This window comes from Rattus norvegicus, chromosome X (genome assembly GCF_036323735.1).
Source record: "Rattus norvegicus strain BN/NHsdMcwi chromosome X, GRCr8, whole genome shotgun sequence".
Taxonomy (NCBI): domain Eukaryota; kingdom Metazoa; phylum Chordata; class Mammalia; order Rodentia; family Muridae; genus Rattus; species Rattus norvegicus.
This window is the reverse complement of record NC_086039.1, coordinates 18,149,197-18,437,554: the sequence shown is the minus strand read 5'-3', so window position 1 is coordinate 18,437,554 and position 288,358 is coordinate 18,149,197. Positions and strand designations below refer to the sequence as shown.

Here is a 288,358-nt window from a genome sequence, read left to right as displayed (position 1 = left end):
ATAAATCAATCATATGACATCAGTATTTCTTCATCCTCTCCAGGAATAATGGGGAGAATGGGAAGGAGAAGTGACTTACAAATGGCAAAACACAGTTTGATTTCAGCTTCAGTGTTCTTTCTATGAATACTCATAGGATGCATCCATGCAGAGATTATTAGGTACTAAGCATGTTTCCTATGATGTTATACTTCTGATGTTATTTAAATCTTTCAATACCTGCAATGAGTTGGGTACTGATAATTATCATTTATTTTATAGATAATGAAAATTAGATACAAAGAGATTAAATGTTTTGCCCCACATAACACAGCAAAGAAAATAACGGAGACAGAATCCAAACACAAGTCATTCATCTTGTAAATCATCTCCAATATGCTGTTTCTACCATGTTAAGCCCAGTTAGCTAGAAAGAGACATTTGCCATTCTACTTCCAGCAGACCATTACCATAAACTCTCCTTGTGAAAGTGACTGGATAGCATAAGGGGACTGAAGAGTATGAAATGAGATCTGGGGCCAGCAGAGGAAATCAGCATCTCTTACTGGCCATTTTTCAAAACCATGCTTTATTCTGAGGTCAATAAGATGAATATGTGTCAGACTGTGGAACATAGAACTCACAAATTCATGTCCATAAACCCAACAAGGGTGCCATCAATCATTTGGGGAATTAACCCCGTGACTAACCTTCCAACTCCACCACAGAGAAATGTGTATTTGAGCTTTAAATTTGTTCTTTATTTGTCCTACTTCCTACCTGTAAGTACCATGGCAAAGAGTAATGCCAGAAAGAATTAACTAATGCTGGGGAATCCCATTTAAGATTTTAATGATTATTTTCTCCTAACACTCCAGGGTATAACTGCGATTTTCAGAAGTCTAGATCAAACAATGCCAACACACAGAAATAACTGTACAAGAACAGGCCTGTGCTAACTCCACTGCAAGACCTGGGGAGACCTGGAAAATTGCTATCTATTCCCTATCCCTAATGTTCCCAGGATGGAGATGACTAAGCCTCCTCTCCACGCAGTAGGAGGGATACAAACAAGCTGCTGAGTCTTATAGAACAATCTCAGATTAGGAAACTAGGAGCATCGCTATGAGGTGGTACTAGGAGGATCACCATGATGAGTAAAACTTCTTGGGCTGAGAAGTTTGAACCTGTCTAAATTCCAGTTTCCTCCTCATTAGAGCGGGGTAGAAGATAGGCAGAGAGGAAAGGTAAGGCATTTTCTATTTCTGCACTGTAGGGATTCAATTTAAGAAGGGAAAACAATATTCTATACTGAAACAAGTTCCAATAATAATTCTCAGTCCTTCCAGCAATAGACCTATTGATTTGTCCTGACATGAGTTGTCGAAATCTTTATCTCCCCTTAAGCTACCCTTTTACTGTGAAAGTTACTTTTCATTTCTGTTGCATTGCTGTCCAAACAAAACAAAACAAGGTAGCTGGCTATGTCATTAACACTTTCAGTGTTACTTTGGCAAATGTATTTCAGTAATGCTTATTAGCTGTTTTTAATGACTCGGCAACTAGAGCAAGCAAGAGCCTTTATCATGACTCTCATCCAGACCGTATACCCTAAGGGCACTTCTGTCTGACATAGTAGTACTTTGCTGGCATGACACTCAATGATAGCCAATTTAGGTTCACCTATATGTTTGGAATCAAGGGTATCATAACAGAACCCCTACTGAGATAGTTACGATACCTCCTACCTACTGAAAAGAATAAAGTAATTGAAGTAGACACCCCCAATCCTATTGCAAGGAGTGAAGCATTCCACAATCCCCTAAAGTTTCCAATTTGCAAAGCAGTCCAGAAAGTGGTTTATAACAAGCGAGAGAATTACCATTCAAAGTGTTTCTGCAACTCGATTTATTCCACCTTTAATTAAATCAATGTGTTAGGTACCCACTTCCAGTGGAGGCAGCAAAGGGTGGTGAGCTCAGAGGATTTCTGAGAAATTCTGAGAGAATAAAGGAGTTCTCTATTAGTAGGCAGAAAATAATGTTGGAAGATGTCAGTGACTATAGTGGGAAATGAGAGGCAGAAAGGGAGGGCAAGAGAAGGAAGATGAGGTCTGCATACAGAAAGGTGAGAGTAAGAGGAAACCAGGAAAACCAAGACCAGGGGGAAGGTATAGGTCAGATGCAGTGACTGTTGGTCAAGCCCGGTAGCACAGGCTGACATAGCCGGAAGAAGAATTCTGCTCCTCTGGGAAATAACTAAATCAGTGAGAATATTAAGAATCGTGTTGAGCAATACAGAGGCTGCAGTCACTTGGAGCTATAAAATAGGGAGAACAAAATCCAACCTCCTAGGTATGGAAATGACTTGAGGCAGTCAGAGGTGGAGGAGGAAACAGAATAGAGGGGGGAATGCAGCAATCTCTAAGAGAAATTGAAAAAGAAAGACAGTAACGGTAGGATTCAGATGTTGACATCCTTTTTTCTGCTCAGTGTCAGAGTTGCACAAGGGAAAAAAGAATTGCACAATTCCCAAGGTGAAAGGAAGATACATGCTGAATCACTGGGGGGAAGAGAAAACATCAGTAAACCATTCAAATGGTGATTTGTTGTCAGGATTAGATACCAACAATGTAAGTAAATATTCACACAGAGACTGTGTGGTGGGAACATTAATAATTCATACACTGGGAGGTTTCCCGGGGATCTACTTCATATGATTTAAATCTGAGGCATGACAGAATTTGATGTAAGTTGAAGGCCCCTGGGACAGCTGCATATTGTAAGGTTAGAAATAAAGCTACAAAAGAGAGGATCAGATGAATTTTAGAACTAAACAATCATCTAATTGATTCCTCGCCTTGACAGATAGATAGGTGCTGTGACTCAGAATGGAAAAGGGTTTCTCCAGTGAATTGATTACTATGCGACCCAGGCTTTTAGGCTGTGATTCTATGCTCATTCTCAAACAATGGCTCTCTGGTGGTATCTGTGTGGGTCCAGCAGTGAGGAGAACAAACGGTAGCAAAGAGACATCTTAACCCCAACTTGAGGAATCAGGAAGCAAAAGGATGCTGAAATGGGCCAAAAGCAAAAGGGGCAGATACTTGCAAGAAAGGCTGGGTCACCACTACAAAATGTGATTTCTATCTTACTGTGTGACATTATTAAGTGAATGAACCACCAAATCACATGCAGCTGGCGTGATTGCCTGGCATTATTTATGAAAGTCAAAAAGTAGTTTTAAAATGCTGCTATATATTTTGTACTATATATGAGGTTATGAGAGATGACACTTGAATTTCTTGAACAAATATCTCTGTGTGTATGTGAGGGAAACAGTTCAAGTAAGTGAATTTGGCCACGAACTGGACTGCATTTCCCAGGTCAGACCTTACTGAAAGATTTTCCTCTCTATTATCCCCCTTGTTCACATAGCTGTAAAACACTATCATATGCTACTTGGGTTAGAATTTTGAGCTGCTCTGCCATCCAGCACATATTTACTTGCTGTCTGCTACATATACTGAGCACTGTACAGAATACTTGAAATACCACTCTAGCCAAGGCACAATCACTGGCTTTGTGGAGTTGAGAGTCTAGTGAAACACAAACACATGAACACAAACTCCAGTCATATGGGATAAAGGTAATCATGGAGTAAAACAGAATACTCTAGAAATGTGGAGAAGAGGATATTATTAGAAGCTGAAAAGGCTTGGTATCTATGTGAAAGGCATAGTATCATAGACTGGTTATAGAATAGGAAAACAAAGAAGTCATGAAGAGAAAACGATCTTCCTTTTCTTGGATATCACCCAGGAATTTCCTTGTTATGTTTATTCTCCTTACATTCAATAAGCTGTCTCTTTGTGTCCTCTTTAAACTCCTTGAATCCTTTGATGAAGTTTGTGATTATTCTTTTATTTTATGAGTCCTTAGACACAAGGGCTCATCTAGGCAAATGTCCTTATAGAACATTTCTACAGGACTCGTGGATCTGAGGGAGAGGTTATATTGACTTATCTTTTATAGTTTTTTTTTTTTTTTGGTTTCCAGTGACACCTGAAGATGTTGGCCCTTTCCTTGCTTCTGTCTGATGTGTATAGAATAAGCTAGACCAAAGCGCAGAATGTGTAGCCCTAGTTGGGCTTAAAGTTTGAGTAGAACATGGATGGAATGAAGTCATATGGACACGGGGCTGGGTTAGCATGAGGGATGTATGACCTATTCCAATCCTAGAAGTTTGGGAAGACATAGGTGGGGCTTACCAGACTAGTCAGAACACTGAGTGTGGAATGAAACCTGAATTAGGGAGTGGTGGCAGGGTAGGACACGGTATACCCACCAGGTATCATAAGATGTGCAAGCCAGCTGGGTCTGAGGATTGGATATGGCCATAACTTCATTTTAAACAAATCTATTTTCAATTGCCTTGTTGCTCTACTCTTGTTTCATCATCTATAGATATCGTGACTATTTTTCTGTTAATATTTTTGCTTATCTTCATATGTCTTAGTGATTGTTCTTAGTGCTTCACTGTTCACATATAACATCCCACTCCAGCATCAACATTTTGCTGCTTAACAGTGAAGTATGAAGATCTTACCTCCCTTTATGTTTCTTCTATCTCCCACTTGCATTATAATTATCTTAAATATTTCCCTTATATGCACTGAGAACAACTTCAGTATTATCATTTGCTTCAGTCTTTAAACATAACTTATTAAAATCATAAAAAGGAAGCATATTAGTTTACTATGGCTGCCAGAACAAAATGCCATAAAATTTCTGTTCTTTAATTTTGTCTTGTTTTGTTTTGTTTTGTTTTGTTGCTTTTTAATTTTTTTAATTAGTTGGTGATGCTGAAATTTCTTCCCAGGGAGAAATGTAAGCAATACCTACCTTTTGTTCTAAGGTCCCAATGGCAAATGAAGGCACAGTTCACTGAGGAGCCAATAGGGTTTTCGAGGCTTCCTTACAGAACACAGATGAGGAGCTATTTACATGGATATGGGTGCTCCTTCCCCAACAGGGATGAAAACTGCCTAAGAGGGATGAGAACTTCCCTGTAGTTCATAGATAGACCCCTCTCCATTAGTCTTCTCCAGTCTACATACTCTATCCCAAGGTTATGTGCGAATAAGGCTGAATGCCCCAAGATGCTGTTGGCTTGGCAGATAGTCACTCACAACAGTTGGTGTACAAAATGATGGTATTTCCTATAGTCTTTCATACATGTACATCACTGAACGTTTCTAATATTCATATGCCATTGCCCTTCCACCCCTACTGGTCTCTCTTTCATTCACAAAGATAGTTCCCCTCTGAGAACATTTGAAAATATCTAGATTTAGAGGTTGTAAGCTCAATGGCAATATATTGAAGCTTCATTTTCTTTTGACAGATTTCTCTTTGCTTTACAAATGGCTACATTCTTGCTATGCCATTTCTCTCTCTCTCTCTCTCTCTCTCTCTCTCTCTCTCTCTCTCTCTCTCTCTCTGTGTGTGTGTGTGTGTGTGTTTCTGTCTCTGTCTCTCTCTGCTCCTCTCTCTGTTTCTCTCTCTCTCTCTCTCTCTCTCATTTAAAAACCTGGGTCTCACTGCATAGCTTAGGCCAGATTTGAACTAATAATTCTCCTGTCACAGGCTTCTGAGAGATGAGATTATAATCACATGCCACCACATCTAGCTACAAATATACATCTAACCTCCTTATAAGAGTACCAGCCATAAGTTAAGGCTCATCCATATAGCCTCGTTACAAATGAATTACCTTTTAAAACGTCAAATCTCCAAATACAGTCACATTCTGAAGAACTGCATATTAAGGTCTTTAACAAAGGTAATTGGGGTAACATAGCTAATCCCATAAGTCTGTCTTATATACAATATAACTTTGATATAACTTGTCATAAATTTTACTATGTTTTGTGCTCAGTTAAAATCTATATAGCTTTATACCCTCTGCCAAATTTAGTAAAAACAAAACTACTTTTCTCCAAATACTTCTCCATCCCTTCACTTTACTCTCCCCTTCTGGAACTCCAGTGGCATGGACTGCCCCTCTTTTATTATAGTCCTACAATTTGCAGAGCTGCTCTATTTATTTGATTTATTATTTACATTAGGCAAGATCAGGGTGCCTTGCTACAGACTGACCAAGGTGGATGCCTCGTCTTCTCCTTTCCTGAACCTTTTTCTAGAGTGAGTAGGCTTTCCAGGGGATTTTATTTTTGTCTGAACCTGCTGCTGTTTTTGTAATTTCCGGTAGTTGTTATTGGATATTTGAAGCACAAACTAAACTCACAAGATTCCCTACACTCCTTGGGCCTCAAGATCTCTAGCTCAATTATCTTCTTTTCTTGCCTCTCAGAGTCTTATTTTTGTTTTAGAAATAACTACCAGAGTTTGAAACTGGATTCAATGAGAAAAAGCATGTGTGGCCTACCTAACATGGAACTGGTAGTCCTATAACCCTAGATTATAATTCTCTGACTAATTTGACCTCCTGACAACAGCTCTCTGTCTACCACACTTTCACTCTTTTAAAAATATTTCTTTTCTATTTTAATAATGTATATGTGCGGGGCTGGAGAAATGCCCCAGCACTTAAGAGCACTGACTGCTCTACCAGAGGTCCTGAGTTCAATTCCCAACAACCACATGGTGTCTTGCAACCATCTGTTATGGAATCAGATGTCCTCTTCTGGTGTGTCTGAAGACAGCAATGGTGTACTTACATAAAACAAACAAATAAATCTCTCTTTAAAAAGAAGAAGAAGAAATAATGTGTATGTGTGTGTTACTGTGTTTCTGATTTTTTTTCCTCCAGTTACTTTTAACTCTTAGTCAACACGATTGGCTCCTTTTCCTGACTGAGAGACTCTGAGGCTTTTCATGATTGCCTATTAAATTGATCATTTTTCAATTTGTAGCCTGTCGTGACTTGGCTCTTAGTTACAAAGACCAAATTTGTCAAGCTCTTCATCTACATATCTAATAAATGCTTCCAGAATTTAAACACTCAAATATCTTGCACATGTTTCCTAGTGAACATTAAAAACCTAAGCTCATTATTTTCCACTCAAACTCTATTATTTTGTCTGTTTTCTTGGAGAAGTTGTGTAATGAAATGATGAAGCATTCGCTCTCTGGAGCCTCAATTCAAATTAAGGTTCGGTTCAGATGCGTAGCTGTGGAGAAGTCATTCAGCTTGTACGCATACTGCTTTCACCATTTATTAAGTTAGGTAGCAATAATGACTAGCTCACAGGCCGAAAGTGGATTACTATGACTTAAAATTCTTCAAGTACTGCCTTTTGAAAGGTCAAATCCAAACTGACTGACATAGCAAATAAGGTTTAGTTCCACGTGTTGCTCTTCTCCCGGTCACTGACTCCATTGCCATTACCGATCCGTGATCTGCACTAGGACCTACAAACCTTGCAATTTACTTGCAATGTGCCTCCTGAAAGGCTTGGCCCAGCCCTTTTAAAGTAATTTTCATCTTGTAAGGAGCTGCTCAAACACTCAGATTCAAGCCACTGAAGAGCCTCTCTTGGTTCATTTAACACTTACATAACATTTTCTCTTCTCTAGACAGTGGCCTAAAAGCTCCACGTCCATTAAATCATTTTATCTGCACAGTTCCGTGGGTCACGCTATTATTATCATCATCATTTTAATGGTAGAGACTGAAGCATAGAGGGATTATGCAACTAGTAGGAGGCTAAGTGAGTCTGGGTTTATCTCCTCTAAATACAACTTTAGACTGAGTACTTCTTTGATGTGCTTCTGCTTAAGCCTAAACAAATCCTTACTGTTTATCAGTTTGGGCATTGCCTATGTCTACTAATGTGCATGGCCCTTGGGAGCTTTCTTTGTAGTTCAGCATACGGCATAAGATCTGGCTGTGGTGGGTTGAAGAGAAGGCTCCCATAGCCTCATATATTTGAATGCTTGGTCCCTAGATGGTGGGAGTGCATGGGGGAATAATTAGGAGCTGTGTCCCTTTCAGGGGTTATGTCCCTCAGGGGTAGGCTTTGAGGTTTCAGAAGCCCATACCATGCTCAGTCCCACTGTCTGTCTACCTCATGCCTATGAACCAAATTAAGCTTTCAGCTACTGATCCAATGCCATGCCTGCCTACCTTCTATGATGCCCCCCACTATGATGGTCACGTACTCACCCTCTGCAGTGTAAGTAAGCTTCCAATTAAATGCTTTATTTTTATAAAGTCCCTTGGTCATGGTGTCTCATCATAGCAATAGGAAAGCAAATAAAGCCTATTAAATATTTGATGAATAAATGAATTATAAAAGGAAAGGCAAATGTAACAGGAATAAAGGTGATGAATTTCTCATGGTGCCTAAGAATCAGGATAAAGAATTGTGTCTTTATATCAGTCCATGTGAAAACTATGTAGATTTGTGATTTGACCATGACTCCCATTATTGAAAATGGGATATGATTGTCAAAATCATAACACAATGACTCTAACTAGCCTAACCCTTCATACCTAGAGTCCTTAGGAGCTGAGTTCAGACTTCAGCATGAGACAATCTTGAGAAATCATGTAGACTATTTCAAATCTAGGATGGCATCCAGTTAGGAAACTACATATAAGTTCATAATTGTCAAGATGAGAAATGCTGAGAGATGCTATTGACTGAAAAGACCCATTTCTCCTTCAAAGAAAAGGATATGTTTAAATCTGATGAAAAATTGATATCAATATTGTTAGATGAGTAAATGATCCATTCAGTGGCATCCAAAATAGCTTCTCTATCAAGCTACTGGGAGTGCTAAGGCTAAATACAAGTTTTCTGAATAGCCTGTGATTTCTAGTATTCCCGTTTGCCATTCTAGATTCTACCTATTTCTCTGTTAACCCAGGGAGCACACCAAAATATCTGTCTGTGTATTTTTCTGTCTGCCTGGAGGTCTTTCATAACATTAAACTCTCTCTTGTACTAGGTCTCAATCCCAAATCCTAGTCCATGTAGATGAGACTGGACTCACATCTCTGAACCTTCTTATGGGGAATTTGAGTGAGAATGTCCACCAGAGGCTCATATGTTAAGATACTTGGTCCCCAGTTGACGAAACTGTTCATGAAAGTTTAGGAGACACGGTCTTGTTGGCAGAGGTGTGACACTAGGAAGTGGGTTTGGAAGTTGTCAAAAGCTTACACATTTTTCAGTTAGCTCACTCATTCTTTTGAATCAAGATGTAAGTTCTATGTAAGTTCCATGCCTGCTGGAACATGTTGCAGGAACATGTCTGCCTGCTGCCATGTTCCTCACCATGATGATCAGGGGATCAAACCCCTTAAAACTGCAATCCCCGGGTTGGGGATTTAGCTCAGTGGTAGAGCACTTGCCTAGCAAGCGCAAGGCCCTGGGTTTGGTCCCCAGCTCCGATAAAAGAAAAGAAAGGAAAAGAAAGAAAGAAAGAAAGAAAGAAAGAAAGAAAGAAAGAAAGAAAGAAAGAAAGAAAGAAAGAAAACTGCAATCCCCAAATAAAATGCTTTCTTTTATAAGTTGCTTTTGCCATGGTGTTTTTCATAGTAATATAAACATAACTAAAACTCTTCTTGTCATCTAACACTTAAGAAATCACTACTCTTGGGCTTCTTAATCTCAATGAACATTTTTTTTTGATGTCCTACGCAGGCCCTACCCTTTGGACACTATGCACTTGAGTTGTTGGTGGCTCCTCAAAAGCTAATTTCTGCATCCCAGGCAATATCCTTAGTATTATACAGTTTTATTATGAAAAGCAATATTAGACCTGCAAAAAGAGCTACTCACAAAAACACTTCATGGCTTGAAGCCAAATACAGTATTTAAAGCACACTCACTGCTTGATTACAGCCTGTGGATCATTTATTTTGTAAAATATCTATGGTCATTTTGAGCCCAATTTTGCCTTTCTGCCAACTGCAGACTACATCCAAGCTTCTGCACTGTTAATGACCAGGCTTCCTACCTCTGTTCCCAACAATTAATGTGTCCTCAGGAAATGCAAACTCATTCTAATACCAGCCTAAGTAAAACAGAATTAGGAAGAGAAGCAGTAATAAAACAAATAAATAAATCTTAATGCCGAAAGGAGATAATTGCCAGCTTCTCACTACCCCCCGATAATCTCATTAGTGTGGAGCAAGTGTGGACTTGAGTCCCTGAAAGCATTTTAAAGCATATATAAATGTATAACATGATGAAATTCAGATTGCAACAATTGGTCCAGAGGAAGATCATAATTGATATCTGTCTAAGAGCAGACTAGGAAGCAGAAAGTTATTTAAAAAGAACAACAGCAGAGAAGCAGAATGAATGACTTGCTTGCTCATTGCCATTAGAACACTAAACCTGTGTGCAACCTAGAGTGTGGGGTGTGTGTTTGCGGGGATGGTGAAGAACTTAGGAGAAAATGACAATAAAAGAGAGTGGGGGGACTTACAGACCCTTCAGAATGTTTGGTGATAATGATAAATGTACGAAAACAACAACAAACCAACCGCAGTGTTACCTGCTGCGAGACTCTGACATGGGCAAACTGCAGCTTGGGCAAGACGGTGAGGGATGGCTCAGGTATGTTTTCAGGGATGGACTCTAGACATTTGCACGACACTGATTTGAACACCACCCCCAAAGACAAACTATTGGTGGCAAAATGGTGAAAATATGCGATGAGGAAAAAGAAAATCAGAACATGAAATCCTAATGACGCTAAGGTGAGAAAAAATAACATGGTAAAAAGTGAAGCTAAAAATATTTGAGATTTAGCTATTTTAAGAGGCGTTTGATTTGATGAAGCAGCTCCAGTCATAATTATGTACTCAATGCCTAATTCAATGGCTATCATATCATGAGTGTTCAAGAGTTCTATGAGTCAGGATCTGTGTGCGCATGTGCATACACACACCTACTCCTATAGAAACTTGGAGGGCTAAAGTTTTTTTTCCATAGAGGAACAAAAAGACCTAGCCAAATGTATTCCTGCCTCTGTTTTCATTGAGTCTTTGACATCTTGCCCACACCAAGTCCCAATAATGTCCCTCTCTCAGGACCCCTGCTTTCCTATCTATAGCATACACCTTGCTATGCGTTTGCTTGTATGATTCATAGTAGTTTTTGTACACTCATTTAAGATAAGGAGAGGTCACTCACATTACTTGGCCCAGAGGAACACACAGTAGGTGCAGAAAAAGACAGCAACTGAATTGAGTGGAAAATCACAGAATTCATTTTAATTGAGCTCTTTTGCACTTTACTAAATGAGCTATTGACAAGTTTTCTTTAATTCGGAGAACAGTGTAGAAGAGGTTCTTCAAAAAACTAAAAATAGATGCACCATATGACCCAAGGTTTTTTTTAGATAAATAGAAGCTTGATTTTGTTCTCCAAGGAATTGTGTTGTTACAAAAGGAGAGTAGCAACCTTCCAGCAAGATGGCTGAAGGTTAGCCTTTATTTCTTTGGAGAATATATACACAAGGCTGCTTATTAACCCCTTTCCCCTCCCACAGATCATCCCGACCCCAAAGGGCATATAGAGAAATGGGATAGCTCACTATTAGTTAACCTACAATGGTCAAAAATCCTTTTCGGTCCAGGTAAAGTTTGATCATATATTTCAGGACAAAAGGCCATTTTAAGGCACCATAGTATTGTGTAAGGAAATAAATCTATGTCAATATATGTTAAATGTTTTCCTGCCTCTCTTTTCACTGACTCTTTGACCTCTTGTTCACACTAAGCCCCAATAATGCCCCTCTCCTCAGGACCACTGCTTTCCTACTATAGCACACATCTTGCTATAAGTTTGCTTGTATGATTCCTAGTATTTTTTGTACAGTCACTCAAGATAAGGAGCAATCATATTCATAGTCAATATGACTTCATATTCTATTAAAGGGTTCAAATGCATTCTATGGGATGGAATCTTGCACACTGAAAAGAGCCCCTAGAAGCAGAGAAGAGCCTTGAAAATGATAACATTTAATACTTCACTAGAAGAACCTAATCTAAAAAAATACCTTGCATTCATTGTAGCACATAATTCTCAGAGACATTTCTGTGAGGTATAATTTAGTCTATTAGTCTAAAGATTAAAAAATTGCCATTCACAAAATTAAAGTGACCCACTACCACTAATTAAGATATAAATATGTATGTATTTCAAGTTCCAATTCAGTCTACAAACTATTGTTCCTCAGTCTTACCAGCAAAAACATTATGTCATACTCCCCTGGTAAATATGTAAAGCTCTTTCCTTTGGGATCTTGTCCGTGAAAACTGTGAAGAAGTCTGACTTATTCTTCTTACCCATTAACCTTCATGCCAAATATGGTTGAATGAATGAGTCATTTATTCACTATAAGCCTCCTTTTACCTCCATAAAAGTATTTGGGGAACATTTTTTAACAGTATATGCCTATTTATTTGTGTGTTAATACAAATCCAGCAGAGTTCCAGCACATAGTAAGAGCCTAGTGAATATCTCCTATTTGGAATGTCTGTCTGACTCAAACCTCTAGCTAACTCTTTCCTTCCCATTACATCTTTATCAAGGTTTCCTTCATCCCTGCTGTATCAACTTTGGTCTTACCTTGAGATTCGAATTAAGTTTAATGGCCTTTGTTTAAACAACTCATCATAGTATTTTACACATTCCAACTTCAATGGTCTAGCTACCAAAAGAATTTGGGTTAGCTCTCTGTCTGAAAGTAATATGACAGAAGAAAAATATACTTTCATATCTTCGTATGACACATACTTCCTGAGTCACTTATAAGTCACATACTCAATAGGTATTCCAGACACAAAGGTGACTACAATATACGACATTGCCTCTAGACATTCATAAAGAAGATCAGATGCATTAAAAATGTATTACTGCACTATGGGGTAGGCATTCTGAAAGTTTACTCCTTTATAGTCCTCCTTGGCAACAGTAGTGCCCCTTAGAAGACAATCTATGATTGGTCACAGCACTGTCTGGCACTGTCCTGCATTTCATAAACTAACTCATCCCCCCCTATTAGAAGCATGTTTATTTTTGCCTCCCTTAATCCCAAACCTCATTAGGTCTACTTGTCTGTACTTCTTAATAGCATCATCACTCAGCTCATTTCTCTTAATTAATAAGACTTCCTTCTGTAACTCTTTGCTTGTTTTACGCTTTGATTGTTGCTCTTCATTCATCTCATTTGGCTTCTCAGGACCCTGCTTACTCTAGAAATCCCAGATTGTCTTTTTCTTTATGACTTCCCTGGATTCTTTCATTCAGCCCCCATACCTTCTATTATCAGCTGGTTACTAATATCGAAAGCAACCTTTGGAGCAATAGTCCAGATGTATAGGGGGTTTTATTGTGACAAGTAGAAAGAGATTGCAATGCACAATGCATGACGCCTGACCACACCCTATAACGAAGTGTCAGATTTAAATGTCTACTACGTACCCTATTTAGTACTGACCCAAAATGCCAAGTTTAATGAAGCTGCAAGATCCCACTTTAAAGCAGCTGCAAGCGCTCAACATTCCCGAACAAATATTTTGCTTCGTTCTCAAGCAATATTTTTGAGCATATGTACTGGGATAGCGTCGGACATGCCTGTAATCCTGGCACTACGGAGGCTGAGGGATGAGGATCACGAATTCAAAGCTAGCCTAGGCTATATTATATATTGGGACCAGTTTCAAAGAAAAACAGAAAGAAAGAAGGAAAAGAAAGAAGGAAGGAAGAGACGGGGAAGGAAGGGAAGGGAAGACAGGCCTGGAAGAAGGCATACAAACACACATGCTCGCCTGTGTGCATCCATACATATGTGCATGCATACATACAAACACGAAACTCATATCCTCAATCACTATTTGTAGAAATAAACAACAAATACAATTATCTGGATATATATCTTATCTCTGCCATCTGTGGCCCTATTCTGAAGACTGGAAATCAGTTTTTACTAAGCATTCTCCACAGAGATCAGCTACAAAGTCTCATATTTCTCTATGTTTTTACAAACCTCAAAATTGGCAAGTTTTGTTCATTTTTGCTGTCCCAATCCAAGTTCATTTTCCAATATCATCATCCTATTTCATTTACTGAAAGAGCCCCCAACAGGTTTCAATGTAAATCCTTTAATCCACTATACTAAGTCCAAATAAAACCTCCTAAAGAATAAATCTGATCATATTACTCCAGCATTTCTCATTTCTCAGATTTTTTTCAAAATTTTGAAATTAAAGTAAAATTATGTCATTTCCCCTTCTCTTTTCTCCCTCCAGCTTCCCATCTGCTTTCCCTGTCCCTTTGCACCCTTTCAAATCCATGGCCTTTTTTTGTGTTGTTATTAGTACACACATATATGTTCATAAATATATAAATATAACTTGCTTAGTTTGTTAGTCTTGTTTGTATAATCAGTTGGTAATGAATAACCAGTTAAGGGCCCTTTCCTCGGCGAAGACTGCTTCTCCAGCTCTTGGCAGTCATTAGTAGCCTGTAGTTTTGATCTGGGGCTTAAGCTTGTGAGATTTCTCCCTTCCATGCTAGCATGTGTATTAGCATTGTCATTGTTTAGGTAGCTATACTGTTGAAGTTCCATGGATGTGACTTCCCTTTCATTTCTTGTCTTTTTTCATATTTTTATTGGATATTTTATTTATTTGCATTTCAGATGTTATCCCCCTTCCCAGTTTCTCCTCCACAAACCCTCTATCCCCTCTACCCACCCCCTACCTCTTCAGAGGTGCTCCCCCACCTGCCTACCCACTCCTGCCTCAGCGCCCTAGCATTCCCCTACTCTGTGTCATGGAGCCTCCTCAGGACCAAGGGCCTCCCCTACCATTGATGCCTGATAAGGCCATCCTCTGCTACATATGCAGATGGACCCATGAACGCCCCCCCACAAACTGTACTCTTTGGTTGGTGGTTTAGCCCCTGGAACCTTTGGGGGGTCTAGTTGTTTGATATTGCTCCCTGTCATTTCTAAGGGACACAATCTCCCAGTAGATTTCTTGGTTCTCTGACTCTTACAATCTTTCTGCCTCGTCTTCTGCAATATTCCCTGAACCTTGAGTATTGGACTTAGGTTATAGATTTATCCATTACACCTGGCACACCACCATTAGTTGTCTTCATTTTGACCATTTGTGCTTTTTGTATTGGTCTCCATCTATTGCAAAGATATGGTTTTGTTTTTGGGTTTTTTTGTTTTTTGTTTTTTGATTGGGAGCGACAGCTATACTTTCCTGTGAGTATAAGGATAAAAATTTAGGATGTAGTTACGAATTATGTTGATTTAGTAACGTGATGATAATAGGTTCTCTAAGATCTGTTACTTCATTCTCTCTGGGAAGTTTGGGTAAATTTCAAGCACCAAGCATGACATCCATTATGTTGAGTGAATCTTATGCCCAAATATATAGCTTTTTTTTTTACAACCAAGATATGAGTGCCATGATTACACATGTAGAGATATACTGCCATGTTGGTCATTGTTGTGGATAATAGGCATTATGTTGTCCTATTGGACTATTGAATGTTTTGGTACTATGAAAGCTAGTCCTCTGGGAAGAGGCTTTCAAGTAAGATCCAGCTGGGTTCCTCCAAGGCCTGTGCCTGAAGTGTCTTTAGCAATAAGGATATAGCTATAACCTCAGAGGCAACAAATAAGCCACTCAGGTTTTGAAAGAACAGGAAGACCTTGACTCCTGATTTACCTTCACAGGTTTTCCATAAACACCTTTTTTTCCATAAACACTTTTAATTCAGACTCATCAAGTTATTAAAAAAAATAACCTTGACATGATTCTGTGCAAGTTTCCTTAGTAATACTGAGAAGGGAACTCTTCCATTGAGATATGATCCCAATTTATGTAACCTTTCATATCTTCCCAGAAGTGCTGCCTTATCACATTATAGATATTGACAAATGCATGGAACAGGCATGGCCAATTAAACACATAAGATGATAGTTTACCCTAATTTGTATCAAAGACATGGATATTGAAATCATATCATTTCACAGTTTTCCGGATAGCTATAATTAGAGACACAGAGTACAGTTTGCTGATAAGTATGTGGGGCAACAGAAATGCTCATGCACTGGGAGTAAGGAATGCAAATTGCTTCAACTCCTCTAGGAAATTAGTGTCCCCAACTTAAGTTGAACATCTGATTACCTTATAATTCAGCAGTAGCACTTCTACATAGGGGACCAAAATAATGGCTACATACAAAATACAAATTATAAATGCCAATGCGATCACATATATAATGTTAAAGTTTGGGGTTATGAATTAGGTGGCAAGGCTGTTGTGAAAAATGGTTATGAGATTTTCTTTGTCTTTTAAGAACATTTATTTTCAAGTGATGGGCTGAAAAATGATTGTTATGGAGAAATATACATCTCCTACAACAGAATCAAGCTATTATTTACCTGGTGAAACATTAGATTACTATTTCTCATCACTCATCCTGTTTTGACTCTCCCTGTGCAAACCTCTAAACCTTGCCATATGCTAGGCAAGATACTACCTAGATACTACCTAGATACTACCAATTTTGTGTTTGAGCTATGGTGATGTTCCTTTCAAGAAACATATCCTTTAAAAAAAACTGTTTCATTGATTCCTAGTATTGTTTGTGTATTTTGATTTAATTAATTTCAGCTCTGATTTTTGACTCTCTCTTCCTAACGTTGTGTGTGTGTGTGTGTGTGTGTGTGTGTGTGTGTGTGTGTGTGTGTGTAGCGGGGGGGTTCCAATGCTTTCGAGTGCATGATTAAGTCATTAATTCGTATTTCTCAACTTTCTTTTGTGATGTAGGCACTTAGTGCTATAAACATTCCTCGCAGGAAGCATTCATTGTGTCTTATGGGTTTACATATTCATTCAATTCTAGGAATTTTTAATTTTCCTTCTTGATAATTTTCCTTGATCCAATTATAATCTTTATCATGCAGTATTTTGTTGTGCATTGGTTTTAAACTTTCTGTAGAAAGTTGATGTTGACGTCAAGCTTTATTCAATTGTGGTCAGATACAACCCGGGGTGTAATTACAATTTTCCTATATTTTCTTTGTTTCCCAATATGTGGTCCATTTAGCCAAAGTTCCACAGACTAATGAGAAGAATACATATTCTTTAGTGTTTAGATGGAATGTTCTGTAAACATCTGTAAGGTCTCCATATATATGGAGAGAGAGAATTAAAATGTAGTGACCCTGTAATATGATAACAATGTCCCTACTAGATCCCATAGGATAATGAATAAAAAGTGTCATAAATGGATTTCTTTATTTTGGAATTGTTAGCTAGTGAAATTCCATATACCATCCAAACATTTCAGGCTAATGCCAACTCTCCAAAACTTGATAGCATGACTCTGTTGCTGAAAATATCACATACTTGAATCACAGACATGGAGGCATTAAGCTGGTACTGACCTGGAAACTCCATCTCTACTGGCTAGCTTTCCTAGTGCTGGCAGGTACTATACATGCTACCAAAAGGGAAAAGTAATCACTAGTCTTATCCATTTCTAAATCCTGTGACTTAAAATAATGAGTGGCCTGGCAAGATATCCCCTCTGGTGCAATAGTGGCTTGAACACCATTAGAACAACCAACCATTTTTCTGATTGGTTTTAGGTACCACTCCACAAGATGAAACCTATAGCAGCATCATTATCATAACAAGAACTTGTGGATAGATAGATCATAGGCCCAGGAGAGATCCTACGAGTATGTTTTCTAAATGAAAATAGTATTGAACTGACTCCTAATGACTTAGAATTTATAGATTAGTGAATTTCTCAAGCCCCACCAGAGAAGCTTCTATTTGCAGTATGTGATAGTTAACAGTGAAACCTACAACGAGCTAAGGTGCCGAGAACAAGAGACTAAGCAATGCTCACCACTAAATAGAACATATATTCTCTACCTCCTCCTCTCCAGGCTCAGGAATCAATATGAAAGATGGAGAAGAAAGGCTATAAACAATAGAAGTGGTGAATGAATATAGGAAATACTGTCATCTGCACACAGCAGAACAGTTGCACATATGAACCCACAGTGTTTATGACAACATGCATGAGCCCTGTGCCATGACAAAACCCTAGGTTTAGAGGAGGTGGATATAGAGTCCTACCTCTTGCCCCTAGTTGAGGAGCTATTGACAACTGATGGGTGCTGGAAGCGGGTCAGTTTACTTTCCAAGTGCTACTATGGGTCCGGTGACCACACTCTAGTGAAAGACCATGCATTCCTGAATATATGGACAACACACATTAGCTTTGATAGGTACACACATACAGAGAGAGAGAGAGAGAGACAGAGAGAGAGAGAGACAGAGAGAGACAGAGACAGAGACAGAGACAGAGACAGAGACAAACAGACAGAGAGAAAATACAAAGTTTCTTGGGTAGGGAGGAGGAGGTGTTGAACTAAAAGGGGTTGGGGAGAGGGCATATATGCTAAAAAAAACTTATTGTACAAATTTCTCAACAGTCTAATTTTTAAGAAAGAAACCTATTCCCAGCTAATGCTTAACATCATTCTTCTCTACCACCACCATCCTGTACTATTCCCCTTCACATAAACTCGGCACACTGGATTATAATTGCTTGTTTCGGCTCTTGTTTACCTAGGTAGTCCTAGCATCTGTCACATGTTCTGGCATGTAATAGGCACTCAATGAAAGCTGCTAAATAAATAAATCAAAGGAAATTCATTTCTGTGAGGCCATTTCCACATTTCCCAGTAAGGACATATTGCTCTTTCCACATTCATGGCACCTTTTCAGAGAGCTCTACTCTAGGCTACCTGGTGTGATACCTAGACACGCAGTGGCTGCTTCTCTCTCAATGTTTCATGCTTTCAGGGCAGAGGGTAATGGGGCCAAGACATTGACCTAATTTATCTTTGTATTGTCTCTGCAACTTACCTTCTTCCTTATTTGGAAAAAAGCAGACTTCAACAAATGTTTGCTGGGTTGAATTGAATTTCTCTGCTCTCTAGACCCACTAGCACAGAGTTTAAAGATTAGTGATGATTGGCTCACGATCTGTAAACAAAACCAACTGCACTAGGAAAACTGATATTATAAAAACAGGCTACTGACTGGGAAATGGATCAAAATGAATATGTAACATATGAATAATTATCTTTTAGTCTTCTAGTTCAAGAGTTTGTACATAGTTTAAGGAAGGTTATTCTGTAGCTAAATCAAGCTTTTGTGAAAAGTTCTGTTTTTCTCCTGATTTTTCTCTTTGAGGTTTGTATGAATTGGGTAAAACAACGAGAATTAATTTTAGAAAACTAAATGAGAAAACACTGAGATACTACACATACACACATACACACACACACACACACATGGACAGGCACACACATGGACACACACACACACACACACACACACACACACACACACACACACTCCTACACATAGAAATAAAGGTCATAAATTAGACTTTCTTGGTCTCATCTATAATCTGAAAGGTCTCCGTTAACTGAGATGAGAGACAGCATAATGAATACAGCCTGACACTTCTGCAAGCCACTAATTTAAACTCAAGGCATGCATATTCAGTCTTTGTGATTTGTTGCTTACATTGCACTCTTGTCTAATCACAACTTGTAAATTAAATGGAGTATTACAAGTCACTCCACTGCCCTCCCAGCGTCTACTACTTTCCTTACACAATATACATCTTCCACAGTATCCAAAACTGTTCTCTCCAAATGTAAAGCACAGAGCACGTGACAATTAATTAGAATTCTCCAAGAACCAAATTTAAACTTCTGTGCTGTGGCTTGGCAGGACCTGGGTGACTCAACCTCTACCTACTCCTTTGACTATTCAACTTTCTCAGGTCCTTCCATCGTGAATAATTCACACTCTTGCTATCTGTTGAATTTCTCCTAAGTGAGTCATTTCCTTGACCACTCATTTTCCTTCTAGATGTGGCTATGCACATCTGCAATCCCAGATGTGGGAGGCAGGAGCAGGAGGATACAGAAAAAGAGTAGCTCCATATCCCAACATTAACCATTTTCTAAACCATTACCTTCATAGCCCTTATCACTAACACCATTATGTACTTAAGAATGGTGTCTTACTCTTTAAGAAAGCAAGTGTTTTTTTTTTTCAAGTAAAGGCCTTATGTACTATTTCCCCAGCAGTCTGAATAGTATCCTTCATATAATGAAGATGCTGGATAAGTGTTAGTGAAATAAGTCATCATGAAAAAAAGTTAAGCTCCTTCGCAGTATTGTTAGTTCAATAATTTCCCCAGAGCTGATTAATTCAACCGGGTTTAATTTAATTGACTCTGCATTTATTTCTTTTATTTACCACTGAGTCTCTAGAACTTAAACAGAGGTGGCACATAGTAGATGCTGAACTAACAAAGGTTAAATGGCTGAATATAATTCATGCCTACTTGGTGTAACACTGAGATAGAAATAGGTGCTGGAAAAGGGGGTCACGGTTACAAGGAAAGCAGCCCAGAAGCCATTTGTTGACTGCCAACAGGCTAAAGGCAAAGGCCAGGACTAGTCTCCATGGCAACCATTCAATAGAAAGCATAGGAAGGAATCTATATTAACCTCCTCTTTGGACCAATTAGAACCTACAATCATGATGAGAAAATAGAGGGGCACTTTGCCTCTCCTTTTCATGGGTGTAGCTCTCCATACTGTGCACAGGGTAGATTTGGGGGAAAGAGGCCTCTCCATCAATCTTGTTTCCACTAGAGAGTTTGATGGAGGAAGGAGCAAAACACCAGTTTCCACGTAAGGTGATCCCCTGGGGCCTGCCTGAATCACTGCGGGGGAGGAGTTTCCATGGAGAGGGCCTGCTTCCTTTAACTCTGTTAGGCCTGGATAAAAGGTAGGCATGGCAAGGAGGAAGGGGCTGACATTTGGTTGAAAGCTGAAGCTTGTAAAGCAGGAGACAGGCTGGGCAGCACGAACTGTTCTTTATCTAGGTAAGTCTTTCTCGCTACCCTAGTCTGACATCCGGTGACATCTTTATGGGAAATTCTACTGTGCTATTTAAAAAAAAACGTGTTCTAGAAGCACCAGCTCCTGATTTCTTTATTAGTTACTCTTCTCAATGTCAAAAAAATACCCGATGAGAGCAAATTAAGAAATGAGGGTTTATTTCAGCTCAATTTTAAGAAAATATACCACATGGGCCATGATGGTAATGAAGATAAAAGAGCAGGACGTGAGGTAACCGGCCCCATTGTATGTGCAGTCAGGAAGCAGGAAACAAACAGGGCAGGAGGGTTATGCTGTAAAATTTCAAGACCCACCAGCAGTGACCCACTTCCTAAAACAAAGCTGTACCTCATAAATGTCCCACAAACCCTCCAAATCAGTATCACTAGCTGGGAACCAAGGGTTTGAACGTAAGCCTGCAGAGGACACTTCACTTTCAAACCACAGCTGACCTCAGTTCATGCTTGGGAAGTCTGAACAATGGAACATCCCCACTGACCTTCTATCTTTAGACGAGCTTCTACTGTGTGCTACCAATACAACATGTAAGGTTACTGCTGAACGCAATGAGAACACGCTCCAAAGTATGGTTGAGACGGGTTTTTTTTTTGTTTGTTTGTTTGTTTGTTTGTTTTTTGTAGATTTTTTTTATTGCAGGGGAATCTTGGAAGAGCAGGGAGAGAAAGCAGTAGATTAAATATGAGCAGCAAATTGAACTGGGCCATGAGAAGAGACCGGGCAGGGAAAGCAAGAGAAGACAAGGCCTGGGAAGGGAGGAGAGGGCAAAGAGAACCAGGAGAGAGCATGGCCGGCCTAAACAGCAGGTTTACATAAGAATTTGAAAGTGGGGGAAGGGAAGCCCAGGCCCCTTGGAGGGAAAAGTTTGCCTTAGGGCGTAGGGTGTGAAGACCTGAGAGCAGCCACAGATACCAAGTAAGCCTGGGGGCCAGTAAGGACTTTGGTATGCTAATAGGCGCCCCGGCTGTTTGTCTACATTTCTTTGGGTCCTGACACACCCAAAACGTCTTTCATCTTTCCTCCTTGTTCCTTAACCCCCACTAACAAACCCTTAATTCTGGAACTCCCCTCCAAGGTAGATTCTCAATCATCTAGTCCCCCTTCCTTATAATCATGGATTTAGCCATATTCCCGATGGGCTAACTTTCCCAAATTTCTCCCATGAATGGGGATTAAAATGAAGTCCTTTGGCATAGGTGCCTCAGAAAGCACATTATCTTTAATGGAACAGCAAAGGAGACAAGGTAGGTGCTGATACCAAAATGCCAGTGTTGCTAGGAGTACTTTGCAAAGTATCAGAAAGCTGAGAAAAATAGGATACAAATTGCAAACTTCTTAATGTCCGGGGCCTAGAGTGATCCATCTCTACTGGTTTCTCTAAGAGGAAGAGACTGCTTTTGTTATGCCCACATTCTTTCATACTTTGTAATTTACTCACAGTGTTCATTTGCATTACACAACAACTCTTCCAAATGCATATGTAACATTAACGACGGGGAAGTCGGACAATACTGCTCCAAGTCCTCCACTCTGAATTCTGCAAACAATAGACGGTCTCCTTCCCAAGGTGGAGTGAAGTGTGCACTTGGTCTTCTCCCCTCTCCTTTGACCTTATCTTGAAGCAAAGGGGAAAGGAAAGCAAGGAGTTTAAACTATTCAAGATTTTAGATGGAAATAAGGAACTGGCAATGTCTGAAATTTCCAGAACTCACCACTGGACGGAATCTGTACAGAAATGATTTGAGAGTCATACTGCAACCCTACTGGGAATTTTTATGATCCTTGATCTCAGCGGCTGTCATCGTTGAACTGCTATTAATCAGCAAGGCTCTGTTCCTCATTCCTCCTTATAATGGCTTCAATTTTCCCTATCCACAGGAAGAGACAGATGACAGTGTCCTGCTCACTGAACTTCACCCAATCATCTGTCTCTTTACATGTCAGACAAGCTTACAGCGTCCCATTTTGTATTAAAGTCACTTAGAAAGAGGCAGAGACAATGATCCTGGGAACGTTTTTCCACGAAGTACTTTTCTTTTATGATTTCTTGAAGGGAGGAGGCAGCTGGAAGCCTCCCATGCCTTTTCTGATAACTCATCAATGACATCCTTACCTAAAGAAGGGACTGCTAGCTGCTGTCACAACTGTCTGTTTAAAATAAATCACTGAAAGAAATCAAGCTATTGGAAATTCAACATAAAAAAAAAAAAGGATTTTGAGGTTGGTAGCCCCAATTTATCAACTACCCTACCCTTATGCCAATAGCATAAGTGACCCTGACCTTCTACATTAGTGATTTCTGTCCTTTTGAGCCTAGTAAGTGGAATCATGAGGTGATCTTTGAATTCTTTTAAGCAGATTTATTTTAATGTCCACATCACATTCCCCACAGCATATTACATATTTCCTCTTCTGATTCAAACCTGCCGGACTTAGTCATACCTCTACCTTCCCTTCAAAATTATACTTAGGCTCCATACACAGACTTCCAAATTATACTTTGCCATGACGCTTCCTTTTTCCTATCCCTACTTTTTTCTGCAACTGTTGTTTGTAACCACCTACCCATACTTTCCTTAATCTCTTAAGCACTCTGGTGTTCCTCAGCAGGTTAACACGCATGCATGCACAAAGAGAAAAAAGACAGAAACAGTGTATGTGCATGCATGTATGTATGACAGAGACAGAGAGACAAAGATAGAGACAGAGAGAGACAAAGAACTCCATAGGCTTTCTCTCAAATTCTCAGCATTTACTTCCTCATGCCACTCGACAACCCCGTTCACTTTTCCTTGCATTCCTGCAAGTTTCGAAGGACTATACATTAGTGCAGCATCTTATTACTTCTTGCTCTTTTCATAACTATCCTACTCTCCCTCACAAATGCAGTCTTATCCCAGGGTTTACAACTGAAATCTCTTTTCCCTCTGTTGCATCCTTTCACAGATCACTGATACTCAAATTATAGTCCATGTATCAGTGGCCATCAGTAAACTGTCAGTTATAATGGACCACAGAGTGATAGACAACATGTCTAGAATATAAATCACTCACATTGTCAAGCACAGAAGTTACTTCTCCTGGCATTTTGATAAAGATTTCTAATAAAAGAAGCAATGTGTTTAGTTGAAGCATTGTCTCCTCCATTAGACGGTAACATCCTTTAAATTTATTTTCTATATTTAAGGAAGCTTCTACAGCAGTAGATTTCAATATGCATTTTAGTTTCCACTTTAGCCATACTCCCATTCTTGGTCCCTTATGAGCTGCCCAATTTCTGAGGACATCCTCAATGGACCACACATATATAAAACTTAGAAGCTAAAATCCACATATAAGGAAAACATGCCTTTCTGGGTCTGGGTTACTTCACTCAAGGTGAATTTTTAAATAGTTCGACTTACTTATCATTTGCAGATTTCATTTTGACGTAACAACTGGAAAATTCTCCATTGTGTCAATGGACCATTCAGTCATCACTAGGTGGACATCTAGGCCGTTTCCAACATCTGGCTACTAGGAATATAGCAGCAATGAACATGAACAAGCAAATACTTGTGTAATAAGATGTAGAGTCCTTTGGATAGATGTACACGAGTGTAACAGCTGGATCTTTTGGTAGATAGTTTTGCACCTTTTTGGAGGAACTTTCACACAGATTTCCATAGTGGCTGTATCAGTTTGCACTCCCAGTAGCAATACATAAGTGTTCCCCCTTTCCATGCATCTTCACCAGAATATGCTGTCACTTGTTTTATTGATTTTGGCCATGCTGACTGGGGTAAGACGGAATCTCAAAGTAGTTTTCATTTGCATTCCCTGCTGGCTGAGGGCGTTGATCATTTCTTTCATTCTCTGCCATTTGTATTTCGTCTTTTAAGAACTCTGTCTAGTTATGTACAGTGTTTTAATTGGGTTGTTTGTTTTCTTGATGACCATTACAAGTTCTTTATATATTTTAGATATTAACCCTCTATTGAACACTTAATTAGTAAAGATATTCTCCCATTCTGTAGCATGATGCTTCATTTGAACACCAGTGTCCCTTGCCATTGACGAGCTTTTCAGTTTCATGAGGTCCTATTTGTTAGTTGTTCACAGTGCCTGAATTATTGGTGTCCTGTTCAGAAACTCTTCTTGTGCCAATGAGTTAACGACTATGTCCTACCTTGTTTTCTGTCAGGGTATTTGGCATTGTGTTAAGGCCATTTGGAGTTGAGTATTGTTGAGTTTGATGGTTATGGATCTATTTCACATTTTCCTATATGAAGCCTTCCAATTTGACCAACACCATTTGTTGAAGGTGGTGTCTTTATTTCAGCATGCAGTTTTGACTTCTTTGTCAAAAACAGGATGCCTATAGGTGTGTGTGTGTGTGTGTGTGTGTGTGTGTGTGTGTGTGTGTGTACTTATGTCTGGGTCTTCAATTCAATTCCATTGATCCACATTTAATGTCAATACTATGCTGTTTTTATTACTATAACTTGTAGGGTTATGGGTTCTGAGTCAGCTCCTCCACAGGGTTCTGCCACTTGGGGAGGCACTTACCCCATGCCATCACCGAGCATGTGTTGGGTGGGCTATAGGGAAGCCATGGGATACCACTCCGGGGGGTGGAGAAGTGCAGTCTGATGTGAGGGACAGCTGACGGATGATCAAAATGTGAATGCTTCACTCCTTCTTTAAAAGGGGAACAAGAATACCCTTGGCAGGGAATAGAGAGGCAAAGATTAAAACAGAGGCAGAAGGAACACCCATTCAGAGCCTGCCCCACATGCGGCCCATACATATTCAGCCACCAAACTAGATAAGATGGATGAAGCAAAGAAGTGCAGGCCCACAGGAACTGGATGTAGATCTCTCCTGAGAGACACAGCCAGAATACAGCAAATACATAGGCGAATGCCAGCAGCAAACCACTGAACTGAGAACTGGACCCCCATTGAAGGAATCAGAGAAAGGACTGGAAGAGCTTGAAGGGGCTCGAGACCCCATATGAACAACAATGCCAACCAACCAGAGCTTCCAGGGACTAAGCCACTACCTAAAGACTATACATGGACTGACCCTGGGCTCCAACCTCATAGGTAGCAATGAATAGCCTAGTAAGGGCACCAGTGGAAGGGGAAGCCTTGGTCCTGCCAAGACTGAACCCCCAGTGAAAGGGATTGTTGGGGGGAGGGTGGTAATGGGGGGAGGATGGGGAGGGGAACACCCATATAGGAGGGGAGGGGGAGGGGTTAGGGGGATGTTGGCCGGGAAACCGGGAAAGGGAATAACAATCAAAATGTAAATAAGAAATACTCAAGTTAATAAAGAAAAACAAAAACCAAGCAAACAAAAAACCATACCTCATTTCTCAGGGTGGACCTGAGATTAAATACGGTTTGCAGGGAGGAGTGTCTGGGAAAGAAAGCTTATTGACTGAGTCCTTCAGGCCTTTAGATACCTCTTTAAAATGGAAATCTGTCTTGAGCCTATGTGGCCACAGGTCAAGTCCTCTACCTGTAGAGGGTCTTGGGACATTGCCCATATGTGACTGATGGCCACAAATCTATGGGAAACTGCCCTGGTGCCCGGGAACAGACAAAACTCCTACCATCCCTTTAGGGTTTCTGGGGTTTCTAGCCTTGGTTCAGCCCAGAACCAGGCTGCCTTTCACCATCCCACAAGAACTCTGTAGTGTAACTTGAAATCTGGGATACTTACCTAGTAAAACCCCCAGTATCAGGAATGGTGTGCACCTGGTAGAGCCATTGTCCAAAAGAGTTCTATAGACTTCTTTAAACAATGCTATTTGTCTCTGTCCACCATCTGATATCATCAAATATGGAGAAATCGAGCTGGTACCCAATTAGAGGCTTCACCCCTACTTCCAGCATTCATGGTACTTTGTACACTACCAGAGGAGAAAAGTAATCATCACTTTCATCCAACTATGAACCCTACAACCTACAACGGAGACCTGCCTACAAGATATGCTGGTGAAATAGTGGCACAAATATTATGGGAGTAATATGGGAGTATTTTTAAAAACAGATTTAAGGCTCATACCATGAAGTGGAACACATACCTAACATGGCTAAAGTGGCCAAGACCCTGAGACTATAGAGGTTATGGTCCTAGAGGAAATCTTATTACTATTATCTGTCACATGAACGTATCAACAAAGTGAATCCTAATGACATATTACTATGCTCACATATCAAAGCATCACTCAACTGTCATCAGAGAAGCTTCTTCTTGAAGTAGATGGTGTTTCACACAAAGACTCGCAACTGGATCATGTAAAGAGGATTTAGCGTTTCTCTTTTAGTCCTTTTCCAGCACTTGTTCAGAAATATACAGAGCGTGTACTCATAAAACACATACGGCATTCTTTTATTCTTTAAAAATTGTTGCTATAATTCTATTTTGTATATTGTGTGCATCAATATATTGAATGTGTTATACTCAAATTGTTTCTATCCAATGATTAAATGACTGCAGATATTTCTGTGCTGATCCCATAGCAAATTTTTATTCTTTTAAAAACATCAAAAGTTTAGAAATCTTCATAGGAAAAACACAAATCTTACTTAGCCACTTTCTACTGATAGATATTAGTGGAACAACATTGATATATATTCCACAAACTGCTGTGTTGTCTTTTTGGATAAACAAGAAGTTACAGGTGGATGAACATGGAAGATGAGAAAATGGATGTCTGAGAGAACGCAAAATCAGAGGATATTCCTCCTCACTGACCACAATAACTGTCAGTGGATCAAGAAGCATATCTTTACTGTGTTGAATCACTGAGGTTCTAGGCTTCTCAGTTATAGAAGCTACTATTGCTTTTCTTAGCTTGAATTGGGAAAATAGGTTTTATAGAAATTAAGGGCCCAGTTTGGGGGTTAAAAGGTAACTACACTTAGGCAGCCCCAGATATATTGTGGTCTTAGCATTTTCTTTGTTACTCTACCCAGAGTAGGGCTGATACAACTAAATCAAATGATAAAGAACTGTATGCTTCAAAGTGAGCCTAGTCAGAATAAAGATCCTGGATGTTAATCTCTAAAGTCCTCATAAATGCCAAAAGCTCTAGTCAGAATCTCCACAAAATATTCATCTATTTTAATCACACTCTTATTTAAGCCAGCTTCTCTTTAAGTATCAGCCTTTAAAATCCATGTTTTATGCATGTGACTTGATAGTTCATCTGGATTAATCATTAATATTACAATTGCCTTATTTCATGCTTATTTTGTGACAAATATATAGCACTTCAGTTATGCCATGGATAAAATTAGGTTCATGAAGCTACCTGGAAGGGTATATATCTTCAGCAAGCTCCCCATAAGGCTTCAGGTACCAAACCTAGAACCTGGACCTTAGAAAGCAGCATTTATTCTTTCCTTTTCCAATGCCTAGACAAACAACGTCCCATACGCACAGAAACATTAGGAGCGTGCCATTTCATTTCCTATCCTAATAGTCCCAACCCATGGCCAGACACAGAGTGTTTCTCTCCTTTGGAAAAGAAGACTGCTTCACGTAAGAATGCAGCTGAAGGAAAATCTAAAACCTGCGTGCCTGTTGCTTTTCCTTTTTGGCTTATTTTACCACCATAATTCCTGAGAGAGTAGAGTATCAGGACAAGTGACTAAATGTGTGAGTCATTTTTCTGTCTCTGTAACAAATGCCTGTGATAATCAACGTTACAAATAGGATGTGAATTTGGAAGGAAGATGTGTTGCAGGGATCCAGGGATGTTGAAGGCGAAGGAGTTGAGGTGGATATAACCAAGACTGTATACGTGTATGAATTTTTCAATGAAAAAATGGCAATAAAATAGACAAGGTTTATTTTGACTTGCTGTTTGGAAGAGTCAGCCTGTGGCTGGTCAGCCCTAATTTCCTGGAACTACAGTAAGGCAGTGTCATAGCTTTGTCAACTTGACATAGACATACCCAGTAAGGCAGAATCTCGACTGCAAAATTGCCTCAATTAAATTGGTCGGCAGCTAGGTCAACAGGGGCATTTTCTGGGTTGTTGATTAATGTTGGAAGGCCCAGCCCAATGTGGCCAGTGCAATCCTTGCTCAGGTAGGCCTAGGCTGTATGAGAAAGCTAGCTGAGGAAGCCATAGAGAGCAAGCCAATAAGCAGTGTTCCTCCGTGGTCTCTGATTCTATGCATACCCTTAGCTCCTGTTCTAGACGGTGGAGTATTAAGTGCAAACTCTTTCCATCTTTTGTCACATAATAGAAGGCAAACTAAGCTAGGCAGCATAATATGGATAGAGTATGTAATCAAAACACTGTTTCCTTCATGGCCAAGGAACAAAAAGCAGTGAGGAATGGGCAAGGTCTTATAGTCCCTTCAAGAGCATGCCTCCAAGTACATGAACAATTCCTTCTAGGCCCTACCTCTGAGTGGTTCTACCATCTCCCAACGACAGTGCCAAAGTGGGAGCCAAGTATGTATAACAGAGACCTTCAGGGGACATCTGAAATCTGAAGCAGCATTCCTCTTGACTTCCCTGACTCACTTTCTACATCTGAATTTTGGAGATAATGATGAATCAGTTGTTATAAAATTATGAAGATAGTATCTTGCTGTTTAATAAAACTGGTCATCATTATGATCTCTGGAGCGACTTGCAATAAGATGGTTACTGACTGTACAAGTCACAGTCCTTCAGTTAGGTCACAGTGGAACAACAGATGAGGACCACTGTCTGAGAATTAGCCTGTGTAGATCTGGGATTTTAGTTTTTATGACTTCCTTGAGGAAGGAAGATGGGCTTCCATTGCATTCCCCATCCTTGATGAATAATCTCCATACCCAATGAGAGGAGCACAAGGGACGAGTAATGCAGTGTGGGGAAATGCAAACGCTTCTATGAGGAACGAATACCTTAAGTAGTCACATTCTCTCGGAACTGGGGACAAGGCTACTTGGAGGTATGTGTAAGCTTCCAGAAGCAAAGTTCTCGGTATGTGTGAAAAACTTACTGTACAGAAAAAAGGATCTTCAAAACTGTGACCGACCATCCTCCATAAAAGTATTTTCATATAGATACGTTTACTCATACATGTTACATATATAATACAATAATATGCAGAGTTACTATTATTTCCATTCTAAACCTATCTTCAATTTCCTAGGCTCAAATAAGTACCACTTTTCCCTCCAGAATAGCACTTCTAGGCACCTAACCATCACTCTTATCATACTGCACCTTTACAATTTGTACATAGTTGTGACCTAAGAGAGATAGGTGTGTGGGAAACTATAAGAGATGCAAAGCCAGAAACACATCTCAGGTAATTTCCACCTCAGATACACAGTGTATGCTTAAAAAATTTTAATGAAAGGATGAATACAGTTGGCCACCTTGAAAAGCACATTCCTTCTGGTGTCTAAACAACAAAACAAGACACTGTTGTGTGCATACAGACCTATGAATGTGGCACGTAAACATTTTAGCTCATGATAAGTTACTATGTAAATTTTATTCTGATGATGTCTCAAGAAATAATGGAAGGTTCTATAACTATAACCAGAACTATGGAAACCAGAAACAGTGTTAGTCATGTATATCCTCTTTTGTTCTTTATTATGTTCCTTCTTAGCACTAAAGAAAAACAAAGTAGTAACCCTCAAGCTAACTGTAGAAGTAAAAGTAGAAGAGGGGTGTAAGAATAAGTTGACTTCTTTGGTCTCATTTACACAATTTTGTTTCCATGGATGAGAGAAAGAGAGAGCACACATTTGATGTCACCAAGACTATAACATATTCACTCATCATTCTTGTCTCTAGAGAAGGTGAATCACTTTTATGAATTCTGTTCTCTGATTTACCCTCACCTCATTCAGTAGTCGCACAAAAAAGAATTTCTCAGGGGAGGAAAGTCAATGATGTTTTAGTATGTAGTCTGTCAATCATTTTTTTTAAAAATCATTGTATCATAAGTATGTCTTAATGAGGCTCTAGTAGAACACAAAAGAGATTTACAGAAGAGTGAAAATCTATTCAAGACTCAGCAGAGCAAAAGAGTTAGAAGCAAAGAATACCAGCTCTATGGATGCGGCCATAGCTAATGGCAGAAAGGAAACAAGAAAACCCATGGATAGGCATCTTACCCAGGCTTGTGGTTTGACATGGTGGTCAGCGTGGGGCTGGTGCTTCTCAGTGAGGACCTGGAAAAGCGGGGCAGAGCTTACTTCACTTTCAAGGCTACTAAATTGACTTTCTCAAAAGTCAACTGCTGATATGTAACCCCAGTGACCCCCTAACTCACATGATGGTCCTTAGAGATTTGAGTCCCTGGGAGAGCTTATCATGAAGGTGAGGTTTTCAAAAGAGAATCAATGGCCTTCTCAAAAAAGAGACCAGAGAGCTCATTAATGCCATCCTCCGCAGCCTTGAGAAAACACAGAAGGGCCATTGCCCATTAGCTAACCAGGTAGAGGGAGCCATTTCTAGAGCCTGACGATCCTCATATTCTTCAACTGAACATGCATCTCTCATGACGACTAGCAACAATTGCCTGTTGTTTCAGCATCCTAGACTGTGGTGTTTTGTTATGATAGCTGAGCTGACTAAACATCCTTCTACACTTTCTCCTACACCATTAGTGATGAGTGACGATAGCATATGCTATAAAACCTACTCTTAATTCTCCTAACTCTTTTGCTCAAGAAAAAGTCTCAAATTACATTGAGGTCTTTGTTTTTCTTGTTTATCCTTTCTAGGTTGCATCCAAGTGACCAATTCAAGACATTTGCAGTTTCATGTCCTCTATTCCTGAGGAAATAGAGGAATTGCCGATAGGGCCACATTTTTCTGATTTCCACCTGGACTTTCTATTTCTCCCACAAGCAAGTTTTAAAGTGGAATAAAGCTGCAATGTTTCCAGATGAACATTTTGGTAAATAAAGCACAAGAGAGGGGCTTTGAGATCGGAGGGAAGAAGAGGAAGAGACACTTAAAAGAATCGAGAGTCAGTGTGACTAAAGAGATAATACATCTTCCCAAAAGTGTGGAAGTAGCAAGAAAGAATTAGTAATAGCAGCAGCTAATGGATTGTACACCCCCTGGCTTTTCTAGAGCTCCAACTTGTATTAACACAGTCTCCTTCACAACTTGATTGACTTGGAAAGAATCCACTTGAAAGATTCTGTGGTAATGAATGTATCTACCTCATAAGACTGTTAAGGAAATTAAGTGAAAGAATATATAAATATCCTTTAATGTAGAACTAGTCTTAAAGTAATCACTCCATAAATGACAACTTCTTGTAGTTGTTATTATTGAGAGTGGCTATTGCCTAAGTGAGGGTGTCCCTGTGATAATAATGTGTTCCTAATAGTCTTATATTTGATCTTTTGGTGACATCAATTGTAGCATATAGGGTACACAGGTATACGCTTGTGGTACAATTCCCATTGTATGTGAGATCGTTCTCTAGAGCAGCTGCTCTAGACCGGTGGGTCATGATCCCCCTTTCACTGGGATCACATAAGACCATTGGAAAACATATATTTACATCACTATTCATAACAGTAGCCGAATTATACTTATGAAGTAGAAAAAAATACATGTGGGGGTCACAACAACACGAGGAATTTTATTTAAAGAATCACAGCCGGGGTTGGGGATTTAGCTCAGTGGTAGAGCGATTGCCTAGGAAGCGCAAGGCCCTGGGTTCAATCCCCAGCTCCGAAAAAAAGAAAAAAGAACCAAAAAAAAAAGAAGAAAGAAAAAAGAATCACAGCCTTAGGAGAACCACTGCTCTAGAGTGAGTAAAATAGATGGTCTATAGACTGAAAAAACACTGAGCACAGTCAAGATCTCTCTCTCTCTCTCTCTCTCTCTCTCTCTCTCTCTCTCTCTCTCTCACACACACACACACACACACACACACACACACACACACCACACAGAGAGACACACACACACTCCTCTCTGTATATAATATATACATATATGTATATTTGTATATGTATATATGTTTATAATATATGCATGTATAATGAAAATTAAGCTTTCTTAGAGAGTTACAAACTCTGAGTATTGGGAAACTCTTTAGGAATGTGATAAACTCTAGAAAAAAGAACAAATAGTGCTGATTTTAGCAGGATGTGGTGATACACATCTCCAGCCCCAATACTTTGGAAAGCTGAGATATAGAGGATCATGTATGCAAAGACAACCTGAGGTATATAACATGGCTCTGTCTCAGAACATAAAAAAACACATAAACAAGACTCTTTTATGTCATTACTTATTTTATTTATTAGCATCCCAAATGTTGCCCTTCTCCCAATTTCCCCTCACAGAGTTCTTCCCTGCATATCACCTCCCCTTCACCTCTGAGAAGTGTGCCACCTCCCGTGTATCCCACTACCCTGGAGCATCAAGTCCCTACAGCATTAAGCACATCCTCTCCCACTGAGACCAGATAAGGCATCTTCTGCTACATATGTGCCGATGGCCTCAGACTAGCCCATGTATGCTCTTTGGTTGGTGGCTTAGTCTCTGGGAGGTCTGAGGGGTCCAGGTTAGTTGATATTGTTGGTCTTCCTATGGGATTGCCATCCCCTTCAGCCCTTCAGCTCCTTCAATCCTTCCCCTACGTCTTCCACACAGGTCCCTGACCTCAGTCCACCAGTTGGCTATAAGTATCTGTATCTGGCTCAGTCAGCTGCTGGTAGAGCCTCTCAGAGGATAACCATGCTAGACTTCTGTTTATAGGCACAACATAGCCTCAGTAATATGTCAGGGATTGGTGCCCACCCATGGGATGGATCCCAAGTTGGGGTGGTCACTGGTCAGCCATTCCTTCAGTCTCTGCTCCGCTTTTTCTTTGCATTTCTTTTAGACAGGAGCAATTTTGGGTCAAAATTTTTGTAGATGGCTTCTTGTCTTCATCCCTCCACTGCGGAACCTGTCTGACTACTGAAGATGATCTCTTCAGGTTCCTTCCCCCCACTGTTGGGCATTTTGTTTAAGGTCACTCACATTAAATCTTGGGAAGCCTCCCCCATCTCAGGTCTCTGGGACTCTTTAGTTGTCCCCCGCCTCAACCACAGCAGCTGAATATTTCTATTCCTCCTCCTGGCTCTCTGGGCCTATCTTCCATCTCCCCCAAAACCTGATTCTGTCCCCCTTTTCCTCTCTCCATTCCCTTTCCCACCTAAAGAAGCCAACACCATACAGTGGAGAAAAGAAAGCATCTTCATAAATAAGTCTCCTTAATGCAGGTCTTATTTTTAAGATAGCAGAGAAGACAAAGATGCTCATTTAACATCATATAAGGTCTCCCTTGGCAGAATAAAACCAGGGTCTTATTTTATGGGTATGATGAAATTAGAGGTTATGCTGAAGAAGTCTACATGGCAAAGAACTACCAAAAGCATTAACCAACAGTAACTGGTCCAATCAACATGCAACAAAACATCAAGACTTCAGTCACATAACCGTGGTAAAATAAATTCTAGAACCAACCTGAATGATCTCAGGAGCAAACTGTCCCCCCATTGAACATGCAGATTCCATTCTAACACCTGTATTGAAATCCATGGAGAATCTGAGCAGAAAACGAGGAAGAAGAAGTTCTGAAAGCAAAATGGTTTTAAAACTCCAATTCCTGAAATCATTATTGTAATTTTGTTGTATAATAAAAATAATTATGGATTTGTCTTGGGTTCCTATAACAGTTTCCAGGCCTTTGACATTTCTTCAATGCTAGACAAGTCTTTGTTCTTCATGTTAACCTCTAGAATGATGTTTGAACTTTTATCAAAGAGGTGACTCATGGTGAGCTCCTCGATTATTACTTCAGGATGAAAAGTAATCTCACAATAACAAACAGTACGATTAAAAGGTTAAGGCTTCGAATTACATGATATCAGCTTAAACAAATGCCTCTCAAGGTAAAGATCGATTAGGATTTGAGACAGATTTCAATCAGATGATTCAATCAACCAGGCCTATGTAAGCAAACCCCAATAAAAAGTCTGGTTTGGGTGAGCATCCTCATTGGTGAACATCAATCTCCCAAATGGATGATATATTCCTATGTCAGTGGGGAAAGATGCAGAAACTTCACAATAGAGACTGGTGCAGACCTCATCCTATATAGGTCTTTTCATTTTGTTAGTTGTGATTGCATCGGTTTTATAGAACTCTTCCAAAATAAAATTGCTATGATACATCTAATTCTTCCCTGAGTTATATACGCTATTCTAGAGAATTCTCAAGCCTGAGGGGATTGTTGAAATCCCCAAGTGTTTAGCCAGTTGATAAAAAGGATGAATATCTTATGGATGCTTGGGACCTTGTGGTTGGCGTCTGAAGTGAAGAAAACCTTGCAAGGTATCATCCCTTAAGCAGTAGACTCTGCACTTCAGGTAGTTTCAGACGAGATCGGGCGTGTTCAGGGTGGTATGGCCGTAGACTTCAGGTAGTTTCAGAATTGTACTTCAGTACAGCAGAAGAGTTGGAAGATAAGGCTGTGAAACGTTCATAGAGCAAACAAGCTGACTAGTAAATAGGAATTAAAAAGAGAGAGAAATAGGCATGGCATGGTGGCACACACCAGTCATCATAGCAATTGGAAGGCTTAAAGGAGAAGAATTATGGTTTCAAGACCAGTGTGGACTATAGCACAAAACCTGGCATCAAAAAGTAGAGCCAGCAAATTACAGTATCACTAAGAGAAGTTCCACATGAGAATTATATAAAGTCTAGAAAACAATGGAAAAATTGGAGAAAAAATCTTAAGGAATTCAATAAAACCTTCCAGAGTTGATCATCAGTTTTAAATCTTAAAGGGTCCAGAGAGTGTCCAGGATGATAGGAGGTGGTAGGTGTGCACAAAGAGCTATTAATAGCATGTTGGACCCTAAGAGCAAAACGAAGAAAGTAATAGAGTCTAGAGAAAGACATTGTAGACAATCAGCAAGGAGAATGGCTTCAGACATCTCAAAACTGTTTTTTAACTCCTCTAATAATATCTAGGAAATAATGGTGAAATACCTTTGTAATTATTAGGGATATCAGAAATGAAAGAGTTCTATGGATTTAGAGAATAATTGAGACAGTCTAAAAGGATGTCTCCAAGAAGACAAAATTGATACAATAATCTATGCACCTTCACATTTTTGGTAAATATTTAGTCAGTTGAGAAATGGGTTGTAGAGAAGCTACTATTATGCCTCTAAAAGTAAACAAATATGTAAGTTGTTGGCTCCATGAAAATCAAGCACATATGCAAGAAAACAAAAGTAATCATAGTGTGCTATATAGAATTTGCATAGTCACAATAATATGTACTCTAGTGATCTAATAAAAATTTGAGATACTTGTAGTACAATGTGGACAGCGGTACAATGGGATCTTTCCTCCTATGTGTGGAGGCTGAAGGTAATATTGAACTAATCTCTTTTCTTAAGGAAACAATAATCTCCATTGTGTAAATAAACTACATTTTCTGTACCCATTCCTCTGTTGAAGGGCATCTGGGTTCTTTCCAGCTTCTGGCTATTATAAATAAGGCTGCGATGAACATAGTGGAGCATGTGTCTTTGTTATATGTTGGGGCATCTTTTGGGTCTATGCCCAAAAGGCAGTTCAATGTCCAATTTTCTGAGGAACCTCCAGACTGATTTCCAGAATGGTTGTACCAGTCTGCAATCCCACCAATAATGAATGGAGGAGTGTTCCTCTTTCTCCACATCCTTGCCAGCCTCTGCTGTCACCTGAGTTTTTGATCTTTGCCATTCTCACTGGTGTGAGGTGAAATCTTAGGGTTGTTTTGATTTGCATTCTCTGATGACTAAGGATGTTGAACATTTCTTTAGGTACTTCTAAGCTTTTGTTTAGCTCTGTACCCCATTTTTAATAGGGTTATTTGATTCTCTGGAGTCTAACTTCTTGAGTTCTTTGTATATTTTGGATATTACCCCTCTATCAGTTGTAGGATTGATAAAGATCTTTTCCCAATCTGTTGGTTGCTGTTTTGTCCTAACAACAGTGTCCTTTGCCTTATAGAAGTTTTGTAGTTTTATGAGGTCCCATTTGTTGATTCTTGATCTTAGAGCATAAGCCATTGGTGTTCTGTTCAGGAAAATTTCCCCTGTGCCTATGTGTTTAAGGCTCTTCCCCACTTTCTTTTATGTTAGTTTCAGTGTATCTGCAGGGAGGCGGGATGGGAGAGGGAGAAACCAGGAAAGGGGATAACATTTGAAATGTAAATACATGAACTATTGAATCAAAAAGAAACAATAATTTTGAAAATGTATGAATCAGTTTTATAAATATATTGTTTAGCTTAGCAAATTTGTTCTAAACAGTTTCGTCTGGAGGATAGATAATGAGGAGAGGGTTCTTATAGCTGTGACAACTAACTTGCTTATATCACAAGCTACTGAAAGTTTTATAACTAATTCTGGGAAAATATGAATTACTTTTAGTTGAAAATTTAGATCATACCAACAAATTGCTTAAATTCTTTGGTCACTCGGCATTGCAGTTTCTCAAATTTATGTGGTTCATTGATATCTGAATCCTGTCTAATGATCTGACTTCACCTCATACCACTCTTAGCCCTGGTCTTCAGGCTTTAGCCATTCTGGCCCTCTTTTTTTTCCCCTCAAGCTAGTTTGTTCCCATCTGAGAGCCTTTATTACTTGCTGTTCCCTCTGCCTGGAATCATTTTCTCTAGATCATTTTATTGTGGACTCCTATTTTCAGGACTCATCAGAAAGTAGCTACCGAAAAAAGAAAAAAAAAAAACCACCCATGGATGGATAATTGTAAACAATTTCACTCAAATCTGAACTCAAGTCCACTCGGAGTTAATTGGTCTGTGCTCTTCAACAACACCAGTGTGCTCAAGGTAAAACAACAGCTAGAATATATTCTAGATTAAAAGAGAATAAAGAGACAAAAACTAAGGGCTATCTCTAATTTCAGCATCTTTTTATAAAGAACCAGTATAGAGCTCATTGTTTGGAAAAATGGAAAAGATAGAGTTTGCATTATATGATAACTATTATAAATTTACTGTTGGTTTTCTTGAATTTGATCATTACATACTTTATGGGAGAGAATGTCTGTTTTCTTTATGAGATACATACTGAAATACTCCTAGGAGCAAAATCAACATGTCTGCAGCTAACTTTGAAACAAAGGAGTGGGGAGAGGGAGGGAGGAAAGTAAGAGAGGTAGCGAGAAAGGAACTACATATTAAGCATATATCACAAATTATCAATGTTTGGTGAATAATTTTAAAAAATACATGAGTGTTCATTTTATTATTCTTAAACTTTGCCAAAAGGCTGAAAGTTTATCAAGTTAATAGGAAAAAAAATGACCTTTTATGTGGCAGCTTTGTTGTTGAGATTATTGTTGATAAAGTTAGTTTCGAACTATTATTAACATGTATAGGATTAAGCAAATGAATCGAGCAGAGAAGCCTTTTATGGACTTTCTGTCCCATTATCCTGCTTCGGGTGTCCTTTGTCGTTGCTCTTATTTGGATCACATGTATTATTTGTCCAAGGCAGTTTCTGTACATGTACTTCCTTGACTGTCTAATGTCTGTATTTCCCCAGCCCTATGCTTAGATGTTATTTGAGCAAGGATATTGGCGTGCCTTGTTTATTGGTGAATCTCCAGACAAGTATCTACCCTGTCACTGATATTTAGTATTTACTTTGCAATGAATAAATGAGGAAATCCCAATGAACTCCAGAGTCAGGTAGCATCATCTTTCTCCCAATGCCAATAATGTCTTGAGACTTCATTGCAAAAGACCCTGTTATTAAAGCTGAAAGGGGACAGCCACTTGGTCGAGTTGTAACTTGTGGAATGTGGCTGATAGGAATAGACACTACCAAGGATTGCTGTAATCCCAAACGTTATAGCTAGATGCAGTAGACTTAGAACCAAAGGTGATTGGTGGGGAAGTCCTATAACTGACTGTGCATGTAAGCATGTGTGCATGTGTGCACATGTGTGTCTCTCTGTGTGTATGTGTGTCTGTGTTTTCATGAACATATACATATACATACGCATACACATACATATGCATACGCATGCTCTGGCACATACATGGAAGTCAGAGAACATCTCTCAAGTGTCAGTTCTCTCCTTGCAAACCTTGTTGAGGTAGTATATCTCTTGTATGTGTCTTTTTCCTTTCTCAAGGCTGAGTTCTTTCCAATCTGATCAATCTCCTGTTTCTGTCCTTCCTCTTACTTTGGGAGTTCTGGCGTCACAGATGTTTACCACCACATTTGGATTTTTCATATGGGTTCTTGGGATTAAACTCAGGTTATCGGGCTTGAGTGACAAGCAGTTTCGCACACTGAGTCAACTTTCTGGCCTGGAACTGGCTATTTTAATGCATTAATTTCATCTAAGACAGTTGAATTAAATGGCATTTTGTACTTGTAAATCACTTCGATTGTGTGAAGATTTTCATCAAGATTTCTTTTTACCATAGAGCCAAGAAAATGAGCACTTTGATTTAAGTATCAATAAACAAGGAGAAATAGAAGGACAAGTCAGCAGCTAGGAACAGAGTGGGTTACTAGAAGAAGAAGAAAACCATCTTCCTCACAAGTTAGCCTATGAGCATCTATTTGTACTAAGTTTCTCTTAGTTCTCTTTGTACTAAGTTGTTCTTAGTTCCTACCTGTTTCTTGCATCTTTCTACTTTGTTTCCTTGGTTTGATGTCAAAAAGAGATGTTTGTGACAGAGGTTTCTCAGTGGTTTCTGAGAGTGCTCACTGTCCACTTCTCCTGCTGGGGAGGATAATCTCTACTCGGAAATAACTGTCTTCTATACTGACAAACTCATCTACATTTTTTGTGCAAAAATTATGACTTCGTTGGATTAAATGTTGATTTAATTGGGGCTATGGGGATACCAGAGCAAGGTCCTGATGCAATCTTTTGGTATTTACACCAGGTTATCACCTATTTTCTTCACCTTCATTGTGCCATCTAAGTCCCAGGACTAGTCAGCTGGATTTATGACTTCTGATTTAAAACTTGGAAAGGATACCCTTCTGATTCCCTGTGGATATTTGAGAAAGTCACTAAGTAGTACTGGTATTAAATCCTTGCTCAAATGAACAGTGAGGGAAAGTTTTATTGGTTATTCCTTTCTGGTTAGAAAACTGGTTTTTCTATTTTGTAAATTTAAAAGTATTTATTAATAATACGATTATAACATTTTTGCTTTTTCCTTTTTACTTCATCTCTTCCTAAAACATTTCACAGTTTTACCTTGCTACAACAGAAATGATTATTTGAGACAGACATTACCTCAGAGTGAAAGGCTGGAAAACAATTTTCCAAGCAAATGGTCTGAAGAAGCAAGCTGGAGTAGCCATTCTAATATCAAATAAAATCAATTTTCAATTAAAAGTCATCAAAAAAGATAAGGAAGGACACTTCATATTCATCAAAGGAAAAATCCACCAAGATGAACTCTCAATCCTAAATATCTATGCCCCAAATACAAGGGCACCTACATACGTAAAAGAAACCTTACTAAAGCTCAAAACACACATTGCACCTCACACAATAATAGTGGGAGATTTCAACACCCCACTCTCATCAATGGACAGATCATGGAAACAGAAATTGAACAGAGATGTAGACAGACTAAGAGAAGTCATGAGCCAAATGGACTTAACGGATATTTATAGAACATTCTATCCTAAAGCAAAAGGATATACCTTTTTCTCAGCTCCTCATGGTACTTTCTCCAAAATTGACCATATAATTGGTCAAAAACGGGCCTCAACAGGTACAGAAAGATAGAAATAATCCCATGCGTGCTATCGGACCACCACGGCCTAAAACTGGTCTTCAATAACAATCAAGGAAGAATGCCCACATATACTTGGAAATTGAACAATGCTCTACTCAATGATAACCTGGTCAAGGAAGAAATAAAGAAAGAAATTAAAAACTTTTTAAATTTAATGAAAATGAAGGTACAACATACCCAAACTTATGGGACACAATGAAAGCTGTGCTACGAGGAAAACTCATAGCGCTGAGTGCCTGCAGAAAGAAACAGGAAAGAGCATATGTCAGCAGCTTGACAGCACACCTAAAAGCTCTAGAACAAAAAGAAGCACATACACCCAGGAGGAGTAGAAGGCAGGAAATAATCAAACTCAGAGCTGAAATCAACCAAGTAGAAACAAAAAGGACCATAGAAAGAATCAACAGAACCAAAAGTTGGTTCTTTGAGAAAATCAACAAGATAGATAAACCCTTAGCCAGACTAACGGGAGGACACAGAGAGTGCGTCCAAATTAACAAAATCAGAAATGAAAAGGGAGACATAACAACAGATTCAGAGGAAATTCAAAAAATCATCAGATCTTACTATAAAAACCTATATTCAACAAAACTTGAAAATCTTCAGGAAATGGATAATTTCCTAGACAGATACCAGGTACCGAAGTTAAATCAGGAACAGATAAACCAGTTAAACAACCCCATAACTCCTAAGGAAATAGAAGCAGTCATTAAAGGTCTCCCAACCAAAAAGAGCCCAGGTCCAGACGGGTTTAGTGCAGAATTCTACCAAACCTTCATAGAAGACCTCATACCAATATTATCCAAACTATTCCACAAAATTGAAACAGATGGATCACTACCGAATACCTTCTACGAAGCCACAATTACTCTTATACCTAAACCACACAAAGACACAACAAAGAAAGAGAACTTCAGACCAATTTCCCTTATGAATATCGATGCAAAAATACTCAACAAAATTCTGGCAAACCGAATCCAAGAGCACATCAAAACAATCATCCACCGTGATCAAGTAGGCTTCATCCCAGGCATGCAGGGATGGTTTAATATACGGAAAACCATCAACGTGATCCATTATATAAACAAACTGAAAGAACAAAACCACATAATCATTTCATTAGACGCTGAGAAAGCATTTGACAAAATTCAACACCCCTTCATGATAAAAGTCCTGGAGAGAATAGGAATTCAAGGCCCATACCTGAACATAGTAAAAGCCATATACAGCAAACCAGTTGCTAACATTAAACTAAATGGAGAGAAACTCGAAGCAATCCCACTAAAATCAGGGACTAGACAAGGCTGCCCACTCTCTCCCTACTTATTCAATATAGTTCTTGAAGTTCTAGCCAGAGCAATCAGACAACAAAAGGAGGTCAAGGGGATACAGATCGGAAAAGAAGAAGTCAAAATATCACTGTTTGCAGATGATATGATAGTGTATTTAAGTGATCCCAAAAGTTCCACCAGAGAACTACTAAAGCTGATAAACACCTTCAGCAAAGTGGCTGGGTATAAAATTAACTCAAATAAATCAGTAGCCTTCCTCTACACAAAAGAGAAACAAGCCGAGAAAGAAATTAGGGAAACGACACCCTTCATAATAGACCCAAATAATATAAAGTACCTCGGTGTGACTTTAACCAAGCAAGTAAAAGATCTGTACAATAAGAACTTCAAGACACTGAGGAAAGAAATTGAAGAAGACCTCAGAAGATGGAAAGATCTCCCATGCTCATGGATTGGCAGGATTAATATAGTAAAAATGGCCATTTTACCAAAAGCAATCTACAGATTCAATGCAATCCCCATCAAAATACCAATCCAATTCTTCAAAGAGTTAGACAGAACAATTTGCAAATTCATCTGGAATAACAAAAAACCCAGGATAGCTAAAGCTATCCTCAACAATAAAAGGACTTCAGGGGGAATCACTATCCCTGAACTCAAGCAGTATTCCAGAGCAATAGTGATAAAAACTGCATGGTATTGGTACAGAGACAGACAGATAGACCAATGGAATAGAATTGAAGACCCAGAAATGAACCCACACACCTATGGTCACTTGATTTTTGACAAAGGAGCCAAAACCATCCAATGGAAAAAAGATAGCATTTTCAGCAAATGGTGCTGGTTCAACTGGAGGGCAACATGTAGAAGAATGCAGATCGATCCATGCTTATCACCCTGTACAAAGCTTAAGTCCAAGTGGATCAAGGACCTCCACATCAAACCAGACACACTCAAACTAATAGAAGAAAAACTAGGGAAGCATCTGGAACACATGGGCACTGGAAAAAATTTCCTGAACAAAACACCAATGGCTTACGCTCTAAGATCAAGAATCGACAAATGGGATCTCATAAAACTGCAAAGCTTCTGTAAGGCAAAGGACACGGTGGTTAGGACAAAACGGCAACCAACATATTGGGAAAAGATCTTTACCAATCCTACAACAGATAGAGGCCTTATATCCACAATATACAAAGAACTCAAGAAGTTAGACCGCAGGGAAACAAATAACCCTATTAAAAAATGGGGTTCAGAGCTAAACAAAGAATTCACAGCTGAGGAATGCCGAATGGCTGAGAAACACCTAAAGAAATGTTCAACATCTTTAGTCATAAGGGAAATGCAAATCAAAACAACCCTGAGATTTCACCTCACACCAGTGAGAATGGCTAAGATCAAAAACTCAGGGGACAACAGATGCTGGCGAGGATGTGGAGGAAGAGGAACACTCCTCCATTGTTGGTGGGATTGCAAACTGGTACAACCATTCTGGAAATCAGTCTGGAGAATCCTCAGAAAATTGGACATTGAACTGCCTGAGGATCCAGCTATACCTCTCTTGGGCATATACCCAAAAGATGCCCCAACATATAAAAAAGACACGTGCTCCACTATGTTCATTGCAGCCTTATTTATAATAGCCAGAAGCTGGAAAGAACCGAGATGCCCTTCAACAGAGGAATGGATACAGAAAATGTGGTACATCTACACAATGGAATATTACTCAGCTATCAAAAACAACGAGTTTATGAAATTCGTAGGCAAATGGTTGGAACTGGAAAATATCATCCTGAGTGAGCTAACCCAATCACAGAAAGACATACATGGTATGCACTCATTGATAAGTGGCTATTAGCCCAAATGCTTGAATTACCCTAGATGCCTAGAGCAAATGAAACTCAAGACGGATGATCAAAATGTGAATGCTTCACTCCTTCTTTAAAAGGGAACAAGAATACCCTTGGCAGGGAAGAGAGAGGCAAAGATTAAAACAGAGACTGAAGGAACACCCATTCAGAGTCTGCCCCACATGTGGCCCATACATATATAGCCACCCAATTAGACAAGATGGATGAAGCAAAGAAGTGCAGACCGACAGGAGCCGGATGTAGATCGCTCCTAAGAGACACAGCCAGAATACAGCAAATACAGAGGCGAATGCCAGCAGCAAACCACTGAACTGAGAATAGGACCCCGTTGAAGGAATCAGAGAAAGAACTGGAAGAGCTTGAAGGGGCTCGAGACTCCATATGTACAACAATGCCAAGCAACCAGAGCTTCCAGGGACTAAGCCCCTACCCAAAGACTATACATGGACTGACCCTGGACTCTGACCTCATAGGTAGCAATGCATATCCTAGTAAGAGCACCAGTGGAAGGGGAAGCCCTGGGTCCTGCTAAGACTGAACCCCCAGTGAACTAGACTGGTGGGGGGAGGGCGGCAATGGGGGGAGGGTTGGGAGGGGAACACCCATAAGGAAGGGGAGGGGGGAGGGGGATGTTTGCCCGGATACCGGGAAAGGGAATAACACTTGAAATGTATATAAGAAATACTCAAGTTAATAAAAAAAATATAGAAATAAACAAAACAAAAAAAACAAAAAAAGAAAAATAAGCCAAATAAAAAAAAAGAAATGATTATTTGATTTCCTAGAATTAGTCATATAACAGCTTTCAATGTTTTTATAGAAGTAAATAGAAGATGTGCAAGTTTCACTTGGTATATGATTAAGCAGTGACAAAATAACAATATTTTCCTTAGTTCCTCAATTAGAAAATAGCATTAGTATCCAAGATTTATAATGGCTTTGAATGGTTTATTTATAGTTATTCATCTTACAAAGGAGGACTGCTTTAATCAACATGTAGTCTTATTGAAAGTGGAAATTTCTATCATATTAAAACACTATCCATAAATGAGCACATGAGTTTGTTGACTATAAGTTGAGGGCATTGGTTTTACATTGCTCTTAGATAATTTAGAAAAATATGAAGTATGTATTGTTAGTTTTTATATGTACATGGATACAATGATTTCTTTATCAGAAATACCTTGGAGAAAATGCAGTTTTACTGAAGAGCTTAAGACATTTTTTTCTTGATGCAATTCCCACCCTCATCCCCCAAAGTATAACTGCAATGACCAGTCAGGCACACTATCTCCAAAGACACTCATGTCTTAGGGGTAACCAATGACTGTCAAAGTGGACTTAGGTTCTTTCAAAAGGAGGGGATTTGTGCTTGGTCCTGTAAACCTGGCCCATGACCTGTGGCTGGCGAGGATACAGAACCTACAGTAAATCCTGCTACTGTCACTTTCTTAAACCAATATGATTTCTAATTGCATTCTAAATACTTAAGCATATATACATATATGCCAATATAGGTATATGTGAATAGATAGAGATATAGATGATATCGATAAAGTGTAGCTTTCACCCCTCATCAAAGAAAATAAGCTTGGAAAATAGAGGAAGAACAGTGCCTGGAGGTGGGGTGGGATATGATAACAGGATTAAAGATACTTAAAATATAGTATATACATATATGAAGTGTCATAATGGAACTCATTACTTTGTACAAATAATATATGATAATAAAAACTTAAATCTAAGTTACTATACCAATTTACATTTAAATCTAAATTACTTATAATGCCAAACACAATCTAAATGTTAAATAATGTTATTCTTTTTTAACAGGCTTCTTTGATTATGGCCAGCCTTTTTCTTCTGTCCTCCTAGATCCAAAATGAAAATTCATTCCTTATATGGGTCCAAGACTATGCCAGAAATATCAGTTATGACAGCTGTTAGGTCTTTGGAGTGTCACCCACTTCAAGTGCTTTTGAATTTCCAGTTATCTCCTCTACAAGAGGATGATTGTAATAATTTGCAACAGTGCATTAACCATGGTAGAGCTAGTTTTTTTATCATAAAAATGATTACTAGATGGGATGTTTCACAATGGCCATTGAATTCAACTCAAAGGACATATTCCCAAAATTGCTACTAATTTCTTGTCTACTTTATATGATGTACAAAATCATAGTTAAACTATATGAAGCATCATACCACTTGGCAAAATGTTTGGAACTGAAATCTCTAGATTTCCATGGTACAAACAGGTTATGGGTATTATAATGTCAGTAATGATCTTATTAGGTTTTGTGTGCTTAACAGGTGTTTTAATTTTTTTCTCTTATCTTCCATAGGTGATTATTCTCAGATGGACCAGCGACAATTTAACTCTGATTATCTGGGTGTTTTTGGTCATCTTCTGAGACCTGACGAGCTTTCTATCTCATCCTCTGATTGTTCACCGTTAGTTAGAGTTTTATATTAGAAAATTCCATTAGCACGTCTGGAGAGATGGCTCAGTGGTTAAGAGTCCTTGATGCATTTGATGCTCTTGCAAATGACCTGTGTTCAATTCTCAGCACCCACATGGCGGCTTATAACCATCTGTAACTCCAGTTCTATGGGGATCTGGTGCCTTTTCCTGGTCTCTGTGGGCTCCAGGTATGCATAGATATACATGCAGGCAAACATGATACACATAAAATAAAAAGAAACAATTAAAAAAAAAGAAGTTTCATTAGCATATTGTGAGCATGAGTGGCCTATTGTGGAGTGAATCCAAATGTATATGTAGGTGGTTAGGCTGACTGTGCCGACAGATAGAGGATAAGCCTTGGCAATACAGACCCAAAATTACGGGTTGCAGCAACAAAACGAACAGTTGTGATTTTACAAGTGACTCCAAGTGCACTAGACATGACTTCAAGGAACAAAAGTAGCCTAGTAGATGCTTCTAGAATAAAATAGACTGTCAAGAATAATCGTTCTCCTGGAGTGGTTTCACCATATCATCCCTATACTAAATCAACTTCTATTGACTCTCAGTTGGCTTTAAAAGAAAGACAATGTAGGCTGAACACCCTACTTCTATTACTTTTCCCTAACTCTCTCCCCAGTCCTTGGTGTGGTTCCCTGTCCTCGGACAGCCCAGCTCACTCTCACCATGGGTTCCAATTCTTTCTTTTCTCCTTGCCCCAAAATGTTCTGTACTTCCCCTTTGCTGATCTTCCTTAACTGACTAATAGACCTACTTCCGGCTATGCTTCTTTGTAGTACGTCACCCCTACTTCACACACAGCATCACTGAGATTTTTGTGGCAGGACCCACAGAGCTACCTTGTGAGTATCCCTTGCTCCGTTTTCAGGTGATGAAATGTGAAGTGCAGAGATATTAAATTAGAAGCATATACAGGTTTAGTGTGCATGCACGCATGCATCATGGCATCCATGTGGAGGCCAGACTCCAAACTGCAAGGCTTGGTTCTCACCTTGGAACGTGTGGCTCCTGGGGCTCAAAGTGTCAGCTGTGGCGGCAGATGCTAGTACTCATTGAGCTATCTCACTAGCCCCGGGTTCTTAGGAAGAACTGTGTCTCAGGTTTCCTCCTCTTCTTCTCTTTCCCCTTGGCTCCTAATTGGGCTGTATACCCTTCAGACTGGCAGTAAATGCATCTTAGCTGTGGCATGCTTCATTTCAGGAAAACATAAAAATAGAAAGAATAAAATGGCCACACTGTCGGTGGATTATCCTGTTATAGACATGTTAAATGCCATTCCTCTAAACGGGAATTAAAAAAAATTAATCATTCCATTTGTTTACATCTTAAATGATATCCCACTTCCTGGGTACCCCTTCACAAACCCCCATCCCCACATCCGCCCTTTCTCCCTCCCCTTTGCCTCTATGATGGTGCTCCCCCACTCATCCTCTCCCACCCTACCACTCCAGCATCCCCCTACGCCGGGCATCTTATAGTGTGCTTTATTACAGGTCATTAATTCTGTGTGTGTGTGTGTGTGTGTGTGTGTGTGTTGTGTGTGTGTGTGAGAGAGAGAGAGAGACAGACAGACAGACAGACAGAGACAGAGACAAAGAAAGAGACAGAGAGAGAGAGAGAGAGAGAGAGAGAGAGAGAGAGAGAGAGAGCGCACAAACAAACTTGCTCAGAAACACTAAGGTAAAAATGGCATTAGGACAGTTGAGAAACTTTGCTACAGAGAGTATTTACATAGCCATTGTCTTAGAGTCCCCAGATCTGTACTGGGCTCTAGTGTTTCTCAGCTGGAAGTTTAGTAACACAAGTTCTAAATATATGCCTTGCCACCAATTAGCTCTGTGTCCTAAGACATGGTATTTAATCTCACCGAACTCTTATTTTCTTGTCTATAAAAGTCAAGGGGGTAAGCATGTGCAATGGAAGTCCAAACTTCCTTTTTCAGACAACAGTTATGAGGCTCAAGAGAGATCATGTATTTAGATATAGTTTAGAAGTCAAAATGCATTATAAGAACACAACCTTTAAGATCTACAACCCTATGTCTCTTAAATCCTAAGAGACCAAATTTACTGAGGGATAACAGGTTTGCATTTTAATCCAACCTAAACTGTCAGAACTGTCTACCTTCTCCAATGAGCTATCTCACTAGCCCCCAGATGCTTACGATTTTTCTGGGAAGGATGATGCTGTTCATCATCCCACCTCTTTATCTTATTCAGAAGATTGTTATAAAAGATTCTATTTGGGTTTTGAATATTGCTAAGCTGGCAACAGTGGGGAAGGTAGGTAGCTGCTAAGACTCAGAAAACACGCTGGTTTCATTCAACTATTGTGTGAAACGGTGGACTTATGAAATTTATAACTATTGCTTTAAAACTAGGGGCCCTCCAGCACTCTATTATCACTCACATTCAATACTGAAAATGAAATGAGAAAGAGGAGGAAGAGCTTTAATGTTGCGATGGTTCTCTGGCCTCTTCTTAAACAGTTAGTTTAAGAGTGGCAGCTAGAGTACTGGATTCTGCTGGAAAGCACTGCAGAAAAAGATACTCTACAGTGCATGGGCTGCTTAGCAAATGCTTCGGAAATCTTACTCTGGCTTCATCACTGGATTAGAATTAGAGGAAGATACACTAGCATCTCTTCTAAGCAAAGCTTTTCCTGGTTTCGCTTTGAATAAAATCTGGTTACAGAGGAGAGGAAGTAAACTAGTTGCAGCAAATTATCCCCCAGATTAGGCACTAATCAACCTTTCTGATTCCTTGCTACATTGTATTCAAAGCTGGTCAGAAGAAGAAAGATCAAAACACACGAAATCAGCCCTCGCTCTCAATCTGTGACACACATATTTTGAAGTACTGAGACATCATTTTAAAAGACTAAAAGCTAATCGTAGTACAGTTCTGTCAGTATATATGCCCAGTAACCAACCCTCATGGAGGCAAAGCTGTACACAAACAATGCCCAAATGATCTTGCAGCAAGAGACCATACCATAAATTTTAGACCCGTCATGACTGAGCATACACAGAATTATAAACAAGAGTTCATGGAATATACACAAAGTGATATTGCCAAGTTGTCTCCTAGTACTGTCGGGCTTGATGACAAAATCATCTGCCTCTAAACCTGAGAGGCCATCTTATTCAGTGACGTCCCAGCCTTCAGTATTTCTGACTCCATGTTGAAGCTTTGCAGAAGGAACATTAAACATTAAACCCCAGTTCATTCTAAGCATCTCGTTTGCTTTTTGTTTGGTTTTGTTCTCACCAGGGTATAAAAGCCTGAGCAATGACCTCCAAGCCTGGCCTTACCAACTGCTTAGATGTGACACTTGTGGGCTTCCTTTACGAACACACAAGGTTAATGCAGCTTCTTTGAGTGTGAGATCTGAAAGAGGAGAAAAATCCCAAGGGGGTAGGAGTAACTGGGCACATAAAGTGGAATTGCTGGCAAAAGGCCTGCCAAGTAAGAGAGTTGAGGGGCTCAGCTCCCCTGGGTTCCCCCATCCTAGAGGTTTGAAATGGTCCCTATGCTGGGCTTAGGAGCTGCCAAGCAGTGTGACATGTATGCAAAATGGAAGGTTTAAGATGCTGCTGCAAGTGTCTGAGGAATGCTGACTGCATCAGAGATTCCTGTCTTTGCACTGTGTGTGTGTGTGTGTGTAGGCATATATGACACTGTCTTCAGTGGTATTCATTGTTAAGATGGTGTTGAGAACAGAAAACATACTGCAGATTCTAGAAAAAATTATTGGCGAGTATAAGCTCACAAAGGAAGAGGGACCAGTGGATGTTGTGCTCTGGAAGACGATTGATGGAGGAGGGGCTGCAGATGGAGGTTGCCATCCAAACTGCAGCATTCTCTGTGTGGGAGATAAATTCACTTGTCATACTTCAAATTAGGTTTATAGGTATTCCTCCTCCACCCAGCCATGCCTTGATGGGAAGACTTCTCAAATTTTAATTCTATACGGCAGTATATTGGCGTCTAATGTCTAGGTCTAAGATGATGGTTTGTAGGTATATGTCTATGGCTAACAAGGACTGAGCTTCTGGTCTTCTAATGTCATTGGTGGGAAGGGAGCTACTGCAGGGACCTGTCCTTTTTGCAACACAGTTTTCCATCCCTGATGTCAGAGTGCTTCAGGAGCTTAAAAAACAAAGTGTGGGGTTTTGAAATGATTTTTTTCCTCAGTCCAGAATATGATTATTTGCAAAGGTACACACACACACACACACACACACACACACACACACACACACACACACACACATTAGATTAAAAGTCCGCAGATGCTCAGGAAGTCCAGCTAAAAGAAGACAGTGTCTCCTATGGCAAAGCCTGGGTCCTCAGATGCCAGCTAGCTGCGGAGATCAGCATAGCCTCAGCTGCTGAGCTCGCAGCCTAGCCACCACCACTGCCAGGGCACTCTCTCGCCTTGCTGTCTGACGCTCAGGGCTACATCTGCAGGCTGCAGAAAGCCAGGGATCCAGTTCTCTCTCGTTGCACTCCCTTCCCAAAGCACCACAAACCCGGTACGGAATAGCAACCTCCTCAACTGCTCTGATTTACAAAAGCGTAGAAATTAAACAAACAAAACAAAACAAACAAAATCCCTGAAACTCGGAGAGTCTCCCCACCCCCACCTTCATCTCCGTCTGTCTCTCTTTTTCCAATCTCTGCAGCTTAATTTCTTTTCCTGAGTTAAATAAAAGGGATTTCTCGTCCCTCCTGACTTTGGAAGAGGGCAAGAGGTTGGTCCCAGGCAAAATCCACCTGCTGCTGAGGTAGGAGGGCAGCTACCTTACAGAAGCTTAAGACCAGCAGCAGCTCCGTAGAATGTGGATGGATTGCAAAGACCCTCAACTTCTTTCTGTCTGTTGTGTCTGCTCTCTCTCTCTCTCTCTCTCTCTCTCTCTCTCTCTCTCTCTCTCCCCCCCCCATTTGTGTCACTAAAGGGTTAACCCCGGCCAGGCTCCAAGTCCTCCTACAAGCCACTCAATTCTCCCTCCTCTCTCTCTCTCTCTCTCTCTCTCTCTCTCTCTCTCTCTCTCTCTCTCTCTCTCTCTCTCTAGCCTCCCCCCTCCTTTCCTGCGCACGTCGCTAAGAGGTCATCAAGCGCTCTGCCCAGTCGCGTTCTCAAGCCTTACTCTTTCCCGCCCATCAAACCCGTAGCTGCTTACGAAGAGGTGTGCGCTCACCAAGGGGCGTGTCCCAGCTCCGCGAGACGCTGCGCGCCCCTGGGTTAGATCTCAGAGCTGCGCTAGGCATGGAGCGAAGCGGGTGCAAAGTTTGGCACCCTGCAAAGGGATGTCAGATAGGAATGGGTGGACCGCCCAAGGGCTCTCTAGCTCTCCAATCTTAGGGACGCCGGCTGCCTGAACCTCAGACGGTGTGCTGCAATGGACGGTGTAGATTCGGTGCCCCAGGGCACTGCCCAGCCTCAGGATGGAGAACAGCCTGCTGAGTCCCCAGAGCCACCGCCGCCCCCACCGCCTCCGGCCCCACCGCCGCCGTCCCCACCGCCGCCGTCCCCACCGCCGCCTGCTCCTCCACCATTCCCCGAGCCCTCTCCAGAACCAGTACCAGAGCCTGCTCTGGGACCCTGTCCAGAGGCGACTCCAGAACCAGCCACAGAAAGAGACGCAAAATCAACCCCAGAGCCGGCCCTGGAGCCGGACTCAAAGCCAGACCCCGAACCAGACTCAGAGCGGGTCCCAGAGCCGGACCCCGAACCAGACTCAGAGCGGGTCCCAGAGCCGGACCCCGAACCAGACTCAGAGCGGGTCCCAGAGCCGGACCCCGAACCAGACTCAGAGTCGGCCCCAGAGCCGGACCCCGAACCAGACTCAGAGCCGGCCCCAGAGCCGGACCCCGAACCAGACTCAGAGCCGGCCCCAGAGCCGGACCCCGAACCAGACTCAGAGCCGGCCCCAGAGCCGGACCCCGAACCAGACTCAGAGCCGGCCCCAGAGCCGGACCCCGAACCAGACTCAGAGCGGGTCCCAGAGCCGGACCCCGAACCAGACTCAGAGCGGGCCCCAGAGCCGGACCCCGAACCAGACTCAGAGCCGGCCCCAGAGCCGGACCCCGAACCAGACTCAGAGCGGGTCCCAGAACCTGCCCCAGATCCAACTCTAGAGTTGGCCTCAGAACCGACTAGAGAGCCAACCCCAGATCTTGACACGGGGCTGGCCCTAGAACCTGCCATGGAGAGGGCCCCAGAGTCATGCCCAGAACCAACTCCAGAGTCCTGTCCAAAGATGAGTCCAGCACTACATCTGTTGCAGGTAGTTCCTGGAGAGAAAAGTGGAAGGACATCACCAGTGCTATTGCCATTGCCGTCGCCCAAACCGCCAGTAACATGGTCCAGAATAAAGGTAAGAAAAAGAACCCAAGGGTTGGGGGGGGGGGCAAGGCTAGGTCGCAAGATTTTGGAGTTTGCTAGACTCCGGGTATCCATTGAATCCGTTTGGCTACCACTCACTGGCTAGAAAGATGTGGGAATGGGAGAGCCGGGGAAGCGGGAAGTGGCGAGGAAGCGGGAAGTGGTTGGGAGGCGGGAAGCAACATGTGGGAAAAGAGAGAAGGCTGCTTGGGGTTAGGAAAAGAGGTGGTAACAGAAGTGGGAGTCAGAACAGTTTCCCCCATAGGAGGAAGTGACAGTGAATGGGGCACCTATATCTTGAAAAAGCAGTGAAAAGCACCCCTGGGGGACGCAAGATACCTGAAGTATCTGGGGCTAGCTCGAGGTATTGGAGTGGAAGACATTGAGGGGGAGGGCGGTGGGACACACCTCTGCCACAGTCATTGCCGCAGAGGCCCAAGCTGCAGAGCCTCTGCCTGCGTGGCCCCCTCCCTACCACTGAGAAGGAGGGGGCACATCAGCTGAGATGCAGCAGAAGACATTCCAGGGAGGCGCCCCGTGCCTCTGTCCACTGCTGGGCACTGGTACTCCAGGCAGAGGTGAGGGGAAGGGCGGCGCCCACGCGCACTGCAGGAAAGGGCAAGGTTCGCTGGTAGGAGGGGGAGAGCCTGCGTTGGAGCCACCATTCTGTCTGTCTGCAGGATTTCCCAGCAGGTAGGTGCAAGCACAGTGATACAGTGACGCGCGGCGTCACAAGCGGGCAACTGTCATCCCGAGCCAGGACCGGTTGGAATAGTACTGCAGTCCCGGTTTAGCAAATGTGAAAAACACCACTTGGGTTTTGCGAACAGAGCATGTGAACCACAACTTTCCTCTCCACAGGTCTACAGCAATTCCTTGTGAAATACTGCACCTATCTGGGGGTGGGAGGGGGAGATGAATGAAGGGTCTTCTGGCACTAGTCCATGCCGGAGAAGCAAGGCGGGTTTTCAATGTTTCCCTCCAGTGTGTCTGCTTTTCTCTGTCTCTGGTCCCCATAGTCTAAAACGGTGAAAATAACAGCAAGGAGTAAATGTATGCCTCGCTTTAGCTTCCCCCAAAGAAAAACACACAGGTAGAGGCACAAGCAGATAATGCAGCATGCCAATAAGGACAGCCTATCCAGCTGCTTGGCAGAAAGACATCTTGAGAAGCCTGCTGCTGTTTGACGGCACACTTGTAGAATGCAGAATTCAGGGCTTTGGGGGACAGAAGTGGCATCAAGAAATAACCAAATATCTGCAATGATAAAGTCTACAGTGAACGTCTGAATAAAAAAGACAAAGGTGTGGGGATTTATTTAAATCCATAAAACAGGACTGTAGTGACTTGGACAAGGGGATAAAAATCAAAATCTCAGGGATGGATCTTTCCCTTGCCTGCAGATATTCTCTCATACTGAGATTTCAGGAGAAGGAGGGTGGGCAGCCACACAGGGAGATCACCCTAACCCTGAGGCTAGCCGTTGTCTTTTTGGAAAGGTCTGCACCGAGCTGGTGAGTGGGAGATGAACAAGAAACACCTGATCTGTGGCCATCTTAAGTGAAAAATTAGGAACTAGGCAGAATAATGGGCCTAGCTCCTTAATTACCAGTATGGCCTGTGGAAAAACATCCTCCCTTTGGCCTCAGAAAGGCAGGCTGGGGGGCCAGGACCATTTTTTCCCCAGTCCCCAGTTAAAATTATTCCTCTTTAGCTGTGAAAGCACATTTTACCAGATTGACTGGAAAATATCTATTGCCAGATTTGGAAGGCAAAGGTAATCAGGTTGGTTTCCTTTATATGGTACCTGGTCACATACACTGCCTGGGTGGCTTCCTGGTGTAAGACAGCATTCACAGGAGATAAAGACCCCAGGGGGTTGACCTCATCTTCGGAAGAGTCAGGCAGTTGTTGATTCCCTTATCTGTAGTTAGGAACCCTGAGTATCCATCAGGAAGGACCCATAGATAAACTAATGAAGGCTCTTGGAGATTCCAAGGGTACAAAAGATCTAGGTAAATGTTCACATTGTTAAGGAATTCAATTCTTTTCTCATATCTTTCAATTGTCCTCTGATGCAGTTGGCAACAGCTGATCTTCAGCAATGTAGCCATTTTCTTCTGCTTTCTCTTCAAGCAAGTAGCATTTATAAGCAGCTGACTTGTATATTAACCTTCAATACAAATAGGATGCTGAGTTACCTGGGGTAAGAATATTCACAAACACTGCCTCCTTGAGGAAAGCTTGGGAAAACATACACAAACACACGTCACCCCACATACAAACATGTACACACAAATACAACAAACAGACATACTTATAAACACACACCACACACCCATCACACGCACCACACATACACACCACACATACAAACACACCACACATACACATATAAAAATAAACACACCACACACACATATACACCACACACATACACCACATACACAGAAATACACACACAGAAATACACATAGATCACAGACAGATAAACACACACAAACATACACATCACACATATACACGTGCACACACACACAAACATACACACAGTACTCACACATATACCACATACAGGAATATACATACCATACACACATCACATACACACACCACACACATATCACACACACCCACACCATAGAAATATGCACACACTACACATACACACAGAAATATGCACATCACACACACAAATACACACATCATACATAGAGAAATATACACATATCACACACAAATACACACACAGTCCACACACATCACACATACATACACCACACAAAATACACATACCACACACAGAGAAATACACATACATCACACACAAACATACTTCACACATACATACACACACACAAACACTACACACACATACCCACACGACATGCAGTAATATACACACTATACACACATTACATGCACACACAGACAACAAACATAACACACACACCACACACACAGAAACACACATGTGATACATACATACACACACCACACATAAAGTATACACACATCACACAAAAATAGACACAGACACACACAACACATGCTATACATTCATAGACACACATACACACAAGCATTACACACAAAAACACTATACACACATACACACACCATACAGAAATATACATACACATACACACAGCACACACACAAAGCACACATATCACACACACAAACCACACACACACAGATACACATACACCATACACACATATACACACCACATATACAGAAATATACATACATCACACAAAAATACAGACACAGTCCACACACATGCACCACACACAGAAATACCCACATGTCACACACAAGTAAACACAAACATACATACACACAAACACATTCATACACATATACCACACACACAGAAATACACCCACCCACCCACAGAAACATACCACACACACATACCACACATACAGAAATTTGCACACATTGCACACAAATATACACAGTCCATACACACATCACATACATACACCACACACATAGAAGCACACACAGAAATACACACCACACACACATACACATAGCACACACACAAAGCACACATATCACACACACAAACCACACACACAGATACACGTACACCATACACACATATACACACCACATATACAGAAATATACATACATCACACAGAATTACAGACACAGTCCACACACATGCACCACACACAGAAATACACACATGTCACACACAAGTAAACACAAACATACATACACACAAACACATTCATACACACATACCACACACACAGAAATATACCCACTCAGAGACAGAAACATACCACACACACCACACATACAGAAATTTGCACACATTGCACACAAATATACACAAACAGTCCATACACACATCACACACATACACCACACACATAGAAGCACACACAGAAATTCACCCCCCCACACACAGAAATACACATATACAACACATACACAGAAAAATATACATCACACATATCCTATACACACACAAACATATATACATACACACATACAGAGGAACACACACACACAAACTACACACACATTCATATACCACACACACAGAAATATACACACCATATACACATCTCACACACACTCACACACAGAGAAATATACAGATGCAACACATAAACACAAAAACATACATCACACATATCTTACACACACACATATACATACACACATACACAGGAACACATACACACACTACACACACATTCATACACCACACACACAGAAATATACACATCATACACACATCACATAAAATACACACAAACACAATCCACACACACATCACACACATATACACACAACACAGAGAAATACACATACATCACACACAAATACAAACAAACACACAGACACAAGAACACATTCATACACACACCACACACACACACACAGAAATACACATACCATACACACATCACACATATACACAGATATACACACACACCATACACACACATACAGAAATACACACACATCACACACAAATATACACAAATAGTCCATACACACATCACAAACACACATATACATGCATCACACACAGAAATACACACAGGAACACACACACCACACACAAATACTCACAAACACACACATCACAGATATTATATACACATGCACACACACACACTAAACAATACACACCCATAAACACACAGAAATAAACACACTACATACACATCACACACACACACTACACAATAAACACCCATACACACAAAGAAATAAACACACTACATACACACATCTAACACACACACTACACAATACACACACACACACCACACACACACACACACATCACACACTACGCAATACACATACACCACACAGAGATATGCACACACCACACACACATATACGCACAAATATGGATAGCACACACACACATCCACACATACACATACCACACACACAGAAATATACACACAATACATACATATCACACACACACACACAGAGAACACACAGAGAAATACATACACACCACACACAGATACACACACATACATGCACCACACATAGAGAAGTATACACACATCATACACAAATACATACACACAGTCCATACACACATCACACACACACACTCCATGCAAAATACACATACACAGAAATGTACATCACACACAAATACAAAACACACGTCACACACCTCATACATGCATACACACAAACAGAAGTATATACACATCACACAACAATACATACACATCACACATATCATGCACACATGCATACACACAAACACACTACACAAACATATATGCACCAAACACAGAACTATACATATCATACACATAGTACATACACACACCACACATACAGAAATATGCACATATCACATAAAAATACTTAAACACAGATCACACATATCATACACACATATATACATACACAGAAATACAAACACTATACATATACACATACCACACATACAGGAATATACACACATCACACAAAAATACACACAGATACACACATCACACCTATCATACACAAATACAAACACACATACCGACAAATACTACAAACATACTTGCACTACACACACAGAAATATACATACCATACACACATCACACACCCTACACACATCACACACCCTACACACATCACACACACTACACACAGAAACACACACACTACATACACATATACACGCCACACATACAGAAATATACACACATCACATACACATACACATACAAGCCACACGTACATCATGCACACAGAAATACACAGAGAAACACACATACATCACACACAAATACACACATCACACATATACACTCAGACACACACCACACACATATTTACAGCACACACACCGAAATGCACGCACCCACACTACACACAGTCTATTCACACATACATAAGCACAACACACATATCAAACATAATTACACACACAGAAATACACACATGTCACATGCAAATACATACATACCACAAACAGAAATGTACATAGTATGCACACCCATCATATACACACCACACACACATCATACACAAATATACAATACACTGGCCACTCACACAGAAATACACACATCACACATAAACAGATACTACACACACAGCACACACAGAAATTCAACATACCATACATACGTACATATGTACATACATACACACATCACACATGTACATACACATACCACACACAGAGGAATACACACATCACACACCACACACACATCGCATAAAGACATACAGCACACATACACCCACACACACAATTTCAAACAATACAAGTCTCAGTATCTGAAGAAATCCCTTGAAGTAAGCGTGAAACTAACTTGAAAATTCAAAAGAAGAAAGCGTCAAAAGCAAGTGTCTGAATATGACTGCAAGTTTTTTTCTAGCTGATATTGTGATAGATAGATAGATAGATAGATAGATAGATAGATAGATAGATAGATAGATAGAAAGGTAGGTAGATAGATAGATAGATAGATAGATAGATAGATAGATAGATAGATAGATAGATAGGTAGGATAGGTAATATCTTCCAGCCTGTACTCTGTTCTCTTTGGAGCATTCGGTAAAGTTTGAGGGCCTACTAGCTGCAGTTCTATGCAGACGTAAGACTATGAAAATGTGGTTCTTGTTTTCTTTCCCAGCAGCTCCCAGGGTTACCACATTTGTAGACTAAACCTATCTGGTCCTCCCCTTCTAAACTGTTCCGATTCCCAGGAAATGAGCTTTGGTCTCCCACCTGGTGGCAGTAACTTTAAGTAAGGATGTGTGAATTGGTTCTTTAACAGCACTGTGACTCTTCCGGACTTGGGGCTAGAACTTCTATGAAGTGGATCACAGATGTTTCTCTTCCATCGGTTCTGCCTGAAGGACAGTTTGTATTTTTGTTTAATGGATTTTGAGCAGTTATGAAGTTATAATCACACGGTATGAATGACTGAGGAAAGTGTGGTGAGAAATACACATGTGTACCTTTGATTTGTGGAAAGAGGGGTTTGTGTATCTCTGTTAATAATGACTATATAGTAATGACCACTGCCCCAAAGCTATAAAAGTACAGTTTTTGCTCAAAGAGCTGATGTTTTTGACATACGTTTTTATAAAGCACAGACGTTTTCCAAATTTTATCATCATGTGAATTTACATACATATTATCTGAATAAACATTCATTATGAAAATAGTTTTTATTAATTCCTGAACATAAAATAATAAACTAATTTTGGCACTGCCAAAATAGCAAACAATTATCATATGTAATAATTGGTAAGTCTTACTCAATTATTTTATTAGCTTACCTACTTGTGAGCTTCTCAAAAGTAGGGACTATCTTTCTCACTCCCTGGTGGGATGCTTGGCTTTGTTCACTAAGCACTTGCTGAAGCTTGGAACCTATCAATTCTAGTTCCAGCAACACAGAGATTGCTACTGGGGATAAAGGACAATACACTTTCATCAGTTTCAAAGTGAGAATTAACTGCTCATTTAAGTAGCATTTAAATAAGTATACACCATGATATCTGTAATATGTACATGTATACATATGTACATATTTATACATATATATGGAGTCAATTTAATAATATTCAGACTTGGCATCGAAAATATAAAGAGAAATATTATTAGCAATTTTCAGACAGCCAACTGTCTCCTTATTCCAACAGCAGCAGGCTAATGGTGATGTTGGTTTCAGGGGTAATACTTTTTGTCTTAACTGCACAGAATATCTGCAGTGACTGTAAACAGCTTTAGGAGTACAGACTCAGATGTTTAACCTGTTGAAGGTCAGGATGAAATTACTTTCTTTCCTCTTAGGTTCTTAACCTTTCTGTCAGACTTTAATGGTACCATCTAATTTATTTGGTATGTTCTGAGAGATACTGAGTATTTGTTGCAGGATGTTCTCAAAAAATAATGAGCTATTTGGTCAGCGCATGTTTTCTTTCTGTATGTACAATTCTGATGCATTTATAAAAATCTCCAGCTGAGGCTTCTGCAGGTCTGTAGTCTAAAACGAAGGGCAGCACCTTTGCCCACAATGACTTCCAAGAAGAGGGGAAAAAAATCTATGAAGGCCAAAGGGTATCGTAAGAAGGTTTGCAAAATCATTTTTGCTAGTATGATACTTTGCAATTTCTAGAATGTTTTTGTTTGCATTGGAAACTTGCTGGGTACTAAGAAGAAGGCAGAAGGGAAACTAAGGACAAAGTCTGAGGGCTAATGGCATCGATTGATTCATTTCTATGTTGTGGGGTACTGGAATACTAATATATTACTTTGTGCAGCACATAGGACCCTCATTTATCTACTAACAGTTCACCAATGCTGACGTATTTCCCAAGCAATGATCCCTGTTCTGCACCTGATGCCCCAGAGGGGTCCAGCATAGACCCGGAAAAGAACAGAGCAAAAGCATAAGACCTTGAAACTATTTGTCACAGAGACATTTGTGGGTGGAGAGGAAATAAATATAAAACCTTGTTAAGAATAGGAACAAAATGATCAACTCTCCCAAACAAAATAGAGATAAAACCACTGTAGTTAATAAAATGTATCCCCAATCTAAAAACTATCAAAAGAAAGTCTACAAGAAGTGTTTCTTGGTCATTGTCAAGGACCACAAAACAACTGTCTCTCAACAAAAAGTTAAGAAATGAAATGAAGGAGAAAGAAAAAAATCTTAAACAGTATTTCTACTCTTTAAAAGATCATAGAACGTATTCATTTTGTAACCAGTCCATAGCCCATGCCTATTCTCTGACACAAATTATGGAGGTGAGAACAAATATTCCAAAGGAAAGCTCTAGCAAGCTCTGGCTGAGTTGCTTCCCAACAAGTTCTCTTAAAGCATTTCTTACAGCTATAGGAGATGTCTAAGATAACCAAGTCTGGAGAGATGAAAAGAAGAGGACTGTTTAGCAGGAGGAAAGAGGGAGAGGGAGCTTGAGGTGTTCAAGACTTCCTTTAGGAAGGATAAAACTTTTACACTTACTTAATGCTGATGGTTGTACAACCTTCTGAACACACTATCAGCCACAAGATTGTACACACTAAAATGATGGATTCCAAGATATGTGAATTACACCTGTAATTAAAGAAAAACAAGGAAAAGTAAAATATCATCCTTCAAGATAATGAAATGTTATCACCCCCCACAAATGCATAAAGAAAGAAGTTGCAAAACGATTTAAGAAGGAAATTTTTTTTCTAAACGAGATTCTCTTTAACTGTACACACAAAACCTCTTTATTTACTCCTGTTCTCAATGTTGAAAAAAATACATTTTTCAAAGGGCGAATACTGTAAAAATCCTCTATCAAATTGTAAAATTTCCTCATATATGCATTTTCTTTTCTCATTCCAAAATTTTATTATGTAGCCCTGTATGGCTTGAAACTTGTTTCGTATACCAGGCTAGCCTTAAATTCATGCCAACTGCCTTGCCTTTGTCTCCAGCATGTTGGAATTGCGTGTGTGGACCTAGCCCCTTGCATTTTCACTTTATCTTTTTAGTTATTAAAGTAAAGGTTCTCTGATCTTATAAAGATTTAATTTCCGGGGAAAGGAAAAGAGAAATGAAAGAAATAACCGCTGCTTTCAGGTGGCTAAAGAACAAGTGCCTAGTCTCTCTTAAAAACATTTAGTTTTTAAAAAGTGTGTGTGTGTGTGTGTGTGTGTGTGTGTGTCTGCACATCTGTGCATTTAGCCGCTCCCAAAGGCCAGAAGAGGACATCAGATCCCCTGGAGCTGGAATTACAGATGGTTGTGAAACACCTGACATGAGTGCTGGAAATTTAACACTGGTTCTCTGAAAGAACAGAGAGTCCTCTTTATATCTAGGCCATATTTCCAGCCCCAAGAACACACACACACACACACACACACACACACACACACACACACACACACGAACCTTGCACACCTAAGACCAGCATATGAAAGAAAATATAAAGATCTAAATTTGGGTTACACCACTTAATCACTTGTAAATCCATCCAATTTCTTCAAACGTTATTTTTCTTTAGTGCTCGATAGTCAGAATTCCATTGTGTATACGTACCATATTCTTTTACATATTTTTATTACTTTTTCATCAGAAGATGGGTATCTAGGTTGATTCCATGCATTTACTATTGTGAATATAGCAGCAATAAAATATAAACTTACAAGTGCCTCTGTAGCATGATACAGCCTTTTTGGTATATACTCAGTAGTGGTATAGCTAGGTTACTGGCAATCCTATTCTAATGAGGCTCTCCCACAATTATTTCCATAGTAGGTATAATAGTTTACACCCTCCCACAAATAGTGAATAAAAAGTTGTTTTCTCACATCCTTATCATCCTTTGCTGTCATTTACTTTCTTAAAGATTGCCTTTCTGACTTGGGTGAAATGGAATCTCAAAGCAGTTTTAATTTGCATCTCCCTGATGACTAAAGATGTCCCTTTTTTAAAAGTATTTATAATTTTCAGCTTTTCCTTTGAAAACTGTCTGTTCAGTTCATTAGACCATTTGTTGATTGCCAAAGCCCTTTTTTCATTATTTAATTTTTGAAGTTCTTCATATATTCTAGATATTAGTGCCTGGGCTGTAACATAGCTAGAAAATATTTTCTCCTAGTTTGTAGAGACACACTCATGAGGGAACATATTTTTAAAAGAAAAAGATAAATTTTCTCAACCCAAGACAAACTGGCCATAATCTCAATAACATCATTGAATTTTCTTGCCCTAAAGAGATTTCTTTTTTCAAAACCAAGTAATTTTGAGTTGATTAGGACAGAAATTATATGTTTTTTTAGCATGTTTACTTTACTAGTAATTGTTTGGTTTAGACAGAATAAGCCTTCCTCGTTCAGCTTGCCTGGATGATGCTGGATGTAGCCAAAATTATCTGGGGGGGGGGTATCAGGCTGTGATTAAAATGTACTGCCCTCCAGCCTTTGATGCTAAATTTGAGTTTCTGTGACATGGTTCAAAAAATGGTTACTACCTATTCTTTTCTAGTTCTTGGTCTGTGGAGGGACTGAGTGGAAAGAGCACGCTGCAAGTAAGAAGAATCTTCTCATAGATGTCAGGCTTGTGCGCATGTGCGTGTGCGTGCGTGCGTGCGTGCGTGTTCATTCACATTCGCTCTAAGTGCTAAGCATTGTGCTAACAATCTGAAGATTTCTTACCGGTGGAAAAGATCACAGGGATGAGGTTTACATTTAGCAAAAGTGGTAAAGGATAGAGGCAGATAGCATGCAGATAGCAAGGCAGCTTCACAGGGTAGGCACTGTGAATGAACTGTTGGCTCCGCAAACCTCATCTCAAACAAGCAGTGGACTAAGGGGAGGTGTACTAGTCTCTGAGAATGGGAGAAACAAGAAAGCTTGTAAAATTAAAAAAAAATTCTTCTAGCGCTCCATCATTGAGAAATAATAATTAAGATCTTGATGCATTATTCTGTTCCCCGCCCCTGCTGAACTGTTCTTGTAATCTACACAGTAAGACTTCGATGAATGTAGGACTTTTTAAAAATTACTATTTTGTTTATTGTTCCTCATTGTTTTTAGGAGACACATTAATTTTAGCTTAAAGTTTATCTAGTTGATCTTCTGTTTGATATGGCTGATATGCATGTATTTGGAACCCAACTGAAGGTAAGTATTTGCTGCTTAAATTAATATGAGTATATAACCTGTAAAGAACAACTGTTAGGACTGCTTCTGTTTCAAAGGGCAGTCTCATCTCATATTTACTTATGACACTTTCGGATCCAGGTTTCACTTGTTTGTCTCCATTCTTAATTTTTTTCCCTTGAAGAAAAAGAGCTGAACCAACCCCACTCTCTTCCTACTATAAGTTCATGAAAGAAAACTCTAAAATTTCTGCAGTCTCTGGAGCCACTTTTCACTCTATGTTTACTGAAAATGAGACTTTCAATGAGAAACCTAGATCCCAAAACAAAACTTTGGGTAGTGATTCTTATTTTACCACATTATTGGCTGAAGTGTTTACTGTGTTAACAGCTAATTCTCTTAGCATACTTTCTCACAAATGAAAGTCAATCAATACAGGAAGGTGTGCTCATTTTAGAAAAGATGACTGATGTCTTTGTCTGTAATGCACAGTATTTCATGTTCAATTAGGTACCACTGACTGGGAAAGAAAGTATACCTTACAAGTGATGATATTATCGATCTTTGGAAACAAATAGTAGATACAATTCATCCAGCATGGAGCCAACCATTCAGAATTAATAAATTATATAAAGTCCAACTAAGGTAGAATTGGAAATTTAAAAGGCGACATTACTAGGATGAGACTGTTCTTCAGCCTTGTCTGGAGCACCTGGTAATCTCCATCTTCCAAAGCATTAGAACACTTACTATTTCACCCTTTGCTTTAATGAGCCTATACAAGAGATGATTGGCCCCTAAGGACAAGGATTTTTCCCTCATATTCCCCAAGAACAGGACCAGGGACAGAGAGCCCTAATCAATAGCTAGAGCTTTGTAGAATACCTCTGAGGTGAGACGGCGGGCCTGGAGACTGAATGCACCAGCATTCATAGAGTACAGCCATCAGGCTCAAATGACTACATTTCCAACATTGATCTGGGCACGGTGATATGCACCTGTAATCCCAGACCTTGAGAGGCAAGGCCAACAGGATTGCTGCAAGTTTGAGGCCAGTCTGGGCTACATAGGAAGCTTCAGGCCAGCCAGGACTACACAGTGAGACCCTGATAGTAACAATAGCAACCAACTCGAAGCTCGGGTTCTTATCTACCTTTTCCTGCAGATAATGTCTCTGCCTGTTCTCTTCTGGGATTTTGAAGCTCGAGGCAGGACACAAAAACTACCTGGTGAGCAAAACTTGAACAGTAAGACCTGAAACCCAGGGAGAGATTCCTTTAACCCTATGTTCTGTTAGTTTTAGTAGCCTGAAGTTGGAGAAGTCTTCACTCTTTAAACCCTGACTCTAACAGTTGTCTATGAGTACTATTTTATAAGGAACTTTAGTGTTAATTTCCCATTGATAAGCATCATTTGCATTTATGATCTACATTTGACATATTGTTGCATCATTTACTGACCTTACTAAATATACTCCTTGCAGTATAGAGAATAATGTGATATAATTTTATTAAAACATCTAAGCTAAGCATAAGCAAGAGAGAGATTTCTTTTCGTTGTTAGGATTTTGACATAGGAGTTCACTCTGTGCTTTGGATCGTCTTAAACTTAGGGCAATGGTAATCTTCCTGCTTCGGCTCCCAAGTTCTAGAATTACAAATATGAACCATGAAAACTAGCCAGGACGGAACTTTTTATTTCAGAAAAAAATTATCACGTTGTTACCCTTCTCACAAACTTCAGTTAGTACTTACTCTGACAGTTTCCTTCTTATTTGGTTATCGTTCTTCCTTTCTTCCTTGTCTTCCTTTTAGCAGAACAAAAGTGGCAATCTTCAGGGGTATATGGTCCCTTTTGTTTTAAAATACGTAACTGGTGATAAGATCACCAGGACCTTTTTGTGGGGTACAGAGTTCACCTTAGCCTCACAGGGAATAAAAGCACATCAGTTAACAGGTTTTTTGGTTTTTGAGTTTTTTTTTCCAGTTCTCACCAGTGAGCCCTTTGTGTACAGCTTCCTCTTCCAAAATGGATTTACTTTCCCTTCCCAATAGCACTCAACGTTTTAAGAATTTCTGGAATTTTCTTCTAGTCCCAATAGTGACACTCCCTTTGAGCCTATGGGGCCATTTTCATTCAAACCACCACAGGCCACTCCCTGGACCCCATAACCTCATAGCCATATTATAACACAAAATGTATTCAGTCCAACTTCAAAAGTCCCCATAGTCTATCACAGTCTCAACACTATTCAAAAATCCAAAATCTCTTCTGAGACTGTGCAATCTCTTACTCGTAACCCTCAGTTACAAAGCAAAATAAAAAGCAGATCATATTCATCCAACATACAATGGCACCGGGTATACATTATCATTCCAAAGTGGAGGAAAGAGAGAATAGTGAGGAAATACTGGACCAAAGCAAGACCAAAAACTAATTGGGCAAATTTCTGTGATGCCCAAACACTTTTCAGACCCCCAATTGCTTTCCTCTTCGTTGACTGCAGCACACTTCTTTCTTTTGAACTGGTTCCACTCCCTGTTAGTAGCTTTCCTCTGCAGGTATCCCACAGCTCGGGCATCTCCAATATTTTGGGGTCTCCAAGGCAATCCAGGCTTTACATTCACAGCTTCACAAAATGGCCTCTCTAGGCCTCCATGCAGGGACACCCCTGACACATGTCGTGTGCCAGCAGCCTTCCTTAGTTGAGGGAAATTGCATAGTCCCTTTCTTCTGTCCTTAACTGTAAAGCCAGAAGCACAGAGCTCTGTTGCTTGCTGGGGTTGGGACAGGCCCCCCTCATTCAAATACATCTTCACTAGCTTTCCGATTTCAGTTGTTTCCTTCACTGCCTAAGCTTGGCTGTCCTGGAACTTGTTCTACAGAAAAAGCTGGTCATGAACTCAGAGATCAGCCAGCCTCTGCCTTCTGAGTGTTGGAAATAAAGGTAGATAACACGATGCCTTGCCCTAACCTTTTCTTTAATTCCCTTTCAAAATGTGGAAATTTAGCTGAGTAGGGTCTTACCTCAAGGTCACCACTCCCTTTATTCCTGTTAACATCAGGTTTTTCTCTGTTTTCATTTCTTTGAGCAAACGACATGACTCCATTACATTTCCTGCTGCTCCTTTTCTCCTCCAACTGTACATTCTTTTGCTCAGCTTATGCCTTTTCATTATAGGTCTACATAAGAGTGGCCAGTAATATCCAAGCAACACAGTCAATACTAGGCTGTCTGGAAATCTCTGCCAAAGCTGTTAATCCATAATTTTCAATTTAGCTTCAGGCAGATTTTTTTGTTTTTCCTTCCTCCCTCCCTCCCTCCCTCCCTCCCTTCCTTCCTTCCTTCCTTCCTTCCTTCCTTTCTTCCTTCCTTCCTTCCTTCCTTCTTTCCTTCTGGCAACAGCAGAAAGCAGATTACACTCCTCACCAAATATGGTAAGAATGGTATCTAGGCCATTTACTAATATTCTTCTCCTCTGAAACATCTTGAGCCAGGCCCCCGTAGTTCAAATCCCCCTCAATTCTATTGTCCTAGCGCTCCTACTAGTATAGCCCATTTAGACCTGCTTAAAGCATACAACTGCTTTCCTATTCCAAAATCCCAGAGTCCACATTCTGTCAAGAAACAAGGTCAGGCATATCATAGCAATATACTAGTCCCTTGTTCTAACTTCTGTCTTAGTCAATGTTATGTAATTGTGAAGACACCATGACGAAGGCAACTCTTATAAAGGCAAACATTTAATTGGGACTGGCTTAAGTTCAGGAGTTTAGTCCATTATCATCATGGCAGGAAGCATGGTGGCAGTGTGCAGGCAGACATGGGGCTGGAGAGGTAACTAGAGTTCTACATCTTGATCCATAGGCAACAGGAAGAGAGAAAGATGGGGCCCGGCTTAAGTCTCTGAAACCTCAAAGCCCAACCCTAGTGACACATTACCTCCAACAAGGCCATACTTCCTAACAGTGTCACTCTCTATGTGCCTATGAGAGCCACTTTTAGTCAAACTACCACAGGGGGTCTTTCATCCAGTGTAGACCACTTTAACTATTGTCTAATGATATATGATAGAGAATTATTACATGGCTATTTAAGAACTCTTAACAATGCCTGAAAATTTTGACTTTTTATACAAGCAGTATTACTCTTTCAATCTAAATAAAAGAACAAAGGCTTCTACTTTCCAAAGTTTCACTATCTGTCTAGTTTTGAGGGATGAACTGAGTTCAGGTATGAAGGATTTTCTGATAACAAATTCACTTTGATATAAAAGGTTTAGAAGAATAAAATGATGAATTTGTTTGAGTTATGAAGACAATATAGCTCCCCCTCTCTGACATAGAAATATTGGTACTAAATTAAACTGAGACCATCAAAAGGATCTGTAGTAGTGACGTTATACTTGATTTAAAGGCAAGGTCATGGTGACAGAAAAATGAGACCCTGTGCTATTAAAAGGGCCACTTTGATAGACTTACAGGCTATACACTGAAATATTATAGAACATAAATTTGCTGAGGCAAGTCCTCCTGAAATCATAAAGGTAGCTAACAAACATATATCTTACTGATGTCTGGCCATCACAGGGCTATTGATTAGTGTAACACTGTTGAAATGGAAAGTAAGTTCATGGAGCCACTGGAAATGTCTTTGTAGGACACTTTAATCTATTAAAGCTAGAACTGAGAGGTTTTGTATGTTTACTCTTTCAGACCATCTGTGAACCATATTCCAACATTTGTAAGTCTGTATTCTCTATGATAGCTTTCACATTAAAATTGTCATCATTATTTTACTTTAATTCGAATGTGTGTGTGCCTGCATATGTGCACACGTGCACACATAGCTGCATAACTACAGGTGTCCATGGAAGCTGTCCGATGGCCTAGAGCTGGGGTTACAGGTGTTGGTGAGCTGCTTTGATACGGATGCTGGGAAGAGAACCTCTGATCCACTGGAAGAGCATCAGGAGCTCTTAATCTCTGAGCCCTCTCTCCAGCCCCAACATCACAGTGTTTCACACACTTGAGAATAAGAGACCATGTTTAATTTCCATAAGACCTCCTATCTTCAGTATTACAGGCCCATAAAATGTGTTAGACTGATTTGGGGGATCATTTGAATCAGTGTTTTAAAAATCATGTTAGTAATAGAATCTTATTTCTAGTGAAATCATAAGGGAAAGTTGATATTAAGATAAAACAAATAACGATTCTTCTCTTATTCACTAAAACGAGTTTATAATTGAATTACCTTCCTCATTATTTATTTTAGGCTGCTATAACCATGAATTTCCACACCCAATTTATTACTGGATCTTTAGCAAACAAAGAGAGAAAACTGACAAAGAGGAAGCAAGTTGGAGTTTAGCCTTTTGCTTACTGTATTCTGAAATCAATAATACTGTCATGGCAATATGGGCATTTTGAGAGGCTCTCTCCCTATAAAGTGGGTTTTCACAGGGCTGCTTCCCTTATGTGAGCATTATTACTGGAAGCTGTGTTCCTGAGTGAGGACATTACACCAGGTAAACCATTGATATGACTACAAATATGTTGGAAAAGCCAGGATAAAGCTGTAAGCCTCTGTAAACATTTAAGGCAGAAAAGTTGTTCCAAGTCCTATAAAATGGGCATAAGTGTGGAATCCACATTGATTTTGTAAGAGGCCCCAGTGTACTGTAAACTGGACACGAAGCATATAAAAGAGCCAATTGTACGTAAATTGAATGTACTGTTTATTATTGACTCAGAATTTACACTCTGCCTACATCCAAAAAGAATATGAAGTAGCTTACAAAATCAAATACAATAAAAGGGGGCGATTCAGCATAAATAAAAGCAGGGCAAAACCAACTCAAAGCCGTTTTGTAAGAGACTTAAACTCACATGCACTAGGTATAACATCGATTACAGATTCAATTAAGACAATGTTTGTTCTGCTGTCTCCAGTGGTTGGGGAACTTTGGGGAATGATTTGAAAGAATTCGGCCTCTTTGAGTTGGCATCTGAGGGAAATAACCTGACGTTTCATTTTTATGCAATGTGTCTTCCTATAGATGGCTTAGCAACCATAAAATGAAGCACCAAAAGACTGCCTCCAAGACTGTGGTGCATAGCTCTCCTAGATGGCTGTGGCCTGCAGTCTTCTAATATTCTAGTGTAGCCTCCTGTGAAGCTCATCAGTAGCTTGTAGCCAGGGATTCAAGTTTGTAAGTCTGTAAGAGTAAGGCCTTGGGAGCCCAGCCAGTGCCCATCCTTCCACAAATAAATGGCAGCAAAGGTACCTTAGAACACAATGACAACTGTGTGACAAAAGCAGATTTTAATCTTTTATCTTTAAGTCATATATGCTAATTGTATATATTTATGGGGTAGTTGGATTTCCAATAGCTATATAGCATATAGAATAATCAGATCACAGAAATTGGCATATATATCACCTCAGGTATTTTTCTACAGACATTGGACTTGAAACACACACATAAAATAAAAACACACAATGATTTATTGTGTTATCATTTGTATATATAGGTCATAGTTGCTAGTGACTACTTTTGATGTTTAGATATGCAGATAAGTTTTAATAAATCTGATCGTGAAAAATAGAATTAGTAGTTCACATGTCTTACCAGTAGGCAATGGGTGGGTAGATAGAACTGCCTTTAAAAGTTTTCTACTCTCCTAACTTAGTATGCAATATAAGGAATGTCATTACAATATTTTATGCATATAACATTGAGTCTTGCTCTTATTTCCCCTCTCACCATCACCTCCTCCTTTTGCTTTCATATCATATGATTCATAGATGCATAGAACAGAAATAATGAGATCTATTGTCTTTTCCCCCCACATTATATATCCCCTCATATTTCTCTCTCCCCCACCCTCTCTCCTTTCTCCTCTTCCCTAATCCACCAGGGTACCTACTGTATTGCTCAGAGGGCTATAGATGTTTCAAACATCTGTAGAGGTACTTTATGTACCTGAAGCAGTCCTGTATTAGCCATGATATCTTGAATTAATAGCTTTTAATTTTAAACATATTTAGTTTCAAAAATACCCTCCAAACTCCCAAAATGCAAATTTACTAAAATAAGCAAGGATAACCAAACTAAAGAGATGTTTTTTCCTTCTTTCTTTCTTTTTTCTTTCTTTCTTTTTTCCTGTACTTGGATGGCCCCTAGGACATACAGGCAAGTAATTTACCACTGAGCCTAATCACAGACTAAATATATTGTATTTATGTTATATAAATATATTTAATATTTACATTCATAATAGAATGTTACAAGGAGTAACATTAAGCTACTAGCTATTTATTATTTGGTAATTTGGAAATGTTCATTAATCTTAATTCTTAATCAAAATTTAACCTAGTTATGATTTTTTTGCCTTAACTAAAAAGTTCTTGACTCATTACCTTAGTGTTCAATTTTTCTTATAGCCTGAACTTGAATTTGGAGGTAGGTGTCTAGGGTTGTTTTTGGTTTTGTTTTTTTCCATGAGTACTAGTAGTAGCTAAGATTTGCTGTTCCCTTGGTAGTCCAAATTGTATTGAAATAGCTTCACACTAATAAAAAGCCTTCAATTACTTACACCAATGCCTGTGGGCAGATTAGCAGCCTGAGCTTGAAAACAGCTTCGTCAAGGTAAAGAGTGTCAAGAATAGAGCTCCTAACAGTCATCTCATAGCCAATGGGAAGGACAAAATATTTCCCTTCAATGAGGTGGGCAACTCCTACCATTTCTAGAATAGATATTGTGTCTGCTCTATGTGGTATCAAGGTGCCATGTCTAAGGTGATAGCTTTCATGTCATAGGTATCATAACTATGTTATTATCCAAACAGTTGTCTGTTAGATGGCATGACAGTCAAGTGCTCTAACAAAATCAATATATTATGACAGCTTCTGACAAGTGCAAACAAAGTATCTTTAGGAAAGGGTACATTTTTCCTAATGTTTACCACATCATTTATATATTGACCTTATGCTAATTCTTTACACTTAAGTAGATGCATCCTTTAATATTTTCCAGTAAACGATGAACTCAGAACAGATTTCTAAAAGTAGCATATTCTATCATATATCACATTTAATATAAGCATAATATTAAAATGGAAACTTATAAAAAGGATTAAATATTTGTTTAAGAGGACAGATAGCCATAGATACAGAGTAATAACTTCACTCATATACTCCAATTTTTGAATAGCCTGGTGGGTAATCTGGTGTGCTCACTGATAAATAGAGAATGAAGAGGGGAGGGAGGAAGTGGGGCAGGCATCTTTAACTGTTCTGGGCCTGCCCAGCTTTTCTATTTAATGTGTTTGCAGTCAGTGTGTTTCCTAAAGGTGATATACTATTATGTGAGTTTCATTCCCTTCACTGGAGGATTACAATTGGCAAAGCCTTGTGCTATATAGACGTGAATCTACTCCGTCATGTAAGGCTGGCTGACAGAAGCAAGACATGAGCAGTGCGTAAAGTTTTGGTAATTTCACAAACAGCTATTTAAAAAAAGAATTGATGTGGCAAAGGGTTTTTAATTTTTTTAATCTATTGACAATTTCATATATGAATACAATCATTTCCACTTTTCCTGTAACTCCTCCCTTGTTTGCCCTTGTTTCCTCTCAAATTCATGACCTTTTCTTTAATTATTACTGTTCCATTTTATATATTTGCACACAGACACATATATAATATACATATATTATATTGTACATATATGTATATATATATATATATATATATATATAAAATCTACTAAGCCCATTTAGTGTGGCATGTATGCACATGTATTTAGGGTTGAGTCCTTGGAAATGGATAACATATGAGGAGGCTTATCCTTGGAGAAAACTTATTCTCTCTCCCAAAAGCCATTGGTTGCCTGTAGCTCTTCATCTAACTAAGGGAATGTCACAAAAGAGGGGCAGCAAGATTGTAAGAGCCAAAGGAACACAATGTCTGCCGCATGATACTATCATCTAAACATGACAGGGAAGCTGTCCCTATCAATTCCTAACAATATGGCCACCTATGCATGACTTGCATAACGAGAACACTAGTTGACAAGTCAACTTGGATGGGGAGAGTTTACATGACCACACCTCTAGGTGAAGAGCTATGGGCAATCAATGCTGCTGAGAGAAGGAGAATCGTAAGTATAGCCAAGGGATGAGGATACTGACATTTAGTGGAAGCTTTAGTGTATCAGTAAGAAAGGGTGGAGAATGTGGCCTTCCTCTCTACTAGTTTATTACCTAAGGCCCTTGGTGAGGAGAGCAGCATCATAAAAGTACCCATTTAAAGGGACATCACAGTGAAAAGAACCCACAGAAAGGAAATAATTCAGGAACCAGAACATTAGCTGAGTTGTTGGAAAAATCCAGGTGTGAGATGGTGGTGATCTGTTTATTGCAATAAAATACAATAAAAAGAAAAAAAAGAAACTGAATTTAAGCCATTTGGGGGTACACTCCCATAAATCCTGGAGTCTGTGACAGGAGGATCATCCCAAGTTTTAGACTAGCCTGGGCTACATAGTGAGATCTTGTCTAAATAAATACATAAAGAATGTATTGAACACCTGCTCTGTGTGGGGACACTGTGCAAAAAACTATAATTTACCCAAAGGCAATCATAGTAAAAGAGAAACTAAGAAAACTATATATGGACTATTATAATTTCTTATATTTTGGTTGTAAGCCTAGCCTTTAATGGCCAAGCCATCTCTCCAGCCCAAACTATTATAATCTCAAGAAGTTGAAAGTGGCTACAAAAGGAACTCTGAAATTCAAAGGAGGTAAGATTCAACTGAGGCCAAGCGTAGGATGGGCTAGGCTTGGATTAAGGGATAAGTAAAAGGCCATTTCCAATGTTCTTACTTTGGAGAAAGGCTAACCAGAATGAGGAAAGCAGAATAGTAGGCAAGAAAACATTGTGGGGACAAAACCTCTTTCAGAGGATACCTATTTGGCTCCCAGACCCACACAATGGCTAACAAGCATCTGTAAGGGCAGGGCCCAGAGATACAATGTCCTCTGTGACCTCTGTGGTACTTTAAATTTTTATCTTCAAGGGTTTTTTGAGTCCTCACAAATCCTAGAGAGCACTTTGTGTACCTTCAAACTGAATAGACATCAGTATGAAGTGGAATTTGTTCATTAAAAACAAGTAGAGAGGACTAAGATGTAGCTTAGTGCACACACATAGCACACAGACATACATGCAAGAAAACAACCATGCACAGAAAATAAAAATAAATACACTTTGTTTATCAACATAATAGTCAAGTAGTACTGTGTCAAAATTGAGATGTAAGAGACTAATTCTCTGCCACCGTGCTTTTGTGATTTGAGGCAAACTTAACTCTCCCATTTCATATTTGTAAACAAGCATATTTCCAATCATAAATGCCCAGGAAGCATTTTAAAATTCTATCTTCAAGGGTTTTTTTGAGTCTTCCCAAATCCTAGAGAGCACTTTGCATACCTTCAAACTGAATATGACATCAATACCAAGTGGAATTTGTTCCTTAAAAACAAGTAGAAAGGACTAAGACGTAGCTTAGTGATAAAGCCTTAGGGTTGAACCACAGCATGGTAAGAAAAAAAATGAACAAATAAACAATATATGAAGACATGGTTAGAGCAAATGCTACTACTCTTTATCAGCTGTGTTTTACTACATCTCTGCCACTCTGTGGGATTACCACAGCAGCCTGGATCACCTCACAGGATATTGACACTGCTGTGGTAAAGCACTAAGATTGCTACCATCACTCATTGTGAGGAAAATTTCTGAGGTAGTGAAGAAGGCTTCCGCTATTGCAGTTTCCTCTTTAAAGCAGGGACTATGGAAGGGAAAATATCTTAGGCATTTTTGAGTATTTCTCTGTCCAACAATTTAATGCGATTGTATAGAAAATGAACTGATTAAGATCTACTCCTAGCAGAGTAATGCCTCTGCTCCATCAGTAAGTATAAAGGTGTGCAGTGTGAAGTTAAAGTACAAGGATTGCAGCATAGTTAATGGGCGCTTTAGAGTAAGACACATTTGAGTTGGGATCCCAGCCTAGTTATCTCTTAGCTAGGTGGCCCAAGGCAAAAAAAAAAAAAAAAAAAAAAAAAAAAAAAAAAAAAAAAGCAACAACAGGCTTTTACCCATAGAGATGAATAATTTCTACCTTGTAAGGTTAGTCTAAGGACCAAATATAATCACGTGCTTAAACCAGTGCTTTGTACCTAGTCAGTTTTTAAATACAAGGTAGCGGCTATGGTGTTTAAGACACTTACATTTTGTTTGAAACAAATGCTATGCTTGCCCACTGCCACTGTTCCCTTTCCTCTTTAAAGAGGTGTGACCCTCATGCAAAATAAAGAAAAGGCAAGAACAATAAGGGTATCATTGCTTCTTGGCAATGTAGAGTCCTACAGTCTATAGACCATTTACACACACACACACACACACACACACACACACACACACACACACACTATTGATACTTTCCAGTACCTGGTGATTGAATGTAAACTCTTGCATTTTCTAGGCAAACCACTGAGAGGTATAGTGCCACTTCAGGCCCTTCTTTTGGTTTTCTTCTGGATAAAGAGAAGTCATGAGAAAGATTTGTGTTTCAACTCAACAAGGATTTTAAAGAACGTAACATATGCCTTGTGACAAATCTAATGATGAGCTTCTTTAATCATGGAATGAAGGGCTTTCAAAGTCTCCTATTAACTTGAAAGCAACCTTTGAAGAGTCTGCTGCAGTACCTAAGTGTTGAGTTATTTTTTCTTGGAGGCTCACTTAGGTGGATCTGTCAAGCAGATAAGAGAAATACTAATGCAAAGTCCATATAGAGTTTCCCTGTTAGGTGATGGAGGAGTGACATTACATTGTAAAGTTCCCTTTGTTATTCTCTCACCATGACAACAAGAACTATAAAAGTTGTCCTGGGTTTTTCTGAAACTACTACCAAATAATAATGACAGATGTACTTTTCTAGGATTGCCTTGTAATTTGACATGACAACATAGCAAACATGCCAGATCCAATATCTGATAAAAGCTTTGATATCCAAGGGAAAAAGTGGGGGAGGAGACAAGGTGTCCTGTTTATCTAGTGATAATATTATATTTGCTACAATTAAGAGACCGGAGTTCTGAAATTTAAGTTATTTATGTTCCTGAGACTCCTTTCACTAGATGATGCTCCCGGAACTAATCATCCATTGATAAAGGAGGTAAAAAAAGATATGGAGTGTTTAGCACATGGCATGTTTACAGTGTCATTGAGGAAGCTCATGGCAGAGCATGTCTTCAATCTCGGAAACTATTAGACGTGGTAGTTTAAACTTAGCATTTGGGTGGCTAAGGATGTAGCTTAGTTAGTAGCATGCTTGCTGAGCAGACATGAAACCCACAGTATGCGTCACACCACTACGTAATGCTAGGCTGGAGGTGTGCACCTGTAATTTTAGCACTCTGGAAGTAAAGGCAGGAGGATTCAAATTCAGCTTTGACTACACAACATGATCAAGGCTAGCCTGGGCTACATCAGACCCTGTCCCAAAAACAAAGTGACATTTGAATTCAATAATTTTAAAATTAGATTTATTTTAAAACATTTATATATTGGTTCTGTAGATACATAATTTACACTCCTCTCATCTCCCTCTAACCCCTCCCATGTCTCAAATACATGGCCTCTTTTTAAAAATGATTATTGTTGAATAGACACACATTTATAAAGGAATTAATAAATATGTAACTAAACTTCTGAGTCCATTTAGTGTTGCGAATATACACGTGTGTGCGGTGTGCATGTGTGTGCATGTGGATAGTCTGTGGCTCTTTGGATGGAAGGAATTATCACCCCAAATGACAGAACTTCACTAAATATCTGTTATCTAGAATAGATAGAGTAGCTATAATAGATATAATATATAATATGATTTCATGTAAATACAAAATAATGTGACTGTGGCTTTTCAAACATCCTTAATGTTATTTACCCTTCTACTGCCATTCCTCTTTGTCTCTCTGTATTTTCCTCCACAACTCAGTAAAAACCCCTGCCCTATTTTCCTTCTTTCCTCCCACTCATCATCTAGGGATATTATGGTAGACAATGCTGCTTTTCAATGGTTCAATTTTCTGAGCGCAGAAGTGAGATGAATGGTTATAAATGGCTGTATAGAGACAGAACTCTACTGGAGGAAAGTGTGACGTGACCCAGCTTATGTGTTACCCTACAACAGGATCAGATTCCTGCCACAGATGACAAACAATGGGAATCTGCCACTTACAGTCCACCCGTGAGACAAGGGCAGCAAAAAGGGCAGCAATAGTCAAGTTCTCACCACCACTCTACCCACCTGAATTAGTGCCATATGGCTACAAAACAATGATTACAACCCAAACAGCTGCTACGTGACGAGATGAGAAGCTTAGAGGATGAACACAGGCTTCTAGGACACAGCATGGCTCTACCATCCACTCATAATAAGTGAATGTGTCGGCCATTCTAGTCATGAGCTTTCAGAAGCAGGATGCTATTTTGCATAGTTAGCCACATCCAAATATTTGTATAAAAAAATATAAAGAAAAAGAAAACAGGTGTCAACAGCAATGGACTAGAGAAGGCTTTGAGCATTAGATCTGGTACTTAGCTCCTCAGGAACATATTCTAACATGAAAAACTTTAAGACTTTCAGGCTCCTATCACAGAAGGCTAGTGAAGGTATTTTCCAGGAAATAAGTGAGGAAAAACTGTAAGGCTTGGCTCTGGGTCCAAGTTTGTCCTATAGAGGGAACCTTGATTTTCAGGGACTTTTGCATTCTTTCTCAGAAGCAGCATAGAGTTTCTGCTCTTCGGCATACACCATTTTCTATCTCTGGGCATGGAGAGGGAAAGGAAGCAAATGATCAAAGCATCTAGTCTTAGCTCTCATCAGTATCTGCTAGTCCCGTTACTCCTGTGCTCTGCCTTAGCAATTTTGGTGGTTTCTGCTATAGCGGGCATTCTCTCTACTGTTGGGATATTGCTGAAGCATTTGAGTATTTGATCAATTTAGTGAGGGCCCTTCCCAATTTTCATTTGTGGAGTGGGAAAAGTAGAAGGTGTGGTGAAGGACAGTAGGCCTCCAACTGCTAGTAGCTCTGAGGCTTTCACTTCATCTATCTCCTCTCTGGCCACTCCCTGGGCTATTGTCCTAAGGGGTGTGTGGCTCTTTTTTTTAAGTGAAACCATGTTGTAATTCTCATTCTGAAACTTGGACTTCCTACCCAGCACCTTCAGTGAACTGGTGACGTCTACAGAGGGCAGTGGACACTCTTCTTGACACATTAAGCTGATGTGAGTTACTATTAGGACCGATAATAGTCTGCCTTACTCTCCCCTGTTCTAAGATAAAAGGGCCGAAGACTCACTAGATATACATATAGATGCCACATTGTTCACTGTCATACCCTAACAATTCTTTTAGCAGAGTAAATACAGGGGCTGTGTCCCAACCATCCCTTCAACAGGTCTCTGCGGTTCCTCCAGAGCAGCTAAGACTATTATTCCTAGGGAATCCTGCAGGGGGAGTTCCAGGTCAGGGAGTAGGAGCCTTTAGCTTCACCGACTTTGTTATTCCTTGGACTATGACTCTCACAATGCACCTGGTTTTCTAAGTTACTACTATAAAGGGCAGTTTAGAGTTCATAATGAGCTCCTTAGACTTAAGATTTTACAGACCCCCAATAGAGAAAAGTGGATCAATTTGTAAGGCAACTCACCGTTTTTATGCACATTCAGATAGATTTACCCCTTCTAGCTTGGTGTTCTTCCTACTAGTATGACTTAGTGTTTCTGTGTAGGAGTTTAACATTGTATTCGTTTTTTTTTTAAGTCAAATCCTGTGAGGAACATTCTCAGGAGAATTAGTACAATTTGTTTAGAAAGTGCGTCCCACCTCCACATGTCCCTAAGCTTGCTGTGCTGGTTACCCGAAAAGTGGAGGGGACAATTCAAATCAAAACACTTTAGGGTGCTCCCAGAAGATTAAATAGCCTGATTTAAGATCAGCTATTTAGAATGTAGGGAAAAGTACTGGGCCATTGATCTGTAAAATGGAGATCCTGAAGATGAGGTGGAAAGAGACAAGGGCCATTTAGTAAAGTGTTTGGAAGACCCTCTTTCTTAATCCTTGTTACATGCCTAGTTTATCTTTCTGTGTTGAAGAATAACACACAAATATTCAATTTCAGCTACCCAGGTTATAGACATTATTTATTTTGCATTTTACCAAAGGCCAAAGCTGTATCTTAATCCCATCTTGTAATGTTTACCTGGAAATGAACTAAGTAGACATAGTCTGTTGAGTACTTGTTATTTTTAGATCATCACTACGCCAATTCTTTGTGGGTAGGGAAGCATCATTTAAGCCCAGAAGTTTTTCAAAATTGAACATAGAAAATGTGAACTTCTGTCACATCATTCTTGAGAGAATTTCCCACTGTATAGCCAAGCAAGTCATTTGAAGTCTCTGTCCCGAGTGCAAGTGACTGTTGTGAAAATACCAGGAATTAGAAGTTAAGTATTAGTACAAAGCAAGGTACAGCGTCAGAAAGCCAGTCTTAGAGTAGCCCAGGTTGACCCTAAAGAGTTGGCTGATGTAACTGGTTAATGTTTTGTAGTACAGACTAGAGTATGGTTTTCCTTGTATAAAAACAGTTAAAACTGATCTTCCTGTGAGTTCCAGGTAGACTTGACATGTTGGTGACTTACCAAAGTAGATATGTTAAACATGTGGTAGACACTAGTAGACTTGCTGCTCAACTGCTGTAAAGGTAAATCCTGTTTCTCCTAGAAGAAAGGGGATTTTAGATATTTGAAGATTTGCTGTTGTATAACCACACTCACTTCAAGGTGGGGATTCCAAAGATTTACAAAACCTTGTAGTCATGTTTTCTTACTTAGTCTGCATAGAGGGCAGTAAAATTTGAAGTAGATTTATAGCTTTCTGAACTATTTGTCTTCTGCTCACACCAGGTATGATAAACTAACTAAATATGTATTTCTACGAATTCCAACATAATGTATAGGAATTAATAATTATATATAAGCATAATTAGAGCAGCAAGCTCTAGTTCTTCTAATTAGGCCAGCTAGTTCATGTATGCACACATGTACACACATGCTCAGGAACATGTGTACATGCATGCATACATGCACATACAGATACATATACATAGATACACACAGAGATACATACACTTATGAACCCACATAAAAGGTTCAAAAGATGTCCACAATAGAAATAACTCGAGGAGGAATATTTCTTCAAAAGTATCATATAAACACCATGTATTATGCTATAAAAAGCATAATCCATAAAAATAAACATTAATAAAATAGACTGCATCAAAATCTAAGGCATTTTTCTTTCCTGTGAAAGGTAGTTAAAGAATGAAAACATAAATTACAAATTGAAGAAAAGTAGCTTCAATGTATTTAAACAACAGAGGACTTGTATCTAGCATCTATAAAGAACTCTAAAATCTCAACAACAACAAAAAACAAATTTTCCAATGAGAAAAGGGCAAAAGACATGGACACTTCATCCAATGTGATATATAGATGGTAAATAAACACAAAAGAGATATGAGACATCATAACATTTAAGACAATGCAAACTAATACTACAGTAAGATAATTATAATTATTAGAATATCCAAAATAAATCATAGTGACAATGTTACATGCTGAGAAGTATATAGAAAAGCAGTATTTCTCACATATTGCTGGAGGAAATTTAGACTAATACAGCTACTCTGAATATTAGTTTGGGAAATTCTTGTAAAATTTAAAACTTACCATGTGACCCAGCAAATACTTTACTGGACATATCCTCCGATGGTTTAAGTATTTATTTTCATGCAGAAATATATGTGCAAATATCCATAGTGGCTTTATTCATAATAGTCAAACACTAGAAACTGCCTGAATGTCCTTCAGTGGGGGAATAGTAAAGCAAATTGTGGTGCGCCTGTACAATGGAATACTCTAAACAACACAGCAAATTTAATGAGTCCCAAGTGTTAAAAGCCAGTTTCCAGAGGCTGTATACTGAATTTCTATTACAATAGAGAAATAAGTTCTAGAGACGTTGGTTGCTATGGTTTAGGGAGAGAAGGAAGAGGCCAGAAAGAGCAAGCAACTTGAGGGAGTCTTATATTGGTATGTTTCAGTATTTTGACAGTTCTCCAAACCTACACAGAGGGTTAAATTCTAATAGACATGTGCGCACACACACGTGAGCTCGTGCGCACGCGCTCTCACGCGCGCGCGCACACACACACACACACACACACACACACACCACAAACATGTGTATATTCACAACACTACATGGACTCAGAAGGTTGTATTAACATATTTATTAATTCATTTATAAATGAGTGTATGTGTAACAATAATAACTTTTCAAAGGAGGCCATGAATTTGAGGCATGGGAGGAGTTAGACAGAGATGGGAGGAGTATGCATACACAAATGTTTATGTAACTGGTGAAATCTAAATTAGTGTACTCTATGGACAATGCCAACCTCCTATTTTTGATATTACATTGTAATTATAGAAGATATATTGGGGGACCCAGTAAAGGATGAATGGTCTATAGAAATTTTAAACGCTTTGAATGCTTTAAACGCAACTGTAATGTTTCTGATGCTCTGTGCTTTGCTTTTAATTCAGGACACAACTTTTTTGCTTTGTATATAAAAATGAATTCCCATGTTATTCATTTGTGTAGATTTTTGCCTAAATAGTAAATATACAGTAATATATAAATGAAAATTCGTAGACTCCATGACATAAAGACTTTTAAATCCCACATGCAGGGGTATCAAAGAGAGAATATATGCTACTACATTTGGTTTGGAATGTCTTGTGGCGGGTGGAATCCTTGATATGTATGGGAAATAGACCATAAAGTGACCTCCAGTGATCCTTACCCCTTAGTGTTTATGCCTTTGTATAATCCTTTTACTTTCAGAGTTATCTGGATCTATGCCTCTATTTTCTATTCAACAAATAATGGACTATCATTCCATTGATAATGTTGCTAGTAAGTAATCTAGGCAGACTCTATCCACTTAATTAGCCTTGTATAAATAAACACCCATGAAATAAGTCAAGTTGGGGAAGCCCTGTAGCAAAGAACTATGGGTAGCTTGTACAACGCAAGCAGGGCTTCCAGCGTGTAATTGAGTCCTGGGTGCAAAAGCCACAAGAAACTGAATTTTCCCAACAACTTGAGAGGACAGGGGTGGAAATAGTCATAGCCTTATCACCAAGGAAACCTCAGTCATGTCAGGCATTTGATTAAGTCTGACAAGACCCTGAAGCATATGACTCACCCAGGCTGGACTTCTAATCTACAGAAACTGGGAGATCAGAAATGAGAGTTACTTCTATGTTTAGAGTAACGCGTTATTGGGAGCCTATAGATAAGTCCTCTGTAGAGTGGAGTGCTACCTGGAATGGTGGCCACAATTCACACAGACCAACTAGGACTCCTTTCATCATTTTGAAGAAAAAAAAAAAGACAGGTCAAAAGGAGCACCTCAACACTTTTTGGTGATCACCTCCTAACAAAAATATCTTTTCGTTTTTCCATGGACATAACTTGAGACCAGAGTTAGATTGTAATGGAGAAGAAACAGGATGTTCAGGATGTTGTATTAATCGGTTCTCAGTTGTGATATGGCTATTGGTAATACATCTATACTTGACTCGTAAGCTGTCTTATACATTCATTGAAATCTGGTTGTGTGAGCTTGAGTGAGTTTGTGTTCAATTAAGAATTAAGATAAGATGTAAAACCTTACATGTAAGTACCCCAACTTAAGTAGAGTGACTGCTGAAAGTCGACAGATGTCCACTTCACACATTGTTTAACTCCTTAGGTGCTGTATATTGTTTATTATGAAAAAAAATAGCCTTGTGGCATTGAAAATAAATGAAGTCTTTTGCTTCAAAAGAGATTTTTAAAAGCCTCTCTGGGAGCTCCAGTAAGATTAGAATAATTGCTATATCCATAGAACAATGCTATACCCATAGATCAGTGCCAAATTTCCATAACTTTATGCATAGTTCCTTGCAAGGAAATGTCAGTTTTGTCCTTAGAAGAAGGCCATGAGGGCTGCAGGCGGACAGAGTTTCCTTAAAACCATTCTTTCTATAATAAGCAGAGAAAGCTCATTAGCATGGACTACTCTGTCTTCTCTGTGCTAATTCCCCATAATAAAATCATTTTGCTTTTAGCACCACTCTTTTATTAATATAAGCAAAACTTCAGTTGAGCCTGGAAAAATTAAGAGTAAAGTAGAATTAATAGTTCCTTCATCGGCAGCAGTGATACAACAATGAAAATTTTAAAAAGGAATAGGATTAGAGATTTTGCTCAACAGTAGAGAACTTGCCTCCCATTCATGAGATCCTGGATTTGAACCCCAGTACTATAAACGGAAAAAAAGAAATTAAAGGAAAACTGTTCATAAGCGTGTTGTCGTCCTATATTGGTGTGAATGAGCAGATGGAATTCTGAAGGTGTAGCTCACTCCAGCTCTCTTAAGACTTTCAAATCTATACAAATAAAAGAAGAACATGCACGTGACAGTTTTCGGTGTACATTTAGATTGCCCTAGAGTACATGACTACAGAGAAGAAAAAGAAAGAATTTGGGGCCTGGGCAAAAGCTCAATGGCAGAGCATCTGCTGATCATGCACAAGGCCCTTGCTTCAACCGCTAGCACTACAAACAAAACAAAATTCCTGACAATTGATTTAGTACAATATATGACCGAAGTTATGGAGTCAGGCTTCTAGAATCAGTCCAGCAATATCACAGTTAAAACCTTCCTCTTCAAAAAGTTTTCTGTGTGATAAAATAGTCCTTGTGACGTCTGCCCTTACTGCATTTAACTAGTTTTAACTTCTCAAGGTTAGACTTTAAGTCATCTCTTCCCATGTAATTGGCCAGGAATCAGGATACAGTGCGAGTACAATTTCTGCTAGTTAAATGGGTGGTGCCTCAGCCAGGGCGGATTATACCAGTCCCGAGTCTATGTCTCCCCTAGCTTATGGGTAAAGGAATACAATAGAGGAAGATGTCTTCAAATCAATCAGCCTTTCAGGTCTTTGACAATTTTTGTTTTAATACAAATATTAGAGAGCATTATATTTGAAACGTTATATTCTAAGTTTAAAAAGACACAAACACTCATGTTCACTAACTGTTCTAATATGGCTTTTTCAAACCTAACATTCCTTTCAACTCACCTTTGTTATTTGTACCTAAATAGATGTTCTCTGGATGCTTGCGCTTCTCCTTTTCCTCAGCGACCTCACGTCTCCCAGCAGATGAGGGTCTTCCTAAAGACAGCAAACACAAATTCCTTTACAGACTTCAATTATGTTTTCTATTTGTCATCTTTCTGTTTCTAGTGATCTTTGTTGTTTTACTTAAGAAAAGTAAAGAATCACAAAAGAATTTCAAAGCACTGCAATGTCTGACTTACTATAGGACCGCTGATCTCCCACTGTTCATATATAGGTTACACTCCCAAATTAGGACGAAACACTAATACTGCATGGAGAGATACACTTGTGCTCTAATTCTGGCTCCAAAGGTGTTACTGTTACAATCCCAGAAAGAACAAAGAGCCACATACATAGTTCATTTCTACTCCCTCACTCTGCAATTTCATGTCTTATCCCCATTCTTCTTAGCATTGGTTCTTACTATACTTGATTTTAGCAGCCAGGAGTAGTGAGTCTTATAAGCTAGATGACTCTCAGGGGCACACATCTAACAGTGTGACAGAAGCAGAGTTTCAAATCCAGACTTAATCCGAGTTCAAAAATCTCCATTCCTTTTGACTATACCTAAATTTGTTTTGCCTAAATATAAGTGCCTGGATATATAAAAATACTCATGCGTCTCCTTCAGCTGTAATGGCTTTTAAGAGTCAGTTGAGAGGAACTGGATTCCTAGACACTTGAAAATACTTTTTTCATTGTCTTCCCTGGATGTGATTTTTCCCCCGTTCCATTTGACTTTACAAACATTCATCAAGTGTCTCCTCTGGGTAAGTTGTGGCGGGCGTTGTGGGGACTATTTCTGTCAGACATAACTCAGCTATACCCTACAGTGTGATTTGCCAAGAGAATTGCATGCTGACTTTGTCTTCTGGACCTGCTACATTTTGACATAATTTGTGTCCTGGGACGAGGGGCTATCCACAAAGTCTTCAATTTGGTAGGATTGCATTTTCTGTAGTATTTTTTTCTGTTATATATTTTGGCTTCCCTTGATAAATCAAATGCCAAATTTCCTTGCAAGGAGATGGCAGCTTAGGGACGTGCTATAATTTGTTTAGATTGTATGTTCCTCCGGGCGTCAAACTCCGAGACAAATGAGCTCCTCACACTAATCTCTTAGAGCTCCTTAAACGATCCACTTCCTCACCCACAACCCTTCTTCAGTCTTCATCAGACAGGTATGGCATGTAATGCAAAGACATTCTTGTAGGCTTCAGACTCGTGCAGGCCCCAGTTCAAAGTCATCACTCTTTAGAACTCTGTATGATCTTAGAGAAGTGAATCCACCATTCTGTGAGCTTCTGTGATTTGTCTGGAATATAAGGGGGCTAATACTACCTCCCAATGCTGTGGTTTTAGCACTAATGAATACAAAGTGCCCAGTAGGATATTTCGGAAAACATGTAGATGTCAGATGTTCATCTGCTGAGAACATTACTCTTACTTACATGAATAAAGAGATAAACCGGGCAACAAGGACACAGCTGAGTCTCTATTTCTCCATGCTTCAGGATTTTTCTGCGAACGTTGTCATTAGTGAGTTTGTTCTAAACTGGCCTCTCCTTTGCTGCTTCCCTTTCTTAATCCCCATTTGTAAGTCCTGTTCCCAATTAAAGGAGAAGTCCTTCTCCCTCCCCTAGGACAAAATTGCCAACGGTTTGTGTGTGAGCAAGATTCAAGACCAATTGTTTTCAAATTGTAGCTGATAACAGTTCTTTGCCCTTTTAGTGGCTGTTGCTTTGGCCCTAGTTACTCAAAACAGGGAGCCGCATACATTGATTAGGGTATAATCTAAGAGCCAACCAGAGGGTGATATAGAGATTGTCCCCAGACCAATAGGAATTCTATGCAACACTGGTGGGGGAGGGTGATGAACAGCTATCGTCTCTGCAAGTCTGTGTTTGCTGTCACCCCCAGCTAAACCTTCTATGCAATAGAAATGTCCTATTCTTGTTTCTTATCTTAGCTTCTTCCTCCCATTCCAGAACTAGTGATGTAGTTCTACTGACGCATCTCTCCCCCTCCCTCTCTCCTCCCTTAGTTTTTCTACTTTTCTGGTCACTCTGCATGCCCCCCCACCCCAGATAAGCTATCATGAGTTGAATAGCATAAAATTGAAATGGTAGTCAGCCTTACTTTAAGTAAGTCTGGCCAGTGGGTATTTGATTACTATAGTCATTGAGAATTTAGGAATAGCCTTAATCTCTTAAATACAGCCTGGCTAAAGAGGGGTGCGGGTGGTTTTACAAGGTGTTTGCCCACAGGGAGATGTTTTTATAAAGTTGCAGATCTAGACACAGTGTCTCATAAAGTGTAAAAAGGGTCAGGCAGTGAGAAGTGGCTCCTGGGATGGGGGCAGGGTAAGACAAGCACTCCAATGTTTTTCAGTTTGATCCTTATGGGATGTTTTTGTGCATCAGGTACGTGACCAAGCTACTTTTTTAAACATTATAAGGAGTCATTCAAATCAGAGAAGAGTGTCCCACTGGGTGAAGTATGGAATTACTTTCATTAACCAAAAGGATGTCCGCCAGTTGCCCATTTAATTAGCTCATACTTCTGACCAGCAGTGATGGCTGAGAATTATATTACAGGCTGGTGAGAAAGTAGAAATCAGCATTTGATCTACAAATTGCTCAAATAGTATCAAGCACAGAAAGTATAAAATATAGAGATGGAGTAAAGAGAGACTTGCAGCACTTTGTCAAATGACCCTGTGTACATCACTTCCATGAGTCACACTTATTCAAAAACAAAAGCCAATAGTCTCTCTTGTCTTGATTGTCCGTTAAACTTGACTTCAGAGTCAAAGATCTTCAAGATCAGCCTATAAAACATTATATGAGATAAGTGATTAATTAATTATTCAGCTTTTAATATTAAAAACAATGGCAACACAAAGCCAACAAGCTTTGATTTATACCAACAATTCTTCTATCAAGTGACTTCTGTTATGGTATCATTTCTAAATAGCTATTTAGACATGTTTCTTCCCCTGAGAGAGTTAACTGGTCATTCGTGAGGAATTTTAGCTTTTCCATTTATTAATCCATTTGAGAAATTACTTAATATTTCAAAGACTCAGTATTTCCATCTATAAAATAGAATTATCATACCATCTACCTTTTAGAATTGTCTTCAGGGTCAAAAGAGATAACTCATACATTGCTATTAACAAAATCTCTTTTTTCATAGTAAGCGCTCAGCAAAAATTAGCACTTGTTATTTATCACCACTCTGCTCTTATAGTTGCTACTCCACGAAGCTTGAGACAGGCAGCTTTTTTTTTTTTAAACTTATAGACTTTGCTTTTGCTACCTAGTCCGTAATTTATCTGGAATCAAGGCTCATAACAATTTGTTCTTTGGCACATTGATAATCATTGCTGTCTCCTCCCTTTCCTCTCCAGGTTTAGTGGTCTGTCAAACTGCTAAACTGTCTTAAGAAAATTTTATTCGTGCAGGGACAGTCTTCTTAAAGACAGTAAGACTACCCACTGCTTCCAGGATTGAATGGAATATACTTTCATTTGTGTATATTCATCAGGCACCGTACCCCAAGATGAGCTTACCCCTGAGCTGCTCTTAGACCTTGTTCTACTCTCACCCAAACTGATGAGGTAGAACAAAGCATCCCTTCATAATTCAGTCTCTATCCATTCTTCCCTCCCTCCTAGATCTTCCCCTCCCTTCCTCTGTTCTTCCCTTCCTTCCTCTTCTCCCATTTTAGCCACACACACACACACACACACACACACACACACACACACACACACACACGCTTGCCACACTAGTGAATTCACAGATATAACCTTTTCCAGACCACCGTTGCTATGAGAAGCAAGTAGATTCATACTGGTTTAGCACTGGATTCTCTCTACCCTTTTCATATTTATTCTCAAGGGCACACCTTAAAGCTAAGAAAATCTTGAAATGCAAGCATGCCCAGACTCTATCTTTATCACAGGACAACCTGTCAGTTGAGTTGCTGCATGGGACCAGTTTAGCAATAAGGCAATCTTCCTAAGTTAGTAGTAAGCATTTACTTCCCAAGGACATGTGGTTAGGTGATATGGACTTACAACCTACACCTCTGAGAGACATTCAAAGCCATGATTGGATAAATGAGAACCCAGAAAGAACACAAGTGGAATCATCATTGTTCTGTTGTTTGAGAAAGTTTTAACCAGCTGATCCACATATTTGAAAGGCTCCTTTTTGGTCTTAGGTTGAAAGCATATCTAAATGCTTTTAAAGGCCAAAGTCCCCATATTTAGAAGTTCCTAATTGGTCTACTATGTTGCTGCGAGGTGAAAATGAAAATACATAATAAATTGGGATTATGACATTTTAGTTACCTCCCAAAGGACTGATTATTTTCTTCCATTTGTGAAACTGTTCGTAGAACATGATTATAATTTTTCAAGAACTTTAAACTCCCTGCAAGGATTGCTGGTCCATTCTTTTTTCCTTTGAATAGAAAAAGAAGTAGACTTAGGTGATCCTCAAGTTGGATCTGAAATCCAAATTGTGTCCTGATGACTAGTATTTAGATATTTTGTGAGAGGCAGGCAAGTAGAGTCAAACAGATCATAGTTCAAATCCCAGCTCTGATACATACTCTGAGAACTAGTCACGTAACTTCCTTAAGTTTCAAGCACTCAGTTTCCTTCATCAGGCTCTTTCTGTATACCTTAAGGGAAATAATGTAAGGAAAACAAAGGGAGAAATAGGTGCTTGTCAATTCGACTTAACTTTCTGTGGATGGGAATGGTTGGACTGAAGCTTAGAAAAGAAATTGTCATTCCTACTGCTGCCAATGTGAACCATCAATAGGGCCCACTGGTCTTAGGGGACATGGTTAAGATAAAAAGATCATATAGCTTGCTAGTGGCAATCCACAATTAGATAAGTTTGGGCAAAGAGTCCTGAGACAAGAATTCGAGAAACTATCTTTGAAAGGTGGGACGCTGAAGGCAAAAGCAGTTCGAAGCAGATATTGCACTGTCATCCTATATAAGTTTATAATACCAGACAAGTAAATTGATATTCTGGCCTCTGTGATCCTGGAGAAGTTGAAGACCAAGGTCCAAAATATTCTGGTATTTTTCTGTAGAGAACTGGTATAACCCCAGAACTTCCTTTTTAGCGACCAAGCACTGTGGCAGCACCAAGACCCTCTCATTAAACTTTCACAGATATTATTGCTTTCCAATCTTGCCTAATTCTAAATGTTTAGCTTCTCTGTAGCTTAAAAGTTATCTTCTTCTTCCCAATGGTAATCTTTAATCTTCTGGGCCTTTGTAGAGCAAAGCCAACCTTCTGCAGGAAGCTACCTTTCAACACAAACTTCTCTACCTCTAACCCACCCAGTTCTCCCTCTCGATAACATTCTTGAGGTCAAGCCACTTTTCTGCTAGTCTTCTCTCATTTGTTCCCATAGTTCCCGTGTGCTCTCGAACTCCAGGACAGACAGGTAATGCAGAGCAGATGCAATAGCTGTGCTTACAGGATACCCTCATTTAGCTGACGCAAGTTGCTAAGGAGCCCCAATGCCATTAAATTAAGGTGTCCTAAAGTCCAGCCCATGTTCTCCCATTAATTTACTATTTGATTTAGCTTTACGTAGCCCCACTTGGATCCTGATTTTCATTACCTCCAACAGGGCAGGAAGGGCTAAAAGTACCTGTTGCTTAACTCAGAAAGTTAGAAAGCAGTTTTGTGGGCAAGATCCCGGTTTTTGAACTCTGTAGGCCAGAGCTCACATCTCAATCCTGTCAACAAACCCGTGATCTGTTTGGCTCTACTTGACTCTACTTACCCATAGTAAGATGGCTTATTCAAGGATGCAAGGCACTCTGCACAAAACAATCATTAACACATGTATGTCAGTCTGGGGGTTCTGCTGAGCCCCCCACTCTTCCCAGTTATTGCTAGACCCAAGCCAATTACCAAAAGCCAAATCACTGCTTTCTGTACTTCATCAACCAGGGCCAGGATTGTTTACCTCCTCCTGACCCCTTAAGCAATTAGTTGTCCTTACCCTTCTTAGAAAAGTCCGGTAATTAAAAAACAAAGGGTGTGTGTGTGTGTGTGTGTGTGTGTGTGTGTGTGAGAGAGAGAGAGAGAGAGAGAGAGAGAGAGAGAGAGATTCAAGAATACCCACATTTAGAAACTAAACTTTTCCTTAGCACAGTTCCTTTTATTGGATTTCCTGCTCCACAGTTTTTAGTTACCCCAAAATGTCTTAATGTTTCAGCTTTAAGATCCCAGTGGATTTATTTTATGCTGCCAATCCTGGATGTTCACATCAGTTCACGTGTCAGGGAATGACACTTATATACAGAGAATTATTTGAATGTGTTTTAGTGGAATAAGACCTGAAACCATTGTCCATCAATAGTAAACTATATGAAGAAATCACATTCTATCTATGCCAGAAAATGTTTTATACTTGTACAAAGGAATAAGGATATATCGAGCTTTAAGGTCTTTCTCATATTAAATCTAGAAAGGCAAGCAACATTGCAGATAGAACACTGAATTGCACCAAGATAAAAAAATAGATGTGTATCATACATTTGCACATGTCTAATAAACTATCTTCACACTGATGTGTAAAGGACTAGTTAAAGTTCTTACCTGTTTAGGAAACTAAATAAATAACAACACTGCCCTAGGCTTTCCTGTATGGATTCTACTGGCAGATAATAGAAACCTGGATGATTCTCAATATTTCTTCCTTAGCATAAAATGCAGTAGAAGTATATTCCCTATAGTTTGTACTAGATTGACCAGCAGATCTTAGTCTGCCTCAGGCTGCCCCGAGTTTAGTGCTGCCACTTCTGGACAAACCATGCAGTACATCTCCCTATTTTTCATCCTCCTGTTATCACACCGAGCCAGCCATGGCTTCAAGATCTCAGAGTTGGTATGAATAGAGCTATAGCCTCAACCCCAGCCCCAGCTCCACAATTCATAGGGGACAAGGGACACTGAGTGGCAGATATATGCTCTGCAGGGTATCCTCATCTAACTGACAAGGAAATTGAGGCTCAGAGAGGTTAAGTGATTTGCCCAAGGTCACACAGCTAGTAAGTGCTGGAGCCAGTCTGTCTGACTCCTGCCAAGTCAACAAGACACTGGGGAATGTAAAGCTTTCAGAGAAACAGTGGGTCTGGCCTTTTTTAAAGCCTAAAGCACCCAGAGTTGCATTTTAACTAAATCAAACAGTGTTTCTCTGAATCAGCTTTGTCAGGCTTGTGTTGAGAAACGGATTTCTTCCTATTACCCCTACCCCCAAAGCAAAGAGAATAGATGCTCTGGGTTTGGAGCCCGAAGAAGCCATATGTAGAAGGATAGTCACTGAAGCTGGACTCATAGTGAGAGTCCAGTTCTTATTCTGGGAGTGATCATCCCTCAACTCAGCCCAGCTTCCACCACAAGAGCAGTACGAGCAAATAAAAGAGAAGAGTAGCTAGCTACGAACAGGTACCGGTGCATGTGGTGCTGTTTGCCTACTGTTTGATTGGGTGTGTACGAAATTCAATTTGGCTATGTAATAGGGGCTCATTTTACTGAAAAATGGTGACTGATTGCCCCAGAGCCTCACGAGCCACAGAAAAAGAGACACTGGCAGATATCAGAGGCTTTGGGGACTTGGGAGGAAGATAAGAAAAGGTCAAGGCCACAGCTGCGCTTGTGCTTTTCTCAATTAAGCAAAAGGCAGAAGTTAATTACCTGTAGGAATCGGGATCCCATTGAGGTATTTCAGACGTTTTATAAATGTCGAGCCAAAGAAAGGCTCCATTGGTATTGGCAATTAATTTATATGTGCTGAGTGTTTGAAAGTATGAGGAAGAAAAAACCCCTGTGCTTGGGTGTGAGAGTAATGGATTTCGGGACTGGTTTAGCAGGCAGGATCCGAAATGAAATGAACCAAAGATTCCCATCACGCTGGCCTTTTCTGCAAGCGTGCCACAATTTTGTAATATTTTGTATGAACACTGTACATGGGCCCTTCCTACCTGAGCACTGAGTCCTGTACGTCTGGGATTTCACTGAAACTTGATATATGTATGTATGGATTGAATCTTGGGGACTATAGATGGAGTAACAGCCCAAATCATCCCCACTGCAGCGCAGTCTGCCTTGAGCTCTCTGGGTTTTAATATTACAGCTGGTGGGAAAGGCTGGGAAGCCAGCTGCAGTCTCTTTGGGGTTAAGAAGCCATGGAGGGTGTGCGGTATGGCTTTTCAGTCAAGAGTCAGGACCTTTACAACTGTAACTTCTGCCTACTTGGTCCAACACAGATATTCACAGCAGAAATGTGACGGATTAGATAAGGAGGATTATGGATGGGCTCTGTTTAATGAAACTGATGGTTTCAAACTGATGTGCTTGCAAATGTGGCCACCCGGCCAATTTCACTACATGCTGTCCCATTCCTAGGTGTCTTTTATAAGAACCTTACAGGTGTGTTCTTCTGAGGAAGATTTCAGCCCCAGGATGCTGCAAATCTCAAAAGTGCAAAGCGGGGTACCATGTAAGAGGAAAGCTGTCAGATTATTTCATGATGCCTAAAGAGAAAACTATCTAGGAAAATCATTTAAAGAAACTGTGGGAAATCATTTTCAACAACAACCAAAAATAACAAAGAAACTAAGTTTATGGATTTTTCTGTATAGGACAGATCCAAGCTAGAAAATTCGACATAAATGGGAATTCTAATTAGTTTTTCAGTCACCCTTGGACTGTTATTTTTTTCAAAAGGGGAACTTCCTCCATGTTCACCATGGAACACTATGTTTCCGGAATGATAAGGATGACTAGTTGCCCCTTGGGGGGCAAGCTTCTTAGCTCAGCTCTACTAATGACTGTTTGGAGCTCGACACAAAACACAATCTAATTCTCAGCTATCTGTGGACAAAGTTTAGTGGGGGGTTGGATGGAACTCGGCTTCCCTGTGTTGTATACATACTAATTAACCAGGCATTCCCACTTTCCTTGTCAGAGGGAGAAAAAGCAGAGTCCACCAACAGTTCTGTAATTGCAGGTTGAGAAAGTAGTGGAGCATGTCTGAGCCTTCAGATTTGCTATCTGGAAATTGGAGACAATACAGTGCATGACTGCACAGAGAAGCCACTGAGATGTGCGGTCTGCAAACAGCCCATGGCTCAGAAGCACTGGGAAGTTCTCCTGGGAGCCGGGCAGAGCTCACCCCTTCCTAAGGTTTAGCTGAAGGATTTGCTGCCTCTGTTTGCTCCCTCTAGTTTCCCCAGCAGACCTTTGTTCAGTTTGATAGCAGGGAAAACTTGTCTTCAAGGCGCGTAGCTCACAGACTTGTAGAAATCTCCTGAAATTTGTTTCTCCCAGTTCTATCATCCGGAGGCTGCTTTTTTAAAAATGAATGGATGAATGAATGAACGAACGAACAAATAAATAAATAAATAAATAAATAAATAAATAAATAAATAAATAAATAAAGGGAAGAACTGAAGGAGCTGAAGGGGATTATAACCCCAAAGGAAGAACAATATTAACCAACCGGGACCATCACCACCACCCCCAGCTCCCAGAGACTAAACCACCAACCAAAGAATCCACATGGAGGGCCCCATGACACCAGCCACATATGTAGCAGAGGATTGCATTATCTGACCTCAATGGGAGGGGAGGCCCTTGGTTCTGTGAAGACTCAATGCCCCAGCATAGGGGGATACTAGAGGGGTGAGGTGGGAGTGGGTGAGTGGGTGAGTGGGTGGGGGAGTACCCTCATAGAAGCAGGGGGATAGGGGATGGGATGGGGTGTTTGTGGAGGGGAGACCAGGAAGGGGAACTACATTTGAACTCTAAACAAATGATTGATAAAAATAAATCAATAAATAACAATTTATTTGAAACCAATGATTGCATTCTCTAAGGGAAACAGAGTTTAGAAAGCCACTTTTAGTTCTTAGATATCCAGGTTTGAGTATTCATAGGTGTTCACCAGTGATAGTATAGAGCCTGTATTCAGACGGTAAGAAATCCTTGTTGAGTCATTATCTCTACTGTACATAAATTACATTAACATTATCTGCCTCAGACATGGTAATGTGGGTCTTACATGAATAGACTTCTTATATACAAACTCTAAACTTACTGTAACCTCCTCAGAAGTAATAGCTGCTCTAATTCAGAACTTGCAAACTCTGCCTGGCAGCGAGCCATAGCTTGCAAACTGTTTTCTTTGCCTTCAGAAGCTTTGTCCCCACTAGCTGCTAACATTGGAAAATTGCAAAACATCATATAATAGACCAGGACTTGCCATTATGGATAAAGCTTCTGGAAACATTTGTGTGCAAATTTTTGCAGGGATGTAAGTTTTCAGCATATTCCAAGGATTGTGATAGCTGGATCATACACTGAGTTTGCAAGAAACTGACAAACTGTCTTTCAAATTGCCTATAGCATTTTGCATTCCTAACAAAAATGAACGACAGTTTTTATTACAGCACATCCTTAATACCATTTGATGCTGCTGGTGTTTTGGATTTTAGCCATTCTGGTCCTTATGTAGTATATGTATATATAAAATTATAAAATTACTTCCTTGATGCTGGCTATAGGATTATAATATACATTTTAACATATCATAATCCATTTCTGATTTATGAGTACCTACAGTGAATGACATACAGAAAACTTTACCCCTGCATAGACTTGCTATCGCTGATGTCTCCTTAGTAGTGGAGTTCGGCTCTGGTCTCTGGACTTGGGGTTGGATGTTGGGTTACTAAGAGTGGTTAAGGTGGAGAGATGGCTCAACAGTTGAGAGCACTTTATGCTCTTCCAGAGGAGCCAAAGCCTGTTCCCAGCACTAACAGAGGCCCTGGAATCACCACTGCACTCAGGATGCTTTGCTGAACAAAAAGAATATGGTCTAGGGATAGATAAAATGGGAATTTGAGAAAGATAATTATTTTTCCTTCTTGTTTATACTAATATCACAGAATAGCTGGGCAAATGCCTAAGCCAAAATATGAATCCTCTGCAGATATTATATGCCCAGGTTACAATGTGAAACATCTTAGTTTAATGGCACATTCAATAAAAGCATAGGTGCTTTTCAGGAGAGAAAGTAAATATTTAGATACCTGGTAATCTGAGTTACAGGTCTTTAAACTGAAAATAGGGGAAGAGGAAATAGCCAATAGATTTGCAGCACCAGAGTTGAATTCCCTGGTGTGTCTGTGACAGGCCTTAAGTCCAATCAAAAAGGGGTTCATTAATTTTGTAACCTTAATGGTACTACTGCACCAGTGACCATATCTTGCCATGCGGGTCAGTGTAATAGCTTGCAGAATGGCTAGATGAGACACTTGCCGTCTTTTCTCCCCAGCAGCTTTTATTACGCAATCTTACGTTACCTAAACTTGAAAGCACTGAGCAAGTCTGTGTGTCCTGGTCATTTAAGGTTGACTTCTCTATATCTGCAGCCAAGGTGAATGATCTTATTGACATTTTATGGTGGTCAGCCACCAAGTTTTCATTTAGTCACCCAGGTTTTCTAGGAGCATCATTGGCTACCCATGCAGGATACTTCCTGCTTCATCTCCTTTTTATATTATGTATTAATTAACTTATAAACTAGTGAATTTCTATAAAGTTTCTATATATATCTCCTTACTTTGGATAATCCACCTGTGCTGTCTCCTATCACCAAGGCTTCTGTCCACACTTAACCCTTAAGCCTTAGGGAATCTCCCCTTCCATTTGTGTGGCCTATTAACTAAATAATAACTAAATAACTAATAGGATGTTCTAGTAACTAAAACTTTTCCTTAAGTTTGAAGAGCATAGATTTCCATATAGCTTTTCTCTATCTCCTTCATTTTAGGTTAGCCTTCTATGACCTCATCATTTTCCTATCTTCTACCCACTTGGTGCTTGAAGCCCCTTTATTCCCTGTATTCCCCTGCTCTAATGAAAAATCTCTACCTCCTCCCCTTTAAATATCTGCTCAAAATGACCTGTTTGCAGTCACCAGGACAATGGGATTTATTAATATTTTAAATTAACATATAAAAGTAATGGGTTTCGTTATGCTATTTCTACTCACATATGTTGTTATACTTTATTCTTATTCATTCTCCCCCATTTTTAGATGTGTTTTTCTTATTAATGAATTGATCATGATGCTGGGGATTGGGCATAGGGACTTGTGCATGAGACACAAGCACTGTATCACTGAGCAATATACCCTCCCAACACTTAGAGTGTCAAGCTCACTTGTTTGGTGTAGCAGGATACTCCATCTGAAGGCGGCAGCCACCACACAGGTCCAGCCAAGTGTTGCTATGCAAGGGCTTACGCCTACTTCTGCTAGCTCTTTTGCTTAAACAATGAGTAAACAAAAGAAACAACTAAGTGCATTTTTCTGGAAACACAAGCCTTTTAAACAGTATCAATTAATTTAATCTTTTAGGATGCACTAGTTAGGCTAAGTAAAACACTCCATTAGACATTTAGTGGTAAATTCTAATTTGCTATCAAAGCCATTTAATAGTAAATCAGATGACAGAGAATTTACGGTAAAGGGGGGGTCAGTTTGGTGAATTTAAGTGTCTCCGTCTTTGATCAGTAAGTATAACTTTGGTCCCAGATTAGTGCATATGAGTACTTACGGTGGTCTTTATGCTTGTTTGTTTTCTATAACATAACCAAGAATGTCTTCCCTGGACAAAAATGATAAGTGGTCTCTGTATCCGGTAGGATCTGTGTGTTGAGCAATAACTGGAAAATCTTTGGCCAGACCATGTGCTAAATAAAGAAAGCAATCAGAAGGTCATTGTCTTTCGGAGTCCTTTTTATGCTTACTCCGTCACCAGTTCATGAATCCCCTGAAGGCCTTGATAAGGAATTTATATTTGGTTCTAAAAATATTAGGAAGCTATTGGAGGCTGGTGAGCAGTGAAGAGACATAATCCAACTTAATATTCTAAGAAGAATCTCCTAAAAGAGCTGATTGGAAGGTTCTATCTCTGACCTGAATAGTTTAGAAAATCAGCCTTTATTGAACTTAACCTTTTCCACTGCTACCCATACTTTCTCAGGATTGTCAATTTCCCCCTTACACATACATGCTTTCCTCTCTACCCTCACCCCAAATGGAAATGTTTTCCATAGCTTTTGAACAATATATCCTAATATCGAAGGCTATGTCATTATGAGTGTTTTATAGAAAGGAAACCAATGCCTTTTCTGGTGGAATTAATTTCCTTGTGTTCTTACCTGGCCTACAGGCTATTATTCATCAGCCATTTAGGAGAGAGAGACTTTTCCAGATAGGTCTCACCTGAGAGAACAAATCAACGACCTCACAAGCTCATCTAACCAACCTACTGCTCTGCTTCTGTCTTTCAGAAAATACTGAAGGAAGGACCCCTGCTAAAGAACTGTAACTCCTTCAAGAGATGGAAGCTTAGATATTGTTTGATTCAAGGACAGAAGCTCCACTTTGCACACCATCCTTCGGTAATTATAGAACCCTTTCATCTGCTATAATGGGTGGGTGCCTAGAAATGGGGTGGGTGTGGAGAAGACCACCATTAGAGTGGAAGTTAAAACCATCTATTCTTTTAACTAATTCCCTTGCACAAATATGTGGTAGTATTTCCCTCCCCCCTTACCTATATCTTCCTTTGCATGGAGTCCCTGGTTAGTTTCTGTATCCAGAGGTAACTACCAAATTCATCAGGGCCAATGCAAAATGAAAAGACAGAACACTTTACTCAAAAGCCAGGAAAAAAGTCATTACTGGTACTAGCATAAGATGTTTCATATTTATACTAAAATATAAAGTGTTGATTTATGGTGTTTTAATTTGATATTTAATGTTATTCTAAAAAGAAAAAATTTAGCATGAGGTTTACCATTTAATTTTCTTTTCTACCACTCCAGTTTTAAATGTAAATAGAAGAGCACTTAACTTATAGCAAGAACAACCATTATTATGTAATTTACGTTAGTAGCTCATACATGCATGTGTATTTACTTTTCAACAGTATACAAAACTAGCTCTTTTTTTCCTTCCCTTTTTTATATTTTCACATTCTGCCTACACTTTCTGAGTAAGTGGGAAAGAGACAGTAGCTTGCCCAGGCTTTCCTTTTCCACCAGTGTCACCTTTTTCAGCATAAATGGTTGCATAACCTGAGGATAAGGACATGGATAAGAAGTAATAGAACAGGGCTCCCTGGTTGCTTACTTCTAAAAAAAAACCCCACCACCTTTTCTTCATGTTTGTAGTAAGTTCTAACTTTAGCATGTGTGGACTGTCAGTGTCCCTGTCTGCTCAGTCATACACATAATAGACTTTTTACTTGCATTAGTACTATGATGGGAGTGACTAGAATTCTAAGTTCAGGCCCATGACAAATGCAATTAGAATGCCAAGACACGGGGTGGACATGCGGATGACACGTGTCTCCTGTGTTCATGTGCATAGCCCATGGTCTTATTGGGCTTTGTTTACAAAACACAAGCCCAAAGATCAAATGATCAGGAATTTAAAGATGACAGTAACAAAACATTAGGCCAAGCCCTAGGCTATTCTGAACATGGAGTCTTGCATGACAGCACAAGTTACATAGTGCTCAAACAGCCTTGTCCTACTGATAGTCCTGATTTCCAGCTGATACCCAGGCAATAACTATCACATCAATTATACCAGGAGATACAGGCTCCAAACTGGATGTGCCAAGCAAGATAGTCAAAGGCTTCCAACCCAATAAATTAAATAATAATTTATCCTACACATTCCCCAGGTAGACTAAATTTTGTTATCTTATCTAGCCTTTCTATTTGGATAAGTCTAACCCTACCAGCCTAAGCCTTACGACAGCCCTCAGAAAAGTTGTAGGAAAGTTGGACTTTTATTTAGTTTTTTACTTGGCATATCTACAAAAATCATGTTACTATATAAATCCTAGCCCTCAAGACAAATGAAAGGTTGGATCACAATGACCGACAATATTTGTCAGTGTGTGTGTGTGTGTGTGTGTGTGTGTGTGTGTGTGTGTGTGTGTGTGTGCGCGCGCGCGCATTTCAATGTCTATTTGCTTTGTGAATCCAATGGCTTCTTACCATTCTCTCTTTATGTCTTCCCAGTTTGCACACTTTGAAACGATTGATCTGTCTCAAGTCGTATTGGCAGAAAGTAGCTGTAGAAATCTTTGCCACGGTTTTTGTGTAAGTAACATTGAGAATATCTGAATGTGCCTGGGTAGGGCTGGCTGAGAGGAAGGATTGTTATAGCTGCTTGGTCCATTTTGTGGGGGGCATCAGGTTTATCGCATGTTCTTTGATTGCAAAGTGTTATATTCATACAAGTTTCCACTAGCCTCGTTATAGAACACAGTGAATACTAACCATGTTCCCCATTAATAGGCTGCTATTATAAGCTGACTTCAGGGGACAAGGGGCCTTTGACTATTATAGCATTCAGTCAGTCCTCTCGGTACATGTAATTTAGAAGTATTGTTGGAAAGGGTTACAAGACGTGGGTAAGTCATAGGAAAATGTAGAATAACCAGGGTCCATGGCATCACTTCTTTGATGCTATAGATAATCCTCAGTGAAGTCTAGCCCACGGTGAGGTTCTGGATGAGAATACTTCTAAGAAAGCAGAGGAAGTTCAGGGCTTAGTGCAATGGACTGCCGTGCAGCTTTGCTCACTCATGGAAATCTAAACCAACAGAATCACTGGAAAGTATCAAGTCCACTAACTCCAAAGACTCCATCTCACCTCTCTCGAAACTGTCTTCCCCAACCTCATCAGTTGGTTATATCAGGTTTCTTCTTGAGGCTACGCTATCCCTCATCTCAGTGAAAACTCAGGGCCACTGCACAACAGACTAGTTAAGAACAGATGTGAAATGAAGACGTGGCTGTAATCATGTTCCCAACCAGTTCCTGTGCCTATCTACCACACAATCAAGTGCTCCGTGCAAAGGGAGACAAAGACTATGTGTTAGCGTGCTTACCACGAGCTTCCATTTGAGGTATATTCACCAGAAAAACAAACAGGAGCATTGAAGCAATGACTGACACCATAGCCCATCTTGTTTTCTCTTGCTATCTGGGAAAACCTGAAGTTCTGCTCATGGGCTACAGCATTAAGACCTTCAATACGGAGCCTGTGAGCTGACTCATCAGGCAAAGGAGCGTGCCATGTTAGCTCAACAACCTGAACTCCATCCCTCCATTCAATTAAGGAAGGAGAGAACCAACACCTCAACTGGCCTTCCCACATGGTCTTTGCCACATGCAGGTCTACACTCACATGCATACATGTGTATACGAACATCATATACATGCATGCACCCAATAATAAACAAGCAAGTAAACCAAGCAACAAACATTGAAGATATTCAGAGTGGCTTTGATCCAATTCCTGGCTGGGTTCTTGCATTCGCTCAAAGGATTAGGAGAGACTACTGTACATTTTTCATCCATTTATCCCTGACCGTGAAAAAGAAACTGGATTTCTTTACATCCTGTTTTGCCCACACACAGTGAAAGGCAGGCACCCTGTTGAAGCAAATACACTTTCCCCACTTCACATAGAACAGCAGGGAGCAAGTAAAAATGATAGGCAAGCTCATTTTATAGATAGAATAGATAGAATGTAGCTGAATCCTTAAGAGTGTGGATTCAACAGCCAAAGAATTTGCCTTCGTTTTTTAACTGCTGGCTGAAGTCTAGAAAATCATTTAGCTGTCCTTGTCTTGGCTTTCCTGGTTATGAAAGGGGAACAATTACAATGCCCATCTCATGGGACCGTAACAAAGTTTGATTGAAATAATATGCCTAAAAGTACATTGAAATAGTTCTAGGCACCCACGAAGTGGCATTAAAGTCTTCATTATTACTATTATAATTACTATTGTCTTGAATAGTTATTAAAGCAGCTGAGGGTGGCCCTGGAAAGTTATGTCATATTCAAGAAGTGCCTTAAAATATGCTTGGTACCTATGTCTAATTTCATAGAGTATTTGCAGATTTGGGACAGGGGGTTTTGTTGGTGAAAATAAACTAACAATAGGATGTTTTCTTTAGGTTATCACACCACATCGAAAAGTCTCTTTAGTTGCACCCAGCCGGCAAGATATGGAAGAATGGATTAACATCATAAAAACTGTCCAGCAGGGAGAAATCCGTCAGGTAAGGAGAATGGTTGCAAAAACATACAACTCTCAAGAGAAAATACTTAAGTGATTACATTGGGAAGTTAGTTGAAACAAAGAACTAGTAAAATAGAAGCAGAGACTAACCAGGACATACATGTAGATATCATTTGGAAACCTGTTTAGAGCTCCTCACAAATAGGAGAGATTCACTTAGGCTCAGACCGCGGTAACCATATAATTTAGACTCTTCTGTACACATCTATCAGATATGTCATGGTATATCCAATGGATGAAATGCACAGCTAACTGAGACAGCCATGATGTTAAGAAACTTGCAATCAGCAGTTTTCATTCCTGTATTCAGAATAACAATAATAACACTTAAAGGGAATTGAGGCCGAGAAAGAGGAAGGAATCAGGTGAAGGAGAAATAAGCACTATTTTGAAAACAAAACAAAAAGGAGAATTTGGACCCAGGCTCTGTATTCCCTCGGTATATGTCCTGAACTCCTATACAAGTCTAACTCTGCTTTCTGTCCACCACAAAAGAAATGGAGAAGCCTACCCCATAGCGCATCGGGTTCTTTTCTCTTTCACTGTCTCTAAAACACTCAGTGCTACTATTCAGACTGTGAGATCTGGTCTCAACCAGCTCTTCTGTAAATGTACCACAATTCTAATCTATATGATTTGCAAAGTGGAAAGGATCATGTCATTTGTTTCCTTAGAAAAATGTGTACATCACAGCGAGGCTAGATAAATATTTTTGAAAGGATACGTAAATCTAAGGGAGATCTTGAAGTCAGTTTTGACTTGGACTGATACAGACTTCATCCTAAAACAAGTCTTCTGTGAAAGTCTTTAGAGACCTTGATGTCACACAATATAATTAAAAACATCTAAATCCAGGAGAAAATATATCACAAAAGAATATTAATATCTTAAATAACTAATGAACAATAGAGGATTGTTTTGTGCATTTAAGTTGGAGCAGGGTGCTCAGTAATATTAAGGCTTAGAAATTAAAAAGAATGTCCTTGAGAAGAGCCATCTTTCCTCATATTCCTAGGACTTCTCAGTCTTCTCACCACTTGGTGACCTAACTATACATTTGACTGTTCATGACTATGATGGGGATAACATGCCAATGTGACTAAACTGGAGCCTCTAACACATCATGAAGCCCTCTCTCTTACAGGCTTACAATATAATGCTCAATTGCGAGTCCTCCGCACAGCATCTGATAATAGGTTTGCACACGACTTGGCATTTAGTGTTGAGCTGCTTTGCTCTTTTCTTCTTCCTTCCCTGATGGAGTAGTATATCCCCACCCTGGCCATGATGCCAGCAAAGAGATGGTCATTCTTTACTGCTCTGCTGTTCTTATCCTCCAGGAGCAAGCCCTTTCTCTTGGCTTACTTCTATTCAAACTGGAATGCGTCTTACATATCATATAATATTTTCAATCTCACAAATGGTCACATGGGATGTTTTGAATTTTAATTATTAGCCAAGGAATGCCAAAATCCTAGAGAAAATGGTCAGAAAATAGATGTGTCATTATTCACTCCAGTGAATTAAACACCTGGCTATTAACAACCCGGCACATGCTAAAAGAGAAAAGAATAATGTGCCTGTTTACTCTCTTGGAAGAATTGGATGAGGACCAAATCCAAACCTCTATGGAGTTGCCTCGGGAACCTAAATACATTAAGGAACACTTCCAGCTGCTGGACAAAGCCCTCACCACAAGAAGCTTAGCATTTCATCTTGCTTGAGGCTTAAACAGGCAAATATTTCCCTTTTTCATGCACCTTATTATGACAGTCTTTCCTATCTTCTCTCACCAGTAGTGCCTGCCATTTGTGGTGACAAAAGATTAATCCTGGGTTTAGTGACATATTAGAGTACTGACAAAGTAATTGAATAATCTATTGGAAACTTTTCCATAGATATACTACTAGATGTTCAGTTATGGTGCCAAATGTGTTGAAAGAAAAAAGTAGAATTCTACCTCCTGGCCCCAGTGAGCTTTTAGGTAGTCAGGGAGACATGCTAGTACTGACAATTCTCAGAGAAAACAGATAGTAGAAGTAGTATAGGAGTACAGAAGAGGAAAGGGTAAGTGTCTAGAGACTTCTGGGAAGAATTAGTAAAGAGACTTGAGATTGACCTTAAGAGATGAATGGGACTTTATTAGTGGCAAGGGTTTGGGCCAGCTTAGCATCCTAAACAAGGAAACTGATATAAGAAAAAGCTAAGACAAGAGAATTTCATTGTGTTTCTTGAAATACAATGAAACATAGCTGGAAAATGTCTAGGAATGTGCCCAGAAGAAGAATAGCCAGAGAGGTAGTTATAATGGCAGAGGCTTTACAGTGCCAGGGCAAGGAGTGAAGGCTTACAATATGATAACATTCCAATGGAAAGAAGATTGGAAAGAGAAGAGTTGTTCAGTTGTATACTTTAGAAGTTAAGGATAGAGAAGCGGAAGAGATAGCTTAGTAGGTAAAACTTGCTAATGAGCAAGAGAATCTGAATTGGCATCCCCAGAACCCACATTAAAACTCCTGCCATGGCACCGTATTCCCTTAAATCCAGGACTGAGGCCATAGAGGTGCAGAGGCAGATGGGTTCCAGGAGTTAATTAGCCAACCAGCATAGCTAAGATTGCAATGTCTAGGTTGAGTGAGAGACCCTGTCTCACAAATACATGTGGATACCTCATGGCCTCTTCTACATTTGTATACATGTATGTCAAGTGTGTCCAGACAGACAGACAGACACACACACACACACACACGCACACACACACGCACACACACACACACACACACACACACACACACACACACACACACACACACACACACGATGTAAGAAAAAGATACAGTGGGAATGAGGTTGGAAGTCAATGGTAGAGCACAGAAACTACCAGGTGAACATTCTTTGGACCATTGAAGGAGTGCGGTAGGAAGGAGGTTTTGACCAGAAAGTAAGGTACTAACATGTTCCATTTCATGAAGTGGGCCTTCTGTCAAATCAGACACTGGTTAGCTACTCCCACAAGCTTCGTGCTACCATTGCCCCGGCATATTTTGGAGGCAGGACAGCACTGTAGAGCAATGGTTTAGTGGCTGGGTTGTTGTTTGTTTCCCTTTTGATAGTGTGTGGAATACCTTCCTGAACCAAAAATCACTAGAGTATTAGGGTGAAGGTCCTGTGGAGGCACCAGATCTATCTCTTCCTGTTCAAGGAACTATATGAGTGTGGTCTTCAGCAATGGGTTCTTGCTGTCAGTTTGTGGAGAGTAACCTACTGTTTCGGCAACAGTCTGGATTGTTTGAGATTTCGATGGGACCCCTTTGGCCGGTTGTAATTTGGTCATTGTTGTAATTTAGTCCAGGTGCTAGAAGCACCTTTGGAGACAAGATATAGTTAGGACTACATCTCCCCCTTTATTTGGACACTTTATTAGGATTGATATTTAAGGAAGTCTCCATTGCTCTAGGTTTCCATACCAACCCTCAAGTAGCCTTCAGTTCAAGCTTTCTCTCCCTGTCCATCCCTGCCTGTCCTCACGTTTCCAAAACATCTACCACCCAGTTCATCCATAAAATTTATTCTATATCCCCCTCTAAGAGAAATCCATGTGTTCCTGTGCCAATGAGCTCAAGGTTATCCCCCCATTTTCTCTTCTATCAGGTTCAGTGTATCTGGTTTTATATTGAGGCCTTTGATCCATTTGGAGTTGAGATTGTACAGGGTGATAGAAGAAGTCTATTTGCATTTCTCTGCACAGAGCCATACAGATTGACCAGCACCATTTGTCAAACAGGCTGCTTGTCTTTTTCCAGTATGTACTTCTGGTTTCCTCATCAAAACTCAGGTGTCCATATGTGTGTGACTTATGTCTGGGTCTTCAATTCAATTCCATTGATCAATCTGTCTGTTTTTGTGCCATAGGAAGTTAAGTATTGTTCTTCCAAGGTCTGTATTGTGTTGGAATTTTGATAGGGGTTGCATTGGATCTGCAATTGCTTTTGGCAAGATGTTATTTGAGGTTATTGTGAAAGATGCTATTAATTTATTTCTCAATTTGTTCTTTGTCTATAGGAGAGCTACAACTTTTTCTGTGAGTTTGTATCTAGCTACTTTGCTGAAAGTGTTTATCAGTTGTAGGAGTTCTCATAGAATTTGGGGGGGTCACTTATGTATATTATCATCTCTGCAAATAAAGATACTTTGACTCCATCCTTTCCAATTTGTGTCCCCTTGATTTCCTTCAGTTGTCATATTGCTCTAGCTAAAACTTCAAGTACTATATTGAATAGATATAGAGAATGGAAAATTGTGTCTTATTCCTGATTTTAAAAAAAATGGCTTTGAGTTTCTTTCCATTTAAGTTGATGTTGGCTCTGGGCTTGCTGTGAACTTCTTTTATTGTGTTGAGGTATATCCCTTGTGTCCAGATTCTCTCCAGAACTTTTATCATGTGTAGACATAAAGTTTTTGCAACCTACTTTTTTTTTTATTAACTTGAGTATTTCTTATATACATTTCGAGTGTTATTCCCTTTCCCGGTTTCCGGGCAAACATGCCCCTCCCCCCTCCCCTTCCTTATGGGTGTTCCCCTCCCAACCCTCCCCCCATTGCCGCCCTCCCCCCATAGACTAGTTCACTGGGGGTTCAGTCTTAGCAGGACCCAGGGCTTCCCCTTCCACTGGTGCTCTTACTAGGATATTCATTGCTACCTATGGGGTCAGAGTCCAGGGTCAGTCCATGTATAGTCTTTAGGTAGTGGCTTAGTCCCTGGAAGCTCTGGTTGCTTGGCATTGTTGTACTTTTGGGGTCTCGAGCCCCTTCAAGCTCTTCCAGTTCTTTCTCTGATTCCTTCAATAGGGGACCTATTCTCAGTTCAGTGGTTTGCTGCTGGCATTCGCCTCTGTATTTGCTGTATTCTGGCTGTGTCTCTCAGGAGCGATCTACATCCGGCTCCTGTCGGTCTGCACTTCTTTGCTTCATCCATCTTGTCTAATTGGGTGGCTGTATATGTATGGGCCACATGTGGGGCAGGCTCTGAATGGGTGTTCCTTCAGTCTCTGTTTTAATCTTTGCCTCTCCCTTCCCTGCCAAGGGTATTCTTTTTCCTCATTTAAAGAAGGAGTGAAGCATTCACATTTTGATCATCCGTCTTGAGTTTCGTTTGTTCTAGGGATCTAGGGTAATTCAAGCATTTGGGCTAATAGCCACTTATCAATGAGTGCATACCATGTACGTCTTTCTGTGATTGGGTTAGCTCACTCAGGATGATATTTTCCAGTTCCAACCATTTGCCTACGAATTTCATAAACTCGTTGTTTTTGATAGCTGAGTAATATTCCATTGTGTAGATGTACCACATTTTCTGTATCCATTCCTCTGTTGAAGGGCATCTGGGTTCTTTCCATTTTCTGGCTATTATAAATAAGGCTGCGATGAACATAGTGGAGCACGTGTCTCTTTTATATGTTGAGGCATCTTTTGGGTATATGCCCAAGAGAGGTATAGCTGGATCCTCAGGCAGTTCAATGTCCAATTTTCTGAGGAACCTCCAGACTGATTTCCAGAATGGTTTTACCAGTCTGCAACCCCACCAACAATGGAGGAGTGTTCCTCTTTCTCCACATCCTCGCCAGCATCTGCTGTCACCTGAGTTTTTGATCTTAGCCAATCGCACTGGTGTGAGGTGAAATCTCAGGGTTGTTTTGATTTGCATTTCCCTTATGACTAAAGATGTTGAACAATTCTTTAGGTGTTTCTCAGCCATTCGGCATTCCTCAGCTGTGAATTCTTTGTTTAGCTCTGAACCCCATTTTTTAATAGGGTTATTTGTTTCCCTGCGGTCTAACTTCTTGAGTTCTTTGTATATTTTGGATATAAGGCCTCTATCTGTTGTAGGATTGGTAAAGATCTTTTCCCAATCTGTTGGTTGCCGTTTTGTCCTAACCACAGTGTCCTTTGCCTTACAGAAGCTTTGCAGTTTTATGAGATCCCATTTGTCGATTCTTGATCTTAGAGCATAAGCCATTGGTGTTTTGTTCAGGAAATTTTTTCCAGTGCCCATGTGTTCGAGATGCTTCCCTAGTTTTTCTTCTATTAGTTTGAGTGTGTCTGGTTTGATGTGGAGGTCCTTGATCCACTTGGACTTAAGCTTTGTACAGGGTGATAAGCATGGATCGATCTGCATTCTTCTACATGTTGCCCTCCAGTTGAACCAGCACCATTTGCTGAAAATGCTATCTTTTTTCCATTGGATGGTTTTGGCTCCTTTGTCAAAAATCAAGTGACCATAGGTGTGTGGGTTCATTTCTGGGTCTTCAATTCTATTCCATTGGTCTATCTGTCTGTCTCTGTACCAATACCATGCAGTTTTTATCACTATTGCTCTGGAATACTGCTTGAGTTCAGGGATAGTGATTCCCCCTGAAGTCCTTTTATTGTTGAGGATAGCTTTAGCTATCCTGGGTTTTTTGTTACTCCAGATGAATTTGCAAATTGTTCTGTCTAACTCTTTGAAGAATTGGATTGGTATTTTGATGGGGATTGCATTGAATCTGTAGATTGCTTTTGGTAAAATGGCCATTTTTACTATATTAATCCTGCCAATCCATGAGCATGGGAGATCTTTCCATCTTCTGAGGTCTTCTTCAATTTCTTTCCTCAGTGTCTTGAAGTTCTTATTGTACAGATCTTTTACTTGCTTGGTTAAAGTCACACCGAGGTACTTTATATTATTTGGGTCTATTATGAAGGGTGTCGTTTCCCTAATTTCTTTCTCGGCTTGTTTCTCTTTTGTATAGAGGAAGGCAACTGATTTATTTGAGTTAATTTTATACCCAGCCACTTTGCTGAAGTTGTTTATCAGCTTTAGTAGTTCTCTGGTGGAACTTTTGGGATCACTTAAATATACTATCATGTCATCTGCAAATAGTGATATTTTGACCTCTTCTTTTCCGATCTGTATCCCTTTGATCTCCTTTTGTTGTCTGATTGCTCTGACTAGAACTTCAAGAACTATATTGAATAAGTAGGGAGAGAGTGGGCAGCCTTGTCTAGTCCCTGATTTTAGTGGGATTGCTTCAAGTTTCTCTCCATTTAGTTTAATGTTAGCAACTGGTTTGCTGTATATGGCTTTTACTATGTTTAGGTATGGGCCTTGAATTCCTATTCTTTCCAGGACTTTTATCATGAAGGGGTGTTGAATTTTGTCAAATGCTTTCTCAGCATCTAATGAAATGATCATGTGGTTCTGTTCTTTCAGTTTGTTTATATAATGGATCACGTTGATGGTTTTCCGTATATTAAACCATCCCTGCATGCCTGGGATGAAGCCTACTTGATCATGGTGGATGATTGTTTTGATGTGCTCTTGAATTCGGTTTGCCAGAATTTTATTGAGTATTTTTGCGTCGATATTCATAAGGGAAATTGGTCTGAAGTTCTCTTTCTTTGTTGTGTCTTTGTGTGGTTTAGGTATAAGAGTAATTGTGGCTTCGTAGAAGGAATTCGGTAGGGCTCCATCTGTTTCAATTTTGTGGAATAGTTTGGATAATATTGGTATGAGGTCTTCTTTGAAGGTTTGATAGAATTCTGCACTAAACCCGTCTGGACCTGGGCTCTTTTTGGTTGGGAGACCTTTAATGACTGCTTCTATTTCCTTAGGAGTTATGGGGTTGTTTAACTGGTTTATCTGTTCCTGATTTAACTTCGATACCTGGTATCTGCCTAGGAAATTGTCCATTTCCTGAAGATTTTCAAATTTTGTTGAATATAGGTTTTTATAGTAAGATCTGATGATTTTTTGAATTTCCTCCGAATCTGTAGTTATGTCTCCCTTTTCATTTCTGATTTTGTTAATTTGGACGCACTCTCTGTGTCCTCTCGTTAGTCTGGCTAAGGGTTTATCTATCTTGTTGATTTTCTCAAAGAACCAACTTTTGATTCTGTTGATTCTTTCTATGGTCCTTTTTGTTTCTACTTGGTTGATTTCAGCTCTGAGTTTGATTATTTCCTGCCTTCTACTCCTCCTAGGTGTATTTGCTTCTTTTTGTTCTAGAGCTTTTAGGTGTGCTGTCAAGCTGCTGACATATGCTCTTTCCTGTTTCTTTCTGCAGGCACTCAGCGCTATGAGTTTTCCTCTTAGCACAGCTTTCATTGTGTCCCATAAGTTTGAGTATGTTGTATCTTCATTTTCATTAAATTCTAAAAAGTTTTTAATTTCTTTCTTTATTTCTTCCTTGACCAGGTTATCATTGAGTAGAGCATTGTTCAATTTCCACGTATATGTGGGCAATCTTCCCTTATTGTTATTGAAGACCAGTTTTAGGCCGTGGTGGTCCGATAGCACGCATGGGATTATTTCTATCTTTCTGTACCTGTTGAGGCCCGTTTTTTGACCAATTATATGGTCAATTTTGGAGAAAGTACCATGAGGAGCTGAGAAGAAGGTATATCCTTTTGCTTTAGGATAGAATGTTCTATAAATATCCGTTAAGTCCATTTTGCTCATGACTTCTCTTAGTCTGTCGACATCACTGTTTAATTTCTGTTTCCATGATCTGTCCATTGATGAGAGTGGGGTGTTGAAATCTCCCACTATTATTGTGTGAGGTGCAATGTGTGTTTTGAGCTTTAGTAAGGTTTCTTTTACGTATGCAGGTGCCCTTGTATTTGGGGCATAGATATTTAGGATTGAGAGTTCATCTTGGTTGATTTTTCCTTTGATGAATATGAAGTGTCCTTCCTTATCTTTTTTGATGACTTTTAATTGAAAATTGATTTTATTTGATATTAGAATGGCTACTCCAGCTTGCTTCTTCTGACCATTTGCTTGGAAAGTTGTTTTCCAGCCTTTCACTCTGAGGTAGTGTCTGTCTTTGTCTCTGAGGTGTGTTTCCTGTAGGCAGCAGAATGCAGGGTCCTCGTTGCGTATCCAGTTTGTTAATCTATGTCTTTTTATTGGGGAGTTGAGGCCATTGATATTGAGAGATATTAAGGAATAGTGATTATTGCTTCCCATTATATTCATATTTGGATGTGAGGTTATGTTTGTGTGCTTTCATTCTCTTTGTTTTGTTGCCAAGACGATTAGTTTCTTGCTTCTTCTAGGGTATAGCTTGCCTCCTTATGTTGGGCTTTACCATTTATTATCCTTTGTAGTGCTGGATTTGTAGAAAGATATTGTGTAAATTTGGTTTTGTCATGGAATATCTTGGTTTCTCCATCAATGTTAATTGAGAGTTTTGCTGGATACAGTAACCTGGGCTGGCATTTGTGTTCTCTTAGGGTCTGTATAACATCAGTCCAGGATCTTCTGGCCTTCATAGTTTCTGGCGAGAAGTCTGGTGTGATTCTGATAGGTCTCCCTTTATATGTTACTTGACCTTTTTCCCTTACTGCTTTTAATATTCTTTCTTTATTTTGTGCGTTTGGTGTTTTGACAATTATGTGACGGGAGGTGTTTCTTTTCTGGTCCAATCTATTTGGAGTTCTGTAGGCTTCTTGTATGTCTATGGGTATCTCTTTTTTTAGGTTAGGGAAGTTTTCTTCTATGATTTTGTTGAAGATATTTACTGGTCCTTTGAGCTGGGAGTCTTCACTCTCTTCTATACCTATTATCCTTAGGTTTGATCTTCTCATTGAGTCCTGGATTTCCTGTATGTTTTGGACCAGTAGCTTTTTCCACTTTACATTATCTTTGACAGTTGAGTCAATGATTTCTATGGAATCTTCTGCTCCTGAGATTCTCTCTTCCATCTCTTGTATTCTGTTGTTGAAGCTTGTATCTACAGCTCCTTGTCTCTTCTTTTGGTTTTCTATATCCAGGGTTGTTTCCATGTGTTCTTTCTTGATTGCTTCTATTTCCATTTTTAATTCCTTCAACTGTTTGATTGTGTTTTCCTGGAATTCTTTCAGGGATTTTTGCGATTCCTCTCTGTAGGCTTCTACTTGTTTATTAATGTTTTCCTGTGTTTCCCTAAGTGTGTTCATGTCTTTCTTGAAGTCCTCCAGCATCATGATCAGATATGATTTTGAAACTAGATCTTGCTTTTCTGGTGTGTTTGGATATTCCATGTTTGTTTTGGTGGGAGAATTGGGCTCCGATGATGGCATGTAGTCTTGGTTTCTGTTGCTTGGGTTCCTGCGCTTGCCTCTCGCCATCAGATTATCTCTAGTGTTACTTTGTTCTGCTATTTCTGACAGTGGCTAGACTGTCCTATAAGCCTGTGTGTCAGGAGTGCTGTAGACCTGTTTTCCTCTCTTTCAGTCAGTTCTGGGGACAGAGTGTTCTGCTTTCGGGTGTGTAGTTTTTCCTCTCTACAGGTCTTCAGCTGTTCCTGTGGGCCTGTGTCTTGAGTTCACCAGGCAGCTTTCTTGCAGCAGAAAAGTTGGTCTTACCTGTGGTCCCGAGGCTCAGGTTTGCTCGTGGGGTGCTGCCCAGGGGCTCTCTGCAGCGGCAGCAACCAGGAAGACCTGTGCCGCCCCTTCCGGGAGCTTCAGTGCACCAGGGTTCCAGATGGTCTTTGGCTTTTTCCTCTGGCGTCCGAGATGTGTGTGCAGGGAGCAGTCTCTTCTGGTTTCCCAGGCTTGTCTGCCTCTCTGAAGGTTTAGCTCTCCCTCCCACGGGATTTGGGTGCAGAGAACTGTTTATCTGGTCTGTTTCCTTCAGGGTCCGGCGGTGTCTCTGGCAGGGGTCCTGCCGCTCCTGGGCCCTCCCCCACGGGAGCCCAGAGGCCTTATACAGTTTCCTCTTGGGCCAGGGATGTGGGCAGGGGTGAGCAGTGTTGGTGGTCTCTTCCGCTCTGCAGCCTCAGGAGTGCCCACCTGACCAGGCGGTTGGGTCTCTCTCTCACCGGGTCTGGGAGCAGAGAGCTGCTGCGGGCCGGGATCCGCGGGTCTGCAACCTACTTTTAAGATGGACTCAACCTCTCCTCTAGCCTTCCACCCAACAGAGGTAGTAAAAGAGAAAAGTTGTTAGGATATGGTGGAAGTGGGCCTGTTTAGCAATACTTTTGTGGGGGGCAACCTTCTTCAGCAGCAGTTCAGCCCCATAGAAAACACCAAGAAAACACCAAATAACACTCAGCAGCTGAAGACCAGTCCTCTAGGCAGGGAGACACCAATTGGGAACCAGCAGCTATCCTTCAATCCTGAAGGAACAGCCAGGCTTGCCTACCTGCCTGACGTGAGGCCTCAGAGCAGCAAGCTGCCTGCAGGAATTCTCGTGGAAGTTACAAGTTGAGCTCAACAACTCTATGTAAGGCGAACCAATTCATGTGTGTCTTAGAGAAGAATGTTGCAGCTGAGCAAACCAAACCAATGCTCATTGCTTATCTTCCACTGTCCGTGGGGTCATAGTTATACTCCTTCCTCACAGATCCTTTCACATGTTTGCTATATCAAAACATCCTTTCACCTGTGTCTGCTTCAGGAAAACAGTCTTTCACATGTCTGCTTTAGCGAGACATGCTTTCACCTGCGTGCCCCAGCAAAACATCATTTGACATAACTAACTTTCCAAAGAAACTAGAAATTTCCAATTCAGTGTCAGATTTTCCCAAAGGTATTTTCTGCATCGAATGTGATGATCGTGTTGTTTTAGGTTTTTTTTCCTGTATTTCAGATTTTTTTATATGATAAATTACACTTATTGCTTTTTGATTTGTAGATTAGGTTTACTGGTATTTTATTGGGTGTTTGTATCTCTGTTCCTAAGGGATATTAGTCTGCAATTCTCTTTGTTGAGTGGTGTGGGATTAGAATAACAGTGGCCTCATAAAATGAATTGGCTTCTGTTGTTGTTGTCATTGGGAGACTTTTAATAACTGCTTCTTTCACTAGGGGTTATAGGTCTGTCGAAATTGCTTATTTGGTATTGATTTAACTTTTCTAAGAGGTACATAGCAAGAAAATTATTCATTGCTTTTAGATTTTTCAAATTTGGTGACATATAGGTTTTTAAAATATGCCCTTAATATTCTCTGGGTTTCCTTGACATCTGCATTTATGTCCTCCTTTCCCTTTGATTTTGTTAAGTTGCGTACTCCTTCTCGGCCTCTTACTTTTGGTTATTTTGAACAAGAGTTTGCCTAGCTTGTTGATTTTCTCAAATAACCAAGTCTTTGCTTCACCATTGTCTTTGTTTATATTTTATTGATTTCAGCCCTGAGTTTGATTATTTCTTGCCATCTATTTCTATTGTGGGTGATTTCTTCTTTTTGTTTTAGAGCTTTCAAGCAAGCTACTAAGTTGCCAGTATGAGATCTCTCCGTTTTTTAAATATAGGCACTTAGTGCTATGAATTTGCCTCTTAGAACCGCTTCCATTGTATTGCATAAGATTGAGTATGTGGCATATTCATTTTCATTTAATTCTAGAAAGTCTTTATTTCTTCCTTTAGTTCTGTCTTGACCAGTTTTTCAATCAGTAGGGAGTTGTTCAGTTTCCATGCGCTTGGAGCTTTTGGTTGGTGATGTCCAGCTTTAATCTGTGGTCGTCTGATGGGATGGATGGAATAGTTTCAATTTTCTTGTATTTGATGAGGCTTCCTTTGTGTCTGAGTATCTTTCAAGTTTGGAGAAAGTTTCATGAAGTACAGAAAAAAACATGTATTTTTTGTGTTTGGATGAATTGTTTTAAAGATTTATTTATTTTATGAATTTAAGCACACTGTTGTCTTCAGACACACCGGAAGAGGCCATCAGATCCCATTACAGATGGTTGTGAGCCACCTGTGATTGCTGGGAATTGAACTCAGGACCTCTGGAAGAGCAGTCAGTGCTCTTGACTGCTGAGTCATCATCTCTCCAGCCTGAGTGAAATGTTTTTTAGACTTTTGCTAGATCCATTTGTTTATAATGTTAGATGGCTCCAGTTCTTTCATTTGTTTTGGTTTGGATGATCTATCTATTGATAAGAGTGGTGTATTGAAGTTTCCCACTATCAGTGTGTGAGGGTCAATATGTGACTGATGTGATAGTGTGTGAGGGTAAATATGTGACTGATGTGATAGCAGTGCTGGGTTTACATACTTGGTGTCCTTGTGTTTTGGGCATAGATGTTAAGAATCACAATGTCCTCTTGATTGATTTTTTTCCTTTGATGACAATGCAGTGTCCTTCCTAACTCTTCTGATTAGTTTTTGTTTGAAGTCTATTTTGTCTGATAGTAAAATGGCTTCAACAGCTCGCTTCCTAGGTCTATTTGCCTAGAATTCCCAGTGGCCACACCTATCATGTCCACAGAAAATTTCCTACCAAACAACACACAGCCATCACATTCTGAAAAACAGAGAGGAAACAGAAACCAAGGGGGAAAAAACCCACCCAACAAAGACTAAACCAGATATCAGCATCTAGAACTATAATCATAACAAGCTAAGATGCTGAGACACCAGCATAAAAATAGAATCAGTAACAGTCAGAGAAATATGTCTCCACTAGAGCTCAGAAACCCCACTACAGCATGCACTGAATATTACAGCATAGTTGAAACATAATAAAATACTTTTTAAAAGTCCATACAAATATAATAGAGGACCATAAGGAAGAAATGAATGAATCCCTTAAAGAAATCCAAGAGCATGTGTATGCTTGTGCACACACACACACACACACACACACACACACACACACTCACACACCAAAAAACCCAAAAAACCCAGTGGACAGAAATGAATAAAATTGTTAAATGGAAATAGGATTAATAAAGAAAATGCAAACTGGCAGAATTCTGGAAATGGAAGATTTAGGAAGTGTAACAGGAACTACAGAGGTAAACTTCACCAACAGAATACAAGAGATGGAAGAGAGAATCTCAGGCATTGAAGATATGATAGAAAAAATGAATATATTGTCCAAAGAATATGTTAAACCTAAAATACTCTTGATATAAAACATCCAGGAAATTTGGGACGCTATGAGCAGACCAAATTTAGGAATATTAGGAAGAAGGAGAAGAAACACAGGTCAAGAACACAGAAAATATTTTCAATAAAGGATAGAAGAAAATATTCTTAATCTGAAGAAGGACAAACCTATAAAAGTAGAAGAAGCACATAGTAATCAAAAACATTAAATGTACAGAACAGGGGAAGAATATTTAAAGCTTCAAGGGAAAAAGAACAAGTAATAAATAAAGGGAGACCTATTAGAATCACACTTAACCTTCTCAGTGGAAACTCTAAAAGCCAGAAGGGCCAGGACAGATGTATTGTAGACTCTAAGAGATCAAAGATCTGAGCCCAGACTGCTATTTACAGCAAAACCTTCAGTCACCCTAGATGGAGAGAGAAAGGCATCCTATGACAAAACCAAATTTAAACCATCTATCTACAAATCTAGACCTGTAAAGGGTGCTAGATCACAAAGCTCAACCTAAAAACATTAACTATTTCCATAAAACACAGGGAATAAATAATATCAGACTAGACAATTAAAGAGCACCACCACCAACAGCAACAAACAGGATGTACAATCATTTGTCATTGATATCGCTCAATATCAATTATCTCATTTTATCAATTTAAAAAGATTCCAGACTAACAGAACAGATGTGAAACAGGATCCATCCTTCTGCCGTATCCAAGAAACATCCCTCAATTTCAAGAATAGGCATTACCTCGGCTTGGGGTTGGGGTTGGAAAAAGATATTCCAAGCAAACAGACCTAAGAAGCAAGCTGGTATAGCCATTTTAATATTTAATAAAATAGACTTCAAACCAAGAATATTTGTTTCTTAAACTTCGATGTACAGAAGAAAGAACAATTGTAAGAATGATGCATAGATAATTTATTTTCTTTGTTTTATTTTATAGAACAGGGATTGGCTCTAGGATCTGACACATACTACACAAGTGCCTCACCACTGAGCTTTATCCTTCGTCCATTTTGAAAAGACTTTTTGCTGTGTTCTTCCCAAAGGAAGACTATTTCTCTCTCTCTCTCTCTCTCTCTCTCTCTCTCTCTCTCTCTCTCTCTCTCTCTCTCTCTCTCTCGTTTCTGTCTCTGTCTTTCTGTCTCTCTGTCTCTGTCTCTGTCTCTGTCTCTGTCTCTCCCTCTCTTTCTCTCTCCCTCCTCCCTACCCCCCTCTCTCTGTAACAATAATTATTGAAAATCAAAGCTATGTATTTGAAAAGGATCAAGGAGTGCTTGGAAGGAAGAAAGGGAAGAGGCAGTTGATACATTTTTATGATCCAAAAAAGTAAAATAATTAAGTAGTTTAAGTTTTTTTTTTAAAAAAGCAGCAGCATACTAAATTGCCTAGTTTAGCCTTGAACTCATTCTGTAGTCCTTGAAGTTGTGTCTTCCTGTCCCCAAAGAAACTGATATTAGATCCCCATGTTACCAGTCTCAATAACTCTTATATGGTAGTTCTGCTTTTATCATAGTGGTTAATTTGCATTTTAATAAACAAATTTTCAAAACTCCCTTTGTTCTATATCCTTTCCAAAAGTTTGTACCTCTCAGCATTTTCTTAGGTTTTTTTTTTTATTTTATTACTTTAAATCCCTCTCTCTGCCCACTCTGGCCTTCTACTCCTCTAAAAAAAAAAAGATTATATACATACACTGTTGCTGCCTTCAGACACACCAGAAGAGGGCATTGGATCCCATTACAGATGGTTGTGAGCTACCATGTGGTTGCTGGAACCTCTGGAAGAGCAGTCAGTGCTCTTAACAGCTGAGACATCTCTCCATCTATTTCTCTTTTGTGTGTTTGCTTTTTTTTCTATCTAGCCTATTAGCCTGTGTCTTTTTATTAGGGAATTGAGTCCATGGATGTTGAGAGAGATTAATGACCAGTGATTGATCTTTCCTGTTATTTCAATGTCGGTGGTTTGTGTGTGTGTGTGTGTGTGTGTGTGTGTGTGTGTGTGTGTGTGTGTGTGTCCCTTGTTTTTGCTGGTATGGAATTACTTATTTCCTATGTTTTCTTGGATGCAGTTACTTTCCTTGGGTTGGAGCTTTCCCTCTAGTATTTTCTGTTGGGTTGAATTTGTGGAGAGATATTGTTTGAATTTGGATTTATCTTGAAATTTCTTGTTTTCTCCATGTATGGTGATTGAGAGTTTTTTGAGTATAGTAGTTTAGGTTGGCATTTTTTTTTTTTTTTTTAGAGGTCGGAAATTATCCAGGCCCTTCTACCTTTTAGAGTCACTTTTGAGAAGTCGGGTATAATTCTGACAGGTCTGCCCTTTGTATGTTACCTAGCCTTTCCCCTTGATTCTTTTTCTTTTTTTGTTCTGTACATTTCGTGTCTTATTATGTGGTGGGTTCTGGTCCAGTCTAATTGGTATGATTTAAGCTTCCTTAGGGTTGGCAAAGTTTTCTTCTATGATTTTGTTGAAAATGTTTTCTGCATCTTGGATCTGAGACTCTTCACCTTCTTCTATTCCTGTTATTCTTAGGTTAGGTCTTGTCATGATATTCCAGACTTCCTGGATGTGTTGTGTCAGGAAGGTTTTAGACTTAACATTTTCTTGAACTGATGTATCAATTTCTTCTATGGTATCTTCTATGACTAAGATTCTCTCTTTCATCCCCTGTATTCTGTTGGTGCTGCTTGCATCTGTTGTTCCTGTTCTCTTCCGTAGGTTTTCCATCTCCAGGATGCCTTCAGTTTGTTTTTTCTTTATTGCTTCTGTTTCCACTTTCAGGTCTTGTGCATTTCTATTCATTTCCTTCACCTGTTTAATTGTATTTTCCTGTATATCTTTAAGGCATTTATTTCTTTCCTCTTTAAAGACCTCGACCTGTTTGATTGTATTTTCTTGTGTTTTTTAAAGAGATTCATTCCTTTCTTCTTTAAAGGTCTCTAGAAGATAGGATTTAAGATCCTTTTCTTGTTCTTTGGTTGTGCTAGGATATCCAGTGCTTGCTGTAGCTGTAACAGGGTAACTGAGTTCTGAAGCTGTCATATTGCCCTGACTTTTGTTGATTGTGTTCTTTGGAGGCCCTTTAGCCATCTGGATGGCTTTGGTCCCTGGATGTTCCTGTTGTAGTAGGTATTTGGAGGAAGCTTAACCTCCATGATCCTGCTGTTCCAGGCCTTTGACGGGTATCCTTAGGCTGTATGGATCAGGCTCCGAAAGTCTGATGACTGTGGGTGGAGAGGTGAAGGGAGAATGAATGTCCAACTAGGATAGCAGGCACTCAGGGCAGCTTGTGGTGCCCCAGAGGGGTCAGTGAGCAGGGTTATTGGGGATCAGTGGGGGCGGGGGGGAGCAAAGGAAGCTAACCTGTATGGTTCAGGCTCCACAATTCTGATGACAGTAGGTGGAGAGGTGGTGGGAGAATGGATGTCCAATGGGGACAGCAGGCTGCTCAGGGCAGCTTGTCATGCCCCAGAGGACTCAGCAAGCAGAGTAGATCCTCTCATCTCTTTTGACCAGAGTATTGTACCAGGAAAAATATGATATCTCACCATGGTTTTGATTTGCATTTAGTGATTAGTGATGCTAAGCATTTTCAATTGGCCTTCATGAGAAAAAAAGTCTGGTTGTTTGTTTTTAAAAATTAAACTATAGTTACACGAATTTCTCCCCTTCCTTTTCTTCCCACCAATCCTCCCATGCTCCTTCTAGAAAAAGTGGCCCTTTTTTTTTCTTTAGTTGAAATAATACACACACATACACATCAGAAAATTTAGGGTTGCTTGTATGTCTATGATTTCCAAGCTGGCTAATTGGTATTAGGGAGTCATCCCTGGGAAAGCTCATTTTCGTCTTTTCCTCTTCTCAGCACTTCTTACCGCGTCGGGCTTCAGTTATGGGCAGGACTCTGTGAGATTTCCCGCTATGCTGGCAGCCTATTGGCGCCGTTGCTTTCTTATTCAGGTCGTTCAGGCAGCCATAGCACTGAGGCATCATGGATGACCTTCCCTTAATTTCTAGAAAATACCATCTCACAATAGATTTCCCAGTCTGCTGGCTCTGAAATCCTCCCACTTCCTTTTCCTGAATGTAACCTGAACCTTGGGTGTAGAAGCTGTGCTGGAGATAAATCTTTAGAGTTCAGCACCCCGTGCTCAGTGGTCCTCTGCATTTTGACCAGTTGTAGTTTTCTGTAACCATCAGTGTCACTTTGTAGAGAAGTTTCTTTGACGGGAGTGGGAGGATATCTACACTTACCCGTGGATATAAGAAGAGATCTTTAGAATGCAATAAAGAATTATGCTGGTTTAGTAAAGTGGCAGTTATAGGTTCTCCTCTAAGCTAGGACTTCACTAGCACTGAGGACTTAGCTCCTTTTCCAGCACTAAGCATGCTTTTCCTCCTGTTGAGCAGACCTTAAGTCCGATTGGAAGGTTGTTGTTACTACTAAGACATGGGTGCCACTACTGCACTCTTAAGTTTATCAAGCCAGGCTTGCATTCTTGTTTCACAGGTGTAGCGGCTGGATAGGACAGCATAGCTGCTCCCCTCCCTGGGAAGCTCATACAGCACCTTCCAATACCATGAAAGCTAGAATTAAGGAGGTTTGCAGGTCAGATCCTGTGTCCAAAGTAATTTAGACAATAGAGACTGACCCCATCAATCTCTAAGAAGCAATCAAGAGCAATAGCAATAGCCTATATTGTTTTAGAAGTTTCTTGATCTCCTTTGAGCAGCAACTCAAAAGAGAGTTTCTCATGCCTGGTACTTGGAATTTTGTTAAGCTATAACTCTGGTGGGGAAATATATACATATATATGTATGTATGCATTTTAATAATTTAAATAAATCAATTTGAATATGATTCCATATGACTTTTCAGACCTCCTTAGTGTTATTGATTTTTCCTTCTTTCCTTCTGTACTGAACTCCTTCTCCATTGCAATAACACCCCTTCATTAACCCATTTCCCCCCCTCCAAGTCACTTTTATCATTTTATACTCCTCTCTAATGAAACAGTTGGTTTTGTTTTCAATTGAATTTCTTACATATTTTGGATATTATCTCCTGAGATTTGCAAATATTTTCTTCCATTTTGTAGGTTGTTACTCTGCCTTTTTTATTTTGCAATGCTGAAGCTTTAGTTTAATATCATCCCATTAGTCTATTTTTGCTTTGGTTACCTGTGCTTTCAAGGTCATGAAAGGAAAAAATGTTGTTTAAACCAATGTCAAAGACAAGATCATGTCTTCTTAGATTTTAGTAATCTTACAGGTTTGAGTCTTCTATTTGCATCTTTAACTTGTTCTGACTTGATTTTCTGTGTATGATAGGAATGTCAGATTTCATTCTGCATATTGATATCCACTGTTCCATGCAGCATATGTTGAAGATGTCTTCTCTCCATCTTTTGTTTTTTAAAATTCTTTGTGAAAATTTATGATAAGTTTATGGGCCTATTTTGGGGTTTTCTGTTTCATTGCTTTATACATTATTTTAATGCCAGTACCATGATGTTTTGATTATAATCACCTTATATTTTCAAATCAAGGAGTATGATACCTCTGGCTTTGTTCTTTGGTTCAAGATTATTTTGGGTTCCATACAAGTTCAAAGTAGTCTATTCCATGTCGATGAGAATGACATTGGAATGTTCATGGGGATTGTGTTGAATCTGTAGACTACTCTGCATATTGTGGACATAGTACTAATTCTTATAATCCAAAACCACATATCTTTTGACTTATTTGTGTTTTCTTATTTTTCTTTACTAGTTTAATACTTTTTAACCATGTAGATCTTTTAAATCCTTGGGTTTATTTATACATAAGTACTGAACTTTAAAATTGCTTTTACCATTTGACAAAATTCAACACCCCTTCATGATAAAAGTCCTGGAAAGAACAGGAATTCAAGGCCCATACCTAAACATAGTAAAAGCCATATACAGCAAACCAGTAAGTAATATTAAACTAAATGGAGAGAAACTTGAAGCAATCCCACTAAAATCAGGGACTAGACAAGGCTGCCCACTCTCTCCCTACTTATTCAATATAGTTCTCGAAGTCCTAGCCAGAGTAATCAGACAACAAAATGAGATCAAAGGGATACAGATTGGAAAGGAAGAAGTCAAAATATCACTATTTGCAGATGATATGATTGTATATATAAGTGATCCCAAAAGTTCCACCAGAGAACTACTAAAGCTGATAAACACCTTCAGCAAAGTGGCTGGGTATAAAATTAACTCAAATAAATCAGTAGCCTTCCTCTACACAAAAGAGAAACAAGCAGAGAAAGAAATTAGGGGAATGACACCCTTCATAATAGTCCCAAATAATATAAAGTACCTCGGTGTGACTTTAACCAAGCAAGTGAAAGATCTGTATAAGAACTTCAAGCCTCTGAAGAAAGAAATTGAAGAAGATCTCAGAAGATGGAAAGATGTCCCATGCTCATGGATTGGCAGGATTAATATAGTAAAAATGGCCACTTTACCAAAAGTGATCTACAGATTCAATGCAATTCCCATCAAAATTCCAACCCAATTCTTCATAAAGTTAGACAGAACAATTTGCAAACTCATCTGGAATAACAAAAAACCCAGGATAGCTAAAACTATCCTCAACAATAAAAGGACTTCAGGGGGAATCACTATCCCTGATCTCAAGCAGTATTACAGAGCAATAGTGATAAAAACTGCATGGTATTGGTACAGAGACAGACAGATAGACCAATGGAATAGAATTGAAGACCCAGAAATGAACCCACACACCTATGGTCACTTGATTTTTGACAAAGGAGCCAAAACCATCCAATGGAAAAAAGATAGCATTTTCAGCAAATGGTGCTGGTTCAACTGGAGGTCAACATGTAGGAGAATGCAGATCGATCCATGCTTATCACCCTGTACAAAGCTTAAGTCCAAGTGGATCAAGGACCTCCACATCAAACCTGATACACTCAAACTTATAGAAGAAAAACTAGGGAAGCATCTGGAACACATGTGCACTGGAAAAAATTTCCTGAACAAAACACCAATGGCTTATGCTCTAAGATCAAGAATCGACAAATGGGATCTCATAAAACTCAAAGCTTCTGTAAGGCAAAGGACACTGTGGTTAGGACAAAACAGCAACCAACAGATTGGGAAAAGATCTTTACCAATCCTACAACTGACAGAGGGCTTATATCCAAAATACACAAAGAACTCACGAAGTTAGACTGCAGGGAGACAAATAACCCTATTAAAAATGGGGTTCAGAGCTAAGCAAAGAAATCAGAGCTGAGGAATGCCAAATGGCTGAAAAACACCTAAAGAAATGTTCAACATCTTTAGTCATAAGGGAAATGCAAATCAAAACAACCCTGAAATTTCACCTCACACCAGTGAGAACGGCTAAGATCAAAAACTCAGGTGACATCAGATGCTAGCGAGGATGTGGAGAAAGAGGAACACTCCTCCATTGTTGGTGGGATTGCAGACTGCTACTACCATTCTGGAAATCAATCTGGAGGTTCCTCAGAAAATTAGACACTGAACTACCTGAGGACCCAGCTATACCTCTCTTGGGCATATACCCAAAAGATGCCCCAACATATAACAAAGACACATGCTCCACTATGTTCATAGCAGCCTTATTTATAATAGCCAGAAGCTGGAAAGAACCCAGATGCCCTTCAACAGAGGAATGGATACAGAAAATGTGGTACATCTCCACAATGGAATACTACTCAGCTATCAAAAACAATGACTTTATGAAATTCGTAGGCAAATGGATGTAACTGGAAAATATCATCCTGAGTGAGGTAACCCAATCACAGAAAAACACACATGGTATGCACTCATTGATAAGTGGATATTAGCCCAAATGCTCAAATTATCCTAGATACACAGAAGACATGAAACTCAAGAAGGATGACCAAAATACGAATGCTTCACTCCTTCCTTAAAAGGGGAACAAGAATACCCTTAGGAGGGGATAGGGAGGCAAAGTTTAGAACAGAGGCTGAAGGAACGCCCATTTAGAGCCTGCTCCACATGTGGCCCATACATACACAGCCACCAAACTAGATAAGATGGATGAAGCAAAGAAGTGCATGCTGACAGGAACTGGATGTAGATCTCTTGAGAGACACAGCTGGAATACTGCAAATACATAGGTTAATGCCAGCAGCAAATCACTGAACTGAGAACAGGACCCCCGTTGAAGGAATCAGAGAAAGGACTGAAAGACCTGAAGGGGCTCGAGACCCCTTATGAACAACAATGCCAAGGAACCAGAGCTTCCAGGGACTAAGCCACTACCTAAAGACTATACATGGACTGACCCTGGACTCTGACCTCATAGGTAGCAATGAATAGCCTAGTAAGAGCACCAGTGGAAGGGGAAGCCCTTGGTCCTGCCAAGACTGCACCCCCAGTGAACATGATTGTTGTGGGGAGGGCGGTAATGGGGGGAGGATGGGGAGGGGAACACCCTAGAGAAGGGGAGGGGGAGGGGTTAGGGGGATGTTGGCCTGGAAACTGGGGAAGGGAATAACAATTGAAATGTAAATAAGAAATACCGAAGTTAATAAAGATGGAGGGAAAAAATTGTTTTTACAAGTAGGATTATTTTCTTAATATTTTTGGTAGATCATTGTTAGCATATAGAAACACAAATGATTCTTGGATTCTGATTTTATATCTCACTACTTTACATAACTCACCATTTTAAATGTTTTTCTCTGGAGAGTGGGAAATGGATATAGTAGGATAAGCTCATCAGCAAATAGAGACAAGGGTTTTTTGTTTGTTTGTTTCGTTATGATTTTTTTTTACATTGTTCTTTTCTATTAGAATGGTTCTTTGTTCTTTCTCTTGCCTAATTTCTCTGCTAGGACTCCAAGTACTATGCTGAATAGGGGTGACATTTGGCATCCCATTTCGTCCTTGATCTTAGAGGGAAAGCTTTTAGCTCTTAGCTGTTGAGAACTGTGTTATCTATGGATTCATCATAAATGGCCTTTGCTGTGTGTAGATAAATTTCCTTTGTTTATAACCTATTGACAGCTATCTGGAAGGGATGCTGAATTTTGTCAAGTGATTTTTTTTCTCCATCTGTTGAGATGGTTCTGGTAATTTATACTTGATTTTGTTAATATGGTATATCATGTTTATTGAGTCATATATGCTCAACTACTTTGACCCCCCCAGTGACACATTCCAATTGAGTATGGCTATCAAATTTGGTTTGCTGTATTTTGTTGAGGTTCTTTTGCATCTTCAGTCATCAGGAATATTGGCCTACAAGTTAATTTATGTTTTTGTAATAGTCTTTTGATTATTTTAGCATCAAAGAAAATCAGCCTTATGAAATAAGTTTTGGGAGTAATGTTCATTCTTTGATTCTTTAGATGATTTTAAGAATTTGTGGTTCTGAGGCACAAGCCCAGTACCTCATTCACTCAAAGCAATAACTTTACCACTGTACTACAATCACATTCTTTCTTCGTTAAGTGTTTGGTAGAATTAAACAGTGATGCTATCTGAGAATGTCTTTGGTGAATGACTTATTTTTTATTTAATCTCATCACTTATCATTGTTCTGCTCTGATTTTCTCATCATTCATGATTCAACCTTAGTAAGCTGTATGTTTCTTAGCATTTATTCATCTCCTTCTTATTGGGGTAAAGGTGTTAACAAATTCATTGTCTAACAAAGACCCACATACTATGCCAAGGATGGCTATCTTTGTACTGGGTCTTCATATGACAAATACAAGAGTGAGAAGATTTGGAAGTCTCTTGTATAGGAACTAATATTATTCATTATGGCTCCACCCTCAGAACATAATCATTTCTCAAAGGGTAATGCCAACATATTGAGCATAGAGATTTCAGTATGAGTGGGGCATTAACCAAACATCCAATCCATTGCAAGGAAAGAATCTGAGGAGAGCAATGGAGTGTGTATTTCAGAGATGATAAAAAGCAAACACAAGTATCCATCTATTTGGCTCTGAAAGCTTCAGGCCAACTGACCTATTTAGAAGTTTGTATGCCTACTACAGTTTTGAATCTTTCTTCAAATTTGATTTTTAAAAATCTGTATCAGCAAATGGAAATGCCTGCAGTGACATACTGTGCCCGTTCGTGGCTGCTAAGACCAAGCACCTGAAAATTTGTGACTTAAAACACACCAATTTTCAAAGTGGGTGTAATTTATAAACCCTTATAGCCTTATCACTTAAGAGACATTCACGGTCATACTTAGCTAAGGAGCAAATCCGGGGACAGCTGGAGCCACATGAAACCCTGCTTAAAAAACCCAAAACCCAAACCACAAATCTATTTTCTTACAGTTCTTGGAGGTCAAAAGTCTGAAATCCAGTTGAGAATAGAACCATGTCTCTCTGAATGCCTTAGCGAAGAATCCTGTGCCTAGGCTTTGGTGGTTACTGGAAATCCTTGGTGTTCTTGCACTCTATTATTCCAGTCTGTGCCTCAGGGTGCTTTCCTGTGTGTCTGTTTTGTATCTTTCCAAGCTACTCGCCAGGAAAGTATCAGCAAAACTCCTTGTATGTTCCTTTGAGTCCTCTGTGTTTGTTCCTTTTGAGGGGCAATATTTTCCTCTTTCTGTGGACATGTGAAACCTCAAAACCAACTTTTCTGCCTCTAAAATCCCATATTGGAAATAGGGGAGGAATTGATAGTCTTATTCTGAACAACTCAAAAGGCTACTTGTATAAAGGAAGCTGAAACCCAGAAAGACAAGTTCCCTTAGGAACTATAAAGGCTATAAAGGCTAGCACCAAATTATCTATAGCTCAGTACTGTCTCCCAGCTCCATTCTCTCAGCCTACCTAAGTGGCATCTTCTCTAACTAAAGAAGTGGGCCTACCTTCTGGGAGGAAAAAGGCAGTGACTTCCTCCTAAAGGCCCACATTCTCATGTTGCAAGAATGACAGTTTTGAGCCCCTCACCAGCATGTCTAGCCTCCAAACTGTAATGGATTAGAATCCATTATTCTATTTTCCTGAAGGAACAATACATGTTCACATGTAATAGCTTTATTTGTCACTTTCATGCTGTCTTGTCTCAGAAGTCTAGCAACCTCCTTTCACCGAGTCTCATACTGAACTTTTCAGGCCCCACTAACAGTATTGTACTGAGAAAGCTGATTCGAAAATCATGTCTTCTACTGAATCTATGTAGAAAAAGTTTGTCTATCTATACCACAGGCGTGCTATCCAGAGTGTAGCATTTAGTGCTTAAAATACAGATAGGTTGAGAATGGAGAGGTTAAGAAGTTGCCAAATCTTTTACGCTCTGGCAACTTTTTATTTAATAGAACATTTGTGAGCTGAACTGTAACCCTACCCCAAACTCATATGTTGACAGCTCATCCCCAAATATGACTATGCTTAGATATAAGACTTGACTGAGGTGATTAAGGTCAAATGGAGCCATGATGGCAGGGACCAAATCCAGTTAGGCTGACAGCCACATGAGAAAAAAACAAGAAAGATCTCGTTCCTTCTTCATATGCACGCATTAAGTACAAGCCATGTGAGTAGATGGTAAGAAGGCGGCCATAGTCAAGCCATGAAGGAGGCTCTTGGGAACAACATTGGTTGACTGTTTGCTCTTGAACTTCCCCATCTCTAAACAGCGAGAAGATAGCTTTCTATTGTTTAAGCTAGCCAGTCTGTGCATTTTGCTCTGGAAAGCTAAATAAATTAAAAAGTGTTCTCACATTTGGGTGGGGCTGGTACACTTCTTTAATCCTTGCACTTAGGAGGCAGAGGCAGGCATATCTCTGAGTTCATGGTCTATAGAGAGTTCCACAACAGCCAGGGCTACACAGAGAAACCCTGTCTTGAAAATTAAAACCCAAACCAACCAACCAGCAAAAACAAACAAACAAACAAGCCCCTCCCCCCATCAAATAGTTGCCATGGCAATTTATCACTTTCCTGTTGATTTTTCTATAAGCAGCAGAATGAAACTAGACTGTGCCCTCATACTTTACTGGGAAGTTTTGTCAGTTAAGGGTTCAAGTTTATCATTCGAACACTCTAAGTGCCATTCAACAGCACAATGAAACAGTTCTGATCCACTCAGAAGTGGACAGAAAAATATCACCTCTCTGCCCATTTTCTAGAATGTTTTTTGTTTCCATCAGAGACAATACCAGAAGCAGCTCATATTTCTAATATTCTACTGAAGGCAATATAGTCCTTTAGGTATCGTATGTCTCAAAAACCATAGTACTTATACACTTAACAACTGTAAAAACCAGTCCTGTATTTTTAGGATCTGTTACAGAAACATCTACATTCCAATCCCCAAATCTATATTCATTTTCCAGGATTGCTGTAACTAACAAAAACAGAGTTGACTGAAATAACGGGGATTTATTTTCTTATATTTCTAGAGAATAGAGATTTGGATTTGTGTTCCTAGTACAGTCAGAGTCTCTTTGAAGCCTGTAGAAAGAGAATGATTCTTTGCTGCTGCTCCTGCTTCTCCTCCCTCTCCTTCTTCCACTTCTCCTCCTCCTCCTCATTCTCCTATATCGCCTCCTCCTTCTTCTTTGTCCAACCTGGTAATTACAGACCAACCTTGATATTTCCTGGCTTGCAGGTGTATTATTGAACCTCAGCCTCCACTGTCACATGATATTATCACCTGTGTGTCTATGTACTCCATATTATCACAAGGCGTTCTCTTCTCTCATTACATCTTTCCATATTTTCTTATTCTTATAAGAACAACAGTCCTTGAATTAAGTCCCATTTGATTACATCTGCTAAGATAGTGTTTCCCAGTAAAGTCACATTCATGGACACCAAAGGTTAGGGACTTAAGCATGCTTAAGAGGACATACAATTCAAACTACCCCACATATTCATCCAGGACTGGATGCATCAAACTTTCCTTAGAGAATAAAATGAATACAAGGGATATAAATTCTATTTCTTTAACAACTGAATCCAAGCAATGTCCATTAAATATGTATTCCTTCATAATTACTATATAATCAAGATACCCAGTCAGAGTTCCTTATTTCTTCTATTTGGTCATGTAGAGCCTTGCACATTCCTTAAAATTTTTTTCACCACACTATGATTATCTCTTTGAGAAATGTTTCCTCCAAATGACTGAGTTCCTTGATATCTATGACATATTGATCTCTCTAACTCCAGTATTTAGTATGTTACCTGACATATAGTTATGGGTTCCTAGTAATTTGGAAAGAAGAAAAGGAAAATCGAAAGAGGAAAGATGTTTGTTTAGTTGTTGTCAGTAGCCTTGTAAATAGAAAGGAATTGTGAGCTCAGAGTGCCAATGTCAAGGCTCTCTGCTTTCCATTCTGATGTTCCCAGGTCTGGAGCTTTTCAAGGTGTCAGCATACAATAAAATTCTAATCACAAAGAAATGCCCAACTGTCACTTCATCATAGTAGCTTTTTCTACCAAAATAACAGAGAAAGATTCTATCCAACAGTAGTTTAACACATAACCAGCATGCCCATGGGGAATAAAGATCAGAGAGTACTCTGTGCAAGCTATGTCTTGGATGGGTAATTCCAGTAAATGGATTAAGTTTAAACTTAAGTTTGAGCCCTCAAGAGTAACCTCTTTAGTGGTCTGTTGTCAAGTTACATCTAGGAGAATGTATTGTTCTTTTAAAGTCTTCCCATGCCTTTGCACACACAACCCATTATAAATGACAAAAGTAAGAACCTATGTGTGTCTATGCCAAGTTTTTTTTTTACAAAAAGGCAGAGGAGAAACTGAAATATTCATGCTAACTAGAGAAAGGATGGGCAATTGTTAGGAAAATATACACAGAACAAAGTCAGGAGACTTTGGTGCCCATACATCTTATACATCTCGCATCATTGCTGATAATGAAAGTCAGGCTGTGCTATGCAAATGCTGCGCTCACAAGCATGATAACAAAATGACAAATTAGTATGAAAGGAGACACCATAAGGGCAAGACTGTATCTTGTTAATGATTATATCTCAAATGACTTGAAAAAGTACCAGGCATATCACAGCAATTCAGTAAATATTTGTTCAATAGCTCATTGGATGGATTAAAATGATTAACCAAGAAACTGCTGTAGGCGGTCAAAGCGTGGATTAAAAAAAAAAAAGCAATCCTGAGAGAAGGATTTAAAGTTCTTTCAAGTGTTGTCCAAGTAAAGCAGTGCTCTGCTCACTAGGCAGCAGTGTTCTGAGGAAGAGATAAACCTAGCAGGCATTCCTTAGTTCTGCCTATGAGCCCTGCCACCGGCCCGCCTTTGTTTGGCAGAGCATTTGGATACCCCTGAATTTCAAACTCACTGCCTCCTTTGCTTCCTTTTAAAAGACAACCAAGCCCAGTCAGACTAAATTAATACAGTAGTTTAGAGCAAGGAATATAAAGACCCTTGCTTCTGTCTTTAGCTCCTCTTTGAGATTATCCCCATTTCTTTCTTTTTTTACCTTCTGAAGCTAGCCATAAAACAAAATTAAAACAAAAAGCGGAGACTGTGTCTAACTCTCTATCCTCTCCTTCACACGCTTTGACACCTACATTGTGAGCCATTTTAGACTTAGCAGCAGATTTTCTGCTCTTCCCTAATGCACCTCTGTGATTAACCGTCCATTCTTTCTTGTCTTTGTTTTACTTTAGATACCTGCAGCCGAAAACAACCCTTTCCTTATCGGAATGCACTACTGGTATTCCAGTCCTAATCCTCGGACTCAGTTCTGCAATGTTTGTCGAGAGAACATTCCTGCCTTATCTCGAGATGCCATCATTTGTGAAGGTAGCTTTCTGATTGTTTTAGAAAGCAGAGCTCAGTGGATAGAGCTAGGCATGAAGAATTTAGTATCGCTGATCCAATCTGAGCCTTTGGTTCTTATGTGAAGTTAAACCCAATGGAGGAAAAGCCAAAAGAGAAATTAGCATGAAGTAGTGTTCTCATGGATAAAAATGGAGGGTTGGATATAGGAAGACGGGACTATATGGTCATAAGGACTGAAAAATCAGAAATAAAATCTTTCCTACTAATAGAGAGTAGGAAGCTTAGCTAGCAAGGAACTGGTTCACATTAGAACTAGGCCTCTGGAAATAGCTTGAAATTATTTAGAAAGCACTTGAATTCTAACCTCCAGAGAAGCTTAGGGAAGAGTATTAGAATTTACATTGTCACCAGATTTACACCTATTTTTTTCTTCCTCATTTCACAGTATGCAAGGTGAAATCTCACAAAGTCTGTGCTTTGAGAGCAAACAAAGACTGCAAATGGAACACTTTATCCATAACTGATGACCTTCTTCTACCCGCTGATGAAATAGTAAGTAGCAGCTGGATCCCTCCCCCCCCCCCACTTTTTAAAGCCATGACATACAGGGACAGAAGAATTCTCCCTAACACTAGATAAGCAGAGTAATCTCTTCCACAATATCTAATATCCTGTCAGATATCAAAGAGTTAAACTCCAACTCCTACTTTTCATTAGTCAATCACATTGAGAGCATTCATGGGACTAATTCCATGGGTAGTAGAATTGTTCCAGCTTTCCCTTCTTTATCACTAATTTCTATCTCTTGTCTTTTTCCCTTTCAGCAAACAATGCCACATCAGTGGGTAGAAGGAAATATACCGGCCAACTCTCAGTGCACCGTATGTCATGAGAGTTGCGGTAGTTATCACAGACTCCAGGATTTCCGCTGCCTCTGGTGTGGCTCTACGGTAAGACTCTTTCCATACCTTTGATATTTAAATTTGTTTCTAGAGAAGAGGTAGATTAGAGATTGTCTTTAAGTATATCAGGATAAATAGATAAGTAGATATGTAGATATAGATTCCATAGTATAGAGCCCACTAACTTGGCCTTTCATAGATGGTTATGGAGTCTTTGGGAGAAAGATTTAAGGTGTTTATAATCTGATGCTTCTTAATTGATAAAGCTATCTTGGAAATGAGAAAGGCTAAATTCTACACTGGCAATATGAGCAACTAGAAATAAATTCTGGAGTCTAACCTTAAGAAAGAATAGACTCATGAATATTTCTTGGAAACTTATCTTTATTAATGGTTAATAATAATGACAAGCTATCATTGCTACTACATATAAATATCTTCTATTCATTATCTCAATTCTTAGAACAACATTGAACTAAGCCTCATTGTCCCCATTTTACAGATGAGTAATGTGGGGGGGCTCAGAAAGGTGGACCCAAGGTCATATAGCCAGACAGAAATAAAGTCTTGATTAATATTTAATTCCGACCATGTTCCTAACTATAACACCAACAACATCAAATGAGGATAATTTTTGCTCTAGATGACATTTGACATTATCTGGACATTTGACATTTTTGATGGCCAAATGTAGATTGGACAGGAAGCATGTAACTGGTATATAATAAATTCTTCAAAACTTATAATGCACAGGATATTATCTTATATTATGAAGTTATAATATTATAAAACTATAAAATATATAAACTATAATATTTAAATTATACTATATTGTAAATATAATATAAATAGTATACATTCTCCACAACTAGTAAAATATTTGGGGGAATGGTTATTTGTATATATACATCAAAGAGCCGACAGTCTTCAAGCTGTGATAAATCACAGAGATTGAGACTTTGATCTGGCTTTTTAAAGCTTTTAGATGCTTTTCTCAAACTGAGCTTTCTAAGACAAGAAGAAACTGAAATAGGCTTCTTCTCTGAAGAGCCTGTCCAGTGGCCTCCTTTTAATTGCTTTTGAATAGCCATGCCAGTCAAGTTCATGTCCCTAGCAACTGAACTTCTTTAGGATGAGGTACTTGGAAAGTTCAAAAATCTAAGAAGAATGGCAACTTGTAGGGAAGTCTGCTTTAGCACTTCCAGCTATCTGACCTTAGGTAAGAGCCTTTACTTCTGTGAGCCTTCACATATGCTCATTTCTAAATTGTGTACAATGATGCTTTTCCTACCACATACAGTTGTTCTAAAGATTGACAGATAAACACATTATCAGGATTGAGATTTTGGAAATGCAAAGAAATCCCCCCTTCAGCAGGCTACTGAACATTGTGTCTGAAGGCTAGTAACAGACATCTCAGTATGTGTAGAGGAGAATCTTCAGAAAGACTCCCTTTTAAAGGGCCAGAGTTCTGCATGCTCAGGGAGACCGCAGTTTCATAGTAGAACAGGGTGGGTGGTATCAGGCAAGTTAAAGTTTAAGTAACTAGTACCAAATTTCAGAAAGGGAGATTTATAATGTTAAGGATCTAATTCTTGGGATGGAACCTGAAACTAATCAATGTTCTTCTCTCTCTCTCTCTCTCCCCTTCCTTTTTCTCTTGTGCTCTTATCGTTTCAGGTGCACGGGGCCTGCCAGAAGCGGTTTTCCAAGGAATGTTCCTTCGGAAGTTGTCGCTCATTGATCGTTCCACCCACAGCATTGAGCGACCCAAGAGGTGATGGTGAGTTCATTGGCTTTTACTTTGGAAACACTGTGGAGGGTGGGAAGGTATAAAGGCTGGGGAAGGCGGGGAAGGGCAGAAATTATTCTCCACAACTAGTAAATATTGGGGGGTGGGGATGGTGATTTTTATGTGTGCATTAAAGAGTTAGTCTTGAAACTGTAGTGGTGAACATTGTGTTTCAGTGTATGTATATGTACATGTGTATGGGCATGTTCTCTGTAGACTCTGTCACAATTCTGATTGTTCAAAAATAATTTCATCTTTCTTGATGGTTTTCAAATACTACCTAATCTATGAAAGGAATTTTTTTCTTCCCTTGGGTTCAAAAACTATCAAAGGTCTAGGTTATGTTACTTTTCAAATACAAACTAATGTCAAAATGGTTACCAAATCTGTACTTTTTGCTGATACTTTGTTACTTCCCAGACAATAGTGATTCATTCTTTTTCACAAGGTACATGAAACCCACAAAGAGAGACCTAAGATAGGCATTATAGAACAAATAATCATGATGATCCAGGGTCTTGCTCCAACACAATGATAAAAAATTGAATGAAGCATTGTTAAGTATCAATGAAAGAATAGACATTTGGATATCAAATAAGAGTAAGAAATATTGACAGAATTACGGGCACAGACAAAAGTCAGGCTACTGAAGGAGCCATTCCCAGAGGTTTCTGAAGGCACATGCAAGCATGTGCCTCATAGTACCATATAAAACCATAAAGGTAAAACTACTCAGAGATGCATGGATATATTATTCTCAGATCTATTCAAATATTTATCTTTAGAACATCACCAACTTAATGACTTGGACAATAAGAGATGGTTGACTGGATAGACGAATGAAGAAGCTTGGGGAAGATGAAATAGATACATTAGGAAATGTAACAAGCTAATTACCTGAGCAAATTCAGGCTGCTCATGGGGTCAACCTACATTTTTGGCATTATTAACATTCATTTACTATCCCTTCATTGAAAATAGATTCTTTCCTCATACAATACATCCTGATTTCAGTTTTCTCTTCCTCCATTCTTCTGATTCCTCTGTCCCGACCTCCCCTCCCATCTGGATCCATTCCCTTTCTGTCTCTCATTAGAAAAGAACAGGCTTCTAAGAGATAAAAATAAATATATGGGGTTGGGGATTTAGCTCAGTGGTAGAGCGCTTGCCTAGCAAGTGCAAGGCCCTGGGTTTGGTCCCCAGCTCCGAAAAAAAGAAAAATAAATAAATAAATAAATAAATAAATAAATAAATAAATAAATATGTGTATAAAGATAAAACAATGTCATCACATCAAAATTGAACAAGGCAAACCAACAAAAGGAAAAGAATCCTAAGAGAAGGCAGACTAATCAGAGACTCACTTGTTTATGCACTCAGGAGCCCCATAAAAATACTAAATTGAAAGCTATAATATATATGAAGAAGACCTGGTGCAGACCCATATGGGCCCTGTGTTTGCTGCTTCCTGTCTGTGTAAGTTCATATGAGTTTTTCTTATTTTAATTAGAAGGCCTTGTTCTACCAGTATCCTCCATCCCCTCTGGCTCTTGGACTCTGTGCCTCCTCATGATTTCCTAAGCCCCAAGTAGAGGGATTTGATGGAGACATACCATTTAGGGTTGGGTGTCCCAAGGTCTCTCATTCTCTGTATAATATCTAGCTGTGGGCCTCTGCTGCGGGAAGATGATAAAAGTCAACCAACTTTTAAACCTTAGGCTTTGTATTCCCGTTTCCTTCACCATTATCTAGAGATAGTTAGCATCCTACAAACTCATCCTGACTGTATATTAACAGGGATGGTAACTATTGTTTGTGCTCACATATATGTTTCTGTCCTCATAGAAGTTTATATCCAATGTATGGTTCTTTCTCTCCTATACCATCCCATTTCTTATTATTTTTATGGCTCATCAATTAATGGCATTTGTTTCTTTTGCATAGAAGTGCCTAGACTAGGAATATTTCTGTCATCTAACGTGCTATGAAGCATCTTTTTAATTTTGGCTTCTATGTAGCAGCAATCTTGGTCCACTTGAATATCATTCTGACAACCCTTTTTCTACCATGTATTACTTAGCTTGGACTTGCTCAAAAAACAGCTTAAAGAATGCCCTTTCTTCTTGACACTTTCTGGACTTCTTAGCCTAGACAAATAAGCCCTTCAAGAGTAGGCTACTTTCTGAGACATTCTATTCTAGAGAAATTTTCTTCAGTTCTTACCCAGAATCTTAATGTGTTATTAAGGATAATCTACCCCACCTTATCAGTCAGGCTAGAAAATCCTTTCTACAGCAACCAGATGATGACCTTCTGAGGCAGGAGCCTTTGCCAGTGCTGTTGTGTCGTCATTCCTGTGTATATTGATTTGGTCTACAGGCTGCAATTGATGACAAGACCTCTAATTACCCACTTCTCTTATCCTTTAAGGTCCAACTCAATCAACTGTTCTCTTCTATTGCTCCTATAATGGCCCCTTTTCGCTTCCCCAAGTTAATTACATCCTGTGTAGTAAAGTAGGAACTCACCCAGTGGTTATTAAACATAAGCATACATCAGATTCATTTAGAACAATTTATAAAAGCATCCATTTCTGGGCCCTAGTTTCAGAGGTTTTGATTCAGTGCATCTGAATAATTTGCATTTCTGAAAAGTTCTCCGATACTGTCTATGCTACTGGTCCCATGAACATGCTCCATTATTTACTGTGTGATTTCAGACAAGTTCCTTAACATGTTTCCCCCTCATTTCTGACTTTTTTCACTATTATGAAGGAAGGTTTATTTAGCAAAACCTTTAATGCAAAAATGTACATGACTAGAGTTTTACATCTTAGTAAAGAAGACCTAACAATAATAACAATATTATTTCCTTCTCTGACCACAATTCTACTATTATTATTATTCTGTTGCCCACTGTTTGTCATGTCTATACACTCAACGATCACAGCATTCATAAAGACAGCAAATCCTCAAAAATATTTCCTGCCCATGCCTGCTCACTGCTTAGTGTCAATAACTTATTCTCTGTAGACTTCTTCAGCCTAGTTCATGGAGTCACCTGTCATTTCTTGTCTACTCATAGGCAAAGATACATTCTTGGGTGCATTACGAAAGTTACACTTGTTTAAGCATTGTTAAAAATGACTTTACTAGGACAGGAAGTATAACAGTAGGCAAAACTTATGCCAACTTAACATCCTCTGTGGCCTGAATGCTAAAGTGAAATTAGTGGTCTCTTGGATTAGGATGTGGTGATTGTATAAGTGCAGCTGAACAAACACAGTAAGCTCTTTAAGAGGTTCTTCAGGGTGCTGACTCATATGCAGACTATAAGCAGTTAAAGCCCCTGTACTCTTTTCAGTACTTGATGGAGTCAAGCCAGACCTCTTTGGTCTGTTCTAGTATAATGTATGCCCTTGAGCCTGAAGACCAAGGTGCACACTTACTCATCTGTTTTCTCTGGCCCGTATGACTCTTCAGGTTACTTTCTACTCTCGATTGTGTCATCCAGTAGCTATTTCTCAAGTCTGAGGTACTTTAAAATTTAGAGGCCAGCTTTCTGTGTTCTCTTCTGAACTACAGAATAGTTGTGAAACAGGACTGGTTGATATCCCTCTCGGCCTGCTCTTTTTTGAAGAGAAATGGAAGAAGAGTAGATGGTTGGGCCAGGAGAGGGGGTGGAGATGGAGGAAGGACTGGGAGGAGAGAGGGAGGGGAAACTGTGGTTGGGATGTAAAATAAAATAAACTGTGACGTAGTATAAGAAAGTCACTTGTAGTTGACATTAGTCACTTAAAAGCAACTTTGTGAATCAGGTTGTTTACCTGTGAATTGAACATTTCTACACTCTAGTTCTCTAAGCTGACTATTTTATTAATCCTTGCAATGTGCTACTGTTATACATATGAAAAAGATGAACCCCTAGAGAGGTTAATTTGTTTCCTGGAATTTAGTGATTAAACTCGGAGGGGAACCAGCTATAGAATACAACTACCTGTCTTATAAAAATATACCACAAAGCATAGTACTTGCTCAAAGTTACCAGATGATTCTAAAACAGTCTTCTTTTTTGCTATATTCTCATGGTTATTTAGCTTTTGTTTTCTTGTATTCTTAATTCTTGACTAGCAAATATATTCACATAGGCTATGAGTTTTCCTTTTTAAAATAATACAAAATATTTATAGACAAATCATGCATCTATACCCTCTCACCTCTATTTCCTGCAGCCCTCACTTCAGTCAGTGTGTTTATTACTTTTCTTGTTGCTGTAACTATATATTCACAAGAAGCAACTTAAATTGGGAGAATATATTTTGGCTCACAGTCTGAAGGACTACAGTCCAGTTCATTGTGGAGGGGAAGATGTCGCAGTGGGTAGCAGCAACATGTGAACTTACTCACATCAATGCAGACCAAGAATCAGAGAACTGGAGGCTTGAACTGGGGCTGGACCATGACATTCAAAAGGCCTGCCAATCTAATGGACCACTTTCTCCAACATATCCTTATCTTCTAAAGATTATACAATTTTCAAAAAACAAAACAGCACCTCTAGCTAAGAACACATGAGTCTGTGAGGGGTTTTTGATATTCATATCCAAACCATATCTCTTGGGGTCTACATACTTGTTGAGATGCAGCAAGGATATCTTGTGACTTGAATCATAATATTTTACTTGGTGGTCTCAGGCTCACCTTTTTTTCATATTGCTTCCTCTAAGCATCTTGATACCATGCTGTCTGGATTCTGTCAGCTTTCTGATCTCATTTTTCTGCACTTTTCCCGTCCCTCACTCTGTACCAATTACACTGTTCCAAGACAATGAGAACTACCTAGGTTGCCCTCTCAGGGCCCTACCACTTTTCTTTGTCTCCTCATCCCCCACCCCCCAAATTTCTTCCTCCATGTGTCTCAATTACTTAGCCTTTTATTGATTTGAATATCATAATGATAGTTTGCATTGATGCAATCTCACATGTTGCTGCTACCATGGAGCTACCAACTGCCATCCCTTCCCCTCCATGATATTAAATGCCACTTTTCCTGAGAATCATTCTTGACCACATCGTTTAAAAGTGCAATCCTTACTCCACTCCTATGCTTTTTTTCTTCACAACACATTAAGTTTTATATTTATCTTGCCTTCATTAAACAAGAGCTGTATTTTGTCCACTCACATAAATAAGAATGGGCACAGAGAACATCCTCAATAAACATTTGTTGAATGCATGCATGAATGAATAAATGAATGAATGAATGACTATGACCAAACTACTATTATGATACTATTTTACCTTTCATTAAAAATTTGTGACAAGGGTATTGTATTTGCTCATGAAAGGTAATTATATATAAGCTATACTGCTAAGGAAACATAGTACTTTTGTAGTTGCAAGTTCTGGCAAGTCCTGAAAATTCGGTACAGAACTGCTTAGGAGGCCTTCACATACTACCGGCCAATTACTGGGGACTAGCCCAGGGAGGAAGCTGCCTTCTATTTTCCCAGGAACAACAGAAATTTTTTTAATGTTCAGTACACCTATCCTCCATAGGAATGAGCCTCATGGTTTTTGCCCTATGTATATTTTTTTTTCTGGAGCATTCTTTTCAAGTCATGAGCTCAGATGTTTGTGGGCCGATATATGTTGACAGTTCCTCTCCTAGAAAACTATCAATGCCCATCTCCTTGCCAATAGACTTTAAGACTCTTCACAAGTTGGCAGGATTTGGCTATTTAGACTACTTATTTGGCTGTTATAACCCTACTTCTATATGGGTAATTCCAATATTGGAGATTATCTGCTAGACAACTTATCTGTAGGCTCATTCTACCATGGATTTGGTGTGATAATGTAGATGGCTCTTTCTGAGCTTTAGAGACGTGATTACGTTTTCTGGCTTCACCTTATATTGATATGTCATTCTGCTAGGAACTCTTTTGTTAGCTATTGGCTTAATGACAGTCTTTCCTTCCCTGCTCTCTTGGTCTGTCCCCTTTTCACTGAGAGAACTGAGCTAGCCCAGACAGAGTGGATGGACTAGCTTGGGTGCTGCTGCTCCTCCTCTTGGGCTCTCAATCTTTTATTTTCCCATGGAGTTTTGCTCATCTCTGACTATTGCAGCAATTTCTTTATTTTCTTCCAGTATATTCACATATTCATAAATACACCCATCTCCCTTGCTTGAGATCAAAGGCTATATCCCTAACAATATCTAATATGATGTCTGGTATATAATGATTTCTCAGAAAATTATAGGGGGATATGTAGAAATAGCAGAGCAAATACTTTTGTTCACTTTTTTGATGATATTCTAACTTTTCCTCTACTCCTTAACAGCAAAAGATTGTCAGAAAGTCTTTGTAAAATGTGATGCAGACTCATATCTTATCTCAATTGCCCTATTTCTTTCTCTTGTGTGTTTATCAGGTCAGCTAGTAGTATCGTCTGAATTCTGGAATCTCGACTGGCCACTGACTTGTTCCTGTCCCTTGCTCATCTTCATCAACTCTAAAAGTGGAGATCATCAAGGGATCATCTTCCTCCGAAAATTCAAACAATACCTTAATCCGTCTCAAGTATTCGACCTGGCGAAGGGTGGACCTGAAGCAGGGTAAGCATGGGGAAAAGGGGTATGTTTGTCTATAGAGAATAGTCTACCCACCCCTGTACATGTAGCCTAGAATAAATATCTAGGCAGATAGATAAATATATGACTCTGAACTGTTTTACCCCTCCCAGAAATCTCTACAATCTCTTTTCCTAAACCCAAATTTGCTTTACTTCTGATTGGCACTATAGAAAACTATGTCCTTTGACATCAGAGGAAGAAGCAAATGGACATAAGTACAGACTTTATTATGGGATCATTTGACAGTTCAGTGCTGGCTTCTGTGAGCCCCTAACAACTATGCAATATATTCTTCCTGAGCCTCAGCAGATGACTAGGTTATTAATGGCTCCCAAAGAAAGGCTAAGGACAAAATAATATGAGTTGAGACAAGGTCTAATTTCTGAGTTTGTCTTGTGAAGTTGTAGTCACAAATATACACAGAATCAGAAGTTAATACAAAGAGAAGGCAGATGGCCTTATTACGAGGGTGCTGAAGCAAGAGTCCTTAGGTCCTGACATACTGTAAGAAATAGTTATAAATTCTAAATAATCATGAAATTATTTCATTTTCTCCCTTTTTCCTTATAGTATTGCTATGTTCAAGAACTTTGCCCGTTTTCGCGTTCTGGTTTGCGGTGGAGATGGCAGCGTGAGCTGGGTCTTATCTACAATTGATGCCTATGGATTGCATGATCGGGTAAGTCCCTGGCTCAACCAGCTTAACGATTGCTAGAAAGAGTATGGGGTATGGAGCTGTGTATCCTACGAAGTTCCAAGTCTGTATCATTCCTATCTATAAGCATGTCTTCTACAAGCCTAATAGTTAACCTGACCAATCTGAACATGCTCACTTAAGACTATTCTCTAGTGGTAGCTGGGTGAAGGAAAAATAATGGACTAGGCATAAGGAATGAACATTCTCTAGGCTTTAAAGGAAAGAAATAGAACATGCCAATTTCCTTCTCCTTATGAGGGTAATGATTTTCTTCATTGCGTCTCTACAGAGGCATACATTTTCCCCTTGCTCTTCTGAATCCAGAATCTATGTCTCCTGGGGCATCTCCTCTGCTGGGCCCCAAATCAAATAGAAATGATGGTTATATTCATTTATAGCTATAGCTATGATAATTTTGCCTAGTCCAGAAACTTTCCACTTTACTGAGTATATTATTATTATTATTATTATTATTATTATTATTATTATTATTATATCATTATTATTTTTGTGAAAATAATTAAGAATGCGGTCCAATTTCTTTGATAAAATATTATTCAGCCCCAAATACCCTCTTATTACACTTTCTAGAAAGCAATCCTTTAAAGCCACTGGCTGTAAGGCATATTCTTTCTTAAGAGCACCCTCAACATCTTGCAGAGAGTAAAACATGGTGGAAGGATTGTCTGAAAAGAGCCTCTCCTTTTGTTTTTGCAGTGTCAGATGGCAATCATCCCACTTGGAACTGGTAATGATCTCGCTCGTGTCCTTGGCTGGGGAGCATTCTGGAGTAAAGGCAAATCACCACTGGAAATTCTCAGCAGAGTAGAGCAGGCTCACGTGAGGATTTTAGACAGGTGAGTGGCCAAAAGGCTGTATCTCTGCGCCTCCATTTATACCCTTGAAGTTCAGAGCCCAGCTTCCCCCATATACCGTGTCCCTTGTGGTATACGTGCAGGCTAATTCACAAGGGCTTAGCTATTGAGAAGCCAGAGAGTCACATATTCCCTCAAATAATGCGGAAGCCCCTGTTCCGCCCTTAAAGATTGTAGAGCAGGGGATTCATGAATATATTTCAAAGGTTTGCCTAGCATCCTTCTAAATGTGTAACCATTTGGCTGGTAGAAGCATACTTACTCATGAGAAAGAATCTGTAGTAAAATCAGGCTCTCCGAGAAATGATTTTTATAAAGTGGGAGTGGAGGGAATTCAGTAACAACTGGCAGATATTTCTACTGCTCCAGACAATAGAGACATCATCCTATATCCTGAGAGATAGGACTTTTATTGTGAGGTGTGGGTTTTCAACACACAAATCTAGGACCACCACAGAGATTCTTATTCAGTAGATCTTGGGCAAGGCTCTGGTATAAATATTTCATAAAAATATTTCTGATGCTCATGATGCTACTTCTAGTGAAAGCACAATGATTTCTGAGAGTCCTGTGGGGAAAAAATCCTAAGGCCATCATGAAGCAGAATCCTTTCTTTGTGTATTTTGACATTAGGTACACTGCTTGAGTAGACCCTGTAGCCCTCTTCCCCCAAACACAATAACATTTTGAACTTTAGCGTAACTGTGAAGTATTGATTTCCCTTGTAATTAGTGGAGACCTGAATAATATTTATGTTTAAACTTCATTGTAGATGGAGTGTGATGATCCGTGAGACACCCAAGCCAGTTCCACTGCTGAAAGGACAGGTGGGAATGGATATCCCAAGATTTGAGGTGATTATTGGTCAACTATAATTAAAAGCAACAATTTCATCACATATGAGCTACTAGGACTTGATGAGAATGAGAGGATTAGAGATGCCAATCAACAGCTATTGATTACAAATATGTCAGACATTAGGGATATAAGTTATCTAGCTACTTACTTAATTCATTCAAAATGCCTATGAGATAAGTGCTGTGTATGAAGTACTGTGTTAGGAAATGTTCTTGTGTAGAGAAAGAAGAATACAGAGAGCTCGGAGTTATTGTAGAGCTTGGAGTCTAGAGTTAGAAAAGGCAAGGTTTTAATAAAATATTGCATGGATGTCACTTTGTGAGTTGTCATGGAAAACATCTAGAATGAGTGTTATTTCAGTAAACACCCAAGGAATAGCACTAACTAGGCAAAAAGGACAAAGGAAGGCTGGTTTAGTGAGTGTTTCCTAGCTGTGAAAAGATGCCATGACCACAACAACTCTTATAAAAGAAAGCACTTAACTAGGGTTTGATGACAGCTTCAGAGGTTTAGTCCTTTATTGTCATGGCAGCAAACATGGGGACACACATGTAGACATAGTGCTAGAGAGGTAGCTGAGAGGTCTACATCCTGATCAGCAGGCAATAGGAAGAGACACACACAGGAATAGCGTGGGCTTTTGAAACTCCAAATTCTGCCCCCAATGACACACTTCCTCAAAAAGGTTTTACCTTAATCCTTTCAAATAGTGCCACCCCACTAAGCATTTACCTGAGGAGCCCATTCTTATTCAAACCACCACAAGGCCTGTTTTTACACTGTTCCAAACATAAGAATATTATGTGATTGCTCTGTGATATCAATAGAATTGAAACACATTCATAATGCCCAGGGTGTGGCAGCCAGTGATGGAACATACAAAATGAGAGATTAGAGAAGTAATCAGGGACCAAACCCAGAGAAGGCTAATAAAGCATGGTAGGAATTTGGACTTTTATCCTTGGAGCAATGAGAATTCTAGAAGTGTTTGGGGGATTTTGATTGCCTGTATGTGCAGTGGGTGCACATGTATACAGCACACTGTGGTCAGAGGTTAGAGAACATCTGGGCCCTTACACACCTTCCCCTTTTTTGTTAGAGAGAGGGTCTCTCATTGGCCTGGACCATCGCAGACTAGGCAAGGCTAGCTAGCTGACAAGATTCCAGTGATCGGCCCATCTCTGCCTCCTGCCTCACCCATGGGTGGTGTGGTGGGTGTATAGTGTGTTATGCTGGCCTTTTATGTGGGTCCTCAGGATTCAAAATCAGGTCCTTATTCTTTCAATTCAAGTGCTCTTTCAACTAAGACATCTCCACAGCCTGTCTTTCCTTTTTCTTACTTTATTAGACAAACTTCCAAACATACTGGGACGTTCAAATGGGAATGTCCACCATCTCATTGTATTCACTTTAGCACATACGCAAACATGCTAAATTGAGCTATAACTCATGATGTGTGAGGAGGCGCCCAACCCAGGAGAAAGATCAGAGCGAGGAGAAACGTTGGGAGATGCTGACCTTAATCAGAGGAGAGATGATGGTGATTTAAGTTTGTGAATCATTAGCATGGATAAGAAAATTTAACAAACTTGAGACATACTGAGAACATCTAAAAGGATTTATAGTGCTCAGGTTTGGCTGTAAAAGGAAGGAATAGAACTTGTAATTAGGAGAACAGACTCAAGAGCCTAATTACCTGCAATCAAATATAAGGTCTTCTGCCTAATGATTCCTTTCCTGTGCCTCAGTTTTCTCTTTTGTGAAATGGGTATACAAGTAATCTTTACATCTCAGGGTAGATATTGAGAGTATATAAAAATGATATATACGTTCAACTTAGAACACAGTCAGCTACATGCTCAGTACTATATGAGTGGAAGCTATATTGTTCATGACCTTATTCAAAAAGTAAATTCCTGGTATTGGGAAGTTATGAATCAGAATCACAAATCTATTATTTACTATTTCTGTAACATAATATGAAAATTTTCACAGAGCGTTTCTTTCATTTTTAGAATGATTTATATACCAGATTATCTTTAGGTACATTTAAGGATGATTTGGCTTTATTTCCAGAAAGTCAGTGGAGTTTCTGGTAAAGACTAAGAAGAAAATAACAAGGCTGGTGGTGTGGGGTATGGGTTAAGGCAATGCAGTCTAATAAATAAATCACAGTGCTAAGCTTATGAGACTAAACACTCTGTTTCCCTCTAGGCTGCTGCCATCAAGAACGTAGAATCTGCAACCACTGAGTTGAACAAAATTCTGAAGGCCAAGTACCCCACTGAGATGGTCATCGCCACAAGGTAAGCCTTCCTTTGGATTTTATCCTTCAGGGTATCATAGGCTGGTGTGTGTGTGTGTGTGTGTGTGTGTGTGTGTGTGTGTGTGTGTGTGTGTGTGTAAAGAATATATTTATTTTTTTCTAATCATTTTCCCTCAACTCAAATTTCCTTAGTGGAAAGTTTAAGGGAAAAAAAGGGTAAAACAGGAGTGAGGTGCCATGCTGTTAAAAACAGAGACAAAATTGCAAGTAGGTGTTTGGAAAAAAGGCTCCAAAAGGGCCACACAACTTTCTAGGTCCAACAGTACAAACACCTTATTTTCTGTCTTTGACACTGGAAAAGGTCTCTTCAGTGCTTAGCACTACCTGCTCACTTGCTATCTATGTATCTATTTTTCATGTTCTTAACTTTCTTTTTTTTACAAATTATTGTTATTATTTAATATTTTTTACAGTCTAGTCATTATCCCCCTCCCAATCTGCCCTCTGCTCCTCTTCTCATACCTCCTCCCCTGTCTCTAAGAAAATTCCCATCCCACCAGACTTCCCCACTCCCTGGGGTCTCAAGTCCCTCAAGGGAAACATTAAAAACATTTTTTCTCATTATTGCAGCCTGAGGAATTTTCATTATATTTTTTAAATAAATATGAAAATAGCCATTTTACCTTACCTCTGGGTGAAGCAGGTGGAAGCCCATGTTTTATGGTTAGGCGCATCTTCTCTGATTGAGGCTAGACCTGGGAGTACTCTGCTGTACTCTGTTGGGAGCCTCAGCTAGTGTATGCTGCCTGGTTGGTGATCCAGTGTCTGAGAGATCTCAGGGGTCCAGGTTAATTGAGACTGCTGGTCCTCCTACAGGGTCTCCTTTCTCCTCAGCTTCTTCCAGCTTTTCCCTAATTCAACCAGAGGGGTCAGCAGCTGCTGTTTATTGGTTGGTGCACATATCTGCATCAGACTCTTTCACCTGCTTGTTGGGTCTTTTGGAAAGCAGTCTGTTTTTGTGAGCACCCCATAGCCTCAGTAATGGTGTCAGGTCTTGCCCGCCCCCCTTGAGCTGGATCCCAATTTGGGCCAGTCACTGGACCTCCTTTCCCTCAGGCTCTTCTCCATTTTTGTCCTTGCAGTTCTTTCAGACAGGGACATTCTGAGTCAGAGTTTCTGACTATGGGATGGCAACCTTATCCCTCACTTGATACCCTGTCTTCTACTAGAGGTGTGCTTTACAAGTGCCCTCTCCCCACTGTAGGGCATTTCATCTAAGGCCCCTCCCTTTGAGTCCTGAGAGTCTCTCACCTCCCAGGTCTCTGGTACATTCTAGAGGGTACTCCCACCTTGACCCCCAAGGTTGCCTGTTTCCCTTCTTTCTGCTGGCCCTCAGGGCTTCAGTCCTGTCACCCACCCTGCAATGACTGATCATGTTCCCCATTTTCCCTTCCTGTCTCCTCTCCCACCCAAGTCCCTCCTTCCCTCCTCCTGCCTTCTGTGGTTGCTTTCTTCTCCCTCCCTAGTGGGATTGAGGAATCCTCACTTGGGCCCTTTGGCTTGTTAACATTCTTGAGTTCTGTGGACTGTATCCTGAACATTCTGGACTTTTTTGGCTAATATCCACTTGTTAGTGAGTGCATACCATGCATGTCTTTTGGGGTCTGAGTTACCTCACTCAGGATGATATTTTCCAGTTCCATCCATTTGCCTATGAATTTCATAAAGTCATTGTTTTTGATAGCTGAGTAATATTCCATTGTGTAGATGTATCACATTTTCTGTATCCATTCCTCTGTTGAAGGGCATCTGGGTTCTTTCCAGCTTCTGGCTATTATAAATAAGACTGCGATGAACATAGTAGAGCACGTGTCTTTTTTATATGTTGGGGCATCTTTTGGGTATATGCCCAAGAGAGGTATAGCTGGATCCTCAGGCAGTTCAATGTCCAATTTTCTGAGGAACCTCCAGACTGATTTCCAGAATGGTTGTACCAGTCTGCAATCCCACCAACAATGGAGGAGTGTTCCTCTTTCTCCACATCCTCGCCAGCATCTGTTGTCACCTGAGATTTTGATCTTAGCCATTCTGATTGGTGTAAGGTAGAATCTCAGGGTCATTTTGATTTGCATTTCCCTGATCACTAAGGACTTTGAATATTTCTTTAAGTTCTTCGTATCCATTTGAGATTCCTCTGTTGTGAATTCTCTGTTTAGTTCTCTACCCCATTTTTTATTGGCTTGTTTGGTTTCATGGTGGTTGGCATCTTGAGTTCTTTATATATTTTGGATATTAGCCCTCTATTGGATGTGGGGTTAGTGAAGATTTTCCCCAATCTGTAGGCTGCCAATTTGTTTTTATTTTTTTCTTTTCTCCATCTTTATAAAATTGGTTATTTCTTATTTACATTTCAATTGCTATTACCTTTCCCGGTTTCCAGGCAAACATCCCCCTAGCCCCTCTTCCTCCCCTTCTATATGGGTGTTCCCCTCCCCATCCTCCTCCCCTTACCGCCCTTCCCCCAACAATCCCGTTCACTGGGGGTTCAGTCTTGGCAGGACTAAGGGCTTCCCCTTCCACTGGTGCCCTTACTAGGCTATTCATTGCTACCTATGAGGTTGGAGCCCAGGGTCATAGTGGAGCATGTGTCTTTGTTATAGGTTGGAGCATCTTTTGGGTATATGCCCAAGAGAGGTATAGCTGGATCCTCAGGTAGTGCAATATCCAATTTTCTGAGGAACCACCAGACTGATTTCCAGAATGGTTGTACCAGTCTGCAATTTGTTTTTATTTTTAAATTGTATTATTTGCCAATTTAAACTCTATTCATTTTGAGCTTTAAAAAAAAAAAAATACAAGCTCTATCTGCATGTACACATGCATGCCAGAAGAGGGCGCCAGATCTCTTTCTTGATAGCTGTGAGCCACCATATGGTTGCTGGGAATTGATCTCAGGACCCTCTGTAAGAGCAGGCAGTGCTTTTAATCACTGAACCATCTCTCCAGTTCCAAAGTGCTATTCATCTTTATAGGTTACATAGCCACACAGTACAAAATCAAAAGGATAAGTGCCTCCCATTCATGCCATTGGTAATGTCAAAACTTTTCATAGTAGCTTTGTATTCCCATAGTTTAATTATCCCCAAATTTTAGCAAGTTTTAAGTAGGCATTAGCATACAATACATTGCTCTATAAAATGTCTGATTCATTTAACACCAGGTCTTGTGAATCACTTTGCCCATACATCAGGATTTTTCTTATTAAATTTTTGTTTTTGGAATTGTCATATACAATGAGATAGAAGTATACCTACCCCCATCCCTTCCCTCCATAAACCCTCACATCATCCCAATACTACCCAAAATGTCTTTATCTTTTCATAACCCACTAAATCCAGTTACTGCTACCCATAGATGCATAGATATGGGGCCAACCACTAAGCTATGGCTAACTTATCAGAGACCACATCCTCAAAAGCAGTGATTCTCCATCCTTCAGCAACTACCCACTGACAATAGCTTCTCAGTAAGGAGTGGCCATGGTGTTCACCTACCCCATCTATACTGGGGTTTTATATGGCTTGATGTTCTGAAGGTAACCACAGCTACTCTGAGCTTATAAGTACAGTATAAGTCACCAAGAAAACATGTCACAGAACATCCTCTGTCTTCTACAATCTTTTCACTCTTCCTCTGCAATAGTCTTCAAGCTTTAGTACTTGTGGGGTTGATGCAGGTGTCTTCTTTGCTACTGGGTAATCAATCTTTTATTCTCATTACTTGGACTTTTGTTATCAGACTGCTTTACCTGCTGCCCACTGCAAAAAGAAGCTTCTCAGACTATGGTTGAGGGCGAGCCAGGTTTATTAGGTTTAAACAAATATTTGGAAGGTAATTTGACAACATGACCATTTAGCAAAGCAATACCAACAAGTTATACCCTAGAGCCTATGACCTTCTAAGTCATGGGCTTTTGAGAAAGCTGTAGTAACAGGTATGAAATTTCTTCCTGTGGAGCAGGCCTCAAGTTCAATCAAAACCACTAGTTACCCCATAACAGTCATGTTATTTTTATATCTGTGGACACATCTTGCCTAACAGGATAATATTGTAGCATGCAGGGCCCAGCACTGGATAAAATCATTGACGTTTTTCCTCTCCCAGCAGCCTGCATAGCACCTGACACTGCTATGAAAATTCACCATCAGGGAGAAACTTTTCCAGGTGGTTTGAAATTGATTTCTTTATATCATACAGTGAAAGTGCACAGTGTTTTCCCCAATATTGACTTACCTGTAGTTATGGTGTGTAACCAATGGTAATAGATTGTTTTGGAGACCTCTGGTGTTCCTTGACCAATAACTCATAGGGACATATCTCATGCCTTGCAATTAGATTTTCAATAATGAGCCATGCCTTCTGGGAATGACATCATCCATCCATGTAGGGTAATTCCATTCTGTTTCTTTTTTTTTTTTAATTAATTAGTTGTTTTACTTACTCATTTTACATACTACTCACTGCCCTCTCCTGGTCACTCCCTCTCATAACCCTTTCCCCCATCCCCTTCTCCTCTGAGTAGGACCCAACTCCATGTATCCCCGTCACCCTGGCATTTCAAGTCTCTGTGAGGCTAGGCACTTCCTTTCCCATTGAGGACAGACAGGGCTGCCTAGCTAGAAGAACAAATCCCACAGACAGGCAACAGCTTTGGAATAGCCACAGCTTCAGTTGTTCAGGAGCCACATGAAAGTGAAGCTGCACATCTGCTATGCATGTGTGGGAAGTCCTAGTTCGAGCCTGTGTATGTTTGGCTGTGGGTGTCTGCATCCGTCTGAGTCAGCTGCTGGGTGGAACTTCTCAGAGGACAGCCATGCTAGGCTCCTGTCTACAAGCAGAACAGAGTATCATTAATAGTGTCAGACATTGGTGTTTGTCCATGGGATGGGTCTCAACTTGAGTCAGATATTGTTTTGTCATTATCCCCTCAGCCTCTGCTCTATCCCTGTCCCTGCATTTCTTACAGACAGGATAAATTTTGGGTTGAAAGTTTTGTGGGTATGTTGGAGTCCAATTGCTCCACTGAAGTTCTTGCCTGGCCACTGCCAGAAGTCTCCCCAGGTTCCATATCCTCAATGTTGTAAGTTGTAGCTAGGGCCACTCCCATTGATTCTTGGATGCCTCTCCTATCTTGTCTTCATGCCTTCCTAGAGATTCTCCCTACACACACCCCAATTGGTTGCAGATTCCCACTCATTCTCATGGCTATCCGGTCAACCCCTCTGTCCTTCCCCACGCCTGACCCTGAACCCCAACAACTCCCTTTTGATCCCCTCTCCCACATAGTTCCCTCCTTCCATCAGCCTTCCATGGCCATTCCCTTCCCTTTTCTAAGTGAGGCTCAAACAGTTTTCCTTGTGCCCTCCTTCCTATCCAGCCTCCTTGTGTCTATAGAGTGTATGCAGCACGGGCATCCTGTATTTATGGCTAATATTCACTTTTAAGTGAGTGCATACCATGTATGTCCTTTTTAGATTGGGTTACCTCACTCAGGATGATACTTCCGAATTCCATCCATTTGCCTGCAAAATTCATGGTGTCTGTTTTTAACAGCTGAATAGTGTTCCATTGTCTAGATGTACCACATTTTCTTTATCCATTTTTCAGTTGACGGTGCAATAGATATTTTCATACATCCTTATTTTTGTTTAACCTACCCACTATCCTCTTTCTTTGTCCCACCCTTTACTCCTACTCCCGCTTCCTCTTAATCCTTTAACCCCTATATTCCCCATACTTAACCATTTTATATTTAAGTTTTGTATTTTCTGTTTCCATTTTCAATTATAGGATTTAAAATCTTTTCTTCTTGATTTTATTCTTGACTCACTCATCATTCAGTATACTGCTATTGAGTCTCTATTACTTTGAGTTCTTTCTGTAGTTTTGACTGCTGTTGATATATAGTTTTATTCCATTGTGGTAAGATAGAATACAGGATTTTATTTCATTTACCCTGTATTTTTGAGATAGTCACTTTGTGTCCTGATGTGTGATATTTTTAGCATCTAAGTCCTATGGACTCTAGAAGAATGTGTATTCTTTAGTGCTTAAGTATAATGTTCTGTAGATGTCCCTTAAGTTCATGTGATTTATGGTGTCATTTAACTGTAATGTTTCTCATTAGTATTTGTTTAAATAACCTCATATTGATGGCTGTGAGACATTGCAGTTACCCACTATAATTGTGTTGTAGTTAATCTGCGGTTTTATATTAGTGGTATTATATTAATCTAGTAGTATTTCTTTTATAAATTAGATGTACCTATGTTTGATGTGTGTATATTCAGAACTATGGTATCTTCTTTGTGTATTTTTCCCTTGACGAGGATTAAGTGACCCTCCTTATAGCTTTTGACTAGTTTTGGCTTAAAATCTGTTTTTAGAGATGCTAGAATAGCTATGTCTGTTTTTTTTTCTTGGTTTAATTTGCTTGAAATAACTTTTTCTATCCTTTTACCAAGACATGGTGTCTGTTGTTCATGGTAAGGTGTGTTTCTTGGATGCATTAAAAAGATGAACCCTGTTTTCTAATTCAATGCGTTAGTCTGTTGTCTTTTTATTGGGTAATTGAGACAATTCGTAAACAGACTTAGTATTGAAACTTGTTGAATTTTATAGTTTTTTTTTTTGATCTTGTGATGTTTTCTTAGACTTCATTTGGTCCTGGTATTGTTTACTACCTCTGACCTCTTGGGTATATTTGTTCTTTTGTTTAGACTAAGTTATTCCTTACTATATCTTCTATCGAGTTGGCTTGGTGATTGAAAATTTCTTTAGTCTGTTTTCATCATGCAAGACTTTCAGTTCTCCCTCAACTTTAATAGATAGTTTTGCTGGTTGTAATAGTCAGGGTTGACAATTTTGATCTTTCAGAACTTGAAATACATTTCTCCAGGCCTTTCTGGCTATAAATGTCAAATAATCAGGTGCTATTCTAATAATCCTACCTTTATAAATGGCTTGAATTGTCTCTCTTGTAAATATCATTCAATATCCTTTATTCTGTCTTCAATGTTTTAACTATAATATGGCATAGAGGGTTCTTTTCTGCCCTATCTATTTGGAGTACTGCAGGCCTTTTGTACCTGCATGGGTATCTTATTTTGGAAAATTTTCTTCTACAATTTTGTTAAAATATATTTTATGTGTTAGTATGGTATCCATTATTTAGTTCATATAGCCAGAAGATTAGCTGTTTTCATAGTATCACTAATCTCTCCCAGGTGTGTGTGTGTGTGTGTGTGTGTGTGTGTGTGTGTGTGTGTGTGTGTGTTTATCACCATTTTCCTTTACTGAATGATCCAATCCCTCTATCTTATGTTCTTTTTTCCCCACATTACATTCTATTGGAGTTTTCTGAGTTCTAGCTTGGATTATTTTTAAATATAATATTGTATGAATTCCTTGAGAATTTTATAAAAGTTATTTTAATCATTCCTCTAAATTTCCCCCCAGATCTACCCCCATCCTTTCAAATGTGTCACCTCTGTCTTTTTTCCTTAAAAAAATTCCACTAATTTTACTACCGAGTATACCTAATGGAAGGTAGGCCGTCCTGGTAGCCAAGTGGAGTGCAGTAATCCTGTCATGTCCTGAAGACACTGGTTCCCTCCAATATACTCTGACCTCTGACTCTTAAAATATTTCCACCCTCTCTCCCATGATGGCTCCAGAACTTTGGAGGGAGGGAGGTTGGTGGTACAGATATTCCATTTGTGGTTGAATAATATATTGACACATAATCCCTGCATTTTGATTGGTTGTAAGCTTCTATGTTAATCACTATCCACTACACAAAGACACTTCTCTGATGAATTCACTAATCATTGGTTATAATTACACTAATTTAGATGCTCTGTCCATTTAGCAGCAAAATAGCCCTAGGGCCCAAAATCTGCAATCTTTGGTTCATAGCTAGATCTACAGTACCAGACTTGTGTTTCATCCTGTGGAGCAGGCTTTAAATTTAAGTAGTTTTAATTAACTAAAAAGTTATTGGTTACTTCTATATTATCCACCCCACTATTGTGCCCATGGGCATTTCATGCCATACCAGTCCCTGTAGTTGATTGAGTTCACAGCCAAATATGACTGCTTTTACATATTACCCCAAATAGCCTTTTAGAATCATGAAACACCTTTTGGAAACATGAGAGCTAACATGCATGGAGGAAGTGTCTTGGTCAATACCAACTTGACTCCTCCATGTCCAGTGAGCAAAGTGTGTGCTGTTTTCTGTAACAGGATCTCTCCCATCAAGTTATAGTGGGCACCCAGGAATAATGGCAATGCCCTGTACTCTTTTAGGAGTCTCTGGGACACCCTTGACTAACTACCAGAGGGGAAATATCTCACACTCACACGTGACGAAACTTTTAATTTTGGCAGCCTTTGGCTTCTAGGAGAAGTATTATCCCCTGATTATGGTAACTCTAATTATATTCTTATAGACTCTCCCTACCTAAACCTCCCTCCCATTATTTTCCTGTCCTTTTTATAACACTTATGTTGTACTGTCCTCCCTCCCTAAAAACTTTATTCCCCTTCCCCACCAATGTTCCCTTTTCTACTTTTCTGGATTCCACAATATTACACATTAAACATGCAAATTCTATGATTCTATACAAAGATCTACATATACAATTTTTGAATCTCTAATTCTTTGTTACTTCAGTTATTTTCTTTCTTGCTAAATAAAATTCAATTGTGCCAAGGTATCAAATTTCCAGTATCCATTTAGAAATTGATAAGCATCAAGATTAAGTCCATTCCTTGGCTGTTGTGCTTTGAATGAGAAATGTACCCCCATAGACTCGAGTATTTAAACTCGTGGTCGCTGGTTGATATTTCTGAGGATGTTAAAACACTTAGATACCAGTGGGTGTTCCTGAAAATGTCAAGGAGCCTTTAGAAAGGACAGTGTTGCTGGATAAAGCATTTCACTGTGAGCAGACTTTGAGGGTTTATAGTATTACTCCATTTCCTGCTCACCCGCTCTGCTTTGGATGTGTGACTAAGCTATGTACTTTGAGCTTCCTGCTCCTGCTACCCATGTTTGTTTCCCCACCATTATGGACATCTAGCTGCTCAAACCATAGTCCAAGATAAACTTTTTCTTAAGTTGCTTTTGGTCATGTTATTCTATCACAGCAACAGAGAAGTAATATACTAGCTATTGCAATGAGTGCAGCTATGAACTTAGATGAGCATATGTCTCCGTGGTAGAAAATAGAGTCCTTGGGATAAAACGCAAAACATTTATAACTAGGTCATATGGTAGATCTATTTCTAGTTTCTTGAGAAACCTCCACACTGATTTCTATAGTTGCTATATCAATTGAGTCCCATTAATAGTGCATTGAGGGTTTCTAAATCCCTACATCTTTGACAGCACTTTTTGTCTCCTGTTTCAATATGTCTGGGGTCAAATGAAATCACAAAATAGTTTTAATTTGTATTTCTCTGATGGCTAATAATGGTGAAAACTTAAATTTTTTCTTAATCATTTGTATTTCCTCTTCAGAGAAAACTTTCTTCATGACCATAGCCCATATATATATATATATATATATATATATATATATATATATATGTGTGTGTGTGTGTGTGTGTGTGTGTGTGTGTGTGTGTGTACACATACACATACACTGTAGCTGTCCTCAGACACACAAGAAGAAGGCCTCAGATCTCATTACAGGTGATTGTGAGCCACCATGTGGTTGCTGGGATTTGAACTCAGGACCCCTGGAAGCATAGTCAGTGCTCTTAACCTCTGAGCCACCTCTCCCTCCAGCCCCCACAGTCCACTTTTTAATGGTATTGTTTTCTTAGTGTTTAAGGATTTTTTTCCCCAAATTTTATATATTCTAGACACTCATACTTCTTTAAGATGTAAAGCTGGCAAAGATTTTTTTACCCATTATATAGGCTGCCTCTTCAGTTGATAGCTTCCTTTGCAGTATAGAAACTTTTTAGATTCATGACACTTATTGTTGGTCCTATTTCCTGAGTTCCTGGGAGCCCTATTCAGAAAGTTCTTGCCTGAGCTTATATCCTTAGACACATTACCCACTTTTTCTTTTAGAAGTTTTAGAGTTATGGGTCTAGCATTGATATTTTGATCCATTTGCAGTTTGTGTGCAGAATGAGAGAAAAGGTTCAAATTTCATTATTCTACATGCATATATCCAGTTTTCCCAACATAATTTATTAAAGATGCTCTGTTTTCCATGTGTATTTTTGGTATCTATATTAAAAAAAAACCAAGTGGCTGAGCTAGATGTGGTGGCATATTGAAGGCAAAGGCAGGTAGATCTCTATGAGTTCTAGGACAGCCAGGGCTGTTAAACAGAGAAACCCTGTCTTGAAAAACAAATAGCCTAAATGAAAAAGTTCTAGAGAGAATAAGGATACAGAGAGCATATCTCAGTAAAAACAACAGAAAGTAATCTCATCACCAGCACCATCCTAAATGGAGTGAAACTCAAAGCACTCCCCATAAAATCAAAACAAAACTGACCATTCTCTCTCTCTTTTAACAGTACTGAAATCTTAACTAGAGCAGTAAGACAAGTGAAGGCCATAAAGGGGATACAAATAAAAAAGAAAGAATCAGAGGCTTGAGAGATAGCTCAACAGTTAAAAAGCACTAACCTAGGCTAGGACTTCCAGAGGTCCTGAGTTCAATTCCCAGCAACCACATGGTGGCTCACAACCATCTTTTTCTTCTTCTTCTTCTTCTTCTTCTTCTTCTTCTTCTTCTTCTTCTTCTTCTTCTTCTTCTTCTTCTTCTTCTTCTTCTTCTTCTTCTTCTTCTTCTTCTTCTTCTCCTCCTCCTCCTCCTCCTCCTCCTCCTCCTCCTCCTCCTCCTCCTCCTTCTTCTTCTTTCTTTTTTCCGGAGCTGGGGACCGAACCCAGGGCCTTGCGCTTCCTAGGCGAGCGCTCTACCACTGAGCTAAATCCCCAGCCCCGTTTATTTCATTTTTTTACTTCCATCATTATTATGGTTTAAGGGTTTTAGGTATATCTATTTCTTTCTTAAGTTCTATTTTCATATCCTGAACTGACCCGTGTTTCATTCAGCTGTCTCTTTGTATTATCTTTGAAATGATTGGCGTCCTCTTTGAGCAATCTTCCTTCATATATGTAATTATTGCTTCGCATTCTACAGCTTGACTTTTGTCTAATCCATTTTGCCTAGGGGTCATTACTATGGGATTGGTAATTTTTGGAGGGGATAAGTTGTCTTGTGTTTTATTTGGGGTTTTGTACTGGGATCAGTCTTTTGAGGGGTTAAAATGCATTGCATTTTTTTCCCTTCTGGTTGCCTCTCTTCTAATGAGCATGTTTGCAGTGCTTAGGAGAGACTTGGTGGCAGCAGGTGTGGTGCTGTTGTCATCTGTTAGATTAGTGGTCCAGGCACAGGCTCTATCTCCAGTCTGAGTGCTGATTGCTGTCTGCAGTACCACCCTCTATGCCACGGTGCAAGCACTCTGATAAAATGGTAGAAAGTGACTACAAAGTCCTGACTAGGTAATAAAGGAATCCCAATGCTGCTGTGTATGCTCATATGTTAGTCTGAGCGCAATGGAAAAGGAGAGGTAAACAATCCCATTAAGTCTAGTGATGAGTGTTATATTCTGACATTGGAAGTTGTGGTGGGAATGGTTGAGGCAAAGGAGAAATGAAGTTAATATATGGGAGTTTCGATTAATGGTAGATTAAAAAGGAGAGGTAAAGATATGTATCCCAATGCCATAAACAAGGTCAGCCTTTGGGCTTTAACAGATATAGTACTAAGGAATGATATGGGGAAAGAGGGAAGAAACAAATGAAAGCAACAGAATAAAACAGCGAAAGGTGTGAACAGCAGGGGACACTGTTGGCCTGCTATAATGCCCTACTGTGCAGCATACATAAGAAAAAGCTGCAGAAGGCGTGAGGTGGGTGGAGATGTAAGGAAACAAGATCGCTGTCCTGAATGTCGTTTTATTTTGTTTGGGCTTTTTTCCTCCTTGTTAGAACCACTGGTTTTTCTCTCTTGTCCTAGTCTTGTCCCTGGTCACACTCGGTGTTGATTTTTACCAGTCCAGTTCTTCCCATGTGAACTCTCAAGATTGTCTCGTGTATAGTTTTCTTGACTCTGCTCTGTGGGCTGTGAGTAGCTAAGGCAAACTCCATCTAGCCACACTTGCTGCATTCACACAAAGTCAGGAGCAGCTGCTGGCTCTGTGGTAGCCAAAGCACTGTTTAGAGCTTTGCCTACCTCCCAGGACTTTACCTTTTCTCACTGAGTTACTGGTGGTAACAATCCCCAGGAAACCCTTCTATGAAATCCCTACCAACACCACTTTTGTGGATCTCCTGGTGGGATTCTTTTAGCCTATTTTATGTGAAGTAAATGGCCATATGGTGGTGGTACCTGCATTGGTAGCAATCAGAGCAGCAAGTTCAAGCCACTAGTAGAGGTATTCCATGGGTTTGATGGTATGTGAGGCTTATTGGGGTATTGATCAAGTAGACTCTAGGACTGGAGAAGAAGCTGATTGGATGTTATCATATTTAGGTTCCCTTTTAATGCCTTAACTGTAATAAGCTATTCGTGCGGCAGAAAGGCTTCTAATCTCCCATTTTACCAGAAATCCTGCTTACTGACTTTTTTGTTTCTAGCATGATTTCAGTTTAGCTTTTCTTCAGTAATTTTAAGTCTTTATTGAATTCCCTTTTCATAACTTTTATTGACTTCTTTATCTCTTTTGTTCTCTTAGAGACTATTCTTGTCTTCTTTGTTTGGACATATTTATAATCATTTTTTCTAATTTTTTTCTCTGAAATTCTCCCCAGTCCTTTTCATTAGGGTCCATTATTATGGGATCAGTAATTTTTTGTAGAGTTTTTTTTTTTGGATTGGCATGTCGGTTTTGTTTGTTCCTGCCCTGGGACTTGCACATCCGAAGTTATAATGTCCAGTGAGTGGAAACAGGGAGCTTGGGGCTGATATTCTGGAGACTGATTATATTTTAGGTTCAGGAGCTAGGGCATCCACAGAAATATGGGTGGGGTCTCTGCGGACTCCTTACCTCTGGGCATCAGGAACTAATGGGTGACAGAAGTCAGGGTCCTAGGTCCCATAAGCCCCAGGAGTTAGGGGAGTAGTGGAAGTTTAAGCCAAGTGTTCAGGGACTGATGCCTTACCTGTGTGCTGTCTTATAGCTCAAGCGACACATCCTCCTCCTAAACATTTGGCTCATTCCTTTTCACTGGCACTCTTAGGAGCAAAGGCTCCTGCCCCATCCACTACACTCTCATCTGAGAAGCACTAATTACACACAAAAATATATTCCCTTGTGTCATTGCTCTTGTACTTTATCAGGTAGCCCTTGAACCAGTGCTGATTGATTGGTGAAAATGTTAACCAAGCAGAGTATCTTTCTGGTCATTTACAGTCATCACTAAGGAATGCTGGCAAAGCTATCTCAAGTACATCCCTTGGGAAGTGGAGTGAAACCGGGCCTAAGTGGGAAAGGAACATACTTTATCATGTGTACAGGAAAAATAAAGCACAGAAAGAAACATACTTTATCATGTGTGTACAGGATAAAATAAAGCACAGAAAGAACAGTGTGAAGTCTGAAAGCGGACAGAGAAGGCAGGATATGTTGTGAAAGAGAGATGGAATGGGGAAGAAGATATATAGCGATGCTATTCTATGAGATAAGTGCTCTGGGTCGCACAGGTTCTAACACATATGCTGTCTACCTCATTTTTCCAGATTCCTGTGCTCAGCAGTGCAAGATTTTATCGATGATATTGTAAAGGCCTGGCATCAAATAAAACAGAACACTACAGCAGTGGAGTCTGTGATTTTGAAAGTAAGTGTCCTTTCCTACTATCTCATCCCTTTGTGAACAGGAATCACGTTTTCAATAAAATAAGATGTGCCTCTTACTGGGGATCATAAAGTAGTGGCAAAGTTAAGTAGCTGCTTGATCTTCTTGATGGGGAAGGCCCAATTTCATCACTTTCATCTTGGCATATCCACATCCATGCACCTAGTTATATGCCAAGAATCTGTCCACAAATAGATAGTAGTGAACATTAAGCCTCAGTGAATGGAGTTATGCACCAAAGCATGCATAAAGATATAAGAATATATATTCACAAAAGGTGGAGCTGTTACTCAGCTAGTTGAATGCTTGATACACACACACACACACACACACACACACACACACACAGAGCCACATAATTTAGTTTCAGTGCTGCAAACATATTTATACAATAGAAATAGCTGGGGGTTTGATTCAGAGACCTGGTTCAGTGAATAGGGTTGAAGAGTGAGACTAATCCTGACATTAACCTCCAGTCTCTACCCATACACACACACACATGTGTACCCACATATGTGCAAACCATGCATATACATGAACAGAAATGCCACATACACATTAAAAAAATGAAAAATAAACAGACCCACATCACCTCTTTAACAATACTTAACAATTATACAACACACACTTTGTGTCAGAGCTTCTTCTAAGTTATATATATATATATATATATATATATATATATCAACTTATATAATATTTGCAGCTGACCTCAGATGTGGAGGAATAAAGAGCTTAAGTAAGTTGTCTCACATCACAAACTACTAAGTCAGAAGTTCTCAACCTGTGGGTCATGATCTCTTTGGGGATTAAGTGACCATTTCACAGGGGTGACATATCAACTATCCTGCATATTATAGATTAAGATTCACAACAGTAGAAAAATTACAGTTGTGAAGTAGCAACAAAAATAATTTTATGGTTGTGGGCCACCAGAACATGAAGAACTGCATTAAAGGGCTTCAGCATTAGGAAGGTGGAGAGTCACTTCTCTAAGTAAAGTTTAAATCATGTGGCAGATGCTCATCCTCGAAATACATACATCTGAGGACAGACACCAACACTCTACAGAGGCACACTGGCATCCGTAGAAGCATGCTGATGAAGATACTAACAGAAAAATGTTTCCATGTCTCCCTTTTATCCATGGTCCACACAAATTCAAGAGCCATCTTGACATGAGAAAAACTGTGAGCATGCATAGATCCCTGAAGCTGTTCAGAAACACATCCTATATGTTTAATCCCCTGCTACCCTTTGGGTGTCAGCATTGCCTGGCCTTCATCACCTCACCAGTGGGATTCTATGCAGTGTTGCCTTTCAGCCTCCCCCATACCATCCTTTCTTCTCATTTTATCTTTCCTAACAATACCCCATTTCCTTCTTCCCCCTATAGAGCGACTTAATGTATGATAAACTCAGTGTCCTTCTTGATCTCCTGGCTGAGGATGCAGTAGCTGCCTCCGCTGAGCGGACAGCCACAGCATATGGCAGCAGAAGCAAACCAGATGGAAAAGCCTTCGTCCCTGAACTAGACCACATAGCAAAGGCTAAAATGGAGTTGGCTGAAAGGGCTCAGAAACTCCAGCAATCCTTGAAACTCATCCTATTCCAGGTTGAACAAGGTGAGGTGTTTAGAGTTATGGTGACTAGGCTAGGGAAAAGAAAAGGTTCCTCCTAGGAATGGTTTCATCATCTCCCTTCATCTGGGTCTGCTATCACCTCACTGATAACACTTGACGGGATTCCGTCGTAGTGTTATGTATCAAGTCACTCCTCTGACTGCTGACTTACAAAGCTTCAGTCCAGATAAGCTCTCCTTTTGGCTTCTCCTTTCCTGGCCCTCGGTTCCTACACGTCTTTATTTTTGGAACTGACATGTATCCTAAACAACCACAAGTGATATAAGAAACAGGGCTGAGAGCTCTGTCAGCCTCGCTTCTTGTGTGCTGTTCATCTTTGCATGCCTTACACATTAGTAGTCAGGCATATAGAACCTAAGAATGGTCTTGCTGACTTGACAGTGACTGTGATCATCTCGAATTCTTGACAGTTCCTAAACTTCTAGCAGCGTATGAAGTTTTAAACATCCCCAAGTTCCTCACACACTATTTTAATAACCTCTTTATCTACACAATGCCCTTTGAAAAATAAATGTAAAAAAACCCATATGATAAAAGTGTATTCTAACTGAGCTATTGGAACTGAGCAGAAGTCCCATATAACATGGAATTGTCCCTGCTAGCCTTTGGTGGTTATCCACAGTACCTGTCCCTGCTTTGATACCTTTAGGAGAAATCTTAGCCATGTTTCTGAGAATGTACATCTCCCTTTTATACTGTGGAATAATTAAATAATCACTTTCTGTTTCAATAGTTTCCAGGAATTATACAATCATTTTTGTCTGTTTCTGTAATGATAAAGATCAAACTAAATTAACTTGGCCATAGCTCCATAACAACCCATCATCAGTCTGTTCCTAGGCAAATGTTAAACTTAGAGGTTATATTTCATAGTCACAGGACAAATAAAGACTTGGCAGAAAGGTAATGAAAGACCAGATGAGCCTTGGCACAAGCTGAACACATGAGCGGTCCCACACATGGGCTAACAAAAAAGCTAGGAAGCTCTCAAATATCCAGAGGATTGAGTGAGACCTTCGAATGACCAGGAAAGGGCCGAGGAGATGGCTCAGTGGGTAATGCACTTGCTGAGCACAGATAACTACCTTGACTCTGAATCATCAGAGCCCATAGAAAAGCAGGATGTGGTAACAAACACGTCTGTAAACTCAGTGTGCTTCTTTGGGGGAATGGGAAGAAGAGACACAAGAGACTCATTGGAGTGGGCTAGCCTGGTGTATGCAGCAAAAACAACAAGAGATGCTTGTTCCCTAGCAAGGTGGAAAATGAGAACTGATTCCTGAGGTTGTCCTCTGACTTCCATGTGTGCATTGTGGCATGCAAGGACCTGCACTCTCTCACACACATCATAATATATGAGTATATGAACTAACGAAACGGGATAGAAGGGAATCATGATTTCTACCCTGACACTCATATCACCCCTCCCAAGTGTCTGCTCATAAGTATGTGTGCTGTGTGGGTGGCAGAAAAAGAATAAGGAAGAAAACATTATAGAACTTTAAAAGACTTGGAAATGATGTGATAAAAAGTGTGGGGATACAAGCAGCCACATGAAGGAAAGCTGGAGTCTCATCGTCTACCTACATATCCGTGCTCAGAAACTGTGTGATAAACATGACGCGTCTTCCGTCCTCTCTGCTTCCTTTCTTCCTTACCCCCTCCCTCCTTCCACTTCTGCTCTTTAGTTCTGGATGACGAAAGCAGACAGAGCTTATCAGTGAAGAACTTTGCTTCATCTTTGTTCCTGGGCGATGGAGACGATGACTCAGATGACTATGATCAGAGCCCAAGACACCGTAAGGACTTTCTTCTCTTATTTTACCTATAGCACTGCCACTTAGTTTCCAAGAAATAAATACATTTCCACACATCTGCCTTCACACATGACCCCACTCTCTAGTGGACATTCCTCACTCTTTTCCAGAAACTCCACACTACTCCATCCCAATGTCCACAGCAAAGAATATGTTGGACGATTTGAAAATACTGGCCTGATGAGAGCCAGGTTATGGATTTGTATCACTGACAGCCAGCAAACACCTCAATGAAAGTCCCTGTCCATCTAAAAGGATGGAGGGGGGCCCTGGGGTGTGAGAACAGTGACATTTGTCTAGGAGCAAGCCATTGAGCTTGAGCCTCAGCCAGCAGGGAAAGCAGGGTGGATTGCAGGTGGGGAGAAAGGCTTTCTGTCTGCACCTGTCTCCAAGGTGATGATTTTTGTGTTTAGGGTCTCGCTGTGACACCTTATCTTCTATACCTTCTCTGAGAAGTGAAGACCTTGATAACCTTGACTTAGAACACTTACATGTTACACCTGAAACGATGTAAGTATGCAACTCGATGACTTTTAATGTGCTTCTGTCCCTCTTGTTGGTAGCATAGTCTCGCCACGTCCAGAGTGAAATTCTGATTCTCTAATTAATTGTATGAGCTACCAAGTTACTTAACCAATGTAAGCCCTATTTTTCCAAGGGGAATGAATATAGTTACTGCACTTTCATGTAAGCTTGTTCTATTAAGTTTAGATATAAAAAGGACTTGCACTGAGCTGCACTTGATACTCAAAGTTAAGTGCTATATGCACTGAAAACACATAATAAATTTTAGTTGTGATTTCAGAGGACTTACTTTTTCAGTGTTGCTTTTAACTGTAAATGGTTGAGGATACAAAAATAGTCATGTAAGGAACACGATAGGAAATCCAAGGACGATTGATTATCTTGCCTGTCCCATTTGTCTAAAATATCCCAGCAGCCAAATTCTACCATACTTAGTCATTTTGAGTTCTGCTAGATCAGTTGGGTAAGACTTTAGTCAGAGAAGCTCTAAATTCTCACTCTGGTCAAGGGAGGCAAAGGTGATGCAAATTTAGTGATTGATTTAAATCTCCTTGTGCCTGAAACAGCCAAACTGTGCCCTTTTCAGTTTCCCAAAAGACAGACAGAACTAGCAAATGCTTCACAAATAATTTATTGAGGAAAGCAATTCTTGAGTTTCCAACAGCTCCCCCGCCCCCACACCCACCACTTCGCCATTCATGTTTGAGATCTCACAGGTCTGCCTTATGAGTTCTGATAAGCAGTACAGTGGCACATGCTTAACAGCAGCTGTGCAAAAACACTGTCTGATTCATTCCTGGTGTTACCCCTCCTCCTGTAGCCTATTTCAAGCAAGGAGATTTCTTTGAATGCAAAATTGGGAAGGAGCATGCACAGGTTACAGTTACAGCAGTCACAGTTACAGGCTGGAATTAGCTCTGGGATACTCTAATTTTGAAATTAATACCCTAGATGAATTCAGGAAACTAAAAACTACTCACTTCATTGTCATCATAATCATCATCATTGTTATATTTTCGTTTACCAGACTCTCCTCTCAAATGTAAAACATGTTAACCTTTGTTTGCTGGTATGAAAGTGCCAGGAATGAGTCAGACATCATTGACACCAGTAATGTAGGCTTCATAACCAAAATACATCTGCAACTAAGATACTCCAAAATTAGTTATGGCATCAGCCCATGAGTATTTCATTCTATGTGGAAAGACATGACTCATATCTGAGGCCTACGAATTCAACTAAGGTTACAAGTTTTGCTTCTTTGATATGAGTCATCCCACTAAAGCTTCCGGGCTGACTGGACATTCTCTATCAGAACTGCCAGGGTACTTTTGGGCACAAATGGACATCTATAGACACCTTAGCAGAAACCATATGGCTTGTCCCAGGGGAGGAGCCTTCCCTCCATTATTTTTCCTTATGTGGATGCTGTCTGATGCCTGGTGGTAATAGTATTCCTTTCCTGTTTATTTAGTGTCTGCCTTCTTCCCTAATTTCAGACGCTTCAAAGAAAGGTGTGTCATGAACAACTACTTTGGAATTGGACTAGACGCAAAGATTTCTCTGGAGTTCAATGCCAGAAGAGAAGAACACCCAGAACAATACAAGTAAGGGAAAGATGCTCAGCCTTCTGGATAGGCACACACAGTCGCAGTACACATAAATATTCCTATAGCAGACAAGTAGCAGAAAGTCTAAGGTCCTTGGGAAGTAAAATGCATAGGTTCCAAGACTTGCCTAGTGGAGACAGCGCATCCAGAAAGTTGGGCTGCTTTATAATACTTACCCTGGCGTCCATTTGTACTTCCATAGGCTACCCTGGGGATTTCTCTTAACTGTTATTGAGGACTGATTGCACTGAACTTTATTTTATTTCTAAGTTTAACCGGGCCCTAATGAGAGTTCCAAAGGTGTTTTTGCTTGACAAGGCTACTACAAAGTATCCAGGATGCTGCTATTGTTTCCTGGTCTTGCAGATTGGGTCCTCTGGACGCACTGAGTAGTACTGGCCCACCTAGAACCTTCTGGTAGATTTATCCTACAGATACATCTTAAGGCAGCTTTGGCAGTTTTATAAATTGGAAGTACAAATATATGAAGCCAGGGTAACTATCATAAAGGACCACCCTCCCTCTGCCACTGCCATTAGCTTCTCTTTCTCAGAATAGGCCCAGGATGAGGGTGAACTATATTAGTTTCTCTCAGTTTACTAGTGTCTTTTCATTTTCATATCTTTTTAAGTGTAGAATTTTTCAATTTTTATAAAGCCTAGTTAATTTTTTTGTCTTTATGGACTATGTCTCTGGTATCATACTAATCTAACTCAAGGTCAGAAAATGTTGTTTTCTTCCAAAATTGTATTGTTCTCATTCTTACATTTAAGTTTGTACTTTGAATTAATTTTTCTGTGTGTATAGTGTGAGCTAATGCTCTAAATCCATCCTTTTGCATGAAGATATTGTCTTAGTCACTGTTCTATTGCTGTGAAAAGACAGTGACCAAAGCAACTCTTGCAAAGACAATTTTTTGCAAAACTGGCTTACAGTTGCAGAGTTTTAGTCCATCATCATCACGATAAGGAGCATGACAGCTGGAGAAGTTGCTGAGAGTTCTATGTCCTGATCCATGGACCAAGAGAAAAAGAAAAACACTGGGCCAGATGTGGGCTTTGGAAAACAACAAAGCCCATCCCCAGTGACATACTTCTTCCGACAAGGCCACACCTCCTAATCTTTCTAAACCTATCAAAGAGTTCTAGCCCCTGCTCACTAAGCATTCAATATATGAGCCTACATGTGGCATTTGTATTCAAATCGCCACAGATACCTCATTTAGCTCAGTACCATATCTTTTCAAAAGTTATCATTTTCCCAATTTCTTATGTTAGCATCTTTTTAAAAAAAATCAATTGCCCATAAATGTAAAGGTTTGTTTCTGGACCCTTCATTTCACCGATCTCTTGTCCATCCTGTGCAAGTAACACACTACTTTAATAACTGTAGGTTTGAAGTAACCTTAGACATAGGGAGATGAAAGTCTCCCACCCTTGTGCTTATTTTATTTATTTATTTATTCATTCATTTATTTACTTATTTAGTTAGTTTATAGAATCCTTTTTTTCTAGGTATATTTGCATTTCTACATAATTAAGCTTCTGATTTTATAGATGATGAAATTAAAATGCCCCAAAAGCTTTTGGTTTCAGAATACAAGTAACTTTGCACTAGCCTTGTATATTTTGAAACATTTCCTATGATAGCTAATTTCTATGACGTTTAAAGTTCCTAAATGATATTCAGCCCTCTTAGGAAGTATAAGCTCTCTGTTGTTGTAAGAGATCCTATAGTTAACAAAACATTATTATTCTTAACTCCATCCAAAGTCTCCTATTATGCCTTGCCTGTCCCATATTTTCTCTATGCAAAACACACTAAGATTAACATGTAAGAAATTTCATATTTATGGGATAAAGTACACTGTTTCAATGCCTTTATATAATGCATGTTGCTCAAAATAGCAACATTAGTATTTGTCTCTCCATATGAGATAGTCTAGATTAATACTGACTTTTCTTTTTTCTGTTATTGGTAAAATATGTAATAAGCTTTTGTGAATTTATATATATATACACATATATATACATATATATACATATATACACATATATATATATAATTTAGGTGAGCACTGTACCTGTTGTCCGTGACATTTATTACTGCACCAAAACTTCACTCTTTGCTCATATTTGCACCAGTGACTAAAAAGCAGTTTAATTTTCTGGTCAGAAATAAGAAATCTTATTCCTTCCCATGTTAACATAATTCCTTTTAGTTTTTTTAATAATTTGCTTAGTTATTTACTCCTTCAGAAAATTGTAAGAAACAAACAATAATTCTTTTATTTCCCTTACACATTTCTTTTAAAAAGTATTTCTATGAATTCCCACATATCCAAGAATTATGACAACTCTTGTCACATTAAAGTACCATTTTTCTTTGTTAGTTTGAATGAATTATTGCTTACAAATCTATGTTTTCATCAGGTTGCAGTTGTAAGCTAGTTAAATAAACTGGACGTTGAGATATCAGACTATTAAATATCTCCATTCAAAATAGAGTTGATTTATTTTTAAATAATAATTTCTTTAAATAGTGTTGCCCTTGTGTATATTAGAGCATGGCCAACCTACCAAGAAGGATAAAAAACTTGAAACGTGTCCCAGAAGAATTGGTTGGGCAGGGGGATAACCGATAACTACAACTGAAATGCATTATATGTATGTTTGAGCTTTGCAAAGAATACATTTAAAGTATTATATTGAACAAAAAATGGGCACTTGAGAATGATGTTTTCCCCTTCCTGTCTTTCTCCATCCACTCACTTCTATATCGCTCACCTTCTATCTTTTTCTACTCTTCTCTCCATGCAGTAGCCGCCTTAAGAACAAAATATGGTATGGTCTTCTGGGAAGCAAGGAACTGCTACAGCGCTCATACAGGAAACTAGAAGAACGAATACACCTCGAGGTTAGTAGAAAAGGGCATGGAGAAAGGAAATCTTGTGACATCAGAAGTTACCTTTCCACTACATCTTTGGTTCTAAAATTTAAATCTGAGGAGCCTAACTCACAGCCACGGGAAGGAAATAATAGTGTGCAGAGAAGACCAAACATTTTCCCATCTCTCTATCTGAAAAAGTGGGCTATAAGAGCTACTTTTTTCTTTCAGTGTGATGGAGAAGCTGTCTCCTTGCCAAACCTTCAAGGCATTGTAGTGCTCAACATTACCAGCTACGCTGGAGGTGTCAACTTCTGGGGAAGCAACACAGCAACCACAGTGAGTGTGGAATGAGGAATGGGGTGGGCAAGAAAAGTGACTCTGCTCAATTGTCTCAGAAAGGAAAGCGCAAGGCTGCCCGTAATGGGAAGCACAGTGGGGGAAGTTGCCATAGGCTTGAAACCCTTGTTAACAGACCCTTGTTAAAACAGGTGCCATTCCAGAGCATGAGAACCCTAGAATTATGTCAAGTGATACCTGGGTTTTGACTTTCCAGTTACTAAGGCCTGAAAAATACTCAGAGGATTACCCAGGAGGCTATGTTCTTTATCCCAAGATTGTATGTCAGTAAAGACATCTCCTCAGAAAGCAGTCATTCGGTCTATCCTCTGAGTTCATATAAGAAGTCCATGAAACCAATAGAACTGATCTTGGGGATTCGTGCTGCTGCACTGAACAGGCAAGAAATTGAAATGAGTTTTGATCTTCAAAAGAGCTCAAATGTATATATTGCAAGCACAATTCCCTTCTCTAAGCTTGGCTTCCTTACCTTAGTTTTCCCTTTTAGTATAATTTTCTCACTTATTCATGTGCTAGAAAAAAATGTTGTCAGTAGTCCTCAGAGCACAGTATGGATAAAGTAAGCATTATTGGGAGAATTGTGACATGGTTCTTCCTCCCTAGGAATATGAGGCCCCTGCAATTGATGATGGGAAGCTAGAGGTAGTGGCAATCTTTGGTTCTGTGCAGATGGCCATGTCTCGCATCATCAACCTGCATCATCATCGAATTGCCCAGGTAGGCAAGGGTTGGGTGGATAAAAATATGGGGTAAATTTCCCAGCTGCAATCCAAGGATGTGAGCTACTCCTCATAATTACCTGCTTGTAAGTGTTGCTGGGTAGAGGAAGTAGGCATTCTGTTAGGCAGCAAGGTAGTGACTGCTATTGAAGATAGAGGTGGCAGGGACCAAAGAAGCCAAAAGATCATAGATAATACATGCTCCTTCCTGGGATGATCTGATTCATATTTTTGCCAGTATCTCTTCAAATGTGTATTCTCACTGTGACCCAATACCACATTAGTCCACACTAGTCTCCTAATTTGTCTCTCTTCTTGTTCTCTGTCCTTTTCTTTTCTGGTAGTGCCGTGAGGTGATAATAACTATTGATGGTGAAGGTGGTATCCCTGTGCAGGTGGATGGGGAAGCCTGGATTCAGAAACCAGGCCTTATCAAGATTAAATACAAGAATACTGCCCAGATGTTGATGAGAGATCGGGTAAGAGAAAAGTCCTACTTGAGATCCTATGTCACCTCATTCATAGCTATTGCATTTCTAGTAGAGAAGAATTCCCCAAAGGGAACTCTGCATGTCCCTTGCTCCAGGCACCTTGAATGATAGAAGTCCATTCTCCTAGGTAGCATACCATAGTCAATGAACTGAATAGAAAGGGGTGAGTCCTAAAAGCTTGAGACACTGCCCAAAAGACACTGTCTCCCTTTCAACAATGTCCTACACTCACGCATACACACACACACACACACACACACACACACACACACCCTATACAGCACAGAAAACTAAAACGCATTGGTGGTGAAGAAATATACTCTTTCAATAACAGTGCCTGTATTGAATATGATTTCTTTGGGGCTCCTATAAGATTCCTTCAAATATTGCATTTACAGATGTCATAGATTTCTACTAAATATAAAGGTACAATAATGTCACAGATGTCACATTATTGATCATCTGTTCAGAGCTTGGAGGCCATCTTTTTGAATTGTGAACATAAAAATACTAATAGAGAGGGATGGAGTGTCACATAATGAAATGCCAACTTTGCTTTGGGCACATTGGATATATTGCCTGACAAAGGTTTCTCCAAGCATCCTATAAGGACTAGACACTTATATCCACATTGAGAGCTTAAATAACTTTGAATTGTCACATCACTATTAAATGAAAAAGCAGGACTGAAAAATAAATTTTCATGTCTGACTTTAAATATCATCACAATACACACACACACACACACACACACACACACACACAGAGAGAGAGAGAGAGAGAGAGAGAGAGAGAGAGAGAGAGAGAGAGAGAGCTTTCCACTGTCTATCAGTTACCGTGTCATCATAGGTAATATTGTAGAGGGTAGACATTTTGACTCATTCAAGACTGGTATCCCATGAGCCAGTGTACTAACAACGAAAACTGAACTATCTTATACAGAAGATGCACTGACTAAAAAGGTATATAAATAGGGGCATGGGGCGACGAAGAGTTAAGTCTTCACTCCCCTTTATCACCTATACCCCATATTACCTACAAAACACCATACTTATAGACAAATCTGTCATGTGTCTTCATAGCTACAACAGTCATTACAATTTGCCATTATATTCATTTCTAGGACTTTGAGAACTCAATGAAAACATGGGAATCTAAGCATACTGAAATCCAAGCTGTCCCAGCACCCCACCTGGATTTCCAGGAATCTCAAGACAGCCTCTCTGATGGGGAGTATGCCCAGATGCAGCACTTGGCTCGGCGTGCAGAAAACCTCATTAGCAGGTAAGAGGAATGAACTTAAAAACAGGGCTAGAAACCCCAAAGAGGGCTAGGGAGAGATAGTCAGGTGATTTGTGTTGACTACTGGGGAGCTTACCTCAGAAGGGAATCTCACTAAGTGCTGAAAATTAGGGCCCTTATAATCCATGCAAGAAGTAGTCTTTGTGATGAGCAGTAAGCCATGTTTTCTATTCCTCATTAAAGCTAGAGGTGGATTTTTATTTCCTCTGCTTTCTAAGACCCAGTAGGAATAATACTGTTTATTCCAGGACAGCAAAATGGTTCATAGGGTGAAGGTATTTGTCATTAAACCTGGCCCTCTGTGTCTGAGCCTTAGGTCCCCACATAGTAGACCTAGAAAATCAACTCCTAAAACTTGTCCTCTGACTTGCATGTGTGCACACACACACTGACATGTATGTGTACACACATAAACAAACAAACAAACAAACAAACATTTTTATATGTTTATGCTTGCTCTTAACTCTCGGAAAGCCCTTGAGTCTCAGCAAGAGCTAACTCTGCTCCTCTATTTTTGTTTCTCATCCTATTCCATTTCCCAGTATCTAAATCCAAGCTAAACTAAGATGAACAAAGATAAATACTTACAGAAGAATAAAACTGTTTGCCAGCATCCCTGGATGTCTAGTGAAAAACAGAAATAGCAAGAGGCAAGAGGGAGTTCAAATGCAGTACTGAGGATCTCCATTTTAACCCATGTTCCAGAGTGTGAGCTCCTCACATCTTAAATCCATAACAGTGAACTCACCTACGTCTTCGCTTTCTTACAGACTGACTGACCTAAGCAAGGTCCACCAGCATGTGTCTGTCCTCATGGATTCTGTGAATGCCAGTGCTACCATACTGAATGATGTGTTCTATAGCCAAGACAGTGGCAATGAAGCAGGGGCAGCTTCCTGCATTCCCATTGAGGTAAGGGGGAGACAATAAGCAAGTGAAATAAAACACCAGACTTTAGAGGAAAGGGGGTTGGAAAGAAAGTGAAACAAAACTTAAATGAGGAATGTATGCAAGCGATATGGTAGCAACCTGATGGGTAGAGGTTGAGGCCATGAATTAGTAGGGAATGTACTTCTCACACAAGCATGAGTGACAGAGTTCATATTCTAAGCCACATTAACAGCCAGGCATGGCAGCATGAATCTTAATCCCAGCACTGGAAGGCAGAAGGATCTCACAGGCTTTCTAGCCAGTCAATCTAGCCAAATCAGGGAGTGCTATATCCACACCAACCCCTGTCTCCAAACTATGAGGTGGATCACAATTGAGAAAGACGGCAGCTATCTCTGGCTTCTACAAGAACACACACACACACACACACACACACACACACATCCTTACACACATGCATGTATTTACACACATATAACAACACAGAGATTGAAAAGTAAAGTAAGAGAGTGGGTAAGAATGCAGGCATTCCAAGGCCAAGGTGGCTGCTGGGGGATACCATGCCATATTTCCTCATCCTGAAAAGCACTGTTTGTCCCTGGTAGCTAGCCACCACATCAGCCTCAGGGGAAAATAGTTAATAAATGGACAAAAACATAGCCTTGGACCTTCCCCATTCTAGTTGATGCCCTATGTAATCGTCTAAACTCATACCTGTCATTGGAACCAGAGATCTAAGATGCTTTTATTTCCCTCTTGACAGCTCCAGATCAGACATTTAATATTAGGTGTTCCATCTCCCGCCAGTACTCACTGCCAGAAGATTTGAGTGTTGTTTTTATAACGGTATTTGGATTTGGAGACGTAGCTTAGTGACAGAGAACTTGCTTATCCCGCCTAAGGCCTTGGATATGATCCCTGACATGCGTGTGTGTGTGCGTGCGTGCGTGTGTGCACGCACGCACACACATACATGCACACATGGATACACACCTGCACACGTGGACTAATGCATGTACACACACACACACACACACACACACACACGGGAGGGGTAAGGGAAGGAGAAGAAGACACAGAGCAGAAGGAGGGAGGGAGGGAGGTGAAGTGAGAAAAGGGAGAGGAGGGGGAGAGGGATTGGAGAGAGAACTTCACTGTTAGATAAAAATACAACAGGATTGGGATATGTTCAAATGTGAACATATTTATTTTAGGCCAGATCCTAGCTGAAGGAGGTCCAAAAGCCATGAGTTTCAAGAAGAGATATATATGTTTAGACCTATTTCTACCCGCCTTGGGAAAGATAGTTTTTTTCCCCCTAAGGACAAGTTTCCTGAAATTTAGCCTCTAGTTTACAAATGTCTTATTTTCCTGTTACCCACTGCATCCAATCAGTGATGCCCAAAGCTAAGCTGTATGTACTGTGCCACTTTGCAGGGCACACCAATAGAGATGATCAGTTGGCAGTTGCTGTCGATTCCTATTGGTTGATGCTCATGCTGTGCCAGTTGTGCTATATTTTTAATATTACCTTTGCACACTTACAGCCGTATCCTACTACCCTGTTGCTACCTTCTGGTGGAGAAGCCAGCTGCTTGCTTACTAACCAGCTCCTCTGTCTTGTCCTTTCCCGTCCATTCTTTTCCTTTCGTCTCCTCTCAGACTCTAAGCAGAACTGATGCAGTAGATGTTACATTTAGTCTTAAAGGGCTCTACGATGACACCAAAGCTTTCCTGGATGAAAACTTGGTGAGTGCAGGGGGTTGGAATATGGGAGGGAAAACATCTCTTTTAAATATGGCCACAGCTTGTAGTTGGTTCCAGGGTACTACAGACATGTAATAATTGTAACTAGGGGCTTGCTTGATGATTCCTGCTGCCGTCCAGTATTTGTCACCTGAATATGCTACTGTATGTGTGCTATGCTAATCCACAGGGACTACCATAGTTTAGATGAAAGCCTTTCTCTTTCTGGTCAGTGTCTCCTGAGTCAAGACTAGGCCAACTAGATGCATGCTGTTCTCATTATACCTGATGTAGCTACCAGTGAAAAGAGAGAGCTCTTCTGAGATACCCTTATCCCAAGTTTTTAAATGTCACATTCACCATGAAGACGATAATAGGAAATGGGGAGAAGCTTGGAGAACTCTGAGCTCAAATCCAAATTAGCTACCTACTCTCCATATTAACTTCCTAAGGCTGCCATTACTAAGTACCAAGTATCATATGACTTCAAATAACAGAATATTATTACTATCATTATTCTGGAAACTCCAACATTCAAACTCAAAATGCCAGCAGGCCCATGGTCCCTGTAAAATGCCTAGGGGAAATTTCCTTTGCCTTTGGTAGCTTCTGGTCATTTCCTGGATTTTTTAATCATTGTTTTATAAATGGAGCACTCTAATCTTGGTTTCTATCTCCAATGTCCCCATGTTCATATAGCCATATTCTGCCAGGACCATTAATAGTAACGGACTAAGGCCAGACCTATCTCTTAAGACCCCAAATTGACAGTGAATTACAAATCCGTGACTATAAATTACATGAGGGCACATTCTGAAGTACTGGGAACTTTAAACACATCTTTTGAGGGGAATACAATACAGCCCATAACACTGTGTAACTGCATCTCTTTGCTTTTAGTTTCCCTCTTTTCAAGATAGGAATTGCAGTCCCTACTATTGTTTTGAAGGCTTACACAAATAGCAAACTATTGTACCTTAAGTGCCTGGCAGTACCTGGTACATAGTTGAGCTCAAAAGATGAGCTTTAAAAATGCTAGCGTGGATAGAGTATGATTCTGAGGATTACATTAGTTACATGTTTCTCATAAGGTAATGGCCATGCATGGGCACAAGGTGACTATACTTTGAGAAGACAACTGATCATAACTATCCAACTTTGATGTTGTCACTGAAGAAGGTGTTGTGCACTTGCTTTTGATCTAATTAAAGTTGAATTTGAAGAAGGGCTTCTGGCTTCTGTCATTTGCTTATCTAACTGTTACACTGCCTCAGAAGCAGAATGGTAAAAGCACTCAGACCATCACTTATTTTTCTGAGTCCAATGTCTAGGATATTTTTGCTTTGGATAATTTCAATTGGAATTCTGAACTCAGTGCCATTCTTAGTTCCATCACTGATAAATATGGGAGGTTGGCCTCTTGTTTGCTACTCAAGTTTTCTTGAAGCTCATACCTTGGAAATTGGGCCATGCTAAGCAACAGCCCAACTTGAACATACTCTACCATGATGTAGGGCTTTCAGAATACTTCCTTCCTGTAGGACCTGTGAAACCCACACTGTGTAGACATCAAAATGAAGCCAGAAGGTGCAAAGTGTATAAGAGTGTCCATGTATTTCCAGAAAGGCTGTCATAGAGATGTGATGGGTACAAGTCATGTTTTGTTTGTGGATTATTCCTCCTCTTGAGGAAGTATGGCGGTAAAAAGCGTAGTTTAGGCAGAGGGCTGTATTAGCTTTCCATTACTGTAACGAATACCCAAGATAATCAGCTTATAAGGAGAAAGCTTTGTTTTGGCTCATAGTTTTAGGAAGGTTGTTCCATGATTAATTTGCATCTTTGCTCTAGCATATTACAAGGCAAGAGCATCATGATGAAGATCATGTGGTAGACTAAAGTTGTCTGCCTCATGGCTGCAAATGAAAAGGAGGGCGGTTAGGGACCCACAATCCTTCTCAAAGGCAATAGCCCCAATGACCAGGACACTTCTGACTAGGCTACACCTCTTAAATCTTCCACTACGTCCAAATAGTACCAGTCTGAGAATTAAGTCTTTAATGTGTGGGCCTTTAGGGGGGCATCTGGGTGAACTACAATAGGAATATAGCTTTTTTAAAAAAATAATAAAGTGAATCTCATTCAATAGTCCCATTTCCCTTATTTGGAATGCATGTGCCACATGCATCTAAGCCATGCTATATTGTCTTAAGTTGTAAGGCAGGACCAATTATTTCTTGGTATTGATTTGTTCCTCTCTTATATCATGCTCTAACTGGCCATAACCTCCCATCCATTCCCTGCCCATTCAACTGCCACACATGTGTGGCAGTAGCTACTGCTCCAGCAGCAAGTGCCCCATAAATAGAAAGAGGCCACAGAAATGCCGAACTGAAAGCCGAGTACATGGTAGGGAGGAGGTGAGTCCATGGTAGATTTCTATGTGCTTTCGGGGACTGCACACATCAGTGTGCTTCCATGTGCCCAAGTTATTCCCCACGCTGCTCATACGGAGCGTAGCGATGCTTACAAAAGAATATATTCTAAGACTCCAAAGCACCGCCCAGAATTTATCTGGTGTGTTCTGGGAACTTAGGAGTAACCACTTACATTTCTTTTTCTAAACATATAGGATAAGCCATCTGAAAATACGTTTTTAATCATGAATAACAAAGAACTAGGAGCTACACCCCATTCTAGAGGGAGAGATCCTCTGCCAGGAAGGGAAAGGTTGAAATAGCCTTTCCCTATGTCACCTTTGTTTAACAAAGTATCTTTTAAATTATAAGATATAATAAAATAGCTAAAACAAAACAAAAAATGAAATAAAATAACTATTTCCTCTAGCATCTGGATACTGTATATACCCTTTGTGGGGGTAGTATAAAAGGTTAACTATTAAGTTAGAGGGGTTCTGTCTAGCCCTATAATCTTGAACACTAAACGTCTTTGGTTATACTTTCTCAACCATGAAATGAGAATGATCACACCTTGTAAGGTTATTGGGAATAGTAAGTGAGATTATGTATTCCCAGTATATGATATGTACAATGTGCTCAGAACACAGTGATAGCGGGTACTTAGGTGGACACTGTTATGACTCTGGAAATTGGAAGCCAAGAGTAGGAGACCCTTGTTCTTTACATTAAGCTAAAGAGGGAAATCTCGGTGCTAATTCATGCTGGAGAAAAGACCTTCACTTGTGACATTGAGCATTTCCATCTCCAAGGAGACCTGAGCCATCTGACTATTTCATGGATCTTGTTGGGAAAGAAGAGCCGTCTAAAGCTACTCTTGAGAAGTAAACGATCAGATTATAGGCCAAATGAGCTACGGTTTGTCACCCTTAATGATCTCTTGGCCAAAATGAGCTACAGTATGTCACTTTTATGATGCCTTAGCCACTAGCATGGATTCAGAGTAGAGTCTAAGGCAGAATGCTAGGAAACTCACACTTACTCTTCTCCCTGTCTATGCCAGTTGAGAGACGCTAAGGATCGGGCCATGCTAGAAACTGCCTTGGATGCCATGAATATGGAGTTGAGAAGGATACTGGCAATTGGCTGGTTGAGTCAAATCTTTTATCCAGAGGTGAGTAAACTGGGAGGTGGGAATTTCTCCTTGGTGTAAGATTTCACAGTATGTGGTCATTATTTGGGATGGTTGTTAACAGAGGCCCAATGCAACTTTTAGCTTCAGTATTAATGAAGCATCCTCCTCCCAAATATCCTTATCATAAATGGACAGAACAAAGCAGCAAACATGAACAAGTAGGAGACCATGGAAAAACAACCAGACAGATGACCCATTCTAAAGCAAAAGAGAATAAGGAAGATCAGTTTGTTCTCCAGGCTACAAACTCTGCCTTCTCGGTGTCTTCTGCTAGCATTAGGCGTTATCTGGTACATGCTGCCACAGCCATACCAGTTTACAGAGAACTGTTGCAAATGGCTGATACCTAGGCCATATTGGTAGTTTAATCTCCCAAACGCATCTCTTCCTGCTGCTACCTCCTCCCCCATTCTCTTTCCCAACCAATATGTGCTATAAAAGGAAAATCAAACATTGCAACAGATATAATATAGTTGCAGAGAGGCTGTCCATTATTTGGACTACTTTGAGTACCTTTCTAAGATTGAAAACACTTTCAATCCTATATTCATTTCATAAATCAAGTATTCCAAAGATGGTCACCTATAACAAGGTAAAGTATTCCCTTTATGATCTGACAGAAATAGTCTCAAAAACTTTCTATCATAAAAACATTCATTTTAAATCCTTCCCCGCCTCCTCATAGCTATATTCTGACTCCAACTTCCAGTTGTATACGTGTAAGTCATATAGGAATGTTTACAATAGTGCAACAGTAAGAAGAAAAAATCATATGCAAATTCAGGTTTTAAAACAGAGCTTCTAATACCCAAAGACCATTGGAAGACACAAACATTTACATTACAATTCACAAGAGCAACATTACAGTTATGAAGTAGCAATGAAAACATGATGAAACATTCCTATAACATGAGGAATTGTATTAAAGGGTCCCAACATGAGGAAGGTTGAGAACCACTGTCTTAAGAGGTTTACCAATTTGCATGTCTTTGGTGATTACATTACAAGGCCTTGTATACTTCATGTTTTAATCAGTAGCACTGTAGGGAAGGAAGACATGCTGTTAGACAAGAAGCAAAGCAAATTCCAACTTTCTGTTCTATTATTACCTCGCAGTGAGCTCCCTTACCTAAGCAAACTAGCTGAATATCGAGAGAAATGAGTCAAATTCAGCCTATACCCTGGGGTCCCAATTTATATGTGAATCTTCCACACCTGGGACAAAAATCTATTTTCTGAGCTCCAGTATTTCCATAGACTTAAAGCCTTGAAGAGAGGAAGTAGATTGATTGGAAATAAGCCAAGGAAGTGTTGTAGATGTTCAACAGTCTTACCTTACAGAAGATCCAGACCCACTTTTCTGGGGGAAAACAGAACAAGAGTCAATCATTTATTGGGCTTTTCAAAGCTAGAATGAGTGAGGGTAAGGTTCTATGCTCTTTCCTGAAGTTGTTTATAGATATCTGTTCTTAAGGTTGGGATATTCAGCCCGGAGCAGCACAGAGAAGAAAGGGTCCAATGGGAATCAGTGCAGGAAGAGTAGGGTGACGGGTTTGTACTCTTATGATGGGACTGAAGCTATAACTAATCCCGAAAGGTAGATTATCTCAAAACATCTTGGAATGTGTCTGACTAGATTTCCTGGCAATAAATCAACTTCAGAATCATTTTGCTAGGAACAGAAGTAAAATAAAAATGCTCTTACAGAAGCGAGATGTGAGCTGGAGAATGAATTAGAATTACAGAGCCCATATTGTCTGCACAGCAAAGAACTTACATTGAAAATTAAGAAATTTCTTTAAAGAATCCCATGATATGGGAAAAGAGGTAGCCTGTGAGGCGGAGTCTTCCATATATTAGGGTACTTGACTGAGGGGCTTAAAAGGGGGCTCTCAACTGTAGGTGTGAAAGATGGAATATATTTTTATAATTTATAAAGAAATGCCATATGAACAGTAATGACTCCAATAATCCACATGACCTCACATGAAATGTGTAACCTCTAAAACTCTGTTCTTCTTTTAAAAGAAACCTTATTTTAAAAATATATAGCTTTGTTCATTTCTACTTCGGCTTTCCCTTCCCCTGCTTGCATAGCCTCCCCCTAATTCTGAGCCTTTGCTTCACTTCTAATCCAGGAATAGTAATAGCCATGTTTCTAGGATGCTCAAGCACCAGGTGGTACTCATGGCTGGGTGGGCCCACTGGTTGGAACTCACCCCTCATGGCAACCACACAGGCTCCTGGATTTTTGCCTTGATCCCAGCCTGCATGTCTCCATGGAGTGCTTGCCTGCATTCTTGCTGGATTTTTTAACTAAATGTTTTGCCAATGTGCATATATTAAAAATATATATGTGTGTGTATTGTTTTGAGCATTTATTGATATAACTATCAAGGTACACGATATAGGATGAGCTCTTGCTAAAGTTCAATTTCTTTATTAAGGTATGTGACTAGTGAGTAGGGGTAACTCTCCTACCTGACCTGGGAGTAGATATATCCACTTCCTTTAACCATTTTTGTCAATCACTTCAAAGAGCCTATAGGATTATTTCAGAATGGCAACTAACAGTTTGACTTTACTCTTGCTGTTGTTTCCCAGGAACAGGCTTCTGACACTTACAGTTTAAGTCGAAGGTTTAGAGTGAAATTCCCCAAGTTGGGGAAGAAGAAACGAGAAGAGGGAGGAAAGCCGAAATCAAGCCAAAGATTCCCTGGTTTTCTTGGTAAGTCTCTTCCACAGTCATAAAGGTCAGAAACAATAGCTTGGATATCTCCAAGAGACCTGAAAGTACCCTTAGAAATGTCCATGGGCAAGTTGTAAACGGAGGATCCAGGAGAAAGCTGGTATTAGGTAATGTCAAAGGAGTTAGGGAATGATATGGGATAATGACCAGTAACAGGAGAACCTGTGAAGGAATGGTCCTGTGTGTGCTTTATGGCCAAAAGGAACTGCTTGACCCATTCCTAAGGCTTAGGGACAGGTTCATTGTACCATCAAAATCCCTTATCCCCGTTGTAGAGTCCCTGGATATGGGGATAAAACTCATATAGACTTTGTTCTTTATACCATTCTTCCTTATAATTAGTCTGAAGTATTGTTGAAATGTAAATGGGTCTCAAAAGAACACCCTAGTAGAATTTGTAGTGTTCTGATCCTGGTGCCCATGGTCTCTCCTAAATTTGAGGCTTAGTCAACATGGATGTTTCAAAGATAGAGTGTGAGCAGATATGTGAGAGCACAGTGAGAGAGGAGCAGTTGGTTTGGCTTTAATGAAGAAAGGTTTTACAGATGCCAAGAGAAAATCGTTTGGTTCTAACTCTACTTTTCTTGGCTGTAGTCCAACTGGTTTGACTCGTGAAGAATCTGACATTCAGAAATCTCTAGTGTTTTGAAAGTATTTTTGTAGACTTAGGCTGAGTCCATAGTAGTTGCACAGATGATCAGGCTCCAAACATTAACCTTACTTGCATTTAGTTTGTATGGTGTCTGGTGACTTTCTCTATGATACCAAGATGGTTACTACTATAGGAGAAAACTAGTCTGTCTCCAGCCACTTTGACCTCTCTGTGGCTTATACATTTAAGCATCTGGCAAAGGATTAGCCTTATCACTTCATTATTTCTATACTTTTTTTTTTTTGCTCTGAAGGCAAGTTCTGGCGTCGCAGAAATCGTGGCAAGCAAGCAAAAGATGATGACCCTCCAACACCTTCAAGTTCTCAACTATAGTCCTTGAAAGCTGGAAAGAGAGATCATAATACAGACTTCTACTAAAAACTCTCAAGACCTCAATAAAGGCTGAACTAAATTATTTCAGAACAAACACGAGCACCACCAAGAAAGGCCATCCAAATCCTTATACTAATATATTTTCCCTGGACTTAATCAGATCTCCTTAGAGGGTTACATTTTTCTCGTTGGCCAAAGATTCTTGTTCCGAGTTGTCTTGTTCAGTTCTCCTTCTCTTTGTGTATCTTGGGCACCTATAGTGTTTATTGGGACAGGCTCTTTATAAATGGCTTGGGAGCTATAAGAATGTAGAGGAGTGCATCTCATTAGGAAATATTAGAATGGGGTTATTTCACTCAGAAAGAAACTGTTGATACCAAGGAATAATGAATGACTTACTCTCAGAAAGATGAGGAAGGGGCAGGGTGTTCAGGCTTGGTTGAGTTTCTCCTCCAATCCCTGCCAACTGAAACTTGAATTTCAAAAGATGACTCCTAGTTGGCTTAAGAAGATGAGAACAAGGTCCTGGAGCTTGTCCACTCATCTGTTACAATGACTATGTGAAACTTTCCTTGTAGATATAGGACTCTTCTCTCTCTTCTCTCCTCTCCTCGTCCTCCTCTTCTCTCCTCTCACTTTTCTCTTCTTCCTCCACAACCTCCTTCTCTCTAATCTTCCTCCCCTTCGGTTTCCTTTCCTTTCCCTCTCCCCTTCTCCTCCACTATAGTACTCCCTCTCTCCCCATAAACTCTTTGTTTTTCCATGTGTACACGTATGTCTTTGCACATGTCCAGGTGGTGCTCTCATGGCTGGGTGGGCCCACTGGTTGGAACTCACCCCTCATGGCAACCACACAGGCTCCTGTACTTTTGCCTTGATCCCAGCCTGCATGTCTCCATGGAGTGCTTGCCTGCATTCTTGCTGGATTTTTTAACTAAATGTTTTGCCGCTGTGCTGCAGTATAGATTATATACAGAGACATAAAGATGTACATATATATATATACATATATATTTTTAAGAACTGAAAATACAACTCGACCTCTAAGTGACCCTCTAATTTATTGTGATAACCCAGGAATCCCTCCTCATCCCTATTATCCCACACACATATATACTCTACCAACTGCCCTAGTTCTTGGTGGAGCTTCTAATCTTTTGGTGCATTTTTTAGTGTCTTAGCTGGGGTCTACTTATAGCCCAGCTAATTCTGACACCCACTTCTGAGCCAGGCCACAGAAGGGGAACAGAATCAACAATGCCCTGCAGAGGGGCCAAGCTGGCATGCTGCCGTTTAGCTGTTTCTCCTGGCTCTACATCAGCAACTGCCCAAGCTCTATCACCCTCCTCCCCAATGAAAAGATGACAAAGCATTCTACCCTTTAAATGTCAAAGTCAGGGTCTACCTGACAATCAAACCACAGCCCATGCCCTTCCCCAAAAGCTTAATCTGGGCCTGCAGCTATTAGATAAGCTGTTGGGTCACTCCTCAAATTACCTTCAAATCTCCTATCTTACCTCCTTCCCCCCTGAGTATAAGAGGGACAGTCAGGGTGACCAGAAAGAACATAGATCTGGGGAAACAAAGGCTAAGAGCCTCTGCTTCCCCACTGTTCTGCTTTCAAGGTTGTTTTCATGAAAACCTAGTAGGCCTAAATTGCTCCAATCTCAGTCAAGTAAAGCTAACAAAAGTCCAGTGCTCAGAAAGAATGCCTCTGGTCTGCCTCTCCTCTCTACCCTCCTCTATACCTTGTTGAACAAGTCCCTTCCCACTTATCAAGAAAATTCCAGAAAACTGCCCTCTTCTCATTGCTCAGCCGAACTTAGCGTGCTCAATTACCTTACTCAGTCCAATGGCTGGTTCACTGAGGTGCACAATCCAGACTTTGATCACTGGTTCTCAACTTTCTAGAACACCACCAGCCTAATCCACTTAAACCAGCTGCCTGTGTTCCACCTCTTCAAGGGTGAGGAAAAGAGACTAACAATGGGGTAGTCCCCAAATGTCTGATAGCTGTGCCAAACAAAAAATGTCCTAGCTCTACAACTGAAGAAGAAATTCAATGGGAAAAGATGACAGAAAATGTTTAAGACTCAAATATCAGAACGCGGATGTGTTGACAATGTATGTATGTGAGGGGAGTGTGTTGTTGCACTCTGGTTTTCTCTTATCCCTCTTTCTTCCCAGGAGGAGGTATCGGATCAAACCACCATGATCATTGTTCCTCCTTGGTTGCAGGAACGAATACCTGCACAGACACACTCACAGAACTGGGATACATGTTAAGTTTTCTCAGAAGAGTCTTTTCCATGGATCATTTATAAATAAGCAAACTTAAGGAAACAGAAGGAAATCTTAGGAAACTGTAGCCTTATCTTGGTAGTGACTAAGCAGGGCTATGTCTTGTAATTATTTTTATCACAGTGATAGTCAAGTGCAATAGGATCCCATCTCTGCTTATTTTGCTGAAGTCCTGTAGGTCTTTGTGTACTGTAGTGCTACTGTTGCTCTGTTGTAACATCTGAATTCCCACTCACTTGCCCCGTCCTCCCACCTGAGTCAGAATGCTATTGAATAACACCCATAGGATGGGGACTTGAACCAAATGTGGAGCAAACTTGACAAGCAAATTGGCTTGTTAAATGGTCCAGATATCATCTAAATTGCTTAGTTACATTTTTCCTGAGAAAGGAAGATGGCATGCTAAGAACTTGTTCACACATCTACAAAGTAAAAAGGGATTTTTCTCCCTCCCTCCCTTTCTCCCTCCCTCCCTAACTACATACCATCCCCACCTCTCTCCTCTCTCTTTCTCCCCTACCTCCTCTGGAGTTAACTTAGCCCATGAGAACATGGGCTCCTTTCAAGAGATCATTGTTGACTATTTGAAGAAATACAGTTGCTCAGGTGGTGGGACTGGACACCAAGTATCCACCACAGTTATGTACAGAAATCATTAAGAATCAAAACTCTGCGGTTTGGTTGTATCTTTGGTAGTATCGTCTGCAGAATTGATTGAGTGGCTGATTCTTGACCAGAAGGATAGTAGGGAAGGAAAAATCTGAATAGAGTTAGCTGCCACCAACTACTTCTGGCATTAATACTATAGGAGGTTACCAGCTATTCTTTAAGGCCCTCTGTTACACCAAAGAAGGGCCAGGGAAGAAGAGGATATTTTCAGTGTAAGAAAAGCTAGCCAGAAGAAACATTTGAGGGTCAATATCATCGTCCGCAGGATGCAGTAGAATTTTAGTTGTATAATGACGGAAACTATTACCAAAGAAAGCAGACCCCATTCACACCTTTTCATTGGATAAGGGACATTGATTGGCTTTATGGTTTGTGGAGTTGTGTTTGTCTGCTAATCTGTAATACATTGTTGCTTTCTATTCTGTGTTCTGTGTTTTCTCGAAGGCCCTGCAAAAAAGTAGCAGGGCCAGGACCTGGTCAGGGGAGGAGGCTGGAATAGTCATGGAATAACAGAAAAAAATGCAGAAGAAAAAGATCCACAAAGTGTGCCTATTCCTTTTAGCCCTCCCCACAAAATGGAACACCAGTCCTCAAAATTATAATTGCTTCTTAAAATATTTTAATAAATGGATAAATATGGATATCTATATCTCATCATTTCTTTCAACTTGGAGGGTATGACAGTTGATTGGGGCTTGATGTCAGTTATTGGATTGGAGTGGTCCTTTAAAACTCTCAGTAGGCTGCCAACAGGTACCAGTGGCAGGAAAGAGTAGGCAGCGAAACACAAACCAGGACTGGCCCTTCAGGGTAATTTTAATATTACAAGTGCTGCTGAAGCTGGTTATAAAACCTAAGGACATTTCCATGCGGAAATACCTGCCACCCTAATTTCTCTACAAGCCACTTATCTGGCGGATATAGCCACAGGTCAGTAAAATCAGTTAGTGGAGGAGGAAAGTAGGATGGAGGCGTATATCCCAGGCTACTCAAAAGGAGTAGAAGATATCTTGAAAAACTGAAATCCTATGTGTTTTCCTAACACAAACAATAAATACTACTCTCCCATCCGAAAGAATTTGAGGTTGGAAGAGTTCTGTTTGGAGCCAAAGTTGGTTAGCCCTACCACTGAAAATAGTTCAGGGTCATTGAGATGGTACAGCAGGCAAAGTTGTTTTGCTGCCAAGCCTGATTACCTGACTTCAGTCTCTAAGACACACATGACTCCCAAATGATGTCCTCTGAGCCCAAACATGTGCTATGGCATATACACACATGAGTGCACACACGCAATGTAATAAAAAAGAAAATAGTTTAATTTCTGTCACATACATGTAGTCACTTTGGGAATTCTTGGGAATCCAGATATTAATTATATTTTTACTCCATAGGCAACTAAGGATATAGCAGACCAGGATTCCATATAAAATTCTATATGGAATTCAATTCATAAATCCTTAACGTACCAAATAGTAAAAATTATTTGGAGACAATACATTGGTGGCATTCAGGACCACATTTCAGGCTATCCTTATTTTTAAAAAACTACATTCCTGGGCTTTGGGGGAAGGTGGGTAGACAGTTCTGCTGTGGAGGAGATAAATAACACTTTTGTTTGGCATATAGCAGAGTATTAAAGCACTATCAAAATTATTAAAGCACCTCATCCCGATCAGAAGTGGCAAGATCAACAAAATAATTGACAACAAATGTTAGCAAGGATGGGGGAAGGGAACCCTTATTCACTGCTGGTAGGATGGAAAGCTAGTCACTTGTCACAGCACTTTGAAATCACTGGGGAGAATTCCCAAAAAGCTTATGGTAAACATAACATATAACTTAGCTATTCCACTCCTTTGCATATATGCCCAAGGACCTGACATCATACTTCATAAATACTTGTTCAGCCATGTTCAAAGCTGCCCTACTCACAATAGCTACGAAATGGAAACAGCCTAAATATCCTTCAAGTGATGAATGGAGAATGAAAGTGTAGTACATATACACATTGGAATACTGGTCAGCTGTAAAGAGAAATGATATCATGAACCCTGCAGGTAAATAGGTAAAACTAGAATAAATTATACCAAGGGAGGCAACCAAGACTGAGAAAGACAAACACTACATTTCTCTTATCTGTGATTCCTAACTGCAAATCCTCAGCTGTGAGTGTATAACCTGGGCTAACCATATAAATCATGAAAGGAAAAGGGATTCATGGATTGGAAAAGAGCTCTATAGAGTGGGATAGAAGGAAATATATGGGAGGAAATGGACAAAATGGAGGTAGGGCTTTCATTTGGGAAACAGGGAGAGAATTCAGAAGGCAATGGAGGAAAGGGATAAATAATACTATGGATGTTTAAAATATTCAGTCATATTAGTGTTTAACTAAAATTACAAATAACATAAATGTATAAATAATATTATACCTCTTGGGATGATAAGCTTGTCCCTAAGAGCCATCATATACTATGTCTCTCTCACACACACACATACACACATACACACACACACACATGCAAACAAAAGGAACAACAACAACAACAACAAAACAAGTACCAGGCACAAGAAGCTTCCTTTCAAGTTTTCGGTCAGGGAATGCCAGAACAAACAATTTAAGCTAATACTGTTAAATTTAAGTCCTTATTGCTAAATATACAGTGCACTTCAGACACAGGATTCAGAATGCAAGTTGGATTCGACCTGAAACTCTCTTCCTTGGGGACTAGCTTTCCCAGTATGAGAAGGTGATATGCAAACTGTAATTAATGTTCCTCATAAGCGTGAGGCCTATGAAGCACAACAATGATGAGCACAGTGAGCTATCCCTAAAGATGCATTTTACTTACCATTTCTATTGTTGTAAAAAGACACTATGACCAAAGCAAGTCTCATAAAAGGAGGCATTTAATTAGAGGCTTAGTTACAATTTCAGAGGCTTAGTCCATTATTGCCATAGTGGGAAATAGACAAACATGGCACTGGAAAAGCAACAGAGAGTTTTACATCCTGATCAGGCCAAGAGAAACATTGCGCTTGGTGTGAGCTTTTGAAACCTCAAAGCCCACTCCCAGTGACACATCTCTTTCAAGGCTACAGGCCCTAAAAGCCTTACTCAACAGTCTACCAACTAGAACCAGTCATTCAAATACATGAATCTACAGGGGCCATTCTCATTCAAATCACCATGAAGTGCAATAAGGACTAATAGAGCTTAAGGGCTATTCAACAGAAGGGGAACTTATGCCTGGTGCTACTAACCTAGCCTATTACTCATGGCAGCTGAGGCCATGGACCCTAGAAGAGAACCTAATATTGCATGTTTCCTAAACTAGTATAATTCCTATCTACATTCTGAATGTATACTTTTTTTATACCTGCAGAAAAGTATAGCTCTTAGCTCTTGTCAAAGAAGCAGATAGAGACCATTACAGAAAGCCAGGACAAGTCAAAATTGAGAGAACTTACTATGGCGTTCCCTAGTTGATATATTTACAACACAATCTCTATGTGTAAGGCTCAGGGAACCTTGCAGAAATGGGACAGGAACATTGTAAGAGATAGACGACCAGGAATTCTGCTGTAGGATTTTGTCCTTTAGATATGACATAGCAACATCCATGAAATCTCAATATGGTTGTCTAAACAAAATCTGAACAATGGCAATACCAATTCATGTATCAACATGGATGGGGGAAATCTCATGAGGCCTCATCCCTAGATGACTTCTGAGTAAGAAAAAAATTAGTCTTCCCCAGGGATAAGGCCTCCAAAGGAGGAACATGAAGTAAAATATATATATTATTATATAAACAAGCCTTACACCTGTGTTCCACTGGCTCTGTTCCATGGGCAGGAACTGTGTCACATGATCCCTGCCTCAACCATGCAGATATTGGCAACTCAGCATGTTACATACACATACACACACATATACACACACACAGTGATACACATACACACATATATACACAAACATATATATATAATTAAAAAGATACCATGAATTATATTTTAATTAAATAGAAAATGTTCTAATTTATTAATAAAATATTCTAGTTTAATATTATTCATTTTATATTTTATTATTTAAATAATTTTTAATTTAAATATATTATGATTATATTCTTCCTCTCCACCAAATTCATCCAGATACTCTCCTACTCTCCCTGCCCAATCCACTTTAATTTCTTTCTCAAAAAAAAAACAAAAAAAATAACTCAATACAACAGCAAAATTCCCAAAACCTAGAAAATAAAAACATCACTAAAAGGGGGGGAAAAGGTCAAACTGTAACCAAATAAAAGCATACCAAAATAACTACATGGAGTTCATTATTTGATGGTCACCTACTCCTGAACATGAGATCTATCCTGGAATATTTGATATACCCTGTGTCATTCCATTGGAGAAAGCTGATTTCTCCTCTTCCAACAGGAATAAATGATAGTTCTGACATTAAATTTTACTCTACTGGCTAATTTCCATTCATTTAGTCACTTTTACAAAATGTATCAAAATTAAATATAATAAAAGAAAACAAAAACTGTCACATCAAACTCAGATAAGGCAGAAGGAAAAGAGCCTAAGGAATGTCACAAGAATCGGAGACCCAGTTATCACATATTCAAGAATCCCAGAAAAACAATAAATCAGAAGCCATAATGTAAGCATAGAAGATTATTCTCATTTAAATGAAAGAAAAAAATTAAATTGTTGTATAATAGAATTCTGCCTCTTTTGGTGCAAGGTTCCCATATATATTCTTCACCAACATTATCAAGATAAAAGATTGCTTCTACTGTTTTATGAATGTTTGTCATATTATTCATTTGTAATCAATCACACCTTAACCCTGTCCCTAACCACTTGTCTACTTTCCATGGTTTTTGGCTTTTGAGACTGTCAACTAATATGTGACCTTTGAGACAGGAGTAATTAAGTCAGCATGTTTTTCAGGTTTTCCAATTTGTAGTGAATTAATAGTTTGTTCCTTAGAAAATTATTATTCCCCAACTGCAAGCTCCAGATACTAAAACAATGAAGAAAAACTAGAACTGTTCTATTTTCCAAGTGATTTAAGGTTTTACCACAATTTTTGGTACTGGGTTCTATTTGAGTTCATTGTGATTATAAAGCATAGTGTGCATTATTTCAGTTATTTTAGTGGGAAAAATTTATTTTCTGATCTGAATTTTCTATTTTATCAATCATATTCTGTTAGGACTGTGTTTTGTTTTCCAAATTATCCTGACTTTTTTTTCAGATATTTTGAAACTTTTTAGCATCTCATGTTATCTATTATGACTTTAATATCCTTGTACAATTTTGAGTAGGTTCACTGAGAATTATAAAACACATAATACATGGGCTGGAGAGATGGCTCAGAGGTTAAGAGCACTGCCTGCTCTTCCAGAGGTCCTGAGTTCAAATCCCAGCAACCACATGGTGGCTCACAACCATCTGTAATGGGATCTGATGCCCTCTTCTGCTGTGTCTGAAGACAGCGACAGTGTACTCATAAAATAAATAGAAAGAATAGCTAGTATCTGAGCAGCATGTTCTCAAATTGGCAATACATTTCTAAAGCCACATAAAATAACATTTATGAGTTTTATTTCTGGTGTTCTTAACTCCCCACATTCTTCCCAGGTCCTAGTGTTTGCCTCTTCAGTTGTGTAATTGGGAACTATTTGCGTCTGCAGTCTTGTCACTTCTTAAGATGAGTACCTAGAGAACAGAGCAATTTCAACACAATGGTATGTGGCTCGCCTCCATTGTTGCAACAGTTTAATCTCCCCGGTCCTGTTGCTAAGAGTACTGATTCCTGAAGGCTCCTATTTCTATCACTAAATGATTAGACCACATATAGAAGAGAATAATCTAATCTAATCTAATCTAATCTTGTGGAACTATCCCCATCATCTCCCAAGCCAGAACTAGACATTTTCTCCCGGAAGCATTTGCTTGCAGTTTTCTAACTGCATTATTTTCAGTTCAGAGAACAGGACAATCAAACTACCAGGAAAGTCATCACTAGTTTGTTGCCTATTCAAATTCTGATTCTTCTCTAATAGCTCGATGATACTAAACGTGACATTCTTGGTTAGTTATCTACACCATGTGTTCTTTCCAGGTTTTATTGAATTCAGCTGGAAACAACAGAGGTGCTTAGTAATCTCACTCAAATTACAAGTGTAAAATTAAATTTTTGGTAGCCTAAAAGTGCAAACAAATGAAACGTGATCTATTCATACGGTGGAACACTTGGCAATAAGAGGAGATGTAGGGCTAATATATGTGGCAACACAGATGAACCCTAAGAGCGTCATGCCTGGTAAAAGAAACTAGATGCAAAAGGCAACACATTGTATGATTCAATTTATATGAAATTTCTAGACAGGAACATTTCCAGACAGAGACAGAAAAAAATTGATTGTGTAGTGCTCACTAAAAGTGGGAGTGGGACGCGAAGACTGCCTAATCAGTTTTTGGTTTCTGTGGAGGGTGATAAAAACTTTTCAGGACTGCATAGTGATAGTGGGTACACAAATATGAGACTGCACCAAAAATCACATATCTAGGTGCATAACAAGATATTTGAAATATATCTCAATAAAACTGTTCACAGAAAATTCGTGACTGGAGTCAACAAAATATGAAAACAAGTCCTTGATTAAAAAGAATGACTATGGGCATACCTTGTTTTCCAGCCCACAGCTTTACCTGCATTCCTGGAGGCTGGCCAGCAACAGGGACTATCAGGCTCTCTAGCTTTATCCATGGAGGTCTGCCTGCACGAGGGACATCCAGATGAGGCCCCTCTATCCTCAATCCCTTGTTTATCAGGTCCCCCTGGGGGACACCTAGCAGTGGTGAGCTGTCCCCTGAGCTCCATTTTTTGGCCCATGGGTCTACATGCATTCCCCAAGGCCTACTAGCACTGGGAATAAATAGCTAGGACCCCAACTAGGCCGCTTAGGGCACATTCATCAGCAGCAAAGTGTGCCCTTTTCACTGCACTCGATTTTCCAGCCCACAACTCTACCTGCACTCCCCAGAAGCCTGCTGGCACCAAGGACAACCAGATGGGTAAAGGGCAGCATAAGAGCACAATCAACAAGTGGCAGGGCAACATGACACCACAAGGGTCCAGCTATTCTACCACAGCAAGACCTAGATACCCTAAAATACTTAAGCAAAAGAAAATAACCTTAAATCCAATATCATAAAGAATATATTGGCCTTTAAAGAGGAAATGAATAAATCCTTTATAGAAATACAGGGAAATACAACGAAACTGGTGAAGAAAGTTAATAAAAGTGTTCAAGACCTGAAAATGGAAATAGAAGCAATAAAGAAAACACAAACTGAGGGAATCCTGGAGATGGAAAATCTAAGGAAGAGAACAAGAACAACAGATGCAAACATCACCAACAGAATGCAAGAGATGGAAAAGAGAATCTGAGGCTTAAAAGACATGATAGAGCCTTTCTGCTGGGACAGACTGTAAGCTAGTTTGCTCCCTGGAAGAGGTTATATCCTTAGACATACCAGAGGATTCACTACACCCAGAACACTTGACATCATATCCTGAAGCATACCAGAAGAACCATGTACTCAAAACATTTGATACCACATCCTGAGCCATCCCAGGAGATCTACTGCACCCAGGGCATCTGACACCACAACCAGACATATCCTGGGAGATCTGTTGCACCCAGGACACCACATCTTAAAGGCATCCCAGCAGTTCCTCTGTACACAGGGCAAGTGGGCAATTGACACCACAGTCTGAAGACCTCCCAAGGGCTCTGATACACGCAGGGCAACTGACCCAAAAGACTGAAAGCCTCCCTGGAGTTCTGCTGCACACAGGGAAACAGAAACCATAGTCCATTGCCATCCCCTCCCCCCATCCCCGAAGAACAGCTTTACATAGGACAACAGTTTGACTGCTCCTCTGAAGACCCAACAGTCTGAAGGCCTCACAGGAGATCTACTGCAGCCAGGGCACAAATCAGCAGCTTCTCTGTCCTTCTGAATACTCTCAAATTGGAAGGCCCCAAAGGAGGTCTGCTCTAGCCAGGGCCACAGGCCTACCAGGAGACCTATTGCAACCCAGGGACAAAAGGGGCAGACTCCAGACAGAGCCACCCAGACCAGCAAACACTAGGGATAACCAGATGGCAAGAGGCAAGTACAAGACCATAAGCAACAGAAGCCAATATATGTGGGCATCATCAGAACCCAGTTCTCCCACCACAGCAAGCCCTGAATATACTAACACACCTGAAAATCAGAAAGCTGACATAAAATCCTATCTCATGAAATAGAGTCCTTTAAGGAGGATATAAATAACTCCCTGAAAGAAATACAGGACAACACTGGTAAACAGATAGAAGCCCTGAAAGAGGAAACAAATAAATCCCTTGAAGAAATACAGTAAAGCAGAATCAAACAGATGAAGGAATTGCATAAAGCGGTCCAAGAGCTAAAAGTGAAAGTAGAAACAATAAAGAAAACACAAATGGAGGCAAACCAGGAAATAGAAACCTAGGAAAGAGGTCAGGAATTACAGAAATAAGTATCACTAACAGAATACAGGAGATAGAAGAGAGAATCTCAGGTGTAGAAGATATGGTAGAAGAAATTGGACACAACAGTCAAAGAAATTTCAAAACATAAAAAACTCCTAACCCGGGCTGGAAAGATGGCTCAGAGGTTAAGAGCACTGTCTGCTTCCAGAGGTCCTGAGTTCAATTCCCAGCAACCACATGGTGGCTCACAACCATCTATAATCAGGTCTGGTGCCCTCTTCTGGCCTGCAGGCATACATGAAAGCTGTATGATATATACATAATAAATAAATGTTTAAAAAACAACAACAACAACAAAAAACTCCTAACCCAAAATATCCAGGAAATTCAGGACACAATGAAAAGACCAAATCTAAGAATAATTAGAATAGAGGAGAATGAAGATTCCCAGCTCAAAGGACCTGAAAACGTCTTCAACAAAATAATAGAAGAAAACTTACCCAACCTAAAGAAAGACATGTCCATAAAAATACAAGAAGCCTACAGAACACCAAACAAATGGGACCAGAAAAGAAAATCCTCTCATAACATAATAGTCAAAACACTAAATGTACAGAAAGAATATTAAAAGCTGCAAGAGAAAGGGGCCAAGTAACAGACAAAGGCAGACCTATTGAAATTACACCAGACTTCCCAACAGAGACTCTGAAAACTAGAAGAGCCTGGTCAGAGGTCATGTAGACTCTAAGAGAATACAAATGCCAGCCCAGGCTACTATATCCAGCAAAACTCTCAATCAACACAAATGGAGAAACCAAATATACCAGGACAAGACCAAATTCAAACAGTATCTATCTACCAATCCAGTTCTACAGAGGATCCTAGAAGGAAAACTCCAACACAAGGAAGATACCTATGCCAAAGAAAAGACAAGATATTAAGCATCTCACAAAAAAACCAAAAGGAGAAAACCACAAGCACATAAAGCTACCTACAAAAACAAATATAACAGGAACCAACAGTCATCTGTCTTTAATATCTCCCAATATTAATGGACTCAACTCACCTATAAAAAGACATAAGCCAACAGATTGGATATGCAAACAAGATCCAGCATTTTGCTGCATGCAAGACACATAACTCAATAACAAAGAAAGGCAGTATCTCGGAGTAAAAGGATGGAAAAAGGTCTTCCAAGCAAATGGTCCCAAGAAACAAACTGGAGTTGCCAATCCTAATATCCAATAAAATAGACTTTCAACCAAAAGTTATCAAGTGTGATGAGGAAAGACACGTCATATTCATCAAAGGGAAAATCCACCAAGAGAAAGTCTCAATCCTGAATATCTATCCTCCAAATGCAAGGACATCCACATTTGTAAAAGAAACTGTACTAAAGCTCAAAACACATACTGAACCCCACACTATTGTAGGAGACTTCAACACCCCACTCTCACCAATGGACAGGTCATTGAAACAGAAACTAAACAGAGACACAGTAAAACTAACAGAAGTTATGAACAAAATGGATTTAACAGATATCTACAGAACATTTCACCTTAAAACAAAATCCACCTTCTTTTCAGCACCTCATGGTACCTTCTCCAAAATCAACCATAATTGGTCACAAAAGAACCCTCAACCGATACAAGAAAATTGAAATAATCACATGCATCCTATCAGACCACCATGGCCTAAAGCTGGTCTTCAATAACAGCAAAAGCAACAGAAAACCCACATACACGTGGAAATGGAACAACTCTCTACTCAATGACAATTGGGTCAGAGATGAAATAAAGAAAGAAATTAAAGACTTCCTGGAATTTAATGAAAATGTTGATACATCATACCCAAGCTTATGGAACACAATGAGAGCAGTGCTAAGAGGAAAATTCATAGCACCAGGTACACTGGTAAAGAAACTGGAGAGCTCTTACACTAGCAACCTAACAGCACACCTGAGAGCTCTAGTACAAATAAAAAAGAAAACTCACCCAAGAGGAGTAGACAGCAGGAAATAGTCTAACTCAGGGCTGAAATCAAGCAAGTAGAAACAGAAAACAATGCAAAGAATCAGCAAAACCAAAAGCTGGTTCTTTGAAAGAATCAACAAGATAGACAAATCCCTAGCCAAACTAACTAAAGGGCCCAGAGGCAGTATGCAAATTAATACAATCAGAAATGAAAAGGGAGACATAACAACAGAAATGGAGGAAATTCAAAATATCATCAGATCCTACTACAAAAGGCTATAATCAAGAAAACTGGAAAATCTAGATGAAATGGATATTTTTCTAGACAGATACCACATACCAAAGTTAAATCAAGAGCAGATAAACTTTCTAAATAGGTCCTTATCCCATAAGGAAATAGAAGAAATCATTAAAAAAAAATCCTCTCAACCAAAAAAAGCCCAGGGCCAGATGGATTTAGTTCAGAATTCTACCAGACCTTCAAAGAAGACATGGTACCAGTATTCCTCAAAATATGCCATAAAATAGAAACAGAAGGAACATTACCTAATTCATTCTACACAGTCACAATTACTTTGATACCCAAACCACACAAGGACCCTACCAAAGAGAACTTCAGACAAATTGTGTTTATGAATATTGATGCAAAAATACTCAATAAAATTCTTACAAACTGAATCCAAGAACACATCAAAAACATCATTCACCACAATGAAGTAGGCTTCATCTCAGGGATGAAAGTTTGGTTCAATATAGGAAAATCCATTAATGTAATCTACCATATAAACAAATTTAAAGAAAAAAAATCACATCTCCTTAGATACAGAAAAAGCACTTGACAAAATACAACACTCCTTCATGTTGAAAGTTATTGGAGCCCTCTGTGATTGACAGGGGAATTCAGTGGGCCTGGTCTCCCAAGAGCTTCCTGCCAGTGAAAACTGTTCCAATCAAGATGGAAACAGTAATGTTCGGCTCAGAAGAAAGAGCCGCATGGTTGAGCTGCACACCAGATTGGAGGCATTTTTCCAAACAGATTGCAGGATGTAACTCTCAGCTACTGTGCAGCACCAAGTCTGCTTGCATGCTGCTATGCTTTCTGCCATGATGATAATGGACTAAGTCTCTGAGACTTTCACGATCAGCCAGCGCGTCTTCTTTGGTGCGTAGCCCTCCCTGAAAATGGGGTATGCAGGAAGTAAGAGAGAAAAATATGCAAGGAGAGAAAAAGGACACGGGCCCAAAGCACTTCTAGTCTCCAAGGAGAACAGAAGTAATCACATTATATGTAAAAGTCACTTCGGATGCATAAAACCGGAATGGTCTTTGTGAGCAGCTACTCAACTTTACGGCTCGGAATCCCTATAGAGAATTCAACCCGAGCTTGTCTGTGATGACCAGGGGTTTTATGAGACTCTTCTAAGTTTTAGGCTATCCAGATAAGGAGGTGGCTATGCAATACTCCCTGCCTGGAAGCCTCTTGGGAAAGTTACTGAGGGTTCAGCCAGTGGCCAAATCTTCTGCTGGCCCTAAAATGGAGACTTACCAGTAGGTATACCTGTAGAGGCCTGTAGAGGGGTCTGATAAGAGGTTTTCCATAGGCTTTATACAAAGAAGCTTTCCAGGAACCTATGTCCCTATTTGTGTAAAGTGTGTGTGTGTGTGTGTGTGTGTGTGTGTGTGTGTGTGTGTGTGTGTGTGTATTTGTGTGTGTGTGTTTATGTGTGTGTGTGTGTGTGTGTGACATATGTGAACACACGCACACACCATGGAGGCCAGGAGACAGAGTTGGACTCCCTGAAGCTATAAGCTACTCAAAGAATGTCTGGGAACTGACCTCAGGCCCCCAGCATGAACAGCAAGCACCCTGACCACCGAGCCATCTGGCCTGCCCCGGGAGTCCCTCTTGAGTCTCAGAGTCATTGGCTGATATTTACCTGATGATTACAGGTTGTGGATGTACACTGAGGGACTCAGAGCTACAGGTATGGGAATGACAGTTGGAGGCTGTTCTTGGAGAGCTAGTGAAGCAACTTAGAGAAATGTTTGCTGGGGTCACTGAGGCAGCATGTGGAAGTGTCTAGAGGGTGATGGCTACCTCAAACCTTCGTACTGCCTCTCTGTGCTACCTTCTGCTGCTGCCTGGAAAAATAAGACACTGACAGGGTGGGTGTGCGGAACCACATTCGACAGGCTTCTACTGTTAATATGACTGGGCTACACTGTCCTGGCTCCTTCATGTGGCAGCCAAGCCTCTCTGTCCTACAGTCTTCTCAGGGATGGCGTCCCTCCTCTCCTCCACACTCTCCCGGCATGGCGGATCTCCTCCCTTTCCTCTTTCCTCCTTCCTCCTTCCTCCAGGTCCCAAACCTGGGAAATCCCCAAATCCTGCCTCTGTCTGCCCTGCCCTGCTATTGGTTGTTGGCATTTTTATTTACCAATCAGAACCAACTGGGGAGAGGTTCCCAGAAGCTATGTGCAGATACCCAGACAGTTTCATATGAACAGTTCTGGGGGGACATAATTAGCATTCATAACACAGGTAGCTACACTCTAGTACAGAGTAAACTTTATAAATAGTGATGTCTTTCTAAATGCATAGCTTTGAGACAGGGTTAGACACATTTCAACTCCTGGAAGACCTTGACCCTATACTTTAGGGTTGAATTCTTACTGTTTTCCTATTGTCGATTTGTAAGAGGACTTCACAAATGGGCAAAAGAATTAAATCCACCAAAGTATGATTTTAACCCTTGTGGTCCACTGGAGCTGCCGATCACAGTGAGTGAGAAGTCACATGGCAAGGAGACCCAGTAGACTTTAATCCCTGAATGGTAGTAAGACAAACAAAAAATCCCTCAGAACAAGCCCAGTACTTGCCTAGCATCTGGATCCAGATGGCCCTTGGTATTTGCGGATGCTCTGACCCAAGCCTCCACTAGACGAAAACTTGAGAAACTGTCTCTTCCTTTCTCAAACTGTGGTTGCACTAAATGAGAAATTGATGAATTATCTCCCTTCTCTTTTGAACCCAGGTATTCCTATGGGAATGGAGGGGCAGGCTGCTTGTCAGTGCCCCTCCAAGCCTTTCACCAAACTGAAGGGGTGTATGTGTGTGAGTCATCCCGTGTGGCACCAAACCTCTTTGTCTAATCTCTCTCTGGAGACGTATGTGTGACTAAAAGACGGGAAAGTTCACTGGAGAAAGCAACTTGGTGACCTGTGTGCTCCCGGACTGGGGAGTCTCCGAGAGCTGCCTTTGAGTCTTCCGCACGTGAGCCATTCATTAACTCTCCAACATGGTTCCAAAGACTCTCCCAAAGTGTACGTAGGTTCTTTCCCTACAGGTTTTGAGCAAGAATAGGCTTTGAATAAATTCTATGGGTCAAAAGTATGAACTAAAAAAAAGTATTGGAGAGATCAAGAATTCAAGGCCCGTACCCAAACATAATAAAAGGAATTTACTGCAAACCCACAGCCAATATCAAACTAAATGGAGAGGTACTTGAAGCAATCCCACTAAAATCAGGAACAAGACAAGGATGCCCACTCTCCCAATATCTATTCGATATAGTACTCGAAGTGCTAGGTAGAACAATAAGACAATAAAAAGATCAAGGGGATACAAATTGGCAAAGAAAAATTAAAGGTATTATTATTTGCAGATGATATGATACTATACATAAGCAACCCCAAAAATTCTACCAGAGATCTTCTCCAGCTAATAAACAACTTCAACAAAGTGGCCAGATATAAAATTAACACAAATGAATCAGTAGCCTTCCTTTATACAAATGATAATCAGGCTGAGAAAGAAATTAAGGAAACAGCTCCCTTCACAATAGCCACAGATAATATAAAATATTTTGGGGTAACTCTACCCAAACAAGTGAAAGATATTTATGAAAAGAACTTCAAGTCTCTCAAGAAAGAAATCAAAGATCTCAAAAACTGGAGAGATCACCCATGCTCATGGATTGGCAGAATTAATATAGTAAAAATGGCCATCCTACCAAAGGCAATCTACAGATTCAATGCAATCATCATCAAAATCCCAACATAATTCTTCAAAGACATGGATGAAGCAATTCTAAAATTCATCTGGAAAGACAAGAAACCCAGAATAGTGAAAACTATTCGTAACAATAAAAGAATTGCTGGGGGAATCACCAGCCCTGACATCAAGCTCTACTACAGAGCAATAGTGATTAAAAAAAAACCTGTATGGTATTGGTACAGAGACAGACAGATTGATTGATGGAATAGAACTGAAGAGCCAGAAATAAAACCACACACTTACACACATTTGATCTTTGACAAAGAAGGCAAAAATATACAATGGAAAAAAGAAAGCATCTTCAACAAATGGTACTGGTCTAACTGGATGTCTTTATGTAGAAAAATGAAAATATACACATATTTGTCACCATGCACAAAGTTCAGGTCCAAATGAATAAAGGATCTAAACATTAAACCCAATACACTGCATCTCATAGAAGAGAAAGTGGGAAAGAGCCTTGAACTCATTGGCACAGGAGGGAATTTCCTGAACAGAACTCCAATGGCTCACACTCTAGAATCAAGAATTGGTAAATGGGACCTCATGAAACTGGAAAGTTTCTGTAAGGCAAAGGACATAGCCAGTAAGACAAATCAGCATCCTACAGATTGGGAAAAAAATCTTCATTAACCCCACATCCTATAGAGGGATAATATCCAAAATATATAAAGAGCTCAAGCTAACCACCAAAAAACCTGAACAACACAACCAAAAAATGAGGTATAGAACTAAACCTAGAATTCACAACAGAGGAATCTCGAATGGCTGAGAAGCACCTAAAGAAATGTTCAAAGTCCTTAGTGATCAGAGAAATGCAAATCAAAACGACCCTGAGATTCCACCTCACACCAGTCAGAATGGCTAAGATCAAAACTTCAGGTGACAACACATGTTGGCAAGGATGTGGAGAAAGAGGGACACTCCTCCATTGCTAGTGGGATTAAAAACTGGTACAGCCACTCTGGAAATCAATTTGGAGGTTACTCGGAAAATTGGAAATTAAAGATCTAGCAGTAGTACTACTCTTGAGACTATACCCAAAAGATGCCCCACCATGCCACAGGGGCACATGTTCCACTGTGTTCATAACGGCCTTATTTGTGATAGCCAGAAGCTGGAAACAACCCAGATGTCCCATGACAGAAGAATGATTACAGAAAATGTGGTTCATTGACACAATGGAATATTCCTCAGCTTCTATTTGAACACAGCAAATGAACTAACATAGTAGGAAAATCACCTCAAAAATAGACAAATAATTTGTGTTCTGAGGCATCAGAAATGTCGTGACTTAATGAGGAATGCACACAAGTAGAATTTCTGAAAAGCAAATGTATCAAAGGTAGGAGAAAATGGAGCTGCGACTGTGATGGTTAAAGAAAAATATCAACTTGAATGAATCAGGGATCACCTGAGAAATGACCTTTTTGGGCATGCCTGTCAGGAGGGAAGACACTCTTCAGGATGGCTGAGCCATTCTCTGGGCAACACCCTGAGAAAGGGAGCACAGCACTAACCAGTGTCCGCATCCTGTCTGCTTTCTGGTGGGTGTAAGATAACCAGTTATTTCACGATCCTGATGCAGACTGAATAAACCCTTTCTCCTCTTACCATATTATTTAATTACAGCTGCAGGGAAAAGGCTAAGAGAAAGGTCGGCTATCCCTGCCTAAGTGTTTTCTAAAGAACTGACATTCGTAGGCAAGCTGCAAACTCCTACCTTATTGCACTAAACCAAAATGCCCTATATGCTGATACAGACAAACGTGTAAATAACTCAGGAGAGCATCTTGCCTGTGCTGACCTAACACAAAGCACATGACTGAAATCGAAAATTATATAGACATAAAAGGCATTCTACTTTGGTCACTTACATACCTGGTGACTAGAAATACTATTTCTGTTAGAAATTTAATTTATATGTATATATATGTATATATATACAGTTATATAGATGTGTGCACATATAATAGGTGATTGACATATTAGATGTGATTAGATTTTTTAAATCTTAAGTTTACACTTTAGCATTTGTATTATAATTTTACTTCTATAAGGTTCTTAACACAGTAATTTATTATAAATATTAATATGTATCTAAGTATTTCAGTGGCATGATTATTTGTAATAATAAAAACTAGAAGTTAAAATAAATGTAGTATTATAGACAAGAAAATAAAAAGAAAAATTTAAAGACACAACAAAGTTGTAGTTAATATAGAAAAAAGCAGAATTCAGACCATGTGTGTAGAATACACTTATAATCTGAGAGCTTGGAGGCAGAAGGTGAGGGGTCACCAGAAGTTCAATGCAAGCCTGGTCTACATGTGATGTTCAGTCCAGTTAGCACTATACAGAAAAATTCTCACTCAAAAAATAAACATAAGAAAGGGAAAAAAGATTGCAAAAGTATGTGAAACTTTATTTATAATATATGTGCATGTACTTTAAAAAGTCACAGGTGGTGTTAGGATTATTAGTGATTTTACCTTTTGGTTTTGTACTGACTAGATTTCTGATAATAAATATGAACCATACCAAAAAAAAAAGAATGAGCATCCTGAGTTTTGCAGGCAAATGGATGGAACTAGAAAATATCATTCTGAGTGAGGTAGCTCAGGCCCAAAAGGACATGCATGGTGTGTGCTCACTAATAAGGGACATTAGTCACAAAAAAGTACAGAATGCCCAGGATACAGTCCACAGAACTCAAAAAGGTCAACAAGCTGAATGGCCTAAGTGAAGACACCTCAGTCCCACTTGGAAGAGAAAAGAAAGCAACCACAATGGGGGAGGGAGGCACAAGGGGAGGGGAGAGAGGAACAGGATCTGGTATTGGGTGGGGGAAAGGACTGAAGCCCTGAGGGCCAGCACAAAGAATGGAAACAGGCGACCTCAAGAGGAAGGAGGTTGGGACGATGTTTTAGAATGTACCAGAGACCTGGGAAGTGTGAGACCCTCAGGACTCAGAGGGGGGGGACCTTAGATGAAATGCCCTACAGTGGGGAGAGGGAACTTATTGAACCCACCTTCAGCAGAAAGACAGGGCATCAAGTGAGGGAAGGGGTTGCTATCCCACAGTCAAAGCTCTGACCCATAATTCTTCCTGTGTGAAAGAACTACAGGGATGGAATTGGAGAAGAGGCTAAGGAAAAGAAGGTCCAGTGACAGGTCCAAAGTGGGATCCAGCTCAAGGGGAGGCCCCAAGACCTGACACCATTACTGAGGCTATGGGGCACTCACAAAAAGGACCTATCATGACTGCCCTCCAAAAGACCCAACAAGCAGCTGAAAGAGTCAGATGCAGATATGTGCACCAACCAATGAACAGAAGCTGCTGACCCCTCTGGTTGAATTAGGGAAAAGCTGGAAGAAGCTGAGGAGAAAGTAGACCCTGTAGGAGGACCAGCAGTCTCAATTAACCTGGACCCCTGAGATCTCTCAGACACTGGACCACCAACCAGGCAGCATACACCAGGCTGAGGTGAGGCCTCCAACACATATACAGCAGAGGACTCCCGGGTCTGGGTTCAGTCAGAGAAGATGCACCTAACCCTCAAGACACTGGAGGCCCCAGGCAGTTTAGAGGTCTGGTGGGGTGGGTGGGTTGGGGACATCCTTGTGGAGACTAAGGGAGCAAGGAGGTATGGGATGTGGAATAGTTGAGGGGTGGGTGGAAGGGAAATAAAATCTGGAGGGTAAAAATAAATAAATAAATAGAATATACAATAGAAAAATTAATATATCTGTCAAAGAAAATGTTAAGTATAAAACATTCCTGGCACAAAACATTCAGGAAATCTGGGATACCATGAAAAGACCTAACCTAAAAATAGGAATAGAAGGAAACGATTACCAGCTACAAGGCCCAGAAAATATTTTTAACAAAACTATAGAGAACAATTTACCCAACCTGAAAATGAGATCCCTATAAAACATGCAAGAAGCTTACAGACCACCCCATAGATTGGACCAGAAAAGAAAATCCTCCTCCAACATAATAATCAAAATACTAAATGTACAGAACAAAGAAAGAATATTAAAAGCTGCAAGGGGGGAAAGCACAGGTAACATATAAAGGCAAATCTGTCAGAATTACAGAATTACAAAATTATCAGAATTTTCTCAACAAAAATTCTTAAAAACTAGAGGGCCTGGAAAGATGACTTTCAGTCTCTAAGAGACCACAGACACCAGCCTAGACTACTTTACTCAGTTAAACTCTCAATTATCATAGATGAAGAAAACAAGATATTCCATGGCAAAAACAAAATTAAACAATATCTTTCTACAAATCCAGCCATGCAGAAGATATTAGAAGGAAAACTTCAACCTAAGGAGGCTAAGTACATTTAAAAAAACCCACAGGAAATAAATAATTCCAACCCAGAAAAACCAAAGGAAGGGAAATACACACACACAAACACACACACACACACACACACACACACACACACACACACACACACACACACGTGGTGTCTAGGACCCTCCAGTGACTATCCCCAGTTCCTCATTCCCCCTGATACATATTTTTATGATCTCCTGATCTCTCTCCCTTCTCCTCCAGTATCTGATACTGCCCCCTTATTTCCTCCCCCTTCTCTCTCCCTCACATATGCCCCTCTCCCTCCACCTCCTGAGACCATCCTGTTGCCCCCTCCATATAAGACTGAAGCATCCATACCCTGGTTAAAGCATCACTATTCACAGATGATATGATAGTACACATAACTTGCCCCCAAAATTCTACCAAGGAACTCCTACAGTTGATAAACACGTTCAGAGAAACAAAATCCTTCACAAGAGCCACAAATAATATAAAGTATCTCTAGCCAGGCAAGTGAAAGATCTGTATGACAAGAACTTCAAGTCTCTGAAGAAAGAAATTGAAGAAGATCTCAGAAGGTGGAAAGATCTCCCTTGGTTGTGGATTAGTAGAATTAACATAGTAAAAAAAGCCACTTTACCAAATATACAGATTCAGCAAAATTCCAAGATGATTATTTACAGACCTTGTAAAAACAGTACTCAACTCCATATGGAGAAACAAAAACAAAACAAACAAAAAACCCCTAGGATAGCTTTAAAAACCCTATACAATAAAAGAACTGCTAGAGGTATGACCATCCCTGATTTCAAGCTGTACTACAGAGCAACAGTTATAAAAACCATATGATATTGGCATAAAAACAGACAGGTGATCAATGGAATCAAATTGAAAACACAGAAGTAAACTCACATACCTACAAACACTTGATTTTTGACAAAGATGCCAAAGCCGTAGAATAGGAGGAAAAGAAAGCATCTTCAACAAATTGTGCTTGTCTAACAGGAGGTCTGCATGTAAAAGAATACAAATAGATCCATATTTCACCCTGAACAAAGCTCGGGTACAAGTGGATCGAAGACCTCAACCTAAAACCAGACATACCAGAGAGAAGAGAACGTAAGTAATAGTCTCCAACATACAGGAGTCAAGCTTCTAAACAGAACACCAACAGCCCAGGCACTAAGAGCAACAATTAATAAATGAAACCTCAAGAAACTGAAAAGCTTCTATAAGACAAAGAAAGGACACCGTCAATAGGACAAAACAACGTCTGCAGAATTGGAAAAGATCTTCACCAACCCTATATCTGACAGAGGGCTGCTATCCAAAAGTATATAAAGAACTCAAGAAATTAGACATCAGGAAACCAAATAACCCAATTTAGAAATTGGGCTACAGGTATAAACAGACTGTCAACAGAGGAATCTCTAATGGCCAGAAAGCACTTTAAGAAATGTTCACCATCCTTAGTCTTCAGGGCAATGCAGATCAAAAGGACTCTGAGAGTCCATCTTACATCTGTCAGAGTAACTAAGATCAAAATCTCAAGTGACAGCTCATGCTAGCAAGAATGTGGAGCAAAGGGAACACTCCTCCATTGTTGGTAGGAGTGAAAACTTGTACAACCACTTTGGAAATCAATTTGGCAGTTTCTCAGAAAACTGGAAATAGTTCTACCTGAAGACCCAGCTCTACCACTCCTGGGTATATACCTAAAGGAAGCTCCACCATCCCACAAAGACACTTGTGCAACTATGTTCATAGCAGCTTATTCATATTAGCCAGAAGCTGGAAAGAACCTAAATGTCCCTCAACAGAGGAATGATACAGAAAATGTGGTACATCTACACAATGGAGTACTACCCAGCAATTAAAAACAATGACTTCATGAAATTTGCAGGCAAGTGGATGGAACTAGAAAATATCATCCTGAGTCAACCAAGACTGAGACCCAGAAAAACAAACATGACACATACTCACTTACAAATGGATAGTAGACATAAGATACAAGATAACCATCAACAGATCAAAAGAAGACAACTAACAAGGAGAGCCTAAGGGAGGTTGCTTGAATCTTTCTCCGAAGGAAAAATAGACTTGACTGTGACTTGGTGAGAGGGAGGAGAAGGGAACAGGAAAGATCAAGTATAGGGAAGATGGAGGCGGGGAGAACTGGGAGAGAGAATTGGAATTGGTAGGGGAGGCATCTCTGGGATGAGCTAAACACCTAGAATAATGCAAATTTCTGGGAACCTATAAGGGTTAGCATAGCTAAGACTCATGCAAATGGGAGATGTAGAACCTGAAATATCTTCCTCCTGTAACCAGGCAAGATTTCCAATGGAGGGATGGGAACACCAAAGCAGGCACAAAACCTTAGACCCACAATTTGTCCTGCCTACAAGATGTGCAGGGATAAAGGTAGAGCAGAAATCAAGGGCATGGACAACAATGACTGGTCTAGCTTGAGACTCATAAACATGAGAGAGCGAGCCCAACCCCTTATAAACTATTAATATTTTCTTGTACTTGCAAACAGAAGCCTAGAATAACTGTCATCTTGAAAGGCTTCACCCAGCAACTGATGGAAACAGATGCATAGACCCATACTCAACCATTAGGTAGAACTCGGAGAATCTTGTTGAAGAAGAGAAGCCACTGAAGGAGCCACTGAGGTGAAGGACATCACAAGAAAAAAATACAGAATCACCTCACCTGGGCCCATACGGGCTCACAGAAACTGAACTGCCAACCAGTGAGCATGCATGGGACGGCCTAGGCCTTTTACACATATGTACAGCTTGGTCTTCATATGGGACCGTAACACTGGGAGCAGGGGATGTCTCTGACTGGATTGTCTACCTTTGGATCCCTTTCCCCTAACTGAGCTGCTTTGTCTAGCCTCAATAGGAGAAGATGTACCTAGTCCTACTGCTATTTGATATGCTAAAGAAGGTTGTTACCCATGGGAGGCCTCTACTTCTCTGAGAAGAGAGAGGGGATGGAGGAGAACCAGTAAGAGGGGGGACTAGGAGGAAAAGAGGGAGGGGAAGCCAAGATTAGGATGTAAAGTAAATTAAAAAAAATAAGGTTCTTTAATAAGAGAGTAAATAAAAAGATCCTGTTATAATGAGTATCTTAATTTTAAAGTAGTTATTAAGCTTTAAATTAACTATAGAGAATTTAAAGTAGCAAAAAAGGACTGATGTTTTCATTAGCATCTCTAAAGAACAAAGCTGGGGAAATGCAGGAAAGAATTCAATTCCTCTGGTGTGTAGCTCGGGATTTAAAAAACAAAGCAGTAGTCAATAAACTGCGGGAGTATATATGAGAAAGGGGAGGCCAAGTGAAGCTCCAGCTCGGATACTGGACAAAGTCGCTTTCTATTAGCTGAACCTTCTGGTCATTTTGCAAATAAGGAGAATTTGGCAACAGGGTCCTAGTGATCTCTTCATTCCAAGGCAGTGCAATTTGTGAGGAGTAATACGAAATTGATCCAAAGTGAAAGGAAGCACTAAGGATTTGTTACATTAACGCTCCTGTTCTCAAACCTTCAGGAAAAGTTGTATGTCTTAAGGAGTCTTAGAGAGCAAAGCTAAGTAGGGATTTTCTCCATAGTATCTTCATGTACTATCAACTGCAGTGAATGTCCAACTGAGAACAGGTCATAAAAATGTTCAACAAGTAGTAACAAACAGCCATAGAGTAATCAGGACAGTCATCAACTACACAACAGAATAGAGACTTTACAGCTGAGGGGTGCACATGCTGTAGCCCCGGTTAGTGAGGAACTTGAAGCAAGAAAGTCAACGTAGAAGACCAGCCTGGGAAAATTCCTGAGAATTTTTTTCAGAATAAAAAAAAATATGACAAGAGAAACCAGCAAAGATAATACACAGTAAACTCTTATTCTGTAAAAGTCATGGTTTATTTAAAAAGTGTATTAATCCCCGTCTCTCATCCTTGCTCTCTTACATGGCCAGGCCAGAGTTATGACCACTCTGGACTCTCTCAGATGTTCCTGCCTCTGGATGTGCTCTCCCACATATCTATAATAAACATTTTCCTCCACCATACTTTGGACCAGTCAGGTCCTTCCTTTTTATTTTTATTTCAGGGACAATATTAACAACTGGGCTAATGGCCATTCATGTGTTATTTTGGCAAAAATTATGTCTGCCTTCTCTCACCCCTTTCTATCATTAGAAGAGACTTATAAGACATAATAATATAACAAAATAAAATAAAACAAAAAAATCAAATTGAAGTTGGACAAGGCAAACAAACAGAAGGATAATGGTCCAAGAATCAGAGACCTGCTTGTTCACACTCAGGAGTCCCATAAAAATATTATACTGAAAGTTACAGTATATATGTAGAGAACCAAGTGCAAACCAGTTCAAGGCCTTGTGCTGCTACTTCAGTCTCTGTGAGATCATGTGACCTTTGTTCATGTTGATTTAGAGAGCCTTTTATTCTTGGCTCTTACATTGTTTCTGCCTCCTGTTCCATGGTGTTCCCTGAGCTCCTGAAGATGGAGAAATCTTAAATAGGACTGACTTCCAAGGACTCTGTCTCTGAATCTCTGAATCCCTCCCCCCCCCTCCTGTCTCTCTGTGTGTATACTGCTGTGGAAGATTCTCTGATAATGGCTGAACAAGCACTGTTCTTTAAGTATAGCAGAATATCATTAGGAGTCTGAATGAAAATGAGGACATGACCACTCCTAGGTTAAGTTGAGGAGAAGGGAGTTATTGGAGATATAAGGGAGGGAGGGAAGGAGGGAGGGAGGGAGGGAGGGAGGGAGGGAGGGAGAGAGAGAGAGAGAGAGAGAGAGAGAGAGAGAGAGAGAGAGAGAGAGAGAGAGAGATGGGGAGAGAGAGAGAGATGGGGAGAGCCAGAGAGGAAGAGAAAAGAGGGAGGAAGCGGTCAAGAGGACCAAGAGAGTGACTAGAAAGCAAGAAAGCATGTAGTCAAAATGGCAGAGTTATATGAGACTCAGCAGCTGGAGGAAGAGAAACAAAGCCCAACCTGAAGGCTGTTGTTTATTGTAGGAGTTGGGTGAGAAATGCTGGGAGGAGGCACACTTACTGAGTGAGACTCATCCTAAGTTTCTTTGAGCTAACATTCCAGCCTTTTTGTTGATAACAAGTGATGTCATCTCTTCTATAACTACTTCCTGCTGAAACTGGGGCATCATGGTCAGCCAGGAAGGTATGAATGTTGGTCAAAGCCAGGAATAGAGAGAGGAATGCAGGTTAGGAGACATCTGCTTTGCTTGATGCCCAGGTTCTATGGGACCACCTAAGGGTAATGAAGTACAGGCAGCTTTGGATAAATCTGGAAGGCAGGTTCTGGAGGAACACCTGGCTGTTGGCAGGTGTTTGAGGGCAGTTTGCAGTCTACAGTTCATTGAAAATCTGTTGGGACAGATATAGACTATGAATAGAAGGGAAAGTTAAGGAATTTAGGGACTTTTTTTCTTCTTGGGTGTACACTTGAAATTTCCAGGCCCACAGTCTTGTTAGCTAGAGGGAGGGATCCCAAGACCAGGAGAAAGTAAGATCACACCTTCGGTAATCAGGAGTAGTAGGGAAAGCTTAGAAAGATCAGTATAACCAATGTTTTTAATCTGTACTGAAAATCTGCATGGTAGAAAAAGCAGTAGACTCATACCTTTGAGTAAAAGCAAAAACTTGGGAACAAAAATGATTCTAGGTTAAAACATTAACACTTTTCCTTATCTAGAGAGCTGGATATACAGATTGGACAGAGATGTTTTTAGCTCATGAGAAACTTTAGCCCTATATTTAGAAGACAACCAAAGGAAATTTAAAAATTTAAACTCCTGGCTGATAATAGTGGCAGTGTTTTACCAGGGCTAGGTTAATAGCTTGTATAGACCTTTACAACTTTCTTAAACTCTTCCAACTTATATAAACTTCAAACCTTTTCTTTCCGTGCAATCATTTACCATAATACAGGAGTGATTGATTTTTGAGAGCAGTTGTTGCAAAGAAAGTTGCTTTAAATAAAGACTACTAAAAACCAGTTTTGTGAGTTTCTCTCTTTTGGTGTGAAGTCTGTCAGCACACAATAAACTGTATCTGCCTTTCTCAGCTGGAGACTTGGATTTAAAGTGAGGCCTGACTTTTACATATGAAATGACTTGACCAAGCTGTGGTAGCCTTGGGGAAGGAGCTGGGAGCTTGCCACAGCCTGACAAAACTGCAGTTAGCCATCAACACCTTCAGAGATGTGAGAAGGATAAATTGTGGCCGAAGTATAATCCAAATGGCCTACATATCAATTAAAGTGACAGAGACTTAGTGGTACCTGGATAGTTTCCCTAGACCCATGTCATCCCAATGGCTTCATTAGGGGACAGAGGTCATAGGTGTCACATAGCTGTCACATAGTCACAAAGAACAGCATTACAACTCAGCTGCTACACAGGACAGCACTGACCTTTGGCTGCCAAGCAAGGAAGGTTTGAGAGATTTTCCTGTGGAGGAGGAATTTGGGGAGACTGATATACCTTAATGAGGCAGAGTAAAGCAGTCAAGCAAATGGTAGCTATGCTTTTGGCAGTGTCCTGGGAGTGGGTGAGCATGGGGCAGTTCTTTGCCCAGTGGTTAGTACTACCAGAATCCAGGTGGAGTCTTCTGTGCCCACAGTCTTCTTTGGAGTCCTTAGGGTCACTGAGAGGAGGTGGCATTTCTATCCATCACAGGAAGCTTTTTCTACAAATACTTTAAATGGTGTATTCAGCAAAGCTCTAAAGAATTTAAGGACCATTATCTATATAACTTGAGCTATACCGTGTCTGCCTGTGTTCCACAATGCTACCCACCATAATGACAATGGATGGAACCTCTGAGACCATAAGCCAGCCCCAGTTAAATTTTGTCCTTCATAAGAGTTTCCAATGGTCAGTTTCTCTTCACAGCAACGGAAACCCTAAGACACTAAATAAAGCTTGTCCCCCAAAATGAATTACAGTTGTAGTTCAAAGTACTTTAAAAATTTAATCATTTAAAAGGTGACTGGCCAGTAACTTGCATGTCTTGATTATCTTTAACAGTTTACAAGTCAGTAGCTTTTATAAGATTAAGAATTTATGTTTTTATACCTGTTAAATTTTAGTTGACAATTTAATTGGAGATCCCTTAACATCAAAATAAAACTTTATAAAGTCCACAGAGAGACTGGGAAATTTGGAGAACCATAGATATCATAAACAGAGAACCTTACTTTTTTGATTTTTCATAGTGTACCATTACAGAACATCACAGTTTCTTACAAGGTTCAATTTATCCAAATAGCTAACCTTAGTAAAGTTAGAAGACAAGGAGGCTAGACATACATACATACATACATACATACATACATACATACATATATATATATATCTTCAAGTCAGTTATAAACCTTATTTATCAAATATATCTTATGTTGTTAGTTATTTACATTTTTCTGGAAGCATGGTGTTAATCAGCTAGCAAAAACATAAGTAGTTAGACATATTCTAAGTCAGTTTCTGTCAACTTGAATATACCTTTATAACCTTAGGAATTTATCATCACACAAATATCAATCCCAATCCAAAATACTTAAACTTCCAGTTGTATCTTAGGTCTAAAAAGGAGATGCAATGATAAAGAGGTTTTATGATTATTGTGTTAGTTTATGCTCTGTTTTCATCTTACTCAAGATGGTGGTACACTTACATTGCATGTATTCATTTTGACCTTGGTAAAGATGGCTACCACCTACATGCCTCCATCCTATGAGTCCATCGCCAAGGTGCAGTCAAGTCACATGGCTGCTAGTTAAAAACATCGATTTTCCTAAACAAGAGTTGAGATCAAGTTACATACACACTAAGTAGATCTAGTTTTCTAAATAAGAATTGTTTACCACATACAAATTAAGATTCAGCCTTTTGTTACAAATTTTAAGCTAACTTTTTGTTAAAGATTTTACAAATTCTTTACCCACACCCAATGAATTTAAAAATCCTGAGATAAAAGGTGTTTATTACAATTAGCCTTAAATATTTTTGAGGGCAGAGCACAGAGAAATTGTAGAGATAAAACATTTTAAAGTGTAGAAATTTATATGCATGGTAGATACTCACTGATAAATGGATATTGGCCAAAAATTCTTGCATATTGTAATAACTTCTTGTATTTTATGAGCAAATGATTCCAAATCTCCTAGCTCTAAGGTTTCTCCTATTTTTACTCTTTATCCTCTTGCTTCACCTTTTCCTTCTTTTTAAATTGTTTTATTTATTTCCATTCCAAATGCTGCTTCTGTTCCCAGTACCCCCTCCCAGAGTCCTTTACCCTATTCCTTCTCCCCTTTGTCTCTAATAGGGTGCTCCCCTACACCCAACCCCCTCACCCAACCTCCTCACCTCACCTTACCATCCCTGTAACCTGAGCCATCAAGTCTCTAGAGGGTTAGGTGCTTCTTTTCCAACTGAGGCCAGAACAGGCAGTCCTCTGTTACATATGTGCCAGGGGCCATGGTCCAGCCCATGTATGCTCTTTGGTTTGTGGATTAGTCTCTGAGAGCTCAGTAACCATCCATGGGATGGATTCAAGTTGGGCTAGTCACTGGGTGGCCTTTCCTTCAGTCTCTGCTCCATTTTTGTCCCTGCACTTCCTTTAGACAGGAACAATTCAGGGTCAACAATTTTGACAATGGGTTGGTGACCCCATCCCTCCACTAGAGGCCTTATCTATCTATTGGAGGTGGATTCTTCAGGTTCCATCTTCCCACTGTTGGGAATTTTGGCTAAGGTCACCCTCATTGAGTCTTGGGAGCCTCTCACATCCCAGGTCTCTGGAACATTCTAGAGTTTTCCCCTGCCCTCCAACCCCTGAAACTGCATATTTCCATTCACTCTCCTGGCCCTCTGGGCTTCTCTCCTGTCTCCCCTCAATACATAACCCAGTTCCTCTTTTACTCTCTCCATCCCCTCTCCCACCCAGGTCTCTCCCTCTTTCTGCCTCACATGATTATTTTGTTCCTCCTTCTAAGTAGAATTGAAGCATTCTCACTTGGGCCTTCCTTGTTGTTCAACTTCTTATGGTTTATGGGTTTTATCATGGGTAATCTATAATTTTTTGGCCAATATCCACTTATCAGTGAGTATCTACCATGCATATAAAAAGAGAAGGTTCCAAAACAATCTTTTCTGGAGGGAAGGTTCCAATAGGCTCCAAGGGGGATCTGAGAGACAGAGAACAGTGACAGAGAACAGTGTGGAAAATCCTTGTTAGGGACAAGGGTTTCAAATGTAAACTGTGCCTGAGGGAGGAGTCCAATATCCTAGAGGTCATGACAGAAGCTCCTAGGAAGCAAGGGAGCTCCAGGAAGGAGCTGAGAACAAAGGAAGCAGAGGGGCATCAAGTATCTTAGTGGATAGTTGCCCATGTGGTGGAGCTCCAGAAGACGTAAGAGGCCTCAAAGAGCCAGATAGAGAACACTTACCAAGTCTGCAAGGAGAGACAAGGGTTAGAGCAGTTGGAGGGAAGAAGTAGCAGAAAAGATGGATTCTAGAACTCAGATTTAAATATGGTAGAGGACAGATGCCAGCAGAAACAAATGATCCGTGTACACATTAGGAGAGTCAAATCAGCTTTAGTTCAGGAAGGCTGAGCCCTTTAGAAGGGAGCTCATATATGCTAATACTGGGTTTTGACACCCAATGAGTGAAAACGAGAACATAACCATTCCTAGGTATGGTTGAAGAGAAGAATTTTATTTTAGATAGGAGGGAGAGACCAGCCAGAGACATCAGGCATATGATCAACAGAATAGACTGAGGTGATGAAAAAAGATAGGGGAGGGGAGGGCCAGAGAAAAGAGAAAAGGGGGAGAGGAGGGGACCAAGAGGATCAGGACACTTTAATCCAGATCTTAAAGAGGAAAGACACCAATGGCTTATGCTCTAAGATCAAGAATCGACAAATGGGACTTCATAGAATTGCAAAGCCTCTGTAAGGCAAAGGACACTGTCATTAGGACAAAACAGCAACCAACAGGTTGGGAAATGATCTTTACCAATCCTACATCCAATAGAGGGTTAATATTCAATATATACAAAGAACTCAAGAAGTTAGACTCCAGAGAATCAAATAACCCTATTAAAAATGGGTATAGAGCTAAACAGGAATTCTCAGCTAAGGAATATTGAATGTCTGAAAAGTACCTAAAGAAATGTTCAACATCCTTAGTCATCAGGGAAATGCAAATCAAAACAACGCTGAGATACAACCTCACACCAGTCAGAATAGCTAAGATAAAAAACTCAGGTGACAACAGATGCTGGTGAGGATGTGGAGAGAGAGGAACACTCCTCCATTGTTGGTGGGATTGCAAGCTGGTATAACCACTCTGGAAATCAGTCTGGAGGGTCCTCAGAAAATTGGACATAGTACTACCTGAGGCCCTAGCTATACCTCTCTTGGGCATATACCCAAAAGATGCTCTACTGTGTTCATAGCAGCCATATTTACAATAGCCACAAGCTGGAAAGAACCCAGATGTCCTTCAACAGACGAACAGATACAGAAAATATGTTACATTTACACAATGGGGTACTCAGCTATTAAAAACAATGACTTCATGAAACTCATAGACAAATGGACAGAACTAGACAATATCATCCTGAGTGAGGTAACCCAATCACAAAAGAACACACATGGTATGTACTCTCTGATAAGTGGATATTAGTCCAAAAGCTTGGATTACCTAAGATACGATCCACAGACTACATGAAGCTCAAGAAGGATGACCAAAGTGTGGATGTGTCAGTCCTTCTTAGAAGGGGGAACAAATATATACATGGGAGGAAAAATATGGAGACAAAGTTTGGAGCAGAGACTGAAGGAAAGGTCATTCAGAGCCTGTCCTACCTGGGGATCCAGCCCATATATATACAGCCACCAAAACTAGATAATATGAAGAAACTAGTTGTCTAGATAACTTGATGAAGCCAAGAAGTGCATGCTGACAAGAGTCTGATACAGCTGTCTCCTGAGAGGCTCTTCCAGAAGATGACAAATACAGAGGCAAATGCTCTCAGCCAACCACTGAGCTGAGAATGGGGTCCCCATTGGAGGAGTTAGAGGAAGGATTGAAGGAGCTGAAGGGGTTTGCAACTCCGTAAGAACAACAATACCAACCAACCAGAGCTCCCAAAGACTAAACCACCATCCATAGAGTACACATGGACAGACCCATGTTTCCAGGTGCATATGTAGCAGAGGATGACCTTGTTGGGCATTAATTGGAGGAGAAGTCCCTTGTCCTGTCATGGCTGGATGCCACAGTGTAGGGAAATATCAGGGCAGGAAGGCAGGAAGGGGTGGTTGAGGAGGGGGAACACCCTCATAGAAGAAGGGGGAGAGGGGATGGGATAGGGGGTTTATGGATGGGAAATCGGGAAAGGGAATAACATTTGAAATGTAAATAAAAAATAAAATAAAAATGTCATACATTGGTCCCCCCACTTCTCCCCTACCACCAAAAGGAGGAAAGACACACCTTTAATCTAGGCCACACCTCCTGATGGAAGCCTATATAAGGATAAGCAAGAAGGTGGTTTTGTTGTTTGTATACTTCATTGTTTATACTTCAACAGGTATTGAGTGTGCGTGTGTGTGTGTGTGAGTGTGCACGTGTGTATGAGTGAGAGAGAGAAAGAGAGGGGGGATGGGGAAGAGAGAGAGAGAGAGAGAGAGAGAGAGAGAGAGAGAGAGAGAGATTGATTCCTCTGGAGAACCCTGACTAATACAGATGAAAATGTGATCACTCTGTCTACCATTCACTATTATGCCCCCCCTCTACGATGGACTCTTATCTCCACAGAACTGTACACCCGAATAAACTCTTCTATAAGTTGCTTCTGGCGATGGTGTTTAACACAGAAACAGAAAACCAACTAATGCATAATCTTTATACTTACCCACACTAATAACCATTGTTAATACTACAAGCTAGCATAATATAGGATCAGTAGTGATATAAAGCAGGTCTGGTTTCTCAATGGTACAATATCCTAATCAAGGAATAACATTTAGTTTATATCAGGCACCCAGATCTCTAGGTCCAAGAAACCATTTTCAAAACTACACACTACATAGTCAACTCTACCATATCCAAATCCCACTTGAACATTGCTAATACTTCAGGTGAAACACACACACACACACACACACACACACACACACACACACACACTCACACACACACACACACACTCACACACGCACACCTGATCTTAAGAAAAAACTAAGTAAATAACTTAAGAAGCTTAAACCCAAATGTACTGATATAAGAAAAATGAAAACATCCAAGGCAACATAACTCCTCCAAAATTTACTATTCCTATAATGATGGGGTCTAGTGATTTATGATTAGATGAAAACCTAGGCAAAGAATGCTAATTCCACTAGGTGAGAATAGGACCAATACCACAATTTTTAAGCCAAATTGAACAAGCTTTATTAAATACTCACTAGGACAATGGATGTTGGCCAGGTTGATACCCTGGATTCCCAGAGCATGGCCATAAATTACATTAGTCAGGTCCTTATAAAGGCAAAACCCACAAGGCTATGGTACTTTCCACCTTGGTCCTATCTTGGGTAAGTATACATCCTGGTATACTTCCTGCCTATGTACCTCCCACCTATGTGTGATCAATCACATCCTATGCAGTTGGGGCAAGCACCTTGTATCCAGAAGTGAAAGCACGTGGCTTGTTATCTTCCATGAACAACAAACAGCCCCGCGTTCCAGAAGGTTGTCTGTGTTGGGAAAGTGGGGCTTACAGGTTACAGGCATTTTGTTTCATAGGTCTTTCAAGTGCAATAATTCAAACTTAAAACCTAACTTTGGCCTTCACAATTGATTATAAGTATGTTCAAAGAAATAATGTCAACTTTTGGTAGAGGACCAGAGAAAAGAATGAAATCAGGAAGGTGATGCAAGGTCTGAAATGAGAATTCAACAAAGAACCACACTAAAGAAAACCCAAAGTGAAATTCTAGAGAAGAAAAGCATCGTGTTAGAGTGTTCAGTTGTAAAACAAGATCCACAACATTTCTATAGGATTACAGATGGCCTTGCTTGGTCAGCTCAGAAAGGAATGTCTGCAGAGATAATCTGTCTCCCAAGATAATCTGTCTTGATTGAGGCAGACAATGCCTGGAAACAGTCTAGAGAACTGCACATAGTCTATGTGGCTACCACTCTCAATCCCCTCCATGTTGACCCTATAAAGAATTGCAGCCAGTCTCTCCCCTTTATAGACACTCCTTTTCGTACAGGAAAGTATCTGTCCTCTGAAATAAACATGCCAGTCTCTTTAGGTCAAAAACCTGCCTCTTTTCTGCCTTCTGGCTCTTTACATATCCTCAGAAATACAGCATTTGGTACAAAAATCTAAGAGAGCATCTGGGGTCTTTGCCTCCCACCCCTGATTGGGGGTGGCTCTAGGCCCTCTTTATGGGACCTTTTGAATTTATCATCTTTGTCTACTCTTGGGACCTGTTCTTTCACAGCCTCTAGGAGTAGTGCAGGTCTTGTCAATGAGACTTCTGGATCTTGGGACTTTATTAGAGTTCTTTTTTGAAAATAGATTCCTTTTCTCATACAATATATCCTGATCCTAAGTTTGCCCACCCTCTACTCCTCTCAGTTCCTCCTCACCTTCCCTCCCCTCTGGATCCACTCCCTTTCCGTCTCTCATTAGAAAAGAACAGGCTTCTAAGAGATAACAACAAATGCAACAAAATAAAATATAAGATAAATAAAAAACCATCACATTGGGGCTCAACAAGGCAACCCACTGGAAGGAAAAGAGCCACAAGAGAAGGCACAAAAATTAGAGACACCTTCATTCACACACTCGGGATTCCCATAAAAATACTAAGTTGAAGCTATAATATATATGCAAAGGACCTGGGGGAGAGCCATGTCAACTCTGTGAAAGTTGTCTCAGTCTCTATGAGTTCATATGAACTCTGCTCGGCTGATCCAGAGGGCTTTGTTCTCCTGGTGGCTGAGTCCTTGAAAGATATTTCAGGCTGTGGTGACTATGATCATCTAGCACTTTTGATGAATCCCTTTAAGCCTACCTGACTGCTAAACCTGTTTGTCTATCACTCTCATGAACTTCTCTCCTCCATTCTCTCTCCTTCTCTTACAAAATATTTACATTTCTCTTCTCTCATATCTGTTTTTTTCTAACAGCTTGACCTCTAGATAAGAGGCTAATTCTCCATCTGACCAGACCACACATTCAACACAGCCAAATGTCAGGACAGGCAATTTGTGGGACTTAGAACTGCTCTGGTTAGGTCTCAGGGACGGGGAATCCCCCTCTATCTTAAGACTCACTCAGATCAGGAGCTCTAGGAATCCTCCTCTATCTCACCTTCAGACTTCCTCGGTCAAGAGTTCTAGGAATTTCCCAGGGCCCCATAATCTCTTGACATCTGGAAACTATGAGTTTGGGGGATGCCCCTCCTACTTTCCAGGGCTGTTCAGTTAATCCCAAACTCAGGGGACACTCCAGGAGTCTGGACTTTGACCCGTCTTTAGTTTGATATAAATACCTGCTATGGTTCCAAATTGTCGGGCCAAAAGACATTCCTTTAGCCTGTTTGTGGGATAACTTAAAGGAACTCCAATTAGGAGAATTGAGACCAATGACTCTTTTTCACATTTCAGCGCAAATCTGGCCTCAGTACACACTGGACAATGACAACTGTCTACCAGAATTCACTTTGATTTTAGTATCTTAATTTATTTAAATAACTTCATAAAACTGAATGGACAATAGTCTGAAGCCCCTTATGAAGAAGGCTTTTTTTTTCTCTAGGCCAAACCTCTCTCTGTAACTCTTGCTTTGCTTCTCAAGTTTTCCTCTATCACTGAAATCTTGGTTCCAACCTGCAAAAAGCCAATGTCCCAGCATCCTTCAGTTCCAACCCTGCAGATGACTCTCTGCCTTATAAATACCTTCTAGCTCCCACACCAGCTCCCTCGACCCTTTCCAGCCCCCTTAGCTCCCCATCCTCTTCCACATCACCTCTATCCACTCTGTCTACTACTTTAGGACATATGTTCCCCCTGAGGCAGCATTTTGTTTACCATAGTTGAGATGGATCACATAGAGCAAAAACTGTGGTCCTTCTCAGAAAAAAATGTTTAAAAAATTACAAAAGAAATTTTATCAGACTCTGCCAGGTTTACTCACATGGCAGGGCATTTATTACATACTTACATCCACTATAACAGCAGATAAAAAAATCACATATCTGGAAGGTGGCCCAAGACTATGTTAGATAGGCTGCACCAGGTAAATGAAAAAATTGCAGGGGAGGAGATACAACTCCACAGTCAACTCCAACTGGAACTACCTGGCAAATGGTATGGTGGCTCAACACTTTCAATTATAAGCATCTGCCTGGAAACAAATTCCATCTTTCTCTTACCAATGGGACATGACTCAGGTAATAAGATAGCATCTCCTAAACCCCTTCTCATCCTATGTTACCCTCTATTTACACTACAGCATAGGGTACTGCTAATCCTTCCACAGTCTACCATCACTCTTCTGACCTTGTCTCTCTGAAAGACCTTTCCTCCTACATAAGACGAGTACAATCCTCCCTATCCACAAAACATGGAGAAGCTTAATAAGACCAGCCCCCAATTCACCAACTCATTCTGAAAAGACTCCTAGTTCCTACACACTACTCTCATAACCCACCTATCCTGGGGGTAAAATAACAAAGAAACAACAACAAAAGCAAATAACAAGACTCTAGAAAAATCAACAAAGGTATAGTCCCTACCATCCCTAAGAAAGGATTGTTTACTTAAAAGATACCTTTTTTTAGTATATTGGACAGGGATTACACCAGGGATTCCAGGACATCCATCTCCTTCTTTGGTCAAGTCCTGCAAAATGACCTAGCTTCCCTTGACAGTTTTCCTAGTTTCCTTCTGCAATATGTGGATGGCCTTATCCTCTCTAGTCCAACCAACCAAGACAAGCTTTGCTAATCCACAACCCTCCTCAATGCTCTGGGTTCCTGGGGCTATCAGGTATCCAGAGAGCAGTCACAGGTCTGTACCAACACTGTTCACTACCTAGGCCACTTTCTCTAGGAGCCACTCCATCCCCACTTCTTGGACTCAGGAGCTGGTAGTATACCCCTTATCCAAGACAAAGGGAGAACTTGTGGCTTTGCTAGACCTTTTAAACTTTTTCCATATCTGGATACCTAATTTTTCATATATAACACACTCCTTCTATGAGGCCTCTAAAAGTCTGTAGAGGAATCTCTCCTATCTCCACAGTCTCACCAGAGACTCACAGACCAGTTTAAATCCTCTCTCTATCCTGGCCTCTACCCTGAAGCTCCTGGATACCCTCAGACCCTTCTTGCTTTTCCTTCAATTGGATCAGAGATAAGAGCTAACAGTATTTTTTCAAAAGACAAGAGATATTTATTCTCCTGTAGCCCATTTGTCAAAGGGACCAGATATGGTCATGAAAGGCTGGCCCTTATAAAGTTTGGCTGTCCTGCACTCCTGATTCCAGAAGCTAACAATATTTTACTCTACATCCAGTTTCATGTATTCAATTCACATTCACTCAGGGATCTCCTAAATCATCAAGCCTTCCTCTCCTTACCCCAATTTCAGGTACAGTTCTCCCACACCTTTGTAGTACCTAAACAGTGGCCCAAAAAAATCTGTGAAAGTGGTGGCAGTCCCCTCCTTCTTGCCCAGCCTACAGCTGCGGTAAGATGCTTCCACAGGAGCTGTCAAAGTGCCTATTGTTGTTTTTTTTTTAACTTTATTTTTTTTATTAACGAGTATTTCTTATTTACATTTCAAGTGTTATTCCCTTTCCCGGTTTCCGGGCAAACTTCCCCCTAATCCCTACCCCTCCCCTTCCTTATGGGTGCTCCCCTCCCCACCCTCCCCCCATTGCCGCCCTCCCCCCAACAATCTAGTTCACTGGGGGTTCAGTCTTAGCAGGACCCAGGGCTTCCCCTTCCACTGGTGCTCTTACTAGGCTATTCATTGCTACCTATGAGGTCAGAGTCCAGGGTCAGTCCATGTATAGCCTTTAGGTAGTGGCTCAGTCCCTGGAAGCTCTGGTTGCTTGGCATTGTTGTACATATGGGGTCTCGAGCCCCTTCAAGCTCTTCCAGTTCTTTCTCTGATTCCTTTGTTGTTAATAGGGTACCACTACACCTCTTCAGCCTGCAGCTGTCCCTGGAGCTGTCCATGGTGGTGCACCTCCTCTCCAGCCTCGCCAGGCAGCTCCAGAGATGGTGCCTCAGCCAAAGCTGTCTGCAGCCAAGGACTTCCCACCCTAACCCAAAGGGGTTGAAGAAAAGCCACCAATCCCTGAGCTCCCCAAGATCAGGACTTGAAATTCCATCAGGCCTCAATCTGGAAATCTCTGACCTGAAAAGCTCCACTCTCCTAAGAAACCAATTGAAGCCCTGAGCTGTCTGCTCCCAGGAGCACAGGGCAGCCCTCCCTGGATTCAACCTTCCACACCCTGGACTGTCCAATAAATCTCTTTTATGAGATTTGCTGCCTGGTGTGACTTTCTCATCAAAAGAAGCCAAGAAACAATGAAGAGAAGAAGGGAAGAAACAAAGAACTGTAATGGGGCGGAGGCTCCTGAGTTCCTCAGCCCAGCTGGGGATATCCTCCCCTGGGAGCTGCAATGCCTCTGTTGAGGAGGCTTCCTATCAGAAATGTGTGCTTCCTGAGCTCCTGTATCTCAGGATATCCTTCACTTGGGACGCTTTCCCACCTCAGAGTTGTAAGGTGCCTGAGTTCCTGTGTCTCGGAATGCCCTTCCATTGGGATTCCTTCTCCCCAGAGCTGTGTAGTTCTTGGGCTTTCGAGTCCCAGGATACTCTTCACTTCTAGCAGAAACACCTATACTTTTCTTCTGGACCCCATCCTCATGTTTGAGCCCTCCCTTACACTCAACTCAGTTAGTCTTTTCCTGCCAACTCTTTAGCCATAAACTCATTATCATCCCCTCTCACTCATCCTCTAAGAGCCTATATCTCACCATGAATCCCTTCTCATGTATTGTCAATTATCCTTCCCCACAGGCCACAGACTAGTTCATAGATGGCAGCCTCAACAACGACAACAACAACAACAACAACAACAACAACAACAACAACAACAACAAGAAAACTCTCATGAGCAGTTGGATATGCCATTATTCAATGATGCCCTCATTTCTTTTTTTTCTGTTTTTTTTTTATTATTAACTTGAGTATTTCTTATGTACATTTCGAGTGTTATTCCCTTTCCCGGTTTCCGGGCAAACATCCCCCTAATCCCTACCCCTCCCCTTCCTTATGGGTGTTCCCCTCCCAACCCTCCCCCCATTGCCGCCCTCCCCCCATAGTCTAGTTCACTGGGGGTTCAGTCTTAGCAGGACCCAGGGCTTCCCCTTCCACTGGTGCTCTTACTAGGATATTCATTGCTACCTATGAGGTCAGAGTCCAGGGTCAGTCCATGTATAGTCTTTAGGTAGTGGCTTAGTCCCTGGAAGCTCTGGTTGCTTGGCATTGTTGTACATATGGGGTCTCGAGCCCCTTCAAGCTCTTCCAGTCCTTTCTTAACTCACACAACTGTCATTGAGGACAACCAAGTCCATTCATCCCCATACCACTTCTCCATAGGCAGAATTGACAGCTCTCATAACGGCTTTCCCCATAGCCAAAAAATAAAGCAGTTGACATTTATATTGACTGCAAGTATACCTATAACTATCCACTATAGCATTCTAATCTGAAGACAGGGAGATTCCAAACACAAAGAGGAAAATCCATTACCAATGCTACTCAGAAACTACTAGGGAAAGCATTGCTATGTGCTACTCTCTCAATAGTTCGCTGCAGGGGACACCAAAAGGATAGACAATATATTTTTCTGGATTCTAATATGGACAATAAACTGGCCATGGAAGCTACTCTCACACACATGTGGATTTCAAGAAGTTGAAAGTACCACAAAGCCACCTGCCTTCCCATGTAATGGTAACCGTGACACTAAAACTTACTTAATCTGTGTTCCATCACAGAACAGTTAGATGGAACTGACACCAATGCTTCCTTTCTTTTACTCCTTCCTGAAGGACTTGCAAATGGTTGGTGTCAAGACCTCAGACACCCTTTACGAACTCTATTCAGGACACTCTAGACCTAATCCAGTTTTTCTCTACCTGCCTTTATTGCCCCCACCCACAGTGATATTCTGCAACACTTGGATCTTATTTAGAAACTTTATTCCTTTGCTTCTGTGGATTTACTGCATAAGATCCCCAATGCCTGGGGTTTGGGGATAGGAGCTCCCCCTGGCTCTTTTTTATCTGACCATCATTACAACAGCAGGGTTTATCTGATTCTATCCCTTCTTCAGAACCCTCTCCCCATTATTTTTTCAAACATTTTTAGGGAGGAGAGAGAAAAGGAAGTTTTGGGCCATTTAGATGGCACTCTAACATTTTGGCAACTGAACAGCACCTCATCCTGCTGGTCTGTGAATCATGCCATGAATCTTCATCAACAGAAACAAGCAACACTATAGCTATGTACAGTAGGAGTGGGAAGAGTAGAGAAGGGTGGTAGGGAAAAAAGTCCAATAAGGTAGCCAAAAGTCCAGTTACACATACAGCCAAAGCCTGTATCTTCCAACAGAGGCGTTTGTATATCTATACACATTGCTTCTCTATTCATAGACGCTAAGAAATGGAATCAGCCTACATGTCTATTAACTGGTGAATGGAAAATGAATATGTAGCACATATGCATAATGGAATTTTACTCAGCTGTAAATGTAGTTCAATGGTTGGCATATTTGCCTACAGATGATAGCCCAGATTCAATTACTAGTATCACCAAAAAAGAAGGAAGATAAGAGTTCCAATAGTCTTCTGCTGTTGCAGACATTACTTGACAGATTGTAAGAAAACTCTAGAGGTGGGACTGAGAAAAAGGCTTTGGCATAGGGGATGCTTAATTCCTTTCCTAACAAAGTAACTGCTCCAGTACACATCATAGCAGAGATTAGGCAAGGAGGAGAAAAGGACTTCTTGCAATTTTATGAAGAAAGATTGGATAATTGTTTGATGCTTGCATTTATAGAAAACCTTGATTTTATAATTAAAAATGTCTTTTGGTTGGGGATTTAGCTCAGCGGTAGAGCGCTTGCCTAGCGAGCGCAAGGCCCTGGGTTCGGTCCCCAGCTCCGAAAAAAAGAAAAAAAAAAGTCTTCTTTTGGTAGACAATAAGGTTCAAAAAAGATTCTAGTGTTGTTTTCGTTTTCAAATATAGATGGTAAAGAGCTGCCTCTTGAAGGGCTTACTTCTCCACTTTTTACCACTGAAGCAAATTCAAATAAAGTATCTGAGATTGAAACTATTAAGCATTTGTTCTAACATACTATCAGTTGCTCTGGCTCTGAGCTTTTGAGGCCTGCCTGGGGAGGAGAATTAGGGGCCCATTTTGGATTGAGCACTCTCTCCAGGATGATCCTTCTAAAGACTCTCTTAATAGTTCACACCTAGGTGAATTCCTCCTCCTCTGAGGAGAAACTGGGTAAGTGAGATCCTGAAACAGGCTTTACTAGGTTGGAAAATAACCTTCTTGGGCTATGCATGGGGTGCCTCAGCAATAAGAGGGGACATGAGTCATTCTAGTAAACATTGTATTTTATTAATTTTTTAAACAAATATAACAAAACAATTTCTTTTCTTTCATAAAAGTTATTTAAAATTTTTAAGTTTCCACAACTATCAGTTTAGTAAAATAGAGAAAAATATTAATGAAAAGTTGACAAGCATAAGATAAAGGAATATATGCATCCTATGTGTATGTCTGCCCAGCCCTGACAGCTGCTGTCAGAGGTCCTCAGCTGAATAATGCACAATTCAAAAGATCCTCTAGATCTTTCATGCTCAAAGGAGGGATTTTGGCGACTTCAAAGTAGGTCCTGCAAAAGGAAGAGAGGTCTGCTTAGAGGAAAATAAGCCAAAGAAAAACAGGCTCCACAGAAGAAATAGCACATTAGAGCCTCTGGCTTCCTATCTGTCTTTAACTGTAGGTAGAAAGGAAGGTGTAAAGTTTCTGAATCCTCTTTTTAAACTGAGATTTGTCTAGGCCCACTGTTTTCAAGGTTTCTTATGAATGAGTATAAAGTCCTCTTTAACTGCAGTTTGGTACTTACTCTTCAGAGTACTTCTCAAACACATTTTTGAGCACAGTACGGGATCGGAAGTTCAGCAAATGGTTTAGCTTCCTGACTAAGATATGGAGTTCAGCCAGCTGGTAGCCAGTGGAATATTCCAGTGAAGGAACCTGGCAAAAAGAAGAATGAACATTAATTTCTATTATTGGAAGTATACCCTTGACTCCAACACTGTTTTTCAAGTCCAAACGTCCCATCTCTGGTTTAGGCACGGAGATTCTCAACACATTTCAAATACTCATACCATACAGATACTGACTAAAAATTATAGGCTAGCACCTAAAAGAATAATTTTAAGCACAAACTTCAAAGATGATTATGTTCAAGTGTTATCATTTATATGAGCCTTAATTAACTAGCCCTAATTAGTTCATGGATGCTAAAATCCACTAAAGAGCAAAGAATAGGCTTTAGAATTTTATCCCAAACATATCATATGCATTCCTTTAGTGCCTTCACATCTTTTCAGTTAATACTTTGTCCACATTAAATATCTCCTCTCGTGAGTTTCTATTCATCTTTCAAGACTGAGCTTAAAAATTACCTTTTAGTGTGGGCAGAGAGTGAAATATATGAAAGTAGATGGGAGGGATGCTGAGGATAAAAAGCTTTAAATGAAGATGGTGGTAGGGGTGAAGGAAATTAAGTGTGAGGGAATTAGTTAACTAAAACTAATAATATATGAAAAGCCATATAGAAACCCAGTAAGTTGTGAGATAAAGTTAAAATATAATTTAAAAAATACTTTGAACAACAACAACAACAACAACAACAACAAAGTATTAAAAGCTACAAGGAAAACAAAAACAAAAACTGAAGTCGCATATAAAGGAAAATCCATGAGAATTACAGCTGACTTCTCAATGAAATTTGAAAACCAGAAGAACCTGGAATAATGCTTCAAATTCCCAAAAGAACATGATCCTTCATCTTACCATACTCAAAAGAAATATCTGCTATATTTAAAGGAGAAAGACAGACTTTCCAAGACACAAACATCTTTTAAAATATCTCCAACAAAGATAACATAGGAGAAACATAGGAAACAATATTTGGGGCTGAAAAGAGCAATGAGCATAGCCAAGAAACTGAGGACAGAAACACAAAGCCATAATGACTAAGATACAAAATACTGCTTGACACACAAACAACAACTCCAAAATCAACAACACAATGACCACAATTAACAAACATTTCAAAAATAACTTTAAATATCAATGGCCTTAATTTTCCAATAAAAAACACTGGCTAGCTGAACAGAAGAAACCAAATCCACCCATTGTCTTCAAGAAACACATCTTTAAAGATAGCCAGCACTTTGAATTAAAGATAGAAGTACTCTACTCAAGTTGGAGCAAGAAGCAAGGAAAGATTATTATTCTAATACCCAACAACACAGACTCCACACTAAAAGTAATCAGAAGAGATAAAAAGGAGCAATTCATTCCAATCAAGGGAACAGTAAACAAAAAAAAGACATTATTATCCTATATATGCGACAAACCTTGGGGTACACAATTTCATTTAAGAAAAGTTACTACTGTATTTAAATACAGATTAACTTTATAACCCAATAATAACAATGATAGGTGGCTTCAATATCCCACTTTCTCCAATAGACAAGTCATCTGCATAAGAACTAAACAGAAAATTATTAGAAATAAATGACAGCCTATATCAAATACAGATATATAGAGAATATTCTACCCAAGTACTTAAGAATACCTACATTCTACTCCGCAGCATATGGAAGCTTCTCTAACATTGGTCACATGCTGGGGCACAAAACAGATCTTTCAATATTCAAAAAGATTGAAATCACTCCTTATATCCAATTTGACCACAATGAAATAAAACTTAAAATTGAGAGAAAAAAAAGAACCTCTCTAGTAAATATGCAAAGTCAGGGATATTAAGTTACATACACATTGCTTAATGATTAATGAGTCAAAGAAGATATCAAAAAGGAAAACACTTCTTAGAACTAATCATAAAACTTAGTCTATGGCAACAAAAAAATCAGTGCAGAAACCAATGAAAAAGAAAAAGAAAAAAAACAAAAATAATACAAATAAGCATCGAACTTAAAAATGTTTTGGGGGTTTTTGTTTGTTTAATTTTGTATTTTGTTTTAGAAGATAAAACAAGATTGGTAGGCCCTTGGAATAACTAATCAAAAGAAAAAGAGGACTTGAATCAGAAATGAACAGGGAAATACTACAATAGATACCAGAGAAATTCAGGGTTATTAGGGAAATACCTTTAAAAAAAAAACCTGTGCTCTATTAAGCTGAAAATCCTAAAACAAATGGGTGAGTTTCTATATTCAGCCAAACCACTAAAATTAAGCCCAAAAATCAAATATCTGAATAGATCCATAACAAATGAGAAATTAAAATAATAACAAAAAGCCTCTCAGCACCTCCTCAAAAAGGTCCAGAGGCGCATGGACTCACCATGGAATTCTACCAGACATTCACAGATATACAACTAATATTTCTTAAAATAGTCAAAAAAAAAAAAAACCAGAACCAGAAGGAACACTCCCAAATTACTTCCATGAAAACAATAACACTCAAGTATACAAACCAGGTAACTGCACAATACAAAAAAGCCAATACCCTGATGAACATAATAAAAAATACTCAATAAGATACCCACAAAAAGAATATAGACATACATCAAAAGATTATACATCTTGACCAAATTTAACTATCCCTGAAATTAAAGGACTGTTCAACATTTGCATGTCAATAAACGCTGAATAAACCTCTTTCAAAATCCTACACAACTTAAGGATGAAAGTCCTAGAGTAGCAGTTCTCAAATGAAGGGTTGTGACCCCTTTGTATGGGGTGGGGGTGTGTGTGAATGACACAATGGTTACATATCGGATATTTACCTTACTATTCATAACAGTAGCAAAGTTATAGTTATGAAGTAGTAACTAAAACAAATTTATGGCTGTGGTCACCATGCCTGAGGCACTGTATTGAAGGGTCACAGCATTAGGAAGGTTAAGCTCTGTCTTAGAGAATGTCAGGCTAAAGGGAACATACTTCAACACAATAAAAGCTATATATGAGAAACCATAGCCACCACCATCCTAAATGAAGAAAAACTTGAAACAATCCCACTGGAGTCCAAAATGAAACACTTGTTTTTAATACTGTATTCAAAATGCTAGCTAAAGCAATAAAACAAAAAATTACAGGAATACAAATGAGGAAATAAAATGTCAAACTATCCTTATTTGCAGATGATATGATAGTATATATTAGAGAACTTAAAAATTCTACCAGAAAACTACTAGAAATGTTAAATAAATTCAGCAATATGATACAATAAAGAATCAACTTTTATAAATCAGCAGTTTTTCTAACACTATCAATAGACATTAAGGAAAAGGAGATTATGAATACTCTCATTGACAATGTTTTATAAGAAAACGAAGTATTTAGAAACAAACCTACTCAAGGAAGTAAAGAACTCTACAGTGAAAACTTTCTACCTCTGAAGAATGATACAGATAGACACTAGAACATAGATATCGCACACTCATGGATTGGTAGAATTAATTTTGTGAGAATGACTCATTTTACTAAAGCCATTTACAGACTGAGTGCAATCCAAATCAGAATCCTCAATTTCATTCTTCACAGAAACAGAAAAATAAAAATCCTAAAATTCATATGAAATCACAAAAGGCCCCAGAAAGGCAAAATAATCCCGAAAGAAGAACGGCATTGAAGGAATTACACTGAAGTTATTAAGATATATAACAGAGCAATAGTAATAATATCACAAAAACAGACATGTAGACCAGTAATGATACTGAAGACACAAATGTGAGTACACATAATATCAACCAGTTAATATTTGAAAAAGATGCCAAAAACATAAATTAGAGAAAAAAAACCTTAACAAATGATTCTGGGAAAACTGACTACCCACATGCAGAAGGACCCATACCTGTCACTTTGCCCAAAACATAACTTCAAACATATCAAATACCTAAACATGAAACCTAGAACATCAAGACTTCTAGAAGAAAAGAGAGGTAACGCTCTATACAATATAAGTGTGTAGGAAAGGACTTCCTGAATAGGATTCTACTTGCCCCCATATTAAGGCCAGCAACTGACAGCATAACTTCATAAAACTAAAAAGCTTCTGTACAAACAAAGAAATAATCACCTGGAAGAAGAGGAAGCCCACAGAATGGAAGATAATCTTTGCCAGATAGACCTCGAACAGAAGATTAACATCCAGAATATGTAAAGAAGTCAAAAAACAACTAGCCAAAAACAAATGTCTCATTCAAAAAAAGGGCTTGGGACCAGAAGAGTATTCCCAAAAGAAGAAGAAAATGGTGAAAAACACCTCAAAAATGTTCATCATCCCCAGTAATTAGGTAAATGGAAATAAAACAATTTTGAGATTTAATCTTACTCCAGTTATAATGCAAAAGATCGGTAGAAACATGAAACACTTAAAACTGCTAGAAAAAAAATACATCTGGTGGCAGTTCACCCAATTGTCTATGTGGCATTTTCTCAGTGTTCAAAGGTTTGCTCAGCTCTTTAGAAATGGTTCAAAAACTGCATTGTTACCATAATGTCTCTACTTTGATTATATGTTACACATATATAAGAATTCAAAGTTTTCAAAGTAAATTTTCTCTACAATGTTTTATAAAATTGAAGAAAGAATCAAGTATGAATTTTAATTAGAGGTGTCTACAAGTGTTTGGAGGCTTTCTACTTGAAAGATAGCAAGCAATACAGCATGACCTGTTATCCACATGGACAGATCCTTGCATTAGCCTGTTATCTTTGGGTCAGTGTTTCTCAAACTCTAGTCTAACAAGCACCTTAAGAGGACAGCTCTTCTAAGGGTATTGTAAGGCACAGGAATGGATTGGGGTAAAGGATAGTGAGCCCACCATAGCCCCTGACAGTCAGAGTGACTTCACATTGGTCTGTTTTGCAATTTTGGTATTTGTGAGAGGTTCTGTTTAAAGCAAAGAGTGCTACCTAAGAAAATCTAAGTATCTGAAAGTAATTATTATAATTACTTGCCCATTAGTTGTTCATGTGTTAAGCCATAGGAATGCAGTTCTGTCTGTTACATGAAGTTCCCACAGTTCTAATTTTCACCCTATCTCCGACTCATCATAAGCATTTACTCCAAATTTACTCCAATAGTTTTGGGGTGTGTGTGTGTGTGTGTGTGTGTGTGTGTGTGTGTGTGTGTGTGTTTGTGTGTGTACCTGTCCTGTATGTGTCCTGCTCTATCATTGTCCACCTTATCACTTTCAAACAGAGTGTCTCACTGAACCTCAAGTGAGGCTGGCAGCCAGCAAATTCCTAATGATTTTCTTGTTTTGATACCCCCACCTCCTCTAACACACATACACACACACACACACACACACACACACACACACACACACACGGGATGGGGGGAGAGGGAGAGAAGGGGTTCTAGGAGCACAATCAAGCCTGGTTACATGTAGCTTTTTACATGCGTGCTGCGGATTTGAACTTAGAACTTAGGGACCAAGCCACCCCATCCATTTACACAATCCTTGAGATTCCTCATATAGAGGGCCAAGATGAAGGAGGCTGCAGCTAGCTTTGAAGGCCTCTCGTCGATATAGTCATATTCCTGCAGGGTCATCTCACAGATGAAGCGGGATAAGGTTAGTGTCTTCATGCTAGCATGGATGCACTAAGGAAACAAGAAGAATGGTTAGCAATCAATTCCGAAAAATAGTAACAGGATGAAGAATGCCTTTCAAGTTATCTCATCCCTAGTCTACATGGCTCTCTGCTTGAACAATGTATTTCTCCTGCTACCATCAGCCGTTTTGCAGACTCCTGCCTACAGAAGTACAGATACTCTAGGAGAAGCTTATGATACTAGCATGGGTCTTTGAGATCTTTACAGCTCCTAAACTACCAAGTATATACCCTTTGACTCATTTTTTGATGGGTCAAAGTCTCCCAACTGTGACTCTGCACATAGTCCTACTCCCGGATATAGTTCATGCTCCAAAACATTCCAATCCTTCTTATGTTTGAAAAAAATTTTAACTTATAGCACACATAAAAACATATAGAAAACAATTGAAGGACACAATGAATAATTTGATCTTCCCCCATAACCAATATCCAACTAAGGAAAATAAGATTGCCAACATTTCCCAAAATGAATTCACCTTTTCCCGATCAAAGGATATTTTTACCTCACCCCCTATTTTTCCCCTATTCTAAAACCTTATAGCTACACCACAAAAATCTAGGATGTGCACCCCCCACCAAATATCTGATAACCTTTCACCTAGAAGTCTGTCAAACACTCTGGATATAGAAAAAATAATCCAGAAGTCAAAATAACTAAGCTGTGCTTCCCCGTTACCGAAGCATATCTACGTAGAAAATGATATGCAATGGGAATATTGATGTCAAAGTTGAGAGTTTTCAGGATGTTTCTTTCCAAGGACACCATCTCACTCTTTGGATAAAGATCTTCACAAATGTACAGGAACTCTGTTAGGGAAGGGGGATAGGATTCCTGTGGATGGAAAGAGAGACAATCACCCAAGTAGACATCCTTTTAGTCTCTAATTATGATAAAAGAAAAAGAGGGAAAGAAGTGAGGGATAAGCAGGAGTTGACCACAGTTCTACATACACATAGACTTTCGGGGTAGATCTGAGCCAGTTTTAGTTCATCTGAATGGCTCAACAGAAAAACAACAACAACAACAACAACAACAACAACAACAACAACAACAAAGGAAAACAGAAAAAAGAGAAGACTTCCCTGACCTAAAGTCTACCAACATCAGGCAGAGGGCAGGGCTAAAGGTTATGGTCACTTACAATGCTAACAAACAGCTTAACATGTAATAGCATCTGAGAGGAGGAATGTGCCTTCCTGATGGGTGAGAATCAGAACTCAGAATAAAGAGAGACAGAGCCTGCTATGAGAAAGGAATGGAAGGAAGCCAAAGAAAGATGAGCTAGAGATAGGGAAAGTATACATGGCAGGATGGGGAGGAGCTGGGAGTTCAAGTGTGCTGTGAGTACCACTGTGCCGAGAATGCCTTCCTATCCCCTCCCTGTTCTTTAGAGATTGAACACTGCTTTGAGAAAATCATAAGGCTATAAAAACCCTTGATGTTTCTATTCAACCTAGAGTTCACTGTCCACTCCAGCCTTACTTTCCTCTTTACCTCCTTGCTGTCCTTCTCTCCTCTCTCTTCCTCTCCTTCCACCCCTCCTCCCTTTATGGAGTCATTGGGTTCACATAGCCCCATATTACTTGTTCCGTTTCCCACAAGCATCCTAATTCCACAGCTCCCTTAACAAGTCTTTTGGCTCACCTGCATCATGATATCCCCATCCTTGCTCCCTCCTCCCATGTCCCATCTTTACTTTCCTGTTTTCTGCACTTGCTCCAGGATATATTCAGAGCTGACGATTTGGAGTTAAAAAGCAGCAAATCAGAGAACACATGGCATTTATCTCTCTTAGCCTTGGATACCTCACTCAATATACTAATTTCTAGTCCCATCCATTTATCTCCAATTTTCACAATTCATCTTTCTTCACAGCTGAATATTATTCTATCGTATAATATATTTAATCATCTATTGAAAGACATTTAGAGTGTTTCCATTTCTTAACTATTCTGAATAGAAGCACATATACATTGCTAAAGACGTTATTTGTGCAGTAGGAATGTCAAGTCTTTAGGATATATGACAAGGAGTCGTAGAGGTGGGTCATTTGGTTCATTTATTTTAGATTTTTGAGGAGATTTCAAGCTTAATAACAGAATGGCTGCACCAATTTTCATTCTTTCCTCTCCCCATATCATCTCTAGCATTTATTGTCAGTTGTTTTGAAATGCTCCACCAAAAGCCATAGATTATCTCCCAAACTTCTCAGAACCAGGCAGGAGAAACTTCTTTTCAAGCTGTTAGTCAGGGTAGTCCACAAGACTCCCAAGACAATATAAGCTGCTGTCGTTACCCTTGGGTGGCTCCAGAGATTGAGAGAAAGTATCTATTGCTGAACACATCACACACTTTGGAAATATACAGCTTTGGATGAGAATTTGAGATGGATCTGGCCTTGAAGTCTAGTTTTCACAGTACCAGAAGAAATCAACAGTCTTATCCAGCTATGATACTTGTAACCCAGAACAATGACAAACATAGCAAGATATCCCTTATGGTACGATAGTGACATTCCTATCTTGGTGGTAACCAGCAGCTTTCTAATTAGACTTAAGGCCTCCCACCTCAACAGGAAGAAAACAACGCCTGGTCCTGGAAACTTATCCAAGATCCCAGGGCTCGAGGTGCTTCACTAGACCTAATTCCCAACTGCATTCTAAAACTTAGTCCTATACCCACAGATAAGTGTAATCCCCACCTTTCATGAAGAAGTTTCATTTTGAAGCAGGTGGAGAGCATCAGAGAAACATAAATGGTCAAGATGCAGAAAGCAAATGATCACAGGGTAGCTACACCCAGTTGGTATAAGTACAAGACAACACCCGCACCTAAGGCTTAGGAAACACTGCAGGAAAGTGGATGTAAACATTCTGAAATACACAGCACTAGGGAAGCTGCTGTGAGCTGCATCTACAAATGACAGGAAAGATACATCCACGAAATATCACCAGTATGGCTGTCTAGACAAAACCTGAACAATGGCAACACCAACCAATACACTAGTGTGGAAGCAGAAAATGTTTCAAGCCCTACTTCTATACAAGGAATTACAGGCAACCTATTAACTGCTAAGAGAGGGAGAATCAGTCTTCTCAGAGATAGTACCCTGACTTGGTTAATAACTATACCAAGTGATCAGCCCTGAAATCATATACATACAAGCAATATTAAATGAACTCAGAAGATTGTATATTTATGTGTATATGTATATAACAATAATAATTAAAGAAAAGATGACATAAATTTGAAATGAAGTATGGGATGTTGGGGGGCAGAAGGAAAGGAAATGGATAAAGAATGGAATTACATTTGAATTAACTTTTATAATTTAAAATCTCTTTCAGAGACTAGAAAAATAGCTCATCACTTAAAAGTACCTACTGGTATTGCAGAGGACCTAACTTTGGTTCCTAGCATCCGTATCAACTGGTTCACAGCTGCCTATAAATTCAGCTCCAGAGACACACAACACCATTGACTCCATGTATAGCTGAACTCAGACACCCACACAGACATATACACATTATTAGGAAATAAAAACAAATCATTTTTAAAAAGTCTTCTAGCATTTCTAAATCCCATAAGGGGAATATATCCTTCCTCCACAGGTCTTAGATTTTCTTCTGACCACAAGAAGAAGAGTACTCCTGGTTCCAAAGCTCAGTAAATGCAGCCCATTGTCCTCTTTGCCTTTCTTCTTACTCTACCTATGCCCAGCCTTGAAAGTAAGGTGTATGACAGTATCTCTAATGATAAGTACAAAGAGGCAAATGGCATAGAGAGGAAGAAACAGAGAAGGTAGAAAAGTGTAGGTAACAGGGGGAAGGGAGAAAACACACACAGGTGGAGGGGGAGAGAAGATGGAGGGAGGGATAGAGAGACAGAGACAGACAGACAGAGAGGCAGACAGACAGACAGGCAGAGACAGATGGAGGGAGGGAAAGGGAGAGGGAGAAGGAAAGATATGGGAACCAGCAGACACACCAAAAGAAAAAAAATAGCTCCAAAATTTTTGAACCTGTTAATAGAAACTTACTACTTTCAAAAAGAAAAAAAAAACTAGTAAAGTTGCTATCTTTTCTTAAACCCTAGTTTGATACTACTAACATAATTGAAGAAAAACTTAAAAGAGTTGAACAAGATCATTAAGTACCTAAATAAAGGAAAGAATGAGAGGGGTTAGCTAGATGTATTACTGTCATGAAGAAAAGACCCGTTGTCTTTATACTGTCTATCTTTATACTATTACTTCAAAAATAACTATTTCCCCTAAAGCATTTTAGTCTCACTTTAATCTATACCAAACCATTTTCTATTGACTCCACTATCCCTTTGTTTTATTATATGGGCAGATTAATATTCCCCTAGACAAGGATGCATAGTTGGTGGAACTAGAAAAGCCTGGGGAGAGGGCAGGAAATCATGAATAAGTAGGAAGTTTTTAACAGAACATTCTATCAAATTAGACAGCTTTGCCCATAATGGATCTGCAAAGACTAAATAAGTGAACCTTGCTGATGCCAGGACAAATATGCCACCAGTGCCAACCAACAACTTTCCAGATTTGAAGAAATAAGTTGTTGATAAGAAAATGTGTGTGGGTATATGTGTGTAATATATACACACATATAGATAAATTTATAGATATGCATAAACACAAGTTTTTTCATATACAAATACATTTCCATATTCACTCTCTGTTTAGGATGGATATTTGATAAGTTCTGCCCAGACCTTGAGAATTTAGACTCACCTCAAACTTGGCTGCAATCATATAGGCAGTGGAACCAAGGAGTTGTAGATGGTTCTTCTCGCATTGTGCCTTCATTAGGTAGCGATCCATTAGCTTCACTGCCAAATACAGGGTCTCATGGCTCATCCGAAAGTTTGCCTGAAGGGACAAATGAGATAGGAATCTATATATTGTCCAAATAAATAGCCAGCTCCAAAGAAATCTAGAAACCTTGCCTGTCTGAAGCATCAAGGATAGCCCTAGACAGTTTGTACTCTGCTAGGAATAAAGAAAATGTTTCAGAAAGGTACCACCATATATACCATAGTCTAACCCCTTTAAGAACCCTACAATTATCTGTAATTATCATTTGGACAGAATATCAAACTTAAAAGCTAAACAGAAAATTTATGCCTTGTTTGTGATTGCCTTAAGTTCATATATCCTTTTTCTCCTTAATCTCTAATACTCAGATTCCTGTTGTCCTTGTTTATTAGTAATGTGTAATCTCCACAGATATACTGTTTCTTTAGTTCCAAAACACAGAGATGGGACTAAAAGTCAAGTTCATAACAGGTCCATCTTTCCCTCTAGAAGTTCTAGTAAATATATTATCTTTCTTTTTTTTTTTTACTTTATAGAGTCAACTCACTGTTTTTTTTAGTCTGTTGCCCCTTTCATCTTCCAAACCTAAGAATGACCACACAAATCTTTCTCATATTACATTTTTTTCTTTTTCCTTTTTTTCGGAGCTGGGGACCGAACCCAGGGCCTTGAGCTCACTAGGCAAGCGTTCTACCGCTGAGCTAAATCCCCAACCCCTCTCATATTACATTACCTGGTCTCCCTGGTCCACACTTAAGGATACCTGTAAATACATTAGGTTCACTCTAATAGTCTGAGATCGTCGGTGGATCACAAACTTAGCTGATTATCAACATTAATATTTTACACGTACTGGAGATTCTTTTTTTAAGATTTATTTTATTTAATTTATATTAGTACACTGTAGCTGGCAAACACACCAGAACAGGGCATCAGACCGCATTACAGATGGTTGTGAGCCACCATGTGGGTGGTAGGACTTGAACTCAGCACTTCTGGAAGAGCAGTCAGTGCTCTTAACCACTGAACCATCTCTCTAGACTGGGACTGGAGATTCTTACACAAACATTTACTTTTGCTTTCCTCAGTATCCAAATGAATATCTTAAGATAAAAATGGGAAGGCAAAAAGTGAAGCTACAATCTTGAGTTGCAAATTGAAACCTGCTAATCACTAAGATAGATAGATAGATAGATAGATAGATAGATAGATAGATAGATAGATATGGATGGATGGATGGATGGATGGATGGATGGATGGATGGATGGATGGATGGATGGAGAATGGTAGGGATGGAAAGAGTATCTAAGGATATTATCTCTGTGAATACAGACAACATGAACATAGCCAATATATTGCTTCCCTCTAGCATACCTAACCAACTATTCATTCCTGCATGCTGGTATTAAATGGTAACATGTAAATATGTGGTAATATATGAATGATAATCCGATGTGTTTTCATGTCCATGTGTGAGTGCGCACTTTGTGTACACATGTAGAGGTCAGGGGCCAACCTCAGGTGTTGTCCTCAGGTGCTGTGAACCTTAGTTTTTGAGACAGTCCTTGCTACACCAGGCAGCCACTGAACTCCAGTGCTAGGATTACTGGCACATATGATTATGGTCATCTTTTTACATGTAGGCTGGGGATACATTCAGGTCCTCATGCTTGGCTGGCAGAGAGCCTGCTATCTCAGTAAATGGGGATAGCAGAAGATGGAAACAAGCTCCTTCCTGTTACATTTTTGCTGGCTACAACTTACAGTCTCTTGAATCCTGGTGCTAAGCCATTTGTAGACAATTTGCTTCTGAGAGAGTTTAACAGGTAGCAGAGCTGTGTGCTTTCTTGAGGCTACTAAAAGTCAGCCCTTGATGTAAGTAGTTTTAAAAAAAGAAATCAAAAGCAAAAGAAAAGAAAGGTAGACTAGTATATAGGAAAAACAATAAAAATTTCTTAGAACCAAAGAACAAACATTAATTAAAAAGGCCTTACAGTATAACAACATAATTATAGAAATCAGAGCCCATACTTAGGGTATTCTTATTTCAAAAGTAATATAATATAATTAACAAGACTAATATATACCCAAAAGCTTAGATTTTTAAAACTGAAAGTCAAAAAAAAAGAATGAATTGAAACATGCAAACTATTTAATTTTATGTTAGGAGAAGTTAATTAGTTCAGTTCTATCAAAAGGGCTAGGGCTAGTTAACCAAAAGAAGATTTGTAGAGTTAAGAGAATCACAGAGCCATAAAAAAGGAGCACAATAGATCCATACTTATAGGAAAAGATTACTTGGATTATTTTTCACAAATGTTTTGAGATGAGGCCTCATGTAGTCCAAACTGACTTCAAACTTGCTGTGAGGCTGAGGATGGCGTTGACCTCTTGAGCACCTACCTCTACTCCCCAAGTGTGGGGGTTACAGGCTTGTACCACTACATTCATGTGGGGGTTGCTTGATTGTTTTGCTTGTTGTGTTGTGTTCTGTTTTTTTAAGAAACCAGGCATCCATATTCACAGACCTTTAATCTCAGTATTCAGAAAGCTGAGGCAGAAGGATCAGGAGGTTAAGGTTGCATCTGTTTTACTGACACAAACAAGAGACAGCAGAACCTTAACAAAGTTTACAGGAAAATATCTGAAAGCATACACTTTCATACACAACTAATGTATAGTTGCTTACCCTTAGGAAATAAGAAGCAGTGAAGCAAAAGTGATTTGCCTTAATCTAGCCTCAGTAGCTGAACAAGTTTTGCCAAACTTTAGATTCCCTGTATAGTGAACTACAACCTCTATAAGTTGGAACCTCACCTTATAACCAAACAACTGAGTACCAGTCAATCAAAGAAGCTGACTTTACAGCCAAGTAGAAGCTGAAATCTCCCAAATCATGAACATATAAACCCAATACTAGTAGCAGCCATTAGGATTATATTATATTCATTTGTTTTCATGGATTATTTTTCTATCTAAATGATAAATTCCAAGAAATCAGGAACTACCGTGTCTTTAGCTCTATAGATTCAGTGTGTTGGTAATATGTTTGATTTGTGCTGAAAAAAGAACAGAAAAGACCACATTGAGAGGTTAAGTACGGCCTCTGGTTGAGGGATAGGGCTACCCAACCTTCACAAATTTTAACCCACAATTGCTCCTGTCTAAAAGGAAATGCAGGGACAAAAAGTTGAGCACAGACTGAAGAAAAGTCCAACCAGAGATTGCTCCACCTGGAGATCCAGCCCTTATACATACAGCCACCAAACACCATCACTATTGCTGATGCCAAGAAGTGCTTGCTGACAGGAGTGTAATATAGCTGTCTCCTGAGAGGCTCTGCCAGAGCATGACAAATACAGAGGAGAATGCTCACAGCCAACCATTGAACTGAGAATGGGGTCCCTGTTGTAGGATTTAGAGAAGGGATTAAAGGAGCTGAAGGGGTTTGCAACCCCATAAGAACAACAATACTAATCAACCAGTGCTCCCAGGGACTAAGCCACTACCCATGAGTACACATGGACTGACCCATGGCTCCATCTGCATATGTAGCAGAGGATGGCCTTGTTGGGCACCAAAGGGAGAAGTCCTTGGTCCTGCCAAGGCTGGACTTCCCCCCCCCCAAGTGTAGGGGAATGTCAGGGCAGGAAGGGGTGGGTGGATGGGTGGGGGAACACCCTCATAGAAGAAGGGGAGGGTGATGGGATAGGGGGCTTAAGGACAGGAAACCAGGAAAGGAGATAACATTTGAAATGTAAATAAAATATCCAATTTAAAAAACAGCTTCTCCAGGCTCTAGGCAGAATTTTTGTGCACTGTGTAAAGTTTACCCTTGGATTAGTCAAACGCTGATTTCCCTGCCCTCACATCTTGTTTCAATCAGGACATGGCTTTGCTTTGTTTATTTTTAAAAGCCCCTTTCTCAAGTTTATATAAACACTGCTCCACATTCATTCTCTGCTTTGCCAGTAAAAATGAAGGAGCCAGTACAGAGCTTTAGAGAGAGAATAAGGTGGGACTTCCAATGCTAGGAGGAACAGAGAAAAGAAACAGGAAGGGAAGGAGGGAGCCACAGGAGGGAGCCACTGGGAAAGGTCAAAAAATTATCAGGAGAAGAAAGCTGGACCAAGGAAGGAGGAAAAAAAACTCAAGTTGGGAATATTGTCTGGGAGGAAGTCTGACTAGCTTGGAGTAATAATTGTTTAGTATTTGGCTCAAGGCAATTTTAATAAATCTTAGTCTGCCTGTGTAGTTATTGGGGGAGATAGTTAAGGAATAACTGCTGCTGTACTAATTTTATGTATCAATCTTAATATAATAATAATTTTACATAAGGCAACAGTTGCTAGACCTACCTGTACCTCCACCATCCAGTCCACAAGAATGGCTCTCATATCACTGGTGAGTTCCATCTGCTCATCCATGTATTTTGTAACTATGAACTTTTCCTATGATATTGAAAAATATGTTAGTGAACTATTCTGGTACTTCAAAATTTTAACAATTAACTTCTTTATGGTTATAACTTGTTCTTTTCAACTGGTATCAGATATGAGCATATCAGAGTATCCTTTTCTGAACAAGTTCCAGCTATCTTTGGGAAATGGACATATAAGATAGTTAAGTGTCTATGGCTGTCAATGACTACTAGAAAAGTTGAAATACTCTACAATTCAGTATAAAACACAATACCAATACAGACCAATGATTTTTGACTTTGACCTGTGTATATAGTACTCAAATATATTTTAAAGCTTCATATTTTGATTTAGAGAACTAAGCTTAGTTTCTATATTTATATTAAGATTTTCAGTGAGACCCACCAAAGCCAGTCTACCCCACCTGCCTGACCCCTTAGCCACCCCTACTGATCACTCTGTGGACCATGTGGCACCCTGTGAGCTCAAACTCAGGCATGGGTCCCAGAGATAATCTACAGTCCACCCCACCCACTGTGCTACCTCAAAAATCTCATGGCTCTAGTGAGTATAACCCCAGGTACAAACCTATATTTCAGCCTCAGCTTCAATCCCACCCACCCCCATCTGAGGATGGTGTAGTATTCTATGCACTACTCCAGGGAGCACCTTCCACTCCTACTGAGATCCCACACTTACTATCTAAGGAGTGCCTGTAGAATTGGGTGAGTGGGTCCTTACAGACTTCTGAAGATCAGCTCTAAGAATCTTCTAGCTATAGATGGTTTGTTTCTGGGCTCAGAAGTTGCATCTATTCCTAGCTGAAACAGGACTAATTATGACACTCCATTTGAACATCAACCCAGCTGCTTTAACGCCAAGCTCTAGTACTGTTAATTTGGACCACAACTTGATAAGTTGGGGTAGCAGCAAATAAAGATCCAATACCCACTCAACAAAGGTGAGAGATCTCTATACCAAGAAAAACCACTAACATTTTAACTCCAGATGGTTATGTCATATCACATCATATCCCATATAATCACATCACATTACAGACACACACACACACACACACACACACACACACACACACACACACACACACACTGAAGTCATAGAATATTTTTAAAAAGCATGACCTTTAAACTTCAACCATACTTGCTAGCTTTCCTTGTTTTGGAAGATGCTGTGCATGTTACCAGGGAAGAAAAATTAATGAGTCTTACTCAGCTGTGAGCCCTGCAAGCTATAATAACAACTACTCTGACAAGATATTTCCCCTAGTACAATAATGGAGTGAATGTCACAGAAGTAACCAACATGTTCTAATTGGATTCAAGGCCTGCTCCACAAAGTGGAAGACATACCTAGCACAATTACTGGAGCCCAACACCAGAGGCTAGACAGACCTAAGGGAAAACCTAACTGCTAGTCCACTGAAAGAACATAGTATTAAACCACCTTCTAATGATTTAATGCTACATTCATAGATTATGTTCAGCTTTCAACCCTCACGAGAGAAGCTTCTTCTTTAGTAGAAGGGCAATTAGCTAAGACCCACAACTAGTCACTATGTTGAAAAAGAGACGCAATGTAATGATCAGAGCCAAACAGCTCAGAGATGCTTGTAGAAGAAGGAGTAGAAAGAGATGATGGTTGGTTACATTAAAACAGTGTTTTCCTGGCATAACCCATTTGAACACAGTGGTTTTGATGAATGTACAAGACTCACACAATCGCTGCCCAGATAAAACACCAGCATGGAGGACAAAAGTGGGCATGAAATCCCAACCCTGGCTGAGAAAGGTGAAGTTCATTTTCTTTAAGAATGTTATTCTTGGCATATCAACCATGTTCTAGGGGTGGCCCTACACCCAAAAAATAATAATATGCCAACATATATTGCACTTGATGGGCTTACAAAAAGAAGACACAAAGTTGGATGCTTTTGTAGGTAGGGCTGGATCTAGGAGGAGCTGGGAATTAGTGTGAATATGATCAAAATACATTGCTTGAAACTCTCAAATAATAAAATAACTTAAATATTTTTAAAAAAGATTTTAGAGAAAGAGAAAGAAAGCATGGAGTTAGATGGTCATGGAGAAGGGGGGATCTGGGAGTAGATGAAGGAAGAAAAATAACAATCAGAATATATTGTATGGCATATGGCTCATATGGAAAGGTAACATATGATGCCAATAACATATGACAGACAGTAATCACATATTGAAAGGGCTATGGTCCCAAAATACCCTCCACAAGAATTCCTTTGATGATTGAATTTTCTCCTACAAAACCTACCTTTAAAAGGTTATTCTACATCCTGGTATCACCTCAAGTGAAGGACCAAGCCTCTGTAGAACATTCTAGATCCAAATGATAGCATAAAAAATCATGGAAAATCTTAAACTTGTCATCAATTTTGTAGAAACGTGGGTATCCTGGATACCTAGTTTATGTTTGAAATATGAAGCTGGTGCATTATTCTGTAACTGAGCCTTTATCTAAGGGATTTGATGTGAACTTGGGTGCTCAGTATTAGAATTGAATCAAACTACTCAATAGTAAATTGTGTTAAAGAAATGGGTAATTATGGTTGTATAAAATGTTGTATAAGCATTGGGTAAAAATAATCAAATCTAATCCCTAAAAAATAAAAATCACACTTATTTTACCTTAAAAAAGAATATATTGGATGAAAAAAAACCTATTTTCAAAAAATAAAAACTAGGAAACAGGAAAAATATTTTCAGATTTCATTTAATACTACTAGCCAAGATGCAGTCAAGGGGAAAGAACAAAAACAGAGATATCTCCTGGTTTCTCAAAGTTACAGATGGTCCTGGATTTTATTTCAACTTAATTTTCATACTTTATTGTAGATAAAAAGCAAGACACATACAGTAGAAACATAATTACTTGATTATTTAATTTTGATCTTATTCAGGGCTATAAATATAAACTATGAAATAAAATCGACTTTCAACCAAAAGTTATCAAAAAAGATAAGGAAGGACACTTCATATTTATCAGAGGAAAAATCCACCAAGATGAACTCTCAATCCTGAATATCTATGCTCCAAATGTGAGGGCACCTACATTCATAAAAGAAATATTAATAACATTCAAAGCACACATCGCACAATAATAGTGTGAGATTTCAACACCCCACTCTCAGCAATGGGCAGATCATGGAGACAGAAACTAAGTAGAGACACAGAGAAACTAACAGAAGTTATGAACCAAATGGATTTAGCAGATATCTATAGAACATTTCATCCTAAAACAAAAGAAAATATTTCTTCTCAGCAACTCATGATACCTTCTCCAAAACTGACCATATAATCGGTCACACACCAGTTCTCAACAGATACAGGAAGATAGACACAATCACATGCATCCTATCAGATCACCACAGACTAAGGCTGTTCTTCAGTAACAACAAAAATGACAGAACACCCACATATACAAGGAAGTTGAACAAAATTCTACTCACGAAGGAAGAGATAAAGAAAGAAATTAAAGACTTTTAGAATTAATGAAAATGACAGTATAGCATACCCAAACTTACGGGACACAATGAAAGCAGTGCTAAGAGGAAAACCCATAGCTCTGAGTGCCTGCATAAAGAAACTGGAGAGAGCATACTTCAGAAGCATGACAGCACACCTAAAACTCTAGAACAAAAAAAAATATATAAACCCAAGAGGAGTAGAAGTCAGGAAATACTCAAACTAGGCTGAAATCAACCAAATAAAAACAAAAAGGACTATACAAAGAATCAATACAACCAGGAGCTGGTTCTTTGAGAAAATCAACAAGAGAGATAAACCCTTAGCCAGTCTAACCAGAGGGCACAGAGAGTGTATCCAAATTAACAAAATCAGAAATGAAAAGAGAGATGTAAGAACAGAATTTGAGGAAATTAAAAAACTCATCAGATCCTACAACAAAAGCCTATATTCAACAAAACTGGAAAATCTGGAGGAAATGGACAATTTCTAGATAGATACCAGGTACCAGAGTTAAATCAGGAACAGATAAACCATCTAAACAGTCCCATAACTCCTAAAGAAATAGAGGCAGTCATTAAAAGTCTCCTAAACAAAAAGAGCCCAGGACCAGATGGGTTTAGTGCAAAATTCTATCTGAACTTCATAGAAGACGACATACCACTACTTTCCAAATTATTCCACAAAATAGAAACAGAAGGAACACTACCCAATTCCTTCTATGAAGCCACACAAAGACCCAAGAAATAAAGAGAACTTCAGACCAATTTCCTTATGAATATCGGCACAAAACTACTCAATAAAATCCTTACAAACCGAATCCAAGAACGCATCAAAATGAACATACTTCATGATCAAGTAGGCTTCATCCTAGAGATGCAGGGATAGCTCAACATATGGAAATCCATCAACGTAATCCACTATATAAACAAACTCAAATAAAAAAACCACATGATTATTTCATTCGATGCTGAGAAAGTATTTGACAAAATTCAACACCCCTTCATGTTAAGTCTTAGAAAGATCAAGAATTCAAGGCCAATATTTAAACATAGTAAAAGCAATATACAGCAAACCAGTTGCTAACATCAAACTAAATGGAGAGAAACTTGAAGCAATCCCACTAAAATCAGGGAGTACACAAGGCTGCCCACTCTCTCCCTACTTATTCAATATAGTACTGGAAGTCCTAGCCAGAGCAATCAAACAATATAAGGAGATCAAAGTGGTACAAATTGGAAAGCAAGAAGTCAAAATATCACTATTTGCAGATGATATGACACTGTACTTAAGTGATCCCAAACATTCCACCAGAGAACTCCTACACCTGATAAACAACTTCAGCAAAGTGAATGGATATAAAATTAACTCAAACGAATCAGGAGCTTTCCTCTACTCAAAAGATAAACAGGCTGAGAAAGAAATTAGGGAATTGACACCCTTCACAATGGTCACAAATAAAATAAAATAACTTGATGTGACTCTAACCAAGGATGTGAAAGTTCTCTATGAAAGAAATTCAAGTCTCTGAAGACAGAAATTGAAGATCTCAAAAGACGGAAAGATCTCCCATACTCATGGACTGGCAGGATTAATATAGTAAAAATGGCCATCTTTCCCAAAGAAATATACAGATTCAACATAATCCCCATCAAAGCTCCAACTCAATACTTCATAGAGTTAGAAAGGACAATTTGCAAATTCATTTGGAATAACAAAAAACCCAGAATAATGAAAACTATCCTCAACAATAAAAAAATACTTCTGGGGGAACCACCATCCCTGACCTCAAGCAGTATTACAGAGCAAAAGTGATTTAAAAAACTGTATGGTATTGGTACAGAGACAGGCAGGTAGATCAATGGAATAGAATTGAAGACCCAAAAATGAACCCACACAGCTATTGTCAGTTGATCTTTGACAAAGGAGCCAAAAACCATCCAGTGGAAAGAAGATAGCATTTTCAACAAATGGTGATGGTTCAACTGGAGGCCAGCATGTAGAAGAATGAAAATTGATCCATTCTTAGCACCCTGTACAAAGCTCAAATTCCAAGTAGATAAAGACCTCCACATCAAACCAGATAAATTGAATCTAATAGAAGAAAATGTCAGGAAGAGCCTCAAACACATGAGTACCAGGCAAAATTTCTTGAACAGAACAACAGTGGCTTACGCTCTAAGATCAAGAATAGACAAATGGGACCTCATAAAAATGCAAAGCTTCTGTAAGGCAAAGGACACTGTCATTAGGACAAAACAGCAACCAACAGATTGGGAAAAGATCTTTACCAGTCCTGCATCTGATAGAGGGCTAATATCCAAAATATACAAAGAACTCAAGAAGTTACATTCTAAAAAATCAAATGACCCTATTAAAAATGGGGTACAGAGCTAAATAAAGAATTCTCAGCTGAGAAATACTGAATGGCTGAGAAGTACCTAGAGAAATGTTCAACATCCTTAGTCATCAGGGAAATGCAAATCAAAACAACCCTGAGATTCCACCTCACACCAGTCAGAATGGCTAAGAACAAAAACTCAGGTAACAACAGATGCTGGCGAGGATGTGGAGAAAGAGAAACCCTCCTCCATTGTTGGTGGGATTGCAGACTGGTACAACCATTCTGGAAATCAGTCTGGAGGTTCCTCAGAAAATTGGACATTGCACTACCTAAGGACCCAGCTAACTCCTGGGCATATACCCAAATGATGCTCCAACATATACCAAGGACATGTGCTCTACTATTTTCATAGTAGCCTTATTTATAATAGCCAGAAGCTAGAAAGAACCCAGATGCCCTTCAACAGAGGAATGGATACAGAAAATGTAGTACATCTACACAATGGAATACTACTCCGCTATCAAAAACAATGACTTTATGAAATTCATAGGCAAATGCATGGAACTAGAAAATATCCTGAGTGAGGTAACCCAGTCACAAAGAACACACATGGTCTGCACTCTGATAATTGGATATTAGCCCAAAAGCTCGATTTACCCAAGATACAATCCACAGAGTACATGAAGCTCAAGAAGAAGGATGACCAAAGTGTGCATGCTTCAGTCCTCCAAAAGGGGGAACAAAAATATTCGTAGGAGGAAATACAGAGACAAAGTTTGGAGCAGAGACTGAAGGAATGGCATTCAGAGCCTGCCCCACCTGGGGATCCAGCCCATATACATACAGCCACCAAACCCAGACAATATTGCTGATGCCAAGAAGTGCATGCTGACAGGAGCCTGATATAGCTGTCTCCTAAGAGGCTCTGCCACAACATGACAAATACTTGCAAATGCTTGCAGCAAACCATTCAACTGAGAATGGGGTCCCCACTGGAGGAATTAGAGAAAGGATTAAAAAAGCTAAAGGGGTTACAACCCCATAAGAATAACGATAACAACCAACCAGAGCTCCCAGGGACTAAACTACTACCCAAAGTGTACACGTGGACAAACCCATGGCTCCAGCTGCATATGTAGCTGAGGATGGCCTTGTTGGGCACCAAAGGGAGGAGAAGCCCTTGGTCCTGCCAAGGCTGGACCCCCCAGTGTAGGGGAATATCAAGACAGGGAGGCAGGAAAGGGTGGTAGGTGGAGTAATACTCTCATAGAAGAAGAGGAGGGGGATGGGATGGGGGTTTGTTGACGGGAAACTGGGAAAGGGGATAACATTTGAAATATAAATAAAAAATATCCAATAAAAGAACAAAGAAATGATAGCCAGGGCTGCCCATTTGACCATGGACATTGTATCTATTGGTGCACAGTAGGCTCACCAGTAGCTACACAACGAGAGGGGGGGGAGAGAGAGAGAATATATATATTTTTGTGTATATACATATGTTCGATAGCTTCAATTAATATTTTACAATTAATGTTCTGGCTAAGAAAAATATTTCAATTTTATCTAAATTTTATCCTCTTCATACACTAAGAAATATCTGTACATTAAAAAAATCATAGATTCTAAAATCAGGTAACCAATTCTTTCTAGGGAAAGTGTGAGATATGTTGTCTCCATCATATATAAAGTCTGGTAAGATTTCTATTTGGTAGATAATCTTCTTACCTATTTCACTAAAAAGAAGAAATTTTGGAACTAGTGAATATTTAGAGCAAACCTTTCATTTTCAAAGGCAAAGAATACTATACACCAAATTGGAAAGTTGAAACAATGAGTATGATTATTACACAAAATGTCAGAAACATGGGAAAACAAGGAAAGTGACCTCTAACAGAAGTTACTCAGATACAAGGTACTTAGGATTTTCACATCTTAAACTGTCTGATCAGCTGCCAGATGTTGCAAAGTCATGGTCTTCGTGTTAGTCAGACTTGTGTTTCTATTTCAATTCTACCATGTAATATATATTATTCTGGATAGTTTCCCCTACAATGTAAAAGGGAGATATAATCTCTATCATCAAAACATTTTAGATGAATTAAGATGTCTACAAATCCTTTAATATAGTGATCAACTCACAATAGATGTTATTCACTGATATTGTTATTTTCAACATCACTATAGGCTCCTTCAATTTACATGCTGAGGAAGAGAATGAGAAGAAAATGAGAGCTAGAAATCACTGTTCATTTTCAGAACCCTTCATACCAACCTCTCTTTCTTTCAAGTAAATGAAGATGTTCTTGGCATATGTAGAGCTCAATAATAGATCGCTGTCTTCCTTTACAAAACTTTCCTGTGTGTCACTGTCATCCAATATGATGACCTGCTTAGAAACAATTTTAAAAAGGCATTAGGAAAGGAAGATTTCCAAGAAAGATTAGTCCACATATTTATTTTCATTTCACTGTCTTCTAAAGTTTCAAGTATTGTAAACTATCACAGATCATGCATTGGTCCTGCAATCTGCAAACTGTTCTACAATCAATATTTGCCTACTAAATGCCTAATCTGCACCAGGAACAAGGCATTTTTTTTACATGTAACTTCAAGCCTCTCTTTATTTTGTATGTATGCGTGTTTTACCTGAATGCTAGGTGTGTGCACCATGAACATGCAGTGCCAGTGGAGGACAGAAGGCATTAGATTCCCCTGGAACTGGAATGATAGCTGTAACAAGCCATGTAGGTTCTGGAAACTGAACCAGGGTCCTCTGCAAAAATAGCAAGTAGTTGTAACCACTGGGCCATCTCTGCAGCTCCAACTCAACCCTCTCTTAGACAACATTTTTATTTTAGTATTTCAGCTATATCTTCTGCCTTCTAACACCTCATGCTGTGCCCCAATCCTTTGATCTGCCTTGACTCATCTTAGTAGTTTTTTCCTACATCTAAACCTTTATCTAGGTTGTTTTGTTTCTAAATAGGGAACATTTCTCCTTCAACTTGCTAAATATCATTCCTTTATTTAATTCTTGTCATTTACAACTGAACTACTTCCCTTCTTGGGATACGTATGTCCAAATATCTTTAATAAGCATAAGTACTTTCTGATTGTAAGCTTCATCACTATAAAATCGTAAATTAAAGATATCCCATAATATCAATATAATATAAGAGAAAAATTTCAGAGAGTCTAGCAACTTTTTTCCATTTCATGGGTAATCTCGGGGTATGAAAAATGAGAAATAGGAGATTATGCATCACTTCTCATTAAATAAAATAAGAAGGTAGCTAACGAATTATCATCTCTTCCCGAGTGGAACCTCCTTCCACAACATTGTATACACTGCTTAGTTAGTTAAGAAGCATACAAAAGGAACGCTTTGAGGTTCTGTAGTTATGGCTCAGCGGCTAAAGTACCTGTTCTTCTTGCAGAGAACTTAAGTTCAGTTCCCAGCACACATTTTGGACAGCTCACAACTGACTATAGCCTCTGCCTTATACAGATACCTAAACTTGTATACAGACAGAGACACAGACAGATAGGCAGGCAGGTAAGCAGGCAGACAAGCAGGCAGACAAACAGATACACATTTCATTAAAATATTTCTTAAATAATCTTTTTGGTAAAATATAGTTTACCTTAAATTAGATAAATCATCTCACCTAAATTATACAAAACCCCTTACTTATCTAATTCAAGAAAAAAGAGAACTAAATACCTCAGTCTCTTTTCCGCCCAGAGATGACTGAGAGCTTTTGGTAGCAGATACACATGGTTCGGAGTTCATGACAGAATTGAACGCCTCTAAACTGGGCATGGGAGCACTAGAATTGTCTTTTCTGGATTCAAAACCATTGCTGGACAAATTAGGGTTATTCTCATTTTCAAAGACAAAGAATGATTTGAAAATATCCTCTTCATCAACAATTTTACTCTCATCAAAATTCTGTAGATCTGTAAAGGACAATTGCTCTGTAGTAGTAAATCCCTCACTCAGTGCTAATACCTTCTCGTAAAGGGAATCTATGCTGAACTCCTCAAAAGAAAATGACATTCTGGTTATTTCATCCTTCTCAATGTCAGGCTTATGATCAAAGGTCAAAGAGCCCTGGGGGCTTGCCTTTTTAAAGCTGGGATTGTCTTCCAAGGCCAATAGTTCCTTTGGGCTAAGCTCTGCTTTAGTGCTAAGTTTCTCCTGCAAGGCAAGGGGCTCGTTCAGAGTAGATTCCTCACCTGTAGATTTCTCCACCAATGCCAATACTTCCCTCAAGAGAGTCTCTACATTACTGGGTGGATTCTCCTGAAAGGCTAAGGCCAACCTCTCCAGCCTGGGATTCTTCACTAAGACAAGTAGCTCCTTCAGAACAGTCACCAGCTCAGCTCTGTGTTTCTCCTGTGAAGATAAGGGCTCCTTCAGAGTTGCCACCTCGTTGATGCTAGTCTCTTCCAAGGACAAAGATTTCTCAGCTGGAGCTTCTGTGGCAGTAGTGTAACTCCTGATGAAAGCCTCCTTAATAGACTCATCTTCTGTGATCAGTGACTTCATGATGGCAACTATATCCTCAGAGCTGAGCTCTTCTTGAATGTTTAAAGGTTCCTCCAAGGCTCCCGAGGCCTCCAAGGCCTCCAGGGCCTCCAAGGTCTCTGATGCCTCCAAGGCTTCTAAGGCATCCAAGGCTTCTAAGGCATCCAAGGCCTCCAAAGCCTCCTTCGTAGTGCCAGAATGGTTCTGAATGTGAGGTGACTGATGACTAAGAGGCCCCTCAACATCACTACTGGTATTCTCATTCAATACTTTCTTTAAGAGGAATTCCTGTTCCAGAGCAACAGGCCGCTCTTGGCTTGATTCTTCAGAGGAGGAGTGTCTGCCCTTACAAAATAGCTTTCTTAAAAAGGACTCTTCTTCGGAAACACTGTCCTGGGAGTCAGACATTTTTGTGGGAGAGTCATTTTTTCTATCAACCTTCTCTTGAAAGTCCAAAGACTTATGGAATTTCAATGTATCTTCATCAGTAGAACTGAAAGGAGAAAATAGGTCTTGAGAGAAGAAGTTATTGTCATCATTTGAAGTCACTGATTCCTTACTATGTGCTCTTTCTTGACTGGTGATCTTCTGTGAGTCCAATGGCATTGAGAAGGATAGTTGTTGTGGAATTAAGCAATTTTCATTCTGTGGCAATGGATCCTGAAGGAGCCCAGGTGTAGGTTCCTTCTTATGTAATTCAGGCCTTGTAGAAAACAAATTTCTATCTTCACCTGTTGTTTCCTCCAACTCTAACTGTGCTTGTTGTAAGGTTATTGTGTGAGTAGCACACTTTCTTTTCAGTAAAGGTGTATTTTCTTTCTTAAAGGATGGTGGCTCCTTAGTTAGTGACTTTGTTCCTGAAGTAACTGTTGGTAATACTAGTGGATTTCTCAAACGGAACTCCGTCCCTTTAGTAGTCTGCTGCATCTCTAATATTAAAGGTTTATGGGTGGAGGCTGGCTCCTCCCTAATGTGTTGTTTCTTAAAAGCTGAATCTAACTGAAAATGTGAGTCTTTCTCCATGCAATGCTTTGGTGGGACATAGCGCTTCTTCTGTTTTGACAATTTCCCAGGACTGTTACGCTTCTTTTGCAGTGCAAATGGCCCCTGGAAAGAGGGATCTTTCTTAGTGTTAGACTTCTTAAAGGACAATGACTTGCTGGTGACTGTTTCTTGTACTGCACACTTACTGAAGGAACGACTCCTTTTAGGGAGTTGCTGCTGCTTCCTTAAAGGTGAGGGCTTCTTTAGGCAAGGGGCCTCTTCCATGTTTTGCCCCATCTTCAAAACTGGAGCTACTGGAAAATGTAACATCATCTCTTCAGTGGTAGGATTTTGCAGAGCCAGGGAGTTTTTCGCAGTGGACACCTTCATTTGAGGGCTATGCTTATCTGGCAGTACAGATGGCCCGTGGAAATGGGAATCTTTCTTCTTAGTAGTTGACTTCTTAGAGGACAATGGCTCATTTTCATGGGTGACTGGCTGAACTCCTAGTGGCCTCAAATTAGTGCCTTTTCCCTGAGTGTCATGATTATTTTTAGAAGAAGACAGCTTCTTTGTGTGGATTGCTTCATTGGTACTATGTTTCCTTTTTAAAGTAACTGGCTCTGTTAAAGTATCAACTTTGTTATTTATATTCTTTTGTAACACCCTTGGCTTCTTCAAGATGCTTGCGTCCCCTTGAGTATTATATTTCTCTTGTAGTGAAGACTGCTCCTGTAACAAAGACTTCAACTCAGTGGTAGGTTTCTTTTTCCTGAAATGTGGCTTTTTGACTGGTGAATTCTCTTTAGTAGTCACCACCTTCATTGCTAATGATTTCTTCTTGAATGAACTCTTCCCCTGAATAGCATGCTTCTCTTCTTGAACAGCATGTTTATTCTTTAAATATAATGGGCTTGAGGTGAGAGTCACCTTCCCCAAATCAGGCTCCTTTAAATCAGTCATCTGTGGATGGAAATAATTAACAAAATTTTAGCCATTTATAACAATAGCTTCTGGTGAAGCTGCATCTCTAAAATCAGGTACCTCTTAATCCCTAAGGCTACTACCTCCTCAATGATGGTTGCCTCTTCAGGTTTATCCTTCCTTCTAGAAGTCATCAGCTCTGAATCAAACTCTTTGTAATCTTTAGTCTTCTCCAGCAAGGTTTGTGGCTTCTCCATTAGAAATGTTTCCTGATAAAATGCACAACTCTTTAATGTCTTCCTCATAAGGCTTGTCTCTTCAGTAGCATGTTGTTCATTTAAAACTAATGTCTTTGGAAAGACAGGTGGTTCCTCAGTAGTTAGTGTTTTAGGCTTGTTGGGTATATCCAGAATAAACTCTTTCTCCACGTTTGACAGTGAGGTAACATGTCCCAACTTAGAACTGTAAATAAAACAAAGTCAGGGTAAGAAAAATATAACTCTTAGTCCTCACCCACCATTTCATTCTATTGCTATATTAACTAAAAGGAAAAAACCTCAATTCCAAGACAGTGCAAAGGGTTAAAAAAGATAAAAGTCATACCAAATCAAGTTAGTACCACACAGTATAGTTTCTATCCCTACATCCTTATGCTTTATACTTTTCCCATAAAATCCATTATACATCCTTACATAGAGTTTATTGTCATTATTTATATACAATGCTCTACTATAATTCTTATTTGGATGCGTTATCTGCATATGTATTGATTGCTCTCATTAGAGTTAGTTATTTATCTTTGTTGGTCAGCACCATGCCTTTGATAAAATGCAGGTTGAAATTACTACTGTTTGAGAGATGAAGATAATTAGAGATGAAGAATGGTGATTAGTACTGATAGTATCTAACAATATTCCCTTCACCAAGAAGTATTCAGAAGATGTTTTCTTAAAGAAGGGAATAGAAAAATCAAAATAGAAATATGTCACATATGTCAGATGTAAAGCTTTGTTTGGAAGAGAATTCTATGATTAATGAGTGATCGACATAGTATAATCAAATCATTTGAAGAATAAAAGTCAAATTAAAAACTAAAGAGAAGTCAAACTATCATCCTGAAAACAAGGGATAAATGCCTCTAAAGACTACATAGCATATGATTCAATTCACATAAAATATACAGGATGCTAGGGTATAGGGCAGCTGTTCTGAAAATGCAGGTTGTGACCTCTTGGGGGTTGAACAACCTTTTCACATGGTTGGCCTAAGACATGGATATTTACATTATGATTCATAACAGCAGTAAAATTATAGTTTATGAAGTAGCAACAAAAATAATTTTATGGTTAAGGGGCACCACTACATGAGGGAAACGTACTAAAGAGTTGCAGCACTAGGGAGGCTAAGAATCACTGGTATAGGGAGAGTTGGAAATTAAATGTCTAGACACAGTTTGTTTTGAAAGTGTTGACATTTTTAAAGTTACACAGTGGTATTGGCTCTAGAAAAAATTAAATTACTGTATTATAAATATAACAATTAATTTAAATGAAATGCCTTATTAAGATTCTGTTCAATAAAACAAGTTCCCAGTCCTTCCTGATTAGGACATTTACAATTCAGCTCCAAGTCTTCAGATAGTCTAGGTATAATATATTGTCTGGAGCTAGCCTGCCTAGATTCAAATCCTTTGTCCTTATTTAGGACCTAGGTAACCTCAAGCAAATTAACTCAGCGCGCTTTGGTTTCCTTATCTATAAAATGAGGGTAAAAGTAATAGCTCTTTAATAAGTTTGTTGTGAAGATTTGACAAAATATTATGCTTAATGACATTTAAAGGAATGTTAAGAACACTTAAATGGCAAAAAATTATATAATTTAAACAAAATGAACAAATTTGTGGAAAGTCACAAAACCAATGTTCATTAAAGAAGATAATAGAAAACTAATTAGACGTATCATATGAAAGAACTGAGTTAACAACTGAAAAACTGACCACAAAGAATTCAGGTTCAGATAGCTTCACTGGTAAAGTTTACCAAAACGAGAGTAAAACCAATTCCTCATATAAACTCTCTAAGAAATAAGAACGGTGGAAACATTTTCCAACTCACACTTTTAAGGAAGTGATATTATGATTTCAAAAGAACAATGATATTACAGGACAATAAAAATAAAAATCATTATCTCATATATATATATATATATGTGTGTGTGTGTGTGTGTGTGTGTGTGTGTGTGTGTGTAAATGTAAAACTCCCAAGCAAAATACTAGAATAACAAATGCAGAAATGCATTTTAAAGGATGATCCACTATAATCAAGTTGATGTTCTAGTAGAGCAAAGTTATTTTAACATCCAAAATTCACATATTATATCATAACAGAACAAAATCACTTGACAAAATTTAATACTTTTTCATAATGAAAACCACTCAGCAAATTAAATAGGAGATTCTTGGGCTGGCGTGGTCATGATGGCTCGGCAGGAAAAGCTATTGGGCCTGATGAGTTCAATCCCTAGGATGAACATATAAATACATAAATGCACACACAAATGTGAAAATAATGAAAGGATATGGTAAGTACTAATTGGAATCAATAAGTTGTTTGTGTATGGATCTCTCTCTCTTTCTGTGTGTGTGTGTGTGTGTGTGTGTGTGTGTGCGTGCGTGCGTGCATGCGTGTGTGCATCCGTGCATGCACATGCACCTAAAAAATGATTAGGCAGACCAATGGAAAGATAGGCAGACCACAGATTAAAAACATGACAGCTGAACAGATAGACAATAGATGGACAGGCAGACTGATGACAAGATAAACAGATAGCAAACAGACTGAAAGATGACAAATGAACAGACAGCAGACAAATAGACTGATGGACAGACAACAAAGAGACAGGAAAGATGAACAGATGACAGACTGATGGACAGACAACAGGCAAACAGACTGAAAAATGACAGATCAACAGACACAAAGATGAACATACTGACAGACTGATGGACAGATGGATAGACAACAATCAGACTGAAAGATGGCATAAAAAGATGAAGACTGACAGACAACGCAGACATACATACAGACAGATGGGTGGATAGACAGACTGATGGTCAGGCAACAGACAGACTTAAAGATGACAGAAAGATGAATTGATAAGATAGACTAACAGACAATAGACAGATATACAGACAGATGTACAGACCGACTGAAAGATAACAGACATACAGACAGGTGAAGAGATAACAGATAGACTGAAAGACAACAGACAGACTGATGGACAAACATAGACAGACAGGTGGATGGACAGACAGACTGAAAGATGGCAACTGGACAGACAGAAAGATGAACAGACAACATACTGACAGACTGATGAACAGATGGACAGACAACAGACCGACTGAAAGATGACAGACAGATGAACAGACAACACATAGACTAATAGACAACAGACAGATGTATAGACAGACTGAAAGGTAATAGACCTACAAACATGTACAGATAACAGACAGACTGATAAACACAGACAGACAGATGGATGGACAGACAGATGGATGGACAAACAGACTGAAAGATGGCACTGGATAGACAGAAAGATGATCAGACTACATACTGACAGGCAGATGAACAGACGGACAGACAACAAACTGAAAGATGACAGACAGATGAACAGACAACAGACTAACAGACAACAGACACACACACTGATGGACAGCCAGACAGACTGAAGGATAACAGACATACAGATAGATGTATAGATAGCAGATTGACAGACAACAGATAGACTGATATAGGGATGGATGGACAGGCAGACAGATGGCACACAGATTGAATGATAGACAAACAGACGGACAGACAACAGATAGACATGACAGACAGTTAGAAAGACCATGAAGTCTAGAAGTAGTTGGGAGGATACATGAGAAGTTTGATTGGGGCAAAAGGCTAGCAAAGATACAGATATAGTATAATCATGTGTGAAATCATCAAATACAAATACATCTGAAGAAGAAATTGGATTCTTGAATCTGGTAAAAGACATCTACAAAACTCTAAAGTTAAAATCACATTTAATAGTGACAGAATAATGCCTTCTATCTAACATTAGCAAAAAGGCAAGAATGACAAACTTTTGGTGCTTCTACCTTTTACCAACATTCTAGCTAATGCAGTTAGGTAATAAAATTAAATAAAGGTATCCCTATTAGAAAGGAATAATCAAAATTATCTGTATTATCATATAAGATTATAAATATGGTAAAATACAAATATATATTTATATAAGATATATTTATATCATATATATATAATCCCAAGGAATCCACACAAAAACAGTTATAACAGATAAGTTAAGCAAGATAACAGGAAAAAGTAGATGCCCACATACAGAAGAATAAAAATAGACCTTTATCTATCACACTGCACAAACATTATACTCAAGTCCACCAAAGGCCTCAATTTTGAAATTTGAAACCTACAACACTTTTAAACTGCTGAAAGAAACGTCAACTGTGCCTTATAAGATACAGAAGTAGAAAGGTACTTTCTGAATAGGACAACATTTGCTCAGGAATTAAAGCCAACAATTGACAATAGGGACTTCATAAAATGCAAGGCCTCTGTACAGTTAAGGAAACAACCAACCAAGAAAAGAAGGCTCACAGAGTGGACGAAACTCTTTGCCAGTTACACATTTGACAAAGGATTAATACACAAAACACATAAAGGACTTGAAAAGTCCAAAAAATAGATTATGAGTCAAAACAAAGAGCTCTCAATTGAAGAAATAAAATTTGCTAAGAAATATCTCTGAAAGTGCTCATCCATTGCAATTAGGGAAATACAAACTAAAACAACTTGGGAATTTCATCTCTAGTCAGAAAGGCTAAGATAAATAATAACATTTATCATAAATGCTGGCTGTAGAGAAAGAGGAACCCTCATTCATTATTGGTGGGGATGCACACTAGAGCAGCCAATCTAGAAATCAATATGGAAAAACCTCAAAAAGCTACAAATAAGTGCACCATAGGATGCAGTGCACCACTCCTTTGAGCAAAACACTGGACATCCTACTCCATGGATCTTTCTCAGTTATGTTCATTGTTCCTCTATTCAAAATAGGTAGGAAATATAAACAACCTCAAAGTCCTTGAACAGATGAATAATGAAAAATGTGGTATGTGCATGACAATACTATCCAGCTGTAAATAAAAGACTGAAATCCTGAAATTTGCAGAAAATGGACAAAACTGGAAAGTATTGTATTGATTAAGGTTACTCTGACTCATAACAAAAAATGCTGTATGATTTCTATCATCTGTGCTGCACAGCTCCAAATTTTCAGATAATAACCATATATATGACCTGCAGTGAGCACAGAAAAGTGAAAGACCATTGGTGTGGAGGGCAGAGGGGGAATAAGAGCATATAAGTAAAATGAAGGGGAAATGGAAAAAGAGGGGGCAATCTAAGGAGATCAATACAGAAGGCAAAGAGGGAGGAGAGACAAATACCATTAAGGATATTTACAAATGCCTTAAGGAGTCATATTATATTTGCCCAAAATTACATATAAAACATGTGAGTAGGTATAAGTGTGTGTGTGTGTGTGTGTGAGTGTGTGAGTGTGTGTGTGTGTGTGTGTGTGTGTGTGTGTGTGTGTGTAGAGAGAGAGAGAGAGAGAGAGAGAGAGAGAGTAATGCCATTTGGGTTGATGATGTTCTTGCCTCTCTACTAGAGCCTTCAACTGTCAAGCAGACAATAAATCAGGCATGCGAAACTCCTTTTAAACTGTTGGTTAGACTGAACTGAGAATAGGTCCCCTATTGAAGGAATCAGAGAAAGAACTGGAAGAGCTTGAAGGGGCTCGAGACCCCAAAAGTACAACAATGCCAAGCAACCAGAGCTTCCAGGGACTAAGCCACTACCTAAAGACTATACATGGACTGACCCTGGACTCTGACCCCATAGGTAGCAATGAATATCCTAGTAAGAGCACCAGTGGAAGGGGAAGCCCTGGGTCCTGCTAAGACTGAACCCCCAGTGAACTAGTCTATGGGGGGAGGGCGGCAATGGTGGGAGGGTTGGGAGGGGAACACCCATAAGGAAGGGGAGGGGGGAGGGGGATGTTTGCCCGGAAACCGGGAAAGGGAATAACACTCGAAATGTATATAAGAAATACTCAAGTTAATATAAAAAAAAAAAAAAAAAACTGTTGGTTAGGGGAGTTCAATAGACTCCCAAAACGATATAGGCTACTGCTGTTACACTTGGCTGCCTCCCAGAGGCTGAAGACACCACACATCTAGGACACAAGATTTGAAGAATTCAGGGTGCATCTGCCCTCAAAGCTTCCTCCCTGAAAAATCTAGTTTTCACAATACCAGGTGTCATATAAACTGCTAAAGGAGGGAACAATCAACAGTCTTATCCAGCTATGATACTTGTAACCCAGAACAATGACAAACATAGCAAGATATCCCTTATGGTACGATAGTGACATTCCTATCTTGGTGGTAACCAGCAGCTGTCTAATTAGACTTAAGGCCTCCCACCTCAACAGGAAGAAAACAACGCCTGGTCCTGGAAACTTATCCAAGATCCCAGGGCTCGAGGTGCTTCACTAGACCTAATTCCCAACTGCATTCTAAAACTTAGTCCTATACCCACAGATAAGTGTAATCCCCACCTTTCATGAAGAAGTTTCATTTTGAAGCAGGTGGAGAGCATCAGAGAAACATAAATGGTCAAGATGCAGAAAGCAAATGATCACAGGGTAGCTACACCCAGTTGGTATATCTATGACACAAGAATTAATTATAATAAAGAGAAAGCCTTAAAGGAGAGGGGAGGAACTAAAGGCTAATAACATACATGTGACATGAAAGCAGAAGGGGAGACTAAGTTAGTTATGAAGGCGGGAACCAGCATGAACGACATGGGGAACAAAGAAGAGCAATGGGCAAGGCTGGTGAATTACAACAAAACATAGCTACACAGAAGCATGATGAAGCCACAGAAATCTCATTACTTTGTATGTTAGCTTAAAAATCAAATTTAAAAACACCTTTGAAATGGCAGCTGTAACTGCTCTACCACATCTAAAGATTTAGAAGAGAGAAAGAAAAAATAATTCTGATAGGAAGGAGTCAACATTTTTTCTGTAAAATAACAGACCACTTGTAATCCCAATGTACAGGAGGCTAAGGCAGGAGGATCACGAGTTCAAGGCAAATGTGAGTTACATATTAAAACAGAACCTCAAAGAAAATCTAAAAAATTCATAATTTCATGATAATCAACCCTGTGCTGGCAATGTAAATACAATACTCATTGCGTAAATATGTTTAATAAAATTTTATTGCTAGCCAAAATAAGGAGGACTAAGAAGAAAAAGACCTCAGGCTTTTTTTTTTTAACTTGAGTATTTCTTATTTACATTTCGAGTGTTATTCCCTTTCCCCGGTTTCCAGGCAAACATCCCCCTAATCCCTCCCCCTCCCCTTCCTTATGGGTGTTCCCCTCCCAACCCTCCCCCCATTGCCGCCCTCCCCCCCAAAATCTAGTTCACTGGGGGTTCAGTCTTAGCAGGACCCAGGGCTTCCCCTTCCACTGGTGCTCTTACTAGGATATGCATTGCTACCTATGAGGTCAGAGTCCAGGGTCAGTCCATGTATAGTCTTTAGGTAGTGGCTTAGTCCCTGGAAGCTCACCTCAGGCATTTTTAAGTCTTCTTCTAGCAAATGCTTTCCCAGGGAAAAATTATTTTTTCTAAATTACTTCTATAATCTCTAATAACTGGAAGGCACATGTTTGAGGTGCAAGGAGATAATTGCCCTCCAGTAACAAGAGGAATATGTTTCTCCCAATGCTTCTAATTAGATAAGCATCTTCTGTGCTATCAGCTAGCTGCTGCGAGTCATGAAAAGTTAGACTGACTCCATGCTGTCCCATGTAGACTAGCTCAAATAGGGGTTCAATTACATATATGATCTCGTCCAATTCTACAGTGATGATAGCATTTTCAATATGCACAAACACACACAAACCATGGAAAATGAAAGTGAGAAGAGAGGACTGGAACTCCAGCAACCACAGATGGTCTTCCATCAGCATCCAAATGTAATGTGGCAGTCACCACTGCACCTCACTACAATTATTTTTAATGGAGACAAAAATGATGTCATAGTCTCTCCTTTATCATCTGAGACAACGCCTGCTGAGTCTTCTCTTACCTTTTTATTTTTTTCTGAGTAATTTCACCAACTCCCTTCCTTGTCCTTTTGGAAATATGGCTTTTAAGCTCTGTATTGTCTTCCTTTGGCTGGACACATTGAACATAAGATGCCTACAAACAAAAAAGAAAAGAGTAAATTAAGAGAACCACATATTATTCAATACACAATTCTTATGGGAAAGTTATGACACGTTTTCCAGCCTAGACAGTTTATTTGGATGCTCCCAGGAGTCACAATCTAGAAACTTCATAACAGCTATAGCACTGGGCCCACCAACCACAGTGGGAGCTAAGCAATCAGTGTGTTACTATTGATACATATCAACAAAATAGCAGCCATAAGTGTTCCCAAGAGATGGAGGACCTAGTTCTGATTTCCACACCAGGGATCCTATAGCTCACAGATAACTGACAAGATAGTTTGTCTTTGCTCTGACTTAAAATGTATAGAGGAGGCAGAAACCATGACACAATCTACTGTCAAGTTTTGCTAAGAACAACTAGCTCCTCAGGATAGAACTCTAGTACAAATCGTTTTTTCAAGGGGTATTTATTTAACATTTATCTCAAGAATCTATCCTACACTAATCCTGACTATTCTATTAAACAGTAGGAAAAATCACAAATCTGAATAATGTCAGTAAAAACTTAAAAGTTATACCTTTAAAATGAAATAAATGAGCCCAATTATATTTCAAACACATTATTATTATAATCACACTAAATGAAAAAAAAACAAAAAATACAAGAAGCAACTGATCTACGTATTTTATAAGTACATTACTTGGCTATATATCCTTAGTCAAGATGGGTTTCCATGGAGTGGATATGATGAATAAATATTAAACATGTTTCTTAACAGTGTTTTGTGACATAAATATAGAAGAGTTGCTTTGTAACCACTGCATTACAGTGCTGAGTAAATGGACTGATGTTTTGACCTCATGCCCTAATGTGATTGGTAAAAGGAACATTTCTTTTGCCTTTCTGCCATGTGAGGACACGGAAAATTGCATTTATGATTAACAAGCCCAAATCAAATACCAAATCCACTGGCATCTTTGTTTTGAATTTCTTAGCTCCTAAAACTGAGACTAATGAATTTCTAATGTTGGGGCTGGAGATAGATAGATCAATGAGGAAAAGCACTTGCTGCTCTTTCAGAGGACCTGGATTAGATTCTCAGTACCAACATGGCAGCTCAGAACTGCCTGTAATTCCAGTTCCAGGGTATGTGACAACCTCCCACTTCTGGCCTCTGCAGACACCATGAAAGTAAAAAAAATTAAATGACATTTAAACAATCACAGTATTTGTATGTTACTCATAGTTTCTTATAGCAGTCCAAATGCACAAAAATAACTTCTCCCATTTCCCATGTTCCTGTCAGTGATTCTATATGAGAAGGACCAAGGGAAGTTACACTAAGGCAGACTTTTCTTCTGCTTTGAGTATCTATCATATTTCAGTCAAGTTCCTAGTTTAACAGAATAGGAAATTAACCTAAGATTACAGGTATAAGATATATGTGTGTATATGTATATATGAAGTTATCCAAAATTAACATATATGTTATAATCTGCATGAAAGACAGATTGTTCTAACAGGAATTCAAAGTAGACAACTTTGCTTATAAAACCATTCTCTGGGTTCGGTCCCCAGCTCCGAAAAAAAGAACCAAAAAAAAATAATAATAATAATAAAACCATTCTCCATGGAGTCAAACCTGATCTGACAGAGGTATTTTAATGTGCACAAAAATACTTTACAGTAAAAAACCAGGCTTTGCTCTGGTCTAAATAGACTTAAAATCCCATGCTGGTTCCCCTCTGTCAAGTATAGATACTCGTAGTATCTATTCTTTGGGGGTGCTACCAAGAGTACATGGGTTGTTGATACAAGGAAAACTCCTTAGACTAATTACTCAAGACATCATAACTACTGATTAGGTATCAATTATCATGATTTTCTAAGACAGCCACTGCTTTTGTCCTGGTTTTTACATTATATTACCAACATTCCATTAATTCTGATTTTTCCTAACACCTTAATCTTATTCAAATTAGGTGACTCTTTTTTGCATCTCTAGACAGTGAACTCATGAATTCTAGTGCTAGATCTAAAATATGCCCCCTAAAACTCCTGAGACTGAATTATTTGCTTCTGCTGGCCTCTGCCACCACATTTGACTCCAAAATTTAAAGTCCTTCTCTTCAGCTTCAGTTTTTCTCCTCTACTACTTCCTCAACCTACTTTTTGCTCCTCACCTTCTCAAGTATCTTCCCAGAGCTATCTGCTCCGCTCTCTCTCCCTCTCTCCCTCCCCCCTCTCTCGCTCCCTCCCCCTCCCTCTCTCCCTCCCCCTCTCCCTCTCTCCCTCCCCCATCCCCCTCTCTCCCTTCCCCTCTTCGCCCTCCCCATCCTCCTCTCTCCCTCCGCAATCCCCTCCCTCTCCCTCTCCCTCCCTCGCTTGCTGTACAAGAGTCTTAATGGCACACCCGAGGATCCCGGCCTGCAGCAGCTCTCTGCTCCCAAATCCCGTGGGAGAGAGACCTCACCGCCTGATCAGGTGGGCACTCCTGAGGCTGCAGAGCGGGGGAGACCACCAACACTGCCCACCCCTACCCACATCCCTGGCCCAAGAGGCAACTGTATAAGGCCTCTGGGTTCCCGTAGGGGAGGGCCCAGGAGCGGCAGGACCCCTGCGCCTGAGACACCGCCGGAACCTGAAGGAAACAGACTGGATAAACAGTTCTCTGCACCCAAATCCCGTGGGAGGGAGAGCTGAACCTTCAGAGAGGCAGACACGCCTGGGAAACCAGAAGAGACTGCACTCTGTGCATATCCAGACGCCAGAGGAAAACACCAAACGCCATCTGGAACCCTGGTGCACGGAGGCTCCTGGAAAGAGCGGTGCAGATCTTCCCGGTTGCTGCCACAGCGGAGAGGACTTAGGCAGTACCCCACGAGCAAACTTGAGCCTTGGAACTGCAGGTAGGACCAACTTTTCCCCTGCAAGAAACCTGCCTGGTGAACTCAGGACACACAGAGGCAAAATTCCTCTAAGACCGGGCACTTCCTGTGTTTACCGGAAGTCCCACACCCGCGGATCCCGGCCCGCAGCAGCTCTCTGCTCCCAAACCCCGTGGGAGAGAGACCTCACCGCCTGATCAGGTGGGCACTCCTGAGGCTGCAGAGCGGAGGAGACCACCAACACTGCCCACCCCTGCCCATATCCCTGGCCCAAGAGGCAACTGTATAAGGCCTCTGGGTTCCCGTAGGGGAGGGCCCGGGAGCGGCAGGACCCCTGCGCCTGAGACACTGCCGGAACCTGAAGGAAACAGACCGGATAAACAGTTCTCTGCACCCAAATCCCGTGGGAGGGAGAGCTGAACCTTCAGAGAGGCGGACACGCCTGGGAAACCAGAAGAGACTGCACTCTGTGCACATCCAGGCGCCAGAGGAAAACACCAAACGTCATCTGGAACCCTGGTGCACGGAGGCTCCCGGAAAGAGCGGTGCAGATCTTCCCGGTTGCTGCCACAGCGGAGAGGACTTAGGCAGTACCCCACGAGCAAACTTGAGCCTTGGAACCACAGGTAGGATGAAATTTTCCCCTGCAAGAAACCTGCCTGGTGAACTCAAGACACAGGCCCACAGGAACAGCTGAAGACCTGTAGAGAGGAAAAACTACACGCCCGAAAGCAGAACACTCTGTCCCCATAACTGGCTGAAAGAAAACAGGAAAACAGGTCTACAGCACTCCTGACACACAGGTTATAGGACAGTCTAGCCACTGTCAGAAATAGCAGAACAAAGTAACACTAGAGATAATCTGATGGCGAGAGGCAAGCGCAGGAACCCAAGCAACAGAAACCAAGACTACATGCCATCATCGGAGCCCAATTCTCCCACCAAAGCAAACACGGAATATCCAAACACACCAGAAAAGCAAGATCTAGTTTCAAAATCATATTTGATCATGATGCTGGAGGACTTCAAGAAAGACATAAAGAACTCCCTTACAGAACAAGTAGAAGCCTACAGAGAGGAATCGCAAAAATCCCTGAAAGAATTCCAGGAAAACACAATCAAACAGTTGAAGGAATTAAAAATGGAAATAGAAGCAATCAAGAAAGAACACATGGAAACAACCCTGGACATAGAAAATCAAAAGAAAAGACAAGGAGCTGTAGATACAAGCTTCACCAACAGAATACAAGAGATGGAAGAGAGAATCTCGGGAGCAGAAGATTCCATAGAAATCATTGACTCAACTGTCAAAGATAATGTAAAGCAGAAAAAGCTACTGGTCCAAAACATACAGGAAATCCAGGACTCAATGAGAAGATCAAACCTAAAGATAATAGGTATAGAAGAGAGTGAAGACTCCCAGCTCAAAGGACCAGTAAATATCTTCAACAAAATCATAGAAGAAAACTTCCCTAACCTAAAAAAAGAGATACCCATAGGCATACAAGAAGGCTACAGAACTCCAAATAGATTAGACCAGAAAAGAAACACCTCCCGTCACATAATTGTCAAAACACCAAACGCACAAAATAAAGAAAGAATATTAAAAGCAGTAAGGGAAAAAGGTCAAGTAACATATAAAGGCAGACCTATCAGAATCACACCAGACTTTTCGCCAGAAACTATGAAGGCCAGAAGATCCTGGACAGATGTCATACAGACCCTAAGAGAACACAAATGCCAGCCCAGGTTACTGTATCCTGCAAAACTCTCAATTAACATAGATGGAGAAACCAAGATATTCCATGACAAAACCAAATTTACACAATATCTTTCTACAAGTCCAGCACTACAAAGGATAATAAAGGGTAAAGCCCAACATAAGGAGGCAAGCTATACCCTAGAAGAAGCAAGAAACTAATCATCTTGGCAACAAAACAAAGAGAAGAAAAGCACACAAACATAACCTCACATCCAAATATGAATATAACGGGAAGCAATAATCACTATTCCTTAATATCTCTCAACATCAATGGCCTCAACTCCCCAATAAAAAGACATAGATTAACAAACTGGATACACAACGAGGACCCTGCATTCTGCTGCCTACAGGAAACACACCTCAGAGACAAAGACAGACACTACCTCAGAGTGAAAGGCTGGAAAACAACTTTCCAAGCAAATGGTCTGAAGAAGCAAGCTGGAGTAGCCATTCTAATATCAAATAAAATCAATTTTCAATTAAAAGTCATCAAAAAAGATAAGGAAGGACACTTCATATTCATCAAAGGAAAAATCCACCAAGATGAACTCTCAATCCTCATCTTCGGTTGGTTTATATACAAGTGTGCAATCTCTAGGCTTGAAAGTAAAATGATGCTATCTGGTGCTGGATAGAGGAGCCTTATTTTTTATTATGGCAGCTTGCTATTTTTGTAACATGGTGATTTGGTTGAACACAATAAAGTACAGTAGTAACTGATCTCCCCTTCTTCCTGGATGAGTGAGGAGATGATTAAATGTTGATGTCAGCATCCTTGAGCATATTCAGATGAGCTTCTGCTTCTGTTGAAAAGGATGCTGTGTTTGATTGTGGTCCTAAGCTTTGAAGCACTACTTGGCATCTCCTTCCTTGGAGGTCTCACTGTTTAAACATAACAGATTTGATAGCTTGTTGGTAAGGTGAGGTCCAGCTTGTCTCCACTAGGTCATCTTCATGTGAATCCGGTGGTTATACGGTTTTGTTCTAGGGATATTTCATTTTTTTAATAACGGTTTTAGCTGACATTCATGGAGAGAATGAATCCTTAGAACTGTGCCACTAGTGAAAGGAAATCCTGTCTAGAGTATGTTTCTTTACAAAGCTGTGTCACACCATCCTTTGGGCCCTCTGCTGGAAAAGTAGAATCAAGTCTCAAATAATGCCTTTTAAATTGTATCCTCTAGTATTATAGATGTAGGACAGTACTGTATCATACCTCTGTGGATGTAAAATAGCTTGTACCTGCTTTATGATACGTAGTAGTGACCGTGCTTTATCAGAGCTGTTTTTAATGATGTTGCTCAGAATGTTTTCTTTCCAGATGATGATTGAGAAGCTAATTTAAAAAAAAAATGGTACCAGGTACCACAAGAATAACAACAAAAAAAAAAAAAAACAAAAAACAAACAAAAAAAAAGAGTCTTAATGGCATCGCACAGAAGGGTTGCTATCTGGTAAACAAAAACCTAAACTGAGCACTCCTCAGAAATCTCATGAAGATTTCCCTTTGTCAGGAAAAGCCATTACTTCCCTTATCTTCCCTCAATGGTCAACTATTGGGGACAAAGGGCACTGAGTTCCTGATTAATAAAAGCATTCTGTAACAGATCAAAGTTTGCATGCTAAATCCCAGATTTTCCTTGCCTGTACCTCTCTATTTGCTACTACTTGTCCCCACAAAACTGACAAGGTTTTCCCTGATGCCCGCTAGTTTCAATGCTAGTTTCAATTTTCTGCTCCCAAGAGATAGCCTGGAAGTGTGGCTCCCCGAATAAACTGTCTTTCTTCTCATGGAGTGGTTTAGTTTGGTAGTTTCATTGTGCCTTCACATACATATGGTGCCCAAACCTGGGAGAGACACTTGGGCCCTGGAAGCCCAGTCCTGCTATAACCAAACCAAACTGCCAGCTTGGCCTTTCTGGGTACAGATCAATTGCCTCTGCTTGCTTTTGCCACCCACCACATTCAGCTCCAAAATTTAGAGTCCGTCTCTTCAGCTGCATTTCTCCTCTATCTGCTCAACCTACTTGTCTCTCCTCACCTACTCAGTATCCTCTCAAAACTGCCTGCTCTCTCTCTCCTTCCTGCCCCCCCTCTCTTTCTTGCTCAATCAACAAGTCTTCCTGGTATGCCATGCAGCCTCCCTATACCCTTTCTGGTGCCCTATCACATGGATGAGGATTGTCTTCTGAAGCAGACATCTGTTTGTCAGGAAAAGGAATGCTTGTTCATATGACCATGGGCATCTCTCTCACAAATCTAGTCCCTTGCAAATGACCTCAGATTGAGACTTTGTCTTCTGGCCTTATCTCTTACCATGTCACCTTTCTTATGTCTCCACTCCTATGATACTGCTATCCTTCTTCTGGTAGGTCTCCTATTTAAAAGTCCTTTCCTACGTCACTCCTGCCTCCTCTTGGCTTTCCTTCTGAGATTTTACTGATACCCTTTCTTCATGGGTGTCTTCCTTTCTCCCTCTAACCAACCAGGGGCTGTTCCCATTCAGAATTAGACTTCTATTGCCTGCCTTCTCAAGTATCTTTCCCTCTTGGGACACAGAGATGCCATTAAGTTCTGCTGCCTTATTTTTTAGTGTAAATATGGTGGGGCCTCAATAAAAGCTTGACAATAAGTCTCAATGGCAAAAAAATGGCACACTCAATTACCAAATTCTCAGGGATTGTGACAATTCCTACCATGGCACAAGAAAATGATCTGTAATACCTATCTCTAAGTCTTCTTTGCTTTTCCCTCTTCCCTCTCCTTATGATCATTAGGTTCAGTCCTACCAAGATTCAAATGTCTTTGTATGTGTGACTAATATTAGAAAACTGTCACATGCTGTTTTATTCTACTGAAAAGCTGGCTCTTGGGAAGGGACTGGTCTACACACTTTAGACACAAGCATTTTTGCCTCCAAGGCCTATGTCCTGGGTCAGGCTGCCCTCTGACTCTGTGACGGAAGAACAACAACAACAATAACAACAGCAACAGAATAGCCAGGGGACACCATATTCTTAGGAATTGGGGTTGGGGATTTAGCTCAGTGGTAGAGCACTTGCCTAGCAAGCACAAGCTCTGGGTTCGGCAACCAACAAATTGGGAAAAGATCTTTACCAATCCTACATCTGACAGAGGACTAATATCCAAAATATACAAAGAACTCAAGAAGTTACATGCTAGAGAATCAAATCACCCTATTAAAAATGGGGTACAGAACTAAACAAGGAATTCTCATGTGAGGAATATTGAATGGCTGAGAAGCACTTAAAGAAATGTTCAACATCTTTAGTCATCAGGGAAATGCAAATCAAAACAACCCCGAGATTCTACCTCACACCAGTGCAAACGGTTAAAATAAAAAACTCAAGTGACAATAGATGCTGGCAACAATGTGGAGAAAGAGGAACACTCCTCCATTGTTGGTGGGATTGCAGACTGGTTCAACCATTCTGGAAATCAGTCTGGAGGTTCCTCAGATAATTGGACATTGAACTACCTGAGGACCCAGCTAACTCCTGAGCATATACCTAAAAGATGCCCCAACATGTAATAAGGACACATGCTCCACTATGTTCATAGCAGCCTTATTTATAATAGTCAGAAGCTGGAAAGAACACAGATGCCCTTCAACAGAGGAATGGATTCAGAAATTGTGGTACATCTACAAATTGAGTACTACTCGGCCATCAAAAACAATGACTTCATGAAATTCATAGGCAAATGGTTGAAACTGGAAAACATCCTCCTGAGTGAGGTAACCCAATCATACACACAAAAAAACCCCCACAAATGGAGTGTACTCACTGATAAGTGGATATTATCCCCAAAGCTCAAATTACCCAAGATACCATCCACAGACCACATGAAGCTCTCAAGAAGGACAACCAAAGTACAAATCCTTCAGTCCTTCTTAAATGGAGGAACAAAAAATCTTAATAGGAGGAAATATGGAGACAAATTTTGGTCCAGAAACTGAAGGAATGGCCATTCAGAGACTGCCCCACCTGAAGTATCCATAAAGACACGAAACCCAGACAATATTGAGGATGCCAAGAAGTACATGCTGACAGGAGCCTGATATAGCTGTCTCCTTACAGGCTCTGCCAGGGCATGACAAATACAGAGGTGAATGGTAGCAGCCAACCACTGAACTGAGAACGGGGTCCCCATTGGAGGAGTTAGAGAAAGGATTGAAGGAGCTGAAGGGGTTTGCAACCCCATAAGAACAACAATACCAACCAACCAGAACTCCCAGAAACTAAACCACTATCCAAAAAGTACACATGGACAGACCCATGGCCTCAGCTGCATATGTAACAGAGGATGACCTTGTTGGGCACCAATGGGCAGAGAGGCCCTTGGTTCTGCCAAGGCCTGAACCCCCAGCATAAGTGAATTTCAGGGTGTGAAGGTGGGAAAGGGGATGGGTTGATAGGTGGGGAACATTCCCATAGAAGGGGAGGAGAGATGGGATAGGGGGTTTATGGACAGAGAAAACAAGAAAGGGGATAACATTTAAAATAAAAATAAGTAAAAACATATCCAATAAAACCATGGCAAATTTGCACATAAAAAAGATAATGAAGACATAAAGTTAATGTTCAGTCACCTTATGCATGATCAAACTCTTTAATGTGCTCAGAACACATTTGTAGTCATGCTAAGTAAAGTATAATTTGTTTATAAGTACAAACTTGGAGGGAGAAACAAGTCTTATTTCCCATTATATAGTCTTCTGTATATATTCTCAAAGTTAAGCCTGAAGCAATAAGTGAAAGCACATTATAAATACATTTAAAGTTTGGTTAATATAGATGATATCCCTCAAACCCCTCGCAGATCTTCTGAATGTGGTATATAAGGTATTTTACTAAAGGGGGAGCAGAAAAGATCACAAAATCTTCCCATGATAGGCAGAAATACCTGCTTCTGGTTGCAGTCTTGAAGCTATTTTCAAAGAAAATAGAACATTAATGTGCTCCGCCTAAGCTACACGAGTCACTAGATGAACTATACCTCAGCACACCTGCCACCAGGACACTGTCCAAACTGTGGACAGGCAAGGTACTGGAGAGTCAACTGTCTTTTGCCTAGCAAGGTAGGTCAGTACCTCAAGAGCCTCATCCACAGGAAAATTCCTTAGGTTTTCTGGGCCTAGTGACTGAAAACCAAGGATGCCCTTGGATCTTAGCTCCCAACCAAACCATCAAGATTACCATGGAGGAGCCTATGGTAGCTGTTCAGTTAGTGAGCAAGACCTTCATTTTTAATTGATAATAGAGGTTACTTGGTTCCTACTTCCACTTACTCCAGTAAAATTTATCCTTCTCAGATCTCTGTGATGGGGGTTGATTGTTAACCCCACCAGCCTAGGGCTATAGATCCTCTCCTCTAAAATTTGATGCATACAAGAGGTAGTTTTGATTGTCACTATGACCAGGATAATTATAGATTTTAAATCCTGAGAGACAGAGGTAATGGGTGAGTTTAATCCTATAGAAAAGAAAAATTGTCTTTCCATAAACTCCCATAGTGCTTGAATTGAAAATGTTACCCTGGATTATAATTATCCTATCATAATTCATTTCCAAATCCTATGGAGCTATTTTTGTATTTTAGGTAAATATAATCTCCCATAGTTTTATAGTTATTTAAAAGTCCATATACTAGTCACTGTTAATTGGTTCCACAGAACACATAAATTGACCCAAATGGTATATGCCAGTAAAAAGAGCTTCTAATTTATGATATTGTATCACTGATTTCAATAAATTCTGCTGTCAGCATTCAGAGGGAGAGTCAGGGGCTGCTGGTAAACTGGAAAAATCCCTCAAGGCAAAGAACATCTAAGGCCTCTATAAAACTACAGAAAAGAACAGGGTTAGCATACTCACATTAGTAACATCTTCAAATGCTGATCTCTTTTTGATTGTGCCTTGGGATGAAGCTGATGCTGTATGGTTACTCTTTCCAATCTATAAAAATCAAAATCAAATGAGCATTGACAATTATAAACAGCCCCCTTATGAACTTTAGGTCACATTCAGGGTATGGATAAACTCCATCATGTCCAAGTAACTGGAATATATGTATATAATATATATATGTATATGTGTATATATATATATATATATGTGTGTGTGTGTGTGTGTGTGTGTGTGTGTGTGTGTGTGTGTGTGTGTGTGTGTTATCCAGAGATGTTTACAGTCGCTGAAGAATATAGTCATTGACAACAGGGACATAAAGAGATTACATGGACTTCATTAAACAAAATTCAAAATGAGTAAACCAGCTTGGTAAAACTGATTTATTTTCTTCTCATAGTTATGCGTATACTATCCAGGATTAAATAACATGAGTAGTGAGTCTTTCTATAGGAATACCTACAAGTAAGTTAGTTAAAAAACACAAGGAATTAAGTGTTATAATAAGTGAACTTTAATACATATTCAATAGGGACAAACCTAGGTACTAGTCCAGATTCAGATCAATTTTTTTAAAAAAAATATTGACCTTGAAAGAGTCACTTAATTTACAAGATTCTAATTTTCTCATCAGTAAAACTGGAATGATAACCTACCTTACAGAGCCTTTATGGATTACAAAGGAGACTATACGTTCAAGTGTTTTGTTGTAACTGTGCTAAAGATTGAACCCAGAGTCTTGCACAGCCTAAGCAATTTTTTCAGTCTATATAAATTGCAAATGAAAAGAAAAAGTTCTTTAAAACTATAGTCCTGAATGCTTGCAAACATCACATGAAAAAATTTATTTTAAGAAAATAATTTGAGCTCCCTGCACCCAAATCCCATGGGAGAGAGAGCTAGACCTTCAGAGGGGCAGACATGTCTGGGAAACCAAAGGAGACTACTCTCTGCCCACATTTCTGACTCTAGAGGAAAACACCTAGTGCCATCAGGGACCCAGAAGTAAGGGCAGGCCCTTCTGGTTGCTGCCCTCACGGAGAGCTGAAACCCAGCCCTGAGAAGCGACTTCAGGCCCGAGACCAGAGGTAAGACGAACTTTTCTGCTCCAAGTGACCTGCCTGGTGGACTCAGGACACGCAAAGGCAAAATTCCTCTGGGACCGGACACTTCCAGTTTTTAGCTGATACCCGAACCTGGCTGGTCTCAGCCCACAGGTTCCTGCTCCCAAACCCCGTTGGAGAGATAGCTGACTGCCCAGACGTGTGGGCAATCCTGAGACGGCAGGGCAGGAGAGACCACCACTTCTGCACATCTTTGCCCACATCACTGGCCCAAGAGGAAACTGTATAGGGCCTCTGAGCATAGGAAGATAGGGGCAGACAAGCTGCAGGAGCCCTGCGGTACAGACTGCACCCGGATCTGAACAGATCCAGTCAAAGAGCTCCCTGCACCCAAATCCTGTGGGAGGGAGAGCTAGACCTTCAGAGGGGCAGACACGCCTGGAAAGCGAGAGGAGACTACTCTCCGCCCACATTTCTGACTCCAGAAGAAACACCTAGCGACATCAGGGCCACCAGTGCACAGGGACCCAGGAGTAGGGGCAGAGCCCTTCTATTACCCACCCACAGGGACAGCTGAAAGCCAGTGGACAGGAATAACTACACGCCTGAAAGCAAAACACTCTGTTCCCATAACTGGCTGAAAGAAAACAGGAAAACAGGTCTACAGCACTCCTGACACACAGGCCTATAGGACGGTCGAGCCACTGTGAGAAATAGCAAAAGAAGGTAACACCAGAGATAACCTGATGGTGAGAGGCAAGCACAGGAACCCAAGCAACGGAAACCAAGACTACATGGCATCATCGGAGCCCACTTCTCCCACCAAAGCAAACACTGAATATCCAAACACACCAGAAAAGCAAGATCTAGATTTAAAATCACATTTGATCATGATGCTGGAGGACTTCAAGAAAGACATAAAGAACTCCCTTAGAGAAATGCAGGAAAATACAAGTAAACAAGTAGAAGCCCTTAGAGAGGAAACACAAAAATCCCTGAAAGAATTACAGGAAAACACAATCAAACAGGTGAAGGAATTGAAAAATGGAAATGCAAACAATAAAGAAAGCACAAAGAGAGACAACACTGGATAGAGACAAGGAGCTGTACATACAAGCATCACCAACAGAATACAAGAGATAGAAGATAGCAGAAGATTCCATAGAAATCATCAACACAAGTGTCAAAGATAATGGAAAATGGAAAAAGCTACTGGCCCAAAACATAGAGGAAACCCAGGACTCAATGAGAAGATCAAACCTAAGGATAATAGGTATAGAAGAGAGTGAAGACTCCCAGCTCAAAGGACCAGTAAATATCTTCAACAAAATCATAGAAGAAAACTTCTCTAACCTAAAGAAAGAGATACCCATAGGCATACAAGAAGCCTACAGAACTCCAAATAGATTGGACCAGAAAAGAAACACCTCCCGTCACATAATAGTCAAAACGCCAAACGCACAAAATAAAGAAAGAATATTAAAAGCAGTAAGGGAAAAAGGTCAAGTAACATATGAAGGCAGACCTATCAGAATTACACCAGACTTCTCACCAAAGACTATGAAAGCCAGAAGATCCTGGACAGATGTCATACAGACCCTAAGAGAACACAAATGCCAGCCCAAGTTACTATATCCAGCAAAACTCTCAATTAACATAGAGGGAGAAACCAAGATATTCCATGACAAAACCAAATTTACACAATATCTTTCTATAAATCCAGCACTACAAAGGATAATAAATTGTAAAGCCCAACATGAGGAGACAAACTACACCCTAGAAAAAGCAATAAACTAATCGTTTTGCAACACAACAAAGAGAAGACAAGTACACAAACATAATCTCACCTCCAAATACGAAGATAATAGGAAGCAACAATCACTATTCCTTAATATCTCTCAACATCAATGGACTCAATTCCCCAATAAAAAGACACAGATTAACAAATTAGATACAAAATGAGGATCCAGCATTTTGCTGCCTACAGGAAACACACCTCAGAAAAAAAAGACAGACACTACCTCAGAGTGAAAGGCTGGAAAACAACTTTCCAAGCAAATGGTCTGAAGAAGCAAGATGGAGTAGCCATTCTAATATCAAATAAAAGTGATTTTCAACCAAAAGTCATCAAAAAAGATAAGGAAGGACACTTCATTTTCATCAAAGGAAAAATCCACCAAGATGAACTCTCAATCCTAAATATCTATGCCCCAAATACAAGGCCACCTACATACATAAAAAAAACCTTACTAAAGCTCAAAGCACACATTGCACCTCCCACAATAATAGTAGGAGATTTCAACACCCCACTCTCATCAATGGACAGATCATGGAAACAGAAATTAAACAGAGACATAGACAGACTAACAAAAATTATGAACGGAATGGATTTAACAGATATTTATAGAACATTCTATCCAAAAACAAAAGGATATACCTTCTTCTCACCACCTCATGGTACTTTCTCCAAAACTGACCACATAATCGGGCACAAAACAGGCCTCAACAGATACAGAAAGATAGAAATAATCCCATGTGTCCTATCAGATCACCACGGGCTAAAGCTTATCTTCAATAACAATAAGAAAAGAACGCCCACATATACATGGAAGTTGAACAATGCTCCACTCAATAATAACCCGGTCAAGGAAGAAATAAAGAAAGAAATTAAAGACTTTTTAGAATTTAATGAAAATGAAGGTACAACATACCCAAACTTATGAGACACAATGAAAGCTGTGCTAAGAGGAAAATTCATAGCTCTGAGTGCCTGCAGAAAGAAACAGGAGAGAGCATAAATCAGCAGCTTCACAACAAACCTAAAAGCTCTAGAACAAAAAAGAACCAAATACACCCAGGAGGAGAAGAAGGCAGGAAATAATCAAACTCAGGGCTGAAATCAACCAAGTAGAAAGAAAAAGGACCATAGAAAGAATCAACAGAACCAAAAGTTGGTTCTTTGAGAAAATCAACAAGATAAATAAACCCTTAGCCAGACTAACCAGAGGACACAGAGATTGTGTTCAAATTAACAAAATCAGAAATGAAAAAGGAGACATAACAACAGAATCAGAGGAAATTCAAAAACTCATCAGATCCTACTACAAAAGCCTATATTCAACAAAACTTGAAAATCTGCAGGAAATGGACAATTTCCTAGACAGATACTAGGTACCAAAGTTAAATCAGGAACAGATAAACCTTTTAAACATCCCCATAACCCCTAAAAATAATAGAAGCAGTCATTAAAAGTCTCCCAACCAAAAAGAACCCAGTTCCAGATGGGTTCAGTGCAGAATTCTATCAGACCTTCATAGAAGACTTCATACCAATATTATCCAAACTATTCCACAAAATTGAAACAGATGGATCACTACCGAATTCCTTCTATGAAGCCACAATTACTCTTATACCTAAACCACACAAAGACCCAACAAAGAAAGAGAACTTCAGACCAATTTCCCTTATGAATATCGACGCAAAAATACTCAATAAAATTCTTGCAAACCGAATCCAAGAGCACATCAAAACAATCATCCATCATGATTAAGAAGGCTTCATCCCAGATGTGCAGGGATGGTTTAATATACAGAAAACCATCAACGTAAACCACTATATAAATGGACTGAAAGATAAAAACCACAAGGTCATTTCATTAGATGCTGAGAAAGCATTTGACAAAATTCAACACCCCTTCATGATAAAAGTCCTGGAAAAAACAGGAATTCAAGGCCCATAGTTAAACATAATAAAAGCCATATACAGCAAACCAGTAGCTAACATTAAACTAAATGGAGAGAAACTTGGAGCAATCCCACTAACATCAGGGACTAGACAAGACTGCACACTCTCTCCCTACTAATTCAATATAGTTCTCGAAATCCTAACCAGAGCAATCAGACTACAAAAGAAGACCAAAGGGATATAGTTTGGAAAGGAAGAAGTAAAAATATCACTATTTGCAGACGATATGTAGTATATTTAAGTGATCTCAAAAGTTCCACCAGAGAACTACTAACCCTGATAAACACATTCAGCAAAGAGGCTGGGTATAAAATTAACTCAAATAAATCAGTAGCCTTCCTCTACACAAAAGAGAAACAAGCCGAGAAAGAAACTAGGGAAATGACACCCTTAGTAATAGTCCCAAATAATATAAAATACCTCAGTGTGACTTTAACCAGGCAAGTGAAAAATCTGTATGATAAGAACTTCAAGCCTCTGAAGAAAGAAACTGAAGATCTCAGAAGATGGAAAGATCCTCCATGCTCATGGATTGGCAGGATTAATATAGTAAAAATGGCCATTTTACCAAAAGAAATCTACAGATTCAATACAATCCCCATCAAAATTCCAATCCAATTCTTCAGAGAGTTAGACAGAACAATTTGCAAATTCATCTGGAATAACAAAAAACCCAGGATAGCTAAAACTATCCTCAACAATAAAAGGACTTCTGGGGGAATCACTATCCCTGAATTCAAGCAGTATTCCAGAGCAATAGTGATAAAAACTGCATGGTATTGGTACAGAGACAGACAGATAGAACAGTGGAATTGAAATGAAGACCCAGAAATGAACCCACACATCTATGGTCACTTGGTTTTTGACAAAGGAGCCAAAACCATCCAATGGAGAAAAGATAGCATTTTCAGCAAATGGTGCTGGTTCAACTGGAGGTCAGCATGTAGAAGGATGCAGATCGATCCATTCTTATCACCCTGTACAAAGCTTAAGTCCAAGTGGATCAGGGACCTCCACATCAAACCTGATACACTCAAACTAATAGAAGAAAAAGTGGGGAAGAATCTCAAACACATGGGTACTGGAGAAAACTTCCTGAATAAAACACCAATGGCTTATGCTCTAAGATCAAGAATCGACAAATGGGATCTCATAAAACTACAAAGCTTCTGTAAGGCAAAGGACACTGTGGTTAGGACAAAACGGCAACCAACAGATTGGGAAAAGATCTTTACCAATCCTACAACTGATAGAGAGCTTATATCCAAAATATACAAAGAACTCAAGAAGTCAGCCTGGAAGGAAACAAATAACCCTATTAAAAATGGGGTTCAGAGCTAAAGAAAGAATTCACAGCTGAGGAATGCCAAATGGCTGAGAAGCACATAAAGAAATCTTCAACCTCTTTAGTCATAAGGGAAATGCAAATCAAAACAACCCTGAGATTTCACCTCACACCAGTCAGAATGGCTAAGATTAAAAACTCCAGTGACATCAGATGCTTGTGAGGATGTGGAGAAAGAGGAACACTCCTCCATTGTTGGTGGGATTGCAGACTGGTTCAACCATTCTGGAAATCAGTCTGGAGGTTTCTCAGATAATTGGACATTGCACTACCTGAGGACCCAGCTAACTCCCGAGCATATACCCAAAAGGTGCTCCAACATATAACAAAGACACATGCTCCATTATGTTCATAGCAGCCTTATTTATAATAGACAGAAGCTGGAAAGAACCCAGATGCCCTTCAACAGAGGAATGGATACAGAAAATGTGGTACATCTACACAATGGAGTACTACTCAGCTATCAAAAACAATGACTTCATGAAATTCATTTGCAAATGGATGGAACTGGAAAATATCATTCTGAGTGAGCTAACCCAATCACAGACAAACACACATGGTATGCACTCATTGATAAGTGAATATTAGCCCAAATGCTCAAACTACCCTAGATGCACAGAACACATGAAACTCAAGAAGGATGACCAAAATGCAAATGCTTCACTCCTTCTTTAAAAAGGGGAACAAGAATACCCTTGGCAGGGAATAGGGGGGTAAATTTAGAACAGAGGGTGAAGGAAGAACCCCCATTCAGAGCCTGCCCCACATGTGGCCCATACATATACAGTCACCAAACTAGATAAGATGGATGAAGCAAAGAAGTGCAGGCCGACAGGAACCGGATGTAGATCTCTCCTGAGAGACACAGCCAGAATACAGCAAATACATAGGCGAATGCCAGCAGCAAACCACTGAACTGAGAACGGGACCCCCGTTGAAGGAATCAGAGAAAGGACTGAAAGAGCTTGAAGGGGCTTTAGACCCCATATGAACAACAATGCCAGCCAACCAGAGCTTCCACGGACTAAGCCACTACCCAAAGGCTATCCATGGACTGACCCTGGGCTCCAACTGCATAGGTATCAATGTATAGCCTAGTAAGGACACCGGTGGAAGGGGAAGTCCTTGGTCCTGCCAAGGCTGGACCCCCAGTTAACAGGATTCTTGGGGGCAGGATGGTAATGGGGGGAGGATGGTGAGGGGAACACCCATATAGAAGTGGAGGGGGAGGGGTTAGGGGGATGTTTACATGGAACCTGGGAAAGGGAATAACATTTGAAATGTAAATAAGAAATACCCAATTTAATAAAGATGAAACAAAAAGCCTAGCTTTAGTTTCCTTATTGATTACTAATAAGGACCTTACCAAAAATAACAACGAAATAAATTAAACCAAACGAACAAAGAGAAAACAAAACCCACCATAATGGTTTCTATATGTAGTCTTCTATATGTAGTCTGTGAATATTTATTGAAATAATATTTAAACATTATTTGTAAATTCTAGTATTGTATCAATTATAATTTTATTGTGATTATACATACTCTCACATAGGATGATTCCCTTGTGATTAAATCAAATAAATATCATAAACATGGAAAAATAGCAAATAGTTTGTTAATACAGATTATCTCTAACATTATTTGATATGTGAGACTCATGGTGGAGAAGATAAGTGATCAAGGAGAGAAGGAAACCACATCCTGGAAGCAATGAAGATTTTCTTTCTGGGTACTGTAGATGCCTTAACCTACTCCCAAGTGACTAAGACTATCTCTATGGAGTTAGAAGTTAAGAAATTACTATAGTGGCAATTTTTTTACATTTTACCAGTTTCTATTTGGTGAATATCTATTAATTCTCGGATTTCTCTTTTCTAATTCTAAGAAAAAACTCTGCCTTACGTATATAAGAAAGCTCTTAAAATTGTTAAGCAGATCACTAGGATATGACCACTAGTTTTGTGTTAACTACATCACTAACAGTATATGACACAGTTAGTGCTCGAAAACTTGTATTCATGATGCAATACACCATTGAGGCAAAAGACAGTGATTCTAAGTATGATTTCCCATTCTATTTCAGCTTTAACAACCCTATTCATCTTTATCTTATGTGTAATAATCCTAGAGAAATAATTAACATAATAAAACATCACTTTCAAACAAGCTAAAAACAGTTTGTCTTCTAATTCTCACTTGACATTACTGTTAAAAATAATCTCCTCAATAACAAATTAACAGTAAAAACAGAACTCAATAAAACTTATACTTACAAAATGTGCCCAAAGAAAGTTGGGATTGGAAAAACAATAGCCAGGAAAGCAAACTTACAGTCAGAACATTCAAACTACAGTCAGAATATTTGATACAAAGAAAAGCTCAATTAATGTATGAAATCATTCTTGATAAATTCACATGGGAAAATGTCTGATTCTCTCCTTGAAAATCATTTTACTAAGACAAAGTAAAAATTAATAGAAAATTATTATCTGCATATAAAAATGTCTGCAGTGCTGCAATACTATCAAAAAAAATTAGTCTGTACCCAAATCCTGTGGGGGAGAGAGATGGACTTTCAGAAGTGGGGACAATCCTGAGACCTCAGAGGACACAACTACTTCTGGCCACATTTCTGACCCAAGAGGAACCCGCCTAGTGCCCTCTGTGCCCTCTGAGCACAGAAAACTAGGAACAGTCAGGGGCAGGACCTTTCCAGTTTCTGCTTGTGCCAGAAACTGAAGGCCAGCCTCCAAGAGTGCCTACACACCTGAGAGCAGAGGTAAGACTAACTCTTCTGCTCCAAGTGACCTGCCTAGAGGCTTCAGGTGACACAAAACAAGGAGCAGTTTGTAGTAGAATTACAGGCAAGCTACCATGTCCACTCAGACTTTTATGCAGATGCAAGGAATTCGAAGTAATCTGTATGTTTGCACTGCAGCTGCTTTAACCACTGAGCAACCTCTTTGACCCTTGTATGCCTGCAGTTTGACTGTAAACTCCATTATTTGAGATTAGGAATGGAATTTTCCACTTGCAGAATCAGGTCAGCACTGGAAGGTTTCAGAATTTGAAAAATGTAAATATTTATTTTTCAAATTAGGGATACTCTGTCTGAATATTCAAAAATATAATATTTTCCTGACACAATGTACTACTAAGAATTTACTACAGCTACCTGGTAAGATACTTGGAGCTTCTAAAGGGATATAAAAAGTATAAACATGGGGTTGGGGATTTAGCTCAGCGGTAGAGCGCTTGCCTAAGAAGCACAAGGCCCTGGGTTCGGTCCCCAGCTCCGAAAAAAAAAGAACCAAAAAAAAAAAAAAGTATAAACATGATCATTAATGAGAACTCAACATTGTTTGGCTTTGAAAGATGTGAAAAACGACATTTATTTCATTCATATGTATTTAAATATGAGTAGAATTCATAATTTTTGCTTAATTTACTTTGTGAAGACAAATTGGATAGAACCTAAGGCCTTGCATATGTTAGGTAAGAGCTCATCTCTGAACCAAATCTTCAATTTCTAGGTCCATGTTCCAACCTGCTAGTACTCTTCAACTACAAGAGTTGCTAGAAATTCCCACCTTCTCAGATTAATACAGACATCATAAAAGATTCAGAGGTACAAATAAGCACTAAACCAATGCATAGAGACTATGTGAGATACTACTGGAAGAGATAATTTGCTTTTTAACCTTTTCAGATTGCTGCTCCTCTCTGGGTGTGATCTTGATTGACTGAGGCTTCTCAGTCTCTAGTTTGGATCTTTTGGGTAACATCTTTATGCAGATTCAACAGTGCTTCCTCCGTGGCAGAACTGTAATCAGAAAGAAATGCTTTAAAATATCATTCACCAGAAGTATCCCAAATTTTTTAGACATTCTCAAGAAAACTTATTCTATCACATCTCTAGAAAAATGTGTACCTTAAGAATGAGTAGATCTAAACACAGAACTTCATTCTACCATAGTTAACCCTGAGAAAAATGACTTAAATGGCATAGGCTTCAGCTACGTCACCTATAGAGCAGAAGTAAATATACCTGTCTTTATCTAGAGTCTGTTAATTAGCTAAGGCAAGCCACCCTCTATAAGGGCTAAGGCTGTGGTCCTGTACACACAAATTTACATAACAGTTATGCACTGAAACCATCAAATATATGACAGCTCATATAGACTGGCTTGTGGACTTCATATATTTTGAGTCCTGATCACAAAAATTATGACACTATACAAAAATATAGGATGACTACATGCAGTCATGTATGCATGACAGGCAAGACTGGTACCTAAAGCTGGCATTCAATTAGAAAATATTATACTCTAGATCTATATCTAAGTACCTTATCTAGATACCAAGGTAAGAAAGTCAATAGTAAAGAGTAGAAGGAAATGAATTATTGAAAGTAATTCATGATAAAAATTTAATAGTGAACACATCTCTTAGAAGAGTTCTAGCTTTGCCAATCACAGTATAGGTTTAGTTTATATTCTAGAAGGTTCTTTCAGTTTTTGAATCCTCAATAGTTATGATATATACATATATACCTTACAAGCAGCTACATTACATTAAATGTAATCATTGATTTGCTATATAAGAGATCCTTTCAACTCTGATGGAGCTGCCCTCCCAAACCCACTCACATCCAATTTCCATTTTATAGCGCCAAATAAATTCAGTGAATGACTATCCCAAATAAAATATTAAGCAACACAGATTACCAAGTGTTTTCTAAAGCACTATAAAGCCTTTCTCAAGAACATTTCAAAGAATTGAAAGGGTGCAGTGGGAAGAGGTAGAACAAGCACAGGTTTTAGAGTTTGAAATATCAGGCTTCTAAGTCAGCTAACTTTACCATCTCTGAGTCTCAAGGAACCTCATTTGCAAAACCACTATAATGCCACTAACATAAATAAGAGTCATGCAGCGCAAATATAAATCCGTATATACAAGGTATACACGGTAGGTGCTCAATATGTGTTAAATCCCACTCTCCTCCCAAATCTAAAGCAATTTTTAAAAAATTTCATTGTCCCAAAACTTGGCCAAGCAGCAATGAAGTTAGATTGGACGCACCTATCTTTTAGCATGTTATATGAAATCATTTATACCACTATCGTTATTCTTATTTCAAATCCATTTCTATGGCTTACCAGATGTTAGGAAACATTTACCTTTACCCTTTAAAGTGAAAGATGAAATGTGGGGTCAGGGGACTAAAACAGTCTCCGTTGATGACTGAAGATTAAACCCCCAGAGAAAATAAAACTATGCAGCTGATGGCTACGCTCATTATCCAGAATGCAAAGCATCTCCTTTGCAGGATACATACACCAACTTAGGCAAACTAATATCCCAGCCACCAGGGACAGACAGAGGAGAAAGGGGGACTGCAGCTCCCTAAAACATTCTTTTATAAATGGATGCTTTGGGGGCTGGGGAAACGGTTCCGTGGGTAAAGGCCTTGCTCTGCAAGCATGAGGACCTGAGTTTGAATCCACATCACTCATATAAAAGACTTTCATAACAGTACATGCCTATAACCCCAGAACTAGAAGAGGAAAGTGCAGACAGATGGATCCCTCACACTCCTTGGCCATCCAGTCTAAACAGTCTGTGAGTCCCAAGTTCAGTGAGATACCTTGTTTCAAAAAGGAAAGTGGAGATCAATTAAGGAAGGCACTTGGATCTCTCTCTCTCCCTCCCTCCCTCCCTCCTTCCCTCCCTCCCTCTCTCCCTCCCCCCCCACTATATATATCCATTTCTCCCTCCCCACCCTCTGTGTGTATGTGTATGTGGGTAAAGAAAGAAAATAAAAACCATGAAAGGATATTCTTGATTTCTACCACCTGCAAACCCTTACAGAAAAGGATACTTTCTTCCTTCCTGATTTCCCATCTCCCTAATTTTATGCTGATAATCATGGGATTCTCTCTACTGTGCCTTCTAACCCACACCAAGGTAGCAGAGTGAAAATCTGATCGAAACAGACAAGAAGGATGAGTAACAATATCATTTTATATCAAAGATAGTTGCACGCAGCAGAACCCTGGAAAGAAAGCTCAGCCCAGTGTCAGTGAAAAACTGCACTGGGGTAAATAAATGCTTAGTGTTTAACTCCGATCCTGTCAGAAGTTGTTTTGATGACACTGGGCAATCTAAACCTTAATTTTCTGACTAATAAAACAAGGCGACAGGACCACAGCTGCCTCCATATTATACGATTAAATAATAACATGCAGCATTACCAACACCTGAGAGTTTTAGAAAAACCCCAGCATGCAACCAAACATCTGCAAGTAATGTGTATGCATTTTAAAGTTTTTAAAGAGGCTCTGTTCTGCCCTCCCCTGGACTGTTTAGCTTCAAAGACTCTAAGTCAACCTTAGCAGAAGCTATCCCTAGGAAAACCAGAGTTGAAGAAGGCTGAAGATGAGTCAGTGGAAATAAAAGGGATAACAAGAGAGAAGATAAGTTTCTACACTTGAATCTGTAGTTCAAAAAACATTTTCAAGTAGCATTCTCTGTCTTAGAAATACAGCAGACCTCACAGCACGTTTACAAGAAACCAATTGTGTATAGTTTCACTGTGAAAGTACTCTGCTGTGGCCATGTACACCGGATTATCCATTTGAAAGCAGGAACCCACTCTCATTAGCTTTTCTATCTCATCTCCCAGGAAACACTCTCTGCTCACCTTTGTGCAGGCTTCACTCCAAGGTGGTTTAGCTGACAAAAGAAAACCAATGTTTCCTTACAGAAACACTGTGCCTCCCAGCAAGGGAAGACAGAGCGGAACAAGGAGAAGTGACCACCAAGGACCAACTAACAGGTGACAGTGCCAGACACTTGAGCTAACATTACAAACCAAAGGTAATCACACTGAGATTAAGGATAGAGCAAGAAAGTCCCAGAAAAAGAATAAAGCTAGGTGTCCTTACCAACCCAGTCTGTCTCAACCAATTCTGGGCTCTTTCTAACAAGGCCCACTAGAGTTTGCTCCAGTAGAAAGCACAGTGCTGATTGGTAGCAGATGTCAATCAGCATACCCAGCTACTATGATCCCCTGAAAACAAAAGGGAATGGGTATTTTTAAACTGGACTCCTGAGCTAGGGGACCTATCATTGAGTTGTGGTTTTGAGTTGGACTAGGCTTGGGGAGTAATGTGTCTCTATAAAGACACATGTTAATCCTCCTGGAGGATGTGGGGAGACAACTACTGAATAATGTCCTGCCATGCCAATCAAAACTATTAGCAACCCTTATAGAGTCCATAATTGAATGCTTAAAGCATTACAAATGGCCACAGGACATAAAGATTGGCCCCTAGTTTATGAATGAGCCCTTGAAGTGCAGAAAGCTGATAGAAATTAAGATGATTTTAGCCCCAGCTCTATGCTATTATGAAATTTTTGTTGCTCTAAATATTCGCCAAAAACATAGGGGCTTTTATTAATCCCATTTTAAAGATGATAAACCACAGCCCACTAACTACTCAATATCACAAAGCTACACTGAGGCACAGCGATTCTATACTACATTCTCCTTCATTTCATGTATTTACTAATTCAGTTGTTCAGCAAATTACAGAGCACAGGCTTTGTTCCTAAAACTAGAAAATATATAGAAGGAACTAACAAAAAAGTTTACAAAATGTATAACCTGCCTAACCCTCTGAGGAGGCAAAGAGAAAACATGAGATGCCAGGGATAAATCTAGGACTTTTCCTATGTACAGAAAGTACCACAGAACCACACCCCATGTATCTTCATAATCTCCCATCCATATGACCTCCTGCAAGCAGCTTCATTGTGGATAACTATGTCCCACAAGGATTAAAACTGAATGCTTTAGTCAAAAGAAGAAAGGGCTCACCAATCTAAAGCCAACATACAAATCACAAAAGGAGTAATTTAGGTATACCTGTTGCTTTCTAGTTCATCATAAAAAAAACAGTACTTTTTAAAATCATTTGGATTTTGACATATATAGCCTGAAATGGCTTCAAATTCAGGATTGGAATACCTCATTTTCTAAGTGCTGGGAGTATGGGCATGCATCACCATGATTGGCTGTTTGTAAAATTTAAAAGTTTATTTCCCCTTCATGCCTCAAGTTTATTTAACCTTCTCTCAAGGTAGAAACCATTTTTGGTTTTGAACACAGAGGAAAGAGGCGCTAGCCCTTAACTCCATCATTTGCCAGTATACCACCCCGAGGCACGCAGTGTGAACTGTCCTTTCTTTTCCTCCCTGTACCCTACATTAAAGAAAGTCCAGTAGAAAAAGTTATCTATCTCACATGAAATTATATTCCAGAGGGGTCCATAATTTAAATGTGAAAATGAACTATAGATTAATATGAGCCATAGTAAACTGTATTAAAATGAAACTATAGATTAAAATGAAAGAATATTTTTATAGCTTTAGAGAAAAATCTTAAACAACAAAGAATCCTCTTGATAGCTGCAAAGGAGAAATACCACCTTCCAAATGGGGGTCAAAATTTGTAAATGACAGTGGATTGTGCATCAGGAACCATTATACCAGAAGGAATAACACAATGCTTTCAAAGAACTAACTGTAGACATCTGCCAATTCAGAAATATATGTGCAGTGACAATACACTTTAGGGAGGAAAGGGGGAAAAATCAAGTGTTTCTCAGATTCTGGGAAATCAAGAGAATCTGTTACCAAGAATCTACAAACAGAATGTTCACAAAATAGCAAAACAAATAAACAAACAAATAAACATTTTTTAAAAGCCAATATAGAAAGCACTGGAACAGTGAGAAGAAAAACAATGGAAAGAGTAAAAAAATAACAGAAAAGCTAAAGAGATAGCTTGGTGGTTATGAATGCTTATTACTTTTGCAGAGGACCAGGGTTCAATTCCTAGTGTACACTCACATGACAACTCACAGCTGCCTGTAACTCAAATTCCAAGACATCTGACAATGAAAAAGAGGGAAATAATAGTCAAACTATAAAAAAGCTGGTACTTTTCAGAGATGAAACACTTGACAAGCTCTAGCAAGACAGACAAGGAAAAGAGAGAACTTAACAATATAAAAAAGACACAGAGGGAGGCTAAAAAGGTACATATTGCATACTTGAAACACATACATATACCATACACACTTAAAACAAATCTTAATAGATGGGAATAATATTCCACACAATAGTGACCAGAATCCAAACTTAAGAAAGTAGATCTTAGTGGCCCAGGGTGTGATAGCATATGCCTATAATCTCAGTCTTCATGCAGGCAGTTGAAGCAAGGTAGTTCAAAGCCAGCCTGAGCTACAAATGTAAACTGTGTCTCAAACCATAAAGGGGCGAGGGAGAGAAACAGAGGAGACAAAGGGAGAAAAAAATACCAGAAATAAAAGAACTACTTCAATTGTAGTGATGTTATTTTAGACATTTACATAGGATTAAATATAGAGAGAGTAATATAGACATTTGCAAATCTTAGATTTCAATTATATTTCAATAAAACTGTTTAAAATGAGGTATCAAACAGAGCACATCACTAAAGATCCTACTGACACTAAAAATAATCAGTAAATATTAATATCCAAAAAAGCTTGTCAACTTTAATAAATGAGCAATTCCTCAGGAATTGTAAATATCCAGAGCATACCCTATATGAAACAATTTGCGTGAACAGTTGCTAAAATATTTTAATTTTTTAAAGATTCAATGCATTTCTGCAGTGTTTACTATATCTACCCATATCTACCTCCATATCTGCCCATATTTACTTCCATCCAATTCTCCCTAGAACCCCTCTACCCCATATCTCTCCCAGTTCCACATTCTGCTCTTAATTTTTTATTATTAATAACTCGAGTCCAATTACTACTGTCCATGTGTTAATATTAGTTCTATGTTTATCAAAACAAACAAGAACAACAACAAAAACCTCACGAACTAAATGATACCAAAACCATCCAAACACAGCACGCACAGAGAAAATTGCAAGCCAACGTCACTCATTGAAGTAAAATACTTAACAGGTGCACATGGCTATAAATGCATAGCTTAAAAAATTAAAAATTTTAACTTATAAGTCCTCTAAAACTTAAATCTCAAAGCCCAGGTACTTTACCTGGAGAAATAAACCAAGCATTTCAACAGTATTTAACATCAGTTCTACACCTATCTCAAAACAACAACACAAAAAATTCAGGTGGCTATAGTCAACTCACTGATACAGAAACCAACAAAAGACAGCATAAAAAAAAACCAGCCAATGTCACTCATAATGTAGAAGCAAAATATTTAATATGTACACATGGATATAAGCCAACAATTAAAAAATTAAAATTTTAATTTATAATTCTTCCAAAAATTATTCTCCAGGTCCAGATATTTTACATGGAAAAATAAACTAAGCATTTAAAGAATATTTAACATTAGTTCTATTTCTTTCTCAAAAAAACAAAACGAAAAAAAAAACCTCAAGATACTAAAACCATCCAAAGACAGCCCATGAAAAGGAAATTAAAGGCCAATTCACTCATAATATACCAGCAGTATCTTTAAGAAGTTACTAACACAATTATTTTAGCAATATATAAAATATAGCATGAAAAATGAGTTTATCATAAGGATATAAGACCTATTCCAAAAACTAAATATACACAAACCAACACATATGTAGATAGGCTTTACAAAAACTACAGAAAAACAAATTATTAGAGTTAACAAGTTCAAGATTTTAGGATGTAAGCTCAATAGACAAATCAATTGGACTTCTTTCTATATCTTTACAAGGAATAATCTGAAAATGAAATTAAGAAAAATATTCTATTTACAATGCCATCATTAGGAATGAACTTAGCAAAAGAAGTCCATTCCAAGATCACCACAAATAATTACTAACAGTGTGCTAAATCCCATTACAAGGCTAAATAATCCGTGCCCTCACTGAGTCCATCTTTTAAAAAAAGAGAAAACTTATCAAATGCAATATATATAGGTTTCAGAATAGGAAATGCTAACAGAAGGGAATTACCAAATTGCCTTTTGAGGAACAACTTTTCAAATGTATGTGTTTTTTTTTTGTTTGTTTTTGGTTTTGTTTTTTTTTTTGTTTGTTTGTTTGGGTTTTTTTTGGGTTTTTTGGTTGGCTTTGTTTTTTGTTGTTGTTTTGGAGTTTTTTGTTTTGTTTTGTTTTGTTTTCAGAAAGCATTTTTCTAAAAGCTGCTATCCCAAGTAACCATATAAACCCATGGCCTCTGTTTGATTTGTGGACAATCTAGGGCTGACCGCTAACCTTCCAGTTGGACTCAAGCCAAGCCTGAGACCAAGCTGAGGGACATCCTCAGGCTCCCATGTTGTGGGGAGCCTGCACCAAAGTACTAAGGGAGCCTGAACAGCCTTCCCCTTAAAGGTTTGCTTTACAGCTAACAAAGGCACTATCTAGACTGAAAATAATAAAGCATTTAACACGAAATACTATTGCATATAATGACTTTTTTAAATGTTATTTTTTTCCCCTGTAGGATGTTCAAATGTGTTGGTTTAACAGAAAACTGTCCAGATTAAGTAGCTAATTCTGTCAACCAAATTTCCTCTGGCATCTTGACCCCTGTTACCAAATATAAATGTGTGAGGCAAAAAACATTTTAACAGACAAGAAAACGAGTATTTTTACCAAGCTAAAGATCTATAGACGATTAGAACAAAAGCTAGAACACTGGAAACGTTCCAATCTATGAAAAAAAAAAAAAAAAAAAAAAAAAACAACCTCCTCCCCCCCCCCAAAGAAAATCCCCCAAACCGTTTCCAAACAACAATGACAACGACAACAACTGACATTAAATAAAAAACAGGGTGGGGGCTACTGAGAAAAGGAGCTCTAACCAACTTTTAACCGCCTCAGTGACAGCATAACGGCCTCACAGCATAACGGCCTCACAGCATAACCGCCTCAGCGTGTGACCTTCTGGTAACTGCCGCCTGCCGGAAAAGGCGCGAAGAAAACTGCCGCGGACCCTACCATTTCCACCAGCAGGGGGAGATACAGAATCAGTGCTTCCATCAGTTGGACGTTAAACCAAGTGATAGAGTAAAATAAAAATCATAGTAGGGAGTATTTTGTCAAATTATTTCTTGTCTAAATCTCCAGAGTCTAAAAAATAAAAGACTTACAAATCTCTGCGCCCACCAGCACACCCCTCCCAAACGCAACACAATGGAAGTGGCCAGCAACAGACACGCCCCCTCACCTGTTGATTCCCGCCAATGGTGCGCGCCAACTGCCTAGCGCGTCAACTGCTTAGCGCGCCAGCCCTCAGTTTATAAAATGGAGGTTGGGCCTCTGGTGACGTAATTCCAGTAGCGAAGTGGATTCAAATATCAAAACTACTACAACATGGACATTTTGGAATAAAATAATAGTTGTTTTAACTAAAAATTACAAAGAACAAATTGTAGTATTATCTTGAACAATAAATAGACGAGAAGGTTTGCTGGTGTGAAAGGGTGACTAGCTGAGAGGGCTTGACAAGCCACGTTAATGGCGCAGGGGTTGTTTTGAAAAAAAGGTGGTTTTTTTTCTGTTTTTAAGGCAAGGTCTCCCTAAATTTCTCAGGCTGGTCTGTAACTAGCCCATAACCTTAGCCTAAGCTGAAAGACTTCTCTTTCTGATTTCTAACAGGAGTTTATTACCTTATT

The 288,358-nt window shown here is 39.6% G+C and overlaps 2 protein-coding genes across 6 annotated transcripts; one reads left to right on the top strand and one right to left on the bottom strand.

Annotated features, from left to right (window-relative positions):
• The first annotated feature begins 51,749 nt into the window (after positions 1 to 51,749).
• On the top strand, positions 51,750 to 183,706 carry Dgkk (diacylglycerol kinase kappa). Of its 2 annotated transcripts, XM_039100305.2 has the most exons (28): positions 51,750 to 52,892; positions 98,315 to 98,425; positions 100,061 to 100,141; positions 102,011 to 102,115; positions 130,670 to 130,805; positions 131,230 to 131,336; positions 131,609 to 131,734; positions 133,367 to 133,469; positions 139,913 to 140,096; positions 140,685 to 140,793; positions 141,529 to 141,668; positions 142,459 to 142,540; positions 144,759 to 144,850; positions 158,645 to 158,744; positions 160,159 to 160,387; positions 162,094 to 162,204; positions 162,636 to 162,732; positions 164,247 to 164,354; positions 167,177 to 167,273; positions 167,475 to 167,582; positions 168,207 to 168,320; positions 168,667 to 168,801; positions 169,937 to 170,097; positions 170,886 to 171,027; positions 172,669 to 172,755; positions 176,230 to 176,340; positions 178,966 to 179,089; positions 180,016 to 183,706. In XM_039100305.2, exons 1-28 carry the CDS (start codon positions 51,915 to 51,917, stop codon positions 180,093 to 180,095), a joined length of 4,158 nt encoding a protein of 1,385 aa, XP_038956233.1. In that variant the 5' UTR covers positions 51,750 to 51,914; the 3' UTR covers positions 180,096 to 183,706. The 2 variants fall into 2 exon arrangements, with proteins under 2 accessions (XP_038956233.1, XP_063136527.1); XM_063280457.1 differs by lacking the exon at positions 172,669 to 172,755.
• Positions 183,707 to 222,753: 39,047 nt separating this feature from the next.
• On the bottom strand, positions 222,754 to 287,640 carry Ccnb3 (cyclin B3). 4 transcript variants are annotated; one of them, NM_001401153.1, is made up of 13 exons: positions 287,546 to 287,640; positions 279,367 to 279,488; positions 269,480 to 269,560; positions 258,847 to 258,959; positions 250,757 to 251,075; positions 247,899 to 250,652; positions 246,447 to 246,560; positions 238,250 to 238,342; positions 233,808 to 233,945; positions 229,727 to 229,882; positions 228,887 to 229,036; positions 223,284 to 223,414; positions 222,754 to 223,049 (listed from the first exon to the last, which is right to left on the bottom strand). In NM_001401153.1, exons 2-13 carry the CDS (start codon positions 279,448 to 279,450, stop codon positions 222,968 to 222,970), a joined length of 4,215 nt encoding a protein of 1,404 aa, NP_001388082.1. In that variant the 5' UTR covers positions 279,451 to 279,488; positions 287,546 to 287,640; the 3' UTR covers positions 222,754 to 222,967. The 4 variants fall into 4 exon arrangements, 2 of the variants coding, with proteins under 2 accessions (NP_001388082.1, XP_063136127.1); XM_063280057.1 differs by having other exon boundaries at positions 287,550 to 287,636; XR_010061199.1 differs by lacking the exons at positions 222,754 to 223,049; positions 223,284 to 223,414; positions 228,887 to 229,036; positions 229,727 to 229,882 and adding an exon at positions 236,295 to 236,484 and having other exon boundaries at positions 233,818 to 233,945.
• Positions 287,641 to 288,358: the final 718 nt, after the last annotated feature.

Coding starts and splice junctions, on each gene's coding strand:
- Dgkk (XM_039100305.2), top strand. CDS start 51,915: ATGGACGGTGTAGATTCGGTGCCCCAGGGCACTGCCCAGCCTCAGGAT. Junction 164,355..167,176: donor GAACACCCAGAACAATACAA/GTAAGGGAAAGA, acceptor CTCTCCATGCAG/TAGCCGCCTTAAGAACAAAA. Junction 167,583..168,206: donor GAAGCAACACAGCAACCACA/GTGAGTGTGGAA, acceptor CTTCCTCCCTAG/GAATATGAGGCCCCTGCAAT.
- Ccnb3 (NM_001401153.1), bottom strand. CDS start 279,450: ATGTTACCCAAAAGATCCAAACTAGAGACTGAGAAGCCTCAGTCAATC. Junction 238,343..246,446: donor TTTACTTGAAAGAAAGAGAG/GTTGGTATGAAG, acceptor TCAATATCATAG/GAAAAGTTCATAGTTACAAA. Junction 223,415..228,886: donor TGAGGAATCTCAAGGATTGT/GTAAATGGATGG, acceptor TCTTTTTGCCAG/GTTCCTTCACTGGAATATTC.